The following is a 288,358-nucleotide window of genomic DNA, read 5'->3' on the forward strand; positions in this document are numbered from 1 at the left end:
GTAGTAACAGTAGGGACAGACCCCAGTAACATTTAAGTTGCAGCAGTTCAGACAGACTCCAGTAACATTTCAGTAGTAACAGTAGGGGCAGACCCCAGTAACATTTCAGTTGCAGCAGTTCGGACAGACCCCAGTAACATTTCAGTAGTAACAGTAAGGACAGACCCCTGTAACATTTCAGTTGCAGCAGTTCAGACAGACCCCAGTAACATTTTAGTAGTAACAGTAGTACAGACCAACCCCATTAACATTTCAGTAGTACCAGTAGGGACAGACTACAGTAACATTTCAGTTGCAGCACTATAGACAGACCCCAGTAACATTTCAGTAGTAACAGTATGACAGACCCCAGTAACATTTCAGTTGCAGCAGTTCAGACAGACCCCAGTAACATTTCAGATGTAGCAGTATACACAGACACCAGTAACATTTCAGTTGCAGTAGCTTAGACAGACCCCAGTAACATTTCAGTTGCAGCAGTTCAGACAGACCCCAGTAACATTTCAGTAGTAACAGTAGGGACAGACCCCAGTAACATTTCAGTTGCAGCAGTAGGGACAGACCCCAGTAACATTTCAGTTGCAGCAGTATACACAGACCCCAGTAACATTTCAGTTGCAGCTCTAAAGGCAGTGCCCAGTAACATTTCAGTAGTAACAGTATAGACAGACCCCAGTAACATTTCAGTTGCAGCAGCATAGTCAGACCCCAGTAACATTTCAGTTGCAGCAGTTCAGACAGACCCCAGGAAACATTTCAGTAGTAACAGTAGAGACAGACCCCAGTAACATTTCAGTTGCAGCAGTAGGGATAGACCCCAGTAACATTTCAGTTGCAGCAGTATACACAGACCCCAGTAACATTTCAGTTGCAGCAGCATAGACAGACCCCAGTATCATTTCAGTTGAAGCAGTTCAGACAGACCCCAGTAACATTTCAGTAGTAACAGTAGGACAGACCCCAGTAACATTTCAGTTGCAGCAGTTCAGACAGACCCCAGTAACATTTTAGAAGTAACAGTAGGGACAGGCCCCAGTAACATTTCAGTAGTAACAGTAGGGACAGACCCCAGTAACATTTCAGTTGCAGCACTATAGACAGACCCCAGTAACATTTCAGTAGTAACAGTAAGACAGACCCAGTAACATTTCAGTTGCAGCAGTAGGGACAGACCCAGTAACATTTCAGCTGCAGCTGTATACACAGACCCCAGTAACATTTCAGTTACAGCTCTATAGGCAGAGCCCAGTAACATTTCAGTAGTAACAGTAGGGACAGACCCGAGTAACATTTCAGTTGCAGCAGTTCAGACACACCCCAGTAACATTTCAGTAGTAACAGTAGGGACAGAGCCCAGTAACATTTCAGATGCAGCAGTCGGGACAGACCCCAGTAACATTTCAGTTGCAGCAGTATACAGAGACCCCAGTAACATTTCAGTTGCAGCAGCATAGACAGACCCCAGTAACATTTCAGTTGCAGCAGTTCAGACAGACCCCAGGAACATTTCAGTAGTATCAGTAGGGACAGACACCAATAACATTTCAGTAGTAATAGTAGGGACAGACCCCAGTAACATTTCATTTACAGCAGTATAGACAGACCCCAGTAACATTTCAGTAGTAACAGTAGGGACAGACCCCAGTAACATTTCAGTTGCAGCAGCTCTATAGACAGACCCCAGTAACATTTCAGTAGTAACAGTATAGACATACCCCAGTAACATTTTAGTAGTAACAGTAGAAACAGACCACAGCAACATTTCAGTTGCAGCAGTATAGACAGACCTTAGTAACATGTCAGTTGCAGGAATACAGACAGACCCCAGTAACATTTCAGTAGTAAGAGTATAGACAGACCCCAGTAACATTTCAGTTGCAGCAGCATAGACAAACCCCAGTAATATTTTAGTAGTAACAGTAAGACAGACCCCAGTAACATTTCAGTTGCAGCTCTATAGGCAGAGCCCAGTAACATTTCAGTTGCAGCAGTAAAGGGAGACCCCAGTAAGCTTTCAGTTGCAGCAGTATAGACAGACCCCAGTAACATTTCAGTTGCAGCAGTATAGACAGACCCCAGTAGCATTTCAGTTACAGCAGTATAGGCAGACCCCAGTAAGATTTCAGTTGCAGCAGTATAGGCAGACCCCAGTAACATTTCAGTTGCAGCTCTATAGGCAGAGCCCAGTAACATTTCAGTAGTAACAGTATAGACAGACCACAGTAACATGTCAATTGCAGCAGTAAAGGGAGACCCCAGTAAGCTTTCAGTTACAGCAGTATAGGCAGACCCCAGTAACTTTTCAGTTGCAGCAGTACAGAGAGACCCCAGTAACATTTCAGTTGCAGCTCTATAGGCAGAGCCCAGTAACATTTCAGTTGCAGCAGTATACGCAGAGCCCTGTAACATTTCAGTTGTAACAGTATAGACAGACCCCAGTAACATTTCAGGAGCAGAAGTATAGGCAGACCAAAGTAACATTTCTGTCGCAGAAGTATAGGCAGACCCCTGTAGCATTACTGTGGCAGAAGTATAGGCAGGTAGACCCGAGTTACATTTCTGTAGCAAGAGTGTAGGCCAACCCCTGACACATTGGTGTACCTTGAGTGTAGGCGAAGGCCAGAAAAATTACTTGGATTACAGTGTAGGCAAGGGCCCAAAAAATTAGTGTACCAACAGTACAAATGTACCCCAGAAAAATTGTTCAACCGAGAGGGCAGGTGAAACCCATTAATATTTTAGCTTAAAAATAATACAGAAGCCTGCAAGCAGGCCTAGCTGTGCAATATGCAATAGAGATGCACCTGAACTCCCAGCAGCCACTCAGTGGAATGCAGAGAGTCACAGCTAGCCGTAAGAATTTTTTTTTTCTTTAATTTTTGGGAAATGCAATGCAGGCTATATAGCGTGTATGGGACTTTCCCTCTATCGGGGCCTGTCGCCGTCCACTATGCGTGTAGTTGACGGCAGACACACAGCGGTGAAAAAAGTTTTGGAATTATTGGCGTGCAGTTGGAGAGAAACAGCGCTTATGTTACGCAAACTGCACCCAGGACAAAAAATAATACAGAAGCCTGCAAGCAGGCCTAGCTGTGCAATATGCAATAGAGATGCACCTGAACTGACAGCAGCCACGCAGCGCAACTGATTTAAATACTTGATCTCACCAGCCACTCACTGCAGGGGGCTGGGATAGGGTTGGGACCTCACAGGAGGAAATTGTAATGCCTTCCCTGCATGTCTATTGGCCAGAAAATGGCGCAAATCTTTCAGGGAATGAAATGGAATTGACTCGAACACCGCGTGGTGCTCGTCTCGATTAACGAGCATCTCGAACACCCTAATACTCGAACGAGCATCAAGCTCGGACGAGTATGCTCGCTCATCTCTACTCTTAATCTAAAACTGAATCTTTCAAAAACTGAACTTTTTATGTTTCCACCATCTACTAACCAACCTAAGGGCGCCCACCCACTGGCGATTTTTTTTCCCTGCGAAATTCGCAGCATTTTTTTCTCTGCAGGGGTCTATGGGACTTGTAATGTTAAAATCGCGATCGCGCAAAATCGCAATTTACCGCGAAATCGCGATTTTTCGCGATCGCGATTTTAACATTACAAGTCCCATAGACCCCTGCAGAGAAAAAAATGCTGCGAATTTCGCAGGGAAAAAAAATCGCCAGTGGGTGGGCGCCCTAAGGGCTCAGTCAGACAGGCGTTTTAACGTGTGTATGTTACCTGCGTTTGCATTTGTAGCAGAGGATCATGATGTTCTCTGTATGTCAATGGGGAACAGCAAAAGTAGTAGCAGCATCAATTGGTGAAATTAAAACAGATCAACCTTTATTGCTCCATAATGTAAAAAACAGGCAGCGTTTCGACTATGAGAAGTCTTTTTCAAGCCTGTATGTCAATGGGGTCGTCGCTACTGCCGCCAGCCCCATTGACCAAAAGGTGATAGCCCTGGATGTGATAGCATCCAGGAGTTTCACATCCAAGGAAACCCACTTCTGCAGCTGTCACAGCCGCAGCAGAGGATAGCGAGCAGCGCACTTTATCTGTGGAAAAACGCGGCCAAGTGTGTTTTAATCTGCATGATGACCGCTTTGGTCACACAATTTTTTTGTGCGTTCTGCGCACAAAAATTTGCACGTTAAAACGCCCGTCAGACTGAGCCCTAAACCTGATATAAGTTTGTGACATCACCATATCTCCAAGGCAGCAATATGACCCTGCTGTCTTGAGGTCATATTTGACTCCAAACTTTCCCTCACTCCCTATAGTCAATCACTTGCTCACTTAGGTCAACTGCACCTCAAAAACTTTTCCAGAATCCACCTTTTTCTCACTGTAGATTTATCAAAAATTCTTGAACCATATTCAGATCGGATACAAGTATCATTGGATACAAGTCGCACCCAAGATTTCTATTTGCAACTTACATCAGAAAGCACACAGACACACTGTCCATGTGCTGTCCAGTTTACGAACAGTAGACATTGCATGTCCTGCTTAAGTCCTTGGAACAGACCGGAATAGGACATGGCGCAATTCTTTTACACAGACTATCAGTCCATGAAAAACAATCGCTTGTTGAAATAGCCCCATTGATTTTAATGCTGTAGTGCACTCATGCGAAATGTGTTAGCGTTACTACATCGGTACACAGATGCCTGCTGATGGCTGGTTCATTCTGCTAGCTGCATAGTACTCTATTTTTTTCTTTAAATGGCTGTACCATTGTATAGAACAAATACTTGTACCTCTTGTGTCAGCCCTATTTCCTCAAGATCTGTAAGCTCTTGCGAGCAGGGCTGTCACCCCTATTTTGGTTTAATACTGTGTGTTATACCTTATTTTGTTTTCATTCCCTCTAATTTGTAAAGTGCTGTGGAATATGCTGGCACTATAAATAAAGGTTATTATTTTCTAATTCATACTGCAGCCCCCAGAGTCACCAGGACCCACCCAGTCAATTGCAATCCCTAAACACCCATAATCATACCCTGGTGGCTTGTTTTGGTGAGTCCAGTACCAGCACATACTGAAGTCTTTTACTGGAGGTACACTTGTGTAAAATGAAAAGGACTCAGCTGTTCAAATTGATTCATTAAGGAAAAAATAATATAGTCAATGAAAAATATATTTTAATTGAAAGATAAATCGCATTCCAATCTATTTCATTGTGTAGACATTTTTGACCAAGTTAAAAAGAAAAGCTGGGAAGAAGAGTAAAGAGTGGAGGGAGGTTCTAACTAATATCTTCTCTTTCTTGGCTATTAATGGAAATCTACATAGATAGATATGAGATAGATATGAGATAGATAGATAGATAGATAGATAGATAGATAGATATGAGATAGATAGATAGATATAATATAGATAGATAGATATAATATAGATATAATATAGATAGATATAATATAGATATAATATAGATAGATAGATAGATATAATATAGATAGAAGGATAGATAGATAGCAGAAGGATAGATAGATAGATAGATAGATAGATAGATAGATAGATAGATAGAAGATGGATAGATAGATAAATAGATAGATAGCAGATGGATAGATAGACAGATAGCATATGGGTAGATAGATAGATAGATATGAGATAGATAGATAGATAGATAGATAGATAGATAGATATGGGATGGATGGATAGATAGATAGATAGATAGATATGAGATAGATATAATATAGATAGATAGATATGAGATAGATATAATATATATAGATAGATAGATATAATATATATATAGAAGGATAGATAGATAGCAGAAGGATAGATAGATAGCAAATGGATAGATAGATAGCCGATGGATAGATAGATAGATAGATAGATAGATAGGAGATAGATAGATAGATAGATAGATAGATAGATAGATAGATAGGAGATAGATAGATAGATAGATAGACAGCAGATGGATAGATAGATAGATAGATAGATAGCAGATGGATAGATAGATAGCAGATAGATAGATAGCAGATGGGTAGATAGATAGATAAATAGATAGATAGCAGATGGATAGATAGATATATAGCACATGGATAGATAGATAGCAGATAGATAGATAGCACATGGATAGATAGATAGATAGCACATGGATAGATAGATAGAAAGATAGCAGATGAATAGATAGATAGATAGCAGATGGATAGATAGATAGATAGATAGATAGATAGATAGATAGCAGATGGATAGATAGACAGATAGCATATGGATAGATAGGTAGATCGATAGATAGCAGATGGATAGATAGATAGATAGATAGATAGCAGATGGATAGATAGATAGATAGCAGATAGATAGATAGCAGATGGGTAGATAGATAGATAAATAGATAGCAGATGGATAGATAGATATATAGCAGATGGATAGATAGATAGCACATGGAGAGATAGATAGAAAGATAGATAGCAGATGGATGGATAGATAGATAGATAGAAAGATAGATAAGAGAGAGAGAGAGAGAGAGAGATGAGAGAGATAGATAGATAGATAGCAGATGGGGAGATAGATAGATAGATAGATGATGGATAGATAGGCAGATCGCATATGGATAGATAGATAGCAGATGGATAGATAGATAGATAGATAGATAGATAGATAGATAGATAGCAGATGGATAGATAGATAGATAGATAAATAGATAGATAGCAGATGGATAGATAGATATACAGCAGATGGATAGATAGATAGCAGATAGATAGATAGATAGATAGATAGATAGATAGCACATGGATAGATAGATAGAAATATGGATAGCAGATGGATGGATAGATAGATAGATAGATAGATAGATAGATAGATAGATAGATAGATAGCACATGGATAGATAGATAGAAAGATAGATAGCAGATGGATAGATAGGCAGATCGCATATGGATAGATAGATAGCAGATGGATAGATAGATAGATAGATAGATAGATAGATAGATAGATAGATAAATAGATAGCAGGTGGATAGATAGATAGACAGCAGATGGATAGATAGACAGATAGCATATGGATAGATAGATAGATAGATAGATAGATAGCAGATGGATAGATAGCAGATAGATAGATAGCAGATGGGTAGATAGATAGATAAATAGATAGCAGATGGATAGATAGATATATAGCAGATAGATAGATAGATAGATAGATAGCACATGGATAGATAGATAGAAAGATAGATAGCAGATGGATGGATAGATAGATAGATTTTACAGTATACTCCGGAGGAGATTTCAAATCTGATAATAAGTATCCAATTATAAATGTGATGCAGAGACGAGGCAGAATATTCAAGACTTTATAAAAAGAACATGTTGGCCAACCTGTTTCTTTTTAAAGATTTACATACTGTAGTAACTACAAACATCTGAATACAATTTAAAGCATATTGGACCACCTCTTGATAGGACTATAGTTAAATTCCATCATGTCTGATGTAAGGACTAAGGAGCTTTTATTTTTCAAGTTTATGTTTGCTTTGTTTTATTATTCAGATTGCTTGGCTATATTGGTTTGGGTGAAGGTGGTAGTGTGTGACGCAGTGTGATCCCATGAGAGTTGTGGCTGTTAATACAGGATGTCCCCCAGATATAAAATGTAATGCACAAAGATTAGTGATGCAGTTGGGTGAAGGAAAGAGTTATAGAATGATTACTTGGTGTTAGATCAGGAGAGGGTATCTCCGCTGATTAGATTACTATGTACTAAGGGCTCAGTCAGACAAGCGTTTTTTTGCGCACCTATGTGCAAAAAAAAAAACGCTCCACGCATTTGCAAAATGCACGTGATCATTGCTCTATGCCCATTGCTTTCAATTAGGCCAGCGCTGCTGTGACAGCAATGGGATGCAGGCAACCCCCACAGTGATTTTTGGGGAAGGGCTTGAAACATAAGCCCTTCCCTGAAAATCATTCCTAGCTGCTGTAGAAAAAATATAAAAAATATATATATCACCTTCCGCTGCTGTCGGGGCTCCGGCGCATCTTGTTGCTTGGTCCCTGGCAGTGCTCTGAAGCACTTTCGGCTGGCTGGGAATTTAAAAGTCCCTGCCTCCTGAAAGTGCTGTGTCTGATTGGCTGAGCGCTCAGCCAATCAGAGGCAGCGCTCAGCCATTCATTGAATTCATTCTCCATGGACCTATCCACAATGAGACCAATTCAGCTAGATTTATCACACTGCTATCATCTGACACTGCCATCAACTCAGGCTATGCCTGATCTGACAAACTATTCTATCAAATTCTCTCTGTTGACAAGTAAAGCATTTGGTTGTGATGTGGTCTCCTGGTCTCTCTTCTATTACTCACCGGCTTACACCCAGATACCCTATTGATGTAACCCACCCTACAGACCGAAACCTAATTTATGCATGGCATTTATTTGATTAAGAGAAAAAACACATTATTAATTAAAGCGACTTTTTGCAACCCCCATAACCTATCCCCATACAATTAGAAGCAACCTTCCAAGCATACTGTACTTTCAGGGAAGAGTTGTCAGCGCTCCCGCAAAGTCTTTTTTTAGTAAATCATTGCATTTTCCATGTAATAAAATTTTTGGTGCACTTTTTGTCATAAGTCTGCATGGTGTCATTCTCGTGTTGTACCTCCTGAATATCTGTTCTGTCTTCTAGCCTGTAGCACCGTGCTCATGTTATATGGTCTTGGCATATCCTGGTGTGAAACCCCCCATATTTCCATATGTTGCATGTATGGTGATAATGTTATAGGCAATAGGGTATGATGATTGCTTTCTATTAGTTTACATGTGAGGGAATGGAGTCTGTCCCATAGGAACAGACATTCAATGTGGGAGAGTTCTTATTGCAACTAATCTGTTCTTCCTCGTAGAAGGAAGTAGTTAGTTGAAGAGCTTGAGTGTTGTGTGCTAATATGTATATCTAAATAATGTAGGTGGGCTGGGCGATGGAGTTGAGAGAGAAGCTGCAAGAGCTGATGAACCCAAGTAAAATATGGATGCAGGACCATGCCTATATGGTTCAGGATTAGGGCAACAATGACTTTTAGGCTTCTACTGTGTGGTAAAACACAACACTCAAATATGCTCCATGGCATACTTTCTTCTAGCGTCTGATACACTTCACTCGGTATTTCCCTCTATTCATCCTGCAAACATTTGGATGCTGTTCATATATCCTGACCCGATCTTCCAGTTTATCCTAAAGATATTTAATAGGGTTCAGGTCGGGACTCGGTGCGGCCAGTCCAATTGGGAAGCATCTATATCCTCAAACCAACTTTGGATTTGTGACAAGGCACGTTGTCTTGTTGGATGTATCGCTGACCATTCCCTACGTTTTGCCACATTGTTGGCAGCACATTATTGTCTAGAATATCACAGTATGCATCCATGTTCATGGTTGTTGCCTGTACAACCAACGAACTGAGACCATGCCACGTAAGACATCCCCAGACCATAACGGAACTTGAGCTGTACTTCACTGCTATCACAACACACTCAGGCAAAATGCGTTCCCCAGGATCCTCCACACATAGGTATGTCCATATGAAGATAAAGTAGCATGATTTGTCACCTTATAGAACATTCTTCCATTGATCAATTGTCCAAACATGACACTCTTTGTAGACAGGATAATTCTTCTTCTTTGAGAGTTCTTGCCAAATATTTGTGGGATGCATGGAGGTAAATAGCAGCTGAAGTGTATCAGATGTTAGTAGAATGTACACTCTGGAGTGTCTCCGATGTCATTAAAGTCAAAGGAGGCCCCACTAAGTGTTAATATGTGTAAATAAATACTACTTTTCATTCTCGCCCAGGTGTTCAATTAGTTTTGCTAGGATATTGTAATTTATAGTATTACAAATAATTGTGTGGGAAAAACCAGAATGATGTAGTTTTACATTTGCTATGGGAATATATATTAAAATATAATTAGATAATCTCATTTAATAAAGCACATCATGTGACATAATTTTTATAATTAACAGGTTGCATTACACTCCAAGGAGTACAATTGATAAGAACAGAAGTTATGCTTGTCCCACGTGAGCGGTGCAGGAGGCAGGTGCTTTACATATCTTTGGTCATGCTGAAGAATTTCCCAGTATTGGTCTGAGATCCTAAAAAGTTAGAATAGGCAAATAAATTTCAAATACCATTTCAACCAATCACCTGTCTAATGGGAGAATCTGACTCTTGAATACACAGACTGAAAGTATCTAAGATGTTGTTTTTTGCCAGATTCACAAATACCAAATTATGGATATTTGGAAACATCTCTACACTATTAGCAAAATTTGTTAACTCATGCTTTAAAATATGAAAGTTGGGTCTACAAAAAAAAGACAAAAATATCGGGTCTAACGATTATAATTTTTTTTTCGAACAAAAACATTGCTTCTTGCAGCAACAATCAGATCACTTAATCTCTAATTTTTAGTCTTGCTGGCTCTGTACATAAACCTCAGTGTGGCTCAGTGTGTCACTGTACAGGACCCATCAAAGAGGCCTAATATGGATTTTGGATAATTGAAGGGTAACTAATAGAGATGAGCGAGTATACTCGCTAGGGCACATTACTCGAGCGATTAAGGCCTTAGCCAAGTATCTCCCTGCTCGTCTCTAAAGATTCGGGGGCCGGCGCGGGTGACAGGTGAGTTGCTGCGGGGAGCAGGGAGGAGAGAGAGATCTCCCCTCCATTCCTCCCCGCTCTCCCCACCGCTCCCCGCCCCCCGCCGGCCCCCGAATCTTTAGAGATGAGTGGGGAGATACTTGGCTAAGGCCTTAATCGCTCGAGTAATGTACCTTAGCGAGTATACTTGCTCATCTCTAGTAACTAAATTTTTTTTTTTAAATCTGACTTTACTAGTTTTTTATTTTTATTTTGTTATGCTTTAAACCTACTTAAACAAGAAGGGATCCACAGCCAAAAGGCAAAGAAGACCATGTCCTGAAGGATCTTTGCACTCTACTATCTTGGTATTCTTCAGTCTTTGTCTGGTTTTGACAACAGTATAAAATTAACAATAAATGGATCATATTGAATTACTTCATGCAATGACAATATGCACCCATATATGGAATGCCCACGCAGACACTGTTGACCTCTGAAACATCAGGTGATTTTGTCTTGCTAAAATGTTAAGAATTCACCACATATAGATGAAAGAAAAAGTAAGTGGACCTTTTGGAATCAGGTGGATTTCAGCACTAATTGCTAATAAAATGGGGTCTGACTGTCATCTACAGTAAGTCACAATTATACACAAACACAACCAATAACAAATAAACAGTAATGCCATTCATATCTGTTATTGAGTATATTCAGTCATTTGGCCATTTCAAATGCATATTCTTTTTCAACCCTACGTTAGTTTATTTTCTTATGTACTTTGGTCTTGTTTCCTTACTTAACATCTTTTCAGCTTGAGGATTGCTGTGCTTACATTTTCTACCAAAATGTTTAGATACACCTAAGAATTCATCGTTCACTCAAAGATCAGAAGGCGTTCAGACCCTTAAGCAGCAAAGCAGCTGCAAGTCATGAAGCTCCCTCTGCCATACTTAAAGGGGAGGTCTCGCGAAAGCAAGTGGGGGTATACACTTCTGTATGGCCATATTAATGCACTTTGTAATATACATCGTGCATTAAATATGAGCCATACAGAAGTTATTCACTTACCTGCTCCGTTGCTAGCGTCCTCGTCTCCATGGTTCCGTCTAAATTCGCTGGCAGCTTGCTTTTTTAGACGCGCTTGCGCAGTCCGGTCTTCTCCTTTCAGCACGAGCCGCTTCAGTGTGCTCCCCGCTACAGCTCTTCTGCGCATGCGCAGACGAGCTGTCACTGCTCGGGAGCGCGCTGGAGCGGCCATTCTGTACCATCCTCTGTTAGAGGAAGGTGCAGAAACTGGAGCTGCCCAGCGGAGAAGCCCAGCCCAGCCCAGCAGCCCAGCTGTCCTGAGAAGCCGCCCAGGTAAGTGATGGGTCGGGGGGTGATCTTCACTAACAGGTGAAGGTACCGGGCCACAGCGGTAGGCCCCGGAGCCCAGTGCTGGGCTCCGGAACCTAGCGCTGGGCTCCGGGGCCTAGCGCTGGGCTCCAGGGCCTAGCACTGGGCCGAGGGGGCCTTCGTCTGTCAGGGTCTAGCGCTGGGGAGCCGGGGCGGTAGCGCTGGGGAGCCGAGGCAGTAGCGCTGGGGAGCCGGGGCGGTAGCGCTGGGGAGCCGGGTCTAGCGTGGGGGGGGCCGGGGGCTGCGCCGGTTACCTGCTGCCTGGCGGTGGGTGACTGGTCGGCCGTGTTCACTCCAGGGGTCCAGTCGGCGGCTGCGGGGCGTCGTGTTGTCATGGAGACACAGCTGTCAGCGTCTCGGGAGCGCGCACGTCGGGCTACAGCAAGCGACGGGAAAAAAGCCGGCGGCCATCTTGGGAAAACTTTTATAAGTTGCTGAAACGCTGGAACGGTAAGTACAAACCAGCTAGAAAAGTCATTTACAGGGGGGCTTAGTAATGTATGCTTAAAGGGGTTGTCCAGCGCCGAAACGGGTTTTTTTTTTTTTTAACCCCCCCCCCCCCCCGTTCGGCGCGAGACAGCCCCGATGCAGGGGTTAAAAAAACAACCCGCACAGCGCTTACCTGAATCCCGGCGGTCCGGCGTCTTCATACTTACCTGCTGAAGATGGCCGCCGGGATCCTCTGTCTCCGTGGACCGCAGGGCTTCTGTGCGGTCCATTGCCGATTCCAGCCTCCTGATTGGCTGGAATCGGCACGTGACGGGGCGGAGCTACACGGAGCCGGCATTCTGCACGAGCGGCCCCATAGAAGACTGCAGAAGACCCGGACTGCGCAAGCGCGGCTAATTTGGCCATCGGAGGGCGAAAATTAGTCGGCTCCATGGGAACGAGGACGCCAGCAACGGAGCAGGTAAGTATAAAACTTTTTATAACTTCTGTATGGCTCATAATTAATGCACAATGTACATTACAAAGTGCATTATTATGGCCATACAGAAGTGTATAGACCCACCTGCTGCCGCGGGACAACCCCTTTAATTAGGGGGACTGGGCAAAAAACAAATTCACTGCTTCCTCGAGACAACCCCTTTAACAGTTGGGATGAGTTTTTGGTATTGTTGTACTGTGTTCTTTTTCTTTCAAACATACCCCTGTGCATTTCTGTTAAAAAGTTCCACTTTTGTCTCATCTGTCCATAAAACATTTTCCTACAAGCACTGTGAAACATTCAGATGATGTTGAGTAAACTTGAGATGGGCTGCAATGTTTTTTTTTTATAGCAGCCGTTTCCTTCTTGCTGTCCATCCCTGAACACAATTCTTGTTCTGTGTTTTTCAAATAGTGGATAAATTAATTGAGCTGTTTGCACTTTGCAGAAACTTCTTTAGGTATTTTGCTGTTACCGTTAGGTCCTCCTCACCTCTTTCATGGCTGTCCATTGTGCTTTTAGAGTGATCTAAAAGGCACAATCACTCCTAGGAAAAGTGCCAATAGTCTTGAACTTTGTCTATTTGTAGATAACTTGTCTAACAGTAGATTGATGTTTGCATTGGGGGATTGTTTCCAATAAACCAGTGTTCCCAAAGTGGTCTATATGGACACCCAGGGGTCGATTTTGACTTGCTGGGGGTCTATGTCAGCAAGAAAAAAATTTGGGGTGCACGAGATGTAAATGGGGGTTTACCTTTGTGGACCCCATTTAGGCAGGTCTTCATCAGCATTTAGGCATTCTGTAAATGAGATAATACACCTTACACAGATTGTGTACATAATACGTATAATAACCAATTTACCAAAGAGGTAAGTCATTTCTATGTATATGTAGAGTTTGCGCGAAACTTCCTGAGCTCTGGCGTTAGACAAAACAGACCTGTGCAGTAGCTAATTTACCTATGAAGTTTCTACTGTGCATCATTTTCACGTGATCCGCCAGAATCCAAGAGGTTTTGCGAAAACTATACCTATCTTCGTTGTTGTGTGCTATGTTCATGTGCAAGTTCTTACAAGTTTTCATACGGACAGCAGCGCACCGTGCGCGTACTTTTTGCTTATCCTACATTATGAACTATCACAAGAAAGTTTTCGATAGCTTTTCCATCTTCATACATCATGGAAAGGGGTGTTAGCGTGGTCGCCAATATTATTAAGAAAAAGACATTGATTGCAAATCACTGGAGGGGAAGATGTGAGACTACACCTAACTAATTTGCAGCCACATATTGACCAATTGCTATCAGAGCATCCGGCTCACCCCTCCCATTAACAGCATTATTTGTGTAGTCATTTTATGTAAGAATTTTACTAGGTTCTGATTCGTTCCGTCCCAAATCCAAATATTTACTTGCATTTTGTGTCTTTTCAATAAAGATCTGAATAAAAATTGTACATATTTTTTTTTTTACAATTGTTTATTCCGCAAAAAACCCAATCAAAGTGAGCGGCATCGTGTCAGATGGGAAAAACCTATTGAAAAATAAATCAATCTTATAGCAGCCACTTATTCCGCAGCACTTTCAGGTGAATTTTAATTATTACCCCCCACCAAGCTGGGTACTCGTTTTACCACCCGCGGAAGGATAGAAGGCTGAGATTGAGCTTGCAGCCTTCAGGTTGTAAGTGAGAGCTTAGGACTGCATTTCTGCTGCCTTAACACTCTGCACCACACAAGGCCCATTTGACTTAAATAAGTTAAGGGAAATTCAATATTAAGCCGGCTGCACACGGCCGGATTTGCATTGCGGAATTAGGAGCGGGTGTCTGCCCCCACATTTTGCAGCAAATACTGCCCATAACATGCTAATGAAAAATGCTTTTTCCTGCACACAAGCAGAAATCAATTGCGATTTTCTGCTCGTGAAGGAAAAATCGCAGCAGGTTCTATTTTTAAGCAGATTCCATGTGGACAGCTTAAACTGAAGTCACTGGAAGTCGTCCGACCCGCGGCCCTTCCGCAATTAACCGTGCGTACCATCCGCAGTACAGAGAAGAAGAAAATACAGGTACATGCGGATGCTGGCTGGGCACACGGTCGAATTCCACTCAGGGCTCCCGCATGCGGAATCCAACCTGCTCGTGTGCAGCCGGCCCTAGGCAGGTAGGGGGTTTACAGACAACAAAAAAATTTGCAAGAGGTCCAAGGGGCAAAAAAGTTTGGGAACCTCTGCACTAAACTATGCTTTGCGTGCCCTTAAAAAAGTGAGCAAAGGACCTGCAAAACCCACACTTCCAATCTCATCTGTTGCATTGAAACACATTTTGATAATTAGTTCTTGGAAAAGACATTAATACACGGATTCATTGTCTTTTTCTCCCTGCACTGTGGCTGATTATTCAGTGTTCTCAATAAAAGGCATAAGTGGTACATTTGTCTGGGCTCGGTCAGATAAGCAGTTTTTTTTTTGTGCTCCTCTATGCGCAAAAAATAATGCAGTCCACGGATGTGCAAAATGACCGAAATTCCATGCTTTTTTTAAAACATATCCACAAAATAGTGTGTGCAGGCCTTCAACGGGCAAAGTTTCATATGCCTGTTCACTGGAGCAGCTGTGCTTGTATAAGTGCAGCTGCTCCATGACGTTCCACTCCTCACCGAACACACAGTAATGATGGGACTCACTGCGAGGATTAAGGAACTCGTGATGATATCCCATTGAAAGCAATGGGATGCAGGTAACCCCTGCAGTGATGATTTTCAGGTGTGTGTGTGTGGGGGGGGGGGGGGGGGGTTTGAAATATAAGTCCTACCCTGAAAATCATCCTTAGCTGCAGAAAAAAAAAAACTACTCACCTAGAAGCGCTGTCCAGATCTTCTCTCGTGCCCAGCAGTCTTCTACTGTATTGCGGTGGCAGGGGATTGAAAAATCCTTGCCTCCAGAAAGTGCTGCCTATGATTGGCTGAGCGCTGTGACCAATCAAAGACAGAGCTCAGCCATTGAATGACAGCTGAGCGCTGTCTCTGATTGGTCACAGCACTCAGCCAATCAGAGGCAGCACTTTCTGGAGGTGGGGATTTTTCAATCCCCAGCCACCAGAATACAGAAGAAAACTGCCGGGGATGGGGAGAAGAGCTGGACAGTGTTTCTGGGTGAGTTAAGTTTTTTTGTTTTGTTTTTTTATATTTCTACAGCTAGGGATGATTTTCGGGAAAGGGGTTATATTTCAAGACCCCCCCACCTGAAAATCATCGCTGCAGGGGTTGCCCGTATCCCATTGCCCTCAATGGGGCAGCAGCAGCGCTGGCCCCATTGAAAGCAATGGGGTAGTATCACAATCCTCTGTGACAGCTATGGCATGGAATTCTTTCATCCCCGCTGCAGAACCCTCATCACTGAACACTGGGACAGCACTGTCTGAGTGTTTAGTGAGGAGGGGACTCCCCAAGGGCATTAACGGAACCCTCTGGGAGTCCTGTCATCCCCTGTCACCTCTGTAACATCACACGATGTCTTTACACACAGCACGGACCTTGCCGGCACGTATTATAGGCACACAAGTCCTATCTTTTGCAGGTGCAAGTATTTTGCGCCTCTAAAAAACAAACATGTGAACACTTCATAGGAAACCGATGGTTCTAGTAAATGCAATTTTTTTTTGCGCACATAGGTGCACAAAAAATTGCTAGTCTGACCTCAGACTTTGTGTGTTATTAGTTATAATAATGAGTCACATTTACTTAAACTGGCATTTCATACAGCAGCCTAAGTAAACTGTGCGTCGGCATTCCTGCAACATATGTATTAAGAGGCCCAAACCTCTTAATACTTATAATGCTTCTGGCAGCACCTTCATGTACCATGTGGAAAGCTATGGCAGCTTCAAGCTGGCCTAGGTTACTGCTATCATATACACGAGTTTCTAGCATACATTTTAGTAAAATGTTACATGCAGTTCACCACAATACCCCCTAACACTAGACCCTGCCCACTTTATAAAAAAGTGGAAGGCCCTGGCATAATCCACCAAAATTGTATGCGTCTGTTTAGAATTTTAGTTAACAATCAGACATCATTTTACTAGTAATCACTGCAGAAATTCAGCTGGGATGCCGGCAACCATTGCAATGATTTTCGGGGAAGGGCTTTAAATATAAGCCCTTCCGCGAAATTCATCCCTACCTTGTGTAAAAAAAAAAAAAAATATATATATATATATATATATATATATATATATATATATATATATATATTCACTTCTCCGCCGCTGTTGGGGCTCAGCGCGTCTAGCCACTTGGTCTCCGACGCTGTAATGACGTTCTTTCAGTAGGCAGGGATTTAATCACTAGCAGCGCTGAGCCATTCATTGAATGACATCGGAGCGCTGCCTGTGATTGGTCACAGCGCTCAGCCAATCATAGGTAGCGCTCAGCCATTCATTGGATTCAATGAATGGCTGAGCGCTGCCTGTGATTGGCTGAGCGCTGCTTGTGAATGGCTGAGCACTCAACCAATCAGACACAGCCCTTTCAGTGGGTGGGGATTTTAAATTCCCACCTGCTGAAAGAGTTTCAGTACAGTGCCAGCAAGCCAAGCGGCTAGACGCGGCGAGTCCTGACATCAGCGGAGATATGACTATATATTTTTTTTTTTTACAGCAGCTAGGGATGATTTTTCAAGGAAGGGCTTATATTTAAAGCCCTTCCCTGAAAATCAGTGCAGGAGTTGCCGGCATCCTATTGCTTTCAATGGGACCACCGGCACCAGAGGAGGCCCCATTGAAAGCAATGGGCACGCAGCTTCATTCAGGTGATTTTTTTGGCATATCCATGCAGCGCTGCTTTGCACGCACATAAGGGCGTGCAAGACAATGCTTGTGTGAATGAGACCTAAGTCATAGACTCCCCAGAGAGGTCCTTTATGGAAGAAAAAAAGACATTGCTTAAATAAAAACATAAGAAATGTGCATATGATAGACTCCTATAACACTTGGAAGAATGTTCTCTGGACAGATTAGACTAAAATTGGACTTTTTGGTCATAATGGGAAACACTATGTGAGGTGCAAACCCAACACTTCCTATGACCCCAAAAGCACCACTCCTACTATGAAAAACAGTGGGGATAGCTTCATGTTGTAGGGATGCTTTTAATTAGAAAACTGATCAGGACTAAAGGAAAGATGGATGGCATTAAATGTTATTTCATTCTGCCAGATATTTGAGACTAGGATGGAGGTTCACCTTCCAGCAGGACAATGACCTTAAACATACTGCTAAAGCTACACTGGAAAGGTCTAAAAGGAAATATTTCAATGTCTTGGAATGGCCTAGTCTAAGGCCAGACCTCAATCCAATTGAGAATTTGTGACATGACTTGTCTTAAAGGGATATTCCCATGAAAAGCCAACATGGGAACATCCCTTTATTCATCTGTGTCACAATAAAAAATATTTTACACTTTAAAAGTATGTAAAATGAAGTGTGTGCATATTGTATAAGGGTACTTTCACACAAGCCAATACTGACAGGGCAAATGAGCAGGAATCGCTCACTTGTTGCAGTTGCTTGTTTTTTAGTTCAACTGAAAACTAAACAACTGTGATTCCATTTAAACAAGTAGTCATTCATCCAATAACAATTGCCTGATTGTTCCGTCAAAAAACGCATGCAACATGCTCGTACACACCGTGAAATTGGTCGTTTTTTAATGGACCAAATTTTCATTTACAAATGTAAATGAGCTCTAAAAAAATCTTTAGATAGCTAATAGATAGATACATAGACAGAAACTGTAGATAGATAGATAGATAGATAGATAGATACTGAAGAAGGATAATATATAGGTAATAGGTAAATAGATAGATGGTAGCTAGACAGCTACTATTGATAGATAGATAGATAGATAGATAGATAGATAGATGATAGCTAATAGATACATAGACAGATACTGTAGATAGATAGATAGATAGATAGATAGATAGATAGATAGATAGATAGATAGATAGATAGATAGATGGAGACTGTAAATAGATAAATAGATAGATGCATACGATGGATGATAGATAGCTAATGGTAAATAAGTAGATGGTAGATAGCTAATAGATATATAAACAGAATCTGTAGATTGATAGGCAAGTAGATAGATAGATAGATAGATAGATAGATAGATAGATAGATAGATAGATAACAGATAGATCATAGATAGATGGATAGATAGATAGATAGATAGATGACAGATAGATCATAGATAGATGATAGGTAGATAGATAACTGATAGATAGATAGATAGATAGATAGATAGATAGATAGATAATAGACAGTAGATAGATAATAGATAAATATATAGATGCTGAAGATGGATGATAGATAGCTAAAGGTAAATAGATAGATGGTAGATAGCTATTATATAGATACATAGACAGATACTGTAGATAGGTAACTAGGAATAGATAGATAGATAGATAGATAGATAGATAGATATCTAATAGATAGATAGATAAATAGATGCTGCAGATGGATGATAGATAGCTAATAGGTAAATAGATAGATGATACACAGCTAATAGATAGATAGAAAGATAGATAGATAGATAGATAGATTGATTGATAGATAGATAGAAATATAGATAGATATGAGATAGATATAGATAGATAGATAGATAATAGACTGTAAATAGACAGATAATAGATAAATAGATAGATGCTGAAGATGGATGATAGATAGCTAAAGGTAAATAGATAGATGGTAGATAGCTATTATATAGAAACATAGACAGATACTGTAGATAGGTAACTAGAAATAGTTAGATATAGATAGATAGATAGATCAATGATAGATAAATAGATGCTGCAGATGGATGATAGATAGCTAATAGGTAAATAGATAGATGATACACAGCTAATAGATAGATAGATAGATAGATAGATAGATAGATAGATAGATAGATAGATAGATAGATAGATAGAAATATAGATAGATAGATAGATAGATAGATAGATAGATAGATAGACTGTAGATAATAGATGAATAGATAGATGCTGAAGATAGATTATAGATTGCTAATACGTAAGTATATAGGTAATGGGTAGATAGATAGATAGATGATAGATATAAAATGGATTGATGGATAGATAGATAACTAGATGTTGAAGATAGATGATAAATGGCTAATAGATAATAGGTAGAAAGATAGTTTATATATTTCCCATTTGGAAATCCAGCAAGGACTCTGGTACAGACATGCTGTGAACGCGGTGATTAGGGGTGCCCATCACCGGGGACAGAACAGCTGTTCATCTTTGTGGTACTAAGACGTCTATTCCCTAACTCCAGGCCCTGCCACTGACAAGAGGGAGGGAGAAGGAGGGGACGTGCCCTTACAATGAGAGGATGAGAGGGGGAGGTATAGAATGTGAGTGCCTCCTCCTCCACCTCACACACACACTCTGCATTAGACCTGCCATCTCTGCATGCTTCTCATTATCACCCCGACCACTGCTATCTCCTAATGCCAGGCAGCGCTGCACCCCACACACGTGTGCCACCCAGTGCCTCCTCCCTCACACGTCCCCATGCTGGCACCACCAGCAGCTTGTAGCGATCCCCTCGGATGTGCAGTCTCCTGAGACCACTTTCTTCTCCTGCTCCTTGGCCACCTTTGCTGGGAAGAGGCTGATGCTGTGGGACTTGCTGGGCTGAGTGAGGGGACTACTGCTGCGACCCGACTGCCACCAGGGCCACAGTCCGGACTGGAAAATGCACTTGCTGGAAGTAGCATTACTTTTTCTATACACAGTGTTGATTCAGGGGGACATAGCTTATGAGTCAGGACAAGGCTATTACGACGATCCGGAATTTGGTGACTTCAAGGTAAGACAAGAGGTTGGTACTAGTGTGATAGGAATGCTATATGCCAGCTCTGCCATGCCAGCTCACACAAGCTCAGCCTGGCATCAAAGTGGTGCCACTGTTTCAGGAACGTACACCAGATGCAGCTGGTGCAAGCAAGCGGAGCTGGGTGCTTAGTTTGTGTAGCATGTGAGTATTAGTGCAGAACACTACTTCGCTACTTTATGGGGGGTTTCTGAACTTCAAGACATTAGAAAAGAAATGCAACTAGTCCTCTATGTTGCTGAGTTTTGGTCTGGTGCCACTAACAGTCTGATCATAACCGAGGGTCAATTTCTGTTTTACTTTGCTTTTGCTCAGTGGTTTAGTTTTTCTTTGTTGTGATTATGTATTTGTTTGTTTATATATTTTGTTACTTTGTTACTTAGCGTTGTTTCATAGCTGTAACATGTCAGTAACAGAACCTTTCATCAGTAAAACTCACACTCAGGCAAGGAGATGGTGGGAAATGTTTGTACAATCAAGTCCATGGATCAAACAATCACTATCCAGGGGCAGCTAGGTGGATCGCAGATCACCGGTGACAATGACAGTCTTCACAGTGTATAATTGACTTTGTTGGTGTATATCTAGTAGGCTACTGTACAATTGCTGATACAAGTGTTGACCTGACAAGTTTGTACTTTGTGAAGAATAGAGCAGATTGATGACTTTGAAAAGAAAATGTGTAATGCTTCACACATCTCCAGCTATAGTATATGAATAGCTACATCTGGGAGGTGGAAGGTATAAAGCTAATTAAAAAAAAAATCACAGTAAGGCCAGCTTCGCACATGCATACTTTTGTGCTTACTTGCGTTTGCAAAATATGCGCATGCAATACACAGAGAATAGAAGCCATCCGTTCACATCTCCGTATTTTGTGCACAGATTTTTTTTGTGCAAAGAAAAAAAAATCATCATGCTCTATTTTTCAGCATATTTATGCACCAAAGATCCTTATAGAAATCAATGGGATTGCGCAAATATGCGCGCAATATGCAAGGAGATGCATGAAACACTGCGTAATTCCAGTGGAAAAAGAACACATCTGGAACTCATAAAGACTAATAAGCAATTTCAATGGGTGCGTCTTTGTTTGTCGCACGCAAATGAACATAAATGGGCGCAAAAAGTACATTAAAAAGCATTGTTCATTCTGCAATTACGCAGAGCTCAGGTGTGCACAAATGCGCATACGCTTGTGTGAAGAAGGGCCTAAGGCTGGTTTCAGATGAGCATATATAAACACATCTGTAATATGGATCTATATCAAAAGACCTTGTATTGTTAAAAAACGTCTGAAAGAAATATGGCAATGTGATTAGCTCTATAGACTTACGTTAGCTCCAAATTAGGTCCGTACATAGGGGACTGCTTATCTGAAAGTGGCCTTATTGTAACTTATTACATGGGGAACTCTTGCAGTCAGTATGTTGTCTGGGATTACCCTTCCTTTGCACAGCATGTGCTTTCAGGATAAAATGAACCATAAATGCACTAGTCTTAGACAAGCACGGATTCATTTAAGAATTAAGGGAATTATCAATTTTCATTGGTTCATGTTTATTTACTGAGTGCTGGTATCTCCGTAATGTCATGAACATGTTTCCATGACTTTCTTCTATAAAACATGTTGAATTGGCTTGCTATGAAATTGACTCTAGTGTGTATGTGATTTACAAATTAGGTTTAGAGACCCACTAGGGACAGGGACTAATGTAAGTGATGACAATCTCTGTATAACATTGTTGGATCCAGAGGCTACTAAGTCAGGGCATCGGTGGGGTCCTAGTTCATGGAATCTCAAGTATATCATTTTCTGACATTCCTAAAGAAGTGAGTGCTTTCATGCATGGTGAAATCTGTGCATCCATTTGTCCACACAGCAGCTCACAGGTTAACAGGCATTTTATGACATGCTAAGAATTCCTCACAATATAGCAGCACGTGTTTTCACTCACTTCAGTCTTTCAGACACAATTTGTTTCCATAATCTGAAAAGCTTTTATATTTTTGTGAACTGCTTAGTAAATGGAGCATGACTGGTTACCCAAAATGTAGAATGTGCATTGGTGGGCATGTACTTCTTGTGTGGTTGGAATACACTATGTTCCGGTGATTTAGGTCCCAGAGCAGGGGGCGCAATGTTATTATTACCTAATTACAGTTAAGTAAACAGAGACATCAGGAGATAATAGTATTTACTCTACTGACCAGTAGCTACAAAGTTATATATTTAGACTCTAAATGCACCCTGATCCTTTAATGTTTGTCTTCTTTTTTATCTCTGTGTTGCAGTGGATTTATATTTCCCTTTATAATATCTTACATATTTGTTGTACAATGTTAGTTCACATTGTTGTGCATTTTCGCGTGCAGGGTTTTTGGCACTTAAAGAAGTACTGACTTGTGTTGGCCTGTATGCCATATGTTTGTTGGCATGTTTTGTTGAAGATATTACAGAACAGATTCTTTATGCCTTTGTGCTATTACGGGTTGTTTAATGATTTCAGTGAGTAGTATTCTGCATTGAGATGTTAGTACATGTGACATGTTGTGCTACAGGGTAGCTACCACAGGGTAGCTCAATACTGGTGTTCTATATTGAAATAACACTAATGTACTTGAGTCGGAAAGCATGGATGTGCTATACAACAGTATGGTGAGCATGTGTTGTGGCCCCTGTAAGAGATTGAGAGTACTATTCAAATGAAACGTTGAAAAGTAACATATGAGAAACATAAATTTGCTTTCTGCATCTCTCTAAGTCCCATGAGACCACTGCTGTGACTGAAGTAAGGAAAGCGTACTCAAAGTGACCTCTTTCTACTACCATACATGCATGGAACCATCGTTGGACCTCAGTTCATTTTAGGGACTCTCAATATAGATCAGAACCTGAATCTCCAGCTGATGATGGTCGATGACTTCCTGGGTGATCTGCCCCTATCATAGCAAAAGGCCACTTTGAGTATGCTTTCCTTACTAAAGTCATAGTGGTGGTCCCAAGGGACTTAAAGAGACGTGGAAAGTGGATTTCTGCTTCTTACATGTTACTCTTCAAGTTTGCAGTTGGGTTTTACTCTTTATCTCTGAAAGATAAAATTCATGTTCCGCGGCGCCCAGGGACCCATGCCATACCATCACATAGTGCATCCATGCCTTCCTATTCAAATATGCTATGGTTATTTCAATATAGGACACCAGTATTGAGATATAGCACTGGATCAGTCTACCCCTTGTATAGTTTATCTATGAATATAGAGTTTAGGAAGTAAAACATTGTACAGTATAAAACATTGCTGGCATGTATGTGAGGTACATGGGCAAACATAGTTATCACACAGTGGGTTAAAGGAGTTCTTAATAAATCAGTATGTGTAGAAGTTATTCACCTTCTGTTTACAAACAGATTACTCCATTCTCCCATTCCAAACACTGTGAGTTAGGAGCCGGCAGCAAATAGTGAAGTGACAGTTTGTAGGGGTGGCCTGTGGACCTGTCAGACTCCACTGTTTGCTTGTTTCATACTTTCTGCTATGAATCAAGAATTGAGTTATTCAAGCAGTGGAAAGTTGAAGAGACTGGAATTACAACACTTATGATACAGTACCACAAAACTAGAGGATTAATCCAAGTCTTCTGACCCCTGCTCGCATTTTTAGTAATGCTTACGATCCTTTTCCAAAAAAAGCAATCTGACATTTTGCAACTTTTTTTGGAGTCTTGGCAGATCCCTACCTCCCTAATCTCCAATGCCGTGGGCTTGTGTGTCATTTGGCATTTTTAAGGTTTCATATGATTATGGTCTCAAATTAATCATTTACATTAAAAAAAAACTATAAGATTTTTAGAAAAATGTAAATTCCATTTTCATATCATTCTCACACTCTTACACTGCTGACACTTCATCTTCACCGCACAGACATGAAATATATTCCAGTCCCCTATCTGTATTAGTCAACTTGGATGACTTCATACTACCGGGAGTGCCAGTTGGGTTCCAGTATTGAGTTGTCTTTTCTTTGGAGAATAGAGCCAATTAAGCCATTGAAGAAGTTGTCCAACTGCAGTAAAATAGTTGGCCGGAAAGGAATGACGAATATGATACAGGAATAGTTGCAGACAAAAGTCAGATACGTGTCTTAATGTACTGTATGGAACCTTCTCTTTTCTGCTGTTATTGAGCAGCTTTGATATGTAACACAAGTTTAACTTGTACATTCCAGCTGTAGCTTCATTAGTATGTTATTTTTATGATCTACGTCTGTATTTTAGTTAATAAGCATATAACTATATGTCTATATCCTATCTTTCAGAAGTCCTGTTGTCTTATTGCATCATTTGTGGTACATAACATAGCTCCATTAACTCATTGTGTGCTAGCTATTTAATAGAAAGTGTAGCAAAAGTGTTAAAAGAAAACATGATAGAGTATTGACATTATACTTAAAAATGTATTATGTATATTATTACTTTTTGCACTTGCCTTAACCCTTTCCAATCCACTGTCTGACGTCTAAAGACATTATGATTTAAGGCTGTACAACTCGGATGTTGGAAGACATCCGTCGGGGTTCTCTTACTGTATATTGCCAGCCTCTCTGCTGTTGGAGTCTATCCAACGTGTCACCTCATGCAGTACTGGCCTTAGACAGCAGATAGCGCCGTTGTATGGCAGCAGAAAAAGAGTAAGCCCCCTAGGAAACCCAGGATACAAATTGGATTGGAAAGGGTTAAATTGAGGTCTCACCTACAGTTAGGCCACCTGTCCACTGGCATTGCGTTTTAATGCAAGCAGATTTCTGCCGCGGGAGAATATTTAAAGTAACTGCGATTTATCACAGCTTTTGACTTTAAATGGAAGGTTCATTGCGGAAAATCACACCAAATCGTGGCATGCGCAATTTTTATTACGCAAATGGAAAATTGCAATCGATTTCCGCTTGTGTACATCGGGCTGCGTTTTCAATAGTTATCCTAAAACAATAGGGGTCCCTGGCAACAAACCCCTCGCTGATCTAATGATAGGCTATCAATACTTTACAACTGGACTGACCTTTAACAATGAACCTGCAATAGGATCAGTTTTTTTTATTTTTTTCTCTCTTGAATGTTTGTATAAATAAATCAAAACTTTAATAAAAACATATTAAACGTAGCAATGAATTTTGAAAGAGTCAGTTTGAAAACCACATTGACTTGCATGTACAAGTGGTTTTTGGCTGCTGTGACGCTAACTCTTGGTCACCCAGCTTCTGCTGCATGGGAACATATACTAAGTTGTCAATTGTTTTAAATAGCCATACACATATTAACTTGTGGCTCCTTTGGTGTAAATTGGCTTTTACAACATTTAACACCTATCCATTGAAGATAAGTAATAAATATTAAATTGGTTGGGGTCTGAGCGCTGCAAACCTCACCAGTCAAAACATGTTTCGTGCCCGCCCAGCTATGTTGCCATTACAAGACGTTTGACTGGAAGAACACTTGGGCATCTGCAATGCCATTCCATTCAGAGTCTATAGGAATGAGGGAAACAGCCAACTGTATGTCGTGTAGCAAAGTTTTTCCTGCCTTTTGTTTGATTCTTCTCAATAGAAAATCCAAACCTTTTATAATTGTTTCTACCTATTGTGTTGGTGCTGAGAGGGATGGACCAATTAAGATGCTCATTGACGGCCTCAGCAAACTATTTTCTGCAAATATGGTCTCCTTTTCAAGACATGAAACAGCATCAGATATGCTGAGCGAAGACAAATGACTGGAAAATGTAATGTTGTGTTCTGCAGTGTTTTGTTCATTGTTAAGTACAGTCTCCAGCATAGCTAATTGGAAAAGATTCATCAACAGTGAGAGAGTAAATGGAGTGAGCATATAGCCATTTAGATTCACTATTAAAGGGGATGTCCCACAAAAATGTACTGTTTCTACTTTAATCCAGCCAATAATTATAAACATTTTTGTATTTACACTTATTAGATAATCTGTCTGCCCCCAGATATTCCAGGACTAATGTTAGAATAGCGCCACCTGTTGTCTCTACTCTGTGTCCACTTCAGTAATTGCTCCAACAGCTCAGTCTTGCCCTTCTCTCTGCTCCACTGCTTGGAAGAAAGACTGAGCTGGTGTGTCAGACTTGGAACACTTATAGATGTGGACCGGACACAGGAAGGCCCTTCAATAAAAACAGCAGGTGGCGCTATTCTAGCATTAGTCCTGGAATATCTGGGAATACAGACATTTGTTTTTAATAAGTGTAATTATGAATAATGTTTAGCATTATGGGATGGATATAAGTATCACGGGAGAACCCCTTTAAGGACAAATCATTTACCAATTGCCATTCTAAGACCACTAATTTGGCCAACTTTATTTAGAAGCCAGTTGGACCACGCAGAAAACATCCTGCGTTTTGTGGCAGCAAGGCAATAGGAACTACTATGGACAGAAAAATACATAAACTTAGACACCGACTGCAAAATTTCTGAGCACATTTGCTCCCTGGTTCTTGGGATTGATACAGCCCTGGCAGTTTTTCCTTCTCTTATTCTCCTTGCAACTCTTCCAAGCATAACTGTCTTTAGCAGTGAACTGTGTCTTCTACGGTGTAAGCTCAAGAAGATAGCATCAATCTAGTCATTATGACTTCAAGTGTTTTGGTGACGGATTTCTTTGTTACCTTTGGCTTGCCGTTCATGGTATTTTTGAATATCTTTGCAAGCACAAAGGTTTTCACCTCCACAAATACACACAGCAAATAGCATCACTTAACCAGGCTATTAAATGAAAACAACTATATGGGCAAAATGTACATACTGTCTTTAGTCAAGTCCAAGGCCTCAGGGGTGATGCGTGCTGCAGTAGTTCAAGGAACATGAAAAAAGGGAATCTCTGTGTCATGCACAAAGTGCACGCATTTTTCCTGGAGAATTCCTTTAATTGTATGTTCATGTCTGAGGGTCTTCCACTGTGACCAACTAAGATCAATGAGTTTTTCCCAGCAGCACTCATTGAACTTACAGAGGCCTTGATGCTTTAAACGTCCTTTAACCTCCTCATCTATAGAATATATCTTGTAATTGAATAAGTATGACAAACATATTTTATCTTTCTTCCAGTACCGTATCTACACTATTCTATAAAAAGTATTTGCACACCCCTATCAGTAGAATGAATCATGTCATGTGTTCCGAACCACGTTACATAAGATGCTGCCCTTTGGAGGTGTCAGCCATAGTTTGTGATGGGAACTGCACACTAGTTGATATATGGGTTTTGCAGCTAAACACAAGCCGTCTATTACAAAGCGCAATATATCAGCCAGTCTCCAGTGGTGCAAGGAGCATCTTCATTGGGTAGTTGAGCAATGAAAAGACGTTCTATGAAGTGACAAATAACGCTACTTTGTCTTTAATCCCTTGCCGCTCTAGGGCATAAGTTTACGTCCTGGCAGTGGGGTAGTTCCTGCAACAGGGCGAAAACGTACGTCCTGGGTATAGCGCGAGATCATAAGCGTTCTGCCAGTGATAGCTGGCCTCCTGCTGCAACAGTGGGGGTGCATCAGAGATGCGCCCCCGCTGTTAATCCCTTCCCTGTCGGGGTCTATGTAGATTGCGGCATGGGAAGGGTTCACAGAGGGTAACAAGCGATAAGGCATTGCAGGAGAAAAGTCCTGCAATGCCTTATCACAGCGATCATCGGTGGTATGATGTTAGTCCCCCAGAGGGACACAAATGGTGTACAAAAAAAAGATCAAAATAATGTAAAAAAAAAAGTTAATAAAATGTAAAAAAACTCTTTTTAGGTGCTTTTTTTTCATATTAGCATAAAAAAATGTAAAAAAAAAATTAAAATCCCACATATTTGGCATAGTTGTGTCCGTAACGACACATACAATAAGTTGCACATGGTTTTTATCCTGCACGGCAAAAAGCATTAAATAAAAGCTAAAAAATTGAGGCAAAATGCAAATTTTTAGCATTTTGCCTCCCGAAAAACGCCATAAAAGTGATCAAAAAAGCCATATGTACCCCAAAATGGTGCCAATAAAAACTACAGCTCGTCTCGCAAAAAATAAGCTCCACAGAGTTCCCTACATAGAAAAATAAAAAAAGTTACAGGATTTTAAATGCAGTGATTTAGAAAAAAAAAAGATTTCCAAAAAAGGGTTTTTATTGCAGTAAAGTGGAAAAACCTAAAAGAAAAAGAATTTTGGTATCGCTGTAATCGTACCGACCCGCAGAAAATATACATTGTGTCATTTATGCTGCATAGTTAACACTGTAAAAAAGACCACCAAAAATGTATGGCAGAATTGATGCGTTTTCTCTTTTAGTGTCCTTAAGGGGTTAAATCAGATGAACATACCTGGATGAGGTGAATGATCGGGGAACACCAGTTGCTTGATTATGTTATGACAACAGTTAGGTATGGTGGAGGTTCTGCTATGGTCTGGGGGATGTCTTACGTGGCATGGTCTCAATCCATTGGTTGTAGGGACAAGAACCAGGAACACGATGGGTTACCTTGACATACTAGACAATAATGTGCTGCTGACAATGTGGCAATACTCTGGAAATGGTCAGCCATTAGAGATGAGCAAGCGTACCCGGCCACGCCCCTTTTTCGCCAGAGTACCGCGATTTTTGAGTACTTCCGTACTTGGGCGAAAAGATTCGGGGGGCGCCGTGGGTGAGTGGGGGGTTTCAGCGGGGAGTGGGGGGGAAAGGGAGAGAGAGAGGGCTCCCCCCTATTCCCCGCTGCTACCCCCCGCGCCGCCACGCCTCCCCCGGCCCCCTGGCGCCCCCCGAATCTTTTCACCCGAGTACTGAAGTACTCGAAAATCGCGGCGCTCGATCGAGTAATTACTCGAAACGAGTACGTTCGCTCATCTCTATCAGCCATACTTCCAACAAGACAACACATCTTGTCACAAATCCAACAATTGTACATTGGCTTGAGGATATGGATGTTCCACGTCTAGATCGGCTGAACAATCTGACCTGAACCTACTTAATATTTTTGGGACAAACTGGAACATTGGGTCAGAAAATATGAACAGCGTCCATCTTTGAGAGCACTCACCAGATGTTTGTAGGAGGAATGAAGGGAAATACCTGCTGCAGCATATCAGACATTAGTGGAAAGTATGCAGCAGAGAGTATCCAATGTCATTAGGACCAAATGATCCCCACTATGTATTACCATATGGAAGTAAATGCTACTTTTGATTTTTGTTCAGATGTCCAATTGCTTTTTGTAAGTGTATGTAGTGTACAGTCTTACAGCTTTCATTACTACGTAACTGGTCATGTGGAAAGTTGTAGAATATGTGTATGTTAAATATGCTAGCAATATGTACAGTGCCACACTGGTTTATATATACAGTTCACATTTCACAATTTGTTTCTGAAAATATACTACAATTGATTTGCCCGGAAATATCTGCTATAACAGTTGAGAACTTTGAAGAGGTGCAGTACTTTCTAGCATCATAATTAGAGATGAGCGAGCCTACTCGGTAAGGCAGTTACTTGAGCAAGCATCGCTCTTCTCGAGTAACTGCTTAGTGATCCGAGCAGGCTCGGGTGGGCTGCGGGGGGCGAGGGGGAGCGGGAGGAAGAGTGAGAGAGATCTCTCTCCTCACCCCGCTCCGCTCCCCCCCCCCCCCCCCCGAAGCCCACCCGAGCCTGCTCGGATCACTAAGCAGTTACTCGAGAAGAGCGATGCTCGCTCAAGTAACTGCCTTACCGAGTAGGCTCGCTCATCTCTAATCATAATCATTACCTACCATGTAAGAAAAATAGACAGTATTTCCCTGTTAGCAATGAATGCGTTACATACCATTGCAGAATTTCTGGTCTAGTGTAAGGCTGCGTTTACATAGGGCAGAATTGCCGCAGAATTTCTGTGCGGACTTTCCGCATGCATTCTTAAGCCTGAAACTAAGCAGCAAAGTGGATGAGATTTGCAAACATCTCGTCCACACGCTGCGGACAGTCCACTGCGGACAAGCTGCATGGAAACTGACATGTGGCGTGGAATTTAAATCTGCGGCATGTCAATTGTATCGCCATTTATGCTGCTGTCTCGCTTCTCTCTATGGAGAGAGATTTCTGCAGCGGAATAAAGCCACTTCAAATACTGCGCCAAATTTCCCCGTGTGAACCCAGCTTTAAGGCTCAGTGGAATTAGTGCTCTTTTAGTTATACGGTTTCATCATTGTCAGCAGCACATCCACAGTTCACATGGACAGATGTGCTGCCAAAAACTATGATTTTTCCAGCTGCACAAAAAAATGCAATTAGCCAGTAAAGAAGCATTTGCTCATTTATCGGCTGATCAGGTGCAGATTCAGATGGCCTGATGATTGGGGAAATAAAGGCTCTTACAAATGTTCCTGTATTCTTATTGGGTATTGAAAAGGCACTGAAACTCAGTAGCATAAACATAATTGACTCACTTATTTAAAGGGGTTGTCCGAATATTAAATAAATAATGTAAAGATGGGCATGGGATAAAATAACAAAAGAAGCAGTACTTACTTCTCCCCCTACCCCCTACCCCTCCCAGGAATCAGCAGAGCAGCTCCCGTGAAGATCATGCTGTCAGCACAGACTGGAAATCAGGTGACTGCTGCTGCCAATCAAAGGCTGCAGCATCACTTTTCTGCACTCCTGGCATCATCTTACCCTGGATGTGAGCACTGGTGTCAGGAGAACAGGCGATGATGCTGCAAACCCTGATTGGCTGCAGTGGTCACCTGACTTTTTGTCTGTGCTGATAGAGGGATCTTCACCAGAGTTGCTCTTCTGTTACCTGGGAGGAGAAGAGAGGAAAGTACAACTTCTTTTGTTATTTTTTTGCATGTCTAAGGCCTCGGTCAACTGACCATTTTTTGCCGCGATTTGTGGATGCGCATGCGAACTGCGCATATATAGAACCATTGCTTCGCAATAGGATCGGTCACATGTCCACTTTTTATGCGGATGTCTTATAAATTATAAGACACAACGAATCAGCAGCAGCGCCGACCCCATTGAGAACATATACTATAAACATCATTCTCCTCTGCCACAGCTGTAATAGCTGTGGCAGAGAAGAACGATGTTCGCCCATCGAATTCAATGGAGCCGGCAATACAGCCGGGTTCATTGAAAGCAATGGGCTGCCAGCGAGCGCGGCATGAATTTTCGGGAAGGGCTTAAAAATATAAGCCCTTCCCTGAAAAACATCCAAAAATGTGTAAAAATAAAAAAATAATATATACTCACCTTGTCCCTGCAGCCGGAGTTCAGCCACGGCCGGCCGGCAGTTCTCCTGAACTGCTCTGTGTAGTATTCAGCAGCCGGGGATTTAAAATCCCCGCCTGCTGAATGGGCTGCCTCTGATTGGTCACAGCCCTCACCAATCAGAGGCAGCTCTCACCCATTCATGAATTGGTGAGTGAGTGCTGCCTCTGATTGGCTCAGCTCAAGGACCAATCAGGGGCAGCTCTCAGCTATTGAATGACAGCTGAGAGCTGCCCCTGATTGGTCCCTGCGCTTTCGCCGAAAACGCTGCTAACGGGCCCGTCATGCGATCCGCAAATCGCGGCAAAAAAACGGTCGTCTGACCGAGGGCCTTACCTTTACATTTGTTTTGTACTTGGACAACACCTTTAAGAATAAACCTCACTTGAGTTGCACTTAGGACACCTCAATAATCTCTAGCTAGCTGAATATGTAATATACCATAGCATCCAACTGTACACAGTGCACCAGTGCTGAAAGTGTTAATTCTTGTATATGAGATCTTGTATATCAGATCTAGTACTGTTATATAAGATGAGAATAAAAGAGTGTAATTACATTAACATAACATTGCAGCTATTTCCTGGAAAGCATGTCATGATTGTGTAAGAGATAGTATTCGTCTTGCAAGGGTGGTACAGCAAGAACACAGCTACATAAACTATTTAGATTCAAGAGATATCATTTTATAAATGGTGATTAGATACATTTACCCATAGAGATCTATAGAATTACCTTTATGATATAGGAAAAAAATAATAACCAAGGAGAGGACAGAACAAATCATCCATTGTGGACTTTTTAGTCTGACACTCTCTTTCCCTATGAGAAGTGGTACCATAGGTGTCTGGCAAAAGCTCAACTCACCACCAAACGCTAAAGAGCGAAAGCTGTTTGGCAAGTGCTGGTTTGTGGACGCTTTAAATCATCATTTTGCATTAGACTTAATTAATCATTTGGATTTATAATACTAATTCATACTACTAATTGTCTTACCATGGTATATATTAAGCTACTTGTTTTAATGTTACACATATGCTTGGCACCAATGACTGGAATATCATCCTCATACAAGATAAGATAAAGCACACACTTGAGCAGCAGTGCCATCTACTGGATAATATACCTGTCTGGGAAGCTATGCCATCAGCTCTGTGCATTTCTATTGTGCAAGCTTCTTCTTCATAAGGTTTGTTGGAATACTAATATGTGTTACAGATTACAGCTACTTTTTCAGATAGTCTTGCAGTAACTCAAGATATTTAATAAAGTAGAACTGAGTCATGACTGTAATGTCAAAGTATTACGGAAAAATGTTTCAATACATGGATAGTAGAATATACTTCTCTGTCTGTTCAGTTCTACTCGTCATAAAACTTTCACAGATGAAACCACAATATACGTATACTTAAGATTAATATGTGTGCATAGAGAAAAGGGGGAAAAAAGTTGAAAAAAAAAATAGTAAACTCTTTGGAATTAGCTGAATTTCTGCATTGATTGCTAATAAATTGTGGTCTGAATGTTATCGCAATTATAGAGAAATAGAATTTAACTTAACTAATAAACAGTTGTACCTTTCATGTCTTTTACTGAGCACCCATACACAGTGCAGGGAGAAAGAGAAAGTATATCTCTGTTAAAGATTTCTCCAAGAGCCAGAGGTGTTCCAATGAGAAAGAAGAGATTTAAGCTCCATTTACACGCAACAATTATCACTCAAAATTCATCCAAACGACAGCTTTTGAGCGATAGCCATTGCATGTAAATGCACGCCCATTGTGCACTTACCGTGCACACTTCATCCATCGCTGACTTCAGGTCAGCATAAAATCCTTTGTCCCTATAATAGAGACTGCATTCTGTGTTCTCCGTGGGCTGTGCTGATAGCATTGTATGCAGCCGGCAGCCCGAAGCAGAACGAAGCAGATGTATTTAGAGAACAGACCACCCACTGTTCTTTAAATACACACAAATGAAGCTAGTTAGCTATTAACTGACTAATTCCATTAGTAGCTAATGCAAAATGATCACTCAAAACTGTCAGTTTCTGATGACTTTTGAGCGATTATCTTTGCGTGTAAATGGGGCTTTAAAGTGTGTCACAGGTGATTTGTTCATTAAATAAAGACACATAAAGCCTGGTTACTGACAAATCCATTCTTTTCGAGAAAAATTGCTTAAAGGGGTTGTCCCGCGGCAGCAAGTGGGTCTATACACTTCTGTATGGCCATATTAATGCACTTTGTAATGTACATTGTGCATTAATTATGAGCCATACAGAAGTTATCAAAAGTTTTTCACTTACCTGCTCCGTTGCTAGCGTCCTCGTCTCCATGGTTGCCGTCTAATTTTCGCCGTCTAATGGCCAAATTAGACGCGCTTGCGCAGTCCGGGTCTTCTGCTGTCTTCAATGGGGCCGCTCGTGCAGAATGCCGACTCCGTGTAGCTCCGCCCCGTCACGTGCCGATTCCAGCCAATCAGGAGGCTGGAATCGGCAATGGACCGCACAGAAGCCCTGCGGTCCACAGAGAGAGAGGATCCCGGCGGCCATCTTCAGCAGGTGAGTATGAAGACGCCGGACCGCCGGGATTCGGGTAAGTACTACCCGGTTTGTTTTTTTAACCCCTGCATCGGGGTTGTCTCGCGCCGAACGGGGGGGGGGGGGGTTAAAAAAAAAAAAAAAAACGTTTCGGCGCGGGACAACCCCTTTAATGTGAACCATGCCTTCATGCAAAAAATTTTCAGAAGATCTCAGAAAACACGTTACAGAGATGCATGAAGCTGTGAAAGGCTACAAAAGTATTTCTAAAAACCTGGGTGTACATCAATCCAAGTTTAAATAAATGATCTACAAATGGAGAAATTACAGTCTGTTGCTACCCTCCACAGGAGTGCGCCTCCTGTTAAGATCACTCCAAGACCACATCAGGCAATTCTAAAAGAGCTGAGAAAGAAGAACTACAGAAGACTACAAACTGCAAAACCTGTGTTCATATGTCCATGATTAGAAGGACACTGAACAGAAGGACATCACAAAGGAAGCTGCTGTTGTCAAAAATCAACATTGCAGACTATGTTAAGTTTGCGTGAGACCACCTGCATGTTCCCCAATGCTTCTAGGAATTTTTTTTACAGACAAACGAGGCAAAAGTGGAACTTTATAGCACAAATGCACGACGGTTTCGAGGGGGAAAAAACTGCACACCAACACCAAAAACTCATCCCAACTGTGAAGCATGGTGGAGGGAGCATCATGGTTTGAGGCTGCTTTGCTGAAGGACCTAGATGCCGTGTGATCAACGAGGGAGCAATGAATTCTGAGGTAGATCAAAACATTTTACAGGTGAATGTAAGGGCAGCAGTTCATGGCCACAAGGCAATGATCCAAAGCACACAAATAAATCAACTAAAGAGTGGATGGAAAAGAAGGACTGTGTTTTGAAATGGCCAAGTCAGAATCCTGAGCTTAAAGGAGTTCTCCATGTAATTGAAAAACTAGAAAGTGGACAGGAAATTGTTAAAATAATACTTATGACTGCATTGACAGTCAGTTCAATGAAAAATGTGTGAAAATTGTGGCAAACATCATTTGAATGGACTTTTTAAGGCTGTGTTCCTATAAACTATCACACTATATGTATACATTAAAATTTGGATATATATATCTATATATATATATATATATATATATATACATATATGTATATATATAGATATCTATCTATCTATCTATCTATATATATATATATATATATATATATATATATATATATATATATATATATATATATCATGCCTATCCTATAGCTCATTGTTTTCTAATGTAAACTGACTAATTGTAAGATTTATGGTTCATAAGAGATGAAAGTCACTCCACTAAACAGCTGTTCTTAAGATCTGAATTAAATGGGGCTCCCTTTATTTTAAATATTTCATTATTTATTTAGGAAACACATGAGTGCAGCCAAGGAGGAAATGAAACCATTTAGAATATATATATATATATATATATATATATATATATATATATATATATATATATATATATATATATATATATATATATATATGAAGGCGAAAGCCCTCACTGACTGACTGACTTACTCACTGACTCCCCACTAATTCTCTAACTTCCCAGTGTCGTACAAATGTGAAATTTGGCAGGAGCATTCTTTAGGTCCTAAATAGAAAAAGTAAAGGGGTCACAACTCAATCATTCAATGCTAATTGCAAAAGCAAGTGCACGCCTATGTAATGTATCTTCCTGGTGTCATACAAACATGAAATTTGGCACGAACATACTTTAGGCCCTAAATAGGAAAAGTGAAGGAGTGACAACTTGATTATTCACTGCTAATTGCAAAAGTAAGTGCACCCCTATGTAATGTAACTTTCCGCTGTTGTACAGTCTAACTGACCTCTATGTGTATATACTGAGGAGATTGAACCTCACCTCTATGTGTATATAGTGAGAACAATCTAACTGACATCTATGTACATATACTGAAAGGCTGTAAAGTACATAAGGAAGTGGCCATGGACTGCAGGGATGGAGTCTTTAACCCCTAATGGCGCGGCTCCTTTTTTTTTACCATTTTCGTTTTTTTCCCTCCCCCTTTAAAAAAACGTAACTCCTTTATTTATCCATTGACTTTGCTGTATGAAGGCTTGTCTTTTGCAGGACGAGTTGTAGTTTTCAATGGTGCTTTTTAGGGCGCCTGTGTGACTGAGCCCTTGCTGCAGGAAGAAGACGGCCGCACTTCAGGACGGACGACTCCCTGCAGCGCTGAAGAAAGAACACATGAACGGCAATGAAGTCGGTCGCATGTTCTTTCCTCCGGTGCTGCAGAGAGACGCCTGCATCCCCACGGGGATGGCTTGATAGGCAGTCTCCCAAGGCAGCCCTGGGACCTTTTAGAAGGCCCCCGGCTGCCATGACACCTGCATGGCTTCCCCGATCTCACCGCGGGGGGGGCCATAAGGGACCCCCGAACATCGTTCAGGGGATTTAAATGCCGTTTGCAGCTATTGCCCGCGGGTGTCAGCTGTAATAAACAGCTGCCGCCTGTGCTGTATGAATAGAGGTTGCCCCGCTGATTGCAGCTATTGCCCACGGGTGTCAGCTGTAACCCTGCGACCTCTCTTCATACAAACCACAACTCTCCCGGAACGTAAATGTATGTCCTGGAGCAGGAAGAGGTTAAGGCTAAGAAGGGGCTGCATACGCCAGTCTGGGGTTAAATTTGAATATAAAGCGGTGTTAGTTTTAAGGTTAAAAAATGAGGAGAGTGGGATGGGTGGCACATTCTGCAGAGGGACATCGGTACATGCAGTCTGAGGAGAATCTAATGCTCCTCTATGTATATAGATATTTTATTCCTCGGTTCCTCTGAAGTAACCATGACGTCATGAAAATTTTCTGTGCGAACAACAGGTAAACACCCGTATCAAATTAACTCGGGTGAAGCCGGGTATATCAGCTAGTAGTATATATAAGAATTGTATGGTGCTGCAGTCTTAAGAAGTATATATCACCTCTTGTAGAATTCATTTACACCCATAAATGCCCAAGAACATATTTGAGGTTTTTATCTGTGATCCAAAATATGGCACTAGTATTATCATATGGACATTTCAGTACCATTATGTGACTCTGTAATGGAAGCTATGCTTGATGATAGACTGCATTGGCATTTGCTTCTGGTGCTTAAATTACAGTTAGTATTGTCTCCAACAGATATGGATGGTTGATATCTACATGACCTCTCATATCTGTCATATTTAGCTGTTATCATGGATAACAGATCAGGTGCAGATATTGCTAATTACTACTATTTTATTGCATGTCTTTGTAGAAAATTAGAACTTTTCTGCTCTTTGCAGTTGTACTCTGGTGCTAGTAAAGAGAACATTGCGGTCATACATATGTTTTGAAAGACTTTGTAGAACTAAATGTTTAATAAAATTTCCTTAGGATAGAATATTTGAGCATTCATCAATATAATATCTTTCTGGCACAAACTATACATAACTAACAATCAGGGTATAGAAAAACAAAAATAGACTCAGTGGAGCCCAGCAAGAAATGCACCTCAATGAGAAAGTAATATGTAGTAGGAACCCACCTGGTATGTAGCACCAGAGGGTGCCACGCTGAAATCCAGGAAGACCTTCAATATACCATTAGCAGAAAATAGCTGTTTTACTCCATGGGTTTACTCCATAAACCTAATAAGTGAGTTGCTTCTTCCAAATATATCACTCAACAAACAAAAATGTAGAAAGTGGCACTCAGGAAGTACCTGAAGATGTGCAATGGTATCAAGTAGATACCCCCTAGATTTATATCTCCCACCTTCACTTTATTGATTTTATTTACTTGATACCATTGCACATCTTCGATTACCTTCAATAGCGACACTTTCTACATCTTTGTTTCTCGATTAACAATCAGGGTAATGACCTGCTGCTTAGTATCTCTAACACATACCAGCAGTACATTATAAGGCTCCCACAGGCTGACTTCATTCTTTCCGAAGCAGAAAAAGCTGAACATTGGAAATGCAACCTTTCATAGGACACGAGTGTCAATTATTGTACGTATAATCAATGATTCCAAAACCTTGAAGTGGTCTCCTGGAGAAAGGCCCCAGTCATGATCACTTTATGCAACATCAAGGCCCTTGGTCTGTGACTGACATTGTCCTCTCAGTGTATAGAAACAGATGTCTTTGATGGAAAGCTACTGTAGAGTATACCACCATCAGCGACTTCAGTGTTGTCGACCAGGAATGGACTGAGTTAGCGGCTACCTAGGGCATCACTGATGGGGGCGCAGGATTTAGAAATGCCAGGGGTTAGTGAAAAGAAGATCCGGAGGTAATTATATTAATGAATGTCCATCCCACAGCTATGAAGCTGAGCTGTAAGTCGTGAAGTAAGGAGATGCATTTCAAGATCCCTGGCATGGGCAATAAGAGAGCTGGTCCCATCACTCTTATTGACCATTTCTAAAGTAAAACTGTAAACATTGAGAACACTTTCCTTCCCTCCTTTGTCTTCTGCTTGTTTGATGGTCATGTATCTTGGCAAGTACAATTTCATCAGTGGCCGTCTTCTGAAAGTTAGTTGTGGGGCCAATGTCTCCTTGACTGGTGGCTGAAAGTCAAAGTCACTGGTGCTGTCTTCTCTATTATTCTGACCTTTGGTGCCATATATTTAACCTCATGATTTCACTTAAACTGAATACATTGTTATTAAATGCTGAATAAAGACTAATGGCAAAAGTATCTTCCCTTAGGCCGGTCTCACATGAGCTGATAGTAACTGTGGATTCTGCAAGTGATTGATCTGTGGTAATATGCAGCTCAATCAAAGGCATTGGATTACGTCCTGCTTACATTAATGAGTTGGAATTGCATAAGCCGCTCGCAGAAAATAGAACACAGCATATTCTATTTTACCACAGAATCTATGACCATAGAGCCCATTGTGCATTACATTGTGTATGGGCTGTGGGTACTTACGTCATCACTAAGAGACAATGCAGGAAATACAAACCAACAAGAAATAAGCTGTACTGCACAGAACCACTTATGTAAGTATGTGGTCAAATGCAATACATTGCGCGGCTGCACGCAGGGTCATGGCCAGGCTCACAGCCAGAATCTGCTGTGGGCCTCCGCAAACGGATTCTGCAGACGGCTGTGTGAGCCCGGCCTACGTTTATGACGCTTTTTATGCTATCTTTCATTTCACATTTCTGTCTATGTATTTTTTTGTGAATGTTGAAATCTACAGAGAAATCGCACATAATGAATTGTCTCATTTTATGCTCTAAGTATCAGTATATATCTTATTCTGGGCATCTTTTGCATTGTAAACCTTAGTCACATTGCAAGGAAGGTTTATATAGAAGGAAACACAAACCGCTACTATACTATTATTTTGCCAGTTAGAGGTTTGAGTGAAAGTTTCCATCGCAGATTCTTAGTAAGTGAGCCAAGTTTCAGTGACTGCAGGAAGATTTATGGAGTAAAAGAGGAAGTGGTCATGTACTGTGAGAAATTTGTTATGGTCTAAAGGAGAAACCAGCTAAATTCATTGTGTGACGGGAATTGGTAGATTGCCAGAAATATTGTTTTGTAGACTTAGAGCCAAAGCAACTTCAGAACAGGTAGAAACACTTAATAACTGAAAGACTTCACCATTGTCAACTGCCGTGAGTAACAGACAAGTAAATGGTGAGGAAGATTGTGCTGCTTATTTTAAAAGGTTGTGTGGCGGCGGCAGATAACGACTAGGCGTTGGCATATTCACTGGTTAATATGAGGATATGCCACTATTGCTAGGCAAGCAATAAAATCACCCACAGGTCATGGTATTTGGTGACTTTTTGCATGCAGTGCCACCAGAAGTTACTTTGGCAAGAAGGACAAGAAATGATAAAAAATTGCTATGTATTCTAGCAAATGATGTGAATATTTGGTGTTACAATTCTAAGACTCATAATAAATGTGGTTGGATATCCCTTGTAAGATATCAGTGTAGGAGTGGGTCAAAGACAGCTTAACTTATACTTAGTACTCCGACTAATAGAGAGTAAGGGAGCATTTACACCTCCATTTACCAATGTCCAGATTTTCCGTCACAAGTTGTGACGCGATCCCTGGATGGAATTATAAACTTCTATTGCTGAAACAATGACCAATCGGTCACCTTTTCAGTAGCGTTGTGCTTGTTTTTGACATTTTGAGCCAAAAATAATAAGAAGGTCCTCCACATTATTCTTTTTGGCTCCCAATGCCAGAAACAAATGGAACATTGCAGAAAAGAAGACCACTTGGTACCTGTTTGAGCAACAAAAATGAATTGTTCCATCCAGGGATTCCATCTGAATCCATTTGTTGGAGATTCAGATGTACCCTCTGGCAGAAAGCCTGGATGTAGACAAAAATTATGTGTGAATGCCCCCCTAAACTCTACTTTAGCCAGGATTAAATCTATTATTTGCAGATTTTTCTCCTCGCACGTTTAATTTTATTACCATTTTCGAGTAGCAAAAATAAAATAATATCCATGGCTGTCCTTAGAAGTGACTAAACTATGTGGTGGCATGGGATAGATTCATAGAATGGTAGAGTTGGAAGGGACCTCCAGGTCCAACCTCCTGCTCAGTGCAGGATTCACTAAATCATCCCAGACAGATATTTGTCCAGGATGAATTAGCTAACCCTACTGAGGGGGCCTGATAGATGTTCTGGCAATTAGCGCTCGCTACAATCACCAATCTTAGTTTAGCTATATTATTTTGATATTAGGCCGGTCTCACACGAGTGGGTCAGATTCCACAAGTGGGAGGCCTGCAGCAGATTCCAGCTGTGAGCCCGGGCCGGTGACCCTGCGTATCTCACTTAACTGTATTGCGGAAGACCACGGAGGCTTGCAGGCAGTCATGCACAGTATAGTTTTTCTTTTGGTTGTTTGTATTGCCTGCACTGTCGCTTAGCGATGATGTGGGTACCCGCGTGAGTTGGCCACCTCTATTGACATCAATAGAGTCTGTCTGCACGGATTCCACGGTAAAATAGAGCATACTGCGATTTTCTTCTTTGCGGAGTAAGCAATTCCTCGAGTGTAAGGCACAAAATAATTGCATATGATTGGCTTATTATAGTAGCAGCACTACCCTGTATCTAATGCTATCAGCATAGGCGTAGCGTCAGGGGGTGCTGGGGTCGCCATGGCGACCCGGCCCCTGCGCTCAGGGGGCCCCGAGACGGCCCTCTGCATAACCAACATGCACATTTAGTGCATTAATCGCTGGCCGTTTTGACTGCAGCAAAATTCTCATCATGCGGCAGCCGAAACGGCCAGCGTGAGAGGAAGGCTCGGCAGAGCAGGGAGGAGGAGGGAGGTACTCACATGGGCCGGCAGCATATTTGGGATTTCAGCGGCACTTAAGCAGCAGTGAGCGATTCCAGCGACCTGATTGGTTTTTGGGTACACACCCCCTTTGGAGATATATTAAGCTGCTTAAGTGCGGCTGAAATACCAAATATGCGGCCGGCAGGGGAGGATGGAGGAAGTCACATAGGACGGCAGGGGAGGAGGGAAGAAGTCACATGACAGGGATCATGTGCTCCCCCCCTGCTTCCTGCTGAACGGGAAGCTTCTGAATTGCTGGCTTGCTGCTGCTGTCACATGAAGGAGAAGTGTACCGGGCCCTGGGGTAAGTGCATATGTATATGTCTGTCTGTCTGTCTCCCTCCTTTATCTATCTATCTATCTATCTATCTATCTATCTATCTATCTATCTATCTATCTATCTATCTATCTATCTCATATCTATCTCATATCTATCTATCTATCTCATATCTATCTATCTATCTATCTATCTATCTATCTATCTATCTATCTATCTATCTATCTATCTATCTCCTATCTATCTCATATCTATCTATCTCATATCTATCTATCTATCTATCTATCTATCTATCTATCTATCTATCTATCACATATCTATCTATCTATCTATCTATCTATCTATCTATCTATCTATCTATCTATCCCATATCTATCTGTCTATCTATCTATCTATCTATCTATCTATCTATCTATCTATCTATCCCATATCTATCTATCTATCTCTCTATCTATCTCATATCTATCTATCTCTCTATCTATCTCATATCTATCTATCTATCTATCTATCTATCTATCTATCTATCTATCTATCTATCTATCTCATATCTATCTCATATCTATCTATCTCTCTATCTATCTATCTATCTATCTATCTATCTATCTATCTCATATCTATCTCATATCTATCTATCTCTCTATCTATCTCATATCTATCTATCTCTCTATCTATCTCATATCTATCTATCTATCTCCTATCTATCTATCTATCTATCTATCTATCTATCTATCTATCTATCTATCTATCTATCTCCTATCTATCTCATATCTATCTATCTCATATCTATCTCATATCTATCTATCTCATATCTATCTATCTATCTATCTATCTATCTCATATCTATCTCTCTATCTCTCTATCTCATATCTATCTATCTCTCTACCTATCTCATATCTATCTATCTCTCTATCTATCTCCTATCTATCTATCTATCTATCTATCTATCTCCTATCTATCTCATATCTATCTATCTCATATCTATCTATCTATCTATCTATCTCCTATCTATCTCATATCTATCTATCTCATATCTATCTATCTATCTATCTATCTATCTCATATCTATCTCTCTATCTCTCTATCTCATATCTATCTATCTCTCTATCTATCTCATATCTATCTATCTCTCTATCTATCTCCTATCTATCTATCTATCTATCTATCTATATATCTATCTATCCATCTATCTCATATCTATCTCTCATATCTATCTATCTCATATCTATCTATCTCATATCTATCTATCTATCTATCTATCTATCTATCGATCTCTCATATCTATCTATCTCATATCTATCTCTCATATCTATCTATCTCATATCTATCTCTCATATCTATCTATCTCATATCTATCTCTCATATCTATCTATCTATCTATCTATCCATCCATCCCATATCTATATACAATGTATCTATCTATCTATAGTATATATATACATATATATATACACTATCTATCTATCCCATATCTATCTATCTGCTATCTATCCCATATCTATATACAATGTATCTATCTGCTATCTATCTATCTATAGTATGTATGTATGTATGTATGTGTATATATATATATATATATATATATATATATATATATATCCCATATCTATCTATCTATTCATCCATCTATCTATATACTATCTATCTACTATCTATATGCTATCTATCTCATATGAGATAGCTAGATAGTATATAGATAGATGAATAGATTGTAGATAGATAGATAGATAGATAGTGTATAGATAGATGGATAGTGTATAGATAGTAGATAGATGGATAGTGTATAGATAGTATATAGATAGATAGATAGTATATAGATAGATGGATGATCAGATAGATAGTATATAGATAGCAGATAGTATATAGATAGATATGGGATACATAGATAGTATATAGATAGCAGATAGCTAGTATATAGATAGATATGGGATAGATAGATAGTATATAGATAGATATGGGATAGATAGATATTAGATAGATAGATAGATAGTATATAGATAGATAGTGTATAGATAGATGGATGGATAGATAGATAGTATACAGATAGCAGATAGATAGTATATAGATAGATAGGGGATAGATAGATAGTATATAGATAGATAGTAGATAGATAGTATATAGATAGATAATATATAGATAGATATGGGATAGATAGTATATAGATAGATATGAGATAGATAGATAGTATATAGATAGATAGATAGACACGTATTCAGAAAATGCAGCTTGAAATTGTGGCATTTTTACCAGGATTTCGAGCAGTGTTTTTGAACACAGGTTACAGCGTCTGACGGCGCTTTTTAATGCTCCCCCCCAATCGTTGTGAGGAGGTGTGTTAAAAACCACGACAACGCAAAAATAGAACAGACAGCTCTCTAAAATTACAGCGTTAGAAACACCGTGTTCGAGCGCAGGTTTAAGTAAGCTCATTAAAATCTCTGGGAGTGTTGTACCGTGGTTAGTACGGCGCTTGGGACACCGCGCTAATAGCGGTACAAAGTGGTGTGTGAGAGTGGCCTGCGGGGCTACAAACAAATGTTCATGTGCAGGAAATGCGTCATGTTTGGAAAAATTACGCCAAGGGGAAATCACGTATGCAGCATGATCTAGGTATGGGTACGGGGGAGTGTGGGGGCCATAAGGGGGGGGCCCCGAGCTGAACTTTTGCACCCGGGCCCCTGAGCCCTTAGGTACGCCCCTGGCTATCAGTAAGACATAAAATATACCGCTTCATTAATGTCAACCATTTATGTATTAAAATCTGTAAAACAAGTATACTGTACAGTGTTTCAAAGGCTTACCATGTAATAAACATGTAATTGGAGAGAGAAGATTTATATGTTAGCTAATATAAAAAATATGTTACTATAGAAACAAAAAATCTATTTTATTTCCTAGCACACTATACGGTAGTTATATATGTTCCAATTTCCCATTTTGTATGGGTGTTACTAAACACTTGACTCATATTTACCTGTATGTTCTGGTTCCTTATTGTTCCGTATATGAAAACAGAAGGCCGCTACCTTAAGAGAGCCAGACTATGCAGTATATTGAGCTGAACTGTGTGCAGACTGATAAGTTTACAAAAAAGTACCTGCTAATTACTGTAATAACAGGAAGACACAAAAAATGTGTCTAAAAGCAAAGCAAAACTTTGTATTGAGTGTCCGTCAAGAACACTTTGGAAATATATTGTTGGAGATGTTCCTACCATGAAGCAACTTGAGACTCTGGTCTCAGAAAGCATTACAACTGGCTGAAGGACCTTTATCAGCCACTACTGTGCAAGACTGTATTGCTACCTTCAAAAAACAACCAAACTTGCTTCCTAAACCCCTTGAACACCTGACATTTTTTGTTTTTTCTTTTTGTCTCATTCCTGGCTTTCAAGAAACCTAACTTCTTTATTTTTTCCATAAAAATAGCCATATGAGGGCTTGTTTTTTTGTGGAACAAGTTGTAATGGAAAAAAAAAAACACAACTGGGCATTGTTTTTTGGGTTTTGTTTCTACGGCACGCATGGTGATATGTTCACTTTATTCCGTGAGTTAGTACAGTTGCAGTAATACCAATATTACGTATTTTAAAAATATTTTACTACTTCTAAAAACACCTTTAGTTAATAAAAATTGCATTTTCCTACCACATTCTGTGACCTCTAACGTTATTTTTCTCTGGAAGGAGCTGTGTGATGGCTCATTTTTTGCAGAGAGATGTAGCTTTTATTGGTATTATTCTTGGATATATGTAACGTTTTGATCATTTTTTTATTCATATTCCCTTTTGGGGGCAAGAAGAGTGCTCCAAAAATGCAATTCTGGCATTGTGTATTTTTACGACATTTACTGTGCAGTATAGATAATGTCATATTTTAATAGATCAGACTTTTACAGATGTGGCAACACCAAATAAGATGTTTGTTTTTTTTTGCTTTGAATTTTGTATGCCTATACTGGGAAAAGGTTTATTTTTTTCTTTGTAATATTTTTTTAATCCTTGTAAAGACTTTGTGAAACTTATTTTAAATTTTTTAGTCCCCCAAGGAGACTTGAACTTGTGATCTTCTGATTGCTTGTATACTGCAGTCTATTGTACTTTTACCTATTGGACAGGAATGCATGGCCAGCCTGGGAGTCTTCAAAAGGCCATAGGCTGCCATTTAAACCCATATGCTGCGCTTAGTGCTCTGTCGATGCAGCTCAACCTGGCTGGTTGCATACAAACAGTTCATACTGACACTGAACCTGCTTTATGTGAGCTCTGACCGCCACACTGAACCCCACTTACTAGCCATGAGGCTAGTGAGTGGCCCAACTAGCCTCATGGCAGATGCTCTCCTGTATGGAAGAGGGTGCCTTCCTATAGTTCGCCTAAGGCAGCAGAAAGGTTAGGTTCACCCCTGCATATCATTGCCATATATGCCGTATTTGTCAACCAACAATTACATTTTGATTAGAGTAAGAGACTCCAAAAAATGTCCTCCTTTGATGAGGTCACTAGGTACAAGTAACTCCTTTCACTACCTTTTCATGTCTTCCTATTCAAATCTTCTGTCTCCTTGTTTGATTTTCTTTCCTTGTTTTCCATGCCCTATTATAAGCTCTGATGATCTTTAAAGGGAATCTGTTACCATGTTTTTTGCCCCCATACATGTCAATGAAAATATTGTGCCTATTGTTTCCTACGGAGTGACACTGCTACATAAGAGTTCAGCAACCCAATAAATGGTGACTCTTGATGACTGCCATATTAAAGCTGTTTTGAGCTGTATGCGTTGCAAGGAAAAAGCCAATACTTTGCTGCAGCATGATGGATCTAAAGCTGTGCACATGGGCGAATCTAACTGAAGTATGCCTTCCAATGTTCTAAAAGTTTGCTATATTTGATTTAACCCTTTCCAATTCAATTTGTATACAGATTTTCTTAGGGGGCTTACTCTTTTTCTGCTGTTATACAACGGCGCTATATGCTGGCTAAAGCCAGTACTGCATGAGGTGACCTGTTGGATAGGCTCTGACAGCAGAGAGGCTGACAATATACAGTAAGAGAACCCCGACAGACGTTTTCCAACATCGGAGCTGTACAGCCTTAAATCATAATGTCTTTAGACGTTAGACAGTGGATTGGAAAGGGTTAAAGTTATTTAGAATTTACAATAGTGCATCTCTTTAAGGAAAAAAATAAGGGATATTTTAGAATTGTGAATTATTCATACATTGGCTATTCCTATGGTTCACTATCTCGTCATGTCTTAGCCTGGAAATGTACTATAAATATTGCTTTAGCGAGAGTTGCTCCATGTGCCACATGTCATGTTAGAGTAATGAGGTGTATATTACACAAGAAAGAGTTGGCGTCCCTCACTCCACTGTATTGTGTTCTCTTTTGGATGTACACATAATGGCAAATCTTAGGTCAATCTTGCGAAAACTTGAACTAATGAAAATAAATGCCTGGTTACCATGGATTGTGTCTTATTTGTTCCATTTCTTCCACAATAAGTTTTAACTTTCTACTGAATTCCTTTACTATACAATTTAATGTGGATGTCTAGGTCATGTGATTAAATCCAGTGTCGAGAGGGAATATAGTGCTTCAGTTTCATTACGATAGTGTTATGTGACAGAAAACCTAACGCCATAGCGAACTGCAGCTCGGAAATGTTATGAAATGTTGGTACCTATAATATTTTCTGCTCTTCACTTGACAATGGCCCAGGCATGTGTTTTTGACAGCAGAACATATTTGAGAATGTTGATGAATTAAGATGAGTATTAACTGTAGTGTGCCATAGTAGCTCATTAGTTGGAAATATTACCTTGCCTCTCTTGGCTCATGGATTTGATTCTTGCCTAGAACCTTTGCTTATTTTAGCGTGCTGCACCTGTTTTCCAAAAACTGGCATTTCATATGGTGTCCTATGATATTGACCCAAAAGTATTGTGTGTGCATGATGTATGGGACTTAGATGTTTAAGGGTGTTGAGACTTCATTTCATATAATGTCCCAGACCATATGTTTTCAACATAAGAATATACTTGAAAGTGAAAATGAATTAAGATGATTATCCACCACTAATTGCCATAGTAGAACAATTAGCTCAGAGAATCCAAAGGCTTACTGATCCTTTTCCGGTTTCCCAAGAAATCATCTCTAGATGATTGTATATGCCTAATGCAGTGCATGTACTTGGCTATCTTGAGCAGTCTCGTTGAAATGAATAGCAGTAGTGTACATGCATAACCACCATTCCATTTTTTTGAGGACCTTTGGGACTCCTTTTCTTTTGATGAGTGAGAGTCCCGATGGTTGGACGATCCCCCTTCACCACGATCAGATAGTTACTCCTTATCTACCTTCTTTTGGTAAGACAGCGCCTTTAAATTTACTGTCAACTTTCCAACTACTTGAACTTTCTTCCAAGCACCTACTACTCTTTTAGTAGAATAATGTCTTCAGGTTATAAATCTTAGGTTAATTGTAATCCAGGTTTACAAGCAGGTAGGAACTATTAGGGGTTGATCCAGGGAACAGTCTGATTGCCATTAGGGAGTCGGGAAGGAATTTTTTCCCCAAAAGGGCTAATTGGCTTCTGCTCTTGGGGTTTTTTGCCTTCCTCTGGATCAACAACACAGGAGAGACGGGCTGGACTAGATGGACATTGTCTTCATTCGGCCTTACGAACTATGTTACTATGTATTAGGATAACCCATTTATTTAAACCATTTATCAAAAGGGATTGTTCAGCTTTTGACTATTGATAGTCTATCTTCAGGATAGGCTATCAACAATAGCTCAGTGGGCATCCTCTGCCCGGGACCTCCAAGCTGATTTGTACCAGACACACACACCTCACAGTTTCTTCTGCAGTCACCCAACTTGTTATTGCAGCAACAGTTCCCATCACTTCAATAGGAACTTGCCAAATAATACTAAGCTGGCCCTCTGTAGACAGATTGGAGTTGTCCACTTCTAGCACAGACCGGATGCACAGATGAGTGCACCAGCCTAACTAACAGGTGATCAGCTGGGTCCCTGCCTGTGGGACCTGCCAATCTGCTATTGATGGTCCATCCTGAGAATGTTCCATCAATAGTTAAAATCTGGAAAATCCTTTTAAGAAGAACGTTTGCATATTTAATGAACTAAATGTGTATTACCTGTGGCCCTCCAAAGTGGGTCATAGGTCTAGAAAATTAAAGCTCTTAGAATCCATGACTCAACTTTTATGCACTATACAGCATGCATTCAACATTTCTTTCATCTTTATTTCATTAATCACCTAGATAACCATTGATATACCAAGATATTATTGACTTGGCAGAATGTAAAAGCAGTAATAAGTGGTCTATGATCTGATGGTCTATATAAAAGTCTAATAATTTCTATTGTAGGTAGACTGTTTGAAGGGTTCCTGAGAGATGCTACCGGTATCTTGGAGTACCTCAATTAAAGTAGATGTATATCAACATAGGTTTATGAGGTGTTAATCCTGTCAAACCAATCTGATCAGCTTCTACAGGGAGGCAAGTTCTAGATTGGATCGGGTAGAGTAATTGGATCTTGGATATCGTGATTTTTCCAAAGTGTTTGCTACTGTGCCGCATAAAAGGATGGTATGTAAAATGAAAGTCTTTGGTCTAATTGGGAATGTGTGTAAGTAGCTGGCTCAGGGATAAAAAGCAGAAAGTGGTTATTAATGGTACATAGTCTGATTGGACCACAGTTACTAGTGGGGTACTACAGGGGTCAATACTATGCGCTATTCTTTTTAATATGTTTATTAGCAGCCTTAATATAGCAGGCAACCAGTAAAATAAAATGCATTTCAGGGCAAAACCCCTTCATCAGTTCAGCTGGATTAAATATAGTTGGAGACCTAGCTAGGGAAAGGTCCCAACTGTGGAGGATGCTAGGGGAAACATAAGGACAAGAGTCTGACAGGAGAAATGACAGTCATTTCTCCTATCAGCCCCTTGTTCCTGTGTCTCCCACTGGCATCTCAGTCTCCAACTGTATTAAATACAGCTGAACTGTTATAGTCCCTGAATACTTCAGAAGGGTTGTTGATCCAGGGATTTATTCTGATTGCCAGATTGGCATCCGGAAGGATAGTTTTTCCCTTAAAATGAGAAAAATTGGCTTCTACCTCATTCGGGTTTTTTGCCTTCCTCTGGATTATTCACTTTTTTATTTTTCCCTTGACATTGCTCATTGGAAGGCTTGTTTTTTGTGGCACAGATTATATTTTTCAGTGGGAAAATTTAATGTATCATATATGTAAGTGATGAGGGAAAAAGCTACAATTCTGCCATTTTTGGGGGCTGTCTTTTTTAACAGCGTATTTGCCGTGGCAAATATTATCTGTAAACTGTATTCTGTGGCTCAATACGATTACGATGATGCAAAATGTTTATAGGCTTTTTGGTTTTTACACTACTCAAAAAAAGTAAAACATCTTTTAAAAAGTTACTTTCTGTCGACATCTTCTGACCACCCCAACTGTTTTATTTTTCCATTGATGGGATTGTGTATAGGCTTGTTTTTATGGGACAAATTGCAGTTACCATTCGTGGCATTTTGAGGTACAAATGACTTTTTGATTGCTTCATATTGCACTTTATTTTGGAGATGGGGTGACCATAAAAGCACATTTCTAGCATTCTGTATTTTTTTGTCTGACAGTGTTCACTGTGCCGGATAAATAATGTGTTATTTGAATAGATTGGACTTTTACAGATACAAATAAACCACTTTTTTTGTTCCGATTTTTTTTAAATTTTAGAAATGGAAAACTTTAAACTTTCATTTTTTTTAATATTTAAAAAAAAATTGTAGTCCCCAATGGGATCTTGAAATTACAATTGCTTTATAACTTATACAATGTATTGTATTTCTACAGGTATTCTATTAATCCATGCCACAGGCAAGGTTTAATAGGAGAAATACATGGCAGCCCTGGGGGCCTTCACAAGGCCTCAGGCTGCCATGATACCTGAATGAAAAATCAGTGACTTCAAATCAGGTGCAAGAATTTAAAGACTTACACCTGATTTACTGTCATGGATTCTTTTTTTACATTTGGATGTTGGTCCTGTGGATTCCAGACCCTGGTGAATATGTAAACTATGCCCTGATGCTGTGTGCATGGAGCTGTACTACTGGCACAGTTTTTTTTTATTCTCATGGCACTCTGCGTTCTCATTGCTGGGGCAACATTTGTGAGACGGAGGGAACCCCCTCCCTCTGTCATGCCATTTAAATGCTGTCAAAATCGGAGTTTTCTCCAATTGTGTCTGGCACGCATTTGCTATACATGTGTGGCAGATGTTGACAAGGAGTTAAATGCTAAAATTCCATTGGCCTAATGTGAAGTCAGAAATTCTTTGTGTTCTGTCATTGAAACAAACCACCGACTATTGATACTGGAAATGTTATTTACATTCAATTAATAATCATTATTTTTCCGAAATTGTAATCTTTTTAAAATGAAGGCGATGAAACAATGAGAAATGTATACTTTTTCCATGCTTGAATTTGCCATTTGTATTTTTCCATTCGTATTAAAGTACAGATTCCATGCAATAATATTTTACTAGATTAATGAAATCCATGTAACTTAGGAGGAAATAGCGCAGGGTCATGTTTACTATCTGAGCGGGGTAATATAACCCCCCATTACTCACATATGCATAAAAATGTTGGAAAAATCATTAACTCACTAGAATGCATCGATCAATGTAATAAAAATTGTTTTCCTTGGTGAACCTACAGCTTGCCATTCGTCATGTAAAGGAACTCCCGCTTCTTTCAACACTTATTTTACTTCGCATTATTTTTCCTAATTGCAGTTTTTGTTAATATGTTTGGCTTGTATGTTCAACCCAGGGACCTTTATATGTACAGTTCCCAAATTATATATTACATAAACAGAGATAACTTTTGTAAAAATATTTATTAAATTCTTACTGCTTTATACTAACCCCTTAATGACATGGCACTTTTTTTCATTTTTGCTTTTTCCTCCTCACTTCAAAAAAACCTAGAACTCTCTTATTTATCCTTCGACATAGCTGGCTGAGGTCTTGTTTTGTGCTGTTTGAGTTCAACGGTACACAGCGCTTGTGTGGATGTAGATGATGTGAGGCATGAAGTTTATTGTAGATGCTATGGTGATGATGAGTGAGTAGGAGGCCAAGTGTGTAGTAGGGTTGTTTTGATAGCAAACCGCACCACATCAGGCTAAGGGTTCCTGCCTACGGACTGATATTTGCTGCGGAATCCGCAGCAAATATGGCCCATAGCACGCTATGGGAAATCGATTCTTCCTGCACACTTGCGGAAACCAATTGCGTTTTCCGCAAGTGGAGGAAAACTTGCAGCATACTCCATACTTGAAGTCAATGGAAACTGTCCAATCTGCCGCTCTTCCGCAGTCACATTGTGGAAAGGTCGCCAATTCTGCAGGAGTTTTTTAAAAAAAAGCTGTACTGTGCATGTCCGATGGCGAGCTGTGCGGACTATTCAAAACTGTGATGTTTTATACAATATACATTTTATACTAATATGAATTTACACTTTTTATGTAGTTTTTGATGCTGGGTATAAATGCCGATTTTCATATTTTGCATCTCAGCCATATACACTATGAATATTTTTGTTCTGTTATGGCTCTGTATGTGGAAATGTAGTATTCAGTGTTCGCAATCATTCCTCTCGGTTTATATTTTATAACATGTAATTCACTAACACTTTCTTAACTGGCAGTGACCATTTCTTAAGCAATCCTTATATAATTCTTCAAGGCATTTGTTCCTTGGGGATATGGCAGTAGACTTCTAGTGCCTCAGACCCGCATAGTGTCTTACAAAAACAGTCGTTTGACAAGTGCTTTGTTTTATGTCAGTCTCTTGTTATTTTAAATGACCCTTTGTTCTTTTTATGGAACACAAGTATTTTTTTTTTAACCACAAAATATTTGGCTGTTATTTCTGATCTTTCAGAAACATCAGCAGTGTGCCTAATAAAATGATTTTTTTTCAAATCTATGAGACCACATTAATAATGTGTGGGGCATTTCTGAGATGTGCTGGGACGTTTTAATTGTGTTATTCAAGATAAAATATTACACCCAGGCTCGGGGTAAGTTCAGTTCATGCATTTCTAAAATGCGTATTTACTGTAACAAATGGATACAAACTATTTTAATGTGTTGATTCTTTACTAAAAAAAAGTATCATATTTCTAAGATTCTATTTTCCAGCAGTTTTACTCCTTGTCATCCATAGCTACATCCTATGCCGATAGCTGCCAGTTATACATAACATCATATTACTTCATGCTGTTTTATAGGCTGATTCCATTAATCACTCTGTTTCTCTCTCTCTGGTTTTATATATACTCGGAGAAATAAGGTTGTGTTCACCTCAACAGCTTCCATTCAGAGTCTCCATAGCTGATGTCCGTGAAAATCCTGGGCAAAACAGTGCTGCATGCTATATCATTCATGACAAATCCAAAGTGCATAATGAACCCACTGTCCCTGGCCATTCGGGGCTTGGTGTTCTTAAGTGCCTCTTTCCTGTCACTGCAGGAGGTCCCTTTGGAGTTGTCTGCCAGGAATCCCTCAATGTTTCAGTGTTTCCTGTCATTGAAGACGTTCCCTTAGGTGTTGTCTGTCAGGAATCCCTCAGTGTTTAATGTTCCCTTCTTCTCTTCCCTGCTGCATCTCCTGTGGTATATGGACTGACTGGTGGAAAGGTAGAAGTTTCCTCTAATTGTCCAACCAACCTTAATAGAAGCGTATTTATTCTGGAAGCACCTCTACATAGTTGCTGGTTATTTTTATGCCTGAAAAATCTGGTGTGCTACCTTTGCCTAACTCTCTTTTATATATATAATTTCCTGTGATATATATATATATATATATATATATTCTCCAATTCTCCAACTAGGGTCTACCTAAGTCCTTTAGGTTCAAGATGTAGGACTGTTGCTATCAAGATGATCACGCTGCTTCTGGGCAGAGCCTGCCAGGCTGAAGTTGGTTAGGGAGTGTTCCCACTCCTATATTGATGTTTCTCACTTATCCTAATGTATGTGTATTTTGGTGCATTTCATACATTAATTACGCCAAGCTTTGACATGTTAATAACATGCATGAGGATTACTCTGCTTACTCCCTGCATGAACGTAAAGCTATTCCAATCAATGGGATCTGGGTCCGACATGTGCAATACTTCTGCTTTTGCAGTTGTTTGGCTCCTAGAACAAAGCTGAACTAGGAGAGCTGTTCACACAAGTATAAATGAACCCTAATGTGATGAGTTTCACAACAGGTCTTCTAAATTAAAGGCCATATCCACATTTACAACTAAGTTTTTTACTTCTTTGATCCATGTAAAACAAAAACTTAGGCAAGTTTGCAACAGGTCTTGCTAAAAAATATCCCAACATTTTGTACAGACAGCTCTTATACAGACATGTGTATATCCTTGGTAATAGATAACAGTGTAGTCTAATGCTGAAGTCATACTGACAGATTTAAGGAAGTATGACTGCAAGATCAGACTACCCCGGGTTTGCCCACTACTATGGAGACACACAGGTCTTCATAGGAGGTCTAGAAATAAAACAGGGGTGTAATTATAGTGGATGCAGGGGATGCGGTTGCACCCGGGCCCTGGAGCCTTTGAGGGTCCGTAAGACCTCTCTTCTCCATATAGGAAGCCCAGTACTATGAATAAAGCATTATAGTTGGGGGCCCCGTTCCAGGTTTTGCATCGGGGCCCAGGAGCTTCAAGTTACGCCTCTGGAATAAAACAATAAAAATATTTAAATTATGTCCTTTTGTAAAGTTGTCTTATTTTCTTTTTTAAATATATTGGGACAATAAAAAAATAATAATTGTGAAGGTGGACATAACCTTTAAATGTTTTCAGATGATAGACTACATAAGGTATGTTACTAAAGCCATGTGGGAAAAATAAGCTTGGTATGCACCTCCACATGGTATGGAGTGGAAGTATTCTCCACTAAAAGCATTACCTTTAGAGAATACAGTGCTTCATGAAGGCATCATATGGTGGCACAAGGAGGGGTTCCCCCAGAGAGGGGCTCATGTTACAGGGATTATTGTTTTAATTATGGCTGCTGATCATCTGTGCCTCATTTTTGTACAACTCTAGCTATTTCACTCCACACCAATGTTGCTTCCATTGTGAAGCTGACATTCGGTTAAGTTTAAGCCTCATGTTCAGAATCACATCACACATTTGGTATTAACACAGCTTTAGATTGCTTAGCAGATAATCATAGATTAGGATTTCTTAGTGTGAATTTGTTCAGTTCTGCATTCATACAATTTACTAGTTTAGATCTAAACTGGCAGAATGTTATGTGGCTGCTTGTGTTTATTACCTTTAGCTACGGATGGTTTTTCATGCATGTGAAAGTATTATTTTGTCTTGGATATTATAGTATATAGTTACATAATAAGCGTGCATGCATGACCACTATTAGCATTCCCATTTCAGTGCATCATTAGGAGCAGTTTAAAATAAATAGCTCAATAACTAAATGTTGGCCTCGAAATGTCTGTTTCTGTTTAGATCATAAATCATAATTAAATCTTCCACTCCAGAGTCCAGGAAGTTTGATTTGTTGCTTCTGGTCCTTACAGATGTTCAGGGGAAAGTACCAGCAGATCACATCTGTAGTACCCTCTTTAGCATAGACATTGCTTTTGGTCACTTATGACCCCAGAGCGAGTAGATTCATGTAGCAATGTTAGTGGCCAGTGGACAGCCACGGGGAAGACAATGTTAGTAGACCATTTCCGAACAGGGTTCGGAATTTATATTTTTCTGGCTAGCTTATGCAAAAATCAGTGCCAGCCAACATTGTTTGTGAACACATTGGAAAGCCATACCAAACATTAGGGCCCTTTTACACGGAACAATTATCGTTTAGATTCTTGCTGACTCTGAACAATTATCATTTAGTGTAAATTCTGCCAGCAACTGAATGAAGAACAATAATTCATTCACTTATCTACAGCGTTCAGCTTCAGCAGGAATAAAAATCAAACAACGATCGGATCGTGTAGACAGGCAGTGTTCAGCTATGAATGACTGCCTGTTTACTGTGAATGGACGTGGGTGGCCTGAAGAGATTTCCGACCCGCTCTGCCTTCATTCACTGGGCGATCCTTACTTCTGGGTGAGAGCTCAGGAATGATTATCACTGGGACAGTTGTCGGATGCTTCAGAGCCTGACAATCATCCCGTGTAAAAGGGCCCTTAAAGATTATAAAGGACAGAACTCCTGCCATGCCTTATAACAGCTATCATCAGTTCTGTGCTTTAAGTCCCCCAGAGGGACGTTGAGGGTGTACAAAAAATAAGAAAAATTTAAAAAAAAATAAAATAACCCCCCCCCCCTTTTTATGCTTTTTCTCATATTAGCATAAAAAAGGTAAAGAAAATTTAAAATGGCACATATTTGGTATTGACGCGTCCATAACGACGTGTAGAGTAAGTTGAATATGCTTTTTATTTTGCGCGGCAAAAAGCGTAAAAAAACGCAAAAAAACAGAGGCAAAATGCTAATTTTTAGCATTTTGCCTCCCAAAAAATGCAGTGAAAGTGATCAAAAAGCCGTATATTACCCAAAATGGCACCAATAAAAACTACAGCTCGTCTCGCAAAAATAAGCCCTCACAGAGCTCTGTACATAGAAAAATAAAAAAAGTTACAGGACTTTGAATGCAGCAATTTAGAAAAAAAAAAGATTTCCAAAAAAAGGGTTTTTATTGCAGAAAAGTGGAAAAACCTAAAAAAAATATAAGAAGTTTGGTATCGTTGTAACCGTACCGACCCACAGAAAAAATGGATTGTGTCATTTACGCTGCATGATTAACACTGTAAAAAAAAAAAAAAAATCTATGGCACAATTGATGCGTTTTCTCTCCCTGTTAGCATAAAAAAAAATAATAAAAGTTTTACAATATAGTCTATGTACCCAAAAATGGCACCATCAAAAACTACAGTTCGCCATGCAAAAAACAAGCCCTTATACGACCGCGTTGACACAAAAGTAAAAAAGTTATGGCTTTTAAAAAAGGAGACGAAAATCCACCAAAAATCGTTGCGCCCTTAAGCCCAAAATAGGCCATGTTCTTAAGGGGTTAAATATGAATGTCTGAAATTTAATTAACCTCACAAAACACGCTGCCCATCCTTGTCTTTGCCATCTTCAACACTAATGCCTAAAAGAGCACCTGTGGCGTAGAGAACACATTGGGCACGCCACTGTAATTTATTAACATATGGTCCATATGGGACTGTCTACCAGGTTGTTTTTAAAAGGAGAAGTTGGAGGTCAAATGGCTTTAAATAGATTTTCGGTAAATAGCTTTCCTGGTATTTCTGTCATGAGTCAGTCTTTTACTAATTCCATTAGAAAGCATTTATGTAAGACGACTATTGTCATGATATTTTGTCTGGACTCAGCACACTTGTAATGGCATGTGACAGTAAGAGCCTTTTTCATGAATTTCCCAAGAAGATAACAAATCACATGTGACTCCTTTAATTTCTTTTGTTGTGCAACAGTTGTATTTTGGCCAAAGATACAGTAAGCTGGACGCATAGCCAACAGTTGCTTCACTAAGTCGTTTAAGCTTACTGCCATAGAAAATATTTGTGAGTAACTACAGAATAGGCAGACGTCCTACCCAGTTACACAAGGGCCAAGAGGGTTAAGGGGCCCACCAAGACCTTAAATAGTACATGGAAGAGGCTGAGGTAATTAATTTTATAGCTCAAAATTACTAGTGGATTGTTACCAAGACATAAGAGGGTGCTTTATGTTGACATACTGTATTGAAGAGCAAGGAGCCTATATTCTGTTGCCTGCTGCCTGTGCCCACCTCTAATACATGTGATTTTATGGTACAACACTGCCTGTCATTGATAGAACTATTAACCATCTCTACAAGTCTGGCCACATTTTCTTGTTATAAAGTCACATATACAATGAATTTGTGACTTTTGACCCTTTCCAATCCAATTTGTATCCTGGTTTTCCTAGGGGGCTTACTCTTTTTCTGCCGTTATACAACGGCGCTATATGCTGGCTAAATCCAGTACTGCATGAGGTGACACGTTGGATAGGCTGCGACAGCAGAGAGGCTGGCAATATACAGTAAGAGAACCCTGACGGATGTCTTCCAACATCGGAGCTGTACAGCCTTAAATCATAATGTCTTCAGAGGTCAGACAGTGGATTGGAAAGGGTTAAAGGAACACTCCAGACAAAGCTGACAGTGAGTTATGCCTCGTGCGGCTACTGCAACATGACATCATTCCTCATTTGGTGTTCTTCGGATCCCTATGTACCCTTTCAGATCTTGTATAGGTATGGTGTACTGTATCAGTTTTTCTGATCACTAATATGATTTTTGGAATAGCAAACTATTGCAACATGTAACATAGTATCAGTATTGTTTAATGAGTGGTTGTATTCTTTCAGTGACTATTGTTAGTAGACATCAGATTTCAATAATGGAAAGCTGGCTAAAAACTAAAGCTCCATTTACACACACAGATGATTGCTCAAAATTCGTCAGAAACTGACAGTTTTGAGCGATCATTTTGCATAGGTACTAATGGGCTAAACAGTCCATTAGTAGCTAACTAGCTTCATTTGCATGTATTTAGAGAACAGCAGATGGTCTGTTCTTTAAATACATCACTATTGTTCTCCAGCAGGACAGCAGCTGATACAATGGTATTAGTGCTGCCCGCAGAGAACTCCGCGGACAACATATTTTAAGCTGAGCTGAACTCAGCGATGGACGAAAAGTACACAGTAAGTGCATGATGGACACACATTTACAAGCAACAATTATCGCTCAAAAGATGGCTTTTGAGCAAATTTTGAGGGATAATCATTGTGTGTAAAAGGGCCTTTACTCTTCCAACTACACCGTAAACATGCACCCTTTTAGATTGGTCAGTCATGTTTGTGTCACGTGCCAACATCACTGGCGGTGGCTTACATTTTTGTGCGAATCCAACATACTTGTAATATCTTTTTATCTGATTCAAGAATGTTCTAAAATTCCAACTGTAATTTGTATTAGAAGAAGGAAGAGTAAAAGTGTCCATAAATGTCAGATAAAAGATAGGACATCTAATATTGGGGGTCTCCTGACTTTCCGCTGATGACAGATGTTGGTGAAAGAGATCCTTTGTCCCTACAGGAGATAAGCTTTTTTCCCTCTTACTATTGAAATATACATAATGCTCAGCTAAGAATGAAGTTTTATGGTGGAGTCCAGAGGAGTTGTTGTAAGCCAATACCTATTTAGGCCGCCTGCACATGAACTAGTTCGATTCTGCATGTGGGAGCCAGCAGCAGAATCTGGCTCTGACCCTGGTCAGCGACCATGTGTACCTGCCTTCTTTCTTCTTCATCTGTACTGCGGATGGAGCGGTGGCACACTGTCAGACATGCACAGTACAGGGTTTTTAAAAAAAATCTCTTTTCTTTCTGCGCTAGGCAATGGAGCGGAATCTGCAACCTGTCCACAATGTTAATTGCGGACAGGCTGTGGGACGGATGGCTTCCATTGACTTCAGTGGAAGCCATCCGTGTGGACACCGCACAAAAATAGAGCATGGTGCAATTTTTTATCCGCTCGCGGAAATCGCAATTCATTTCTGCGAGTGTGCAGGAAGAAGCGATTTTCCATAATATGCTATGAACGGTATTTGCTGCAATTCCGTAATGCAAATCTATTCGTGTGCCGGCGGCCTAAAGTGTATGGGCAGCTCTAAGGGAGAATTTCAAAAGTCCGTTTAGCAGGTTAGTTCATCCATATCTCTATGTTATTAAAATACAGTTGTTTTTATAATATGATTGGGAAATGTCATTTAAAGGTATTTTCTATACTTTAAAAGCATGTTCATTGGCTGCGGTTGTCACGTGCTGACCTGATGTCCGCTTTCTTGTTAGTGTTTGGTTTGGTAAAGTGTCCGAACTAGATATCATCACTGCTGCGTGGTAAACATAGACTGGAGACCACTGAACCCAATTTGTACCGGGGACATGGCATACTGTATAGAATACACAATTTATCCCTGATCCTATACTAAATGGCAGTCATTCATACAGGCTATGTAAGCACTTTCTTTTGTGTCTATGACATTACAATGAAATGGCCTCCTGGGACGTGCGGTGTGCACTGTTACACTCTGACCTCGGCAATCTCAACAGCTGATAGAAATCTAAACCTCTTACTTATTGTACATTATGTTATTTAATGGAAAAACACCAACTTTATGTCTTAAGATCTGAACAGTAGCACACATGCCAAGCAAATACCAAGTAACAGTGGAATAAAGTCTTTAATGTGAAAGACTTTGGTTTGCTTTCTTGGTGATAAGGACTTCCTTCCTTCCTTTTTTTGTCATTACTAAGAGCTTAAGATTTACTTAAAGGGCAAAAAATAGAAGCTTATAACAATGTGAAAACTTTTGAAGAATATTCATTAGAGTGTTTAATGTTTCTAAAAGCTGTGAGAAACTGATGAATGAATGCATAGTAGAATTGCCTTATACTATCTGTTGTTTCTGGGGGAGACTTTCATCTTATGAATATTTTCCGCGTAATATTATATGATTTCTTTTTTTATTGGCACGTGGAGAGGAAGATGTTTTAATTTTTTTTCTTATAATGTTAAGTGATTTGGACCCACCATCATAAAATACTTTCCCCGCCAGTGTTTGTCTATATGGAATGCAACAGCCCTTTTGATGTGTAACATGTGTTGTAGATCATATGCCTATTAATCATAGTAAAAATAGATAACTTTACATCAATGTCACATATTCATCATACTAAAATTTGCCAATTTTCAAAATAATTTTATATCAGTGTCCAAGGTTTTAAAATAGAGCTTTAGGCCAGTTTTACAAAAGGGAATTGTCACATACCCTTTATATGGATCCATAATACAAATATGTTGCAGATGATATTGTGCTTGTCATCAGTGTTTGATCATTATTTGGTCTGCATTCACCCCCATTATTTGCAGTCATTGGTTTTATTTTCGATTGGATAAATACAGACTTGTATTTGACCGTTAAGAAATACTAGCAATGAATGCAAATATGGAGGCAAAAAAGGGCAAAAGTAGAGCATGTCGCAGTTTTAAAACAAGGCTGTGAAAAATACAGCCAAGTGAATAGGTAATTAGATTTATGTTAGTTCCGTATCCCTAATAAATTGGTATAATCTGAGCTATAACACTAAAATTGTACTCTTTTTTTGCTGGTCTTTACTGCGTTTTGCTGAGTAAGATGGCAGATGACTCTACACTTGACTTGGGTTACCATTAGAAGGGATGGCAGTGGACCTCATGTATAGTGTGGCTTGTCATGATCAGATGGGCAATAAAACTGGATAGGTCATCTCAGACTGATTTTTAGTAAAATTTGATGGATGGGTGTGTGTGTTTCAGTTGTTAGCACTGTTGCCCTTCATTGCTGTGGTCCTCGGTTCAAATCCAATCAAGGATAACATTTGTTAGGACTTTGAAAAACTCCATCCAGATGTTGTTCTTGGTCAGATTTGAACCTACAACTCTAGCACTGCAAAGCAGTAGTACTAAAAACTGAGCCATCACACTTGCCTGTTTTGCTCCAGAGGAGGGGAAGAACAACAAGAATAAACACAAAGAACATAAAATCCCAATCCAGTTGTTGCCTCTGAACAGATTTGAACCTAGAATCCTAGTACTGCAAGATAGCAGAGCTAACAACTGAGCCACCATGCTTGGCCTTGCTACTCTGGAGGAGACAGAGAAACATGAAGAAAGCTTGCAAAGTCCCTGCAGATGTTGTCCTTGCACAAATTTTAACCTAGGGCCCCAGCACTGCAAAGCCACCATGCTTGTCCTTCCTTATTTTTTTCTTCCTTCTTCTCCTTCTTCTGCTTTCTTATTCATTCTACTCCTCCTCTAGTGGAGAAGGAGAATAATAAAGTGAATGAAAAGAATACTAAGGAGAAGAAGCAGTAGAAGTATATGATGGAGAAGGGTGAGGAGAAAGGGAGGAAGGGTGTGACCAAGAATAAGAAGATATCCTTCTTTTTTTTTCTTTTCCTCCACTGGAGAAGAAGAAGCAGGAGGAGGAAGAAAGAAGAAGCTTGGTGGCTCAGTGGCTAGCACTGCTACTTTGTAGATATGGAGTTATAGGTTCATAGCTAATCCACAACACCTGCATGGAGTTTGTATGTTCTTTTTGTGTTTATTGTTCTTATTCTTCTCTATCTTCTCCAGAAGGAAAAAGAAGTGTGATGGCTCAGTTTTAGCACTGTTGCTTTGTAGTGCTGGAGTTGAAGGTTCAAATCTGAGCAACAGCGACATATGAATGTTTTTTTTCATGTTTACTTTATGTTTATTCTTCCTTTTCCTATCCACCTCTGTAGCAGAACAGACAAGTGTGGTGGCTTGTTAGCATTGCTGCCTTGCGGTGTTGGAGTTCTACATTCAAATTTGTCCAAGGGCAACATCTGGATGGTGTTTTCATGGTCTCTCTGTGTTTATTCTTCCCACTCTTCTACTCTGTTTCAGAAAGGGTAGGTGTGGTGGCTCACTTGTTAGGACTGCTGCTTTGAGGTGCTGGAACTGTAGGTTTGAATATGACCAAGGACAACATCTGGATGGAGCTTTTCAAAGTCTGTGCAGATGGGATTTGAACCTAGAACCCCAGCACTAAAAAGCAACGGTGCTGACAACGGAAACACATGCAACCTTTAGTGAAGCTGATAGCGTCGGAAACGCTATCCCGATTCACAAATATTTTTTAAAAGTCCGGTCTGACTCAAATATTTCAATAATTACTCAACACTGCTCACACATAAAACCAGACAATTGTTCTTATATAACCCACTGTCTCCATCCCAGAAGGTTCATTTAATGTTTAGCAGATAACTTTATATTACTTCATATTGCACCAAAACCAAATGTGCTATGCATTTCAGTTTTTAAAAGGCCCTTGAAGCAGACGTGAAAAGCGATATTTCGCTGGTGTGCCAGCCCTAAGCATTGTCTATAACTAGCATAATTTACCATTTCATAGTAAAGGATCATTTGTGAAACATCCAAAGGAATGCTGCCTGCATATCAAACACTGTATAATGTCATGAAGCCAGATGTTTTTCACATAGCAAAACAGACAAACCTCATACTTGAAATGATTGACCAAAACTGATTGCTTCCTCTACTCACACATTGCACCTCTTCATCCCCAGCAATACAACTGCATGTAAATGGTTATGAAAATCTGCAGTACATATGTAGGACTGCAAGAAAAATAAAGTGAATCCTTTGGAATTGCCTGGATTTCTGCACTCCCTGTTAATAAAATGTGGTGTGATTGTTATCTAATTCACAAGTATGGACTAGCAGAATTTAACTAAACTAATATAAACTAGTAACACAAAAACAGTTGTACCCTTCATGTCTTTTGTTGAGCACAATAAGTAAATATGTACAGTGTAGGGAGAAAAGGTAAGGACCCTTTTACGTGGGACAACCTGTAAGGCTCAGAGCGCCCGACAGTCATCCCAGCAATAATCCAAAGTGAAGATAACACGGCAGCATCAGTAGGTGCAAAAAGTTGTTAAAAACTTTATGCTTCCATAGCAGTCATCCCAGCAATAATCGCTTCTGCGGTTTTACACAGGAATGATCATGGAGGCAGAGCAGGCCGGGGATCACTCTTGTTGCCCTTCTTCATTCACAGATGAATGACTGCCGTTTTACACGGACCGATCATTGTTCAGTTTTCATGTATACCTAAACTGAATGTATAATAAGCAAATTAATTTGTTCCTTGTTCAGTCGGCACGTATATTTACACTCAACGATAATTGTTCAAATTCTCATTGTATCGTGGGTATCTAAAAGATTATCGGCCTGTGTAAAAGGGCTCTTAGTTGTACCTTCTCCAAGAGCTACTTGGCAAAAGAATTAAGAAGGTGAGATTTGAAGTGAGGGTTTCATAGGTGCTTTGACCATTAAGTAAAGGCACACAAAGCCTAGTTACTCACAAATCTGTCCCTCTCAGGAAAGATTGGTTAGTGTGAACCAATGCCTCGATACAAATAGCCTTCAGAAGACCTCAGAAAATGTTTTTAGAAGTGCATTAGACTGGAAAAGGCTACAAAGGCATTGCTAAAGACCTAGGTGTACATCAATCTACGGTTAGATAAATTATCAGGAGTACCAATAGAGTGGGTGTTTTGTTAGGATAACTCCAAGAGTACAACAGGCAATCCTGAAAGAGGTGAGAAAACACCCAAGGTAAACAGAAAAGACCTACAGAAGACTCTACAAACTGCAGAAACATGTGTTCATGTCTATTATTAGAAAAATAGTAAGCAAGAATGGTTTTCATGAAAGGACACCACAAGGGAAGCCGCTGCTGTCCAAAAACAACTTTGCAACCATCTCAATTTTGCCCGAGACCACTTGAATGTTCCACAGGGCTTTTGGGAAAATATTGTATGGCCAAATTAGATAAAAGTGGAATTTTTTAGCACAAAAGCATAATGTTATGTTTAAAATTAAAAATAATACTGCTCACCAACACCTGGACACTATGTGATCACCGAGGGAATAAAGGATTCTGATGTGTGGCAAAACATTTTACAAAGAAAGTACGGGTAGCAATCCATGATATCATGATGTGACATGACCTGGATAGGGCTGTGCATGCAAGACATCCCTGAAATATTGAGGAGATGAAGCACATTTGCATGGAGAAATGGTCCCAAATTCCTCCTCAACATTTTGCAAGCTTTATTTACAGGTACAGGAAGTGTTTGGTAGAGATGATTAATGCAAAAGGAGAGCTGAAGGTCATTAAGGTCAAGGGTTCACTTACCTTTTGTCCTTGCACTGTGGATGTTTACTCAGTTTGTTCAATAAAAAACATGAATTGTACAACTGTTCATGTGTTATTAGTTTAGATAGATTAGCGTTTATCTATAATCGTAAGTAGCTATCAGACAATATTTTATTAGTAATCAATGCTGAAATCCAGATAATTCCCTTTTTCGTGCAATAGAAGATATTTAATCGTATGGTTTATTGCTAACTCTTATAATACTACATAAAAGGGTTCTCATACTATGAACAGAAGAAAACCCTCCACCTTCTTACCATAATAAATGGTGGGATATATTCTAGTATATGGTCTATACTATTGTGGAGCTGAGGATATAGACGCAGAATAGCAAAACACAACAGTGTTTATAAGAACTTTAGGAACTCTATAAACAGATACATCAGAATATGCTGTTATATATCTGTGTATTGTATAGATCAAGTCTAACCCTTTAACCCTTTCCAATCTACTGTCTGACGTCTAAAGACATTATGATTTAAGGCTGTACAGATCCGATGTTGGAAGACGTTCGTCAGGGTTCTCTTACTGTATATTGCCAGCCTCTCTGCTGTCGGAGCCTATCCAACATGTCACCCCATGCAGTATTGGCTTTAGCCAGCAGGTAACGCCGTTGTATAATGGCAGAAAAAGAGGAAGCCCCCCTAGGAAAACCAGGATACAAATTGGAATGGAAAGGGTTAAGGACCAAGTGCTGTAAATTTATGGCGCTTAGTCCTGGGCTTTAACCCCGGCCGATAGTTAAAGTATGGCGCCGGATTAGAGCTTCTGCTCCTTCAATCAAGCAGGAGCAGGTTGGGTCCCTGACTGTCAGACATAGCCGAGGACCTGTAAGAGAAAGGAGAAGCATCCCAAACAACTCACTTTCTCAAAGTTGTAAATAAAAGTCTTTTTACATGGCTAGATAAATTGGAACAAGGATGCAACCAGTGGTGACATAGCGATCGTATATTGTTTGCTAGGCATGCATTTACACTGGACAATATTTGGGTAGTTTTGGTAATTGATACATAACTACGCCTATAGTCAACCCTTCTGCTACTGATTTCTATTTGGCAGATCCTACGACACCTGTTTATACTAAACGATGCAGCGGCAGACCAGCGATGATTTTCAGGTCTACATAAAAGTTACGATCAGTGATAATCTTACGATTTATTGCTGATCGTTTGCCCACTGCACATGTTTACATCAGACAATTATTTGCACAATAGCTGTGCCGTGTAAAAGGGCCTTGACTCCATTTGTTTCCTCTGAATAATAATCTTGGTATTTGAAGCCACTGAATGTGTCTTTTGGGACTAGACGCTGCAGATTAGGAACATCCTTTTATTATACGGCAGAAACATGCATTTATATCACTGAGCTCTGATATAATTCTGCACTTCTGAAGCGAAACAATGCTTATCCAACAATTCTGGCAAGTGGATTTACAGACAGTTACAAGAATCAAGGGTATGATTTCTGTAAATAGGAGATTACAGCAGTACAAATTGGATAAAATCAATTTACAGTTCAAGACTTGATGGAAAGAAAATACTGTACGCGGTATACTTCTTATGTAAGATGAATTAAAAAAAAAACTAACATAACAAGAAATTTCTGGGCAGCCGGCAGTGAACATCACCAATACTCTTCTGGGCATATGCAGGTAGATGAATATGACAATCCTGCAGCCATAACTTGAGGCAATCATATCTCAGACTAGAATTAAACCTATATAAGAAATTATATAGAGAGGATGGCAAGTTACAAGTCTGAAGCTGAAAATGTTTAATGCTCTTGTATTCCTACCTTTTCCATGGGATGTCTTTACAGCAGTGAGCAAGTAAATAGAACTAAATCACATAGTTTTATATGAAGGATCTCATTTTCCATCACAAATACGGGGTTATTACAAATGATCTTTCTGATTTGAACCACTTATAACTCACGTTTAATGACACTCAGATACATAAATTTGATATCAATGGAAACAAAAACTCAAAAAGTTTTATTGCACAACATCACAAATTTTCCACATCAGAGGTGTTAGTGTGAGCCCCCTTTGTCACTTTCCTGCCATACATGTTGTAGTGTATCGACTGATGCAAAGGCTTCTGGGATGCATTACTTGAGGATCATGCATAAAGGCTGGTAAGGGTGGCATGTAGACAATTTTTAACACCCCCTCAGAAAGAAGAATCACCAGATGTAAGGTTCGGGAAATGTGGAGGCCAAGGAAGAAGTTCACTAGTGTCACAACTTGCACAGCCAATCCATCTGTTTGGTAGTCGCCTATTGACCTCACCTCTGACTTCACTCAGAAAATGGTAGGTTCCCCATCCTGTTGGAAGATGAAACCTGGAATTTCCTGTTCCAGCTGCGACCGGAGCCATATATGTAGCATGTCCAATATGAAATCCCTGTGATTGTTCCCCCATGGAAGAAGAAGACGGTTAGACTTTCCTACAGGTTATAGCGCAAAATACATTCACCATAGGGGGGCATGCATCCGCTCCCTGTAGACATGTGGGTTTTCCCTCTGCCAGATTCTGACATTATGTTTGTTAACTGCCCAGAAAGGAGGAAGGCGGCTTCATCACTAAATACTAAAGAGTCCATAAAACCATCGGTTTCCATCATAGTTTGCAGACTCTCATAGAAAGAACATCACCTCGCTTTGTCGCCCAGTGTAAGGTTCTGTAAAAATTGTGATAACATCACAAGCGTTTGCACAGAATCTTCCATACAGTCGGCAGCAGGATGTCCATTTCTCTGTTTGCTCTAACAGCAGATTTCTGAGGATTTCGTGTGAAACTTGCACGGACATGCTCCGCTGTTTTCACCTTTACTGGTGGACGGCCGGATGATATTTGCTTACAGATACAACCTTTTTCCTTGAAATCAGCACACCGCTTATGAACTGTGTGCCCACTGGTGGATCGTCATCAAAATTTGCTCAAAAATGACATTGTACACTAATAACAGAGTGGAGGACATGAAAATCAAGAACACAAAACTCTCTCGTCTTCATTGGCAGCCACTTTCATATCCCCCTAGTGATGACTATGGCAAAAACAATTTGGGGGCCTCAAGTATCAAAAGCATCTAACAGTAGGACTGTCCCTGTTACCCATAACAACCAATCACAGCACATCTTTCATTTTACCCCAGCAGCTTGAGAAATTACAGCTGCGCTGTGATTGGTTGCTATAGGTGACAAGGACATCTTAATGGTAGACAGTTTTTCTAAATGAAACTTTGAGATTCTGTTTTCATTAATATCAAATTTATGTATCAGAGTGTCATTAAGCGTGAGTTATGGGAATCACTTGTAATAACCCTGTATAACTTTAGTTTGTGTCAGTAAAAGGAGGGGTGGCCTTCCAATAGTGACAAATCTGAGGAGAGCAATGATGGGTGCATTATTGGGTCAGATCCAGGAATGTTCAAATTGAGTTTGTGTCAATTCCTTCTCATTTGTGATATTTTGTTTCCTGCCTCTGAATGGATACATTCTTGTTAAGAATGAAGAAGATCACCATAGAAATAATTTGTCTCACAGCTGAGAGTTTGTTACAGTGTACTCAATCTCTGCAGTTCTCTGTGAGCTATACAATGTGGACTCTGGGCTGATACATTTTACCTACACCAGCAAATCAGAACAGCAGAGACATTTTTGATCCCAGTCGACAAGACCCTTTTACATAGGACAATGTTCGTTCAAGGATGATGGTTCGTAAGGACATTTGTTTGCCAGATTATGGAGTCCTATAAATATGTCCCTGATCAGCCAATGAATGAGCAAAGGCTGGTTCTTCTGCTGATTGGGTCATTCATGTAGACATAAAAATGCTCGATCAGCATCAGCACATCTCCCCATACCAGATATACTGCTGACAATTGCAATTTGTATGGGAATGAACAATTGCAGCAATGATGTCTTGTCCTCATACCACTGACTATCTACCCGTGTATAAATGTCTTAAGACCCATTTAGATGGGACGAGTGTCGGGCAAACGTTGCCCCACATTCATCCCTGCACATACTCGCTCTCGTGCTGCTGCGGGGCGACTGGAGTAGATTTCTCTCCTCGCTTCACCCTACCCCTCTCCATTGACATAACATAGCGGCTGTTCAATACTGAACGGCTGCTATTTACACTGAGCGATGAGCGACTAGCACATCGTCCATCATTTATGCAGCATGGACAATGAGCTGATCGCTCAGTGTAACTAGCAGCTGTTCGGTACTGAACGGCTGCTATCTTATGTCTATGGAGAGGGGTGGAGAAGAGCGAGGAGAGGAATCTCCTGCAGCCTCCCTGCTGTAAGCCAGAGATACTAACTGCCGTGCAGGTGCACGGGAGCGAGTATGTGTGGGAACGAGTGTCGGGCATCGTTTGCCTGATATACGTCCTGTCTAAATGGGCCTTTAACAAGCTGCGATCAACATAATTAGAGATGAGCGAATATACTCGTTTCGAGTAATTACTCGATCGAGCACCATGATTTTCGAGTACTTCCATACTCGGGTGAAAAGATTCGGGGGGCGCCGGGGGGCGGGGGGAGGTGTGGCGGAGCGGGGGGTAGCAGCGGGGAACAGGGGGGAGCCCTCTCTCTCTCCCTCTTCCCCCCACTTCCCGCTGCAACCCCCCACTCACCCACGGCGCCCCCCGAATCTTTTCGCCCGAGTACGGAAGAACTCAAAAATTGCGGCGCTCGGGCGAAAAAGGGGCGTGGCTGAGTAGGTTCGCTCATCTCCAAACATAATGTATTGTCAGTTGTCGCTCGTTAACAGGTAGATGATCTGCTGGAGTAAAAGGGCCGTTAATCTTGACACATTAGGCTCTATTTACATTAGCACCATGGCTTCCATTAATAACAGTGTTATGAAAGCTATTTTCTAACTTATCTTGATCTATCCCATTGACTCCCATTGGTTTTATACAGACATTATGAAACTAATCAACACTACATTTTGGACTTATTTTGATTTTGAAAAAATGAATGTTAGGAACACTTCATTTAAATAATGTAAGAAAAAAAGAAAGTATTTAAATGAAGCTTCACTTCTGACCTAATATGTGTTAAAGAATTTCACAACATGGATTCCGTAAACGGGTTGTCTCAGCTGTTTTGCTGTAGGAAGCAGACAGCTTTTCCCATTGCTCAGTGGGCCAGGTTAGTACTGCAGGCTGAGTTCTATTGAAGTGAATGGGACATTTAAAAGGTTGCGTCCGAAATCCTTGGGCACAACACAGATCAGACAACACGCAGACATCCCAATATGTGGGACACCACACATTCACATATACTCTTTTCGTCTGAGATTTGGGCAAAAATAGGACATGTTACAATTTCTTTTACTCTGAGGCTGCCTTCACACGGGTGCTACAAGCAGCACTAAATTTCTTTTGAATGGGGTCATGCACATGAGTGATTTTCTCCTGCATGGCACCGCGATGCAGGAAACAAATTGCAGTTTGTTCTATATAGCTGTAAGATCTCACATCGCAGCCCATTGTCCTCAAGTGGCCAGCGGCAGCAGCGCCGATCCCATTGAAGGCAATGGGAGAAACTCTGTGATCCTCTACCATGGTTGTGACAGCTCCGCAGAGGACTGCTTCTTCCCCAAAGTGATGCAAAGCTGTTTTCACATGAAAACACCTCGCAGTCCCTGGGGAATTCACATGGTGGGGAGCAAGATCCCCATTTGGGATTCACGGCCCCATATCGCGCACACCCGTGTCAAGCTAGCCTGTGTCTTCATCCAAGTAAGAAAAAGCCCATGTGAACACTCCCATTCAAATGAATGAGCGCTACTTCCATTCAATTGTCAGACCTATTTTTGGGTATGCATGTAGCCTAACTGTGAATTTGTTGATGTGAGTTGTGTTATGGGAAAACCCTATTAAAGGTTCTTCTCTACATTTACTCCTGTTTCCGATCATTGCTGAGCGTCCTACTTCCGGATCCATATCCCTGGTCTCCTCAGGGTTGGAACAATAGCTACAATATAGACACTCCACTTTTCAGTGTAGTCTTCATTCTTGATTAATAGTGAAGCCAGGAAAGCATATGTAAAATGAAAAGTAAATACAAACTATATAAGGAAAGAAAATCTGGACAAAGTAATCACCAAGGAACAATTCCAAGGCCTCTGCCAGGCATTATACATTTATTTTTTGTACAAAATCTGCTAGAATTAATTTAGCAATTTCCTATAAAAACAACTGTATAAGAACGTGAATTTGTGTATAGCTTAAGCAGAAAATAAGTAGTAGTTAATGATACATATTCATCACAATTTAGTGTTAAACTCATCGCTCTTTAGTATGTACATAAATGTAGAGACGTGGATTGAAAGCAACGTCTGGCTCTTCTGACAATGCCAAGTAATACAATAGGTGGAATTCAGAGGAAGATGTAAAAGAGTTACATAATGACAGGATGAGGGATGGGGACGATATATAGCACATTAAACCTAATCGAGATAAATGATTTGCAATGCACTGGGGTACCAAAAAAGGATATTTTTCAGGAGATTTTGGATTTTGGATAGTTAGGAACAAAAATGTCTGAACCATGCCAAACAGAGCTGATAAATGCTAGTGTGATTGAAATAAAGTTAAAAGTATCATGTCCCCTTCTGCAGAACATATAAATCCTCTCTCTGAACATAAACACAATAGACTGTGTTATGATAATTATTAACTTTAGAGAATACCCGATTCTCACTGGATCTTTTACAGAAGATGTATTGTAAGTTTAAGACACTCTTGCTTTTTGAATACTTTAACCACATCAAATCCCCGTGTTGAGAAGATACATGAGAGCTGCCGGCTGTAAGGGTTTGTGTAATGCAGATAATGTGGACTTCCTTCTTTGAAAATTGCAGTTTTTGTGCAGTTTCTGAATGGGTTTTTTGTCTTCCAAACTGGATCTAAAAATGAAAAATGTAAAGTATTTTCTTTACAACTTAAGTACATTTTTATATTATGGCTATAGTAAGTACACTTCTATATTATACAACTTCTGTATTGTATGGATTGGAGACATAATATGGTACCTCTCAGCCTAGATATCTAAGTGATTTAATACAAGGGAATATAGAGAGTTTTTATTTCTGATTGTTTTCAGCAAGAGAAACCAAGTAATCTTGTAGAGTTTATTGTCATGGTATGTTTCTTTAGATGCTGTATTATGGAGCAGTATGACAATGACATACAGACTCCCTCGGCTTCCTCGCACAGGGAAATTTGCCTTTTTTTTCATAGGAATTTATGTTTTTTAGTGCTATAGTTACCTATAGATTTGAGCAAACCTTTGAAAAGTTCCGGTTAGCCAGTTCGGGCCCAATTAGTTCATACTGAACCTGAGATTTGCCCAGACCTCTAAAACTGTGGTGATGAAATATAGCTCTGTAGTTAGCACTGTTGCTTGGTCAATTCTGTCCAAGGATAACCTCTACATAGAGTTTGTATGTTCTCCCTGTGTTTCTTCTTCTCAATAATTGTATACACTATATAAGGTGATTATTATTATAAAGAAACCCACACAAAAACAATTGAGAACATACAAACTCCATGCAGATGTTATTCTTGGTCAGATTGGAGCCTAGGACTCTGGCACTGAAAAACAATAGTGCTAAACACTGAGCCGCTTTGAACCATTATTATAAAGAAACCCACACAAAAACAATTGAGAACATACAAACTCCATGCAGATGTTATTCTTGGTCAGATTGGAGCCTAGGACTCTGGCACTGCAAAACAATAGTGCTAAACACTGAGCCGCTTTGAACCATCACAACATTCTTCTTTTAGAAAGTTTGGCAGAGATGAACCATCCGAGGTATACACTTTTGGTTGACAATACATCATTGTGTAGCAGTTCATTCCTTTACTCATTGTCGAATGCAACTATGCCACTTCACACCGGTATCACTCACATAGGGAATACTCAGATTGCCTTCACTTTGACACGCCATCCCACATGCGCCATTTGTGCTAGGCCTTTCATCCTAGACAGTCCATCAGCACCACCAGACCATGCCAAGATGGGAAAAATCACATTGGCCCATTATAGTACTCAAAATGGGAGATGGCAAATCAAACCTCCGATTGCAACTAGCATCTTTCAATAATCTCCCCACTCTTCTTGTAGATCACTGAAAGTGCACACCACACTCACTGTGCCAACCTCTGCCCTCAACTGGTGGGAATTCCACTTTACATGCATGCCTACATCCAACCTCACACACATAGTGACACTCTAGAAGCCTCAGGCATCACCAAATGGGCTCCTCTACTATTAGTCCATTTTCTTCCCCCTCTACTTTCTAAAGGACCTTTTCAGCAAGTTCATGCAGCTTAAAGGAGTATTCCGGCCTTTTACAACTGATGACCTATCTTCTGGTAGATCATCAGAAGTTGATTGGCGAGGATCCTCATCCATCAGCTAATTATCTGTCCCGCTGTTAGTGCAGTGGTCAGGGTAGGAAGTGAAAGTGCCGGCTTTATTCGCATTAAAATCTATGTCAGTGCTGCCCTTCTGTTACACTTCCAACTCCTTTTTATGGTCAGGATCGTAAACTGGCGCTTTCACTTCCTGCCCTGACCAGTGCTGATGATTGACAATGGGCCAGACAATCAACGTCCAATGACCTATCCAAAGAATAGCTTATCAGTTGTAAAAGGCCAGAATATCCGGTTAATGTCGTTAGCATGTTGCGAAATTATCTTACCATTAAAAGTGACAGTGCCCACTTTACCTAAATTGACAAGGTAGGGTTGCTTCATTCCTTACATCTCCATTAATGAACATCTTACCGTTCTATGACTCTAGGATTTTATGAGTCTATCAGCTCTGACAATTTCATTTCAATTGCTATGTTTGTGGTCTACTACATTCTTCACTTTAAATATAGGTTCATGTAGAACTGTGCTAACACGGCTTCATTACAGATCACATTAGTCTTACTTTAGTGAAAGTATTGCTAGACTCTGTCCATTCTCCTTAAATGTCTTCTTTTGTGAAACCCTAATTAACCTTGTGTTTGGCAAGTGTTTGAAAATTGACTGTGAGTAATTGTATCACATTTTTTTCTACAAAGTCCAACTAAGGTTATATTCACAGTCGGAGATTCTTGTAATTCTGTTCAGCTAATCTTCACACCCTGAGGCTGCTTCAGCTCTGTGATATAGCTAATGCTCCATGCAGACATGTTACTGGAACTATTTAGAATTGATATCTTTAGCAATAATGACTTGATTTCAGTTTTATAAATACTTTACCTTATTGAGGAATTGTCAGCGTAAAGAATCAATGACATATCAGAACATTGGTTAGGAGAATCAGTGCCCAACTAATACCCTTCTACTCCAATAGGACTATTCCGAATGGTTAGTAACTTGGAATCTGCATCGGCAAACAATGGTGGCACAGTAGCTCTTTATATAGTGGCTGATTTCTAAGAACATGCCCACTTAGGTTGGCCTCCTTACTAGCATCTTCATCGTAGATGGGCTGTAAACTGTCTTTTTTTATCTGTATTTATTAGACCTGTTGTAAGACTGTCTATCCAATATAAGTATCATGACTTCTTTGATACATGGATGTTTTTAACATACTAGTTTTAATGCTAAACTTTAATTATATTATGAATGATATGTGTAAAAAAAAGTATATGGGGCTGAGCTGTAGTACCAGGCGCAGTCAAACTTGTAAATATGGCACTTCATCTAGATAACAATGGTGTGGTCAGATGATTGACTAGATCCTGTGGGTCAGAACTCCACTGATCATACATTGATGACTTACTCCAAGGCTAGCTCATCAAACAAAAGTGTTAGACATATTTTCAACTACATAAGTTTCTGTCCATCCTCTCACATCTTTGTCATGTTTGATTATAGTAGTCATTAGGTATAATGCTGTAAATAAAGTTCTCCTTGTATCTAGTAGTTGTATCATGATCAGGGCTGTACCATGTAATACGAGGGGGTGCTGATAAGTCTTTGGCTTTACCCAGAAAGAAACGATATAGGAAGATGAAATTTTACATTTATTCCACATACTCTCCACTGATGTCAACACACTTCTTACATCGGTATTCCAAGTTCTGTAAGCCTTGTAGAAAGAAGGATTTCGGTGCCTCAAACCAGTCATCCGTAGCAGCCATGGCATTAGATATGCTATGAAATTTGGTACCCTTGAGGTGTTTCTTCAGGTTTGGAAACAGATGATAGTTGGAGGGAGCTAGATCTGGTGAATAAGGTGGGTGGTCAACCAGCTGGAAGCCTAGCTCCACCGGTTTTTCTGTGGTCGCTTGTGCAGTGTGAGCGGAGGCGTTGTCTTGCGGGAACAAGATTCCTTTGGACAGCTTGCTGTGCCTTTTGGCCTTCAGAGCTGCCTTCAATTGGTCCAAAAGTTCAATGTAATACCTTGCATTGATGGTGGAACCATTTTGAAGGTAGTCCACTAGCAGCACGCCCTCCTTGTCCCAGAACACACACGCTGTAACCTTAGTGGCTGATTTTTACACCCTGAACTTCTTTGGGCAAGGAGAACCACTGTGCCTCCACTCTTGACTGCTCCTTGGTTTCACGGTCATACAAATAAATCCAGGTCTCATCCATAGTGACCAGTCAATCCAGGAGGTTCTTATTAGTCCAGAAACGCTGACAAATGGACCGGGAAGTTTTCAGTCGCATGCTTTTCTGATGTGTTGTCAAACATTTGGGGACCCACTTTGCAGATAGCTTCTTCATGTTCCAATGTTCATGGATAATGACACAAACACGTTCATCAGAAATCCCCATGTCTGCTATTCCTTTAGCTGAAATTGGCCGATTCTCCAGTATGAGGTTGTGCACAGCATCGATGATCTCCGGAACAACAACCTCTCTCAGTCATCCAGGACGTTCCTCATCGTTGGGGCTGAAGTGGCCCGTTTTAAATTTGGCAACCCAGTTCTTAACTGTAGAATATGAAGGGCATTGATCCCTCAATGTCTGCGACATATCACTATGAATATCCTTCGCGGACTTTCCTTGCAGAAACCAGAATTTTATCACTCCTCTGCTCTCATTTGCTGTGAATATCGCCTTAGACTCTGCCATTTTGTTTTCCCGCGTGCCTAGATCACTGTTGCCATAAGCTACAAACACAACAATTTGAAAACATATATTAGACACATGAGGCTTTCATGTAATGTAACATTCGTTACATAGAAACAAAAAAAGAACACAAAGCCAAAGACGTATCAGCAGCGCCTCATATAGTAGCACTCACATAATTAATTTTGCAGTGTATTGGTATTTCCTGTGAAGACCATTATGATGAAAATGTTCATCATGGTGTTGCAACTGACAGTGATCCATCACATATATTTTGAAAGCTGTCTAAAATAAAATCTTTGTTGAACATAGCAACCAATCACAGCACAGCTATTATTTTACCTCAGCAGTATAGGAGATGAAAGCTGTGCTGTGATTGGTTGCTATGATAAACAGATTTTCTTTTAGATAGCTTTCATAGGAATGTGATCTTGGGTTACTTTTCTGTGGCCCACCTTGTATTACAGTATACAATGATTAAATTGAATCCGTGACCACCCTCTTACCCCCAAAACAAACTTCACTGGGATGTGTCTAGTATTGCTGTCCATCACAATAAAGGTGAATGGAGTTGAAGTGCAATATCAAAAGCAGCCAATAGACAGACGTGGCACTGTTTATATAAAAATATTAGGGCCTTTTTTATATTCTAGACAAACCCCTTTAAGACAAATAAAATAATAGTCTTGCAGTTATTATACCTTAGTTTGGTTAGCTATTAAGGTATCAGTCAGTGTATTTGTGACTGAAATGTCACTGCAGAAATTAACATGAAAGAAGAAATTTAAATTAATTTTATTGCATAAGAAGCCAAGTCCAAGGCCCCCGAGTATCCAGCTAATACATTATCAAACCACATAAAGCGTAACACATTTCATGTTTCATGAAGCTTGACAAAGGTCATGCAAGACCAAAATGTTTCCACCTGTAATCCTTTTATAATGAACCAATAAATGCTACATTTTATCAGGGTACACCACTGATATCATTCATGTGTCGTCAGAGAGATGTTACTGGTTAAGTATCTAGACTCATTGTAGGTTATCTGACTGTATGGAATCAAATTTATTGCTTTGAAGGGCTTTTACCAAGATTACACAGGATAGGGGATATCTTGCCGATCGGTGGGAGTCTTACTGCCAATACCCCTGCCAATCTTGAGGATGGGAGTCTTCTGACCCCTTTCCTTCTCACTGTGGGGTTATTGCACTCCATGCAGTGAAGAGGAGACTGAATGGAATGCTGGCTCTTCCTTCACTTTCAATGGACGGGACTACTGAGATATCCGAGCGGCAAGCTCTCGGGTATTTCCAGCAGACCCACTGAAATGAATGGAGTGCCGACAGCTCATACTTGGCCAGCGCTCCATTCATAATGATGTCACTGCAGGGGGAGAAGTGACCCCTGCAGTGACAGACGGGGGGAAGAAGGGACCTGCATTCTCAGTGGTGAGAAGCCCACCAATCAGCAAGTTATCTCCTATCCTGTCAATAGGGGAAATTTATGTCGTTTTGGTACAACTTCTATAAGGAAAACCTCACCAATTTCAGAGATCTGCAGGTTTCCTGGTACTAGAGAACAGTGCATTGTCTCATATTGTGGCAGTCATCATAAACTGTTAGGTCTCATGTTTGATAGGAGTGCACGGTAAAATCATTGTTTGCTTCTAAGGGATCCAGCAAAGGATTTCCTTCATGTATATGAATGGGGAAATTAGACTGTAAACTGTTGTTGAAAAGTGTAGTTTTAGTTTTTAAGTTTAAGGATGCTCTTAGACTACGTTCACATGCTCAGGATTTACGCCAGGCAAATCCACCATTGATTTTCAGGATAATTTGTGGTACAAATCCACAGCTAAAGCTGGGATTAAACTCTAGGGGAGCTCATCGGTGATTTTTCCGCACGGAATCCATGTACTGTAAATAATGATCATGCTGTTTATAACAAAGCCCATGGCACAATCATTATTGTGTGCAGATTTTGTTCTACTAGAGCGCGTAAATGAGGCATAGACAACTTCATTCCTGTGTACTGCTGGCAGAACTGCTGCAGAAGCTGTCCAAGGTTAAGCATGCAATCCGAAGACTGGACAGAATCCACAACATGTGAACATTGTCTAAGTGTATTTTTTTTAAATATCTACTTTATATGTTATTAGTTAAAATTCAGCAAGTCAAAAATTTCCAATTAATTGTGCAACAGCAAACAGAAGTGAAAGGGCTATTTGTAAACATGTCTAGAAATCAATATTACTTATTCAGAAAGTTTTGTGACTTTTCTGGTTTTCTTCCTGTGGTGCATGATACTTTAACCTAGGTACAGTAGTTATTGCCCGTTCCATGAGGCAGAAAATGTGTCTATACTAGTGAGCGGTTGGAGGTCTTAGGTGATTGATAATAATGCTGGGAAAATGTAACATCCTTTTTTAGCATTTGACAGTTAAAACCAAGACATTGCTTAATACATTTACTGTTACAATCATCAGGTGACCACACTGCTGCAGCTCAGGCTCCCACGAGAGGAGCCTGATTGGCTAGCCTCTCTTTACATATTCTTGGCTCCTGCATTGTTTTTCTGGTTATACTGTAAGCTATGTGTATGTTTATCCAGTGTTTCTTGTCTGTATCTAGTATTGTGTTCCTACTCTAGCTTTATTGCTGTCAGAGTAGTTTGTTCCTGTTATTTCTAATCCGATCTTTGCTTCTTAGCCTGGTTGTTTTCTGTTGCTTTTTCTCTTTTTGTACCTGTCTTGTCTTGCTTCCTAGTTCAGGTCTGTTCAGTTTTGTATTTTTTGTCTCTTTCATTGTTTGTCAGAATCATTGTTTTCCATACAACCCCAATTCAAAAATAGTTGAGATGCTATGTAATAGAACGTAGAACACATATCAGAAGTTAAAAGAGAGAATTTTTTCCATTTAATTAGAAAAATTATCTCATTTAGAAATTGATGCAGCAACACATCTCAAAAGGGTTGGGACAGGGCGACAAAAGGCTGGAAAAGTAACTGGTACTAATGAAAACCGGCTGGAGGGTCAATTTACTAAGTCACATGACCGAGTACAAAAAGAGCATGTTAGAGAGGTAGAGTCTCTTGCAAGCAAATATGGGCTGAGGTTTACCAATTTTTGAAAAACTGTGTCGAAAAATTGTGGAACAATTTCAGAAAAATGTTTTTCAATGTAAAATTGTAAATACTTTGAATATCCCACCACCATTGCATTCTTTTTTTTTCTTTATATTTATTTAGATTTTTCATAGCATCCCAACTTTTTTGGAATTGGGGTTGAATGATTTCTATTAGTGACTTATTTAGGGATGCTTAAGGGCAGTGGTATCTGGTATTAGGGTCAGCATCAGGGACAGGTTAAGGGAAGACTAAGGGAAAGTTAGACTTCGGTCCCTCTTCCACAGCACCTGACAGTCGTCCCAATGATAATCACTCATATGCTTTCACACAGAAATGGGAATTGCTCAGTGAATGGAGATGGTGCAAGATTCTTCTGGTGTACCTGCCTCCATGCAGAATGAACAAGCAATCTTTCACAGATAAATGATTGCCTGTTTACACAGGCCAATCGTTGTTTGGTTTTTAGGCCTGCAGAATCTGAAAAGGTGAACGAATTGTCATTCGTCATTCAGTTGCGGAGGGCATTTACACTGAACGATTGTCATTCAGACTCCTGCAAAGCAGCGAGAATCTGAAAGATTGACATTCAGTTTAAAAATGATATCTAGCACTCAAATGACGAACTACATCAACCTGGCAACTACTTTCTTATATTTTGTAAGAATGAACATTAGTTTCAATACTATTCAGCAACACATTGCATGTTTAAAATATCTATGTCACGGTAATTGTATTCTAATTAGAGATGAGCGAACGTACTCGGATAAGCACTACTCGTCCGAGTAATGTGCTTTATCCGAGTACCTCCCCTCTCGTCCTGAAAGATTCGGGACGCGCTGCGGAGCTGGGAGCTGCAGGGGAGAGCGGGGAGGAACGGAGGGGAGATCTTTCTCTCCTTCTCTCCCGCCCGCTCTGCCCTGCTCCCCGCTGCGACTCACCTGTCAGCAGCGGAGCGCCCTGAATCTTTCAGGACGAGCGGCGAGATACTTGGATAAAGCAAATTACTCGGACGAGTAGTGCTTATCCGAGTACGTTCGCTCATCTCTAATTCTAATGCAATATATATGTCAACTTTCTGTTATTATTATTATTTTTTTTTCTTTATTATATTATTATGGCCATCCTGTCATTAGCATCACCATTCCATTCTTGTCATCTATTGATGAGCTTCTGTTCTTACATCTTTGTTACTTGCCAGGGTGAATTCATGCTTCATATTATTGCTCTTTTGATTGTCCAGCTGTGATATAATTCAGCCTTACTGTAAGTCCTACAGGTATCCAGGTACAGGGAGATGCTGTTAGCAGGCAGGACTGTTATACCTGAAGTCCAATGCTTGTTGTCTTGTGTCAGCTGGTGTCATCACACCTGCTCGCTCCTTCCAATGAGTACTACCGTCAATACAAGAATATAAGTGCCAAAAAGGAATGCTTGGACCTACAGTTGTGTTTGGCAGTAATTGTTATTCATGCTTTCTCTTTTTTAGAAATGATTTTTTGGCCATAATACAGCATTTTATCTCACTATTTTAGCCCTACAATTAAGGTGAGATAGTCTGTGCCCTCAGTGCCTTTCATGACTATTATCGGGAATTTGAGTAAACTGCAGGGTTAAAATAGTTAGTTAGGGGAAAAATGACCAACTTTATCAGCTACCTCCAAGCAGTGATAGTAATATTTTGTGTTACATATTTTCTATCATCTGCTTATACAGTATTTTTTGGTGATATTCAGGACATACATGCTTAACCCTTTCCAATCCAATTTGTATCCTGGTTTTCCTACAGGGCTTATTTTTTTTCTGCCATTCTAAAACGGCGCTATCTGCTAGCTAAAGCCACTACTGCATGAGGTGAAACGTTGGATAGGCTCCGACAGCAGAGAGGCTGGCAATATACAGTAAGAGAACCCCGACGGACATCGGAGCTGTACAGCCTTAAGTCATAATATCTTCAGACATCAGACAGTGGATTGGAAAGGGTTAATCTACAGTGCAGCCTGTAGTCTGTCATCCTCCAACATTTATCTATTCTTAGCTGTGTACAGTCTAGAAAAGTAATCCTAGCTGCAGGGATTATTGTAAGTGCATAAACTATTTCTGTAATTCTTCACAAATAACAATTGCACTTCTGTTTGTATCTAAACTAAGCATATCAAGTGTCCATTTACTGTAAAAACCCATAAATAAGAAAACTAGCCGTCTTAACTAGTAATCCATGACACCCAATGAATGCAAACAACTAGATCACTGATGTCAAAGCAAGCTAGTTTATATAAGAAGATAGGGTTTTATATCCTTGAGAGACAGTCTGCATTAGGGACCATTGACACAGGTATACCTTCTTTTCCTACTTCCATCTATTTTAGTTCAGAAGATATTCTGGGTTGCCCTGACTTTTGAATCACCCTGCAGATAGATATGAGATTAGGGTATACGTAGAAGAGAAATTCGATTGGCAGACAGATAGATGTGAGATAGAAAGCTGCATATATAGATAGATATGCGACAGAGGGATATACAGATAGACATGAGTATAGAAGGGTATACGGAAAGCTATGAGATAGATGGAGTTAGATATTGGATGGACAGTTTGATAGATATGAGATAGATGGATATATAAATAGACTAGCTGATATACCCGGCTTCGCCCAAGTTAATTTGGTACTGGTGTTTATCTGGTGTTCACATGGAAAATCTTATGAAGTCGTGGTTACTTTAGAGATACCGGAAAAACATATGTTCACCATTTTGCATGGTTCTTTGCGTTACCCAGGAAACACCACGTGGAGGTAACCATGCAACGTTTCCGTTATATAAAATGACATCAGGAAGTGAGAGAATTAGATTCCTTACGTAAAATTTGGACGCTAATTCTTTTGCACTTAGAATTGAATAATCGAGTTGGGACCCATTAGCTTTTCCTATTTATGTCATAATCAATGCTCGTGCCAAATTTCAAGTTTCTATGAAATCGGGAAGGGAAATTAGATTACGTATGTAAAATTTGGATGCTAATTCTTCTGCGCTTAGAATTGAATACTATTTTGGACATAATCTATGCTTGTGCCAAATTTCATGTTTCTACGACATCAGGAAGTTGGAGAATTAGTGGTGAGTCAGTGAGTGAGTGAGTGAGGGCTTTCATCTTTATATATATAGATATGATATGAATTGATGGATAAATAGATTGATGCATGGATGGATGGGTTGATAATTAGATTGATTGATTCTTTATAGATATGAGATAGATAGTAATATATATATATATATATATATATATATATATATATAGATAGATAGATATGAGATAGTAAATAGATAGATTACAGGACAGCATGGATAGATAGATTGATGATAGAAGGATTGATGGATAGATAAATATTGGATGGGTAAATAGATATGAGATAAAGGGAAACACTCTCTTCTCATTTCCACATAAATTAGATACTATTATTCCAATACGACTGTTTGTTTCCCAGTATGTACATTGAAAATGACAGTACATGTAGGGAAAGCATTCCACATAGAACTATTTCTTGTTTATTACAAGTCGATTAAACATAGTAAGACAATATTTACAGCACTAATGATTTATTTGTGTTCCTCCTATCTCATGTTTCACGTCTATGAATAACAATGTCTTTTCCTTGTTTCTGACTCTTGTAGAACGGTTGGCTGTAATTGAGTTCAGATCAGCATTTTGACCTTTGCTCCAATCCATTTGCAGCTTTCCACACATCTTGACAAAGTTCAGATTGTTGTTTTAATTATTGAAATGTGCGAGGCGTGCATGAGCTGGAAGGCAGGCATCAGACATCAAGAATTACCACATTTATTTATCTATGAATGGACTCCACTTTAATGTGCACATCCTAGTAGGAAAACTGTCGTTCTGTACAAAGATAAACAGGAACAAGTATTTATATTGTGATGGTTTATGGAAATGTACCAGACAATTTATTGGATAAACTGAATGATGTCAATTTAGAGTGGACATTCCAAAATGAACACAGGAGGTTAGCACCAATAGCAGTAAACAGTCAGTGTGTATGAAAGTACTTCAGTCTCCGATGACAACTGTAAACAGATTACATAGTGATTGTGCAATGATGCATCACCAACCCGCTACAGTTTCAGCTTCTACTGCCTGCAATATTTCCTTTTTGTCAATACTTCAAATAATCCCTAAAAATTTTTTCATCTATGGATTGCTATTAGAGATGAGCGAACGTACTCGGTAAGGGCGATTTCGCAATCGAGCACCGCGATTTTCGAGTACTTCACTACTCGGGTGAAAAGTACTCGGGGGCGCCGGGGGGCATGGGGGGGCGCAGCGGAGCGGGGGGTAGCAGCGGGGAACAGGGGGGAGCCCTCTCTCTCTCCCTCTCCCCCCCACTCCCCGCTGCAACCCCCCGCTCACCCACAGCGCCCCCGAGTACTTTTCACCCGAGTAGTGAAGTGCTCGAAAATCGCGGTGCTCGATTGCGAAATCGCCCTTACCGAGTACGTTCGCTCATCTCTAATTGCTATATGATGGTTTAGCATTTAGCCACATAGTACAAGTGTTTGCAATGTTCCTGGTGTATTGCAGCGCTTGGCAAAATATCATTCTTTGGCCCAAATTTGAATTGCAGAATTTGCATGGGGCGCCCAGGCAGACCATCCGCAATTCAAGCCGCCAATACGGAGACATGGGCATCTGCAGCTTAATTAATTAGCTTGTTTTGCGGATGTTTTGGTCCAGAAAGAAATTGTAACATGCTCCATTTTTGCTGCCGTTCCCGCACGGACGGCTTCCGTTGAATGAATTTCCAAATAAAGGAACTTTAGACACGCAAAAAACATTTGAACGTTCCCATAGGAAACCATTGGTTCTAATAGCTGCAAATTTTTAACGCGCATGATTTTTGTGCACGTAGGTCCCCATGTGACTAAGTCCTAAAATTACCCTTTGGCATGTGTTTCAGTCCTATACCTTTCTGCTTGCAGGCGGTCATGCAGTACAGTTTGTTTTCTTTGTTTGTTTATCCCGCACTGACGCTTAGTGGTGATGTGGGTAACCGCGGCCCATACACAGTGTTAATTGCGTATGGGCTGTGGGTCGGACACCACTATTGTCTTCAATGGAGGCCATCCATGCGGAGGCCGTGGCAAAAATGAGCATGCCACGATTTTTCTTCCACTCGCAGAATACACAATTTATATCTGCGAGTGTGAAGGAAAAATCAAAACTTCATGCCTTTCAATGCCTGCATTTTGCTGCAGAAAATGCACGCGGACGGCGATCACAGATTCCACAATCATAATTTGTTCGTGTAAGACCCCCCCTTACTTTGGGAGATAAGATAATGGACAGCTGAGTTAGCAGGGCACATGTCTAATAATAGAATGTAGATAAGCTGTAGACAGATATCAATTAACAACCTGCAGATTTTACTTCTGGCTTAGGCCTCCCTCACTCAGGTGTTTGCAAAAACACAGCGTTTTTTAATGCTGCATTTACTGCAGTTTCAGAAGCATTGTCATGTGTATTGCCAGCGTTTTATCTGCGTTTTCAGCACAGCTGAAAGCGCAACCAAAGATGCTGAAAAAAAAGCAACACTCACCTAAAAGGTGCCGTCCAGGTCCCTCCCGCTGCACTCTGGTGCTCCTGCAGGCTTGCTTACAGTTGTCAGCGCCCACAGACCATCTCTTGCTGGTAATGGGGATTGAAAACCCCGCCTCCAGCAAGAGATTGCTCTGATTGGTTCTTGAGCGCTGGCTCAGCCATTGCTGTGATTGGTGCATCAAGCCCTGGCTCTGAGTGGCTGAGTCAGCGCTCGAGAACCAATCAGAGCAATCTCTTGCTGGAGGCGGCGTTTTCAATACCTGTTACCAGCAAGAGATGCTCTGCCGGCACTGGTAACTGCAAGCAAGCATGCGGGAATTCTGGAGAGCAGCAGGAAGGACTTGGACGGCGCTTGCTATGTAAGGATTGCTTTTTTTTCAGGTAGTGTATCTAAAACAACGCACAGCATTTTTAAAAAGCTGAAACGCCCAAAAATAGAACATGCAACACCGTCTGTGCCTGTGTGCGACTGTGTGAGAGGTCCCATTGAAAACAATGGGAATGTTGTACTGCGATTGGTGCGGTGCTGAAAGCGCCACGCTAATCACGGTAAAAAGCGCCTGTCTGAGGGGGGCCAAAGGGTAGTCACTTACATTCTGTGTACCCCTGCATTACTTGGCTCAATATTATGAATGCAGCGCTAGTGATTGTAATGCAGATGTAACTCAGTAGAAGCTAAAAAATGTATTAATTACAACTTGCTTGAACTTTTTATGCATATTATATGTATATTTGGGCTGTAAAATTTTGCTCAAAGGTGGACACCACAATGTGAAAAATGATGTTCTTTTAAGGCCGCATGCAGAGCAGATTTTTGCTGCGGAATCCGGAGCGGGCGTCCGCGTTCAGATTCCGCAGCAATAACCCTCCATAGCATGCTATGGAAAAATTATTCTTCATGCACACGACCATGCTCCATTTTACTGCGGTTCCCACACCAACAGCTTCCATTAAAGGGGTTGTCCCGCGCCGAAACGGGTTTTTTTTCTTTTTTTAAACCCCCCCCCCCCCGTTCGGCGCGAGACAACCCCGATGCAGGGGTTAAAAAAACCACCCGCACAGCGCTTACCTGAATCCCGGCGGTCCGGCGTCTTCATACTCACCTGCTGAAGATGGCCGCCGGGATCCTCTGTCTCCATGGACCGCAGGGCTTCTGTGCGGTCCATTGCCGATTCCAGCCTCCTGATTGGCTGGAATCGGCACGTGACGGGGCGGAGCTACACGGAGCTACACGGAGCCCCATTCAGAAAAGAAGAAGACCCGGACTGCGCAAGCGCGGCTAATTTGGCCATCGGAGGGTGAAAATTAGTCGGCACCATGGAGACGAGGACGCCAGCAATGGAGCAGGTAAGTATAAAACTTTTTATAACTTCTGTATGGCTCATAATTAATGCACAATGTACATTACAAAGTGCATTATTATGGCCATGCAGAAGTGTATAGACCCACTTGCTGCCTCGGGACAACCCCTTTAAAGTCAATGGAAGCCGTCCGACCAGACGGGCCGCGGATTCCGCATGAAAAGCAGGAGTTTAAGGTAAAAAAATCTGCATTGTGCATGTCCGACGGCAAGCCATGCGAACCATCCGCAGTTCAGAAAAGGAAAGAAGCTACAGGTTCGCGCGGACACAGCTGCTGCCAGGGCTGGATTCTGCTGTGGGCTCCCGCATGCGGAATCCGACCCGCCCATGTGCGTGCGGCCTAAATATAATTAGTGCCGGCCATTCATTTGACCAAAGTTGTCTTTTCTGATCACTTAAGAGCAGCCAAAGCTTCTGGCTGTAGTACCAACTCTTAACTGTATTGGCAGTAAGCAATGCATTCATAATCGTAGGATCGTTTCCCTTAATATTTTAGAAGATATTTATCAAGCAATATTTCTAAAGCTGGAAAAGGCCAACAAAACTGGATCGCTTTATTCAGAATTCTTGACTTATCGCCATATTGATATTCCACATTATTTGAATAAATTACTCGTAGCTGCATGTGGAGCCATATTACATTACTCTTAAGCATTAATGGTGCGCAAATTAGCCAGTTAGAAGACAGTCTGAACATTTGTGACTCGGCTCTCTATATTGTCAGAGTAGTAATGACACAGTAGTGAAGTAATGACCTATATGGCATCTCATAGTGGGCCTTGTAACTCTTCACATAGGGTGTTCCTTGGGCTCATTTTAAGATTTTTTTGTTTGTACAAAATTAGTTCCAGCCAATGTTAATTCAATTGAATTAAGGCTCTTTTCCAGATAACGGGCAACACTGCAACTGAAAATCACTCCCGCATGTGTTTTATGCAGATCAGCATAGTTTTCAAATTGATTGCTTATGACCAGATGCTGTTTACCTACAAAACAGTAGGGCCATTAGGCTGGGTTCACACAGGGCGGATTCCCGTCGGAAATCTCGCGGTTTGGCCGCAGCAAAAACCGCGAGATCCCCGCCGGGAGAACCGCCGCGGTTTAAGCCGCGGCGGCTTTGAAGTGGCTCGGCCACATGCTTTTCCGTTGTGGCCGGCGCTCCCATAGAGGAGAGCGTGGCCGCGACGTAAATAAACAGAAAAAAAAAGTAAACAGACATGCTCAATCTTTTGAAACCGCGGCAGCCGCAGCCGCGGTTTCAACCGGATTTACCGCAGCGGATTAGCCGTCCCGTGTGGACGAGATTTCTGAGAAATCTCATCCACATGGCTGGCTAATCCCGAGATTAGCGGGCGGATTTGCCGCGGCAAATCCGCCCTGTGTGAACCCCCCCTAAACCATCATGTTGAAAACGGAATCTAGAATGGGTTTCGGCCAGCACCTTGGCTGTATGGTGGTCATTACATTGGAACTCACCCAAGATACGGAATTACATTATTATTTTTTGTTGAAAATATATTTTTAATTGATTTTCCATGTGCAATTCCTAAAGACCGTTCTTATTTTCATCTCTATATGGATGCTGGGATGCAGTGCGACTCTTAAATATTATGTGGAGGCATTACAACTCTGCAGCAGTATTTGATGTCTGTCTGGATCATTGGTTGGTTATCATGTTATGTAAAATGTTTGCTTTGCGTTATGCTGTTCTATCGTGGGAACAGAGAAACAGAAAGCAGGATCTGTCCTGTGATGGAACCAAACGGCTTTGGATGAATCCCAGTGACTATAATGGGGTCCATCCAACTTCTGTAATGCACCCTAATATATTCTAGAACAAAATAATGCAGCATGCGTTATGTCATCTAGACTTTTAGGATACACCTGTGCAGTAGGACCCAAATGGAGCCTCTGGCAGAGATGTGAGCGAGCCCCAAGGAAATAATTTTTAAGTAATATTACTTGAACTAAATGTTATAACTCTATACAAGAAAAACCTTATTATGAGAGTTGAGGTCCTGGATTCTAATCCAACACTGTGAAAAACCTCTAATAAGGCTGGTTTCACATCTGCTGGATGTGAAACCAGCCTTCCTGTTTCTAAATCTCTAGCCTTCCTGGTTTCTAACATTCTAACCAGCCTTCCTGGTTTCTAACATTCCTAAATCTCCAGCCAGGGGTACCATCGCAGGTATGGCTAAAAATACCAGAAGTACTGCATGCTGCACTTTTTCTTCCATCCCAAAGCTGGGGAGCTAGGTGGAAAGCAGGCAGACCCCATTATAGTCAATATGGTCCATCCGGTGCTGTTCTGTTCTGTCCAGAGATGGAACCATTTGCCCACTGGGATTCCCCATCCCTACTACCTGAACGAAGCAGGATCGCCAACACAGGTGTGAAACCACCCTAACTCAATTAAGTTTTTACAAAATTGGCCTTAGTGTATGATTGATATAGGGAAATTAGATTGTGAAGGATTATACAGTGAGATGGTGAGTTCTCCTTCAATGGGAGTGTTCAAACAAAGACTGCACAGACATCTGTCTGGGATGATTTAGTGAATCCTGCACTGAGCAGGAGGTTGGACCCGATGACCCTGGAGGTCCCTTCCAACTCTACCATTCTATGATTCTATGAAAGCTATGTCTCCCATTGCATTATAGAAGATCAATCATGCTGCAAATGTATATGAAAACAAGCTTGCTGACTGCAATCAATGGATTATATGGCGAGGAAATAGAGTTTTACATAGTGGCCATTCAGACTTGGCTCTCTAACAGCCCATAGAGAGGGTATATGGACTATGGTTGTCTTCAAGCATCTGAAGACACAACAGAGTTTCTACATCTAGGAGGAGATGTATTTTTAGCCTAACCATAATAATGTATTATTGCTTCGGAGGTTTATTTTTTGCATGTAACTATTTTCTTGTAATGAAATGTTTAGTCTTGATAAATCCAAATGATTCATATTCAGTTTTAATTGTGGAAGTCAGAGGACTAATATACAGATGTTTGCCTTCCAGTGTTGGGACAGCGTTTTAGGGTGGTAAGAAGTGTTACGATGTAACGCATCAGTTTTACAAATTGTTTTAATGTTGAATCTTTCTTCACATCATTTACTGAAAGCGGCATTTATAAGCTGATAAATCGCTCAGCCTGGCTCCCATTATATATCACATCCTTTGGGTTGTAAACTCATCATTGCTCTCCTGAGGCCATAACATGACCATTTATTGTAAAGTTTGTACACTTTCCTACCATCATACGGCCATTTAGACAATAGTAATATATTGTCTATTGATATGTGATATATCATTTACAGCTTGTTCCAAGATCATTAGAATAAACGAGGGACAATTAAAGGTTGAGCTTCACATGTGTAGCCTATTAGCCGAACATCATTTAAAAAAGACATTCATCCATCTCACAGTGAATAGAAGAATGGGGTTTATATTGGAAATGGGATCTTCTAAAGTTTCGTTGTTCATGTCTCAAAAGTGTGGAAACACTAAAGGCCCTTTTACACGGGACGATTATCGTTCTGGTTAATCAAACCCCCCTGCTTCCGCACCCTTGTATTAAAGTCCTAAAAAAAACCTTTAACCCCTTCCCACTATAGGGTGTACATTTACATCCTGCAGGGTCGGGGTATGTATGAAAGGAGATCACAGGGTAACCTCTCTTCATACAGCGTGGGCGCCGGCTGTTTCTTACAGCCAACACCAGTTCCATTCAGCCGCGAGAGTGAGCAGAGCTGTTAACCCTTTAAATACCGCTGTCAATTTTGACAGTGGCATTTAAATCCCCCGAATAATGTTCAGGGGTCCCATATGGCCTCCTGCGAGGAGATCGCAGGGAGCCATACAGGTGTCATGGCAGCTGGGCGGTGGCTTGATAGACTGTCTGCCCAATAGCAGTGTGATGTAATGCTATGGCATTACATCATACTGGGGGAGCATTCAAAATATCGCAGGTTGTTTTTTCACCTGTGGGGACTAAATAAAAAGGGTAGAAATGAGAACAATAAAATTTTACTAAATGTGGGTGAAAAAAAAGTAATAAAAGTAAAAAAAAAAAAACTTTTGTCATATTTACAATAAAAGAATCTAAATTATTAAACAAAAATACACATTTGATATTGCTGCATCCGTAAAAGTCTGATCTAACAAAGTGATGCATTATTTGCCCTGCATGATGAACGTCATGCAAAAAAGAATTAACAACACCAGAAATGCGCTTCTTTGGTCACCCTATCTCCACGAAAAAATGTAATAAAAAGCGATTAAAAGGACGTATGTATTCCAAAATGGTACCATTGCAAACTACAGGACGTCCTGCAAAAAATGAGCCCTCGCAGAACTATGTCGATGGAAAACTAAAAGAGTTATTGCGCTCAGAAGTTGGTGGCAGAAAATAAATGCCTTTGAAATAAAAGTAGTACAACACAAGAAAACTATGTAAATTTAGTATCGTAGTAATCATACTGACCCATAATAAAGTTATCGTATCATTATTGTTGCAGTTTGTGCGCCGTAGAAACAAGACGCACTGAAAGATGTCGGAAGTTGGTTTTTTTTTCCCTTTTTTCCACTTAGAGTTTTTTTTTAAGTTTTTCAGTACATCATATGGTACATTAAATAGTACCATTTAGGGCTCGGTCAGACTAGCGATTATTTAGCACCTGAATAGCCTTGCCCAAAAAAAAATCGCACATAGCGTGTAGAAAAATCACGTGACTGGGTGCATCTGCACTCCCATGTCCTATCTTTTGCAGGTGCGATTATTTAGCGCCCCCCCCCCCCAAAAAAAAAATGGACATGTGACCGCTTTCATTGGAATGCATTGTTTCTAATAGAGATGTTTTTTAAACATGCCTATTTATGCGCCCAAAAAAATCGTTCGTCTGACCGCGACCTGAAAAATACTACTCGTTCCGCAAAAAACAAGCCCTCATACAGCTACGTAGATGGAGATGGAGAAATAAAGGAGTAACAATTTTTTAAAAGGGGCGGGAGAAAAAACGGGCCTTATCATTAAGGGGTTAAAAGCCAAAAAGGCTAAATCTGCCCAGATAACTCAAAGGATCTGACAGGAATAGCTTGGAAGCATTCATCTATATAACGCATACCAATCAGAAACGTTATACAGTGTGCAACTATTAGTGCCACTTATGTACTCACATGTGCGTGTGCGTACATAGGTGCACACCCCTGTACGCGCAAAAACGCGTGTGTGAAGGTCCGTGCATTGCCTTCAATGGAGCCATGGCTGCTTCTGGTGACTCCTTTGAAGGCAATGGTCTGCCTGCACCCCTAAATTGTTTTTCAGGGAAGAGCTTTAAATATAAGCTCTTCCCTAAAAAACAAGCCAAACTAGTGTAAAAAATAAAACAAAAAAACATACTCACCTTTCTTTAGCTGCTTGGGCTCAGCCACATCCTGTCTGCACTGTCCCCAGCTCTACACTGAAGTTCCTTCAGCAGCCGGGAAATTAAAATCCCTGCCTGCTGAAAGAGCTGTTTCTGATTGGCTGAGGCGCTCAGCCAATCACAGGCAGCTCTCGCTGAATGAATGACGGGCGAGAGCTGCCTCAGCCAATCAGAAGCAGCTCTTTCGGCAGGCAGGGATTTTAATTCCCCGGCTGTTGAAAAAACTTTAGTGCAGAGCCAGGGACATGAAGACAGGTGAGTATGATTTTTTTTTACACTAGTTTGGCTTGTTTTTCAGAGAAGGGCTTATATTTAAAGCTCTTTCTTGAAAAATAATTACGGGGTACCGGAAGCTGGATCCTCTAGCGCAGCTGTCATCTGTGACAGCTGTGGTAGGAAATTCTTTATTCCCCGTGGGGTGAAGAATTCCTTTGCTGCATCTGTCACATCTGTGGCAGGTGCAGCAGGGAATTCTTTATTCTTTATTCCCCACAGGGATAAAGAAAAAAGGTGAATATATATATATATATATAATTTTTTTTCTACACTAAAAGGGATGATTTTTCAGGGAAGAGCTTATACTTAAAGCTCTTCCCTGAAAGTCAATTCAGGGGTGCCAGCAGACCATTGTCTTCAATGGAGCCGCCGGCAACAGCCGCGGCTCCATTGAAAACAATGTGTGCATTCCCTATTGTGCATACATGTCCTATCTTTGCAGGTGCATGCCTGCAAAACACGGACATGTGAACACACCATAAGGAATGCAGTGCTTGTAATAGACGTGTGTTTTTCTGTGCGCGTATGCATGCACATAAACATGCTCAGGTGAAACCAACCTCACGCTGACAATCAGAACTAGACATTCGGTCCTCCGTCAGATGATAAGAAAGATTGAACCATCCTCATAGCATGTATTCATATGTAGCTGAATCTACTTGAATGCATGAAAACTGTTGCAGATCTACACCAAAATCTGCTGCAAAATCCCCAGCAAATCAGCTACTTGTGAACACAAACTTACTGTTCCTCTTAATATGCAGGATAGTGTAAGGTCCTAGGGTGTGTGTGTGGAAGGGTGGATTTAATTCATTTGAGTAGGAGATACTTGGTTTACAAACAATAAGAATCCATATTTATCATAAAGTATGTCCAAAAGTGAATGATGGTTTTACATTCCAAAATTTAATACCAAAAACTTTCCTCAAACACAAAATTAAAAACTCACATGATGGGTGAAATCTGTGCAATTCTGTGGCCCTCTATAGTCAGACTGGTAGCTGTTTAGTTCATTTGGTGAGTTCTTCTGTAAACTTGTATTATTAACCTGTTATTTTCTGTGTAAGAACATCCTCTATCTTGATCCCCAGTTGTGTTATTTTGATATTCAGTACCAAAAACATTTCAGTTAATCAGTGTGTACTGTATGACATCAAATCTAAGGCAAACTAACAACTGGGTGGTCTCATACAAGGTTATAACTACAGAGGAATAATATCATTAACCAGCTTTACAATTCATTGGAGATTAAGTATTTTTGAACTTGGCAGACCTAAAAAGCACAATTAGACTGGAAGCTTGAATGTATTTCTCTTGTGAAAAATATAACATGAAAGATCGTCATTTTGGTGACATGGCCAAACAGGTTTTCCCTGCAGCTTGTATGCAAAATTGGATCATCATCTGCCAAACTGTTTGCAATCTATATGGGTGTTTCCATATTTCTTTTTCTTTTCAATAATTTTTATTGGGTTTTATAATAAACAAAGGATAACAGAAAGTTGACATATTTGTTGTATTAGAATACAATTTCTGTACATTAAAAAAATATTTTAAACAATACAATGCGTTGCTGAATAGTAATGAAACTGATAATGTTCCTTATTACAAAAGGAAAGAAAATAGTTGCCAGGTTAATGCAGTTCGTCACTTGAGTACTAGATATCAACTAGGAACCAGGAACTTGAAACTTGTTTGTACCACTTGAAGGCTTTTTGTGACACCCTTGTATATAATCAAAATGATAGAATACTTTGTTAAAGGAACTCTACACCCGGACATGACTGATAAATGTTAACAGGAGATAAACTTGTCCAAACTGTTTGACAGTCTGGCGGATTTTCACAGTTTCTAAAACCAGTAATTTGGTAGAAATCCTGCAGAGCACACGGTATGATTATACAGCCGGGATTAAATCCACACCAAAATCTGCATATGGATTTTCATGTGGATTTTGGTGCTGATTTCACTACGAAATTCACTCATTGCATGAATTCCATGAGGACAATCTGTGGCATTTCTGCAACAAATACAGCATGCTGCTTATTTTCAGCAATAGCCTTATCATGTGAACAACCACTGACAGGCACTGAGCGAGAAATTGCTCAGTAGTTGCTTCATTTCAACTCAATCTTTGAACAACGGCCTGTTCATTGTGATGGAGTTGAGTCGCCATAATAAGTCTCTAGCATGCTCCTCCTTCATCCACTGAACAAGTGTCACTCACACGTGAAAGCAGAGGAGTGACAATTGTTGGGATGGCTGTCAGGCACTTATATGCCCAATAGTTGACCCGCATGAAGGTACCTTAAGATTGTAAGTCAAGAGTTTCCTCAGCTTCTGACACGGAGGGGTGAAGATATGTTTGTTTGAATAATGCAAGAGACAGTGCTGTGACTCACCACTGTGTTAGGGGAAGAGAGAGCTGCTGCCTTCACAAGCTAGAGATGTTTCTGTACAGATGGCTTTTGCCACATTCACACCTATAAAATAATTGTGAATAATATAGTGATACATACTAATCAGTATGAGTTGTTTTCTTACACATTACACATGAGATAACACTGCCTTTGAGTTTATGCACCTGCAGCATAACTTCATCTTTTCAAATCTCAGAGGCTGTGCTTTTTTCTTTGATTCTAAATGTAGGAAAAAGGCAATAAAAACACCATACAAAGTGCTGTATTTTTCCTAAAAATGTTATGTATGAAACCACACGGAATAAGGATATTTAGGTTTGCTTATAACAGTTCTAATAAAACCCAACAATAATGTGCTTCATGCGTGATTAGTGAAAGTGCTCACTTGGCTGGAGAGAAGGATATTTGTTACTTTGGAACTTCTGTGCAAATCTTGGCATTAGTTTAAGGTGTTTAATCAGGGTAAGGAAATTTTCAAACAATGATGAGAGGTGTAACCTGTTTGTGTCTGCTTCCTATGTGGGATACAAATAGGAAGTTTTCAAAAAGTTATATTACATGCAACCATAATATTACCGCTAACGGGCACACAGCACTAAGCTGTACTATGGTGTGACATGGGGAAGCAAAAAGTGGAGTGGTATGGTGACCTGGAATACTTTTGTTAATTATTAGCCCGTGACTTACTAGTAATTTACTAGGACAACTATACTGAAGAGTAAAGGTCCCTTTACATGGAGCAATGATCGCTCAAAAACCGCTAAAAAGCGATCTTTTGAGCGATAATCGTTACGTCTAAACGCGCGGCCACCGTGCACTTTTCGTGCACTGCTAGCTGATTGTTAAACTCAGGTCAACCTGAAAATCCTTATCAGGATTCTCCGCGGACAGTCCTGATAGCATTGTTTCCCTTCGAAAAACGAAGGAGCTGAATGCAGATAAGAGCCCTCCAGCTATTAACTGCATTCAGCTAAAGGCTTCGTTTGCACGCTAATAAGCTATTAAGTAGCTGAGTAGCTACTTAATAGTTTATGCAAAATGATCGCTCAAAGCTGTCACTCAAACTGTCGTTTGAGCGATCATCGCTCCGTGTAAATGAGCCTTTAGTAGAGATTGTAATGTTGCTAGTTAAAAGTAAGTTGGTGCATCTACTGTTACAATCAACCAACAGCATAAGAAATTAGATTTTTTTCCTAATATACTTAATTATAAACATATTTTGAACAGCGACTTATTACAATTAAGAGTGATAATAGGCAATTTTTGAAATTCTCATCTGGGCGGCTCTTCTAATTTACACTGCCAACACAATGCATGAAAGAGATTTTGAATGTCTGAAAAATACAATTTTGACCATTTTCTGACAACGGATGGCACCTTTTTGTGACTTTGGTAGTTGTCAAATGCTTCAATTGAGAGGTCATTCATGCTCAGTGGCAGATCTACATCTCATGAAAAGAAACCCAGAGCAGTTCACAGTTCACATCAAAGATTGATTTATCATTTAGTCTCCACTGTGATTTTAACTTATGATATTGTCATTGAAGACAGCAAGTGATTAATAAAATGTCCCTCCGAAATCCCTAATATATGTTCAGCTAACAAATTGGTGTAGTGAATCTGTGTGTATGTGACCAGATCAATAATGCGCTTTGCCAAAGAAAAGGTGGATCATAGCCATATCAGATGTATTACAGAAAAACTCCAAATCGTTGGGATGAGCCTTTCTTCTCCTTTAAGCTTTTTCTGGCTTTTACATGTATATAAGCCAAGTCTGGCAAAGCCATTCTTTTAATGATTTGGAGGTGTGCTTTGGGACGTTGTCACGCTGAAAGGTGCAATTCCTCTTCCACTTCAGCTTTTTAGCAGAAGCCTGAAGGTTTTATGTCAAAATCCACTGATATTTGGAACTGTTCATAATTCCCTCCACATTGATTAGAGACCCAGCTCCAGCAGCCAAAAACAGCCCCAAAGCATAATTCTGTCTCCACCATGCCTAACTGTGGGTATGGTGCTCATTTAGTGATGCACAGAGTTTGGCTTTGCACCAAACATTCCTTTTAGAATTATGACCAAAAAGTTTAGCCTTGCTGTAGGCCTCTTGACAGCCTCACGGAACGGTTTTCATCTGGTCTTTTTATCAGTTTTTGAGGGATGTCCAGTTCTTGGTAATGTCACTGTTGTGCAAAATGTAATCCATTTCTTGATGACCGTCGTCACTGTGTTCCATGGTATATATAATGCCTTGGACATTTTTTAGTATCCTTCTCCTGACTGATACCTTCCAACAATCAGATCCCTTGGATGTGCAGTAAGCTCCTTAAGGACCATGGCTTTTGCTGAAAAATGCAACTATGAAAATGTCAGGAAAATCCTAGTAGAAGAGCTCTTAAATGATTTATCTGTCTTGGATTTTTTTGCATCCCTTCATTTTAACAGGGATGAGTAAACTTTTTATACCCTCTGTACCCTTAATATTTCATAAATCAGACATAAATATAGTCAAACATTTCAAAAATAGCGTCAACCATGTCAGATCAGCAGATGTGTGTCATTCAGAATACTCACAAACTATCTAGAAAGTTATCATTATATTACCATTCATGTAAAAAATGGTACAAGCATGCAGAAATACCCTGGATCCTAGATATAAAATCATTTATTTTCTGATCAGTGAAACAAATGTGGTTATATCTTGTGTGACTAAACCAATATGAACTTGGATGAAAACTCTATGAAGAAAGTTCTGTAAGAATTTCCTGTGGGAGGATGTGGTTCCTTGCTGAACTCCTTAGCAGTTTTCTTGTAAGAACAGCAAATGAACGCAACGGATGCATGACTTACCAGGCTCATTGCAAGTCATTAAAGTGAGGTAGATGTGACCAAATGCAAATTCTAACATTCACATAACTCTTTGTGACCTTGTTAAAACCCCATGTTAGACACTGTTCTTCTTAGCTAAAGTTGTTACGTTTCTCAAATACTTCTCGGTGTTGATTATTAACCATTAAATGCTTTGGTAGGCAAGTACTGGTGTGAGAGAGGTACAGTATGTGGATTTAGCATGTTGAAATTAGTTGGAGAATTCTGAATAAGCAGTGTTTTGCAGTAGTTATCGACCTTGGGGTTACTCAAAACCATTTATAGCTGTGGAATGGCTATTTAATTTTGGAACTCAGGGGGAAAACCACTTTTTAATTAAATATACAGAAAACATTTTTTGAGATATTGTTATGTAAAAGTGAATAGACCCTTTATGACTGGCAAGCATTAAATGTTCCCTGAGAACAAAAGGATTGCCACTTGAAATCCAACTACCCGATCCTCACATCCCTTCACAATTGTCCTCAGAGGATAATTGGGAGGCCACCATACACATTAGATGATCTGCCAGTTGTGCCAAATTAGGTAGGTTCGGCTAATCTATATCTAACATGTATGGCTACCCTAAGTTAAAACGATTGTAACTGGAGACCATTACCTAATGGAAAACTAGTAATTGGTTCCAAAGCCTCCCAAAATGTCCAAAATAAGAAAAAAATGATTATTTAGTTATAATAAAAAGATAACTAATATAAATAAAGAAATCCATAAATAAGTCAGAAATGGGCTCAAGCAACTTGTCAGTTCTCTTTGCCCACTGCTCTTGGTAGGTCATACAAAATGCATTTCTCAGTAGGTGAAGACAAGGAGCAGTAGAGTAAGCATCTTCCACAGTGAGAAAGGATCTGATAGCCGTGGTCCACACTAATGCCCCTTTTAGAGGATTCTTGTTTGAACTAGTGAACGAGCGAGGGACGTCATCGCTAACGCATTCAGCCTGTTTAGACAGGCAGATCATCGTTGGGAATCATTCACTTCTCATTCAGTGTTTCACATCCCTATGTTACACGTGAGCTGGGAGCGTTTAAACTCAAAGGATAAGTGAACGGGCCAACGATGATTTTTATGCTGGCTGGAACTGACTGACGAACAAAAAGTGAATGATTCTCACTCATTGTTCGGCCACTGCCTCGCATTTAAACCAAATGATTATCGTTAACTTTCACTTGTTTGAATGATGTTTTGAACGATAATCGTTACATCTAAACGCAGAAGGCATCACAGCAATCATTTTAGAATGGAAATGTAAAGTTTTTAGAAAAACTACTGTTCTCGTTCAGATTGATCTACCGTTTTAAACACTATTTACACGTAGTATTATAACTAATGTAAACTGTCACTGGATTTCCCAAAAAATGTGATTTTCCGTATTACTGTACATTGTGCGGTGCTGTCACATTTTTTGTCATTCTTCTTGAGATGTACGATTAGTAACCTCAATTTATTTGTTGTATTAGCCCTTTCCTATCTACTGTCTGATGTCTGAAGACATTTTGATTTAAGACTATACAGCTCCGATGTTGGAAGACGTCCGTCGGGATTCTCTTCCTGTATATTGCCAGCCACTCTGCTGTCGGAGCCTATCCAACGTGTCACCTCATGCAGTACTGGCTTTAGCCAGCAGATAGCGCCGTTGTATAATGATAGAAAAAGAGTAAGCCCCCTAGGAAAACCAGGATACAAATTGGATTGGAAAAGGTTAAAATAAACATGTCAGGAAAGAAAATGTATCTCTCTTCTTTATACTAACATGTATATTCTGTGTATTACTGAGTTTGTCCTGAAATTTGTGTTTCGCTAGCCAGTTCTCCCCTGTAGTGCCTCTGTTAGGAATTACGATTTTAGGCCATTTTTTTGCTTTGTTTTCCAAGTTGCTGTACAAAGTTTTATTTTTAGAAAACGCCTCCCTGATTTTGCATAACAATAACTGTTACTTTCATTATTTATATATGCAAGCCGCAAAAGTCAGCAGTTCTGAAACACACATGGTTTGTATTCTCTGCCACATTACAAAGCGTAAACTAATCTTATCCACATTAAATCCCACTTAAAGTGTCAGTGGTCAGATCTACCTCAAGTAATGAATACTAAGTGCTCATTAGAAAATGAATGCATAATGCTTGAAGACTGGGAGCGAACATTTCTCTAACTTCATTTACTCTGCACTGAAAAGCAAATAGCTGAACACTTAATACAATTAAAATCTACTTTTCTCACGAACCAGACACATAGGAAGAGAATTACAGTCCAAGAGGGTTTATGCATTGATGTAACTAGTGTCCATAAATGAATACTGTACACAACACCGCCTAGGCTGCGTTCACATCAACCTTTTTTGGTCTATTTTTCCGTTCCATCCTAAGAATAAAAAAAATGGGGAAAAAATCAGATCCAGTAAAATCCCCATTAATTTGAATGTGACTTATTTTGTTTGTTTGCTTCTATTCCATTTGGTTTCCATTTTTTTGACAAAACTTAAGGACTGACCTGCGGGACTTTTTTCCCATCCAAAAATGAAAACTGGGTGGAATGGACCTTTCCTTTTTTTTTTACATTTTCCATTGCACAATATGGATATAAATTATACATAAATCTGTCAGCCCAAGGTGCCCGTTCACCTTACTGACAAGCACCACCGTCCACATGTATTGGCAGATTAAGTCTTGCATGGGACCAGGGCTGTATGAAGAATATGGACGCCCAGAAGTCTGAAGCTTTAAAATGATCTGACGTTTATTACATAGATACCAGAACCAAGCTTACTGAATAGATACAGTTTCCCATCCAAAAATATGAAAACTGGGTGGAATGAACCGTTTTTTGTTTTTTTAAAATTTTAAATTGTACACTATGGGTGTAAATTATACATAAATCTGTGAGTCCGGGGTGCCCATTCCCTTTCCGACAAGCACCATGGTCCATATACTTTGCCTCATGTTTAAGATGTGAGGGAGGCTTTGGCAGAGGTGGATTAAATCTTGCATGGGACCAGGGCTGTATGAAGAATATGGACTCCCAGAAGTCTGAAGCTTTAAAATGATCTGACGCTTATTATAAAGATACCAGAACCAAGTTTATTGAATAGATACAGAATAGATACAAAGCTTACCACATAGATTCAGTAGCAAAACTAAGCTTACTACATAGAAACGGTACCAGAAGTAGGCTTATTACATAGATATAATATCAGAACCAAGCTTACTATACAGATATAGTAACAGGATCAAGCTTACTATATAGATATGAGAACAGAACTCAGCTTACTGCATAGATGCAGTAATAGAAGCAAGCTTACTGCATAAATACAGTACCGTAACCTTCATGCATAGATACGTCTGAAGTATTGGGGAAAAAACTGTGCTGCTTGCAAATAACATACTGTCCTCAAAGTTGTACCATACTCAGCAAATAGTAGGCATTGTGCTATCAAACACTGTGAACACTGCATTATGGTATGGCCACTTGAGGTAGATCTGCTGTGGAATATCCACAGTGGAAAATCCACAAGGAATCCACAAACAATCCACAGCATAAATCGAGTGCAGTTCATGCTGTGGGTTCTCTCCTTGCTTGTGGGTGAGATTTCTTGAAATCTCATCCACATTGCTTGTGGTGTAAAATGCTGAGGATTTCCTGTAAGTTAATCCTGCTGCGGAAAATCAGCAGGATTTATATTACCTGTTTATGTACAGTGTCACTAAAGTTATACAGTAAGAGTATGGTCACGCAGGGCATAAATGCTGTGGAAACATTTACACCAGAAGCCATGTGGATGGGATTTTTTTTTTAAGCTTTGGTTCGGTCTGAATCAGTTCGAACCAAAGCGGAAGTTCATCACAACCCCTAAAAATGTTCTATGACATTGCCTAAGGGACCAAAAAGCCCAATATAACACTCTGAGAGTGTTATTCGGGGCTCTTATCGCTTTTACAGAGTGCTATACACCAGTGTTCAGGAATAGCATTGAGAAAACCAAACCAGTATAACCCTGTTTCAGGAAGAACTTTTTGAAAATCTCGGTTTGGGTTCATGGCGAAGCAAACTGTTACGATCGTGTGGGCAACCTAAGCATGGGAGCCCACACGATCGCACCCAAAATGGGATAGGGAATGGATGGGATGGACGCACACAGGTAGCACCAGTGTCACACAGGATTCACAACAGGTTTCAGGCAACTGACCCTGTACTATTCGGAGGATGGCATGGCCCTACCTAAGCGGGGAACATTGCCCCAATAAGGGCAGCCCAGCGGTCTTCGGAACTCAGCCCTAGCTGATCCTAGGAACCACGCCACAGAACAGGAGACATACACATGCTACAGGACAGAGCCAGAACCACAGGATGCACAGAGCCAGAACACAGAGCATACAGCAGCCAAAATGCAACTACTAGTAACAGATAAGCTGAATATAAATACAAGGTATTAGTTGACATGTTGTACAAGATGTTGAAAGCTAGCGGGCCACTTCATGGCTCCTGGTTATACCGCTAGTCCCTACACTAACCAGGAGTCCAACAGAACCGGACAGAGTTCACACAGAAAGCTGCAACAGGACAGGACACAGATAGCAGGTCACACAGCAAACTGACACCGAGCTGACAGAATTTAAACGTACAAACGGACATGAACCAGCAAGACAGAAATCACTCAGGAAAGCTTGCAACAGGACAGAACAGAGCACTGGACACAGCCAGCTGCCTCAGGAACAGGACAGAGTACAGGGAACAGAACCAGACAGACTCCACTCAGAACTCATGCACACAGAAGGAACTCACCGCAAGTCTATGTGTCCTCATACCAGGGGGAATAGACAGTCAGCTACACAAGCTGACATAAGGGAGTGCCCAGTTATACCAACTGACACCCAGAGTAAGACATAAGACTTCTGGAGGCTGCACCTGTACGGGGGGGGGGGGGGAAGGAAAAGGGGGCTGCATGTACTGCAGACTAGGACTACAGGTGTCCAGACAATCTTGGGGAAGCAGAGCCACACAATAGACTTACCTGCAAACACAGATCAGAGTGGGAACAAGCTGAACATGACTGATAACAAGTTACAGGACACAGAACTAACATGAGTGCTCACCCTAGGGAACCCAGCCAGACTGACCAGGAGCTGGGTTAATATGTGAGCACAGATCCAGGAGATTGGCTAGCAGGAAGTACCACACCCAGCCAGCTCAATTAACCCTCAACCGCCTGACTGCTGCTAGGAGTACATAGTACCACAGATCCCAGCAGCACACGTAACACAAACTTTTAGCAAAATTCTACCCAAAACAGGGTTGGTTTGCTCAATACTACAATACACTGTACCCAGCATGCTCTTCTGGTTCAGCAAGCCATTCACAAGGTGGAACGAGTGGTGGAGAATAGACCAAAAGCCTGAACCGCCTTTCTTAGTTACATCAACAATCTAAACATCTTTATCCCATTGTATGATTGTCAAGTCTAAGCCTCATCCTCTTGGCGCTTAAAGAAGTTAATATGCAGATGTCTTAGAAGTTTTCAATTTTAAGACCTAGTCTCATTCGTTAAGAACAGCAATAGCATAATCCTTAAATCCCTGACTAAAGAATAAAGAAGCATATCAGTAGCATCAAGTTTGATCCTCTATGATTAGCAGTATTTTGGTTGGCTCATATCCCACTTAACCTTTGCACTACAAGGGTCAAATATGCCTGAAGGTTATATTCATTCTATAGGGCATGGATAAGTGAAATCTCCAAGTCAGTCAGCATGTTTGGATTGCTTGTCATGATTAAAATGCTTTTTAATTACGCAGGAAAATGTTTAGATTTCATGTACAGGGAACAGCTTGTAGTCAACAAGTCAAGCAGATGTAAATAACTACGTGGAGACGTGTTTATAATTCCTGATGATATAATGTTAGCATTTAAGCATGTGAGGCACTGAGAGAAATATTAGTCTTGACATTGGAATATTGTATTTCAAGTAGCAGTGATTGAACATTTCACAGCTTGCTATTTGTATAGCGGTGGCATTAGTGAACATGACAGGCGCTGTTACATAGTTTCATCATCAGTCCAGCTCCTCGAGAAACCTTGCCAAGAAACGAAGCATTTGAACCTTATAGAACTTGTTGAGAGGTCATGGGGAGGAAAAGTGAGACTGCAGCTAGTGAAACAAAAAGTATCAACATCAGGATGTCATTGTTTTTCTCCTTCTCCAACCAGATTCATTCCTCAAAATCAAAGTCCCAGCGTTAAGCATACAGCTCTGTTTGTTAAGACATTACATCTGGAATCTACAAACAACCATGTTAATTTTATAGTGTTTTAGAAAAGCAGAGATTGTATAACCTTCTTGGCAAATCCTTCCTTTAAACATATTTTGGCATAGTCCGAAAATGAACCAACTATATAAAGAACTGTAGAGAGAATTAATTCCAACATGTGTGGTAAACTTATGCAGCCAATCCCTCATTTTTCCAGCCCTCTGTGTGCAAAGTCGTGACTAAACAGAGATTTCATAGAGACATTTCAATCCCCTCTGGAATAAACTCTTCAAGTGACTCTACAGTTCGGAGATGAGGCAACCACATGAAGACACATGCTGGTAGCACAAATGTCAAGAAGGAGCTAGAGTTTATGGAGGGATATCCCAGTTATCCTTGCATTAAGTATTATACGGATTAGTTGTTTCACTAACTATGTCCTACTGTGATTTGGTTGGGGCAGTTTTACTGGTGTAGCTCAAGGCAATATTTAAGTCAAGATGTTTAAAGTGGATCGGCCATGTCTCCAGAGGGCATCGTACAGGGGGGTTCTCTCGCTAGGAAACCCAAAGATTTCTCATTAACTTTTTAATTTTTGTTTGGTTGCCTATGAAAATTGATACTTAACTTGTATGTTGCAAATCAAGGTCTGCCTAGCGCATATGCTGTAAACAGCCCCTCCAGCCTCCAAATACTTGTGTATGCTAGTCTGCATATTGGTGAAGACATTGGCTAGTGTGACATCGGTAATGGCAGCAACTTGCAACCATATCACATCTTGGAGGGTGTGAATTGTTGGCTGCTTATTGTAGTGTGTATGGCCCTTCAGTAGACCCAACAAATAGAAATCAAGTGGCATCAGGTCTGGTGATCTTTGGCAGCCACAGATTTTTCTAAAAGAATTGGTCATCAAAAAAGCTTTCGATATCTCTCATGCTTGCACTAGATGTATGACACGTTACTCCATCTTGTTGAAAGTAACCTTACGCTAATTTGTCATCCACTAACTGATTCTTTGTGAATACAGGATTTTGGCAGTACACTTCTTCACCATACTTATTCCAGGATGTCCTTCGACACTCTTTGAATTAACTTGTTCGCCAGTGTTTATGAACAATAAACACATAGGGGCATGTATACTATTCAAAATAGGGCAGTTTTCTGGAGCAAATTTTGCCTTACATGTTTTTAGGCACTTTTGGACAGTTTTTCTGACTTGTCCAAAAAAGGGGTATGGCCTAAATTACACCACAAATTGTGTAAAATTCCATGAAAAAAAAATTTGGCACAATTTTTGGTGTAAACTAAGCCAACTAATAAAATTCGCCAGATTTATTATTCAGCAGAGCTACTGTGATAAATCTGGCGCATTTAAAAACTGTGTAGTGCAAGTTTTCACTAAGTTTTAGACAGTATTAGTAAACATGCCCCATGCCCCAACTGCATACATGTTTGTGGCATACTGAGTCAAATGCCTGTTTGTCTTGTGGTAACAGCTACAGTCCACTTCACTGAGAGGTGTGATAGACATAATCTTCGTCCAGGTCAATTTTTATAGGGAACTGTACAAAAATTACCAAGTTATTGAGGAATGTTGGGGCTTCCTAGTTAGACAATCATCCTGCAGTATTATAGGCTGATAGGATCAGATTGGAGATATCTCTTTTTCATTTATTAGATCCTGTATTTTTATATAAAAAGCTGTTTAAATACTGTCCGAATTCATAGAGAAGGTCCATGAGTCTTGCTTCACTCCCCACACACACACGTGATTACCGACTTCTCCTGTATAGCTTTGTATCATTCTGTGTAGGTGGAGGAAGCAACACTCACGTGGTTTACCTAGGAGTCCTGGCAGGATTAAAACAGCATTGTGCATGAAAATACAGAATAAAAGCACAGAAAACTATATATCACTGAGCTCAGCATCTCCACCTCTCTTCTCTTCTGCTCTCACAGAAGTTAAAATAGGAGACAGATTATTTTTACGATATATATATATATATCATTGGGGTAGATACAGAAGGTGCAGAGGAAGGCAGGGCACAGCAGTACTTTAGCTAGCCAGTGTGATGTGTGGTCTGCTGGCTTATCATGAGAACTGATAGAGATACAGATTTTACTTCAACGCCCAATCACATTAATTCTGCTCATTATTATAACTTACTATCACATATTTATTTTCTATTTATTATAGTTGTGGGAATTTAAAATGGTTTTAAATGCTTTGGTTCTGAGACATTTTTGCTTAATTTATTGAGACCGTCTTGAAATAAAATGGCCTTGTTTCCTGTGTCATGCAGACAGAATCTGCATTTCTACTTTGTTGTGCAGTGTAGACAATGAAGGCTGCACATTTTATGAATGTATAAATACCAATATTTTGCTATAATGTTTATGTGAAATCCTTGCTTTCACAAAAAACTGGAAATAGAGACATGTGGCATGAGTTATGTGAGGCTAGGTTTTTCGCTGTGTGCACTGTTTTTTTTCAAAAATAAGGTTTATAATTAGAGATGAGTGAGCGTACTCGGAAAAGCACTACTCGCTCGAGTAATTTGCTTTATCCGAGTATCGCTTTGCTCGTCCCTGAAGATTCGGGTGCCGGCACGGAGCGGGGAGCTGCAGGGGAGAGCGGGGAGGAACGGAGGGGAGATCTTTCTCTCCCTCTCTCCCGCCCGCTCTCCCCTGCTCCCCGCTGCGACTCACCTGTCAGCCGAAGCGGCACCCGAATCTTCAGGGACGAGCACAGCGATACTCGGATAAAGCAAATTACTCGAGCGAGCAGTGCTTTTCCGAGTACGCTCGCTCATCTCTATTTATAATATATTACAGTATATATAATTACAAGAAAAGGTTAATGAACTTTTGGAATTGCCTGGATTTCAGCATCGGACTCTACTAAAATATGATCTGATTGTTATCTACGTCACAATTATAGACAAACACAGCTTTTACACGGCCAAGAAAATCGTGCAAGATTTCTACACTGCGAGATGCACAAATCTCACATGAATATGAACTCCATTCTTTTGAATGGAGTCATACACATGAGCGATGTTTCCCCGGTCCGGGAAATAAATTGTGGCATGTCCTATCTTGTCACGTTCCTTGGAATGCATCGTCCATTGATTTCAATAGGACCTTTAATTCATCGCATAGCTCTCGCATGCATGCTGTGCGATGTGCATGCAGGTGCGAGGTGAGGTTTCCCATTGAAATCCCATTTTAGACCATTTCTCCCTATAAATGTATGTAGTTTCATCAATATACCTGGGATTTCTTGCATGCACAACCCTCGGCACATCTCAATCAGCATCTCGATAGGGTTAAAATCAGGACTCTGATTTGGTTAAAAAAAATTAGTGTTTTGGAATAGCCAAATCAGAGTCCTGATCTTGTGTGCCTTGGGTCATTATCTTGTTGCATGACCTAACATCCTATCAGCTTGAGGTCATGGACTGTGGCCCTTACATTCCCCTGTAAAATGTTTTGATATACCTTAGAATTCATTGTTCCTTTAATGATTGCAAGACATCCAGGCCCTGAAGCAACAAAGTAGCCCGAACTATGATGCTGCCCCCACCATTCTTCACAGTTGGAATTGGGTTTTGGAGTTGGTTCACAGTGTTCTTTTTTCCTCCAAACTTTGGGTTAGATTTATAAAATATCACTGGTAAATGTACCCTTAGGCCTCATGTCCATAGGCAAAACTGAATTTCAAAAGCCGTGCCGATCATCCATGTGGGCGATCCGCAGTTCAAGCAGACCATAAAGAAGAATAAGGGCGTCCACACTTAATATAACACCTGTTTGATTTTATTTGATTTGCAGATGGCACGCGCAGACAAGAAATCTCAGCATGCTTCATTTTACTGCGGATGAATGTGCTCCATTCATCTCTATGGAAGCATTCGATCCGCAGTGCATCCGCAAATACAATTGCAGATGCACTGCAGATTTGAAGGTTAAATTCAAATTGGAAGGTGAGGAAAAGGCTGGGAGGTTTGTTGCGATTTTTTCCGCGCGGATGATCTGCTGTGCAAAAAAAAACCGCAATCTGCGATCTTCCGCAAGCAACAAAAAGCTATTTACAGATGACTCGCAGTGAATCCACTGCGGAAATCCGTGCGTCCCGTGGACAGGAGACCTTTCTCTTTTTCCCTGTGATGTGGATGTTTTCTCAATAAATGTATAAAATGAAAAACAAGAACGATGTAACTGTGTGTTATTAGATTAAAGGGGTTGTCCCGCGCCGAAACGGGTTTTTTTTTTTTCAACACCCCCCCCCCCCTTCCCGTTCGGCACGAGACAACCCCGATGCAGGGGTTAAAAAAGAACACCGCACAGCGCTTACCTGAATCCCCGCGCTCCGGTGACTTCTTACTTACCTGCTGAAGATGGCCGCCGGGATCTTCTCCCTCGGTGGACCGCAGGGCTTCTGTGCGGTCCATTGCCGATTCCAGCCTCCTGATTGGCTGGAATCGGCACGTGACGGGGCGGAGCTACACGGAGCCCCATTGAGAAAAGAAGAAGACCCGGACTGCGCAAGCGCGTCTAATTTGGCGGTTAGACGCTGAAAATTAGACGGCTCCATGGAAACGAGGACGCTAGCAACGGAGCAGGTAAGTGAATAACTTCTGATAACTTCTGTATGGCTCATAATTAATGCACAATGTACATTACAAAGTGCATTAATATGGCCATACAGAAGTGTATAGACCCACTTGCTTTCGCGGGACAACCCCTTTAACTAGATTGTGTTTGTGTATAACTGTGACTTAGATAACAAACAAACTACATTTTAATAGTAATCAATGCAGAAATTCAGGTAATTCCAAAGAACTCACTTTTTCTTGCATCTGTAAAATGCATATTACGTATTAGACTCTGTTACATAAACTTTTTGCAGAGTTTTTAAGACGTTCCTTAGTATGATCAGCTTTGGCGACCAGCTGATTGCCTCAGATTCAGTTTCTGGAATACACCATGATCAGCTGACATTGCCAAGGGATGTTCTGGCCACACAATTTCCTGCAGTTGCCATTGTTATTACATTTCCAAGCTGAATTTGCCAGAGCAGGAGCCAATGTTACTTTGTTGATCTTTGCTGATCCACTAAACACATCGAAGCATTACTCCAGTACACAGACATCATTAATGATGGCTCAACTCCTTCCAGATACAGAATAACTTGTTTTTGCATTTCTTTAAAGGAGCACCCAGGCAAGGAGTTGGAAGAACAACTACGAGCTGTATCCAGTGTGGATGAACTAATGACATTGCTCTACCCGGAATCCTGGAAAATGTTTAAGTGTCAATTAAGACAAGGAGGACAGTCCAACTTTGACACTAGAAGAGAGGAAAAGCTTAAATTTGCAGCTGCACATTCCAATTACAATACTGAAATCTGGAAAAGTAAGTGCATTCTGGACTCTACCCATCATACCAGTATCTGCTAGAGATAAAAGTACTACGATATGTCCAATCAGTAATTCTAAGACTTAAATACCCTAAAGTGAAAATGATTTTATTGATCATAGTAAAATGTATTGCACAGCCAATCAAAAACATTAAAGTATATGTATTAGTTCATAAGTCAAATCTTTAAAGCTGCATTACCGTCTGGAAGCATTAAATAAGACGTCCAAAATAGAAAACATTGCATGCTGAGATATTTTTCCTTCTTGCCTGTGTTTTAGGATTTAAATTCTCTTCAGTATGTTGTCTGGTCTCCATGGAAAGTGCTTCTCACTGCAGGAAAGGCTTTGGAATCACCATGAACTTGGCTCTGCTTGCCTCCACCCAGCCATGCACACACCCGAGAGTGGAAGGCTCATGAATGTATGTGCATTCCACTGACTCCTGAGGAGGTTGTAACATCATCCTGTGTTTCTTACTAATTAAATAGCACAATGCATGTTGGAGCAATAATAGGAAAAAGGAGATTTTGAATGAAGGTAGAAGGTCTTTACTGTCAATGATAAAGTACCCAGACGGCAATGCTGCTTTAAAGTTTGGATTACTATGATTTTGCTAGTATATGGCCTCAACTGATATATGTAAAGTAAAGTGCTAAATTTCTGCAATATACTATAACAGTAGAAATGTTCAATGTCATGATGGGGCGGTTAAGAACACAAGATCCTTGATGGGGTCCTAGTGACATATGTACTAATTTCTTGTGATCTTTACTGAAAACACAATGGTATTTATGGTGTCCAGATCCACTTTATCCAACATTAAGTATAAGCATGACAGATGCAAACTTGTTACAATAGAGCAATGATCTCCACCTGTGAGTCTACAGTTATTACAACACAACAAGTCTCATCAAGCCTTAGTTGTTTGTGGCCATCAGGAGGGCTGTAGTTTTGCAGGACCTAGAGGGCCGCAGGTTGGAGAACAATGCAGTAGACAAGTGAAAGAACTTATATGTCTAAAGCCTGGTTTAGACACAACGATTATTGCTCAAAAGATGTCTTTTGAGCGATAATCGCTGTGTATTTGCAGGGCAAGGTGATCGCTCAAACGTTGAGCGATTACTTTGCGCTCCGAGCGGGGTATGCAGAAGACAAGCGGGCCGCTTGTCTTCTGCATCCAGCTGTTCTCTGCTCGGAGAGCTCAGCTGGTATACAGCTGAGCGCTCCAAGCAGGGTATGCAGAAGACAAGCGGGGCTGCTTGACTTCTGCATCCAGCTGTTCTCTGCTTGGAGAGGTCAGCTGGTACACAGCTGTGCGCTCCGAGCGGGGTATGCAGAACACAGCTGGACCACTGTGTTCTTCATAACCCGGCTGTGTTTATGGAGCAGGATACAACTGAAACAATAGTATCAGATGTATCCCGCTGTGAACATCTGATAAGGCATGCTGAAACAGAACGATCAGTATCTGGTTAACGAAAACTGCATGATGTCAGTGCAGTTAGTCACAACGATTCTCACTCAAAAGACGGCTTTGAGCGATTTTTGAGCGAGAATCGGTGTCTTAATCAGCCTTTATTAAACTTGTGACAAGATGTGTAGGAGTAAAATGAGGGCTTACCCACTGAAATTCTTCGATCTTGAATGCACATAGAGTAAATCAACGTGTCTCCATATTAGAAGACATAGCATGCATCTATACTGCAAACAGAAAATAATATACAGGACTATTTAAAGTAGCATTCTATGGCTGAGTTTTACATCCAACCTAGACATATTGATTCCATCCTAAAAGGACGAATATATACACACACGTTTAAAGGCGGATAACATGAAAACATCAAAGGCAAACACAAACTAGAAGCGAGAAATCTAACCCTGTGATAAGAGAAGGGCCCTACCAAAAGCAGAGTGGTTGCCTTGATATGGGCGACCTCACATCAGGAACCTGAGAAGACCCTTAACTTTTCCTAGGTAGTGAGAAGGAATAGTGGTTAAGGTTAGATGACTCGCAATGCAATAAACTACAAGAGTGCAGGTAACAAGATGTGCAAACACCCCAGAAAAATAAGGGAATCACCAGCAGATTTAACAGAGACACAAGTCACAACCAGGAGCCGCCAATTGGACCAGAAACACCTTCAGACTAAGAGTATAATGAGCATTCTCTGTAAGGAGGAGGCGAAAAAAAATATATAGAAAAATTAAATTGTATTGGCTGGCTGGGATACACACCGATTCACCCCCTCCCGATCCTCATTCACAAATAAAATACCACGACACTTAATTTTTTTAGATCCTCAAATACCTGTATTTTACTATTCTGCAGCCCTAGTGGTGGTCTTCAATACAGCATACTGTTTGTGAGACTAATATTGTTCAATATAGAGAGCTGAGCTTGCCATGATTTTTTCAGATATAATGATATACCAATGCTATAACATAGGTACACCTTGTGCATAATACAGTGTGAAGGAACCTCTTGAAGCATATCGACATACTTGTCTCAATACTTGCTTCATGCATGCATTCTTCTTTCAGAATCATAAGTGTTTAATCTAAAACAAATTGGTGTATTCGGTGATTGGCCTGGTATTTGTAAGAAACTCTAACCAAAACATGTCAGCAGCAACTCTTGTTCTGTATACCTAAGACTGACGCTATGATGTATGTCAGGTACAGGTGCCTCTTGGCTTGATTGTTTGAGAAGCACCATGTGAACGTGTCCAGAGTACATTTATTATGAAGAAGTGCTCATAATTAATATGCAGCATACGTTAACCTTAGTTACTCAGAACGGGACTTTCTTTTCATTTATGCTATGGCTTTTCATCTCAGGTTCTGTCTGAATTACCAAAAATGGCATTCAGATGGATCACTGAATTGAACAATAGACTTTAATGAGTCATACAGAGATCACTTTGGTTTCAATTTGGCATGGTTTCCATCTGTTCCCAAAAATGATGGAAATCATGTCAAACAGAGACTTCTTTGATCTATGTTTGAAACTTTAAAGTTATGGTTCCGTTCAGGTCTCCATCGAAATACTATATCTGGTCATACAGACGAAAACCTGGATGGAGGGCCACCAAGTAAAAAAGAAATGTGTGAAAGAAACCTTACAGTTGTGGTAACTTAAAGGGGTTTTTCATCATGATACATTTCCCTTAATTGACAGTAGCTATGTCTTCTTGTCATAAATACCATATGCAGGGTTATTTAAAAAGAAGGAACAGATTTGCAGATTTAATTACTAACAAACTACAAAAGACCCGTACACAATCCACACATCACTGAAAAGAGGAAGGTTCAAAGTTTTTTTATGACTTATCAGTAAGTTCTATTTTCTGCCACATCCCAGCGCTGGTTGTCTCTTTTATAGGTTTATGTGATATACAATAGTCTGAGTATTGGAAAATGTTATTGTACTACAAGCGTCACTGGTATATGTGAGATTTGAGCTATTCATCTGATGTCACTAATATAGAGGGAGGACAGGCAGAGGAAACACACAAACTATATTTCATCAACTTAAAACTGTTTCTTTGTCTTCTTATGTTCTATAAAAGATGCTTTGATCATTTTGTGCATTATTGATCCCCTTTATCTTTTCATTTCTAACCTTTCCTGAAACAAGCCCCCTCATCCATGTGAAAATGACAGTAGAAGACATGGACATACTTACCAAGACTCTCTACTAATCATACACCACAGGCTGATGTGATTTTCATACCAATTTCTGTAGAATATAATTGCAGTGAAACCAGAAGCATATATCATGTTGGTGACTGCTGAGCATATGGAACGTGTCTTTAATTTTGACCCATGTGCTACACATGCTTTTCTCTCTCAGCAAATTCTCTTCCTATATTAAAAGGTTGTACAGGACTTTTTTTAAAAAAAAAGGTTGTGTCTCAGGCCTTAGTCAGACGGGCGACTTTTTGCGTGATTTGCGCATGCGTCCGGCGATTTTATAAAACCATTGCTTTGCAATGGTATCGGACACATGAGCGCTTTTTATGCGCTCGTCCGATAAATTATAGAACAAAAAATCGCAGATCGCAGCTATCCGCGCATCCGTCATGCGATCCGCAAATCGCGCGAAAAATCGCCCGTCTGACTAAGGCCTCATAGTGTAGCTCAACTCCATTGAGCTTAATGGGGCTGAGCGGCAACCTGTGGAAAGGTGGTACGTTATTTTTTAGAAGAAAGCAGCCATGTTTTTCTAATACCCCTTTTCTCTGTCAGTTCTGATGATATGGCATCTGTTTCCACCCAACACAGATCAGCATTTTATTCCAGAGCTCCACAAGTCTTAAAACTAATTAATCTAAAAAGGCCCATGCCTTTTCATGTATTAGATGCATCTCGACTCTTCTGTGCGCCTACATTGAAATGTAGGCCAGGTCTCACCTGGTGTACATTTCTGGCATAAATTATACATAAAACTTGGTATAATATACATAAAACTTGGTTTGGGGCGCTCACACTACTTCTCAACAAGTCCCATCCACTCTTCATGGAAGTGGCAAAGCTGACCCAGAAAGGAAAAAAAGTTACAAAAGTTTGGCGCAAGGAGTTCTTAGGCAAAAAATGTGCACTTTTTTCCACCGGACACACATTATTACTGCTATAAGTAATCCACAAATATTCCCTCTCTTAGGTATTGAAAGTGAATGGAGAAAAACTCAATGCATACCACGAGAAGTATGTGTAGATGTGGGGAAAGAATTTGGAGCTTCAACAAGCACCTTCTTTAAACCGCCCTGTGTATCCCTGTACCGATGTGGAGGATGCTGCAACAGCGAGGGGATGCAATGCATGAACACCAGCTCTACGTACGTCAGCAAGACAGTAAGTTTTAATTACACTCAGACTGTGATCTATAAACTACAATGGGAAATAAATGAGAAGAACTAAGAATACATTTAAATTATAGACATATTTCTATTGAATAGACTCCAGCCTCCTCTTTGGTTATTGAGAATATTGCTGACACATCATTTTTGTCACTTTGATCCCAGAACTCAATGTTATAAAGCCACCGCAGATCTTATATTAGGAGAGGGAAGCATTCAGGCAACCTCACATTTGGCAGTGATTTGTGGACTAGAAGCTAAATCTCTTGAGTGTCAAGCAAAGCTGTGTCATGTTGACCATGTTCAACGAGTCAGGGGGTTGAAGCTGTAGTTTTCCTATTTCTGTTCAAGAATAAAAAATCCACAGCTTCCTATGAGGATAAAAAATAGAAAATCTGGACTTATTGTATTACCAAAGGCTTATGACAGTTTTTCACACAATGATATAACAGCATTGTGCAGGTTTAATCGTATTATTTGTCAGTGTCAACATAACAGCATTTTCTATTTTCACTTTTTCATTTATTGAAATATTACTTTTTACGGATTGAAATATGATCTAAAGTGCCCTCTACTGTCCAGAAAAATTGGTGCACAAAGAAATATGTTGAACTAAGAACATGCTATTTTTATATGGTGGCCATTGAGGGTTCCAACCGGTGGACCCGTTTCCTTTCCGTCTTGGGATGCGAACCTGCACAGATCTCTCTCAACAGTTTGGAACTGTTTCAAAGAAGTAAAGAGGGGATCTCATGTCAAATATTCTTGGTGTGCTGCTATTCCTGATTGGGTCATTTTTCATTTTTGGGCGTGGGACCCCTGCTCTTTCTATAATGTGATACAGGCAATTGAATCAGTAATTTCACCATATTTTGCTTTGTAAATCTTCTTTATCTTTTTGCAAATTAGTATTAATAAAAGTAGTTAATTATCTTTCATTGCTCTACCCATTGCCACATAGATTTTTCCTCCATTGCATCATATTCTAATATACTGTATATTTGTAACTACGAAATTCGGAGAGAGATTAAGTTGGATATAGTGAGTGAATCTGTGTAACCTTGCCCCCTTACATTTCGCTGGCCCCCATAATATTCCCTATTACAAAGATGCATATGTATATATACAACTCTGCCCTCATGTGTATGCCTTATGTTCCACTACACGCTATGTCTCACACTCACTCATCATCACCATAGCATCTACAAGGTGGGCTATAGAAACGTATCCCGGCACCACACACTTATAAAAGCTGTCTACCTTAGCAATATAAAGGCTCATTTAGACACAATGATTATTGCTCAAAATCCGTCCAAAACGATGGCTTTTGAGCGATAATCCTTGTGTCTAAATCCTACCATTGTTTGTTTTTCTGCTGAACAATGAATTTCACATGAGCATTAAAATTAATCCTTCATGATTGCAGGGACTGCAGGCAGAGTTCTCTGCAGGCAGCGCTGATAACATTGTTATAAGCCAGCAGCCTGCAGCAGAATAAAGGACATGTATTTAAAGAACAGACCACCTGCTGTTCTGTAAATACATCTCCTGGCAGCTCATTAACATGCAAACGATGTCAAGTAGCTGCTAATGTACATTAGTGCCATTAGTAGCTATGCAAAATGATTGCTCAAAACTGTCACTCAAACTGTCTTTTGACCGAATTTTGAGCAATCATCTTTGCGTGTAAATGGGGCTTAAGAAATGAAAGCTATGCTGTGATTAGTTGCTATGGGCAACAAAGGAGAATTTTCTTCCACCATACTACTGATCAATGTACCTGTGTAACTATAATTAAAGCGCTCGTCACCACAGGCAAAATATCTGTAAAACAGGAGATACTGTAAAAGCAAAGGAAATTGGATGAAGTAGACCCAGACAGCAGTGCGAACAGAGCCTTATATGCTTCAAATATTGCTGTGTAATACGTTTCAGCCAACTCTGCAGTATATATTTGCAAGGTCCTTAAAATAAAAGTAAGATGTATTGAAAAGGCTTCTTTTAGTTGATTCAACTCTTGTTGGAAGTAAAACAGCTAGAGGTGACAAAATCAATGTGGTATGTTAGTCCAAATCCAAGAGTTTCTAATCTGTGTACAGACTCCTTTCCAATAGCCGGTTCCTCCTTAACATTCCATTGTTTAGAAAACACTTCAGCTTTCTTCTGTAATTCAGTAGCCTTTGACCTCCAAATTATTATTCTTCTCTTTATTTGGTCACAGTGTTAATTCCTTTTAAAGCTGAGTCCAAATATAAGTTGGGCAAATTATGATGTAACTAATTTCACATGGGTGACTGCGATATCAAGATGTGAAACTCGGTCTGATATTGTGCTTGCCAATATTCGATTTCGCCATGAATGCAAGGCTTTTTCATATCAAAACCGCCTCACATCACTTTGGGGAAGTAGTGATCCTCTGCTGTGGCTGTCAGCTGCGACGGAGGATCGCGGAGTGTTTCCCATTGTGTTCAATGGGAAACCCTGCATTGCACTCTCATGCACCTAGCATCTGTATGACCCCTTTCAAAAGAATGGGGTTCATATTCTTGTAAGATTCTCGGCCATGTTAAACCAGCAAAATTTCGCTGAGGCTGCTAATCCCGGGATTAGCCAGCCATGTGGACGAGATTCCCAGCCGCAGCATGTCTATTTTTTTCCGATGTGGCCAGCGCTTCCATAGAGAGGAGCGCAGCCACAACGGAAAAGCATGCGGCCAAGTCGCTCCAAAACCCACAGCTAAGTGCCGCGGGTTTTGAAGCTGCGCTTTCCCAACGTAAATCTTGCGTTTTTTCACTGTGGCAAAACGATGAGATTTCTGCCAGCAATACGACCCGTGTGACCCCAGCCTAAAGGGGACTGAAGATATGGACTTCTTTTCACCAGAATGCACACCCACTAGTAATAATCAGCTCTGCTGGAGATACTAATTGACTAATTGTGGGGGTATCTGAAGCCCAACTGATAGTAATCAGCTGACCAATGGGCTTTCTGCAACCTGAAAGGGGTTAGTATGCAACACTGCTAAAGATTTAGTTTGGTCTGAATTAGTTCAAACCAAACTGGAAATTCACCAAAGCCCCTAAAACTGGTGTATAATCCTGTCTCAGAGCTATAAAAGCCATGTATTACACTCCTCAGGACTAGTATTGAGTGAACCAAACCAGTAGAACTCTGTTTATTGTAGAAAATTGCTAAAAGAACAGTATAAAGACCAGGGACTTTTTTGACAGTTAGTTACCAGAAGGATTGGACCGAAACTCCACTATGCAGAGGAATAACCGATGCTGTCTGAGAGGAGGGGCTGCAATATATATATATACTACAATAATGTCTGATTGGCCAGCTATAAGAATCACCTCCTTGCCGACCAATCAAGCCCCACACCTGCCAATTGCACCGATGCCATGGTCACATGGACCAGGCTAACATCAGCCTAGACCTACTTCCATGTCACAGATGCTGCACTATGATACAAACGTTTAGCAAAGTTTGACCCAAAACAGGGTTCTACTGGTTTGGTTTGCAGGACACTACTAGTTACAATCCATGATAAAAAGATAAGTGGGCAGAAGACAGCAAGTGCTCCATGATGTACATTTTTATCACGCTGATTGTGTGACATTGTCAATGTGTCGTAATAAGCAGCCAAGATCCTACTGAGTTGGAAAACTCTAAACTCCTCTGTTAACCCTTTGTATTCGCTAAGGAAAGCTGAAAAGAGCATTGCTACACGTTATCTTGAATTATTGTCTAGCTCCACAATATAGACTCTGTGGTCACTGAAATTAGAAATGAGTTTGACAGGGATAGAGAGGAGGACATCATAGAATGGGACATCACAAAGTATAAAGACAGCAGTCATGTTACTTGCCATGCTTTATCTCATAGACGTTGTTTTATCACTGATCTTAGGCATTAAATATGTTTTAGGGCTCAGTCACATGGGCGCAACGGCGCCCGTGTTACTGCAGGTAGCAGATGACTGTACCTGAAGATGGACGTCTCTCTGCCGCGCCGGAGGAAAGAACATGTGACCCGCTTTATTGCCGGTCATGTGTTCTTTCATCAGCGCTGCAGAGAGACGTCCGTCTTCAGGTATGGGCGTCTTCTTTCTGCAGTAACAGCTCAGTCACACGGGTGCCGATGCGCCCGTGTGACTGAGCCCTTAAACAGTTATCAGAAATTAGTCAAAAACCACTTTTGGAAGTTGTATGATTTGAAAGCTGCAAAGGAGAAGAACTACATTATAGAGGATAAAGTAATTAAATATCTGTAACAAAAGTGTTAGATTCCTCATTGACCCCCATTGAGCATCATCTACTATATACTGTTTTCCCCCATTAGTGAATGTATGCAAATATTCTTATAGGGATGAGAGTGAGACGTCTTCAGCAGGAACTATACCATTGCATACTGTAACTTGGTGTTATCTGCAAACACAGGAAAGCACTAATAACTCTACATTCTACTATTCATTCCTTTACCTCTTATTTTATTGGCTGTATTTCCCCTACCGGCTGGAACTGATTGCCTGCGGATCGGATCACAGAGTTTTAAGAAGGCCTCTTTAGCAGAGAAAATACATCTCAAAGTCAGATAGAATTAGTTCACAAAGGTTACAATATTCCCATAGAGAAATTCCAAATAAATAGTAAGGGATGAAGTTATCAGTGTGATGTATGGTCTGTATTCATTTTAGGAAATTGTATGTACAAGGACAGAAGGGATGGGAAAGGCAGTTTCTGCACATTTCAGTTAGTCTCACATCCCACTCCCCATTCATCCAATGTCTGCTCTTAAGATCTTCAACTTTTTTAAGTATTGTTCTGGTCTTTCTCCCTCTAAAACTCCACAGTGGCCACCAAATAAACACTCTATCACTTTTAAGTCATTCTTTTTATCTTCAAAGCTCTTTGTGTAGCTGAAATCTCAGCCTTAATCTTTCCATTGAAGGGTACCACTCAACACCCAAGTGCTTGCTTTCCACACTGCCAACACCCAGGACCTCCTTCTCCTTACTATGCCATAATCCTAAAATCCCACCACAATAACATCTAAGATTACATCACATCACAACAATGTACCTTTGATTGCAGTGATGTTATGCATAATAGTAAAGATGGTATTGAATGGATAGTAAGCTTTTCACTCTGGCAGGTCTTTAGAATCCACATTTGCTCAATCACATCGACTTTGCTCGGCTTGTTGTACTTCATGTAGTGATCATATTGTTTATGCATTTCTCTTTGTTCTAGAGATAAGGAAAAGGTAAAGCATGCAATGTCAACAGGGGGTGACTGGCAAATTTTAGCCTGGAGGGCAAGCATCCAGCACTGGCCAGTGAGCAACGGCCCATCCATAACCCATTTATTTCTGCCTTTCTTAAAAAAAATTATATGAAAAAATAAACTTGGTACATAAATACATCACCAGAGCCAAGCTCATAACATAAATTCGGCCATAGAACCAAGCTCATGACATAAATACGACACCAGAACCAAGCTCATAAAATAAATACGGCACTAGAACTAAGCTGAATGTATACATACAGCCCCAGAAACAAACAGTATAGCAAGCAAATCCAAAGCCAGGTTAACCACAGTCATGTACTTTCATTCCATGTGAAATTACAGCTCCCAGTATAACGTTAACAATAGGGCATGCTGGGAGTTGTTTTTATAGCCCACCAAAAGGCCACTTTATGACGAGCATATTTTAGCTCCTTATTGCTTCATGTTTTGTGGACCATAATACGAAGCTAATGTGAATCTACATATCTATTCACATGACCATTTTTAAAAATGCAGCATGACTCTTTTTCTCATTTTGTCTCTATATTGCTATAATTTTCTATTTTGTAAGCACAGATAAGTATTTGTCTAGTAGAAAATACAATATATGGAGGCAAAGCAGATCAAATACTGATGACATATGGCCATAATGTCATCTGTAACACGTCCCTAATACGGATTCATATTACAAATTTGTTACAATATGCTTGTCTGAAACTGACCTAAAAGTGTGCCCCACGCTGTGAGCCTAAATATGTGCCTCTCAATCGTGCTCTTAAATAAAAGTATGCCCCACACTGCGAGTCTCAATAAAATGTTCCCCAGACTGTGCCTTCCTAATAAGAACATTTGCCCCTGACTGTGTTCCTTAACGAAAACATGCCCCACAATGTGCCCCCTAAATAAATGTGCCCATTAATGTGTAACAAAATCCCCAGTAAGGATCACTTATCTGCCATCGCACCTACACAGTCACTCGAAAATATATACAGGGTTAAAATAAAGAAAAAAGAAATACTTATCCCAGAGGTGACCATGGAAGAATCACTGCTGACGCCTGTGAATGGTTGAACGGTCAATGAACGTCCGGTTGGCACTGAGCCTCCGGGAAACGTGGGTATTCAGTTTTTCTTCATTTTAACCTTGTATATTTTTTAAATGCTTCAGAGAACTGCTCTAGGGCCGCTCTCACACATGCATTTAGTAAATGCCGCCCAGAACCACAGCATTTTACCACGATTTTGAGCAGCGTTTTTGAACACATGTCACAGTGTTTTACAACACTTTTTAACACACCCCATCATTGTGGTGGGTGATGGGGTGTGTCAAAAGATGGGAAAAAGCTGAAAGATAGAACAGACAGCGTTAGAAAATCACGGTGTTACAAACGCCGTGTTCAAGCGCAGGTCTGAGAAGCCCCATTAAAATCAATGGGAGCATTGTACTGCGGTTAGTGCGGCGCTCGGGACGCTGCACTAATCGTGGTAAAAAGTTCTGTGTGAGAGTGTCCTTAGGTGCGTTCATGAATAGCAGATTTGGTGTGAATTTTCTACAGTGGAAAAATCCACACCAAAAGCCACAGCATTTATGGTGAATTTTGGTTCAGATCCAGTGTAGACTTAATCTCCAATGGCGCAGATGTTGTTGTGGAATATGTTGGTGCTATATAAATAAAGAATTTTTTTTGTCTACTGTGGAAAATTCGCACCAAATCTGCTACGTGTTACAGCACCCTAAAAGAGCCAAGGCGTAAGTTCAAAAATGTGTGTGCTTACCCACACAAGGGAATAATACCCCCCCTCCCCCATGCCTCCCTCAAAGCAATATTGGCTCCACAAAATAATTATAGCACCGCTATTCTCCCCCACAGAGTAATTATGCCCCCTTTGTTCTTCTCGCCACATACAAATTGTGTTGGGACCCTCAATATCAGTCTCTGCCTACCTTCACACAGCTATCACACATTCCTTCCCACCCACACACATATATACAGAAAAAAAATCTTGCCTCCTTGCAGAACTTGCCAGGTAGAATGTTTTAGGGAGGGCTGTCCCAGTGCTCTGTTCACTAGTACAACTTGCCTCACTACCGCTTACACTTCAGGGCAGCTCTTCGCACAGACCACAACTTCCTCCCTAATGCTTCCTGTCTGGCGCTTCAATCCCCTGCTTTAGTGAATCCTGCACTGAGCAGGGGGTTGGACCAGATGACACTGGAGGTCTCTTCCAACTCTACCATTCTGTGATTCTATGATTCAGAGTGCACTGGTGAACGCAACACGCAGGTAGCCCTTTGTGAGACATTTTCTCCACCTGGCCTTTGTGGCACCAGTCTAGTCCACCCCTGAATGTCAATAAGACCCAATTTCAAAGCTTGCACAGAAAAACAATCCTATGAAGTTTTATTTTCTATCTCATAGGTTGCCATTACAATCTCAAATATGCCAAAACACCATAAAGTAATATTGCATCTCTGCACAAGTTCTTGTTTTAGAATAAAAGATACCATACAGTTTTTGAGCCTGATGTGAGCATACTTTTCAAACTTTACGTAGCATTGCACATGGCCATTGTCTACTCAGTATTTCAGTACTTTGCCTTTATGGCTACAACTGTCTGTGAGATCAAAAACAAATGGCCCTGCATGCCACAATACTGGGCTCTCCTTTGTATTTAGTTTCAAGACTATAATAAAATAATGTTAAGTAGTTGCTGGAATGTTATAGAATATTATAAAACCCTACATTATGCCCCTAGTTTTCAGAAGACTCTTGTTTCCGATTTTCATGAATAATAATCCTACCTCTCACTTAGTATTAACAGGGTTTTGCCATGCTTGAAAGTTATCCCTTATCCACAGGATCGGAAATAATTTTCAGATCGGTAGGGTTTTGACCATTGTGATCCAATGCCAAGAATAGGGCTCTGCTATGTCTCAAAGTGAGGGTAGCGGCAGTTACACTTATATACCACCACTCCATTCACTTCAAAAGGAAGGCTGGAGATAGCCGAGCACTTGTATATACCATTGAAGCGAATAGAGCGGTGGTGCACGTGTGTAACTGCTGCTGCCCTCACTTTGGAACCCACCAGAGCCTCATTTTCAGGATTGGTGGTGGTCGCAACAGTTGGATGCCCACTAGAGATGAGTGAGCATACTCGGTAAGGACAAAAACTTGAGCAAGTATTGTCCTTTTCGAGTACCTGTCCGCTCGTGAGAAAAGATTCGGGTGCCGGCAGGGGTGAGCGGTGTGTTGCGGGAGTGAGCAGGGGGGGGAGAGGGAGAGAGAGAGATCTCCCCCCCTGTTCCCCCACCCCCCGCCAGCACCCGAATCTTTTCTCACGAGTGGGCAGGTACTCGAAAAAGACAATACTCGCTCGAGTATTTGTCCTTAGCGAGTATGCTCGCTCATCTCTAATGCCCACTGATCTTAAAGTTACGTTAACACTTATGCCTCTCTATGTACGTGTAACATTAAAACCACTCACGGTTGCCACGAATAGTATTGATTACCTTGTGATAGTTGCACTTGTTAAGGAGTAGAATTAGAGATGAGCGAGCATACTCGTCCGAGCTTGATACTCGTTCGAGTGTTAGGATGTTCGAGATGCTCGTTACTCGTGACGAGTACTACGCGATGTTCAAGTCACTTTCATTTTCTTCCCTGAGAAATTTGCACGCTTTTCTGGCCAATAGAAAGACAGGGAAGGCATTACAGCTTCCCCCTGCGACGTTCAAGCCCTATACCACCCCCCTGCAGTGAGTGGCTGGCGAGATTAGGTGTCACCGGAGTATTAAAATCTGCCCCTCCCGCGGCTCGCCACAGATGCATTCTGACATAGAGGAGGGAAAGTGGTGTTGATGCCGGAGCTGCTATGAATTGTCGGGAAGGGCTTAAATATATAAGCCCTTCCCTGCAATTCATCCAGAAAAGTGTTAAAATAAAATATATATATATATATATATGCTCACCTGCTCCCGGCAGCCGAGTTCCACGCAGCCGGCCTGCAGTGGGTGTGAAGGGCGTGTGAGTCAGACCTGCCCCCTTCACACCCACTGCAGGCCGGCTGCCGGGAGCAGGTGAGTATGTATATATATTTTATTTTAACACTTTTCTGGATGAATTGCAGGGAAGGGCTTATATATTTAAGCCCTTCCCGACAATTCATCCCACGCTCGCCCGCAGCGCATTGCTTTCGAACAGCTCCAGCCCGTTTCTAATGAAACACGGATAGGAGCAGATTTTCGGGCGTTTTTCGGGCACCGGTCACGCAATTTGCGGATGCGCATCCGTCATGCGATCCGCAAATCGCGCGAAAAAACGCCCGTCTGACTAAGGGTGCCTACCCACTAGCGTTTTTTTCCCTTCGAAATGCGCAGCATTTTTTTCTCTGCAGTGGTCTATGGGACTTGTAATGTTAAAATCGCGATCGTGCAAAATCGCAATTTACCGCGAAATCGCGATTTTGCGCGACCGCGATTTTAACATTACAAGTCCCATAGACCCCTGCAGAGAAAAAAATGCTGCGAATTTCGCAGGGAAAAAAAACGCCAGTGGGTAGGCACCCTAAGGCCTTAGGCCATAGAAATCGCAGATTGCACCTATGTGCGATCTGCGATTTCTGTTCTCTTCTCTATATGCGCTCAATGGGGCCGGCGGCAGCAGCGCCGACCCCATTGAGAACATATAGAAGACAAATCATTCTTCTCTGCCACAGCTGTAACAGCTGTGGCAGAGAAGAACGATGTTTGCCCATTGAATTCAATGGAGCCAGCAATACAGCCGCCTCCATTGAAAGCAATGGGCTGCCGGCGATCGCAGGATGAATTGTCGGGAAGGGCTTAAATATATAAGCCCTTCCCTGCAATTCATCCAGAAATGTGTTACAATAAAAATATATACCGGCGTATAAGGCGACGGGGTGTATAAGACGACCCCCCAACTGTCACCTTATACGCCGGCAATACAGCGGAGCAAAGAATAAAAATCATTACTCACTTCTTCTGGTGTTCTGCGCCGCTGCTGCAGGCTGTCGCTCCCTCCTGGTTCCCGGCAGATCATTGCTTTCTCTACGAAGGGCTTTAAATCCCCGCCTCCAGAAACACACGTGCCTTCAGCCAATCACAGCCAATGACAATGATGTCATTGAATGGCTGTGATTGGCTGTGTTTCTGGAGGCGGAGATTTCAAGCCCTGCGTCCAGAAAGCAATGCTCTGCCGGGAACCAGGAGGGAGCGACAGCCTGCAGGAGCACTGCAGAACGTCAGAAGAAGTGAGTAATGATTTTTATTCTTTGCTCCACTGTATTGCCGGCGTATAAGGTGACAGTTGGGGGGTCGTCTTATACGCCCCGTCGCCTTATACGCCGGTATATATTTTTATTGTAACACATTTCTGGATGAATTGCAGGGAAGGGCTTATATATTTAAGCCCTTCCCGACAATTCATCCCCGCGCACGCCGGCAGCCCATTGCTTTCAGTGGAACCTGCTGTATTGCTGGCTCCATTGAATTCAATGGGCAAACATCGTTCTTCTCTGCCACAGCTGTTACAGCTATGGCAGAGGAGAACGATCTTTACGCTGACAGTGCGGGGGGCACTCTTGCCGCTATTGTGGCTTAATAGTGGGACCTGTGAACTTGAGATGCAGCCCAACATGTAGCCCCTCGCCTGCCCTATCCGTTGCTGTGTCGTTCCCATCACTTTCTTGAATTGCCCAGATTTTCACAAACGAAAACCTTAGCGAGCATCGGCGATATACATAAATGCTCGGGTCGCCCATTGACTTCAATGAGGTTCATTACTCGAAACAAACCCTCGAGCATTGCGAAAATTTCGTCCCGAGTAACGAGCACCTGAGCATTTTGGTGCTCGCTCATCTCTAAGTAGAATATATAAGGCAGCAAGTAAACTGTGAATTTTTAAAGCTGATTTATTGGGTAAGTTTAAGGATCTGAGTGACTTTGATAAGGTCCAAATTGTCATGGTTGGACAATAGGGTCAGAACATCTCAAAAAGGACAGGTCTTATGGAATGTTTCCAATTGTTGGAAGTAAAAACGGTGAACCATGGATAAAGCCAAGGGTGCCTAAGGCTTATTGATGCACATGAGAAATGAACCATGGAGCAAAGGAAGAGGATGTTCTCATGTGATGAATCACCTTTTTCATTAACATGTGGTTGACTAAGTGATTTTACCTTACTTACATGAGGAGATGGCACCAGGATGCACTATGGGGAGAAGATAACCCAGTGGAGGCAGTATGATGCTCTGGATAATGTTCTGCTGGGAAACTTTAGGTTTGGGAATTCATGTGGATGTTACTTTCACATGTATCACCTACCTAAGCATTGCTGCACAACAAGTACAGCCCTTATTGGCAATGGTATTCTCTAATGGCAGAGGTTTCTTTCAGCAGGACAGTGTACCCTGCTGCACTTCAAAAATTCTTCAGGAATAGTTTGAGGAACACGACATAAGAGTCAAGGTGCTGACTTGGTCTCCAAATTCCCCAGATCAATCCAATCAAGCATCTTTGGCATATACTAGAAAAACAAGTCTGAACCATATAGGCCTCGCCTCATACGACTTAAACAGTTTATTCCATGAAAGCAAGTTATTCCCTTTAGAGGTCTTGTGAAGTCGATGGCTCAGTTAGTCAGACCTGTTTTGGAAGCACCAAGGGGCTAACACAATAGTAAGTATGTGATTTTAATGTTCTAGCTGATGGCAAACTCTGTCCATAAAACACAATTTTAGACTCATTTCAACTAGCCAGTAACTGAGTACACATCCAAATGTGGTCACAGACCTAAGGGATTAGTTGGTGGCTGAACAGTCATTTTTCCATGTGGATTAAGATTCCCAGAGTAGACCATTGATCATACATACTTTAAATACATTACCTTCTCTTATTATTACCATTTTTTTTCAACTATAGTATTTAGTCGTATTACACTTCTGGGGCCAAAAATGTCTGGTCTGAGATGTTAGAATCAGTACGAAGAGCCTCATATTTACAGACAGGAACCTATAAAAAAGGAACACATCTCAAGGAAGACAATGATGAAAGCTGACACAGACTGATAATTTCCACTAACGATCTGTTGTTGTTTTGTTTCTCGCGGAATTATTTGGTGGAGGTTTGTGCCTTTCTTAAAACAATGGGATTTTTCCTATAAAATTGTTCGGCTTCCTGAACTCACATGGCATGTACCCACCCATATATAGTGTATAATTTGGATTTATGACAAGAGCAGAGACACTTGCCAAATATTTCAGAAATTTGATACAGCAATGGACCATATAAGTTTGTTTACAAAGAGGTACAGACAAGGGTGGTTTCACATCTGCGTTGGGGATTCCGCTTTCCTGCTCCGTTCAGGGAGCAAGCAAATAGGAATCCATGCGGCCAAACGGTTCGTCTCTGGATGAAACCGAACAGCACCGGATGGACACCATTGACTATAACAGGGTCCTCCGGCTTTCCACCCAGCCGCCTAGCTTTTGGATAGAAGAAAAAGCACTGCATGCAGTACTTTTCCTTCCGGCATTTTAGCCAGATTCGTGATAGCACCTCTGACTGGAGGTTCAGGCGTAGATGTGAAACCGGTCTTACCTGCACAAGTGGTTGTTATTAGTTTTAGGATCCTTTCACATATGTTGGTAGTAAAACATAAAAATGGCTGCATATCAGTCAATTAGAACCTAGAGCTTGAGCCAAAGTTTGTTCATTGTATTTGCTTTCTCTGTTATCATATCTGTTCTGTTGCTATGGCTATTTTTTACAAAAAAGACAAGATAAAGAACGAACATATTGGTTGTCTTGTATAAATTAGCTTCATAGCAACTGATAGTAAAACTGTCACTTTGTTATTTATTGATGTAAGTTTAGGAGGTGCTAATTCAGAATTGACAACCTGTATGGCTGATACTTTTGCAAATAAAGAAAGGAAAATGGCTGCCACAATAGTACAAAATAATGCCAAGGTTTCTGTAGACCAATCAAACATGATTACTAGAGATAAGCGAGCGTACTCGTCCGAGCTTGATACTCGTTCGAGTATTAGGGTGTTCGAGATGCTCGTTACTCGAGACCAGCACCATGCGATGTTCGAGTTACTTTCACTTTCATCTCTGAGACATTAGCGCGCTTTTCTGGCCAATAGAAAGACAGGGAAGGCATTACAACTTCCTCCTGTGATGTTCCAGCCCTATACCACCCCCCTGCAGTGAGTGGCTGGCGAGATCAGGTGTCACCCGAGTATTAAAATCTGTCCGTCTGCGGCTCGCCACAGATGCATTCTGACAGAGATCAGGGACAGTGCTGCTGATGCCGGAGCTGCTATAGGGAGAGCGTTAGGAGTTATTTTAGGCTTCAAGAACCCCAACGGTCCTTCTTAGGCCATAGTCAGAAATCGCAGATCGCACCTATCTGCGATCTGCGATTCCTGTTCTCTTCTCTATATGCGCTCAATGGGGCCGGCGGCAGCAGCGCCGACCCCATTGAGAACATATAGAAGACAAATCATTCTTCTCTGCCACAGCTGTAACAGCTGTGGCAGAGAAGAACGATGTTTGCCCATTGAATTCAATGGAGCCGGCAATACAGCAGGTTCCACTGAAAGCAATGGGCTGCCGGCGTGCGCAGGATGAATTGTCGGGAAGGGCTTAAATATAGAAGCCCTTCCCTGCAATTCATCCAGAAATGTGTTAAAATAAAAAAATATATATATACTTACCTTGTCCCGGCAGACGGAGTTCAGCCGCGGTGGCCGGCAGTGGGTGTGAAGGGGGTGTGAGTCAGACCTGCCTCTGATTGGCTCAGGCTGAGCCAATCAGGGGGCAGGTCTGACTCACACCCACTGTAGGCCGGCCGCGCTGAACTCCGTCTGCCGTGACAAGGTAAGTATATATATTTTTTTTATTTTTACACATTTCTGGATGAATTGCAGTGAAGGGCTTCTATATTTAAGCCCTTCCCGACAATTCATCCCGCGCACGCCGGCAGCCCATTGCTTTCAGTGGAACCGGCTATAAGCATGTAACCCAGGAGAAGTGGCAGCGGAGTGTCATGCAGGCAGTGATTGTGCTTTGTTGGAGGTAGTGTGGTGCTTAGCTAAGGTATGCATTGCTAATGAGGGCTTTTCAGAAGTAAAAGTTGTTGGGGGGGGGGGCACTCTTGCCGCTATTGTGGCTTAATAGTGGGACCTGTGAACTTGAGATGCAGCCCAACATGTAGCCCCTCGCCTGCCCTATCAGTTGCTGTGTCGTTCCCATCACTTTCTTGAATTGCCCAGATTTTCACAAATGAAAACCTTAGCGAGCATCGGCGAAATACAAAAATGCTCGAGTCGCCCATTGACTTCAATGGGGTTCGTTACTCGAAACGAACCCTCGAGCATCGCGAAAAGTTCGTCTCGAGTAATGAGCACCCGAGCATTTTGGTGCTCGCTCATCTCTAATGATTACCTAACTTTGGAAATATCTCTCACTTCTGATTTTCTAGTACATAGCCTATTTTACATTTATGTGTATATCCCCTTAAAGAAACATTGGTAGGAAAACATGTTTAGAGCCTTTAAAAATCCACATTGCATATAAGACTCATTACAGACTTAACATGGAATCTTCATCTCCTTAAGGATGTAGCTAATTTTTTCCTCCTTGTAAATGAATGGTGTGGAGCATAAATGCTGCCAGTACTATACATTTATGGTGTGGAGAAGAACAGATTCATGCTATTTTCCCTATAAAAGCTCTAGTAAAAAAATCCATTCTTCTTCAAAATGTTTTTTGGGTTACCACCATCAATTGTTTACTTTTCTATGCATCGAAAGCAGTACATATGGTGCAAGGCAAAGTATGATACTTTCTTCAGCACAATGCTCAATGGAAAAATCATTTCTATTGTGGGAAATGTCTGTTTGTCTACAGTATGCTCCTTGCCTGATTTGCGTTTTCAAATGGAACATTTGCTCTATACGTATTGGTGAGAAATCTGTATATCTATTGCTAGTTGTAGGTAAAATACTTTGGCTCCTAAAGTTCTCCGGACACATTAGACAAAACTTATATGAACCGGCTGATTTTGGCAGGGCTATCTGATTGTTGAAGAGATACAAGTGGCTTCCAGACTTTCCCCTGACAGATGATGTTGTGGTAAAGAAGGATAGGGCACATTGAATCCTTTTGTTCTTCCTGGAGATAAGCCACCAAAGGTGTCTTGCAGTAGCCTTCCCTGCTGTCTCCTTGAAAAACACATTAACATTTGGCCAACCCAAGCAGTCATGTGTATTGAGTAGTCAAAGGAAATAGCTGTGGGCAGAATGAGCATCTGGCCAATAAGTATTGTTGATATATGTGCTGTTTAACTGCTGAATAAAACTTTCCAAGCCCAGCATGAGGTCCTCTAGTTGTGCAAAAGCTATATCTAGACCCTTGTTCTATTTATTTCTAAACGTCCCATAGATTACACTGTATCAAATCTACATACACTGGAGAAATAAGATATGTACAGTATATGTATAGTAAGAGGCATGCACAGAATGTTAATTTTCGTCTACTGTAAGAGCAGTGAGACTATGGAACTCTCTCACTGGGGACGGGGTGATGGCACATTGGATAAAAGAGTACAAGAGGGGCCCGGCATCTTTCTTCACTAATATCTCTCTATATAAAGGTTAAAGCCCTCACTGACTGACTGACTCACCACTAATTCTCTAACTTCCCGATGTCGTAGAAACATGAAATTTGGCATGACCATTCTTTAGGTCCTAAGGTAAAGGGGTCACAACTTAATTATTCAATGCTAAGTGCAAAAGTATTGCCACCCCTATGTAACGTACTTAATCTAATTCTCTACTTCCCGAAGTCGTACAAACATGAAATTTAGCACGACCATTCCTTAGGTTTTAAATGGGAAAAGTAAAGGAGTCACAACTCGATTATTCAATGCTAATTGCAAAAGTAAGTGCACACCTATGTAATGTAACTTCTCAGTGTCGTACAAGCATGAAATTTGGCACGAGCATTCTTTAGGTCTTCAATGAGGAGAGTGGGAGGGGTGGCACATTCTGCAGAGGGAGATCAGTACATGCAGCCCTGTGGAGAATCTAATGCTCCTCTATATGTATACATATTTTATTCCTTGGTTCCTCTAAAGTAACCTTGACTTCATAAAATCTTCTGTGCGAACAACACGTAAACACCTGTACCAAATTAACTCGAGTGAAGCCGGGTATATCAACTAATATTATTATATGTTATAATCATCAATAACTTCAAAAGGGTTCTTGATCCAGGGATTATTCTGATTGCCAAATTGGAGTGGGGAAGGAATTTTTTCTCTTAAATGGGAAAAATTGGCTTCTAACTCATTGTTATTTTTTTGCCTTCCTCTGGATTAACATTGGGAGTTAATAGGCTGAACTGGACGGCCTTATGTACTATGTTACTATGTGTCACAATTACTTGTGGATTGGCACACTGGTGATTTTCTGCAGATCCATAGTTGAGGTGGTCTACAGCCCTTACAATGACTGTCATAAAATTAGTAGCTAGAAAAGAAGGGTACCTATATATTATTCTTGAGCAGTACACCCCAGGCTGCATCAATGTGAACTACTTATTTATACTAAGGCTGTCTGCTTTTTGAATGCCCCTTTTTTTTAATTGATATATCTTTACAATCATTTAATATGATTGCTTTTACATCGCACACAGGGTCAACATCAAACAATTTCTATCTCTGCAACCCCTATAGCCTCACAATTGCTTCTATTCTTGTACTGTTCACATCCGTGAGCCACCATTTTAACATGATACGGCAACACGTCTATTGAATTCTGAGCTGCTGCTTGGGGTTAATCTTCAAAAAAGATTGTTTTCCAGACTATAAAAATATTTTCAGACAAATAAATTCCAAGCTGTCTTATTCAACATACTGAAGCAATCACAGACAATGTGCTTAAATAATGTATTTTATCAGCGTTCGTGTCACCACGTATGTAGCATTGCATTTTTCTATTATGAAGTGATAATGCAAACAGAATAACACATCTGGGCTCATTCTTCTCTATCCAGCGCAATGTTTCATGATAATATATTCATGTTTTAGGAATCTTACGGTTTCGCTTGTCATATGCAATTACCATGAAACACTTGATTCCAATTTAATTTTATTTTTTAAACCTGTGATTTACACCATGTGTTTTACTTTGGATGGTGCTAAAATCAATTTCAGTATGGCAGCAAATGCATTCCGAATATATGAATTGTTCGATTTTCTTCAGAATTCATTGTGGGCCTTTTGACTCAGGTAATCATCTGAAACTGATTACAGATCACTTTTGGGGAAAGTTTACCTTTAAAAGGAAAATATAATCTGAGTAGTGAATAATCAGAATAAATACCTGTATCTGGAAATCTAGTAGATGTAACTTGTAATAGTTTTTCTTTCAATAAAGCCATCCAGACCCCTTTTGAATTCATAGTTACATTGTATAGTTACTCAGGTTGGAAAAAGGGCACACAATCATCAAGTTTAACCTTTCTGAAACTGAGAGAAAGGCAGAACACAGATGTCTTAAAGAATTGTTGCTTATCTTGCTTCCCACTATTAAACCACTTTCCATTAACCAATTATATATGATTAATTGCTAAACTAATTATAACCCTCCATAGCCTTTGGAATACATTGCAGCTCTGCGCGTGGATCAACAAGTTTCGAACAAGAGTTCTCAATCCTGATCACGCTATGATTAAGAACTCTGGTTTGAAATTCATAAGCATCTCTTAGGATGTTTTCCTACTTTTTAGAAAATAAGGCTACATTCACACAGCCAAGCGCGATATCAGGCTGTGTAACTCTGCCCGATATTGCGCTCATGTGCGATGTCCCTGTGGATGCAAGGAGTTTTCTGTCAACACTTCTATGAAGTAGCGATCCTCCAGCATGGTTTTAAGTTGCATCGGAGGATCAGCAAGTGTTTATCATTGTTTTCAATGGGAGACCTCGCATTGCACTTGCCTGCACTTCACATACCATGTGATGTGTTTTCCTGTCCCATTGAAAACAATGAGCAATGCATTCTGAGGCACACGCAAAGATAGAGAATGCGAGATTTGTTTGGTTATGTGATCTATCTGTTAGATAGTGATTAACTTTTCTTATCCTTCATAGAAAATGTACAGTATATGCTGGTTGCAGCCTGGCAAAAAAGCTAGAATCATCAGAAAGAAAAGCATGTTTCCTCATTTTAATGAGTATCTTCATTAGGGCCTATTCAGACAGCTAAATGCACAATTGCGCACGCTTCCGCACAACGCATTTGCTCCTTGAATGAGGTAGATTTGCGCATGTTCGTGCACAGTACTGTACTTTTGGGGCATGCAAGGCCAATTCACATACATGCACAAAACACCATCACCGTGATTTAAAAGGCTGTTTAGCCTAATGAGGTCCAAATGTTTTCTGTTTTTCACAGGTCTGCAAAGGCATATTTTCCGTTTGAGCGCATATTAGTGCACCTACCATAGACTTCTATGGGGGCCTTTGTTGTACAATCCACAGGAAGATGGACCAAGTCCTATATTTTAATACACACACAAAACATGTTCCTGGGAATGAACTCATTGACACCAATAGGTTCTATTCGCTGTGCATTGCATGTGTATATTTCATGTACACAATAACGTGCGCAAATACGTGCGCAAAGCCCAAAGCTGCATCTTTAGGTGCACCTTGCCAAAGTGTGAAAGGCCCCTCAGTCACATATGTGAAAGAAGACAAGAAGGTATGAAAAAGCTATGTGTATATATATATATATATATATATATATATATATATGGAGCTTTTACCTGGGTACTTCTTATTTCTCGGTGACTATTACGGGGAGCCGTTTGTATTCAAAATCTACTCTTATAAAACGATGTCGGTTCTTTAAGACTAACAGTAACCACTTTGCATTCCAGAAAGGTTAGTCGTCTAATCATAGCCGTGTCCCGTGAATTACTCACCATAATTAACTTTTTTATTAACGGTAGGCACTTTAACATAAGCTCCCAAAAGGAGGAGTAGCTTGTAAAAGCTTACTGAGTCTCCTCTGTTATGTTTAAGTGTTATCTTCTGAGTGGCTGGCGCTCGATTTAGAAAACTCATAAGATGCGTTCCTAAAAAATAGCGGACATTGTAACCTGAGACTTCAGGACTCCAGGACTAAAAATAACATATGGCAGTATCATCGTGTTGTTACTTTGTGTACGGAACATTTATACCACAACTATATCTAGAATGTCCGACTATCAGAAAACAAACCATATGCTGATTATTGTTTCCATACACTGAACTTAAGGAAGTAGTCATTTTCTTCCTGTCATCCTGTATTAACTGTAATACTGATATGTGGTGTGTGCACTAACTTATTATTCTACATATGTGGGATGATGGATCAGCAACATCTCTTCTATATGTGTGAATATATATATATATATATATATATATACTCTTGATATATGCAGGCCTCTGAAATCATGTTCCGTATGAATGTTAGATTAACTCACAGATGAATGGGGAAAAGCTATAGAGCGCCTATAAAAGTATTTTCCATTGCGAAGCATCATTGAATCTCAGTAAATTTAATTACAACTGATTTCAATAGAACAACCTATCACTCAGCTATGAAATCCAAACATCTGTGTGCTAAAGCCAAAGGGACTTGGACGAGGGCCACAGGTCCCAATAACATATCAAAAGATGTATAAAAAATTAACTTTCTTAAAGGGGTTGTGCCAAGAACACAACTTCTGTTCATATGCCATATTAGGGTACATGAAAATCAAAAAGTAGGGTGTCCCTCTCAGGGCCATTCTGTAAAAGCTGCACTTGTTCTGGCAGACTTTGAGCTGTGCTTCTATTACAGGCAATGTCCCCACTGATCACTGGGGAAAAGGGGCAAAAGCCATTAGCTTAGCACTTTGCCACTTTGGCTGTGATTGGCTCTGATTGGCACTCTCCAGAAAGTCAAGTGGTGCCGTTTTCAGGCTCCGTAGTCCATATGCTGGTAAGCTTGTCTCTCCAAGGACTGCGAACAGAGCCACTCAAACCCAAAGTTGTTTCAGCAATCAGTAGGGTTCTCCCCACTGATCAAAACGTTTGACATATCACTATGACATGCCAAAGGTTTGCCGAAAGGACAGTTATACCCCAATACTCTACAGACACAGATCAAACATGACTCTGCACATAGAGAGGTATGGGGGGAGGGGGGAAGGTTTGCTCTGGAGACCCTGTTATTGAGATGAGAGAGGTGGTATCCTTTGGGTGACCGATTTACAGAAAAAAAACCCCATAAGGGACCTTTTACATGGGATGGAATATTCCACAAGAGCCATCCCGGAATTCTACACCAAAATCCACAAGACTAACTGCAGATTTTGATGCAAAATTGCTGACAAAATTCTCCTATTTTCAAATCCACATCAAAATTTTGGTGCTGTTGCAGAATATTACGTCCTATGTGAAAGGTTCCTATGAGCGAATATTGTTAACAGTGGTAGCTGCTAGATAGATACTGCCTGTCCCAGAAGCTGAAAATAGGAGAAATCTGGATCACAAGAAGCTTTAACCCCTTCCCCACTGCAACACGTAAATATAGTGTATGGCGGCCAGCAGTTGCCAGTTTGCCAAGCTACCATATATTTATGATCATTAGGGATGAGCGAGCGTACTCGGAAAAGCACTACTCGCTCGAGTAATTTGCTTTATCCGAGTATCGCTGTGCTCGTCCCTGAAGATTCGGGTGCCGCTGCGGCTGACAGGTGAGTCGCAGCGGGGAGCAGGGGAGAGCGGGCGGGAGAGAGGGAGAGAAAGATCTCCCCTCCGTTCCTCCCCGCTCTCCCCTGCAGCTCCCCGCTCCGTGCCGGCACCCAAATCTTTAGACCCGAGCACAGCGATACTCGGATAAAGCAAATTACTCGAGCGAGTAGTGCTTTTCCGAGTACGCTCGCTCATCCCTAATGATCATTCTTTTCTCAGCCACAGCAGGCTTCTTACTTCAAGCTATGGCTGCAACTAACAGTCTCTGATCCAGGTGGTGACATTGGGATCTGATTAGTTCAGGTCCTGATAAGGGTACCTGGATCAGAAACAGTCAGTTTAACCCAACCCCTTCTGCAGGAATGCTGCTATCAGCAGGTCCCTGCCGAACAGGTGCAATCAGCTGTTACAGTGCGTGACATCAGAACCTCTTCCCACTGTTACTTATAGTATCAGCAGATCGTCCCTGCGCTGCAAGGACCCACCGATCGCAGGATTTCCTGCAGCATGGGATAAGTCTGATCTGAACCTCCAAATGTGGAAGCACAGCATTCTCATTTGAGTGTTTGCTAGGGAATCCCTGTGACATCAGTAATCATCCCTCTACATACTGGGACTTACAGGCATGCGGAAATGACACAACGTGCATCTTCCCTGCATGTCTGTGAGTACAGATCACTGCGGACAGTGATGTCATGGACTGTTACCATTGTTTGTCTCATTATGAAATTCTCAATAACTACACAGCAAAGTGCCGTCTCCACAACAGCGTACACAAACAATAGTGTGGTATTCCAAAGCAAGATCAAGAATTTCAGTGCAAAAGAATGACCAGTGAGTGTACAGAGGAGATGCACCCGATGGAGAAACCATTAAGGTGTGGTTTCAGAAGTTTCTTGCGCCTGGAAGTTCTCTAAAACTGGAGGAGCTCAAAGTGTTTCCAATGACAGAGTGGAAGAAATTTAAGTAGAGCTTCAGAGAAGTTCCGGGAAATCGATTTGCAAAGAATGAAGACAATTTATTTAGTGGTAACGACAGCACATGGAGTACTGCATAAGATTCAAATTGTCCAACAATTGAACCCAAACGACAAACTGGAATTTGTTACCAAAATGCTTGATCGTATCAACACAGACAGTCACTTTATTGTTCTCAGACGAGGCCACATTTCTTCTGTCAGGAAGTCAATTAGGATAATGTGCGGATATGTGGAACTGCAAATCGATATCTACAGAGAACTAGCCCGTGACGGCCCAAAATTGAATATTTAGTAGGATGTAATGAAGGACAGGATTATTGGTCTGTTTTTTGCTGAACGTGCATAACTGGCTTCATATACTTTGACATGTTGGAAAAGTTCTTGTATCCCCAAGTAGACCATTCCAGTTACATGGCGCTTCCCCATACTGGGGTATGGATGTTTGGAGTTCCCTCAATAGCACCTTTCCAGATGGCTGATTAGAGAAAGCGAACAAATTTGATGGGCGCCCCGTTTACCAGATCTTCCTCTTCCTCTGGGGTTGCACGAAGGACTTTGTATTCACAACTACAGTGAATGATCTCCCAGATTTGCGAGCCCATTTGTGAGTGGACATGTTGGAGAGAACCTGGCAGGAAGTTGCGTATACACTGGATACTGTTCGTGCTACTGGTGGGGCACATGGAGAGGTTTATTTGTGCGCATCAAAAACATTTTGAGGAGTTCTTACACTTTCATTTCCAGTAGTTTCATTTTCCTACCATTCATACATTCTGTTCTGCAAACTGATAAAATGTGGAAGGGCTGCAACGGAACACCTTATACTTTAGTATTTTTTTATGCCTCCTGCACGGCTTTACGTGCACAAGAAAAATAAAATCAGCTGCAGAAACCGCAACCATTAAAGCCCATAGGTTTCAGTGGGTTCCCTCACATGGAGCGTTTTTTATGCCTGCATTTCCGCTCAATGGAGTCTATGGGGTGGGCAAATGTGCACCCATGTGCATAAAATCGCGTGTGTTAGGGCTCCCACCCACTGGTGTTTTTTTCTCCACTGCGATGCGATTCTAAAGTTAAAGTCTCGCATCGCAGTGCGAGAAAAACGCAAGCAGATATCCCAAAATCGCTGGGATATCACTGCGACATCACCAGTCTTTTCAATGGGGCCAGCGGCAGCAGCACTAGCCCCATTGAAAAGATATGGAGAATGCCGCTGACTTCTGCCACAGCTGTGGCAGGAGTTTCCTTCATCCCCGCGGGGACCGCAGGGATGAAGGAACCCTCTGTCACAGCTGTGACAGCTGTCACAGCTGTGGCAGAAGTCAGCGGCATGCTATTCCATTGCTTTCAATCCGATCCCATTGAAAGCAGTGGTTTCTGACAAGCCCTGCAGAATGATTATTGGAGAAGGGGTTGAAATATAAGCCCTTCCCTGATAATCATAGAAAAGTGGTTAAAAAAATAATAAATAAGTTACTCACCTCTCCTGCTGTCAGCCGCGTCCTCCGGATCCCCGACACTGCTACTGAGCTCTTTCAGCAGACGGGGATTTAAAAATCCCCGCCTCCTGAAAGGGCTGTGCAGATTGGCTGAGGGCTCAGCCAATAGCAGCTACTGCTTAGCTATTGGCTGAGCGCTCAGCCAATGGCAGACAGCTCTTAGCTATTCATTCATGCTGAAAGAGCTCTGTAGCAGTGGCGGGGAGCCAGCCGGAGGACACGGCTGACAGCAGGAGAGGTGAGTAACTTTTTAATCATTTTTTTAACCACATTTTTATGATTATCGGGGAAGGGCTTATATTTAAAGCCCTTCTCCGATAATCATTCTGCAGGGCTTGTCAGAAACCACTGCTTTCAATGGGTTCGGCAGTAATGGGATAGCATGCCGCTGATTTCTGCCACAGCTGTCACAGCTGTGGCAGAAGTCCGCGGCATTCTCCATATCTTTTCAATGGGGCTAGCGCTGCTGCCGCTGGCCCCATTGAAAAGACTGTTGCAGCGATATCGCTGCGATTTCTCGCACTGTTCTGCGAGAGTTTTCACTTACTCTCGCAGCCCAGTTGAGAAAAAAACGCTAGTGGGTGGGAGCCCTTGCTGCGCAATTTTGCATGTTAATTGCTAACACAGGCGACTAATTAGGCTGAGCCGGTTCAAAACCAGCGCCGGAGTCTCTCATGCCAATGTGAACAGCGATAAAAAGGATACTTACCTGCGCAAAAACACTCACGAGAAGACGTGATCGGGTTCTATTAAGAGAGCAATTATGTCACACTCATCTATCTGCAGGAGGCGTTATACGCTATTTTACTGTACAAATAGAAGCCTCCATACCGTACCGTTACTACACATATGGATTTAGCTGCACTGTTATGTTTTCACTCTTGATTGGATCTATGCTTTAGGCTGCCTTCACACTGGTGAGAAAATTGCAGGATTTTTGGGCGATGCAAGAGTGCAAGAAAACGCAGAATTATGAAACCTATGCTTTTAATGACTTCATTCCCATCTGCAATGTTTTCTGTCCTGCGATGTTGCAAGATTTGAAAATCGCTGCCTGCCCTAACGTTCTGCTATATTTTCTTGCCCACGCTTCCCTGTGAAGCCTCCGATTTATCACATCGCAACGCCTGAACTTGTGATATTTGTGTGATGCGTGTTTAACATTAGCAACACCTGTTGTAGTCTATCGCACAAGAAAATCGCAGGTAGCAGCGATGCGAGATTATTTTCCAGGAAAAAGCACCGCTGACACTCAGAGCAAAAATATGATATTGCCGTGACTTTCTTGCGGCGAAATCGCTCTCGCCAGTGTGAAGGAGCCCTTATTAAGCAATGGGGCTCCATTAAATTGTCAGTATCCTAGATTATTTTTCTGAAGAAGATTCTTTGTTTGTAGTTGTATCCTTGCTTGATATGCCTTATATATTTGCTATATATACTTTCTATATTTTTGGAAATTTCTAAGCGAAGCAGGAAGCGTTCCGCAAGTGCGGCAGCAGCGAAAATCCATCAGTCCGACATTATTCCCGTATACTGACAGGACCCCAGAACTGTTCTCACACATACAATTCACAAATGCCGTACTGGGAAATCTAGAATGTACAACATTGCCTAAAACCAGCGATCGCATGTTCTGCCAAAGTACGGGGAACGAGCCGGACATGTATCTCGGGCTGTAAATGATTGATGCTTCCTCCAGAAACAAATACGTGAGTGACATATTTTGGAGAAATATTTTGCACAACCTAAGTAAAGAGATCCCTATTGTTTCCAAAATGGTGTCAATGTTTCATCCTTGGTTCAGCCATTTCCAGTGCGGTGAAATATTCCTGGCGTGTGTGGTTTTAATCTTCGCTGCTTATGATCCGTGTCAAATTTAAAAGCTCCTAACAGGCTTCTCACATCGGACACAGCTGCTTTTTAGAAATGTCTCTGTGCCAACAGGCAAAAAAGCCTTCAGTCCTCCACATCCGAGTAGCAAACATTCCGCACGCCGCTCCGCCGTGGAAATCTAATTTGTTCTGTGTAAACACCTTTGCACTGTTAAATAAATTCATGCAAATTAACTGCAGGGAGAACTAATATACAAAAGACTGTTCTACGTGCGGCATAGGCTGCGGAGGATTCGTCGCGGCTTGGTCCAGACAAAAAAACGAAATAGGTATTGGAAATGATAGTAATGTACACAATTGTCGCTGTCTTATGTATATACAATGCTTATGCACTACCAGTTTTCACATCCGCTTCACATAATTTGTAAATGATATCAAGGGCTTCTTCAGACGACCGTAATTAAACTTGTTTTGGCACAATACGCGGAAAATGGAATGCATTCATTTCAGTGAATTTATTCTCTTTCCTTTTTGCATGCGGTTCTCATGGGCACACAAAAAAAATAGGACCTGCTCTATATTGTGCGCACAAAAGAGCCCCATAGAGGTGTATGGGAGGTAATATGCACACAGGGGTAGACGCAAAACATGCACAAACCCACGGACGCCAGGACGTCATTTGGCTTAATAGCCATTTAAATCAGGGCAGGGTTATTCCCCCACCCATGTGAACCAGGATTGTGTGCAGGCATGCGCACAAAGTACCCTCGTTCACTGCACAAAAAAGTTGCGCAGAAGCGAGCGTATTTTCTAGTACGCCTGTGTGTTAGCTCTTCTCACTTGCACACATGCTTAGGATTTATTCCATGCACTTGCTGCCTTTTTTCAGGAGTTCTTGCATTTTTTTACGGCTGCATCAGCCCAAGCTACAAAATCTCGCTCATGTGAAAGAACTCATTGGAAACCATGGGCTTCGCATTGTAGCTAAGATTTTGTAGCGAGATTTTGTAGCCCGTGCGGATGCAATCTTAGGCATTCTTTTATCTGAATGTTTCCATAGGAAACCATCAGTTCTAATAGTCACACTGTGATCCAGGAAGGTATTCTGACCAACAGATTTGGAGTCAAGAAGGATTTTTTATTGGCTTCTACCTCATGAGGGGTTTTGCTTTCCCCTGGACCCATGTTGTAAGATAATAGGCTGAAACGGAAGGACTTGTGTCTTTTTTCAGACATACATACTATGTTACTATGAGGCAGTGGTGCTTTAAAATGAACCTTTCAGCAGTTTTGACCATGCAAAAATGAATTATAGAATGGTAGAGTTGGAAGGGACCTCCAGGGTCATCTGCTCCAACCCCCTGCTCAGTGCAGGACTAAGTGCAGGATCAATGCTGACAGCGCTAGATAGGAAACTGGCAAATCGCTTAAACATATCTCGGGTGATGGTATAAGTAGCAACAAGACTGAGAAAGTGAAAGGCTATGGAAGTTGTCGGCTCTCTACTTCTATTTACAGTTTGTATGATTTCCTATTTTGTAACTAAATAAATAAAATGTTCTAATATACATATATTTAAAATTCTGCTTTCTGCTCACATCCTGTTCTTATACCGATGCAGTAGCCCCTGTCTGCAAAGTAGAATCATATATTCCATGGATTCAGGTATCAGATAGGTGAACAGTAGATTAGTGATCAGCAGAACCCACATTGTATTACTGCCTGCAACGTCATCATGTGTGTTTGTGGAGTAGCAGCTCTTATATTCTTCTTTCCGTCTCCTCTGTGTGCTGGTTCTCTTCTTCGGTTGACTCTACTAACATCACCATGATGACACCACCTGGAGACAGTTGTGCTTTTTTCTGAGCAGTTAACTTAATTAACAACAGCTGTTAAATAAAACACCGACACAGCCGTCTCCAGGTAGTGCTGTAATGTGTTGGCAAGGAAGAGCATCAGCAGAAGTGACTAGATGCATTACATAGCATCATAAAAGTCATGTTAATGAACTTCTCCAGTGTTTTTTTTTATTATTCATGATGCAGCCATTTCCGCATTATATATAAGTGAACCACTCTTACCTTGGTTATTCCTTTCTATCTCAAGCTCCCGGCCTCTTTCTTCTCAGATGGTCAAGTTTCTCAATTCTGGCCAGCTCAGATATACTTGGGTTTATGTGCTCAGTTTCTAGTCAGTTTCTCAGTCTGTGTTATGATGTTGCATGAAACTACTACAGAAACTGCCTAGATTAGGACACAAACACTCCTACTATAGTTACTGATGATGATCACACAGCTGCTGTCACACAGTTATAGTAGAGGAGATCACAGCTCATCGTCCTAACTGTATTCATATGCTCTGTAGCTTATTTATTTGAATGTAGGAGGTAATGACAATTAAACAGTCCCCCAAAGCAGGCAGAAATGGTATAGATTCAGCTAATACTGTGCTGTTGCATCATGGGGTTGATGTGAAAGTGAAACCAAAAAATGACAGCCTCAAGATGGTGCCTGGTGAGCATCAGACAGGGGGCTGCGCTGCATGGAAGTGACAGGATTACACAAAGGAGACTTCCAGAATGTGACAGGCAATCAAATGAGGGGAGCAGGGATGCAAAAATGCATATTCACTGGAGTGGCCCTTTAAAATGAACACATTCATATTCACATATTCATATTGTCTGGAGCATCTTCTTCCATAACTGTGATTTGTGCTGTTATTCATCCTGAATAATATCAAAGGGGTGTGTGCCCACACAGTCTGCAACTCCCTCTGTATCACTGACTATTATATAATACATTGCTCAATTACAGTCTTCCACATAGCTAATTATTAGGAGATGATTAACTGTAAACTTTCTTCTTCTTCTCCCTTAGCTCTTTGAAATCACAGTCCCGCTGTCTCAAGGGCCAATAAAACCAGTCACCATAAGCTTTGCCAACCATACATCCTGTCGGTGCATGTCGAAATTGGATGTCTACAGACAAGTCCATTCAATAATTAGAAGATCACTGCCAGCAACTCAAGTACAGTAAGTAGAAATGATTTAGCATATTCGTGTTTCTATGATGTCATTGGGTAATTGTCAAGAAGTTCATGTAAAGTTCAGTACTTATCACATTTTTAGTAACCTGTAAATACTATGTGCTGCCAAGCTACAGCAAAGTACCATTTGTATTAGAAAACCCCGATGATTAAAAAGATCTGTACAGCATAAAAGAAATGTAAATAACCAACTGTACAAAATATATGACAGCAGAGGCGTAACCTGAAGCTGCTGGGCCCCTCACTTATAGTTATAGCCCTGGATGGTACTATTTCTAGTGAACCTAATACTAACTAGTATCCAACTACAAGCAATTGTCCTTGCAGTAGTACAGCTATTTACACAACTCTACAAGAGTTCATCAATGTTGGGGCAACTTGCAGTAACTCCAGGAGGTGCTGTGAGTATGAGGTTGTGGGTTATCAGCGGTCTGATCCTGCATGGATAAATATTACCATCTATCCAGAGACAAGGCATATGATCTTAGCAAGTAGAAAAAGAGAAGTGGAGCATCCCCAATAGTAGGTGAATGGATATTTGATATTATAGTTTGAAACTCCCTCACGGTTGGGTTATTCCCCAAAGTATAGCTAGCTATTGTTGTGGGGCTTCGGGTGCAGCCAACTCAAGCCAACGGCAAACTGTAGAGTTGGGTGTGTTGATAATGAAAGTGTCAAAATGGAAAGAATACTGAGGATAAGATGCAACCTGGAAAAATAATAGAGAATCACAAGTCCACAGATGTATTATCTGACTTCTTAATTTATTGATGATGCCGGCATAAGAACTTGGCATGCGTCTTGATGGGGGAAGTTACTAACTGTCTACATCAAGACTCATGCCAAGGCTGTTCCCATCCATACCTGATGTGTTACCCAAGCATTACTGAGGAAGAGATATATTGTTTTAAAACACGTATTTTTACTCTCATAAATCCGTAGTATTAGGCAAGTTTCACACGGGCGATCACTATTTTGCCATGAGAAAATTGTGTCTTTGTTCCCGTGATTTTTGAGCATCAGCGCTGCTTTTTTTTTGTGTATAATCTTGCAGCACATCACTACTGCCTGCGATAAAATTGCACAATTTTTTTTATCGCAAAAGTCAATAGGACTTTCTAATGTTAAAATCACATTGCAATGCATGTTTCGTGGATTGCGATATAAAGAAGGCTCCATAGGAAAACATGAGAGATAAAAAAAATCGCACATCGTAGAAAGCTAAAGAATGCCGCAAATTGTATTGTTCTTTCAACATCGCATCAGTGAAAACATTGCAGATGGGAAGCAAACCGTTGTAAATTATCAGTTTTGTAATCAGCTTTTTTACTGACTCTCGCATCATGCGAAAATTGCGCGATTTTCGCGTGATGCGAGAGTGAGTAAAAACAATGAATTTCAATGGTTGTATTCTCATTTGCGATGTTTTCACACCTGCGTTGCTGCTTAAAAAACAATTGCAGCATGTCTATTCTTTTTGTGATATCGCCTATTGTTCCCAACAGGGCCAGCGGCAGCAGCAACAGCCCCATTGAAAACAAAGGGAGAACATTACAATTCACTGCCGCTGCTGTGACAGTAGCGGCAGGGGATTCCTTCATTCTCGTGGGGATTCCTCTCTGCACTGAACACTGTAACAGCAGCGGCAGGGTGATCAGTGATGAGGGGACTCCCCGTGGGGATGAAAAAATCTCCCATTGCTTTCAAAGGGGCTGGCGCTGCTGCCGTCCCATTGAAAGCAATGGGATGAAGGGATTCCCCACTGTGATGCAAGGCTGTTTTCACATGAAAACGCCTCTCACCCAGGGATCTCAAATGGATTGCGAGGACGTTATTGGGCCATAAATCACGGCCCAATATCTCTCTTGCCAGTGTGCAGGAAACCTAAAAAGTCAGATAATAAATCTATGGACTTGTGAATCTCTATTATTTTACTGGTTTCATCTGATTCCCAATATACCATATCAAAATGAAAAGTCTATGACATATCATAAGATCCCCAATCAGGATTTGTGTAGCTTTCCTTTTCTTCAGCCATATCATTAAAGTTAAAAGAAGTCTAACACAACTTTCTTGGTTGCACAAAATTAACCAACTCATTTTCATCATAGTTTCGCTTTTTAAAGGAAATCTGTTGGCTTGAACACGCTGTGCTAGCTGCAGGTATCATGTTATAGAGCAGAGGAGCCGAGCAGATTGATATATAGTTTTATGTCAAAACATTCAGTATAGTTTTACAGTTGCGTTGGGGATTCTGGTTTCCTGCTCCTTTCAGGGAGCAGGAAAGGGGAATTCCCGTGGCCGAATGGTTCCATCCCTACACAGAACCTAGCACTGCCAAACGAACCCTATTGACTACAATGAGGTCTGCATGCCTTCCCCCCAACTGCCCGGCTTTTGGACGGAAAAAAAAGTGCTGAGGCTCCAACGCAGATATGTAGCCGGCCTAACTTTTTAGGTTTTCTTTACGGTATTTATTTATTATTACAGAAAAATTACAATCTCCTGACTGCATCTCTAGAACTGCAGTAACAAGTGACATTTCTGCTTCCTGAACTTACTGAGTGCCGTGTATAGAGCAATCAGTAAGGCAGAGACAACAATAAACCATTTTTGCCCTCTCTACCGGGAGTTCGGCTGTCTCTGACAGCCGGCTCTCCTCTTCTGCAGCTGCACAATTTCCACTGAGCTGCAAATTCTGCAGAAACATTTAGAAACATCTCTGAAGTTCGGATCCTTTTACACTGGAATATAAATTGTCTGTAGCACTGATTGCAGATATAGCAGGTCATTAGATTTGTAAGACTTGCCTTTATAGGTGACAGCAATCATGTGTCTTTTGCCACTGAGTCATTCTATTTCCTTCTCTCGGGACAGGCAGATCCCCGTTGACATGAGGGGGTGCGCTGCTGACAAATGATGACTGTTAGATCAGCATAACATATGTGTTCAACAACAGCAAATTCTCATTCGTTGGTGGATCTCTACATTGGACAATGATTAGAAACAGTTATCGCCCCAAATTATGGGACATTTAAATGTGGACCACCCAACGTTTAAGATCGCTGGCCGGTCTGCAAGCAGTTGAAGGGGTTGTCTGGGTGTGATATGATTTTTTTAAAATAGATCCAAAACTATTAAAACAGTAAAAGCCGCGTATTTACCCATCCTCTCTCCAGCGATCCAGCACTGCAGCGCTGTGTTCCTCCTGGTCTTTGTTTAGGAATGGCTACCACCTCACCACTGCAGCCAGTCAGAAGCCACAGCGGTCTGGTGCTGTTCTCCTGGTATCAGGACTCCCAGCATTGCAGTAGTGATGCCAGGAGAATAGTACCTAACCATTGCGGCCTCTGATTGGCTGCAGCAGTCAAGCGGTAATCATTTCTGAACCAAGTCCGGGAGGACTTCAGGGCTCCAGTGCTGGATCACCAGGGAGAGGACAGGTAAATATGCTACTTTCACAGCTCTGATTGACTACTGCAGTGGTCTCCTGGTGGGATGCCACAGCTGTCAAAGGCCTGTGACAGCTCAGTGGAGGGAGAGCGAGAGCATTTGAAGAAGAAGTGCTGTCTTCAGGGCACTTGTGGTGCTGCAAAGTAACAGTTGATTGTTAGCACTGTGAGTGATATTTTAAAGGGCCACGTCAGTGATTTTTTTTAAATTCATTCATTATGTAGCTATCCCCGCATTGCATACTGTGTAAGTGAGCTAGTGTTACCTTTGTTAGTTATTTCTTTCTGTCTGAAACTCCTGGCCTCTTTTTTTCCCAGATGGTCAGGTGATCTCAATTCTGACCAGTTCACATCTACTTGGTTTATCAATTCAGTTTCTAGTCAAATTCTCAGTTTGTGTGATGCTGTTACATCATCTTTACCACAGAAACTGCATAGAGGGGCACAGACACTCCTGTCACAGTTACTGATGAAAATCACACAGCTCCTGTCACACAGTTATAATAGAGGAGATCAGATCTCAGCCTCCTTACTGTAAACTTATGGTCTGTGGCTTAATTAGATGAATATCGATGGAAATGAGAAATAAAGGTCACACAGCAGGCAAAAATGGTAAAGCCTCAGCTAATATTGTGCTGATGCATCATGGGGGCAGATATGAAAATGAAAGTTAAAAAAATCTCACTCTCAACATGGTACCTGATAAGCATCAAACAGGAGGCTGCACTGAATAGAAGTGTCTGGAATACATAGAGGTGTGACAGGCAATCAAGTGAGGGAGCAGGCATGGAAAAATGTGTTTTCACCGGGGTGGCCCTTTAACTTTTTCCATTTCCCAATATATGCACAAGCCTATGAGACTAGTTTCAGGCACAGCGGCTATGGGAGAGATGGTTTACTTAATATATTAGAGAAATTGACCAAGAGTAACATCTGTATGGAGATTGTAAGTTCTTCCCATATTTGCTTGTGTCTCCTCTCTAAAAACATAGCAACAGGTTAATAGGCATCCAATAAAACTAGCCTGAATGTGTGTTTGTGATTGTGAGCCCCATTGAAGTCAGCGACTGATGTAAGTGCTGACAATCTCTGTCCTCAGCTCTGTGGAAACAGTTGGCACCATGTACACAACATAAATCGTTATTAAGGACTCACTGCCTGTGTCAGGGAGGAGGCTCCTAGCGGAAAGAGAAGAGACTTTTGTTGAATAATTCTTTTATTTAGTGGTTTTTAAGTAAATGATTTGGTTTCAGCCGTTTGAATCAGGTAGGATTATTGATATTTGTATCCAATGTTGTATGCAACAGATTTGTTTTTATCCAAGTGATACATTTTATTTTTATACACCTATAGTAGGTTATAGGAGGAGTGAAGCCTTCTCTGTTGCACTAGCAGAACTCCACATCCTATTGTCCTGCCTTGGTATAATTTATGTTACGCAGATGGTTTGAAGGAAGGTTGTGATTGATTCTGAAAGTTATTGGCTGACACGCACTTCAGTTTACATTTCACTGCAGAGTTGGTCTCCTGTGATGGAATCTCAGTAGTGTCATTCCAATGTTCAGTGGCAAATACTTGTTTCTTTCATTGGGGAAGTCTGGATAAACCTGTAGCATTAAGCCTAGATTTTAGCTTTTACAATTGCTACAAATGATGTAAAAACAGCTTGTAAAACAATTATGCAGCACAAGCCGGTCCTATAAAAAAGTGATGTACTAGGAGGTATCAGTCTTTGCTTTACGCACTCGTGAATGACAATGTACATATTACAGACTGCATTATAATCTTGTCGTCTTCTGCAGTCAATCACAAACTCCTGTCGGGAACATCTGCGCTGAGTTTTAGATAGATGATGCTCATTCGGGGCCGTGACATGTGGGATATTGATTGGACCTTAATGTCTCACACAGCTTCAAGAGCACTTAATACATGTGGCCCTTGAGAGTTTTCATTGTAGTATATACATAAAAATAAGAATGCTTAAAGCGTGAACTGATTTATACTGATTTAGTAGTTAAAGATAAATACCTCAATATGCATTTCATATGAAGCACATTTATAGCAGAGTTAATATTGTCAAAGCTGCCTAGCTGAGTATGTCATTTGGCATGTTATGCTGTCACGCTATGATGTTTTTTTGTTAGTTTCCATAAGGCTCCTTTCAGATAAGTGTATTTTAGCTGTAGTTTGGTCTTTTTGTGTCTGACGGGTGTGTCAGCTGTTGGTGTACACCTGGGGGCAATTAGGGAGTGTTTTTAGTTCCTTCATGACATGGGTTCTGTGCTGGTCAATTTCAGTGCAGTCTTCTTCTGCTGTGGAGTGAGGGTTACTCCAGATCTGGTTTCTGTGGTTCTTTCAGGGGCTCTTCAGAAAAGTTTAGAGATCTGTTAATGAGATTTATTCTTTGTGGGTTTGGTTTACTCTTACAGTGGTTTTTCCTCCATCGTTTATCAGGGTTAGTGAGTGGCACAGGCAGGAGGGTGGATGTGTCCTTATCAGGGCGGGCCATCCACCAGTAGGTAGGGGTTGTCATCCTCTAGTTCCCCTTAGAGAAAGTTTCTCTTCTTTGTTTTTTGTGCGTACTGCAGGGGGTTCCAGGTTCCATTGCACTCACAAAACAGACGTGACAGTAAATCTATCTATCTTATCACATGGCTGTATTTTTCACTGCTTTTTTTTTAACCGCGGCACAATCAATTTTTGTTTATTTTTGCCTTCGTATTGGTATTATTTTCTTTTAGGCAAATACAATTCAGTATTTGTCCTTTAGAAGATATAATCAACTGCAGCAAATATGTAGGTAATTACTGATGACATACGGTTGTAGTGTAATCTATAACACATCCATATTACGGATCTGTTTTATAGATATTTTACGCTATCCTCATCTACAACTGGCCAAAAAGTGCAGATGAAAATCTGCATGAAAGGATTTGGTTGAGGTACAGTAAGAACCACGCCAAATAGTGTGAAAATTGCACATTCTTACACAAATCATGGCAAAACCACATGAAGTTTTTCTAGTGCAGTTATTACCATACCTCAACCTAACAGTGTGAATACAGCCGTAATATATCTCCATATATCAAAGCTATATGTAAGCATAGATGCATTTAATCCACCATATGATCTACATTAAACAAATTGTCACCCATTGTCTCTTCTATTGCTGTGTGACATAGCATGTACCATTTAAATATAATATTATCAGTGATATATTCAGATGTGTCGATCCTTACATTACTGCAAATGTAATCAAAAAGTCCAATTATTCGCAATGCAAATTCAGTTCATTAATATGGCATGCCAGCACAAGCTTTAGAAAACTGCAATTCCCATCACAACCACTGCATAGTCACACATAGAAATATATAGCACATAGATCTCCAAGCAGAGTATCGGGAAACTATGTTTAAGTTCAAAGCTGGTCATCTCACACCACTCATCTTGGAATATGTCGAGCCAAGAAGAAAGGTAAGGAAGGACACATCTGTATATTCAAGGGTAGTGATCAATGGTTGTTAGCAGGTCACTTGCTGATTCTTTTTGAAGCTTGTCAGTTTCACATCACATTTATGGACTACATGAGAGGGATATATTTGGACAGCAACAAATCATACAAATATATACTTTTACAAATCCATTGGTTTTTAAAGACAGCTTTCAGGATTGAAAGGAAATTTAATTTTCCTTCTCTCGATGTCTCTGCAATTCCTTGGGGCACCTAGAAAATGTGCTTCTAGAAAAAAATGGAGACTTTTGTTTCCGTTTTTTTTTTTTAAATCACCAATACATTTTTAGCATTCTTTAGCCCTATTATCCTTTCCAAACTAAAGGCCCTTTTACACGCAACAATTATCGCTCAAAATTAGTTCAAAGAGCCGAAAATGAGCGATAACTGTTACATGTAAACGCGGGCAGTTGTGCACTATTTGTTCAGATGTCATACAGAAGGACTAGCATCTGACTAATTGCTTAATTTCTACACACCTAAAAAATGGTTGATCAAAAGTCATCTTCTGCAAAGTCACAGTTGTTCCTATTTGAATGACTTGAGAACAAATTTGCATGGAGATCCCCTCTATGAGCGATATGTCTGCAAACAATTCAGGAACAAGAAGTGCTGACTGTAAAAGCACATAAACGACTGTTTGTACAGTTCAATGACTATTCTAAATGACTATCGGAAAGATAGTTGCTCAGTGTAAAGATACCTTTGTGCAAAGGGGAAGTTGTTTCTTTGGGGTCTTTTATCCTTTCATCATTGTTATACTTTGTTAGTCCTTCAAGAGAGCCCTACCATTTTTGCGTGAAGGCACAGGGGTTGTCCATTTCTAAACCACGAATGCCCTATTCTCAGCTTAGGCCAGCAATAGTAGATTAACAGAGGTACACCCCTTAGGACCCCCACCCATCAGCTGTTTTCCTGGGCAGATGCATTCATGCAGGAAGCAGGCAGCTCCTTACCCACTGCAGTGGCAAGCTTGGTATTACAGGCAAATTCCCCATTAATTTCAATGTAAACTTTGCCTGTAATGCGAAGCCTGTCACTGCGGTGGGAACACAGCTGTTTGCTTCCTGCAGAAATCAGCACAGCCCAGAAAACAACTGATCAGCAAGGGTCCCTTGTGCCAGATCCTCATTGGTCTACTAAAGATGTCCTACACTGAGAATATGTCATCAGTAGTTTACAACTGGACAACCCCTCTAAGGCATTTCAACCTCTCTTCGTGGCATCAGCAAATCAATATGTTTCTAATGAATTATACTTTTTACATGATGCATCCTACCTTGTGTTAGGTAACCTCCCTTAAACACTTTAACTATTTGATGGATGTCTGTTGAGTTAGATTTTAGCAATGGTAAATTAATGGTTAAAAATAGTTTCTACGCAATTATATTATCCTGATTAATGTAGTCTTTTAGATAATACAGGAAAAACAAGATTAGTTAATGCACATAGGCCTGAAGATAATATACCTAGTTTCCCCAAAATTAAGCCCTACCCTGATTTCTAAGGATTTTCGGGGAGGCTTGTAACATAAGCCCTACCCTGAAAATAAGCCCCAGCTGCATTACATAAAAAAGGAATACATTACCTAGCAGGCTCAGTCCAGGTTCCTCCCGCTGCTCTCTGGAGCAGTGACGTGCTCCTTGCAGTCCTTGGCCGCCCACAGAAGATCACTTCCTGTTTATGGGATTCATAAATCCCACTTCTAGGAAGAGACTGGCTCTGATTGTTTCTCAAGCGCTGCTTAGCCAATCAATGCAGTGCTGTATGAACCAATGCGATGGCTGTGATTGGTTCATCGAGCGCTGCATTGATTGGCTGAGTAGCCAATTTTACACTATTTTACCCTGTAAATATTGCCAATAGTGCTGAACTGCAATACCAAACACGGCCTGTGAATAGCAGTGGAGCTGTTTTTGGAACAAAGCAGCCAGGTTTTTGTGCTTTTCTAGGTTTATACAACTCTTAATTGTGTGACCATTCTTAATAACAGTCTCTATAAAATAACCATTTCCATTTATCTCTTTCAGCTGTCAAGTAGCAAATAAGACCTGTCCCAGAAACTACATTTGGCACAACCATTTGTGCAAATGTATAGAACATCATGAGTTGTCATCACATCCCGAGGAATCAGGTAAGAGATTTCCCCCATGCAGAATACATTAGGAGAGTATCCTGTCAACATATAATTGTTTGTTCTAATGCATCTTCATCTCCAGGGAGCGGTGGGGTAATATTCTTGCTCATAGGTTATGTATTACATAAATCATGTGTTGTATTGGATAATTATGCTCATTAGTAATGGCGTAATATTATGTTACGGCTCTATGTTTTCATTATTATGAATTATGCATTAGTGACAACTTCTAATATTATCAAGCTATTATCAGCATAGTGTAATATGATCCTCATTAGAATAACATATACGCTTGATGTCAGCCTATGCTTTGTGTGTCTACCATCTATTTATTAGAGTTCAATGATTTCTATGAATCTAATGACATGTTAATGTCTCATTGATACAAATGAAAGAATATCTGTCACCAGACCCCCTTTATCCCCTTACTGTAATTTACATATTTCTTTACCTTATAGTGTATGTTGAAAAGTGTAGAACACGAAAATGTAACCTTCTAAAGTAGTTCCTAAAGTGGTTCATACATGTGAAGCATTCTGGGGATTGGGAAGACATTTATGTCTGGTTACCATAAACATTCCCAATATACAACCAACTGTGCTAAAATAACGAAAGATTCAGTACTTACCCCTCCTCTACCATCATGATCCAGTGCTGCAGCCCGCCATGGTTCTTGTGTTTGTTGTGGCAGATAACGTCAGCGGAAGTCACCTGACCCTTGTGGCCAATTGGAATTAAATTGAAAGATACAAAACTGTGCAGTGTTACTCTTAAAGGCTGCATTCACACGAACGTATATCGGCTCGGTTTTCACGCCGAGCCGATATACGTTGTCCTCATCTGCAGTGGGGAGGATGGAAGAGCCAGGAGCAGGGACTGAGCTCCTGCCCCCTCTCTGCCTCCTCTCCGCCCCTCTGCACTATTTGCAATGAAGAGAGGCGGGATGGGGGCTGTGGCTTATCTCCCTCTGCCTACTGAAAGAAAATGATCGTCCTGCTGAACTGAGTGTTCATGTGTATGAGGAAGAAATAGCTGCCACTGAGCATTATTGATGGTGTATGAATAATTTCATAGAAAGCAATATACAACAGACTGATCTGGTTCGGTCTTCAGCCAGTGAACTTTGACGCCACCAAGAGATACTGTAGGTGCATGGTTATGCGGTTTTGGATGTGTTACCGCAATACATGGGGAAGGATTTGTGATAGATAACACAATGTTCATTGTGGATATACCATACAGATACATACATGCATACAGTTACAGATTTCTGTATTGATTGGATGATACAACAACACAGTGATTTCAAGTGCATAAGAAATCAACTAAAGATTTGAGATGTTGTGGTATGACCTAAAAAGGGCAATGCAGGCAAGGCATCCTAGAAATATTGATGAACTGAAATACATTTGCAGGGAGGAATGGTCCAAAATTCATCCTCAATGTTGTGGAAATCCTATTACATCTACAGGAAATGTTTAGGGGATGTGATTGATGCTAAAGGGGATCCGAAGGTTATTAAACTTAAGGGTCCACTTACTTTTTCTCCCTGCACTGTGGATATTTACTCATTGTGCTCAATAAACGTCATGAGCAATCCACATGTTTCTGTGATATTGGTTTATCTATGATTGCAACTCGGATAAACAATTAGACTACATTCAAAATGTGGAAATCCAGATAATTACAAAGGTTCACTTACTTTTGCTTTCAATGGTAAATGGTGTATTATATGACCTGGATGAAAAAATACTGTACATATTAAACTAAGGGATGGGGCATATTTTCTATCATTGCATGGAAAATGATTTGTGGGTGGTAATAGGCTGAACTGGATAGACATGTGCCTTTTTTGGCCTAATGCTATGTTGCTATGTTACAATGAACAGTCTACTTGAAGATGTATTTGCATCTTAGTTTTACATTTATTTTTCTTTTCCATAGACTCCTCTGAGGCGTTCCACGACATTTGTGGTCCAAACAAGGAATTAGATGAAGAAACCTGTCAATGTGTCTGTAAAGGTGGCTTGTTGCCTTCAAGTTGTGGTCCTCATAGAGAGTTGGATCGAACGTCTTGTCAATGCATGTGCAAAAATAAACTTCTTTCAACTTCCTGTGGATCTAACAAAGAGTATGATGAAGAGAGGTGCCAGTGTGTGTGTAAAAAGAGCTGCCCAAAACACCAGCCACTGAATCCTATCAGATGTGCATGTGAATGCGTAGAAACTCCAAACAAATGTTTCCTGAGAGGAAAGAGGTTCAATCATCAAACATGCAGGTAAGTGGACAGAGCACCATCACTGCACCAAACATTCAGTTTGATTGAAAATGCATTACAGTTATGTGTTATCTGAAGTAGATTTATAATACAAACTGCATCATTTCTTACTACTCTGAAAGTCAACATTAAGGGTATGTTTACATACGGGGTGGAAATGCTGAGGAATGTCCGCAGCGGACATTCCGCAGCAAATTTCGCAACGTTTCTACATGCAGAACAGAGTCACAATCTGCACCATTGTTGCGGATCTTGACTAGAAATCAGCTGAGAACTCACAGCTGATTTCAGAAGATGCAGCACTCAAGTTCGAAATCTTCAGCTGTCAATGGTGCAGATTTTGACTATTTTGGATGTGGGATTTGCAGCAGAATTTCTACTCTGTACTTTCCTCAGCATTTCCGCACCATGTAAACATACCCAAAGACCGGTGACACACAAATGAATCTTAATTGTAATTTCCGCGAGCGGAGGAAAAATCGCAGCATGTTCTATTTTTGTGCGGTGCCCACACGGACGGCTTACATTGAAGTCAATGGAAGCCATCCAATTCGCAACCCTTCAGCGATTGACATTGCGAATAGGTTGCAGGTATCCATGTAGTCACCTAGCAACAGTGCGGGAAAAACATAGATTTTAAAAAAAAATCTCTACTGAGCATGTCTGACGGCGAGCCACCGTGGTCATCCGCAATACAGATGCGGATGACAGAAGGCCGGTACGCAGGGTCTCCGGCCGCGGTCGGAGACAGACTACGCTGCAGACTTTCACATGCAGACTCCTGCATGCGGAATCCAACTCGTTCATCCATTCTGGTTGATATGGCTATTTCTAGTACCAGTCTTTCCTAAATATTTTTGGTATATGCATTAGAAAATAATATCTGCATGCAGAACACTTTACAAACACAAACTGATATCATTACAGATTAGTATATCCAGTATAGAATTTAAAAAAAAATTGTACTTACATATATTCATCTATAAGTGTTAATGGATGTAACCATGGCAACAGGTATAAAACCATGCATTATTTAGGCTACTGGTTGCATGCCTGTAAGTGTAAGATCGTGCAAAGTAGTCTTATGGTAGTTTCACGTAGGATTTTTTTCTGTTGGATTCATGTCACAGCCTGAAGGCCGTGATTGAGGATCTGAACCTGGGCGACGTCAAGGCATCAGCCTTGGCCCACGTGATCCTCATGCCGGGGTATGCTCACTGCCATTTCAGCGCTAGACGCCAACATGGACATTTCTTTGCCAGTTTGTGAACAGATTATTTAGCGAGGAGAGGACATCCCAGCCAACCAATCAGCTGTAATTGGTGTATATATTTATTTCAACTCCTCCTACCAGAGGACTCTGGTTATGCTATTAGTCTGAAAGTGTTTCTGGTCCTGTCAGCAGCTTTTTATCTTGACCTGCATCCCTGTTAAGATAAATCTTAGCATTCATTGAGTTTCATCTATCCTTTGTCACTTTTTCCTGTGACCATCCAGAGAAAGTCAGGATCGCCCCACGTTCCAGACGTGAGGTTGCCCTTTTCAGGGTGAGCACTCCACTTGTAGATAGAGTCTTCCCATATCCCATAGTTTGGGGTTAGATTCCCTATCTCCCCTGTTTTGTTCTCCTTATTCATTGTAGTGCGATCCATGTTTGTACTGTGTGTATATTTATCGTTTTAAGGCACAACAAATACATCCGGGTTAGATACAACAATTCATAACAAATTTGAGAGATAACTGATGACTATAATTATAATTCAATACTCATTTTTCTTTCCTTTTGTAGCTGTTACAGACCACCCTGTACAACTCGACCGAAGCGATGTGAGTCTGGTTTCTACTATAGTGAAGAAGTTTGTCGCTGTGTACCCACATATTGGAAAAGACCACACATGAACTAATTGCCACAGAAGATATGGGCCATATGCCTCTGAAAACAAGGAACACTTAATTTTATTCTAACTTTTGGATCTACTTTTGCATTGAAAGCCATATGTGGAGTAAGGACCTAGGCATTGTGCAGTATGGAAAATGGGACCCGAGTTTGAAGAGCGACCAAGATTATTAGTATTTTTTTTTCAAGGACTTGATGGCTCACGTGCAATGACAAAACAAGTCCATGGTTTTCCTGTGATTTTTTTTTATCAAGATAATGACTATATAATTTATTTCCACTAAAAATATTGTGCAGCATTTCTGTTTATAGCAATAACAATGTAAAAGCGCACTGTGATTAATATTTTTATATCATGTAAAATATGTTTAAAATAAAAAAAACTGAAACTTGTACTATAAAAACACCAATATGTTCAGTCGGACTCTGTATCACACCTCATGTGCAAGACATTTTATTTTTGTATTCTAAGTATTTTGGGGTTTTGCGATGGAGATTCTGTTTTATAATGCAAAGTTACCATCAGTATTGCACTGGCTTCACGTTTCTAGGTCTTAAGTTAATTGGAAGGTAGCACCTGAAAATGGAAGTCTACTAAGTACTGTACTTTATTGTATATCTATAGCTATAGACCTCTAATAGTTTAGCAAATACATAATAGACGTTAGGATTCATGGACACACCCTTAATGCAAGCTGGGTAAAAGTTAGTGATGTTGCAAGCAGATGGAATGTGCAGTGATAGATATTATTAATATGACTAACATAACAGTAAGCATCAGGTATGTGACCACATTCTGTACTAGTTATTACAAATGTTGATTCATAGAAGGTAGAGAATCACTTTTAATATTTGAACACAAGATTTATTGAGATTCTGGAAATTCAGTGATGCAATGTAATTGATAAGGTATATGTTAGGGTGTTACAAGCTAGTAATCACAAACTACAAGGTAGAGCTGCAGCAATGGCATAGCTTCCCAAATGCCAATAGGAAAAATGTCATGCTGCATATGCCCTCCTATAGGTGATCCTCTACATTCATTCATCTGAACCAAAGAAGATCACAGCACATAAAGAGTTGAGAATACACTTTTCTTTGGCCCCTTGATTAGCATTTGGGTAATCTTTAAGTGTTTAAAGGGATTGTGCCAAGCTGGCATCCATCCCCTGTTCATGTGCAATATTATGGCATATGAATGTAAAAGAGCTGGGCCCCCTCTTCGGGAGCTCCCTCAATGTCCTAGAGCAAAGAGCTTATCAGTAAAAGTGTCTTGCATCTAGGAGGACCTTCTGATATCCTGCCCTGTAATTACAGGATGGTCATTCATGTGAATGGCCGCCCTGGATTGGGAAAAGTATCATCTCTTCTTTAAAGGAGCACCTAGAAGGTCTCTGGAGACACCTCGGAGGTGAGTGAGGATGGGAAATATATGCAAATAAGGAAGATGGACCAATACCTCTGCAGTGCCACCATTCCTGCAAATCAGTGTCAGACCTTTTAAACAAGTCCTTTAAATAATGATTGAGAATTGAAAACCAAGCCTGAAAACCATACACAGACAGCTGTTTCGGGGGGTTTGCCCCTCATCAGTGTGCAGTAGCTGACCTGTGACTTGTGTTCACTTGTTTATCTCCAATAGCGCATCAAAGAACTGCCTATATTAAAAAATATTATTTCCAGCCTTATCTCAAAATGTCACTATTTTGTCTTAAGGCTTTATACAATCATACTAATTTATTTATTCATTATGTAACTATCCCCTTAGTATATATAAGTGATCTAGTGTTACTTTGGTTAGTTATTTCATTCTGTCAGAAACTCCTGGCCTCTTTTACTCTAGATGGTCATGTGATGTCAATTCTGATAAGCTCGGATCTGCTTGGGTTACCACAGTAACTGCGTTGAGGGGGACACAGGCATTCCTATCAGTTACTGATGATGATTATGCAGCCCCTGTCACACATTTATAATAGAGGCGATCATAGCCATCCTTTTGACTGTATAGTTATGGTCTGTAGCTTATTTAGGTGAATATAGAAGGTAATGATAATTAAACTGTCACCCCAGCAGGCAAAAATGGTATAGCCTTAACTAGTGCTGTGCTGATGCATCATGAGATAGATATGAAATCAAAAGTAAAAACTCTCATCACAGGGGGCTGCACTGCATGGAAGTGGCTGCAATACACAAAGGAGACCTCCAAAACATGACAGGCAATCAGGTGTGGGGGGCATGGATAGAAAAATGTGTTTTTGCAGGAGTAGCTCTTTAACATTTGTAAGCATAAGACAGTGCAGCACCAGTTATTGCAGAAATATTTTTTTCATGTTAAATGGCTAAGTGAACATAATCATGATAGAGAGGACAGAGTTGGGTTTGTTGACATATAGTCAACACATTGGTATGTATGTACGTATTAACTTGATCTCTACTATGTTCCAAATTAGATGGGGGTTTTACTAATTGTCCACCCTTTAATACCAGATCCAAGTCTAACATGAAACGGCAATAAATGTCAATATATTTATAAAGCTGGGTTATTGCTCAGTTTTTTCTTGTATGAATCGTTTGTATAGACATTGAGGTAAATTATCAGAATTTGTCTAGCCACAATCATCAGTACACAAAGCTTGGAAGCTTACTGTACGCTACTTAATTATTGGGTTCAATGCATAAATAATAATCAGTAAGCTCCTAAGTATCTTCTAAGCGTTATTATTTAAAGGGGCTGTCCAGTGGCAAACTATTGATGGGCCTATCCTCACCTCAAAATAAACCATCAATAGTAGATTGGTGGGGCTCCAGCACCAAGGACCCCTGCTGATCAGCTGTTCACAGAGCTGCTGTGCCTATGCACCAAACTGATTCTTACAGAAAGTAACTCAGTTCTCACTGCAGTGGCCCGGCTTGATATTACAGGCAAAGTTCCTATTCACTTCAATGACTATTTGGCCTGCAATACCAAACCTGAGCACTGCAGTGGGAACGGAGCTGTGTGCTTCCAACAAACATCAACACAGTGCAGGAGCACACTAGCCCAGAAGACAGGTGACCAGTAGGGGCGACAGACCCCTGCTGATCTACTATTGATGGCCTACTCTGTAAACAGGCTCATCAGTAGTTTGCAAGTGGACAACCCCTTTCACTCTGTTGTAGAGATGAGCAAGTATACTCACTAAGGCACATTACTCGAGCGAGTAGTGCCTTAGCCAAGTATCTCCCCGCTCGTCTCTAAAGATGCCGGGGCCGGAGCGGGTGACAGGTCAGTTGCGGCGGGGAGCGGGGAGGAGAGAGAGATCTCCCCTCCATTCCTCCCGCTCTCCCCCGCCGCTCCCCGCCCCCCGCCGGCCCCGAATCTTTAGAGACGAGCGGAGAGATACTCGGCTAAGGCACTACTCACTCGAGTAATGTGCCTTAGCGAGTATACTCGCTCATCTCTACTCTGTTGCTATACAGTGGATTTGAAAAGCTCCACCCTCTTTAACAACAAATTAAGAAGTTAATTAGCACAGAATTTTTAGACTTATTTACATTAGAAAAAATTGTGTTAAAAAGTAGACATTCACTTAAAAGTTAACTGACTTCAATGGCAAGAGCCACTGAGACTTCTAGTCTTCAGTCAAAAGCCACTTAGGACGCAAAAGACTTGTAAGTGGTCATTGCTCAAATGAAATAGTATCCAAGATATGGCCAGTAATTCTAAGGATCCTTCGCAGATGTCCCTCTTTGGCTCCACTACCATGAGTGTATGAACTGTCCATAACAATGTCACATATTTTATGCTGAAAAAATGGAAACAGATGACATCAGAGGAAATTAGGTACAATTTAGCAGTGATTTCTTCCTTACTTACGAGAGATCTAATCCTATTCTTGGCATAAAACACATGGCTTGTTGTGAATGAAGCTGTTCAATGCAAAATCTGAAAAAAGAGATTGGTTTGTACATCAATGCGAATGGAATCGCTGTTCTGGCAATAAGTACTGGATCGTTCCACTTAATATTAATTGGCAATCATTGATTTCGTCTGAATTAACCCATGGAGAAAACCACTAAGCTGTATTTAAGTTGGTATATAAATAATATATATTTTGCTATCAATTTCCCCTGTACGTCTCTCACATTGCACTTCTCTGCGTTTGTTACATACGGTGTGACCTCGATGACCTTGTGCTTTATTTCCAGATGAACAATCTAATGTGCATTGCACTCGGACATAGTCGCTTTGTGGGTATGAGATGTTGTTTTCCGACTTGCGACCATGCTTCCTACGCCTGTAAAGTGTGAACTATTAATTCCTAGCATGATCTTGGAATACATTAGAAGCTTAATTTAGTGAAGTGTGATGTTATGCAAGAAGTGAAAATATTCACATTTTAGTCTGAGCCAAAATGAAATCTGCCGTTTGGAGAAATATCCTGAAATGCAACAGGAATGGACTATTTTACCACTTTCTATTCTTGCCCAAGATCAAACTTTAAACTATTTTGTTTCTTAAAAAGACAGTCCTAAATGTGTCTAGTCGTGATGTAAAGTAAACAATTGCACTTTTGTAATAAACATATCAACAAAAAGCATTTCATAGGATTGGAAACCGATCCCGTTTTTTTAGACTTCGTCTTTGGAGAAGCTCTGTTAAAGTAATGAAAACATGAATGTATTGTAATTACTATCTGTGCTTATCATCGCCTGGTGATAATGACATCGATGACATTCTTCCATAGATATTTTTCTTATTCTCATATAAGGTTTTTATGCCGGATTCCTTGAAAATGCAAATATTGCTGATATGCTTCAGGTATCTGAAATTTGCAATAAATATTTCAAGAATGAAAACTAAAATTCCCATGTTTGTTTTTGTGCATTCCATTAAAAGCTTTGATGTATTTCTCTATAGAGAATATGTTTTCTACTGTTCTCATTAAAAAACAAAAGCCAAACAGTAATATCCTAATATCATTTTATTTAGTGCTGTGTCTGTGGTCATTCCCTACCATTAGAAGTAAAATTTGAATTATTTTTTTGATATCCAAGTGACAATTTAAATTATTTGATATTATGACAAGTTTCGCCCCATATATGTTTAATGTTGAGCAAACCAAACAATACAACCCTGTATCAGGTCAAATTTTGCTAAAAGTTTGATTCAAAAAGAACCTGAACCGGAAATTCACCAACACCTCTAAAACTAGTATTGAACTTTGTGTAAGAGTCTGGTGGTGGTCATTTAATAGAACCAGGGGTCAGCACTGTTGCCTTGCAGTGCTGGAGTCCTACGTTCAAATATGATCAAAGACAACATTTGCATGGACTTTGTGAAACTCCATCGAGATGTCCTTTGTCAGATTTGAACTTAGAACCCCAGCACTAACCACTGAGCCACCACAGTTCTTTCCTTCTCTAGAGAAGGAGAAGAAGAACAACAACAACAAAGCAAAGACAACATACAAACTCCATGCAGATGATGTCCATCATCCAATTTGAGCCAAAGCGAAGCAAGGCATTAGTGCTATCCACTGAGCCACATCCATTGAACAAGTACTGCCATCATTACACAATCTTAGACAATGTTCAATACTAGTTTTAGGACTTTTGTATGAACTTCCAGTTCAATTCAAACGAATTCGGATTGAGCCAAAGTTTTGACCAAATTGGGCAAACTAGCTGAACTGAACTTTTGAAAAGTGCAGAACTTATGGACCATTCACACAATAGACAGGTGTGCCCCATTGAATTCTATTTGAGAGTGTTCTAGGTATGCTTTGTGACTACTACAGAGGTCACTGTGTAGGGAGAGGAGGAGGAAAGCTGTGATTATCACTAATTGTGAATTCTGAATCCTGTGTCATCTGTATATAGGTGTCAACTTTCATCCTAATATTGCCTGTGATGATATTGAGGTGACTGATGAAGAGTGAGCTGTACAGAACAGTCAGCCTATTATTAGGCTCAGTGTTCAGTGTAAAAATGGCAGGATTTTAGAATTGTAATTTTAATGATATTTTGTACAGGAATCACACCGCTCTGTGTCATAGAATATCATTTTGGGAAACAATATCATTCTTTAGCACAATTATTAAAAAACACAATACTATTTTTCAATTTAAAGGACTACTTAGCAATATTTATTGCTATTTTATGGCACAAAATGTTGAGAAATTTTTATTTATTTGATAATTTTGTTTTGCAAAATTATTTTTATAATTCAGAAAAGGAATTTACAAATGTCTTCCCATACTTATGTTACCTGTTCCTGTTGGCTTCTTGTTGTGCTGTTACATTGTAGTCATCTGAACTTGAACCTATTTGTTGATCTCTAATGTCCAAACTTCCTCAAAAAATCTCCAACCTTTTTATTCAACTTTTCAGCGTCTTTGCTTCATACTTATCATGAATCCCAGGAAGAAGATGAGCTTATAGGGAGGGCTTCCACCACCTTGAGTAGCTATAGGCCTCTACCTTCTACCCTCCCAGATAAGAGATCAGTTGTCCTATCTAGCTACAAATAAGTGAATTGGTCACACATACATGTGGCTTTTTCTTTGGAAGTCTAAGGAAGTCATTGGCTTGACTGTCTTCATAACTCCCATAGACTTCAGTGAAGAGAGTCTTATACATGCCTGGCCACCTTTGTCATGTGTGGCTTCAATAAGGCAACAGATGGAACCCCCAGAGGAAGGACTGGCACTAACCCCAATCCAGCCCTATTCCGGAATGTACTCTGTTGAATACTGGTGTCTGTTTGCCACTAGAGAATAGGATTTAATGGGCCCTCATAAAATGAACTCTGCAATATGAACAAATATGCATGGTAACATCTGTATTTTGTGTATATCACTCATGCCCATTTTATCCAATCATTGATATAAAGAAGAATAACTTGGCATATAGTATATAACGGAGAGGGGTCATTCTTAGTCTCATATATGTGCAACATCTTCTCTTGCCATTGTTGACGTACAAGGCAGATGTGGCTCAGAGCTGAATGCCAAAAAAGGAAAGTCTTGATATATTCTGGACTTTATATAGGATGGGCAGGCAACACAAAGTTTATATGGACATGATGTAAATCAATATGACAAAATCAGTTGTGCAATGTTTGTGGTGTTGCTTTAGCCACCTTGTAAAGGCTGATTTATAGGGTGCAGCTTCTCTCACCTCACATTTAATTTTCAGACATTTTTCACCAAGCCTAAACTAGAATGTCAGTTCTCCTGGGTGTAGAGTTCTCACAAAGTATTTGTAATACACATTGCCAAATGCCACAGCCCTATACATGTATTGTCCTGCCAAAACATTCTTTCACAGGGAATGTGTCATAACAGAATGCCATGTCCGTCACCTGGATGTATGGGAATTGCCATAGCTGTACCTCTTGTGTTTTTGCAACATCCAGATTTGACATGTTAGTGAATGTCATTTGATCTGAAAATCACATTGTCCATTTGTGTTTTACCCACATTGTTTAAACCTGTGTTTTTCTGAAAACTGCATCATCCATTATATCAGTCACAATTTTACAGTGTTTTTTGTCATTGACTATAATTAGGAAAACCATGAAATAGAAAAGATGATTTAGATGGGGTACCACATTCCTGGTTCTTAACAAGAGCAGATTTAGGACATATTCTCTACATAGTCTCAGCGAAACCATGAAAAGACTGTATATGGCAAAACAAGATTTAGCAGCTTTTCCATGCCATAATTATCAGAAGTTAATCACTATATCTGCACATTTGGCAATCACAGAAAAAAAATGCATGTAACGGTTCATGAAAGGTGCAGATCTGCATCAAAATCTGCCAGTGTTAAATGCAAATTTTGATGCAGATATTTTTTTGTGCATTTGCTGCAAATTTTAATCTTTGCATAGCAAACTGTGAAATCAGCTGTGGAAATCCATGGCCATCAATTGACACGCTGTGGATTTAAAATCTGCACCAAATGTCAATTCTACGCTGTTTTTTTCTACATCATGTTGATTAGAATTGCTACAATCTTGTACAGTAAATTTTGCACCTTGCACCATAAATATTGGGAAGTGTCGACTGGCAATTCCCCTACAGAGAATCTGCAGTATTTCTGCTACATGTGTACATGCACTACAGCCAGATGACACAATATGCTTTACTGCATTTTTTAACTGTGGAAAAGCTGCAACAGCCAAAAGTTTTGGAACCACAATTGCAATCTACCACAATAGTAGTCAACAAAACTTTAGACAACCCCCAACTGCTACAGTGTACTCTATGGAAAAGATTACCTAAAGCTGGGGAAGTCATTCATTAGTGTCACTCCAAGCGTTTCACACCACTGTGCTAGGAAGAAGCACTTTATTAGGTTAAGAACATTATTATTATTAAGAACATTATATACTTTTACGCTTTTTCACATTAGTTTATTAATATATTTTAGGTGGAACAGCAGGAAAATCACTACTAGAGATAAGTGAGCACCCAAATGCTCGGGTCCGCATTATTCGAGTCAAGCTTTTTGTAAAATTTGAGAGCTCTACTCGAGTAACAAACCCTATTGGCTACAATGGGAGACTCGAGCATTTTTGTATGTGGGACGCCGGGTGCCGAGCTTTTTTTTTCTTGGTTCGTGTGTTTCTCTGTCTCTCTCCCCTGCCTGCCAGACAAAAAATTTGCCATTGATGCCTGCGTCGCAGCGGGGAGGGGCCAAAACAGGCACGTCACAGCGGGGAGGAGCTAAAAACTGGGGCGGGGTCGAACACGGCTTGATGCTCGTTCGAGTAACGAGCACCATCGAGTACGCTAATACTCGAACAAGCATCAAGCTCGACAGAGTATGTTTGCTCAACTCTAATCACTACACAGAATTCTAAGGGAAGACGGAATACAAATATTTACTAAAACAGACGTGTTACGGATCGAACACTCATGGATCAGTAAGTGATGCCATATCTTAGCAATATGCCATCACTTATTCAAGTGTGAGAATCCCTTTAATGCCATGTTCTAGTTATTGGCATTATATTGTTATGAGACAATACAACATTGTCACATGCTGCTATTATCACCAGTCTGTATGTACTGGGTGTCTCCAAAATAATTCCTACTTTAGTAAATGTATTAATTAGCAACCAATGTACATGAGAGGCTGTCTTCTGATGTATATGATGCACAAGGGTCCCAGGTTTTATCCACATTACATCAATTCAATGTGACATATATCGATGTGGTAATCAGACTCCTGCTAGACTCCGCCTAACATGTCTGGCATCACAATGTCTGTGGCTTCCCGAATTCTTACTCAAAATTCATCAAGATTTTGTGGCAGAGGCGGCACGTAGGTTTGTCCTTGATATAGCTCCACAAGTAAAAATCACACAGAGTTAAGTCTGCCCATTGAGTGGGTCACTGCATCAAGGCTGGTCATTTCTAGCATGTCCGGAAAGGAGAGGCTCATTTGCAGTGAGACATGGCACAGAAGCCATTCCATTTTGGAGAGTCATGTTTGTGTTCAAACATAGCATGAGGATTCTCTGTTCTCCAGATTTACCCATGGGGGTCACATTGAATTGATGTAATGCAGATAATATCTGGGATCCTTGTGCATCATATAAATTAGTAAACAGCCTTTCTTGTACGCTGGTTGCTGAGTAATGTTGAGCGAACCAAACCAGTAGAACCCTTTTCAGGTTGAACTTTACAAAAAGTTTGTCTAGGCACAAACCCGAACCGAATATTTAGCAAAGTTCTAACCGAAACAGTGTTTAATTGGTTCAGCTTGCTCAACACTAGTCCTGAACACTGATGTAGAACACTGTCTAAGAACTATAAAAGCCCTACATAGCACTCCTACGGCTTAAACATATGGCTGTGTTTTTGTCACGGTTGTGGCAGTGAAAAATCACTTCTGCAAAACACGACGAAACAAAACCATTGATTTCAATGGTTTTGTTTTAACTAGTGGGATTCTCGCACATTAATGCTACGTGATAGGACTTGCCCTATCTTTCTTGCACGTAGTTTTTCTACGGAACGTATTAGTGCATGAACCATAGAAAATAACATTTGACTGGTTCATGCGCTAATACGTTCCGTAGCGGTGAGCGTATTTGGGCATGCACCCATCTATTTTAGCCCTTAGAGTGTTATACAGAGCTTTTATGGCTCTTAGACGGTGTTATTCACCAGTTTTAGGAGTTTCGGTGATCTTCCTGTAAGGTTTGAACTAATTCAGATCAAACCAAACTTTTCAGAAGTTCGCTCATCACTATTGCTGAGTAATACATTTATTAAAGTGGGACTTACTTTAGAGACACCCTATATATTCTCTATACATCTGTGAATGACATAATTAACATGCATATAAGATAACATCAGAATTACATCAGTACTACATTTCATGGCCCCTTTAGGTATAACCAAAATAAACTAGATTTTTCCATCCTGTTCCTTTGAACGAGTACTGCTTTATATGATGCAAAATATGGCACTTAATCATCTCAGATAAAGAGTTCTTAATCTTTCCAGTGAAACTTTAAAAAAATCCTGTGGGCTTATTCATGTATTCAGAGTTCATCTCATGTCTGTTCTTGTAAAAGGAAAGTTGAGTCATTGTTCCAATAACTTATTATTTCTTGTGTGTATTTACATCATTGCATTCATGTATACATTCACATCTATGTCATTGTGAATGTCTTTCTTCTACTGTGTAAATTTAAAGTCAAGTTATAGGAGGAAAAGTTCTTGAATATCCACAAAAGCGCCTGGAGCGAATGGAAAAAATGTTTTTCCAAAAATTTCAGCCATCACTAAATGTAATTATTGAGGCCTCATTTATCAAAACTGTCTAACACAGAAAATAGCAACCAATCAGAATTCAGATTTCACTTGTTATATTGGCAGATGTATTAAAACTGAGCTGTGATTGGTTGCTATAGACAACAAGGCTAGATCTTCTGTTAGACAGTTCCAGAAGACAACCCCTGTTTATATGCCCTCTTAGGGCATATGGACATCATAGAGCAGCGTTCCCTACTTGGAATCCCCTCTATGAGCTGAAACAAAAAGTTATTTTGTAACAGCCTCTGTTATTCTTGCAAACTTTGAGCTGTTCTTGTATTACAAGGATGGTCATTTATCTGAATGCCTGTCATGTAATGTTACATTTCCTCTGACAAAATCAGCTGTTTCACGGAGGTGTTGGGATCGAGATTTGGGGTGCATTCTGGTAGGGGTTGAATCTGATGGAACAACCCCTTTAAAGTGTTTTAGTAAATCTTCCCCAATGTCTCCTACCACAAACCTTCCAGAAAGAAAGACGGAGATAATAATACAGTATTAAACCCCTTCAGATATTTCCATCAGCAAAGATCAATGATGAAATCCACTTTTTTCCCTTGCACCTGAACAGAAATCCTCACTACAAAGAAGAACAAAACCAATCTATTAAACTCACAATAATAGCAAAAATGGACATGTAATTAAACAGGATTGATTCAGTTCATCTCTTCGTTATAGTAGCTTTATGATGGTTGAATTAAAGAAAGCGGATTCTTCCATTGATCGTAGCAAAGAGCTGCTGGAGACATCTGAAGGTCTTTAATTATCATGTAGTATTCCAGAATGGGGGTGATATTTGGGCTTATGGTGTTAACCCCACATTGGCCAGTATAGTGTAGATCACTCTCCCAAATGGTTATACAGTGGCCGGTGTAGTGTAGATCACTCTCCCAAATGGCTCCCTGGTGTGATGACTCTGCCCAGCATGATACCCACCCCCACAGTGAAAGAGAGTTGAAAGAGAAAGGAAGGGTAATGGTTAACTCACTTTTACTTGGTTCAGAAGCATCCTGGACCCTGGTACAACATAAAATAAAGATTATGAAGGCACAATTTCTTATACAGACAAATCCAATGCTATTTCCTGAGGGTGATGGATTTTAGCGCTGCTGCCTTTCTGCTTTGTACTGCTCATGTTCGTTTAGCACCTTGGCCCCAGAATCTTCATCCTACACTAGGCACCTATTCCCTCTCAGTAGCTAGATCCTGGAAATATCTGCAGAAGTCTGTGAGGATCTGTTCCCTAAACCAGATGTCTTGCTAACTTTGCTCTAGTCTACACCACAATTTGCTCTTTTCTGACCTTACTAGGACATTACAAGAACTAATTTAACTTTTACTTCTCTTACTTTCCCAATGTTGATTGGCTGATGGGAAGCTGTGTTACTAGACGTCTCTAAACTAAACTCAGTTCTAACTACCACCTTCAAGACAAGACATCAATAGCATATATTACACATTTAAAGACACATTTACAGAACCCCTAAGAGCTGTCAATACAATTATGTAGTGTCATTTCTGGGTCGCTGCAATCACTATCGCTCTGTGTTCACACTAGCAGTCATACCATTACTCTTGTCAGAATTTTCACAAAAGTGATGCAAAACATGACAAAAAACGCAATAGAGTCACAACGTGTGAATACACTCTTTTGCATCTAATGTTTCTCTGGAAATGTAGTGAGAGTCATTAGGGATGGCATAGTATGCAAAACTGGGCTATAATTCTAGTGTATATCGCTGCAAAAAAAGTACATAGTGTGTAATAACAAATAGCTTGTGTAATAGACAACGTTTACATCTATCTTGACGTAGAAACGGCGCACTAGCCTGAAAAGGATGCCCGGTGTTTGGGAGCCAAAGCTCTCCTAGGTGATGTCAATCAATGCAGAGGGACATCCTATACAGCCTAGCTTAACAGTCTAGTAGTCCTACTGTTTAGAATACTTTCTATTATCTTGCTTTGAGATGGGTAAGCGCACAGGAATAGTTTAACCTTTATATGTCTTTTGAGTACAACTATGTTGGTCTTGAAACAATTGTTGTAATGATATCCACATAATCACAGTGTGATGTAATGCTACACAAACATTATACATTAAGCAATTCTCTGCCTTTACCTATTTTATTTCACCCTGTGTCATATCTCTGATAGCTAAGGAAATGCTTGATATGAAAGATTTTACTTAAAGGCATCTGTAGAAACAATATTTAAAGGGGTATTCTTGTTCAGCTACGTTGCTGTCAAATGCCAATCACATGCTATTAAAGTTTGCAGTGAGGTTCTGTTTTAGATTTTGTGTTTGTTGCAGTAAAAACAGACTACAATACCTAGAGAGGTTATAAAAATTGGGGTTATTTCATTTAGAAAGAATACGTCTATGGGAAACTTAACAGCTAGAGATGAGCGAACGTACTCGTCCGAGCTTGATACTCGTTCGAGTATTAGCGTGTTCGAGATGCTCGTTACTCGTAACGAGTACCACGCGATGTTCGGGTTACTTTCACTTTCATCTCTGAGACGTTAGCGCGCTTTTCTGGCCAATAGAAAGACAGGGAGGGCATTACAACTTCCCCCTGCGACGTTCAAGCCCTATACCACCCCCCTGCAGTGAGTGGCTGGCGAGATCAGGTGTCACCCGAGTATAAAAATCGGCCCCTCCCGCGGCTCGCCACAGATGCGTTCTGACATAGAGGAGGGAAAGTGGTATCTTGGTGGAGCTGCTATAGGGAGAGCGTTAGGAGTATTTTAGGCTTCAAGAACCCCAAAGGTCCTTCTTAGGGCCACATCTAACCGTGTGCAGTACTGCGGAGGCTGCTTTTTGCAGTGTTGCACTTTTTTTTTTTGTTATATAGGCCGTGCAGAGCATTGCGCCCTGCAGTAATACTCCAGGGCCAGAAGCGCTTAGGCAGGGACAGAAGACATATTGATTGAATATAGGCAGTGGGCCTTTGCAAAAAAATTTGGGGAAAAAATATATTTGGGCTCCCTGTGACTGTCCTCAGTGTTCTGGGTCTGTGCTGGGTGTAGTAGTTCTCCAAATTCATATGCAGCCAGCTAAGTGTTACAGCAGGCTTGCGCAAAATTATTTCTGACGTTCCGTAAGCGAAGTCAGCCTCCAACCACAGGCCAATAAGCGGCACATTTAATTACAGCGTTCTGTTTCTGCATTACTGGTAATACAGCATGCTGAGGGGTAGGGGTAGGCCTAGAGGATGTGGATGCAGCCGAGGACGCGGAGGCCCAAGTCAGGGTGTGGGCACAGGCCGAGCTCCTGATCCAGGTGTATCGCAGCCGACTGCTGCGGGATTAGGAGAGAGGCACGTTTCTGGCGTCCCCACATTCATTGCACAATTAATGGGTCCACGCGGTAGACCTTTATTAGAAAATGAGCAGTGTGAGCAGGTCCTGTCGTGGATGGCAGAAACTGCATCCAGCAATCTATCGTCCACCCACAGTTCTGCGCCGTCCACTGCTGCAACTCAGAATCCTCTGGCTGCTGCTCCTCCTTCCTCCCAGCCTCCTCACTCCATTACAATGACACATTCTGAGGAGCGGGCAGACTCCCAGGAACTGTTCTCGGGCCCCTGCTCAGATTGGCCAGCAGTGGTTCCTCTCCCACCAGAGGAGTTTATCGTGACTGATGCCCAACCATTGGAAAGTTCCCGGGGTCCAGGGGATGAGGCTGGGGACTTCCGGCAACTGTCTCAAAACCTTTCAGTGGGTGAGGAGGACGATGACGTTGAGACACAGTTGTCTATCAGTGAGGTAGTAGTAAGGGCAGTAAGTCCGAGGGAGGAGCGCACAGAGGGTTCGGAGGAAGAGCAGCAGGACAATGAGGTGACTGACCCCACCTGGTTTGCTACGCCTACTGAGGACAGGTCTTCAGAGGGGGAGGCAAGGGCAGCAGCAGGGCAGGTTGGAACAGGCAGTGCGGTGTCCAGGGGTAGAGGCAGGGCCAGACCGAATAATCCACCAACTGTTTCCCAAAGCGCCCCCTCGCGCCATGCCACCCTGCAGAGGCCGAGGTGCTCAAAGGTCTGGCAGTTTTTCACTGAGAGTGCAGACGACCGACGAACAGTGGTGTGCAACCTTTGTCGCGCCAAGATCAGCCAGGGAGCCACCACCACCAGCATGCGCAGACATATGATGGCCAAGCACCCCACAAGGTGGGACGAAGGCTGTTCACCGCCTCCGGTTTGCACCGCTACCTCTCCCCCTGTGCCCCAACCTGCCACTGAGATCCAACCCCCCTCTCAGGGCACAGGCACTACCGTCTCATGGCCTGCACCCACACCCTCACCTACGCTGTCCTCGGCCCCATCCACCAATGTCTCTCAGCGCACCGTCCAGCCGTCGCTAGCGCAAGTGTTTGAGTGCAAGCGCAAGTACGCCGCCACGCACCTGCACGCTCAAGCGTTAAACGTGCACATAGCCAAATTTATCAGCCTGGAGATGCTGCCGTATAGGGTTGTGGAAACGGAGTCCTTCAAAAGTATGATGGCGGCGGCGGCCCCGCGCTACTCAGTTCCCAGTCGCCACTACTTTTCCCGATGTGCTGTCCCAGCCCTGTACAACTACGTCTCCCGCAACATTGTACGCGCCCTCACCAACGCGGTTACTGGCAAGGTCCACTTAACAACGGACACGTGGACAAGCACAGGCGGGCAGGGCCACTATATCTCCCTGACGGCACATTGGGTGAATTTAGTGGAGGCTGGGACCGCTCACGTCCTACCCACCCCCAGAATTGCGGGCCCCAGCTCGGTGGTGGTATCTGCGGCGGTGTATGCTTCCTCCACTAAAGCACCCTCCTCCTCCTCCTCATCCTCCAACGCAACCTCTGTCTCGCAATCAAGATGTGTCAGCAGCACGTCGCCAGCAGTCGGTGTCGCGCGGCGTGGCAGCACAGCGGTGGGCAAGCGTCAGCAGGCCGTGCTGAAACTACTCAGCTTAGGAGATAAGAGGCACATGGCCCACGAACTGCTGCAGGGTCTGACAGAGCAGACCGACCGCTGGCTTGCGCCACTGAGCCTCCAACCGGGCATGGTCGTGTGTGACAACGGCCGTAACCTGGTGGCGGCTCTACAGCTTGGCAGCCTCACGCACGTGCCATGCCTGGCCCACGTCTTTAATTTGGTGGTTCAGCGCTTTCTGAAAAGCTACCCACGCTTGTCAGACCTGCTCGGAAAGGTGCGCCGGCTCAGCGCACATTTCCGCAAGTCCCACACGGACGCTGCCACCCTGCGCACCCTGCAACATCGGTTTAATCTACCAGTGCACCGACTGCTGTGCGACGTGCCCACACAGTGGAACTCTACGCTCCACATGTTGGCCAGGCTCTATGAGCAGCGTAGAGCTATAGTGGAATACCAACTCCAACATGGGCGGCGCAGTGGGAGTCAGCCTCCTCAATTCTTTTCAGAAGAGTGGGCCTGGTTGGCAGACATCTGCCAGGTCCTTGGAAAGTTTGAGGAGTCTACCCAGGTGGTGAGCGGCGATGCTGCAATCATTAGCGTCAGCATTCCTCTGCTATGCCTCTTGAGACGTTCCCTGCAAAGCATAAAGGCAGACGCTTTGCGCTCGGAAACAGAGCCGGGGGAAGACAGTATGTCGCTGGATAGTCAGAGCACCCTCCTGTCTATATCTCAGCGCGGTGAGGATGAGGAGGAGGGGGAAGAGACAGCTTGGCCCACTGCTGAGGGTACACATGCTGCTTGCCTGTCATCCTTTCAGCGTGTATGGCCAGAGAAGGAGGAGGATCCTGAAAGTGATCTTCCTAGTGAGGACAGCCATGTGTTGCGTACAGGTACCCTGGTACACATGGCTGACTTCATGTTAGGATGCCTTTCTCGTGACCCTCGCGTTACACGCATTCTGGCCACTACGGATTACTGGGTGTACACACTGCTTGACCCACGGTATAAGGAGAACCTTTCCACTCTCATACCCGAAGAGGAAAGGGGTTCGAGAGTGATGCTATACCACAGGACCCTGGCGGACAAACTGATGGTAAAATTCCCATCCGACAGCGCTAGTGGCCGAAGGCGCCGTTCCGAGGGCCAGGTAGCAGGGGAGGCGCGGAGATCAGGCAGCATGTACAGCACAGGCAGGGGAACACTCTCTAAGGCCCTTGACAGCTTTCTGGCTCCCCAGCAAGACTGTGTCACCGCTCCCCAGTCAAGGCTGAGTCGGCGGGAGCACTGTAAAAGGATGGTGAGGGAGTACGTAGCCGATCGCACAACCGTCCTCCGTGACGCCTCTGCCCCCTACAACTACTGGGTGTCGAAGCTGGACACGTGGCCTGAACTCGCGCTGTATGCCCTGGAGGTGCTTGCTTGTCCTGCGGCTAGCGTCTTGTCAGAGAGGGTGTTTAGTGCGGCTGGGGGAATCATCACAGATAAGCGTACCCGCCTGTCAACCGACAGTGCCGACAGGCTTACACTCATCAAGATGAACAAAGCCTGGATTCCCCAGACTTCTCTTCTCCACCAGCGGACAGCAGCGATACCTAAGCAATACGTAGGCTGCACCCGCGGATGGAAGCATCGTTCTCTATCCCCATCCAAAACGGGGACCTTTTTGCTTCATCAATCTGTGTATAATATTCCTCCTCCTCCTCCTGCTCCTCCTCCTGAAACCTCACATAATCACGCCGAACGGGCAATTTTTCTTAGGCCCACAAGGCTCAGTCATATAATTTTTGTAAACAATTTTTATACGTTTCAATGCTCATTAAAGCCTTGAAACTTTCACCTCAACCAATTTTTATTTTAACTGGGCTGCCTACAGGCCTAGTTACAAATTAAGCCACATTAACCAAAGCGATTAATGGGTTTCACCTGCCCTCTTGGTTGGGCATGGGCAATTTTTCTGACGTACATTAGTACTGTTGGTACACCAGTTTTTGGGGGCCCTCGCCTACAGTGTAATCCAATTAATTTTTTGCCCACCTGCATTACAGCTGACGTTACATCAGCTGTGTTGGGCACTGCAATGGGATATATTTATGTACCGCCGGTGGGTTCCAGGGAGCCACCGATGCTGTGGGTCCACAGGGAGTTGTAACTGCATGTGTCCACTTCTAAAGAACCCCAGTCTGACTGGGGCATGCAGTGTGGGCCGAAGCCCACCTGCATTAAACATGACATTGCCTCAGCTGTGATGGGCAATGCAATGGGATATATTTATGTACCGCCGGTGGCTTCCTGGCACCCACCCATGCTGTCGGTCCACAGGGACTTCACAATAGGGAGTTGTACCTGCCTGTGTCTATGAATTAAAAAGCCCGGTCAGGTTGGGGCATGCAGTGTGGGCCAAAGCCCACCTGCATTTAATCTGACGTTAGCTCTGCTGTCCAGGGCACTGCAATGAAATACATTTATGTACAGCCGGTGGGTTCCAGGGAGCCACCCATGCTGTGGGTGCATACGGAATTCCCATTGCGGAGTTGTACCTGCCTGTGACTATTTATAAAAAACCGCTGTCTGACTGGGGCATGCAGACACCTTGACAGAATGAATAGTGTGTGGCACATAGGTTCCCCATTGCTATGCCCACGTGTGCAGCTCCAGATGGAGGTGGCACAGGATTGGATTTCTCATTGCTTCTGTACAGCATTGTGGACTATCGCCCCGCCCCTTTTAAAGAGGGTCGCTGCCTAGCCGTGCCAACCCTCTGCAGTGTGTGCCTGCTTTTCCTCTGGCAGACGCACTTATAAATAGACATGAGGGTGGCGTGGCATGAGGGCAGCTGAAGGCTGGGCAGGGACAGTTTGGTGTGCGCTGTGGACACTGGGTCATGGGGGGGGGTGGGCAGCATGTAACCCAGGAGAAGTGGCAGCGGAGTGTCATGCAGGCAGTGATTGTGCTTTGTTGGAGGTAGTGTGGTGCTTAGTTAAGGTATGCATTGCTAATGAGGGCTTTTCAGAAGTAAAAGTTGTTGGGAGGGGGGGGTGGGGGCACTCTTGCCGCTATTGTGGCTTAATAGTGGGACCTGGGAACTTGAGATGCAGCCCAACATGTAGCCCCTCGCCTGCCCTATCCGTTGCTGTGTCGTTCCCATCACTTTCTTGAATTGCCCAGATTTTCACAAACGAAAACCTTAGCGAGCATCGGCGATATACAAAAATGCTCGGGTCGCCCATTGACTTCAATGGGGTTCGTTACTCGAAACGAACCCTCGAGCATCGCGAAAAGTTCGTCTCGAGTAACGAGCACCCGAGCATTTTGGTGCTTGCTCATCTCTATTAAGAACTATATCCTAGGGTCCTGAAGGAAGCAGCAGAGCTAATTGCTGAACCACTCTCCGTTATCGTGCATTGAGTAGGTGGTTTGATGAGATGACCCTGGAGGTGCCTTCCAACTCTACAGTTCTATGATTTAATTATGTATAACTATGTCAAAGTCAATACAGAGATCTCTCCCATCATCTATTTATACCAAGAACTGTAAATGTAACAAGGGAATATCCTCTACATCTAGAGGAAAGAAGGTTTCTACTCCAACATAGAAGGGGGTTCTTTACTGTAAGAGCATTGAGACTATGAAACTCGCTGTCTGAGGACATGGTGATGATGAACTAACTTTCTTGAAAGTAACAATATTAAGGCCCTTTTAGACACAACAATTTTCGCTCAAAAATCGCTCAAAGCCATCTTTTGAGTAATAATCGTTTTGTCTAACTGCACTGACATTGTGCAGTTTTTGTTAAGCCATCACTGATCCCTGATCTTTCAGCATGCTGTTCCTGATCAGTTATCAGGAATTCACAGCGGGATACAGCTGATACTATTGTTTCAGCTGTATCCCGCTCCCTGAAGACAGGCGGGGTATGAAGAACACAGCGCTCCAGCTGTGTTCTTCATCCCCCGCTCGGAGTGCTCGGCTGTATAACAGCCGGGCGCTCTGAACGGGAAACAGCTGGATGCAGAAGGCAAGCGGCCCTGCTCGTCTTCTGCATCCCCCGCTCGGAGTGCAAGGTGATCGCTCAACATTTGAGTGATGACCTTGTGCTGTAAAAAAGCACACAACGATTTGCTCAAAAATCGCTCAAAGGACTTTTTTGATCCAGAAAACCCCTCCCACTCTGGATCAATGGAAAGAAAAAGTTGATTTAATCTGCAATCTAGAAGAACTTGAGAGCTGGACAACCAATAAACACGACAGGTTTGTGGAAAAGTGGATCCCCTGGAAAGCATTGACCTGATTATTCTGATTCTGATTTCCAGATTTGGAGTCAAGAAGGAATTTTTTTAAACCTAGAATAAAGAAAATCAGCCTTTACCTCGTGTTTTTTTTCCTTCTTTTAGATCAATATGTCAGAATAATAGGCTGAACTTAATGGACATGTGTCTTTTGTCAGCCTAACATACTATGTTGTCCATGCTATCAGGCCGATTCTACAGAAATACATGGGATCTGACAACTGTAATCAAAAGTCTGCGACCCTCATTATATGCTGATAAAGTCATCTGGACTCTTATCAACATTTTGGCAAATGAGGTAAGAAGATACCATGAGCAAAACCATTGTTGAAATGAGGATGTACAGCTGATGCGTGACATCCGGGTATAGTACATAGATCATAATATTTAGATTTTAAATGTGGAATCACAAATGTTCAGTGTGCATTAAATCTTCGGCATGGTTACTCTGTTACCACCATGCAAGAGATTTTTTCTTTTGCTAGTAATTAGTTGGATTAATTATACACTACAGCTACCGACCTTGACACCATGTGTGTTCTATCAGAGTAGAACCAGACTGCCTCTTGTGTGCACTCTAATGTAGGTCCATGAAGAGGCAAGCGGACACGAGTTGTAACATTTTCTAATATTTATCTGCAATTTAACATGACAGAAAAACAGCTCAAATAGGGCAAATATCTAAAGTATTCGTAAGGTACAGTAATACATTTCTGATATACTCTTAATAGCATTAAAGTTTCATCAATTGTGGATGTCTATTAACTTCCCCTTAAAGGATCCATGCACATGGGATAGCTGTGCAGAGAGCTTGCCTGGCAGTGCATGGAGGGAGTATGACTCCTTAGCGTGTGGACAATTGACCTGTGTGTGTTGCCATAGAGGCTCCATCAGATACCATAGATACTCAGATATCCTCCCTAAGAAATACGAGCGTTGGACACTAGCAGATAGGTAGGTATTGGGAATCATGTGTCTAAGCGTATTTAATGTACACATATGTGCAGACACCCATTTCTCTTTTGCACTGTCTCTCCTCATCATATGGATCCCTACATGGATATCTAGATGCTGTATGGACTTGCATCATCCTGAATGGTGTGGCAACTGCTGCTATTGGATCTTGTTAACACCAACTAGTGAGGTTTAGTCTTGTTGGCACTTGCTGCTATTAGCTTGTATTGTTATACATTGCTATATAATGCTACAGTCTTCATTTGCTAAAGCTATTTATTGTGCCCTCATTCAGAGATTATCCATAAAATAAAAGCTTAAAATATTCTAGCTTACACACCAGAGCGGGCACAACTGGCGATCACCTCACTGTTTTTGTAGGTCACTTGTTAACTGTGTTATGTGGACAGAGAAAAATGTAATCTCATTATCATTAGAAGGTGGATGACTTAAAGGGTTTGTTCTACTTCTGGCTGTTTTGCTGCAGGAAGCAGATAGCTCCGTACGTTGTGCAGTGGCCTAGACTGCTACTGCAGGCTGAGTCTCATTCACTGCAATAGGACTCGGCCTGCAGTACCACCCTAGGCCACTACACAATGTACGGCGCTATCTGCTTCCTGCAGCAAAACAGCTAGAGTTGCAAGAACCCCTTTAAAGACAGTTTCATAGCACTGTTATAAGGCTTAGGTACTGGTCCTTTAACCCTTTCCAATCCACTGTCTGACGTCTGAAGACATTATGATTTAAGGCTGTACAGCTCTGATGTTGGAAGACATCCATCGGGGTTCTCTTACTGTATGTTGCCAGCCTCTCTGCTGTCGGAGCTTATCCAGCGAGTCACCACATGCAGTACTGGGTTCAACCAGCAGATAGCGCCGTTGTATAATGGGGAATCTGAACTATTCTGAACGATAATCGTCCTGTGTAAAAGGGCCATAAGGTAAGATAGCAATACTATACACTAAACACTGGGGTGGGGTGTCTTCCATCACCTCCTAGATACTTTAGAAACTTTAATAGTCTATGACATTTCTCTGCTGTCTCCCGCAGCTGTCAAAAAAGTGCAGAAACTCTGCTGCTTTGTAATACAGACAGTGCAGGAAGAAAGCGTATGCTTGGTGCCGCAGGAAAAAGCATAAGTAGCTACATTAAAAAATGACATTCATTCTCTTCTACAGATGTACATGTACTCGAGGCTAGGTGCGCACCAGCCGTAAGTGCGAGTCGTGGACTAAACACTTGGGTGCAGCTCACATAAGGTTGCCTGTCCACGGCCGTGATGGAATATTGCTAGTGATCTTCTGATGCGGGGGAGGAATGAAGAGCAGTAAAAGGTCTTCGCGATGAGGCTCACCGCAGAGAATTGCAGCAAATTGCGGCATGCCGCGATTTTAATCAAGCGAGCGGAAAATTGCTATGACTTTCCGCTCGTGTAGGCTGTGCTTTCCATAGTTATCCTATGGAGAGCGTGTCATGCGAGCTCTGCGTGCGATTTATTACCGCAGAACTCGCAATGACACCTCACCCGTGGACAGCCAGCCTAAGGGCGCCCACCCACTGGCGTTTTTTTTACCTGCGTTTGCGTTTTGCGTTTTTCCTGCACAGGCATAGAGATAACATGTGTTCCTGTCCACTGGCGTTTTTTTTTTGGTCCGTTGCGATTTTTAACATAGGAACTGTCAGTTGCATATGTGTCCTTATTTTTCTCTTAATGCACCCATGAATGTCAATGGAAATTAACGGAAAAGCCGCGAAAAGCCGCGAAAACGCCGCGAAAAACGCGCGGAAAACGCGCCGAAAACGCTGCGTTTTTCACGCACGGAAATCGCAAACGCCAGTGGGTGGGCGCCCTAAGACTGCATGCGGACATCAGTTCATGTGTTGTCTGACATTGGCGTGTCCTATTTCTCATCTGTGAAATGGACCGGATCAGGACATGCCATGTGTGTAGCCTACAATATGTCCGTGTGCTGTCTGTGGATTAACACAGACAGGACACGGCCCACAAACATGGTAGTGTGCTAGAGACCTAATGAAGCTAAAATGACATACTAGACATATATGAAGTGCAAATCCACAGTTGCGGTCCGATTTGAGCGAAAGTTTGCATGAGCACCAGGCGATGAATACTGGTGTAATTAAAAATTGAAAACTCACCAACTTCCCCTGTAATTTTTGGTTGCCAATAGCAACCAATCACAACTCAGCTTTCATTTCGTATGCTGCTGAGGTAAAATGAAAGCTGCGCTGTGATTGGTTGCTATTTCTTATATTGTTGAGGTAAAATGAAAGCTGCACTGTGATTGGTTGCTATTTTGTTATATTGCTGAGGTAAAATGAAAGCTGCGCTGTGATTGGTTGCTATTTCTTATATTGCTGAGGTAAAATTAAAGCTGCACTGTGATTGGTTGCTATTTTGGTATATTGCTGAGGTAAAATGAAAGCTGCGCTGTGATTGGTTGCTATTTCTTATATTGCTGAGGTAAAATGAAAGCTGCACTGTGATTGGTTGCTATTTCTTATATTGCTGAGGTAAAATTAAAGCTGCGCTGTGATTGGTTGCTATTTCTTATACTGCTGAGGTAAAATTAACAGATTTTCTTTTGGACAGCTTTCACAACAGTGCTGTGTGGGGCTCATTTTTGTGGCCACTTTGTATTTTCCAAGCCTGCTATTCATAAAATCAGCGTGCAATGCACCGGTATATCCCCTAGCTCCTTCTAAAGCCACTTCTGTCGAGAAATCTCCTCACACATGTGTCCAGTTGTTCGGATCTGCACCTATCTATGCTGATTCCTTGTGTAGCATGTTCTTTAGTTGAGAGTAGTAATTAAAATAAGGGCCGTTACCATTGGCTGTAAATGGTTAAATCCTCACAATAGTATCCGAAGTGATCACAGAAACATTTTCACTATAAATCCAGTTATTCCACTGAGAAAAATACAATATACAGTAGTTGGCTTGTGAGATTAAAGCAAGGTCGCCCGATATCATATAACAACGACTGAAAACAGCTGACTGCTCATGGAAAGCTACCCTGGGAGCCGTTATCCAGACCACGGAGTTCCTTTTATTTCAGTGCTATTTTGTCTCCCCGTGTCTTGAAAAAATGTATTTGCGCCTGATGAATTATTATCAAGATGAATAGCAGAGAGCAAAGTCAATGGAGGCTAAAATAGTATATTGTGGGAAAGGGGCAAAGGTGGAACAGAGTTTATTCTGGGCCCGCAGTTAGACAAGTTCTCTTCTGAAAAGCCATTTTTGCTTTTATTTTTTTCTGAAATACATTTTGTCAGTCAATATAATGTTTGCAGGCGACGAAGAATGCAAATGGAAAGGAAGAATTTCATTTCATCACAGCACAGCTTTCATTTTATTAGAGCATCTAAAGGAATGAGGTTGCAACACAGTTTCTTACATGGTTTCAATAAATGAGGCCTATTGTATAATCTATGGTAATATAGGATGGTTTGTGATTCAGTGTGGTGAATGATTTAGATGTGTGATGGATCCAAAATGCCTCCGAAAAAACTGAAACCCAACGGACAAGTCCAGTCGTAAGCAAAGAATTAAAAATTATTGCAAGTAAGTGAGATAAGTTAACAACATGACCAACGACTTAAGAATGAGTAGGAAAGAGCCAGGACATCAAGGGCTACAGAGATCCTGTAACAGCATGAGGCACAAATTCAACAAGATAGAGGAAGTGCCAGTGTATCAAGGGTATCAGAAACCATGGGCAAGTCCCTATTTCAAGTATCACGGGAAAGAGCCACTGCATCAAGAGCTGCAGAGATCCCGGAACAGCATCAGGCCAGAATTCAAAAAGAGAGCAAAAGAGCCAGGACATCAAGGGCTGCAGAGATCCTGCAACAGCATGAGGCACAAATTCAACAAGATAGAGGAAGTGCCAGTGTATCAAGAGCATCAGAAAACATGGACAAATCCCAATTTCAAGTATCGTGGGAAAGAGCCACTACATCAAGAGCTACAGACACCCCGGTACAGCATCAGTCCAGAATTTAAAAAGAGAAGGAAAGATCCAGGACATCAAGGGCTGCAGAGATTCTGTAACAGTATGAGGCACAAATTCAACAAGATAGAGGAAGTGCCAGTGTATCAAGGGCATCAAAAACCATGGGCGAGTCCCAATTTCAAGTATCATGGGAAATAGCGACTACATCAAGATCTGCAGAGATTCTGGAACAGCATCAGACCAGAATTCAAAAAGAGAGGGAAAGAGCCAGGACATCAAGAGATACCTGGGCAAGGTCAAATCTATAAGCTAGTATATTTTCAAAATTACTCCAAAGCAAATTTATCCTTTTAAGAGATTTACCTTTTTAGTTAGATAGAGCTTAACAAAGGGCATGCTATCAAACTTGCTAACATGCACAATGTCTAAATCAGCTGCAGGGCAGTGGGGGCCGCTTTACTAGGCTAGTCTTACACAAGCAGTTTACAGGTGCCAACCTAAATTTATCTTTTCTCTGGACAATTTGTAGAAAAATCACCATCAACATTTTTTATGGACACAAAGAAAAATCACATTGAATGAGAAAATTTATAAGTGATGCATGTTTACAGGTCAGATACTGATACTCATCCCCAGAATGGACAGTGAGCTGTAAAATGACAATAATTACAGTCATAATGGCCTACTGAAGTATCACCAACTCCAAAAAAATCACAGACACATCTATTTTTTTCTCACAAACACTGGAAAATAGTGCTTTATTTGTCTGGACTGTCCAGGAATTTCTAGACGGTTGGCAACAGCTCCATTCTGAGGTTGAAACAGCAGTTTTTATCCAATACTCTATCCAATATTCAACTTGGAAGCATTTACATATTGAATGCATTCGTTGCTTCTGAACAGCACTCAATACTAGCAGGTTTTTATATTATATTGGTATTCCTGAGAACAGAGGAATAATTGGTCATTTATGGTATGTCCTTGGGATGTTGGAATTTATTTATTGGAATACAACATACTAAATACAATGTACTGTTTCGGACATACAGAGCACCTAAGGAACAACTGTGTAATGATGAGAGGGATATACATTTGTGTCCACCAGTAACTCCGTTTGAATTTTCATTATACAGGTTTTATGGGCAAAAAGTATTGATAGCCTATCCTCCAGAATAGGTATTCAATAGTTAATCGCCAGGGTCCATTGCACAGAATCTCCAGCAGTCATCTGATTGCCTGCTGTCAGTGCAGTTGGCCAGATATATGTCATAGCAGATGGCAGCAAAAGTGTCCTAGCTAGCTTCACTCCCACTGAAATCAGTGGAAGCTAAAAAAATGACTATTACACTTCCGGCACTTCCAGTGTTGGGCACGGAAGAATAATAGGCCCTTCAACTCCCATTGATTACATTGGAGTGTAGCCAGTCAGGCCACTTTCGCTCTCTTCTCCTATAATGTACGTCTAGCCCACTAAACTGTCAGCAGGCTAGGCGATCATGTAATTGACAGGGATCCTGTGTGGTGGGTCCCCATGCGTAAGTATTAATGACCAATCCTGACGATAAGTCATCAATAGTTTATGCCTAGTAAACCTTTTTAAGGGCTCCCATCTCTGAGGATACAAAATCAATACATTCTAGTGCCATAGAGTAAAAATAAGTAAACATAATGTTTTTTTGTAAATTTGGAACCTATGCTATGCAATATATATGCACCATGTAAAAGTGATTATTATCTCACACTGCTCGGCTCAGGATATGTTGTGTGTAGAGATGAGCGAGCGTACTCGGATAAGCACTACTCGCTCGAGTAATTGGCTTTATCCGAGTATCGCTGTGCTCGGGGCTAAAGATTCGGGTGCCGCTGCGGCTGACAGGTGAGTCGCAGCGGGGAGCAGGGGAGAGCGGGTGGGAGAGAAGGAGAGAAAGATCTTACCTCCGTTCCTCCCCGCTCTCCCCTGCAGCTCCCCGCTCCGTGCCGGCACCCGAATCTTTAGCCCCGAGCACAGCGATACTCGGATAAAGCCAATTACTCAAGCGAGTAGTGCTTATCCGAGTACGCTCGCTCATCTCTAGTTGTGTGAAGTTAAGAAAGGACACATTTGTACATCACATTTTTAAACTCTACCAAGAATAGGAAAGCTCAAGGATTGACAATGGGTAATATTTTTAACTTTATTCAGAACTTTATCTCAGTGGTAAATAAACGTGACCCTCTGGTTTCAACAAAATTCTGTCCCAGGACTGGAGGGGGCAAGGGGGTACATTACCTGCAGTTGTTCTTTGCCACTTCTGTAATTCGCTAGTTTTGGACCCTGTTTTCACCTGTCCAAGATAGCTGCAGCAATTTTCAAACTATCTAATGCACACTGTGCACTGCTCTTTGATTAGCCCATCAGAGAGCGGGTAGACTGCACTGGTAGTCTAAAACTACCAATGCACTGAGGGGACTAGATAGTCTGAAGACTGCATCAGCATTCTTAGATGCCCAAAAACAGGACCCCAAACTGGTGGATTAAAGGAGTGGCAGAGAACAACTGCAGGTAATATAGTCCTTTCTCCTCTAGTCCTGGGACAGAATTTTGCTGTGAAACCTGAGAGTTGCTTTAAGTGTACTGACATATCGGGGCACATTTGCTAATTCAAATGCAACAATTTGCTGGCAGAACTTGCACCAGAAAACTGACTTACCTGCTTTGCATCCCATTGATGATGTGTTTAGATACTTTTTTTTACCAAGTTCAGAAAAGGAGTGTGGCTTTGTGGGAAAAGGGGCATGCATTTGTGGTAAGGGAGTGGTCCAAATTTGACCAAAATTTTGATGCAAAATCTATTGTAAAACTAAGCCAACTAATGGGTGGTATAAAGTTAGATTAATATAGTCCAAAAATGCACCAGATTTATCATGCAGCAGAGCCACTGTGACTAAATTTGATTTCATGACTGTGTCTAAATTTGCACTCTCTAACTATTTGACATATTAGTAAATGTGCCTTATTGTATTTAGTCAGAGGCTTCATATTGATCTGTACTGTATATGTGACTTCAATAACCTTCAATGAAAATGTGTGTCAGCTCTAGACTATGCGTAGCTCTTATAGATGGTTCTTTGTGCACACCCAGCATTGATACGCTCTCTCAACCAGGATGGAACCACGTTGACTGTCTAAACATCTGCTAAGTGATTATAAACAACGACTTGTTCAGCCTTTTCTCTGTGTATCATAAGTGCCACCACTGCCATGCTTTGTTATTATACTTTCTTCTGCCATTGTCTGGGGAGGGAAACCAACATCAGTGTATCAGTCTATCTGCCATGTGCAGAAATAAGCAATGTGTGACCATCTGGACGGCTATGGACATAAATGGAATAGTATTCCAATGGAAATGATCCTAATCTTCTGAGAATGGCATTTCTTGTGTCACTGATAGAAGCCGTCTAAAGCCGCAGAAAGGAAGTTGCTTGCATTTTCCCATTCTAAGGGCAGCCTAATATGTCTTGTATATGACATCTATGTCTTTTGTAAGCCTGTGTTTGTTTATAGATAGTTGTAACTTCTATGGTGTACATTCAAGTTTCATGGTTTCCTAATATTTTTCTCAGAAACAGGAGCAAATAGAGACATGGGACACTTTTTAGAAGACGCAGCATTTTTTGTGGATGAGTGAGACAGATGGCAGCGTCGGCCGGTACACAGGACCCACGTGAATGCGGAGAAGCATTTTAATACTTAAAATAGCGATGTTCACATTCCAAGAACAAGATTGTCAGTTGAATGAAGCATGCAGTGAAGGTGTTAGGGCCCCTCCACACAAGGGTATGGGCAAAAATGCTTGCCTCAGCTCAACGTATTTGTGCTATGAATGAGATTGATTTGCGCACATATTGGCACATACTACTGTACTTTTTGCCCACACAGGGCAGGCTTTTTTGCGCACAGGACACTACCATGCCCCGATTTAAAACGCTATTTAACCTAATAAGGTCCAAATGTTCTTTTTCACAGAATTGCGCATTTGCATGTGTATTGAGACCTGTAGTGCACAAACATAGAGCATGGTGCTTTTTTTTTGGCGCACAATACGCATGCAGAAAGAGAATATGAGAATGATCCCATTCAAATCAATGGGTTCTATTCTCTGAGTATTGTGCGTGTATATTTTGTGTGCGCAAATACACACCAATATGGCTGTCTGAAGCAGCCCTTATTATAAATGTTGATGAAATAGTGAAGGCAGCAGATCAAGGTGCAAACCAATGAAGTTTCTTTATTTCCTCCCCAGACAGATAAACACGACGTTTCGACTACAAGAGTCTTTGTCAAGTATGGACAAAAAGTGAACAACATAGAAACATATAGTGTGTCTAGTATCACATTAAACCAATCACAGTAGATCACATGATAAAATTCACCTGCATTCATTGATGTCATCATGGCACGCACATGTTGCGGGGTTGTAGCTATGGTGAAGCATTGTGGTAACAGCTTCCTAATTCCTCATGCGACTATGTTGTCATGGAGACCTATTATACAAAGCTCCCATTGGCCAGAGGTTGTATGAGGCTACTCGCGTTGACCGTGACGTCATTACGTCACGTCTATACAGCGTGATCACGTGTCTAGAGCGCACCGCGTCATCGGGCGCATATTGTATTGAAAACCTGCTATATAGAACTACTAATAGACAGGAAATACCGGCATCTTCTAATAATCAACATGACGCAATCACGTCACGTCCGTGGGGCGTGATCATGTGTCTAGAGCGTGCCGCGTCATCGGGCGCGTCATAGCTGCGCGTCCCGACCCAACTGTATGACATGTCAAAAATAGATCAACATCTACAATGGTCATAACAACATATATGGAGCATTGCTGCATGAGAGCACAAAACAAAGAGCACGACATGTATATCCACAAGAGATGTATTAAATAATGGCTAAACCGTGACCACACAGGTAGGCTCCTCCCCAAGGGGTATGGCCTCCATATGAAAAACGCTATAATCTGTTTTTTATAAATATTAGTATTAAAGAATGGATACCTGAAAGGCATCATGAGATGTTATGAAGTGATAGGGTAAAATTTCAAATGTAGCATGACATACATATATAGTCATGCTAATGGACCAATGTCGGTGTTCATAGTCAACATGAACCTCCACACTGCTCATCACACATTCATCAATACTCAGATCATGCTATAACCTCCACAAAACTATCACCAATAGTCACAATTGTTTTATTCTATATAATTGATACACCCAAGTTTGCAATTTGTGCGCATAGCAGTCCAATATAACGTAGATTCTTTAGTGCCATGACGACATCATAAATGTACTGTGAAAACATAAAAACACAAATACATAAGTGAGTTAAAATCCATAGAAATGGCATAATCAATGCAGACAAACATGAATAATTACAGGAACATATGGGTATCGTATTCATGATTTAAACCCTTTGGGGTCATTGTGTCAAGTGTAAAAATCCAATATAATTCTTTCCTTAATAATATTCGCACCCTATTACCTCCCCTAGATGTTTCAGGTACCGAATCAATGATGCGGAATTTCAGTTGGCATACCGAGTGCCCACTGTCATAGAAATGACGTGGTACTGGCTGGTCTAATTTTTTGGTGCGAATCGCACTCTTATGACTCGAAATTCTACTCCTCACCTCCTGTGTTGTTTGGCCTACGTATTGTAAGCCACACGGGCAGGTGAGTAAGTAGATAACATGTGTCGGTGAACATGTGTGGCGACCCTTAATGTGGAAGCTCTTCCCGGTTTGTGAATGAAAGAACTGACTACCCTTGATCATGTTCGAGCAGCTGGAACAGCCCAAACATGGGTAACTGCCCGTCCTAGTAGGTAAAAAGGTTTTAGCTGTCCGAGAGAGGGTTTTTTCGTAAGTCGACCGTACCAATCTATCGCACAGACTAGTGCAGCGCTTATATGACATAATAGGTTGTTCACGGAATGCATTCGCCTGTGGAGCTAACTGCAATAATGGCCAATGTCTACGTAGGATAGAAGATACCTGTCTACTTATGGTAGTGAACGTAGAGACAAAGGGAATACGCTCCTTTTTGTCTATTCTATTCATCCTGCGCGAGTACTCTTGCTCGTTCCATTTTTTCAGTCACTAGATTTGTGGGATAACCCCGATCAAGGAATTTTTTACACATCTCTATTAGGCGTGTCCCCACTTGTGCATCATTGGTGACTCGCCTAACCCTTAAAAATTGACTCCATGGAAGTGAGTCAATTGTGGTTTTAGGGTCAAAGCTTGTATACTCAAGAAGATTGCTTCGGTCGGTTGGTTTAATATAGAGGTCAGTAGAAAAACCAATACTGGTTTTAGTGATTGCTACATCCAAAAATTCTATGCTGCTGTTAGAGTATTTCAAAGTAAATTGCAGCTCTGGCCTGATGCTGTTGAGTTCTTGATGAAACAACAGTAATTCCTCAACAGAACCAGACCAGACCATGAATATATCGTCGATGTATCACAGCCAGGAGACCGCCAGGGGCCAATATGCCGATGTATAAACAAACAGATCTTCAAAGATGCCCATATAAATATTTGCATAACTCGGGGCCATATTGGCCCCCATGGCGGTCCCCTGACGCTGTCGATAGAACCTCCCACAAAAGGAAAAATAACTCTTGGTGAGTACAAATTCCAAGAGAGTCGGAATTACATGTTCACATTCAATGGATACTAGTGCTGATGACATTTTTTGTCTAACTGCCTCCAAACCAAGTTCGTGAGAAATTGATGTATAGAGGGCAGTGATGTCGAGTGTTGCCAATATTATGTTTTCCTGGTACGGAATGGACTTCAATTTAATTAAGAAGTCACTGGTGTCCTTAACATAAGAGCAATTTCGTGTAGAGTACTCCCGCAGGATATGATCGAGAAAAATAAAAATGTGATTAAACATAGAGTTTCGTCCCGACACAATTGGGCGTCCCGGGGGCTCAGTGAGATGTTTGTGTATTTTAGGTAATACATATATAGTAGGTATATTCGGATGTTGTATATACAAATACTTAGACAGGGCTAAATCTATATTGCCTTCACAAAGAGCCTCATTTAGAATACTTCTCAATTCCATCTGATAGTTATCCGTGGGATTACATGTCAATGGTTCGTATACAGTTGTATCATTTAACTGTCTATATATCTCCTGTTAATACTTGACAGAATCCATCACTACCACCGTGCCGCCCTTGTCGGACGGTTTGATAGTGATGGATCTGTCAAGTGAAAGCTCCAAAAGGGCCCGACGTTCCGCATAATTCAGGTTATTGTTATGTCGTACCTTTGTACATGATGATCTTAATTTTTGTACATCTCGGTTTACAAGATCTATGTATGTCTCAGTAGCATGTACACTATTCGGTGGCTGGAACGTGCTTTTATTATATAGACCTGTGTCTTGTAATGTAAACGTTGCCCTGTCTGTAACTGATACAATAGGTACATCAACATTAGGTAATAAAGTCACATCTGAGAAATGCGCCTGCAATCTTAGTTTCCTATAAAACTTCCTTAGATCAAGGTCCAAGGAGAACCAATCTGTCATAGGGGTAGGGCAAAATGATAAACCTTTGCATAATACCTTCATCTCAAGGGTAGTCAGAGTCCTTGATGAAATGTTCACAACCGTGTTTATGTCATCCCTTGTGGTGATGGCTTCTTGTTGGTGGATCGCGTCATCATTGATTGTGGTCCTTTTGCGGGATCGGTGATGTTTGCGGCCCCCTTGCCGCTGGTGCCTTGGCCGTCTCGTCTAAAAAATTCACGGATTTCATAGATGCTTGTGAAGAGTCGTCCGTGGAATCTGATGTGGCAGACGTAAACCCAAATTTGTTAGTGTCCATCTGGTAATTTCTTTTATTAGGTCTCCGTGTACGTCTATTCATTGGGTTATCACGATTGCGGGACGTCTGCCAATTATAGACTCTCGCTTTCTCGTAATCCTCGAGGTCCCGGTGCCATTTCGTTCTCTTTGTTGCTTCGATATCACTTTTGAATTTCTGCAATAATATATCCGTTTTAGTTGATATATCAGTCCATTCATTAACGGGCACCTTCTCTGAGATCTGTGCTTCCAATTTAGTAATATTTGATGTACACATAGCAACTTCCAGATGTAGAAATTCAATATTCAAAAGAATGATATCTAGTGAGTAACGATTAGATATCTCCTCAAACTGGCGGTCTCCTGGCTGCAATACATCGACGATATATTCATGGTCTGGTCTGGTTCTGTTGAGGAATTACTGTTGTTTCATCAAGAACTCAACAGCATCAGGCCAGAGCTGCAATTTACTTTGAAATACTCTAACAGCAGCATAGAATTTTTGGATGTAGCAATCACTAAAACCAGTATTGGTTTTTCTACTGACCTCTATATTAAACCAACCGACCGAAGCAATCTTCTTGAGTATACAAGCTTTGACCCTAAAACCACAATTGACTCACTTCCATGGAGTCAATTTTTAAGGGTTAGGTGAGTCACCAATGATGCACAAGTGGGGACACGCCTAATAGAGATGTGTAAAAAATTCCTTGATCGGGGTTATCCCACAAATCTAGTGACTGAAAAAATGGAATGAGCAAGAGTACTCGCGCAGGATGAATAGAATAGACAAAAAGGAGCGTATTCCCTTTGTCTCTACGTTCACTACCATAAGTAGACAGGTATCTTCTATCCTACGTAGACATTGGCCATTATTGCAGTTAGCTCCACAGGCGAATGCATTCCGTGAACAACCTATTATGTCATATAAGCGCTGCACTAGTCTGTGCGATAGATTGGTACGGTCGACTTACAAAAAAACCCTCTCTCGGACATCTAAAACCTTTTTACCTACTAGGACGGGCAGTTACCCATGTTTGGGCTGTTCCAGCTGCTCGAACATGATCAAGGGTAGTCAGTTCTTTTATTCACAAACCGGGAAGAGCTTCCACATTAAGGGTCGCCACACATGTTCACCGACACATTGTATCTACTTACTCACCTGCCCGTGTGGCTTACAATACGTAGGCCAAACAACACAGGAGGTGAGGAGTAGAATTTCGAGTCATAAGAGTGCGATTAGCACCAAAAAATTAGACCACCCAGTACCACGTCATTTCTATGACAGTGGGCACTCGGTATGCCAACTGAAATTCCGCATCATTTATTCGGTACCTGAAACATCTAGGGGAGGTAATAGGGTGCGAACATTATTAAGGAAAGAATTATATTGGATTTTTACACTTGACACAATGACCCCAAAGGGTTTAAATCCTGAATACGATACCCATATGTTCCTGTAATTATTCGTGTGTGTCTGCATTGATTATGCCATTTCTATGGATTTTAACTCACTTATGTATTTGTGTTTTTATGTTTTCACAGTACATTTATGATGTCGTCATGGCACTAAAGAATCTACGTTATATTGGACTGCTATGCGCACAAATTGCAAACTTGGGTGTATCAATTATATAGAATAAAACAATTGTGACTATTGGTGATAGTTTTGTGGAGGTTATAGCATGATCTGAGTATTGATGAATGTGTGATGAGCAGTGTGGAGGTTCATGTTGACTATGAACACCGACATTGGTCCATTAGCATGACTATATATGTATGTCATGCTACATTTGAATTTTTGCCCTATCACTTCATAACATCTCATGATGCCTTTCAGGTATCCATTCTTTAGTACTAATATTTATAAAAAAAAACAGATTATGGCGTTTTTCATATGGAGGCCATACCCCTTGGGGAGGAGCCTACCTGTGTGGTCACGGTTTAGCCATTATTTAATACATCTCTTGTGGATATACATGTCGTGCTCTTTGTTTTGTGCTCTCATGCAGCAATGCTCCATATATGTTGTTATGACCATTGTAGATGTTGATCTATTTTTGACATGTCATACAGTTGGGTCGGGACGCGCAGCTATGACGCGCCCGATGACGCGGCACGCTCTAGACACATGATCACGCTCCACGGACGTGACGTGATTGCGTCATGTTGATTATTAGAAGATGCCGGTATTTCCTGTCTATTAGTAGTTCTATATAGCAGGTTTTCAATACAATATGCGCCCGATGACGCGGTGCGCTCTAGACACGTGATCACGCTGTATAGACGTGACGTAATGACGTCACGGTCAACGCGAGTAGACTCATACAACCTCTGGCCAATGGGAGCTTTGTATAATAGGTCTCCATGACAACATAGTCGCATGAGGAAGTAGGAAGCTGTTACCACAATGCTTCACCATAGCTACAACCCCGCAACATGTGCGTGCCATGATGACATCAATGAATGCAGGTGAATTTTATCATGTGATCTACTGTGATTGGTTTAATGTGATACTAGACACACTATATGTTTGTATGTTGTTCACTTTTTGTCCATACTTGACAAAGACTCTTGTAGTCGAAACGTCGTGTTTATCTGTCTGGGGAGGAAATAAAGAAACTTCATTGGTTTGCACCTTGATCTGCTGCCTTTACTATTTCATCAACATTTATACCAAGGAATGGTTTGGTTTGGATCCCAAGCCTAGTGGGCGTGCAGGATACCTGTTCAACCTTACGGTATTTATTTTGTGCTGTTGACAACTTTCTACTTTTAAAGAAGCCCTTATTGACATGAAAAATGTGCATTTGTAGGTTCGACGGTGGTCCAACAACATGCTCATGCAAATGGTTATGGAGAACCGCCAATTGACAATGTAAGAGATTACCTGAAAAGTCAACATTTCTGTATAATCTGTGCACAGCATTCTGCATGAAGACCTGAAGATGTGAAAAGTTTCCTTCAGGTGGATGCATGTGTAAAAAACAGTGGTCAGGAAAGTACCTTTACCAATGAGTGACATAGGTGAGTAACTGGAAAAGGACTCACCTAGCATTATCCGCACAACCTAAAAACGTTAGCCATTATGTCTATGGTCCATGTGTACAGGTGTTTACAGTGAGAAAGGGGTACCCTGTCCTAAGCACATCCAGAGGAGAGCCAATGCAAGGAGAAATCTGGGATATCAGAGTGTCCCAGACATGAAGTAAGGTATGAAAAAGAAGAAAAATACTCCTATACTCAGGGTATAGACACACCGTATAATGAGTGATGATATATCAATGAGGGGTGAAAACTACTACTACTACTACTACCTTAACTACCACCGTAAGATATGTGCTTGATAAAGGAACATGTATAGCTCTGAAAAGGCATTGCACTTTTACTTACTTTCGCCGTTTGACTTGTTTTTGGTCAATAAATTGTACTAAACTTTACACCAAACGCATTCAAATTTATTTCCTCCACTACTTCTTTTGTTTACATGACGTTTACGTGGAATTCACAAGGGGGCTGCTGTAGGAGTTTTCACCTCTCATTGATATACCATCATCACTCATTATAAGGATGTGCATGTGGCAATGCGTTAGTCGTCCATCACACATGACAACAGCATGAATGCTGCCTTTATTGTGTCACTTGTCACAATGAATGAGACATGAATGAAGGATGCTCTCCAAGGTTGCATACTTTCCAGTGGTGCCACTCTTGCATCAGTGATTTTCCAGTGAGCTAAACAGACCCCTAAAGAAGCGTTCGCAGCGGCCATGTAATCGTGATGACGATGTTGTGGAAAATATGTACATCAGAGGGAGATTATGTTGAGACGCGACAATAATTTTAGCTTTTTTGGAAAAAAAATAGGAGACCTTAGAACTTGAATACATCTCGCAATTGTAGGGACACCATTCTTGCCCAAGTTGCTGCCGATGAGCAGTAGACAAGAATTCAGAGATTTGCTCTTTAATAGGCATTTGCACATAAGAGATCTCAGTTCTATTTTTTTCACATTATATTTTGTTACTCCAGCGCTAGTTCCATTCTGGTTTCCATCTTTTTTTAATGCGGGAAAACTGCATCAGATGTAAACCAGGAGACAACCCGTACGTTACATTACACTGGATAGAAAAGTGCCATCCTCAAGAGTGGCATTGCAGTGGTAAAACATGGTGTGAAGAAATCCTTGGAAAACAGCTCATAGATTTATGGCAGAGTATTGCCGGCAAGCTCTAGTGACTTGGAAAGTTTTCTTTTCAAATACATGTTTAACATGAAAAGTTGATTTAAAAATGGGTAGTTTCTAGAGATGAGCGAACACGTTCGGCCCCGCCCCTTTTTCGCCCGAACACCGAACTTTGCGAACACCTCGGTGTTCGGGCGAAAAAGTTCGGGGGCCGCCGTGGCAGCGCGGGGGGGTGCGGCGGGGAGCGGGGGGGAGAGGGAGAGAGAGAGGGCTCCCCCCTGTTCCCCGCTACTGCCGCCCGCGCCGCCGCGCATCTCCCCGCCCCCCGGCGGCACCCGGACACTTACGCGCGAACACTCCAGTGTTCGCTAAAGCCGGTGTCCGGGTGCGGATGTGTCCGTTACGGACACGTTCGCTCATCTCTAGTAGTTTCCTATCGATACAAACAATGTTATGAATGAGAATGTTCCCTTTAGCCTATCATACTGTATATTAGATGACATATTTCTATACAGACTGGAAATTGAATATTTGATTCTGACACGTTCTTTATTTTTACTAGATTCTCTCAATGTTCTTAGTACATATAGATCCTTGATTTTAGACATTCGCTGGCAGCCAGATAGGTATGACCTAAGCAATGTTTTCAGATACAGTAGAGAAGACTTTTGCTGGCAATGTTTAAAGCCCACCCTGAAGCAGGAAGACCCCTGACCTTGCGATGAACACGCTGCAGGAGTCAGAACATCGTATCATGATAGGGGCAATATTTTACTAATTTACTCATCTCACCAAACTCCATTGGAAATGTTATCTACAGCTTTCCAGCATAATCTCTCTCCCTCTATAATACATATCTTGCCAAATAATATCTGTGGAAAAATGAGAAGGCTTAGGAGACAAATAATACATATGTGTAATAAAAGAAGGGCCAATTCCCTTTCTTCCTCTGCTGTTGATGGCTATCCAAAACTCAACCGTTCTCCATTATTTCCTTGCTTCAGTCTGTATATGCCCCCCCGTTGGGTCTACGGTATGACACCGTGATTCCTAAAAATGATCAGTAAGGACAATGGAAACCTGGCGAGAAGGTTGCATCTTGTTCTTTTTGCTTATAGCTTGTTATATCAGCACTCAAGTAGAGCTTAAATCTCTTTAAGAATGTCTGGCTATTTAAGGTAATAAAGAAAGCTAATCTTAACCTCAGAGCTCGATTGTCCTTTTATCCAGTTCCAAACATACTTAGAACAAATCAGTTCTGATGCTTTCATGTGTACTCAACCTGAATTCTTCATAATGTTTTGGGTAATGTCCATTAATGTCACATAAAATCAATGGCACATTCTTGTCTTCTCATATAATATAATTTCATTTCTGCTTGCATGACTGCTTTGTTGTGTGTATACAAAAATTCCAGGAACTTTGAATGTTTATTACAAGTAATTTACAGGTAATTGGAGCATTTACTCCTGTCTATGACAAATCTGGTATCATCTTTAATTTTAAAAATTGTACTAGAAAATTAACGGACGATTGGAAAACAAAAACTGTTCAAGGGTGGCGGTAGTGGAGGTGCCCAACTTGGTCAGTAAAATGTAATCCATTTATAATTTCATGCATCGCATTCTATGGTTTATTAGGGAGGATGGATTATTGAGACACATTCCATGCAATAATACAACTGATGACCAGTGTTGTTCATCATGATCAGCCAGCGGGTAAAATCAGGCCGACTTTCACAGAATCGGATTGGGTCAACCCAACTCAATTTTTGGTGAAAATCGCTATAAATTCGGCTTTCCTATAATACATGCTGAACCAGGCAGGCAGGGCACCTTAATGATGTTAGCAAATGTGTCCTCCATGTTGCATATGGGCAGCACTTTCATTCGACCCCTGCATCACCTGACCAGCTATATAAAACATAGGCACTGTGTTACCAGCGCCATTTTACAGCTTAGCAGAGAGAGAAATCGCTCTCTAGTGCAGGGAAAATAATTTCATTGTATTCAGTGCAGTGCAGCTACTCAATTTAATTTACCTATAGTTTTCTGTAAACTAAAAAAAAAACTGGAAGAAAAATATACTCTGTTTCTGGTATCAGATATTTTTCCAAGCTCTGAGTCTGCCGTATTAGCTTGGTACGGACATCATGCACCTACCTATGGGTTTCTGTAAACTAAAAAATAATACAAGGGAAAAAAAAAAAAATATATATATATATATATATATATATATATACACACACACACTCAGAGGAGTAAATTAAAGGGGTTGTCCCGCGCCGAAACGGGTTTTTTTTTTTTCAATAGCCCCCCCGTTCGGCGCGAGACAAACCCGATGCAGGCATAAAAAAAACAAACCGCCCAGTACTTACCCGAATCCCCGCGCTCCGGCGACTTCTGACTTACCTTGTGAAGATGGCCGCCGGGATCTTTACCCTCGGTGGACCGCAGGTCTTCTGTGTGGTCCATTGCCGATTCCAGCCTCCTGATTGGCTGGAATCGGCACGTGATGGGGCGGAGCTACGAGGAGCCGCTCTCCGGCACGAGCGGCCCCATTCAGAAAAGAAGAAGACCGGACTGCGCAAGCGCGTCTAATCCGGCGATTAGACGCTGGAAATTAGACGGCACCATGGAGACGAGGACGCTAGCAACGGAGCAGGTAAGTGAATAACTTCTGTATGGCTCATAATTAATGCACGATGTACATTACAAAGTGCATTAATATGGCCATACAGAAGTGTATACCCCCACTTTGTTTCGCGGGACAACCCCTTTGAAGCTTCTGGGCCCCAATGCAAAATCTGTAACAGGGCCCCCAACTATAATGCTTTAGTCATAATACTAGGCTCCATATATTGAAGAGAGGGGTCATATAGGCCCCCAGGGCCCAGGTGCAATCGTATTCTCTGCATCCCTTATAGTTACACCCCTGTATATATATATATAAAATATTCTCTGCATCCCCTATAGTTACACCCCTGTATATATATATATATATATATATATATATATATATATATATATATATATATATATATATATATATATATATATATATCTGTTTCTTGAAGATATTTTTAAAAGTTCTGAGTCTGTCATATAAGCTTGTTGTGTACGGTACATATCACGGGTAGGACAAAAAATCCCAAAAACGTAAAGAAAGCAAGAGGTAGTGGATGCATCGGTAGAAAAAAGACCTTCATATCAGTGCATATTACTTAGATAAGAGGTTATTATAAGTGACATTAGATGGCCTTTTGATCTTGTTAGGTGTCTGTACCTGTGCACTAGCGGTCCGCACCAGTGATGAAGCTAATAGACAACGCCATTCAATGCATTCATCATTCTATAGAGTGTGGAGCAAGAAGATGAACAGCTCTGGGCTTTACCCAGGGTGACAGCAGGCACCCCCTTATGGAGAGGAACTCTACATTATTCCTCCATGACATCTTCTTTGACTTATTAGTCAACTCAGAGATTTCTAAAAAATGTATGCATGGTTCAAGTAGCTTGTTTCAAGATGATATACTAAGAGCCCACGTCACACACCTCAAAATTTCTCCTTAGAGATTTCATAGAACAATTAATCCTTGCATCAGGAAGTGAGGAGGAAGCTCCAACCCAGTGGAAATTGCACATTAAATGTTACATTCAGTGACTGCTAAAATAACAAATACATAACTTATGAGGGCAGTGTGAGTTTTCATGACATTTTACCTTTGACATGAATTGCTCACTAAAAGCATAATAGAATGTGTTAGTACAACCGAGTCCTAAGGGTATATTCATATGGGTGTAAATGCTGAGCATTCACAGCCTTTACAGTGTATAAACCCCATCCACATGGGCACAGAATCTGTAATAGAACTGACATACGCTGTAAATTTTTAACCTGCACCACGTCAATTGTTTGCTGTGGATGTGAGCGTGGATTTTACTGCTGCGGAATCCCTGTGGATTTTCTGCTGGCCAAAGATGTACATATAAGGGCCGTGCTTAAGGTAAATGGAGTTCAGCATAGATCTTAGATATACATAATGTAAGAAATTCTGCTCTTTCTTTACACAATATTTCTGACTTTCTTATGGATTATAGAAACAGCCAGAATGTAATATTCTATTTCTAGAAGATATTTTCACTTTCTGAAAGCAATAATATATTGTTCTACTGCCCAACACAGTACTAAACTTTTTTCTTTTTCCTCTGTAAGGAGCCAGGAGAGGGGAGTATGCAGGAGCAGGAATTAAAAAAAAACTCGGGCAACCCCTTTGATGTATGTATACATGCCAAATATGTCACATAGGGACAACTGTCTGTGACTTACTATATATTGGGGTACAAACATTAACTCGAAAGCATAAAATAAGTTTACAAAGCGGCAGATAAAGGGGTTAAACAATTTCAAAAAAACATTTTGAAATAACTTATTAGGCATTTTGTAATAATAAAGGGAAGTCCCTCATTTCTGCCGTACATGTGCATTACTGATGCAGCCAATTCCTGGCCTCATTGGTCTCATGCCGTACACATAAGCATCACTGCTGAGACACGCATGACTGGCAAGGAGCAGCAGGGGGCAGGGAAAAGGTGAGTATATTTTTTTATTTTCTTCTATAGATTGTAGCATCTTCCTCGTTCTTAGCAAACATGATTTGATCCGATACGGCCCCTTTATTTTGGTAGAGTAGAGAGCAGATACAGTTTTCTCTTTTGGAAAGTCCAACCCTTCCATGAAGTATATAAACAGCCCATTAATTTCAATGGGAACTGTGTACTTCTTCACTTTTCCAGGCATAATATAGTACCAGGTTTCCAGAAAAATGACAACTTATGTCTGGAATTTTAGAGTGAAGCAGATAAAAATAAAGTCTTTGTCAAAAGTGGAGAACCACTTGAAACAAAGAAGAAACTTGTGGCACATTAACCTGTAGAGCCTTGGATGTAAGGGCCACTCCAGTGATTTTCATTCATTATGTAACTAGTCCCCTAGTCTATATAAATTAGCTAGTATTTTCTTGCTTAGTTATTCCTTTCTTTATGAAACTACTGGAGTCCTTTCCTGAGGTGGGTCATGTAATCTCAATTCTAATTTGCCAAGATCTATTGGAGTTTATATTCTCAAATTTGTTAGTTTTCAGTCAGCATAATATCTGATTGATACTATTACATGGACCATATCACAGAAGCTCATTAGAGGGCAACCCAGACACTCCTATCACAGGTACTGATGATGATCCCACAGCTCCTATCACACAGTTATAATAGAGGAGATCACAGCTTATCCTCCTGACTGTATACTTATGGTCTGTAGCTTAGTGAATATAGAAGGCAATGATGATTAGCGAACAAAGACGGTACAGGCTATAGCTGCTCATGTGATGTTGTGCTGATGAATCATGGGATTGATAACATAGAATAGTGAAAGTGAAAGCATCCAGATGGTGCCAGATAAGTATCAGAGAGGAGGCTGCACTACATAGAAGAAATTGCAATATATATAGGAAACCTCCAGAGTGTGACAGATTATTAGGTGATGGGTACAGGGATGGAAAAATGTGTTGTTGCTGGAGTGGCCCCTTAAAGGAAACTATAATATATATGATGCACATTTGAATCTAATCTATGCACTGTAGCAGTCATTCCAAACTGTGAAGAGACTGTAACATCATTCTGAAGAATCTGAGCAGAGCTATACTTGACACGTTGAACCCCAGAAATATTTGCATACATACGTGTGAATAGTATTAGGAGCTGTTTTCTTAAGATTTACTTTTATAAGCTATGGAATTTAGGTTTACTGCTCCTTTTGAATATAATGCTACAGCTAAATAAACCATGCAGTCCTTACAACACAAGGAGGGAACATAAAACACACTCCGGCACTCGGTTCATTTCTGTTCTCTGGGACCTTTGAAGCTGCGGGTAAAGCCAACTTTCCTAACTAACCTAGCCTAAGTTGACCTAGTCCCCTTATTAAAGTTAAATCTAAATACTTCAGAGACTCAGGTATTTTATTTAGTTCTGTAATACACAGGATTTGACATATATCATATTCATCAACTCTGCCTCTCTTAGAACTAAATTCCATAGTGCTTTATTTGGACGTTAACATGGAGTTTTTTCTTGGATAGTATGAAAGAAATGCAATTCAAAAGAGATTTAACAGTTTATTTTAAACAACAATCATAAAGACGCTTCAGAGTAAAGTAGAAACAAAAGAGTTTCTTCTAGTGCAGAGCTCTGGTAGATTGTACAAAAGCTCCAAACTATAACAGTCCTTCAAGGTAGAAGCAGAAAAAGCCATTAGACATTTTATAATTTTGCAGCATCCAATTAGATTTATATCCATAGTAAATTATATTCTACATACGACCCATGCAAAATAAAATATTAGTACATGATGCCAATACCAATTGTGCCAAATAGATATTCTTGTAGAAGTAATAGAAGAGGAAAGCAGTGCTCAAAATGTTCTGGTTGAACATTTGGATGACTGTTCTGTGGTATTATGTGGCAACTATTGCACTGAATCAGTTTGATGCAATCTAATCTTTATCAGAACTCTCACTTTTGGCAAACATTAATTTTGTGATATGATCTACTTGCACAATGTAAAGGGGTTTAACTAGAGATGAGCGAGTATACTCGCTAAAGGCAATTCCTCGAGCGAGCATTGCCTTTAGCGAGTATCTCCCCGCTCGAGACTGAAGGTTCGGGTGCCGGCGCAGGGGAGCGGTGAGCAGCGGCTGTCAGCAGGAGGAAGTGGGGGGGAGAGAGGGAAAGAGAGATCTCCCCTCCGTTCCTCCCCGCTCTCCCCCGCAGTTCCCTGCCCGCCGCTGGCACCCGAACCTTCACTCTCGAGCGGGCAGGTACTCGCTAAAGGTAATGCTCGATCGAGTAATTGCCTTAAGCGAGTATACTCGCTCATCTCTAGGTTTAACCCTTTCCAATCCACTGTCTGACATCTAAAGACATTCTGATTGAAGGCTGTACAGCTCTGATGTCGGATGATATCCGGCAGGGTGTTCTTACTGTAGATTACTGGCCACTCTGTTGTCGGGGGCCTCTCTGGCATGTCATATACTGCAGTACTGGCTCTAGCCAGCAGATGGTGCCATTGTATAATGGCAGAAAGAGAAAGCCCCCTAGGAAACCCTGAATCCAAAATTAGATTGCAAAGGGTTAAAGGAATACAGGCTTGAAAGAAAAAAATACATATTCATCTGCTCTAGTGGCTGCACATCTAGCACTGGAGCCCCAATCCCACCCACTCAGAACCCTGAAGAATCCGCTGATCGGTTATATATCCAGTGCTGAAGCCTGTGATTAGCTGAGTGGTCACATGCACAATGAATAACACTGATCACTAGTGTTATACGGTCCACAATTATCAGGGCGACTGTCACAGCTTGTCAAATGCGACAGAATATCAGGACCAGGGTGACGTTGCAGCATCAGCGCTGTTCTCGTCATCCTCACAACAGCACATATTAATTATTTTCTGCCGCTGGTCGGCAAAAGACTATTAATTCCTTGCTGTTAGGGTTCAATTGAGTGGCTGGGGTAATCGGGTGTTCAATTAGTCAATCAGCAATTGTTTGGTTGTTTAAACAGCTCCTCTGAACAGAAAGCACTTGTTATGCTCTTTGTCAGAAGGTGTTTCTGGTTTTGTTGGCTGCTCTGGAGTTTGACCTATATCTCAGTCAAGGTATACTATTGATCTACTTATTTATATGCTATAATAAGATATTTATATAAATATCTACATATATATATATATATACTTGTACATATTTTCCCTGTACTCTAGAGGCTTTATATACATTGTGTGTCATCTAACTTTTACCCTATTCCCTGTTTCCATTTAGGGAAAGTCAGGGTTGCCCCAGATTCCTGACTTAGTGTTGCCCTCATCAGGGCGAGTGCTCCTCTTATAGGTAAGATCTTCATATATTGTAGGTTTAGGGTTAGATTTTCTCTTTTTTCCCCTTTTGCGTTACCTTATAACTAGAGATGAGCGAACGTACTCGGTAAGGCCGATTTCGCAATCGAGCACCGCGATTTTCGAGTACTTCACTACTCGGGTGAAAAGTACTCGGGGGCGCTGTGGGTGAGCAGGGGGTTGCAGAGGGGAGTGGGGGGGAGAGGGGGGGGAGAGGGAGAGAGAGAGGGCTCCCCCCTGTTCCGCACTGCTACCCCCTGCTCCACCATGCCACGCCACGCCCCACAGCGCCTCCGAGTACTTTTCAACCGAGTAGTGAAGTACTCGAAAATCGCGGTGCTCGATTGCGAAATCGGCCTTACCGAGTACGTTCGCTCATCTCTAATTATAACATATTTGTGTTATTCACATTTATATTGAGTGTGCATATATTTGTCCTGGTCAGACGTAACAGCCACATACATAATTAGTAATGCTAACAATCAGGAATAAACATTCATTGCTCATTCAGATAACTAGAAAGACCATGTGTAAAATCTAGTCGGGACTTGGTGAATACCCACTAGCTTAGAAAACTAGGTTCAAACATAAAACTGCACATTTAAAAAAACAGAAACAGGAGTAACCTCACTCACTTGTCCGGACAACTAGGGCCAGACATACCCCCACCCACTAATCCAAATTACTAGAGCTAGATTCTCACTCACTTTTGTGTAGAGTCAAAATTCTCAACTAGGGCTATGTATACACCAGGAGGCACACACCATGTCCTCAGGGGCTACTTACACCATCCTCTTAGAATGTGTTCCCACATAGCTGAATTCAGTTGAATAGATGAAATTTGTTGCAGAGCTGCACCAGAATCCACACCAAATCAGCCATGTGTGATGTACACCCTTACTGTTCTTTTTAATATGCATAACAGTGTTAAGGTCTTAAGGCTCATTTACACACAATGATTCGCTCAAAATTCATTCAAATGACCGAAAATGAGTGATAATCGTTACAGGTAAACACAGGCATCATGCACTTTTCTTTTGAATGATGATTTTAAGGTGAACTTAAAATACATCATTCAACTATTGGAGATAAAGCAAACACATTTATCTCTCAGTAGATTGCAGGTTGCTATCTCTGCGGAGAGTCGGCAGATAACCTGCGACAGCCATGACGAGAACAATGCAGCTGTGTGCACAGCTGGACATGTGATTAATCACAGGCTGTGCTCTGCAAACAGCTCCTGGGGGCCTTTTTACATGAAATGAAGAGGATAAACTGTTAATGGCCATTAACATTTTTTGCAGAAAGATTACTAAATCTTTCACTCTTTCAGTCGTTTAAAAGATTATCTTTGCATCTAAAAGGGCCTTACATTTGTGTGAAGGGGGGGGGAGGTGGATTTAATTTATTTGATTAGTAGGTACTTGGTTTACAAACAATAAGAAATCTTGGTGGGCATAAAGTATGTTGAAAAGTGAACATAAATTTTATGTTCCAACAAAAAATAATTTAGACACGTACTGTTACGATCGAGTGGGCAAACAAAGCACGGGGCCCACACGATCGTACCCAAAGAGAAGGACTAGGTATGCAGACGGGTTTCTTGCAAACTGTCCCTGTCCTACGCAGAAGGTGTGGCATGGCCCTACCTAAGCGGGGACATTGCCCCAATAAGGTCTTCGGATCTGAGCCCTAGCTGATCCTAGGAGCCACGCACCGTACAGGATACATACACATGCCACATAACAGGGACTGTACAACGGATGCACAGCATACAAAATGCAACCACTAGTAACAGATGATAAGCTGAATATAAATACCAGGTATTAGTTGACATGTTGTACAATATGTGGAAGCTAGCAGGCCACTTCACAGCTCCTGGTTATACTGCTAGTCCCTACACTAACCAGGAGTCCAGCGGAACCGGACACCATTCACACCGCATGCTGCAACAGGACACGACACAGACTGGAGGTCACACAGCAAGCTAACACAAAACTGACAGAATATACACTACCGTTCAAAAGTTTGGGGTCACATTGAAATGTCCTTATTTTTGAAGGAAAAGCACTGTACTTTTCAATGAAGATAACTTTAAACTAGTCCTAACTTTAAACAAATGCACTCTATACATTGCTAATGTGGTAAATGACTATTCTAGCTGCAAATGCCTGTTTTTTTTGTGCAAAATCTACAAAGGTGAATAGAGGCCCATTTCCAGCAACTATCACTCCAGTGTTCTAATGGTACAATGTGTTTGCTCATTGGCTCAGAAGGCTAATTGATGATTAGAAAACCCCTGTGCAATCATGTTCACACATCTGAAAACAGTCTAGCTCGTTATAGAAGCTACAAAACTGACCTTCCTGTGAGCAGATTGAGTTTCTGGAGCATCACATTTGTGGGGTCAATTTAACGCTCAAAATGGCCAGAAAAAGAGAACTTTCATCTGAAACTCGACAGTCTATTCTTGTTCTTAGAAATGAAGGCTATTCCATGCGAGAAATTGCTAAGAAATTGAAGATTTCCTACAACGGTGTGTACTACTCCCTTCAGAGGACAGCACAAACAGGCTCTAACCAGAGTAGAAAAAGAAGTGGGAGGCCGCGTTGCACAACTAAGCAAGAAGATAAGCACATTAGAGTCTCTAGTTTGAGAAACAGACGCCTCACAGGTACCCAACTGGCATCTTCATTAAATAGTACCCGCAAAACACCAGTGTCAACATCTACAGTGAAGAGGCGGCTGCGGGATTTTGGGCTTCAGGGCAGAGTGGCAAAGAAAAAGCCATATCTGAGACTGGCCAATAAAAGAAAAAGATTAAGATGGGCAAAAGAACACAGACATTGGACAGAGGAAGACTGGAAAAAAGTGTTGTGGACGGATGAATCCAAGTTTGAGGTGTTTGGATCACAAAGAAGAACGTTTGTGAGACGCAAAACAAATGAAAAGATGCTGGAAGAATGCCTGACGCCATCTGTTAAGCATGGTGGAGGTAATGTGATGGTCTGGGGTTGCTTTGGTGCTGGTAAGGTGGGAGATTTGTACAGGGTAAAAGGGATTCTGAATAAGGAAGGCTATCACTCCATTTTGCAACGCCATGCCATACCCAGTGGACAGCGCTTGATTGGAACCAATTTCATCCTACAACATTACAATGACCCTAAACACACCTCCAAATTGTGCAAGAACTATTTACAGCAGAAGCAGGCAGCTGGTATTCTATCGGTAATGGAGTGGCCAGCGCAGTCACCAGATCTGAACCCCATTGAGCTGTTGTGGGAGCAGCTTGACCGTATGGTACGCCAGAAGTGCCCATCCAACCAATCCAACTTGTGGGAGATGCTTCTAGAAGCGTGGGGTGCAATTTCTCAAGCTTACCTCAACAAATTAACAGCTAGAATGTCAAAGGTGTGCAATGCTGTAATTGCTGCAAAAGGAGGATTCTTTGACGAAAGCAAAGTTTGATGTAAAAACAATGTTATTTCAAATACAAATCATTATTTCTAACCTTGTCAATGTCTTGACTCTATTTTCTATTCATTTCACAACGCATGGTGGTGAATAAGTGTGACTTTTCATGGAAAACACAAAATTGTTTGGGTGACCCCAAACTTTTGAACGGTAGTGTAAATGTACAAACGGACATGAACCAGATCACACTGCAAACTTCACCAGGCAAGAATTCATGACTGCTCACCTTGAACTCTAGACACAGACTGACCAAGAGCTGAGTTTATATGTGAGCACAGACCCAGGAGATTGGCTGGCAGGAGGAACCACACCCAGCCGGCTCAATCAATTAACCCTCCACCTCCTGTGGAGCTGTGCTGCTAGGAAACCCAGAACTACATATCCCAGCAGCACACGTAACAGTACCTCCCCTTTAAAAAAGGGGCCTCTGGACCCTTTAAGCATAACATAAAAAAAAAAAATTATGCAACTCCTCCAAACCGTGCACGTGTACAGGATTTATCTAAAAAGGACCTGACACCAAGGCAAAGATGGCAAAATGTGAGAGAGTAAGGCAACCCACCCTACTGACATAGCGTGCACAGGACTTATCCATAAGGGCCTAGTGCGGATGCCAGGCGGTCAGCAGGAGAAGGGAAAAGGCTCAGGTACATACCAAACAGGGGTCTACAGCAAATCACGTCCACTGGGCGCACCTCGCCGCAGGACGGATAACAGACAGAGATGGAACTCAGACACAACATGCATGCCACCAAAGTTGTATGGAGCCACCACACCCACCGTACAAGGGGAAGGACCGCCAGAACACCTATCTGGCCATAATGAAAATCGTGGCCGGCGTCACCAGCTCGCACCACGCACACAAAATCAGATGTTCGGAGGCCGCACCTGCAAGTGAAAGGAGAAACCTGCGAGTGGCTACACTTGCGTGGTCACTGTACCGCACCTACTGAGTGCACCACCCCAGAGTGCCAGGAAGAGAAGGAACAGCAGGTGTCCAAACCATCTGCGGGGAAATACGGGGAAACCTGCTCCAACAACCTCATGCAACAGACACTACAACACAGAGTGTCTAACATACATATGAACACCAACATCCTCAGAACAGGATTATCCACACCAGATGTCTGGCCACCAGCACAGACACTGGACCTGTCACTGTTCACACACAACATCCTCAGAACATGACTATCCACACCTGATGTCTGGCCACCCGCACAGACACTGGACCTGTCACTGTTCACATACAACATACTCAGAACATGACTATCCACACCTGAACATAATCCACACCTGAAGATAATGCACACCTGAAGATAATGCACACCTGAACATAATGTCCGCCCACACAATTGTAACACAACGCATCCCCTTTTGTAAGTGGGAGGGGCACTATGTTATGATCGTGTGGGCAAACAAAGCACGGGGCCCACACGATCGTACCCAAAGAGAAGGACTAGGTATGCAGACGGGTTTCTTGCAAAACTGTCCCTGTCCTACGCAGAAGGTATGGCATGGCCCTACCTAAGCGGGGACATTGCCCCAATAAGGGCAGCCCAGCGGTCTTCGGATCTGGGCCTTAGCTGATCCTAGGAGCCACACACCATACAGGATACATACACATGCCACATAACAGGGACTGTACAACGGATGCACAGCATACAAAATGCAACCACTAGTAACAGATGATAAGCTGAATATAAATACCAGGTATTAGTTGACATGTTGTACAATATGTGGAAGCTAGCAGGCCACTTCACGGCTCCTGGTTATACTGCTAGTCCCTACACTAACCAGGAGTCCAGCGGAACCGGACACCGTTCAAACCGCACACTGCAACAGGACAGAACACAGATTGCAGGTCACACAGCAAGCTAACACAAAACTGACAGAATATAAATGTACAAAGGGACATGAACCAGATCACACTGCAAACTTCACCAGACAAGGGTTCATGACAGCTCACCTTGAACTCTAGACACAGACTGACCAAGAGCTGAGTTTATATGTGAGCACAGACCCAGGAGATTGGCTAGCAGGAAGTACCACACCTAGCCGACTCAATCAATTAACCCTCCACCTCCTGTGGAGCTGTGCTGCTAGGAAACCCAGAACTACAGATCCCAGCAGCACACGTAACATGTACAAACTCAGATGATGGGTGACATCTGTGCTTTTCTGTGGCCCTCTATAGTCTGACTGGTAGCTGCTAAGTTCATTTAGTGAGTTCTTCTGTAAACATGTATTATTAACCTGTTATTTTCTGTGTAAGAACATCCTCTATCTTGATCCCCAGTTGTGTTATTTTGATATTCAGTACCAAAAACATTTCAGTTAATCAGTGTGTACTGTATGACATCAAATCTAAGGCAAACTAACAACTGGGTGGTCTCATACAAGGTTATAACTACAGAGGAATAATATCATTAACCAGCTTTACAATTCATTGGAGATTAAGTATTTTTGAACTTGGCAGACCTAAAAAGCACAATTAGACTGGAAGCTTGAATTTATTTCTCTTGCGAAAAATATAACATGAAAGATTTGCAATCCTAACTGTCTTCGTATTCTTTTTCTATTAATAGAGGCATGAAGCTAAGCATTTCCATTCAAGAAGAGAACAATGCCATATTAATTCGGCTAGAATCTGAATGCGACGAAAATGAATTTGAAAATAGAAAAACTTTTTATGGTTACCTTTAATGGGACCATCTTTGGTTGATTTATAAGAGGGAAATGGGCCGGATAGATATGGGTGGTAATGCAGGCAGCAGTCTGATTGTTATGGATATGGTCCCATAGAGTCTGTAGGGAGCATCTTTTCCCAGGCCCCTTGAACATATGATACCTGTAAGGGGGTAATTATAGGGTGTCCAACCACATAGCACTGACTTAAAGCCTTCAAATAATTTTTATTGCAACAGAAACAGTCGAACCTTATAAATGGAGCGAAGAAGTGCTTCCCTGATTCTCACTTTGAACTTTTAGTTGCAAGGCTTCCCGATTATCGGCATAGCCAAATCAACCTGGCATCAATAAAAGTCGCTGCTGCTTTATGGAATAGGCATAGCCACAATCACAGTGTTTTCTTGCGGCTTTTTCTGGCAGTGTTCCTTTCTCCTGTTACTTTATTTCTAGAGCAGCATGCAGAATCTGACATTGTATGCTAATTAACTTGGACTTTTTTAGGAATAATAAGAGCTTTCCTAAAGCTGCACATGCATCTTTCATGCTACTCTTATGCAGTAAAATATTAAACAGAAATAAACATCGAATACATAAACTGGAGCTCTAATATAAGAAATGTCTGTTGACCTCAGCTTCAGTAGAATGCTTTCAGCAGTCTATTTTTTAGTTTAGTGAGTTCATAGAAACAAAACTTTTAGACAATGATTAAAATGAAGGCCAATTCGGGTACTTCTCCAGTCTCCTAATTACCCAGACTTGAACTCACTTAAGCAGCTGAGGAACCGCCTCTATTGTTGTTTTCACTCTATTGATCCTCCCCCAAGCGCCCTCCAACATTTGTGGGATGCACTACAGTCAGCATGGCTCCATATACCGAAGACAACCTACCAGCACTGTATTGAGTCACTCACAACCTGTCTAGCTGCTGTCATGTAGGGGGTTGTGATATAGAGACCATCAGCTATTTTGTGTGTAGTTAGATTGCATTGCTAATTTTTCAGATGCCCTTTCACCCATTTACTCACTCCTGTCTGTTAATATTCGCATTTAAAAAGGCCATTGTCTTACCTTTCTCTGGGCAAGAGCTTCTCCCACCTGTATTTGTTGGTGTAGAATTAGCATGCTCAAACCACATTGTGTGACCAAGTACTTGTTAGTGAAGTCTTAGGAAAATCATTCACCTAGGAGCTAGGTTCCTGCAGATGTGCTGGCTCCGACATTTAAATTAGGGAAAAATCTTTTAATATAGATGATTGATTGTGTGAAGGTCCTACCCTGATAGGAATTATATTTTCAGAATCGGGCAGGCCAGCTGAACACGACGCACCTAAACACACTGGGGTGCAGGGCCCAGAGGACCTTCAAATAGCATATCCACGTACCTGGTTATAATTTGTGTGTCATGTTTGATACAGCTGAGTAGTTAAAATCATGACCAGAAATATGATGAGCATATATTCCCAATTGGAGGATCGCCTGCAAAGATATGGCTGAAATGGGGAATAATGGTTTTTCCATAGTTCCATACTCATTTACCCCACCCTTCTCTGAATGACAGCAAAGGTGTGTTCTGAAGAAACTTTAAAACTAAAGGTCTCAGAGGGGGCTAGTAGACATGAGCGAGCATACTCGTCCGAGCTTGATGCTCGTTCGAGTATTAGGATGCTCGAGATGCTCGTTACTCGAGACGAGCACCACGCGGTACTCATCTCGATTAAACGAGCACTGACCATTGAATTCAATGGAGCCGGCAATACAGCCGGCTCCATCTAAAGCAATGGCCTGCCGGTGAGCGCGGGATGAATTGTCGGGAAGGGCTTAAATATATAAGCCCTTCCCTGCAATTCATCCAGAAATGTGTAAAAAAAATATATATATATACTCACCTTGTCCCGGCAGAACGATGTTAGCCCATTGAATTCAATGGAGCCGGCAATACAGCCGGCTCCATTAAAGGCAATGGGCTGCCGGCGATCGCGGGATGAATTGTCGGGAAGGGGTTAAATATATAAGCCCTTCCCTGCAATTCATCCAGAAATGTGTAAAAATAAAAAATATATATATACTCACCTGGTCCCGGCAGACGGAGTTCAGCGCGGCCAGCGGCAGTCCTCCTGAACTGCTCTGAACAGCTGTGAGTAGTATTCAGCAGCTTTAAAATCCCCACCTGCTGAATGAGCTGCCTCTAATTGGTCACAGCCTGACCAATCAGAGGCAGATTCCACTCACACACCCATTCATGAATTTATGAATGGGTGTGTGACTGCTGCCTCTGATTGGCTCAGCGGGACCAATCAGATGAGAGGCAGCAGTCACTCACCCATTCATAAATTCATGTATGGGTGTGTGAGTGGAATCTGCCTCTGATTGGTCAGGCTGTGACCAATTAGAGGCAGCTCATTCAGCAGGCGGGGATTTTAAATCCCCGGCTGCTGAATACTACTCACAGCTGTTCAGAGCAGTTCAGGAGGACTGCCGCTGGCCACACTGAACTCCGTCTGCCGGGACCAGGTGAGTATATATATATTTTTTATTTTTACACATTTCTGGATGAATTGCAGGGAAGGGCTTATATATTTAACCCCTTCCCGACAATTCATCCCGCGATCGCTGTCAGCCCATTGCTTTCAATGGAGCCAGCTGTATTGCCGGCTCCATTGAATTCAATGGGCTAACATCGTTCTGCCGGGACAAGGTGAGTATATATTTTTTTAATTTTTACACATTTCTGGATGAATTGCAGGGAAGGGCTTGTATATTTAAGCCCTTCCCGACAATTCATCCCGCGATCGCCGGCAGCCCATTGCTTTCAATGGAGCCAGCTGTATTGCCGGCTCCATTGAATTCAATGGGCTAACATCGTTCTTCTCTGCCACAGCTGTTACAGCTGTGGCAGAGGAGAACGATCTTTATGCTGACAGTGTGTGTGTGTGTGTGTGGGGGGGTCTCACTCTTGCCACTATTGTGGCTTAATAGTGGGACCTGGGAACTTGAGATGCAGCCCAACATGTAGCTCCTCACCTGCCCTATCCGTTTCTGTGTCGTTGCCATCACTTTCTTGAATTTCCCAGGTTTTCACAAATGAAAACCTTAGCGAGCATCGGCGATATACAAAAATGCTCGGGTCGCCCATTGACTTCAATGGGGTTCGTTACTCGAAATGAACTCTTGAGCATCACTGAAAGTTCGACTCGAGTAACGAGCACCCGAGCATTTTGGTGCTCTCTCATCTCTAGGGGCTAGTCATCTTTTTGGAGCATTACGACATTGCAGGATATAGGCATTAAATAACCAGAGGGGTGGTTGATCTGGGTTCTGCAGTCAGGTAGGAACTTTCAAATGTTGATCCAGGGATTATTCTGACTGCCATTATGGAGTTGGGAAGAAATGTTTTCCACCAAATGGGGTAAATTGGTGTCTGCCTCATTTGTTTTTTTTTTACCTTCTTCTGGATCAACAAAGGGGGTGGAAACAGGCTGAACTAGATGGACATTTGACTTTGTTCAGTCTTGCATACTATGTTACTCTGTTATGTTACTATGTTACCTTTATTTACATATAAAGTGCATGTATTTATTGAAGAAAAGGAAGACAGTGGAAGAAGCAGCATGGTGGCTCAGTGTTAGCACTATTGCCTTACAGTGCTGAAGTCCTAGGTTCAAATCTGAATAAGGGCAACATTTGCATGGAGTTTGTATGTTCTCTCCATGTTTCTGCAGGTTTCCTCCAAAACTTCAAAAACATACTAAGAATTGAATATAGATTTAGAGAGAGAAAGTATCAAGTGTTGTAATTCACTGGATAATACGCATGTGCTATATAAATAGAGGTAATTACTAGAGATGAGCGAACGTACTCGTCCGAGCTTGATGCTCGGGCGAATATTAGCGTGTTCGGTATGCTCGTTACTCGTAACGAGTACCACGCGATGTTCCGGTTACTTTCAGTTTCCTCTCTGAGACGTTAGCGCGCTTTTCTGGCCAATTGAAAGACAGGGAAGGCATTACAACTTCCCCCTGTGACGTTCAAGCCCTATACCACCCCCCTGCTGTGAGTGGCTGGGGAGATCTGATGTCACCCGAGTATAAAAATCGGCCCCTCCCGCGGCTCGGCTCAGATGCCATGTCAGTTAGCTGAGGGAAAGTGCTATATCGGTGGAGCTGCTGTAGGGAGAGCGTTAGGAGTTAGTGTAGGCTTCAAGAACCCCAACGGTCCTTCTCAGGGCCACATCTAATAGTGTGCAGTACTGTGTTAGCACTGTATTTTTTATTTTTTTTTCAAAATTGGATCTGCAGAGCATTGCGCCCTGCAATAGGGACAGAAGTGGTGGTTAGGCAGGGAGAGTGTTAGCAGTGAGTGTAGGCTTCAAGAACCCCAACGGTCCTTTCTAGGGCCACATCTATCCGTGTGCAGTACTGTCCAGGCTGCTGTTAGCAGTGTTGCATTTTTTTTTTTTTCTCAAAACCGGCTGTGCAGACCATTGCACCCGGCATTAATACTACAGGGATAGAATTGTGTAGGCAGGGCCAGAAGACATACATTATTCATTGAATAGACGCAGTGTGGCTTTTCCTTTGAAAAACAAGGGAAAAAATTCTATTTCGCCTGCCTCTGACAGTCCTCAGGGCTCTGGGTACGTGTGTGCTGCGTGCAGACCGTTAAAAAAATCAGACGCAACCAGCTACGTTTTACTGCAGGCTTGCGCCAATTTTTTTCCTGCATGGGAAATCCCTGATCTGCTGTAGCGAATAACTTTGCATCACTGCAGTTCTCTGACACATTTGCAGGGCCACAACACAGTTATTAAACTTAGTAGTATTCATTGAATACTCGCAGTGTGGCTTGTCCTTTGAAAAACAAGGGAAAAAATTCTATTTCGCCTGCCTCTGACAGTCCTCAGGGCTCTGGGTACGTGTGTGCTGCGTGCAGAACGTTAAAAAAAATCAGACGCAGCCAGCTACGTTTTACTGCAGGCTTGCACCAATTTTTTTCCTGCATGGGAAATCCCTGATCTGCTGTAGCGAATAACTTTGCATCACTGCAGTTCTCTGACACATTTGCAGGGCCACAACACAGTTATTAAACTTAGTAGTATTCATTGAATACACGCAGTGTGGCTTGTCCTTTGAAAAACAAGGGAAAAAATTCTATTTTGGCTGCAGGCTTGCGCCAATTTTTTTCCTGCATGGGAAATCCCTGATCTGCTGTAGCGAATAACTTTGCATCACTGCAGTTCTCTGACACATTTGCAGGGCCACAACACAGTTATTAAACTTAGTAGTATTCATTGAATACACGCAGTGTGGCTTGTCCTTTGAAAAACACGGGAAAAAATTCTATTTCGCCTGCCTCTGACAGTCCTCAGGGCTCTGGGTACGTGTGTGCTGCGTGCAGAACGTTAAAAAAAATCAGACGCAGCCAGCTACGTTTTACTGCAGGCTTGCGCCAATTTTTTTCCTGCATGGGAAATCCCTGATCTGCTGTAGCGAATAACTTTGCATCACTGCAGTTCTCTGACACATTTGCAGGGCCACAACACAGTTATTAAACTTAGTAGTATTCATTGAATACACGCAGTGTGGCTTGTCCTTTGAAAAACAAGGGAAAAAATTCTATTTTGGCTGCAGGCTTGCGCCAATTTTTTTCCTGCATGGGAAATCCCTGATCTGCTGTAGCGAATAACTTTGCATCACTGCAGTTCTCTGACACATTTGCAGGGCCACAACACAGTTATTAAACTTAGTAGTATTCATTGAATACACGCAGTGTGGTTTGTCCTTTGAAAAACAAGGGAAAAAATTCTATTTTGGCTGCAGGCTTGCGCCAATTTTTTTCCTGCATGGGAAATCCCTGATCTGCTGTAGCGAATAACTTTGCATCACTGCAGTTCTCTGACACATTTGCAGGGCCACAACACAGTTATTAAACTTAGTAGTATTCATTGAATACACGCAGTGTGGCTTGTCCTTTGAAAAACACGGGAAAAAATTCTATTTTGGCTGCAGGCTTGCGCCAATTTTTTTCCTGCATGGGAAATCCCTGATCTGCTGTAGCGAATAACTTTGCATCACTGCAGTTCTCTGACACATTTGCAGGGCCACAACACAGTTATTAAACTTAGTAGTATTCATTGAATACACGCAGTGTGGCTTGTCCTTTGAAAAACACGGGAAAAAATTCTATTTTGGCTGCAGGCTTGCGCCACTTTCTTTCCTGCCTGGGAAATCAAATCACTGGTAATACACCATGCTGAGGGGTAGGGGTAGGCCTATAGGACGTGGACGCGGGCGAGGACGCGGAGGCCCAAGTCAGGGTGTGGGCACAGGCCGAGCCAGTGCGGTGGCCAGGGGTAGAGGCAGGGCCAGACCGAATAATCCACCAACTGTTTCCCAAAGCGCCCCCTCGCGCCATGCCACCCTGCACAGGTCAAGGTGCTCTACGGTGTGGCAGTTTTTCACAGAGATGCCTGACGACCGACGAACAGTGGTGTGCAACCTTTGTCGCGCCAAGATCAGCTGGGGAGGCACCACCAACAGCATGCGCAGGCATATGATGGCCAAGCACCCCACAAGGTGGGACGATGCCCGTTCACTGCCTCCGGTTTGCACCACTGCCTCTCCCCCTGTGCCCCAACCTGCCACTGAGATCCAACCCCCCTCTGAGGACAAAGGCACTACCGTCTCCTGGCCTGCACCCACACCCTCACCTCCGCTGTCCTCGGCCCCATCCAGCAATGTCTCTCAGCGTAGCGTCCAGACGTCGCTAGCGCCACAGTTTGAGTGCAAGCGCAAGTACGACGCCACGCACCCGCACGCTCAAGCGTTAAACGTGCACATTGCAAAATTGATCAGCCTAGAGATGCTGCCGTATAGGCTTGTGGAAACGGAGGCTTTCAAAAGCATGATGGCGGCGGCGGCCCCGCGCTACTCGGTTCCCAGTCGCCACTACTTTTCCCGATGTGCCGTCCCAGGCCTGCACGACCACGTCTCCCGCAACATTGTACGCGCCCTCACCAACGCGGTTACTGCCAAGGTCCACTTAACAACAGACACGTGGACAAGCACAGGCGGGCAGGGCCACTATATCTCCCTGACGGCACATTGGGTGAATTTAGTGGAGGCTGGGACAGAGTCAGAGCCTGGGACCGCTCATGTCCTACCCACCCCCAGAATTGCGGGCCACAGCTCGGTGGTGGTATCTGCGGCGGTGTATGCTTCCTCCACTAAAGCACCTTCCTCCTCCTCCTCCTCCAACGCAACCTCTGTCTCGCAATCAAGATGTGTCAGCAGCACGTCGCCAGCAGTCGGTGTCACGCGGCGTGGCAGCACAGCGGTGGGCAAGCGTCAGCAGGCCGTGCTGAAACTACTCAGCTTAGGAGAGAAGAGGCACACGGCCCACGAACTGCTGCAGGGTCTGACAGAGCAGACCGACCGCTGGCTTGCGTCGCTGAGCCTCCAACCGGGCATGGTCGTGTGTGACAACGGCCGTAAGCTGGTGGCGGCTCTGCAGCTCGGCAGCCTCACGCACGTGCCATGCCTGGCCCATGTCTTTCATTTGGTGGTTCAGCGCTTTCTGAAAAGCTACCCCCACTTGTCATACCTGTTCGGAAAGGTGCGCCAGCTCTGCGCACATTTCCGCAAATCCCACACGCACGCTGCCACCCTGCGGACACTGCAACATCGGTTTAATCTGCCAGTGCACCGACTGCTGTGCGACGTGCCCACACAGTGGAACTCTACGCTCCACATGTTGGCCAGACTCTATGAGCAGCGTAGAGCTATAGTGGAATACCAACTCCAACATAGGCGGCGCAGTGGGAGTCAGCCTCCTCAATTATTTACAGAAGAGTGGCCCTGGTTGGCAGCCATCTGCCAGGTCCTTGGAAAATTTGAGGAGTCTACCCAGGTGGTGAGCGGCGATGCTGCAATCATTAGCGTCACCATTCCTCTGCTATGCATCTTGAGAAGTTCCCTGCAAAGCATAAAGGCAGACGCTTTGCGCTCGGAAACAGAGCCGGGGGAAGACAGTATGTCGCTGGATAGTCAGAGCACCCTCCTGTCTATATCTCAGCGCGTTCAGGAGGAGGAGCATGAGGAGGATGAGGAGGAGGGGGAAGAGACAGCTTGGCCCACTGCTGACGGTACCCATGCTGCTTGCCTGTCATCCTTTCAGCGTGTATGGCCTGAGGAGGAGGAAGAGGAGGAGGAGGAGGATCCTGAAAGTGATCTTCCTAGTGAAGACAGCCATGTGTTGCGTACAGGTACCCTGGCACACATGGCTGACTTCATGTTAGGATGCCTTTCTCGTGACCCTCGCATTACACGCATTCTGGCCACTACGGATTACTGGGTGTACACACTGCTCGACCCACGGTATAAGGAGAGCCTTTGCACTCTCATTCCCGAAGAGGAAAGGGGTTCGAGAATGATGCTATACCACGGGGCGCTGGTGGACAAACTGATGGTAAACTTCCCATCCGACAGCGCTAGTGGCAGAAGGCGCAGTTCCGAGGGCCAGGTGGCAGGGGAGGCGCAGAGATCATGCAGCATGTACAGCGCAGGCAGGGGAACATTCTCCAAGGCCTTTGCCAGCTTTATGGCTCCCCAGCAAGACTGTGTCACCGCTCCCCAGTCAAGGCTGAGTATGCGGGAGCACTGTAAAAGGATGGTGAGGGAGTACGTAGCCGATCGCACAAGCGTCCTCCGTGACGCCTCTGCCACCTACAACTACTGGGTGTCGAAGCTGGACACGTGGCCTGAACTCGCGCTGTATGCCCTGGAGGTGCTTGCTTGTCCTGCGGCTAGCGTCTTGTCAGAGAGTGTGTTTAGTGTGGCTGGGCGAATCATCACGGATAAGCGTACCTACCTGTCAACCGACAGTGCCGACAGGCTTACACTCATCAAGATGAACAAAGCCTGGATTTCCCCAGACTTCTCTTCTGCACCAGCGAACAGCAGCGATACCTAAGCAATACGTATTATGCACCCGCGGATGGAAGCATCGTTCTCTCTCACCATCCAAAACGGGGACATTTCTGCTTCATCAATCTGTGTATAATATTCCTCCTCCTCCTCCTCCTGCTCCTCCTCCTGAAACCTGACGTAATCACGCCGAACGGGCAATTTTTCTTAGGGCCACAAGGCTCACTCATATAATTTTTCTAAACAATTTTTATACGTTTCAATGCTCTTAAAAGCGTTGAAACTTTAACTTGAACCAATTTTTCGTTAAACTGGGCTGCCTCCAGGCCTAGTTACCACTTAAGCCACATTAACCAAAGCGATTAATAGGTTTCACCTGCCCTCTTGGTTGGCCATGGCCAATTTTTTGGATGTACATTAGTACTGTTGATACAGCAATTTTTGTGGCCCCTCGCCTACAGTGTAATCATAGCAATTTCTATGTTCTTCGCCTGCACTCATGGTACAGAAAGGTGTGTGGGGTTGGCCTACACTTTAGCTACATAAATGTAACTTGTGCCTTGTCTATACTGCAGCTACTGAAATGGAACGAAGACTGCGCTCCCACTATACTGCTGCTTCGGAATTGTTACTGGGGCCTGTCTTGAGTGCTACTATTACTGAAATGGAACGCATACTGTGCTCCCCCTATAATGTTGCTAGTGATATGTTAGTGGGGCCTGTCCTAATGCTACGGCTGAAATGTTAGTAATTATGGGCTCTGCCTATACCGCTGCTAATGGTATGTCTCTGGGGTGTGGAAACAGAGGCTTCCCAAAGACATGATGGCGGCGAGGCCATTTCCCACCAACGCTGTTACTGTTAAGGTGCATATAACCACGGAAACGTGGAGAGGACACGTAGTGCCTCAAAAACATCCCCCACCACAGGCCACTTAATCCTGGCCACATTCCGAAAACCAACGAAATAAAACCGCGCTACTAGGTCCGCAGTCACCAACACATTACCACCAACGCGGTTACTGTTAAGGTACATATTACCAGTCTGACTGGGGCATGCAGTGTGGGCCGAAGCCCACCTGCATTAAGCACGACATTACTACCTCAGCTGTGTTGGGCAATGCAATGGGATATTTTTATGTACCGCCGGTGGGTTCCAGGGAGCCACCCATGCTGTAGGTGCACACGGAGTTTAACCTACATGTGTCCACTTGTAAAGAACCCCAGTCTGACTGGGGCATGCAGTGTGGGCCGAAGCCCACCTGCATTAAGCACGACATTACTACCTCAGCTGTGTTGGGCAATGCAATGGGATATTTTTATGTACCGCCGTTGGGTTCCAGGGAGCCACCCGTGCTGTGGGTCCACAGAGAATTATAAATGCATCTGAAAGCACATCTAAAGAACCCCAGTCAGACTGGGGCATGCAGTGTGGGCCGAGGCCCACCTGCATTAAGCACAACATTACTACCTCAGCTGTGTTGGGCAATGCAATGGGATATTTTTATGTACCGCCGGTGGGTTCCAGGGAGCCACCCATGCTGTAGGTGCACACGGAGTTTAACCTACATGTGTCCACTTGTAAAGAACCCCAGTCTGACTGGGGCATACAGTGTGGGCCGAAGCCCACCTGCATTAAGCACGACATTACTACCTCAGCTGTGTTGGGCAATGCAATGGGATATTTTTATGTACCGCCGTTGGGTTCCAGGGAGCCACCCATGCTGTGGGTCCACAGAGAATTATAAATGCATCTGAAAGCACATCTAAAGAACCCCAGTCAGACTGGGGCATGCAGTGTGGGCCGAAGCCCACCTGCATTAAGCACGACATTACTACCTCAGCTGTGTTGGGCAATGCAATGGGATATTTTTATGTACCGCCGGTGGGTTCCAGGGAGCCACCCATGCTGTAGGTGCACACGGAGTTTAACCTACATGTGTCCACTTGTAAAGAACCCCAGTCTGACTGGGGCATGCAGTGTGGGCCGAAGCCCACCTGCATTAAGCACGACATTACTACCTTAGCTGTATTGGGCAATGCAATGGGATATTTTTATGTACCGCCGGTGGCTTCCTGGCACCCACCCATGCTGTCGGTCCACAGGGACTTGTAAATGCATCTGTTTCCACTTGTAAAGAACCCCAGTCTGACTGGGGCATGCAGTGTGGGCCGAAGCCCACCTGCATTAAGCACAACATTACTACCTCAGCTGTGTTGGGCAATACAATGGGATATTTTTATGTACCGCCGGTGGGTTCCAGGGAGCCACCCATGCTGTGGGTGCACACGGAATTCCCATTGCAAAGTTGTACCTGCCTGTGACTATTTATAAAAAGCCCGGTCTGACTGAGGCATGCAGACACCTTGACAGAATGAATAGTGTGTGGCACATAGGTTCCCCATTGCTATGCCCACGTGTGCAGCTCCTGATGGCGGTGGCACAGGATTATATTTCTCATTGCTTCTGTACAGCATTGTGGGCTATCGCCCGGCCCCTTTTAAAAAGGGTCGCTGCCTAGCCGTGCCAACCCTCTGCAGTGTGTGCCTGCGGTTCCTCGTCATGGCAGACGCACTTATAAATAGACATGAGGGTGGTGTGGCATGAGGGCAGCTGAAGGCTGCGCAGGGACACTTTGGTGTGCGCTGTGGGGGGGGGGGGGGGGTTGGTCAGCATGTAACCCTGGAGAAGTGGCAGCGGAGTGTCATGCAGGCAGTGATTGTGCTTTGTTGGAGGTAGTGTGGTGCTTAGCTAAGGTATGCATTGCTAATGAGGGCTTTTCAGAAGTAAAAGTTGTTGGGAGGGGGGGGCCCACTCTTGCCGGTATTGTGGCTTAATAGTGGGACCTGTGAACTTGAGATGCAGCCCAACATGTAGCCCCTCGCCTGCCCTATCCGTTGCTGTGTCGTTCCCATCACTTTCTTGAATTGCCCAGATTTTCACACATGGAAACCTTAGCGAGCATCGGCGAAATACAAAAATGCTCGGGTCGCCCATGGACTTCAATGGGGTTCGTTACTCGAAACGAACCCTCGAGCATCACGATAATTTCGTCCCGAGTAACGAGCACCCGAGCATTTTGGTGCTCGCTCATCTCTAGTAATTACTATGAAACACAGGGAGAACATAGAAACCCCATGCAGATGTTTTCAGATTTCAACCTAGGACCCCAGCACTGCAAAGCAACGGTGCTAATAACTGAACCACAGAAGAACTACCACCACCAATGTTTGGCCAGGATCATTATTTTAGGGATGTTGTTGAAGTTCCGCTTTGGTTTAAATTAATTCTAACCAAAACAAACTTTTTCCCAAAGTTTGCTCATCTCTACAAATGTATATTTTTATTTTAGAAACAAATAATATATGATATAAATAAAAAAAAGATTGATACAATGTAACAACATTGAGTCCATTATGAAACATTGTACAAACCATTACTTGCAATCTCAATGCAAAAAGTGTTGGCCCATTGATATCACAGGTTATCATTTCAAGATAAGGCTTAACCGGACACAATGTACAGAGAAGTATTTGTAAATAGCATATGCATTTTATCTACAGCTTCCCATGGAAGACTGACAGCCTGTAATGGTTGCGTGTCAGAATCTAGCAGAAATGAATTCCTGAATTGTTTAAGCCTATAGATTAATGGCTGTAAATTGCTGATGTTAAAAGTGTTAAGTTGTACAATGCTCCTGTTGGTTGGTCTGGACTGTGCTTCCTTACACACCAATCATCTGCAATACCAGGTTAATGAAGATAAAGAGAAATATTCTTATAATGTTTTTAACCCTTTCCAATCCAATTTTTCTCCTGGTTTTCCTAGGGGGCTTACTCTTTTTCTGTCATTATATAACGGTGCTATATGCTGGCTAAAGCCAGTACTGCATGAGGTGACACGTTGGATAGGCTCCGACAGCAGAGAGGTTGGCAATATACAGTAAGAGAACCCCTGATGGACGTCTTCCAACATCGGAGCTGTACAGCTTTAAATCATAATGTCTTCAGAGGTCAGACAGTGGATTGGAAAGGGTTAAGTTGCTCTCTGTATTAGTGTAATATGGGATGCATTATTTGTATTTACCCTATAAAATACACTGTTGGCTCACAAGATCTATGAATTATCAAATCATAGACTCGAGTCCCTGTTTTACATTAACCTGTAGCTGAAAATTAGAAAGCCCTTACCAAAAAATGTATAGGTGCTATCAATCTGAAGCAACATCAGCTATAGTATGAGACGATACACCACCAAAAGTTAGAGACTGGACCAGGCGGTGCACATCTACTGCTATAGTAACTTTCAAACTGCTTTATGAAACAACATCAACAAGAATTTGGGCTTCCATTAATGAGTCTGCAGGGCTCAGCAGCAGCATGCAAGACTGATATCCCCTGCAATAGAGATAAATCAGTGAAAATGAGATTTTTGATGTTAGACAAATTGGCCACTATTGACTATTTTGCTACATATAAAGCAAGGGAAGTTGAAGCATGGATCTGAATTTCATTATTTATGTGAAGCCAAATACTGAAATCTGCCTGTTGTTCCTTCACCGACAATCCAAGTTTTCAGTGATTCCCTCATCTTTAAATTGTGTGCTTTCAACTTGTATTCATGCAAACGGTTGGCCAACTGTGTTTGATGGATGTCATGCAAAGGCTTCCAATCCAAATACAAAGGGCCAACTGAAAAGTTTAGCAGAGGAAGAGAAAATGATGGAGAAAGAAAACTTTTCCACTATTTTAGAGTGTTGTGTGCTGACACTGCCATCATTCACATAAAAAGGGTCCATGAAAAGTGTTTTGCCAAGTTTGGTGATAGAACTTGATTCCCTGTATTAAATCTAAAAGAACTGCGGGCCTACATAAACTAGACATTTATAGATCTCCCTTTACAAATCTCTACAAACTGCTGCTACATCTTCTTCCATGCCACTTATTTTTGGAAGGCTTTTGATTAAAATCTTACAAAACTGATAAAGAGTTTGGATGCAAAAGTGTTTTCTCACAAACTTAATCAAAACCTTGTCCTAACTTCCTCATCCTTGTTGAATGACCCACCTAGAAAATAAAACCACAGGCATGGAAAATAATAATATGTGTGCTACAGTATTTCTAGCCAAGTGTATCATATCCTCCCGTTGGCAAAACCCCATTCTATCTTTGTCAAAAAAAGAAAACAAGTTAAGATATTGAGATCCACCTTAAAAAGTGCACGTTTATCATTGCAGAAGATAGTCCCTCAGAGAAAGAAAAAGAGTTAAAGTTTAAATCATCATTTCCAATTTGCTGTTTAGAAAAAAAAACTTAATAAAGTAACCATAATTTCCCCAATACAATTATTTCCCAGTAGGTGGCAATACATTAATATAACACAGTACTGACATGTAAAGCTCACACCACTATGGAAGAAATATCAGTGTTTGTGTATAAAGCTAAAGAGTAATACATAGAAGAAATTATTTGTAAAAATGTGAAAATCTTCTAAGTTTAGCCGAAGAAACATGAGGCTTGATCAGTCATAAAGAAGATGTGACTGACATCATCATTCTGTTTCTTGCTCTCTCCTTCTCCTGCACTCATTTACTCTCTCCCTTCTATTTAGATACCTTTCCTTACCAAGCAGTATTAACAGAGGGATCAACAAATGCCTTTGTTAAGGTTGTGCTTCTGGGACCTGTGGTTCTACAGGTTTCTTTGTGCACACCTTCACAGGTCCCGTTAATTGAGTTAGCTTCATGTGGTATTCTCCACCAGTCAATCCCCTTGTCTGCAGTAGATAAATACCAGCAACTCTTGTACAGAGATTGCTGGTCATGTTATTGCTTTACATATCACTGTTAATCCCACTAATGACCCGCCTTACCGTTTGCTGCAGACCCCTGTGCGGTATGTAGCTGAGATACCTGACATGTATCCGTCCTGCAATAGGCCCGTATGGATAAGTCCTATGCAACATTGTGTCAGTAGGGAGGGTTGCCATCTTTTCCCCTCTGGGCTTGTATATTTTTCTCTGCAGACTTCTTGTGTAAGGCGCAGAGGTTCTAGCTAGAGATAAATCCTGTACACGTGCGTGGTTTGGAGGAGTTGCATACATTTTTTTAATGCCCAAAGGGTAAAGAGGCCCCTTTTTAAAAAGGGGAGATACTGTTAAGGTTGTACTTCTGGGACCTGTGGATCTACAGGTTTCCTTGTGCACACCTTCTCAGGAAGTGGTTAATTCCCCACCAGCCAATCCCCTTTGTCTGCTGCAGATAAATACCAGCAAACTCTTGTGGAGACATTGCTGGTCATTTTATTGCGTTATGTATCACTGTTAATCCCACTCAGAGCTGGTGTGGTGCATGCTTGTCTGAAGTCTCCCTCTCTCTTCCCCTGAGGACAGTCTGGACACCTGTAGTCCTTATCTGTATCATATGCAGACCCCCTCTTCCCTTCCCTTTGACAGGTGTGGCTCCCAGACCTCTTATGTCTTGTGTGTGTGTGTCAGATGGGTAATGTCTGACACTGTTCCCTATGTCAGCACAGTGGGTGACTTTCTATTCCCCTGGTGTGAGTAAACTTGGACTGGATATGGTTTACCATCAGTATGCATGTGAGCTATCGGTGGGGCTCCTGTTATATGTTGTATGCACAACCTGGTATGTTGGTGTGAACAGTAACATGTGTTATGTCTGTACAGGGGGCAAGATCTGCTTTATGTGCAGTCCTGTTCTGTGTTCTATGTGGTATGTGTAACCTGGTATGTTGGTGTTAACAGGGACGTGTGCGGTATGTCTGTGTAGGTGGCCAGACATGTGCTTTATGTTCAGTCCTGTTCTGTGTTCACTGTGTGTGAACAGTGTCCTGTCCTGTGTTTAGTGCACTTCTCCAGGCTCCTTATCAGGAATAGCTAGATCCCAGATGAAGACAGTGGGGCTGACCTTATCAGGACGATTACCCCACTTTTAGGCAGGGGATCCCCACTTTCCCTGATTAGTAAGGGACAGAGGTCCTTCTATCTTTTACCTGGAGAGGTGCAGTTTGTAGTACAAATACTATATAAGTGTGTTTGCAGGTTTTAAATAGACACAATCTTGTGTTCTTGCTGAGTAGTGGTGCTATAGTGTGCCCAGCAGACGTAACAGACTGTCACTTCTAAGGCTCATTTAACGGTTTAGATGACCTCCTTCCCCCCCAAGTTGCTGGATGGCATGGCAGCTGCTGTTCTTACTACCCTTAGACATGCATGGGTTTAGCATCTCAATTATATTCTGGATTTGGTCATTCACAAAGAGAAGCAGATTTGATGCATTTTGGCTAATGTATACAAACTGCATAAGGACCTTTCCTAAAGTGTTAAATGGTTGTCATGGAAATGGACAGAAATGGGCCAACATTTGCACCAAATTGATCTCATGTGCTAATTGTGTGCCAATTTTTTACTGATGAACACTGAGCATACCCATAAAGACTTAGACTGATTGGCTGGTGCATGGCCGATAAAAAGAATTTCTGCTGCACCATTGAGGGGAGCACAGGGAGTGTGTTTGTCATCTAGAATTGCTGCTGGAAGGATATTCAGGAGGTGAAATAACCTGCAGAGCAGCTGCTACTAGCAGGTGGCAGATACAGTGGGATACATCGCCAAAAATATGGGAGGACAGCATCTGTGGGAGAGAAGCCGCAGGATCTAAAGGGAGTAAACTATGGGCACTGTGGAGAGAGGGTACGACATTCAGCAGAGAGATCAGAAGCTGTAAGCATTGCTACAAGGACCCCATGTTTGTTCTGGACTAAGCAACCAGAGACTAGCTGGGGAAACCATCTGGACAGTAACATACTGTAAGTGAGGCCAGCCTCCCACATAACATTAGGTGTGTACATTACCAGTGATGAGAGTATTAAATCCACAGGTCTGTGGGATAATTGGATGTCATATACACTGAATCGGGTTTGTTATGCTAACAGCCTTGGATTGTAAAATAAAAGTGTATTGCTCAGGGGTATAGACTAAGATACATATAGGAATGTGAGCACATAACACAAAGACATTAGTCTGGAGTCCATTGATGGGGTTGACTAAATACCAGATTGATCCAAATGAAATGTTATTCCTAGCAAACAGGACATTATGCATTTATTTCCCTGCACATCGGGACTGATTACTACTCAATAGTATCTTACTGTTATTTCATATTGTATCCACAGTAACCTTTGTTAGGCATAGTTGGTGTAAAGTAGTTATACGGTAAAAGTTTAATTGCTCATCTATCTATGAGTTCATCTATACTGTTATTCACCTACATTTCTTTGTTCCCAAATAAACCTTGCCTCACTTTTGTAACTCTGTCATCTGCATCATATCCTGGAACTTGTGTCACGTATTACTACTACCCACATACATTTAAGTGTTAAAAGTTATTTATGATACTAGTCTTTTTAAGGTTGGTCTTAAAAGCCTTTCCTTTATATTTCCCATTCCTGTTGAATCCACTCCTGGCTTTGATTCAAAAAACAGCAGTAAAAACTGCAGTGACATTTTCCCCAAATCTGCTGTGTGGGAAACCACCCTGAAACTGAGGAAGTCTTGCTTAGGCTGCTTTCAGATGAGCGTATTCTAAGTCCGTGGGTGATCCATGTTTTGTGGACTGTGATACAGAACTGATAAAAAATGTACGAATCTAGGCTACTTACATGGGTGCATTTTTCACGATAATGTTAAAAATAGGCAACATGCTCTACTTTTGCCCGTTTTTGATGAAAAATACATTTCGCTGTTCCCAGCTGTTCTTACTAGTCATTTATGACCTCATATAATGTCTGCATCTATAAAAGTTTGCAGCAGTAGAGCATTAATAATATTTTATGCGAGAAATTATTGCAGTTTATGGGATAAACTGATTTTCCATGAAACGTTTGATGAGTGTTACATCTTTGATGAAGTCTGAAAACGATTCACTTTGTATCAATTTATCTGTCAGATTGTACTCCAATAAAATATCCTGGGATGAATTTAGGTCACGTAAAAATAATCTTGATAATTCAAAATGTCTGTAATTGAAAAAAAAAACTTGACAGGGGCAAGAAAAGCTAATGCAAAGCAAAACATTTGTGTAGACCTATAGTTACCCGGAAAGGACTGCAATCAACAGTAATTCTCAACCTCAATCTGTGAACAGAAGACTCAGAAGACCTAGACAAATAAACTTAGATTTACGGGCTAACGTAATGGAGGTAGGAATGATACAAATTTCTGTAGCACCTTACTTGCCTAGTATGGGAGAAAAAGTGGGCCTTGGTGAATGGGGCAAATAGGGCAATTGCCATGGGGCCTCTAACAACTCTCAACCTAAGTGTCCCGCGCTTAAAGGAATTGTGCTGCCCTAACTGCAGTCAGCATGATTTATAGTGACAGCCATCCTGGTTCTGCTGAATTACGTTGTACAGGGCTCAGGGAGGAGTGTTCACGGACTTTCTCCCATGATTCTCAACAGGTCTCTCCCTATGTATAAAGAGAGAGACATAGTAATCCTAGTGAGCTGGGTGGGGGCAAGCCTAAGGCACAACTTTTATGGAAGACTCCAATTTCCATTTAGACAAATTCAATACGTTTTTATGACATATTGAGATTGCTCGACAGACTGTAATACACTTCACAAATACTGGGTGGCCACACATAGACAAATAACATATAAGATATACTACACATCTCCTGACAAAGTATCATGAAATCATGTTCTTTTCAAATCTGGTCATCTCACACCACACTTCTCGGGACATACCTGTATTTTCTAAAAATCTGAAAAATGAGACCTCCTATCCCATTAATAATCCAATTATCTCCTTTTTCTCTCACACTTGTTGTATATAATATAATACAAACTGTCATGTTTTTTTTTTCCCGCAACCTCCTTTTGTTCTTGTATTGTGTCATCCGTGATAACATTTTTATGCTTTTATTCAGATTTTCATTGTGTATATATTATGTCACTATGTAGTGTATCCTTCTATTCTATGTATCTCTTTACTAATGGTATATACTGTATGTATATGCACAAACATACAGGGCATCCCAAAAATGCGTACACACTGTGAATAATTGTGAAGTCTGTGTTTATTTCAAACTGATAACCGTTCTGGTCCAGGCGCTGCAGATGACATAAAGCAATGGAATCACGAACATCAAGGATCATTTCATTTTGGTATTTGTGCATATTCTTGTTCAATGGTTGTCCTCAATTAGTTGACTGGTACTGTTTTTTTGCCATAAAGTTTATCTTTCTTTTTTTTTTCCAAATAATTTTTATTAGTTTGATTCCACAGTTACAAGTATATAACATTAAGCAATCAACATATGATGAGGCATTACAACGTCAATGTCATGAAAATTATAGAGTTAACGGTTATCTCATGAGACTTGCAAATATGGAATTTTTGTTGTGTTTAAAGCATTAAACACTTGAACACAAAGAAAAACTACAACAATTGTCGTTTTGTCAAAAAGCGCATCCACAACTTCCATCTGGAGTCAAAATTGTGTCTGTCATTGTTGTTGTTTGCAAAAATTTTCTCGTATATACTGTATAGTGGTTATTGATAGTTTCAATTATTTCAGTAAGGCTAGGAGGACTAGTAGACTTCCATTTTCTAGTTATTATTAATTTAGCTGTGAGTAAATAGTGGCACACCCATTTTCTATGTTCGGAGGGAATAAGGTTACAATTCAATAGTAATAGTCCCAAACCTGGGTTATGGGGGATCTTGATACCAGTTACCTCTTGGATCATTAGGAAAACCTCCTTCCAGTAGGGTTGGACCAGGGGGCACTCCCAAAAAATATGAAATACGGTTCCCTCGCCTCCACAATCCCTCCAACATTGCTTGCTCATTCCAGGAATTCTTCTGGCTAGCTTAGATGGGGTATAATACCACCTTGTAAGTAATTTGTAGTGTACCTGGATAACGTTTGCATTTAGGGTGGCTTTATTTACCCACTCGAAGGAAAGCAGCCATTGTGGTATTGTGAAGCTTTCTTTTATGTCTCTTTCCCAGTTGAGCAAATGGACTTTTTTCGTTTCCCCCATTTCACCTGAGAGAGTATTGTACCATTTCCTCGTAGCCTTCTCCCGGGTGGGCAGGGGTCTGGAGAAGATTGAGGACAGTTCGGATGGAACCTTACAACTTTCCAAGTGTTTTTTATCTATAAATGATCGTATCTGGTAGTACGTGTAGATATCGTTAGTTGAAAGGTCATGTTTTTCTTTAAGTGTTTGGAATGGTATTATTTTTTGATCTTCCATAAGGTCCGAAACATACTTAATGCCTCTAGCCGACCAACCCCTGGTAGAGATGTCAGGAATAAAGTAGGTGAGTATCTCTAGTGGGGTTTTGGTAAATATCTTTTTCGGAGATTTTATAAGTTTGTAGGTGTATAAGTTCCAGGCCTGTAGAGATGACAGCATAGGAGGAGAGAAAGGCTGCAGGTCTAGGAACAGATGGAGGTCTGGGTTGCTGACACTAAGAATTGTAGCTTGCAGAAGGGTCACCAGAGATCTGTTTCGGTTGATATTTTTTTCTATGAGAGGCCAAGGCAGGTTCTGGGTGTCCTCAAGCCATAGGGTCGAGTGTTTTATGCTGATTGCTTGGTAGTAGGACCATAAATTTGGTACCCCTAGGCCGCCCTGTCTGCGATTGAGGTATAAAATATTAGCTGCTACTCTAGGTCGTCTCTCTCCCCAAATAAAATTTAATAATTGTTTTTTGAAGCTGTCTATAGTTTTGTATGGGATTGGATATGATAGGGTTTGGAACAGATATAGTATTTTTGGTAATATAAGCATTTTGTACCATATAATTTTGCCAAACCAAGATGGATCTTTCTTTTTTAACAAATCTAGATCTGCTTGAATGGATGCATGGAGAGGATCAAAATTTAAGGGGATGATGTCTCTTAGTGGGTAGCATATTTTTATATCTAGGTAAGGTATCGAGGGGAGCCACTGATAAGAAAATTCTTTTTGTATGTCTGTTCTTAGGCTCGAGTTAATATTTATCCCCAATATCTGAGATTTACTCATGTTGGGGCTGTAGAGTGAAGCATTTCCAAACGTTTCAATGATTCTTGACACTTCTCTCAGGGATCCCAAGGGGTTTGACAGAGTTAAAAGGACATCGTCTGCAAAAAGACCTATTTTGTGAGATCTGTTTCCCAGGGGAATTCCTCTAATTTCAGGATAGGTTCTGATGAGTTCCGCCATGGGTTCCATTGTTAATATAAATAGTACGGGGGACAAGGGGCAGCCCTGCCTGGTCCCATTTGTAATGTTGAAGGAAGCAGACAGGGCACCATCGACCAAGACTCTGGCAGAGGGGGCAGAATACAGCGCTCTGACCGCATCAAGAAATTCTTTGTTAATTCCAAACTTTCTGAGAGCACTAAATACGTACTCCCAATGGAGTCTATCAAACGCCTTCTCTGCGTCCAGGGCAAGGAGGAGAGAAGGCGTCCAACTCGTCCCCATTTCCGCAATCAAATTCAGTGCTCTTCTAGTGCCGTCCGCTGCCTGTCTACCTGCGACAAATCCCACCTGATCACTGTGTACAATGTCAGGCAGGACACGAGAAAGTCTTGTGGCTAGGATTTTGGCGTAGATTTTTATGTCTGCATTCAATAGCGAAATTGGCCTAAAGTTTGCCGTAGAGTCTGTTGATTTTCCCGGTTTAGGGATAGTAACTATAGTTGCTTGTAGCATCTCTTTCGGGAATTCTCTTTTGGAAATGGCTTCGTTAAATGTCGTTGCTAGGTGTGGGGATAATGTGGGTAGAAAAAACTTATAATATTCATTAGAGAAGCCGCCAGGGCCGGGCGATTTGAAGTTTTTCAGAGTTTTAGTAACTTTTTGAATTTCCTCTATAGAGATAGGTTCATTTAGTGTTTGGTTGTCTATTTTGGGGAGGTTCATTTTGTTTAGGAATTTATCGATTACCGCCGAGTTTGGTTGGGATATAGATGTGTCATCCTTCAGATTGTAGAGTTTGGTGTAGAATCTAGCAAATTCTTCTGCAATATCTTGCGGGTGGGATAATTTTGTTTTGTGATCTTCAGCTTTCATTACGTATGGAATTTTGGATTTGATTTGTCTCTTCTTTGCTAGATTGGCCATCAGTTTGGAGGGTTTGTCAAATGAAGAATAATAATTTGCCCGCATGAAGTCTGTATTTTTGTTATGTTCTGCAAGTAAAATAGTTTTTAACTTCCTCCTCAGGGACATTAGAGTTCTTTGACCGTCAACTGTCGCTTGATTTTGTAGTACTTTTTCTTGGTTTTGTATTTGGGTCAGAAAGTGATTAATTTGTGACTGTTTGTATTTTTTATGTTGGGCGCTTATTTTTATTAAGATTCCTCTAATAAAGGCCTTGTGTGCATTCCAAATTGAAAAAACGCTAGCTTCTGAATTTGTATTTAGCTCAAAATATTCTTTCAAATGGTTGTTGATCGCAGATGTGTTATGAGGGAGTTTAAGAAGTGCAACGTTATTTCTCCATAGTTTAGCATTTCCTTGACTTTCACCCAGATTGATAGATAACGTTATTGGGGTGTGGTCCGACCAAGTGGTCAGTCCTATTTCGGAGGAGATAATTTTAGAAAGCACCCACCTGTCAACTAGGAACATATCAATTCGCGAGAATGAGTTGTGTCGGGGTGAGAAAAATGTAAATTCCCTTGACGAAGAGTTTAAACATATAAAGATATATCGAGTCATAAATTGATTCTTTGTGTAGCCATGGGAGTAGTATAGGGGCTGTTCTATGTTTGGCTGTAGTGTCGATTGTTTTGTCAGAAATTAAATTGAAATCCCCGCACATGATCAGATCCCCGTTCTGTACTTTTCTGATTTTTCTAATAATTTTGTTTAGAAATGAGATCTGACCATTGTTGGGGGCATATATGTTTACCAAAGTGATATCTTTTTCGTTGAGTGTGCCCACCAGAATAAGAAATCTCCCCTTTGTATCTGCGATTTGTTTTGTTGCTACAAAATTTATATTTGCTCTGAATGCTATCAACACTCCAGCATGTTTTTTCAAGGCGTTGGCCGTGTAAATCTGGGGGTATTGTTTGTTAGAAAATTTCATTTTCGAGTTGTGAAGAAAATGTGTTTCTTGGACATATAATATGTCTGCTTTGATGCGGTTAGCGTCCCTCCACATAAGTGACCTTTTAAATGGAGAGTTTAGCCCCCTAGCGTTCTGTGAAAGTATTCTAACTGGCATGGTGACTAGTAAATAGGTGTGGAGTTGTGGAAGATTGAGAACTTACTGCGCCTGGGTAAGGTATAGGAGTTGGTATGGAAAGAACATCAACAGAAGGAACAAGATTGTCAACAGAAAGAGCAGATCCACCGTCGATGAGTGGTATCTTCAACATCTTGCAATGGCTCTGGACGGCGAACTGAAAAAAGAAACAGTTCAATAAAACAAATGTTAAAGCAGGAATTATTGCCTGCATTTCTTGGAAGGCGATAGTAATAGTCCACCTGACAGCGTCCACCTTTTTAAGTAGGTGTTCTCATTTTATGTGTCCCAAATACTTAGGGTTGATAATTTGTCTGGCATATATCAGCGAGGTTAGATACAGTCTCTTTCCCATGGGGTTAAATTAAGACCACTCGTTGATGATCCTCTTTGACCTCTGCGGAGGCGCAGGGTTCTGGTTGTTGACGATTGGTAATCCCCATTTTGTTATGAGTTTTTTTCCTCCTTCAAGTGAGGTTATTACATGCAAGATGCCTCTGTGTATCAAAAGCTTTGTAGGGAATCCCCATTTATAAAGGATTTTTGCTGCACGCAGGGAGAGCGTGATGGGTAGCAAGGCTCTTCTTGCCTGCATGGTTGCAGGGGATAGGTCTGCAAAGAGATGAATGTTGGAGTAGGGCGAAGGTAGCGGGTTCGCTTTACGTGAAGCATGCATCAAGGCCTCTTTCACGTGGAAGAAGTGAATCCTCACAATAATATCTCTTGGTACCTTTTCTGAGATGTTGCTAGGTTTGGGGAGTCTATGGATTCTGTCAATTATAAGTTCCTGTTGAGGAATATTAGAAAGCAAAGCAGAGGTAAATTTCGACAGGAATTTTTTTAATTCGCTTTGGGTAACACTTTCAGGGACTCCTCTCATTTTTATGTTGTTACGCCTGCTCCTGTCTTCTAGGTCAGCCATCTTGTTTTTTATAGCCGCAACTTCCTCTGTCAGAGAGTAATGTGCATCTATCAGGGAATTATGTGATGCAGTTAGCTCTTTCATTTTGTTTTCCATGTGGTCAGTACGATCTCCTAGTTCTTGTAGTGAGGAGTTTAATGCTGCAGACATGGAAGATATATCATTGTGTAATGACCCCCTCAAGGCAAGGATCATGTTTTTTATAAATTCTTCTGAAGCAGGTTGCTTAGAAGTAGGGACACTTAAAATGGGGTCTTCTTCTGTTACTGTGTGTTGGGGTAGTTTTACTTGTGCCTGCTTAGTAGTTGGGGACTTAGGTGACATCCTTGGTTTCTGTTTGGCTGGGCTTGCAGAAGGAGTCGTAGTGGCTGAAAGAGGGTGCTCAGGGGTCGGCACCATTTTGTTAGGAGTGTCAGGGCTGGGGCGCACTTCTGCAATGGAGTGACTTACCCCTTCCTGGAGGGATGCTCGGCTGTGCAGGTCCTCTGTGCCGTCTGCGGTGTTTGCGGCTCTGTTTGGGAGGTGAGGGGAGTCGGAACGCTCCGGGATCCTGTCGTGCGAGGCTGTAGGAGAGGGAGACCCGCGGCTTGTGTCAGCATGCTCTCTGTCGGCGCCGCGAAGAAGTCCTTCACCCATTGCGGTTGTGGCTTCGGAGGCTTCCTCTTCGTCATGGCTCTCAGCATTGGAGGTTCAGCTTGTGGTAAGTGCTTTTCCTAACCTCTGGGACACTTTTATTGTTGCTTTTTGGTGGTTGCTGAACGGAGCTTAAGGTTTTGCTGCCGTCCCAGCTGAAGTCAGGCCACGCCCCCCCATAAAGTTTATCTTTTAAGTATCCCCATAAAAAAGGTCTAGTGGCAAGAGGTCTGGTGATCCTGGGGGGTCTTCTACTGAACCTTTTCTTATAATCCATCTGTTTGGATTGTCATTAACCCCTTGAAGGACATGGCCTATTTTGGCCATAAGGAAGTAACGATTTTTGGGGGATTTTCATCTACCCTTTTTAAAAGCTATAACTTTTTTATTTTTATGTCAACATGGCTGTGTGAGGGCTTGTTTTTGCATTGTGAGCTGTAGTTTATATTGGTACAATTTTGGGGTACATATAATGTACTTTAAAACTTTTATTAATGTTTTTGGTTTAGGGCAGGAAGAAAAAACACAAATTTGGCCACTGTTGTTTTTTTTACAGCATTAATCATGCAGTATGAAATGACACGATTCAATTTTTTTCTGCAGCTCAGTACAATTACAATGATACCTAAATTATATATATTTTTTTAGGGTTTTCCACTTTTGCGCAATAAAATTTCTTTTTTTTTGTAAATTATTATTTTTTTTACATTGTTGCATTCAAAGTCCCATTGATTTCAATGGGAGATGCTCCTGCAAATACATGCGCCATCACTACACAAGGGTCGGAGCAGTGGTTTCTGCTCTGACCCTGGTGTATTCCGGATCTGACAGCGAGTGTTCTCTGGAAAACCCCTCTAAGTCTGAAGTAAGTAGTGAAAAGTCAGTGGGGGAGGGATAAATCAAAAACTAATGGACACTAAAGGAAAACTGGCCCACAGCAACCAATCAGGTCTTGGCTTTCATTTTCGAGAGGTGGAGAGACAGTTTTCCTTTGCATCAGTTTTGATTTATTTCCTCCGAGTTCTAAACTGTTAAAGTAAGTGCATTTTTGGGACAAACTGCATATACTGTATATGAATATATATATACATCATCTTATTTGAATAATATACTTGTTTCTGTGTAATCACTGACCTGTCAACTTCTTTGAAAATCTTTCCAGCTTTTTTTTAATAGCTTTTATGTAACTTCTTTTTGTTGTGACCTGATGAGGGCATCAATTCCATGTTGAAGCACGTCATCTATTAAGGGCTTATCTGCTATATATATGGCTCCCCTTTCTGTACAAGCAGCACCATGAACTCCTTCTCTGTTTGTCCTAGCCCATATAGACATTTGTTACCCATCAAGCTCCCATGATGTCTGCAGCTAGTATATTACCTCCCAAGAGTGCTATACCTGCTCAGTACAACCTCATCAGGCGAGGAATATCTTACACATTGGGTTCTGTCTGTGTCACGAAGAATTTTTTTTTCCTTTATATTTAATAATGTAGTCATCTGTCTTGGAACCCTCTCCAGCTCTCCTATTTCCTATACTGTCTAGTTTAGGGATTAGATCTCCCCTGCTAGGCCTTAACACTGGCTTAAATAAATAGTTACTAACATTTGAAACAACTTGGACAAAGTGTCTGGATGGAGAGAGACTCCTACAAAGGTGCTGCTGCAAATGGTGAGTTATTTACTGTATTAGGCCTTAGTCAGACGGGTGTTTTTTCACGCGATTTGCGCATGCGTCCGGCGATTTTATAAAACCATTGCTTTGCAATGGTATCGGACACATGAGCGCTTTTTATGCGCTCGTCCGATAAATTATAGAACAGAAATCGCAGATCGCACCTATCTGCGATCTGCGATTCCTGTTCTCTTCTCTATATGCGCTCAATGGGGCCAGCGGCAGCAGCGCCGACCCCATTGAGAGCATATACTAGACAAATCATTCTTCTCTGCCACAGCTGTAACAGCTGTGGCAGAGAAGAACGATGTTTGCCCATTGAATTCAATGGAGCCGGCAATACAGCCGGCTCCATTGAAAGCAATGGACTGCCGGCGAGCGCGGGATGAATTGTCGGGAAGGGCTTAAATATATAAGCCCTTCCCTGCAATTCATCCAGAAATGTGTAAAAATAAAGAAACTATATATACTCACCTTGTCCCGGCAGACGGAGTTCAGCGCGGCTGGCCAGCAGTGGGTGTGAGTGGGTGAGTGGGTGTGAGTGAGAGCTGCCCCTGATTGGCTCAGCGCTGAGCCAATCAGAGGCAGCTCTCACTCACACCCATTCATGAATTGCCGGCTCCATTGAATTTAAGGTGCTGGACAGCTCCGGCCCGTTTCTATTGAAACGCGGCTAGGAGCAGTTTTTTTGGGAGATTTTTCGGCCCCAGTCACGCGATTTGCGGATGCGCGTCCGTCATGCGATCCGCAAATCATGGCAAAAAATGCCCGTGTGACTAAGGACTCACAGTTCCAAAATCACATCTACACTGCTCAGTATGTATGTGTGATACACAGTGCAGAATCTGCTGTTTTCTCCATGTGCACTATATGAAAAATAGCATAAAAGCAGTCTTGTCTGACCAGTTTAGAGAGAAATGAAAACTAGATACACAGCATGCAGAGGGGAAACTGGTGATAAATGCAGGATACAAGACATATAATGGCCAGAAATAGTGTTATACTTCACACCAACTTATTCTGAAAAGTTATCAGAAAAGTCAGGTAAGCTTTAAATTAACATAATTTAAAAAAGTGAATTAGCATAATTGAAATGTGCAAATATCTTGAAAAAAGAACATGGATATTGCATATTTCCTATTTGAATTTTTCATTCTTTATGGAAAAAGGTCAATGATAGCATGCATACATTTCCATGTTTTAGTTAATCCGTCAAAGTGCAACTATGATATTTATTCATGTTTTATGTAATCCAATTAAGTTTGAGTCTGGGGATTTTTTGTGTTTATGTCCGTGACACCCAGTTCAGATGCTTGTAATCCATCACTCTATATACGGTATTATTACAGTCATTCACTGATGAAAAACAATTCTAGGGTCATTGAGTCATGATCACTTATAATCAACCTCCCATAGTCATCATCATAGCTCTAAATTACATGTTTCATTTTCTGGGAATGGAATAATTTGCTGATTGCTATATGACTTTTTGGGCATTTACATATCCTAACCCAAAACCCTGAGTTATAATGATTCAAATGACACAATTAGCTCTAGAATGAGAGGGTCACTAATTACTTGTGGATGATTATCAGTTAAAAGGACCATTAAGATGACTGTGAAATATTCTAAAAACAAACAAGCTGAACCCTTTAAAAGGGTTTTCCAGAACATAATTTTTTTTTTTTTAAATGGGCTAAAATTAAAGAAAAATTGAATACTCACCTATGTCAGCGGCTTCCTGACCAGTGCTGCAACTACAGTGCCGACCGCATGGAACCAGGACGCTGAAGCCTGTGAGTGGCTGAGCGGTCATGTGCACAATGAACAGTATGTGACAGCCCGCTGCTTCTTCTGGTTTCCATGTGGCGGGGACCAGGGCTGCAGCACTAGACAGGGAAACTGTCAGGATAAGTGAATATTCAATTTTTCTTCATTTTAAGCCTTTTTAACTTTTTTATATTCCAGGAAACCCCTTTAAGGGGAAAATTCATCCTAAAAATATTTTAAGTATACAAAGCATGCAGTAGGAGAGAGATTATTCAACCGCATCCAACTATCTCTGCTGCTATAAGCCCTTGTCTGTACTGTGGGGTGCTATACACCTTGCTGGCTTCAAGGTAAACTATCACAAAGGGCACACTGAGAGTTCAGCAATACATGTTAAAAACGTTTTCTCTCTTTAATGCAGTTGCCTATTTAAAAGCATATTGCTGAACACACCGCCCACAAAGTAATGCTTTGCCTTTCAAACAGACACTGTTCTTAGGATACTTCTTCTAAGAACAGAGGCTGTTTGAAACTTATACGTTTTACCATGTGGACAATGTACAGCAATATGTTTTTAAATATATAACTACAATAGAAAAAAAAATTAACCAAGGGGTTGTGCTAAAGATTTAGCGTGCACAGAGTGTTCAAACCCCTTTGATATGGCTCAGTGATCTTTTTTTCTAATCGAAATCTTTAACATGACATTCTTTTTACCATTGGTCATTTTTAAGAATGTTGTACTCAGGGATTTTAGTGATAGTTATCTCTAAGCAGTGCTAAAATGCTTGAGAACCCTGTAGTCCTGTGGGTCCAAGCTCAAAGACTTCATCATTGTGATCTTTTGACTTATCTTCATGAAGTTTCGGAGGGAAGCTTGTGCAGTAACCAAGTCAATTCTGTTAATAGTAATTCTGATACAATTATATTTTTGTCACGGATTAATTTTACTGTTCTGTGCAGAAAATAGTTACTTGACAATAATGTATGTACAACATGTCAATGGGAGAACATGTGATAACATAAGAAGAGTAGGTGTGAGTAGTCACAGGCCAGTCCATGAAACGGGAAAACACATAATAGCATAAAGGGCATGACCCGATCCCTGGAGGTCTACATAAAAAGGAAAACATATAATATATAGAAAGAAGCCTCATCCAATCCATGCAAGCACTGACTGATCCGTACCTCACACACGCTTGGGTTAATTTTCTCTTTAAGAACCAGTATACAGTATAATGTTCATGTTTCTCTAATTATTTTAGAGAGTTTTTTTGAACTTTTATAAAATGTCAATAAGATATAAGCAATTTATAGTAATATAGAAAGTCTTGAAAACAAACAGGTCTGATTCATGTTGTCTGCTACTAAAACCATACAAGTACTAGCTTTAGAGATGAGCGAGCACCAAAATGCTCGAGTGCTCGTTACTCGGGACGAAATTATCGCGATGCTCGAGGGTTTGTTTCGAGTAACGAACCCCATGGAAGTCAATGGGCGACTCGAGCATTTTTGTATATCGCCGATGCTCGCTAAGGTTTTCATTTGTGAAAATCTGGGCAATTCAAGAAAGTGATGGGAACGACACAGCAACGGTTAGGGCAGGCGAGGGGCTACATGTTGGGCTGCATCTCAAGTTCCCAGGTCCCACTATTAAGCCACAATAGCGGCAAGAGTGCCCCCACCCCCCCTTCCCAACAACTTTTACTTCTGAAAAGCCCTCATTAGCAATGCATACCTTAGCTAAGCACCACACTACCTCCAACAAAGCACAATCACTGCCTGCATGACACTCCTGGGTTACATGCTGCCCAACCCCCCCCCCCCCCCCCCGCGCGCACGACGCAGTGTCCACAGCGCACACCAAAGTGTCCCTGCGCAGCCTTCAGCTGCACTCATGCCACACCACCCTCATGTTTATTTATAAGTGCGTCTGCCATGAGGAGGAACCGCAGGCACACACTGCAGAGGGTTGGCACAGCTAGGCAGCGACCCTCTTTAAAAGGGGCGGGGCGATAGCCCACAATGCTGTACAGAAGCAATGAGAAATATAATCGTGTGCCACCACCATCAGGAGCTGCACACGTGGGCATAGCAATGGGGAACCTATGTGCCACACACTATTCATTCTGTCACGGTGTCTGCATGCCCCAGTCAGACCGCGGTTTTTTATAAATAGTCTCAGGCAGGTACAACTCCGCAATGGGAATTCCATGTGCACCCACAGCATGGGTGGCTCCCTGGAACCCACCGGCTGTACATTAATGTATCCTATTGCAGTGCCCATCACAGCTGAGGTAACGTCCGATGAAATGCAGGTGGGCTTCGGCCCACACTGCATGCCCCAACCTGACCGGGGTTTTTAATTCATAGACACAGGCAGGTACAACTCCCTATTGTGAAGTCCGTGTGGACCCACAGCATGGGTGGGTGCCAGGAAGCCACCGGCGGTACATAAATATATCCCATTGCATTGCCCATCACAGCTGAGGTAATGTCATGTTTAATGCAGGTGGGCTTTGGCCCACACTGCATGCGCCAGTCAGACTGGGGTTCTTTAGAAGTGGACACATGCAGTTACAACTCCCTGTGGACCCACAGCATGGGTGGCTCCCTGGAACCCACCGGCGGTACATAAATATATCCCATTGCAGTGCCCAGCACAGCTGATGTAACGTCAGCTTTAATGCAGGTGGGCAAAAAATTAATTAGATTACACTGTAGGCGAGGGCCCCAAAAAATTGGTGTACCAACAGTACTAATGTACATCAGAAAAATTGCCCATGCCCAACCAAGAGGGCAGGTGAAACCCAATAATCGCTTTGGTTAATGTGGCTTAATTTATAACTAGGCCTGGAGGCAGCCCAGTTAAAATAAAAATTGGTTCAGGTGAAAGTTTCAATGCTTTAATGAGCATTGAAACGTATAAAAATTGTTTACAAAAACTATATTACTGAGCCTTGTGGGCCTAAGAAAAATTGCCCGTTCGGCGTGATTACGTCAGGTTTCAGGAGGAGGAGCAGGAGGAGGAGGATGAATATTATACACAGATTGATGAAGCTAAAAGGTCCACGTTTTTGATGGTGATAGAGAACAATGCTTCCATCCGCGGGTGCAGCCTACGTATTGTTTAGGTATCGCTGCTGTCTGCTGGTGGAGAAGAGAACTCTGGGGAAATCCAGGCTTTGTTCATCTTGATGAGTGTAAGCCTGTCGGCACTGTCGGTTGACAGGCGGGTACGCTTATCTGTGATGATTCCCCCAGCCGCACTAAACACCCTCTCTGAAAAGATACTAGCCGCAGGACAAGCAAGCACCTCCAGGGCATACAGCGCGAGTTCAGGCCACGTGTCCAGCTTCGACACCCAGTAGTTGTAGGGGGCAGAGGCGTCACCGAGGACGGTCGTGCGATCGGCTACGTACTCCCTCACCATCCTTTTACAGTGCTCCCGCCGACTCAGCCTTGACTGGGGAGCGGTGACACAGTCTTTCTGGGGAGCCAGAAAGCTGTCAAAGGCCTTAGAGAGTGTTCCCCTGCCTGTGCTGTACATGCTGCCTGATCTCTGCGCCTCCCCTGCTACCTGGCCCTCGGAACTGCGCCTTCGGCCACTAGCGCTGTCGGATGGGAATTTTACCATCAGTTTGTCCGCCAGGGTCCTGTGGTATAGCATCACTCTCGAACCCCTTTCCTCTTCGGGTATGAGAGTGGGAAGGTTCTCCTTATACCGTGGGTCGAGCAGTGTGTACACCCAGTAATCCCTTGTGGCCAGAATGCGTGTAACGCGAGGGTCACAATAAAGGCATCCTAACATGAATTCAGCCATGTGTGCCAGGGTACCTGTACGCAACACATGGCTGTCCTCACTAGGAAGATCACTTTCAGGATCCTCCTCCTCCTCCTCCTCCTCCTCAGGCCATACACGCTGAAAGGATGACAGGCAAGCAGCATGGGTACCCTCAGCAGTGGGCCAAGCTGTCTCTTCCCCCTCCTCCTCATTCTCCTCATGCTCCTCCTCCTCAATGCGCTGAGATATAGACAGGAGGGTGCTCTGACTATCCAGCGACATACTGTCTTCCCCCGCCTCTGTTTCTGAGTGCAAAGCGTCTGCCTTTATGCTTTGCAGGGAACTTTTCAAGAGGCATAGCAGAGGAATGGTGACGCTAATGATTGCAGCATCCCCGCTCACCATCTGGGTAGACTCCTCAAAGTTTTCAAGGACCTGGCAGATGTCTGCCAACCAGGCCCACTCTTCTGTAAAGAATTGAGGAGGCTGACCCCCACTGCGCCGCCCATGTTGGAGTTGGTATTCCACTATAGCTCTACACTGCTCATAGAGCCTGGCCAACATGTGGAGCGTAGAGTACCACCGTGTGGGCACGTCGCACAGCAGTCAGTGCACTGGCAGATTAAACCAATGTTGCAGGGTGCGCAGGGTGGCAGCGTCCGTGTGGGACTTGCGGAAATGTGCGCAGAGCCGGCGCACCTTTCCGAGCAGGTCTGACAAGCGTGGGTAGCTTTTCAGAAAGCGCTGAACCACCAAATTAAAGACGTGGGCCAGGTATGGCACGTGCGTGAGGCTGCCGAGCTGCAGAGCCACCACCAGGTTACGGCCGTTGTCACACACGACCATGCCCCGTTGGAGGCTCAGCGGTGCAAGCCAGCGGTCGGTCTGCTCTCTCAGACCCTGCAGCAGTTCGTGGGCCGTGTGCCTCTTCTCTCCTAAGCTGAGTAGTTTCAGCACGGCCTGCTGACGCTTGCCCACCACTGTGCTGCAGTGCCGCGTGACACCGACTGCTGGCGACGTGCCGCTGCTGACACATCTTGATTGCGAGACAGAGGTTGCATAGGGGGAGGAGGAGGAGGGTGGTTTAGTGGAGGAAGCATACACCGCCGCAGATACCACCACCGAGCTAGGGCCCGCAATTCTAGGGGTGGGTAGGACGTGAGCGGTCCCAGGCTCTGACTCTGTCCCAGCCTCCACTAAATTCACCCAATGTGCCGTCAGGGAGATATAGTGGCCCTGCCCGCCTGTGCTTGTCCACGTGTCCGTTGTTAAGTGGACCTTGGCAGTACCCTCGTTGGTGAGGGCGCGTACAATGTTGCGGGAGACGTGGTCGTGCAGGGCTGGGACGGCACATCGGGAAAAGTAGTGGCGACTGGGAACTGAGTAGCGCGGGGCCGCCGCCGCCATCATACCTTTGAAAGCCTCCGTTTCCACAAGCCTATACGGCAGGATCTCCAGGCTGATAAATTTGGCTATGTGCACGTTTAACGCTTGAGCGTGCGGGTGCGTGGCGGCGTACTTGCGCTTGCGCTCCAACACTTGCGCTAGCGACGGCTGGACGGTGCGCTGAGAGACATTGGTGGATGAGGCTGAGCACAGCGGAGGTGAGGGTGTGGGTGCAGGCCAGGAGACGGTAGTGCCTGTGTCCTGAGAGGGGGGTTGGATCTCAGTGGCAGGTTGTGGCACAGGGGGAGAGGCAGCGGTGCAAACCGGAGGCAGTGAACGGCCTTCGTCCCACCTTGTGGGGTGCTTGGCCATCATATGTCTGCGCATGCTGGTGGTGGTGAGGCTGGTGGTCGTGGCTCCCCGGCTGATCTTGGCGCGACAAAGGTTGCACACCACTTTTCGTCGGTCGGTCGAAAAACTGCCAGACCTTTGAGCACCTCGGCCTCTGCAGGGTGGCATGGCGCGAGGGGGCGCTTTGGGAAACAGTTGGTGGATTATTCGGTCTGGCCCTGCCTCTACCCCTGGCCACCGCACTGCCTCTTCCAACCTGCCCTGCTGCTGCACTTGCCTCCCCCTCTGAAGACCTGTCCTCAGTAGGCGTAGCAAACCAGGTGGGGTCAGTCACCTCATCGTCCTGCTGCTCTTCCTCCGAATCCTCTGTGCGCTCCTCCCTCATACTTACTCCAATTACTACTACCTGAGTGATAGACAACTGTGTCTCATCGTCATCGTCCTCCTCACCCACTGAAAGCTCTTGAGACAGTTGCCGGAAGTCCCCAGCCTCATCCCCCGGACCCCGGGAACTTTCCAAAGGTTGGGCATCGGTCGCGACAAACTCCTCCAGTGGGAGAGGATTCGGAACCATTGCTGCCCATTCTGGGCAGGGGCCCGAGAACAGTTCATGGGAGTCTGCCTGCTCCTCAGAATGTGTCATTGTAATGGAGTGAGGAGGCTGGGAGGAAGGAGGAGCAGCAGCCAGAGGATTCAGAGTTGCAGCAGTGGACGGCGTAGAACTCTGGGTGGTCGATAGATTGCTGGATGCACTTTCTGCCATTCACGACAGGACCTGCTCACACTGCTCATTTTCTAATAAAGGTCTACCGCGTGGACCCACTAATTGTGAGATGAATGTGGGGACGCCAGAAACGTGCCTCTCTCCTAATCCTGCAGCAGTCGGCTGCGATACACCTGGATCAGGAGCTCGGCCTGACTTGGGCCTCCGCGTCCTCACCCGCGTCCACGTCCTCTAGGCCTACCCCTACTCCTCAGCATGCTGTATTACCAGTAGTGCAGAAACAGAACGCTGTAATTAAATGTGCCGCTTATTGGCCTGTGGTTGGAGGCTGACTTCCCTTACGGAACGCACAGCAGAGCCAGGAAACAATTTTGCGCACGCCTGCAGTGAGACGTAGGTGCGTATGACTGAGCTAGTGGAATTCACAGCGCAGAAGCAGTCAAGTGGCCAAAGGCCAGTAGTAGGCCTTAAGTATTTTGCTTCTATTTTTTTAAAATGCTGAGCTGATACAGCAGATAGATACTGTAGGCAGCATATAATATTATGTATACTCTTTCCCTCTGGTGGGATGATGGCGATCATGTAACAGAGACAGCAGATCCAGGAAACAATTTTGCGCAAGCCTGCTGTAACGCTTAGCTGCGTATTAATTAGGACTACTACCCCCAGCAGATAGATACTGTAGGCAGCGTATAATATTATGTATACTGTTTCCCTCTAGCGGGATGACGGCGATCATGTAACAGAGACAGCAGATCCAGGAAACAATTTTGCGCAAGCCTGCTGTAACGCTTAGCTGCGTATTAATTAGCACTACTACCCCCAGCAGATAGATACTGTAGGCAACGTATAATATTATGTATACTGTTTCCCTCTGGCGGGATGACGGCGATCATGTAACAGAGACAGCAGATCCAGGAAACAATTTTGCGCAAGCCTGCTGTAACGCTTAGCTGCGTATTAATTAGGACTACTACCCCCAGCAGATAGATACTGTAGGCAGCGTATAATATTATGTATACTCTTTCCCTCTGGCGAGATGACGGCGATCATGTAACAGAGACAGCAGATCCAGGAAACAATTTTGCGCAAGCCTGCTGTAACGCTTAGCTACGTATTAATTAGCACTACTACCCCCAGCAAATAGATACTGTAGGCAGCGTATAATATTATGTATACTGTTTCCCTCTGGCGGGATGACGGCGATCATGTAACAGAGACAGCAGATCCAGGAAACAATTTTGCACAAGCCTGCTGTAACGCTTAGCTGCGTATTAATTACGACTACTACCCCCAGTAGATAGATACTGTAGGCAGCGTATAATATTATGTATACTGTTTCCCTCTGACGGGATGATGCCGATCATGTAACAGAGACAGCAGATCCAGGAAACAATTTTGCGCAAGCCTGCTGTAACGCTTAGCTGCGTATTAATTAGGACTACTACCCCCAGCAGACACGCAGTAAACTGAAGACGGTCATAGGCAGCCCAAATATAGTATTTTTCCCCAATTTTTTGGAAAAAGCCCACTGCCTATTTAGCCTGAATATCTCTTTCCCTGCCTCACCAGTACTGGCCCTATACTCTGTACAATGACTGCAGACTGCGGACGCAATGCTCTGCACGGCCGATATACAAAAAAAAAAAATTGTGCAACACTGCTAAAAGCAGCCTCAACAGTACTGCACACGGTCAGATGTGGCCCTAAGAAGGACCGTTAGGGTTCTTGAAGCCTAAAATAACTCCTAACGCTCTCCCTATAGCAGCTCCGGCACCAGCAGCACTTTCCCTGATCTCTGTCAGAACGCATCTGTGGCGAGCCGCGGGAGGGGCCGATTTATATACTCGGGTGACACCTGATCTCGCCAGCCACTCACTGCAGGGGGGGTGGTATAGGGCTTGAACGTCGCAGGGGTAAGTTGTAATGCCTTCCCTGTCTTTCTATTGGCCATAAAAGCACGCTAACATCTCAGAGTTGAAAGTGAAAGTAACCCGAACATCGCGTGGTACTCGTTACGAGTAACGAGCATCTCGAACACGCTAATACTCGAAAGAGTATCAAGCTCGGACGAGTACGTTCGCTCATCTCTAACTAGCTTCTATTGTTTTCATCGCTAGCGAGTACATATATGTAGCTGCCTCTATACTAAACCTTAAATTGACAGGTATATAAAATCACAGAGGTGAGAGAAAAAATGTAAAAAGTCATGTCACAGAAAAAGAGGCCAAATAGGCATCCCCTGATACTGCAGGGCAGGCCCAATTACCATATTCCCTGGTTGCATGCAGAAAGCCATTTTGCAATAGGAGGGAGCTAAATATTCAGCCATTCACTTAAACCCAAGATTGGGTGAGGGATGATTGCAGACAACATAGTCGGTACATATGAACTGATACCAAGGATGCCAGTCATAGATAAGTGTGTCACACCATACAGGAATACAACCCCTACTGGCAAAGCAGTAGGTTGCCCTGTATCACTACAGTGTGCCAAACTAGCACGACATCCTGGTATCACTCAGCATCTATAGCACATTGATAAATGCAGGTGTTAGTTTGCATTTTGGCCAAATCATGTAAGCTGATGGACCGCGGTGAGGCCACTATGCATACTTCAGAACCTACGCTATCTCACTAATAGCTAAGTAAAATCACAGAGGTAAGAGAAAAAATGTACAGGGACATATCTCACAGAAAGAGAAGACAAATATGGATCACCTGATACTGCAGGGCAGGCTTAATCACCATATCCAAGAGTAGCATGCAGAATGCTAGATTGCAATATGAGGAAGCTAAATGTTTAGTGCAGACTAATGTGTAGCCACTCAACCCAAGATTGTGGGAGGGGTGACTGCAGACAACATAGTCCACACATATGAACTGATACCAAGGATGCCAGCCATAGATATGTACACCCTGCCAGTGTGGCGCACTGTGGTGATACAGGGCAATCCACTGCTTTGCCAGTAGTGGTATTCCTGTATGGTGTGGCACACTTATCTATGACTGGTAGGTTTAGAAGATGAAGCTTGATCAAGGCACAATAATCACACAATGCGTGAAGGGACAAGGCCAGATTTATATAGGGGGTTAATTGGGGTAGGAACAAGACATGGAGTGGACTCTGACAGGGAAACACAGAACCAGGAATAATGGACAGGACACAAGTGATGAGAAACAAGGTATCAGGACTCAGGGGAGCTATCCAGCTCAATCAGCATAGGCCTCGCCCACAGCATGTAAGGTTGCCACTTTGAGTCCTGACAACCTCATCTAACTGATTATAGGGAGGGGGGGGGGCTGGTAGCCAAAAGCCTCGATGTTAAACAGGGGAAATTTGTTGGAACTTACTCATTTATCTTTCAGCAGGATCATTCAAGTTAAATGGGTGAGCTCTGTGGGTGAAACCTGGCAACACCTAGTCACATGTGCAAAAGCACTCTCTCAAGATGTTCTCCTATCTGGGAGAATTAAAGGGATTGTAACTTCAGGACAACCTCTATTCATATTCTCAGCCCCTGGCATCATAGTGGGGTCTCAAGCAAGGATGTCAGGGGCTGAGAATATGTATAGAAGTTGTCCTGAAGTTACAACCCCTTTAATATTAATACTATACTCAAAGAACGTTTTGTGTAACATGAACAACAATTATGTCAGTACTTTTTTACTAACCACTGATGCTATTAGAGAACATTATCCAAGAAATCTCCAGGACAGATGTCATGCTATGAATGCTGACTTTACAGTGCTCCATCCCCCCTGACAAAAAAACTCTGCTCATTAAATACAGCTGAGGGAAAGCCCATGTAGAGATGCAGACACCTTTTAAACAATGGTATCTGCATGACATTATGACGGAACAACTGAAACACGTGCACACAGAAATGTGCTGGAATTTGTAACTTCAAACAGATGGTTGCATACTTAAACACGAAATAAAGTGGGTTATTTTAGCATCAGATGTACATATGAACTAGCTTGCTGGATACAGTTCAAGGTTAGGTTTTAAATGCCCAATCAACATCCAATCCCTCAAGGAAAATTAGAATTTTGAAAACAGAATTCCTGCTGCTTTGTGAAAGGAGTGGTTGGTACTATTAAGGTTATAAAGAAAAAAGGCTTTGGATCTACAAACATTTTTAATATACCTTTGGCCTAAATACGATCTACAGATGCCAGGAGAAATGGCAAATATAATAAGAAAATGAAATACAGTTTTTGATTGTGGAGTGACTTAATAAACTGGAGATGTAGGGTGGGTTCAATAGGTTCCAAAGGAATTATGTTTCTCATGTAAGGAAAGATGGATTCATTGAGGTGAATATAGAATGCAGATTTGAAGCAAGGAAAACATTAGGGAAATACCGACAAATAAGACGTTTTTACAGAGTTGAGCATAACCAATGTAATGTCCTACATTGTACTTTTTTCCATGTAGACACCCAAATATCATTCATTTTTAATGATGTCTTTATGTATGATGATTATTAGTATTCACTTATTTCAATATATTATATAATAGTAGCTATAGGGATTGGATATTTTTGCTTGGTGGATCCACCAACCTCACTACAACTGAACAGAGAAGAGCAGAGAATGAGCTAGGAGGAGATTTCGTAGTACATTAATTAATAGTTTGCTGCATTGTATCCAAGAGTTTTGCTTCCAGTGGATTCCTGCCTGCAGAAATAATTTATCACTGTGGATAGATGTTTCAGAAGCCTTCACCTAACTTCACCTCTACTAAAAGTAAAGTAAAGAATGGGACTACTTTGGTGGTGCTTAGGCAGGGTCCTAACTAGTGATGAACAAACTTTTGAAAGGTTCGGTATGGCTAGCTCTCCAGAACTCCTAAAACTGGTGTATAAAACTATCTAAGAGCTATGAAGCCATATATAACACTCAGAGTGTTACAAATGCTCTTATGAATGTTTGTGTCCAATCATCATCCAAAAGGGCCTCAAGTTAACTAGCAAGGATATTAGCTGTAGAGATCTGAATCTCAGAAGTAATCTTTAAATGCATGCATGGCATGCACTGTGTGTTACATAGTCTACTTATTTTTTTACGTGGGACATTACGAAAGGGTTGATACCAAATTTGTGGTGTATTTTTCCAGTGTTTTTTTTTTACATACTAAGTTGGGAAAGGTGGCGTTTTGACATTTTTTTTAGTTTTTTATTTTTGGTCCTCCAGAGGACTTGCATGTCATCACCTTTGATTGTTCATATATTACACTGCATCTCTGCAATACTACAGTGTATTATATGGCCCTATGAGGCTCAGCCAGAGGTTGAGCCTCATAGAGCCACCATAGATGGCAAACCACGATGCCAACTTCAAGCCTCCAAGTGCTAAAGCAACCCATCGGGAGCCCGTCATCAGATTGTGGTGTTGTGATGGGTGACAGATAGAGTCCTCTCCTTCTGTCAGCCTTTTACATGCTGCAGTCACATTGGCCGTGATATGTAAAGTGTTAAAAGGTGGGGACCAGCAGATATTCCGATTCTCACGGTCAGAGCAGGTTTCGGGCTCCTTTTGGCATGGGAGACCTGTGCTAGGCTTCTGATGCAGCACCATAAAAAGGTGCATGCATCAGAATAGCGCCCCCTAACAACTACTGTAAAGAGGCATGTCGGCAGTCATTAAGGGAGAATTAAGGCTCATGATGTGTTATGGTCTTGCTTTTTACAGAGCTGAAATAGAAGCCATAAAGGTACGTAGGGACTCTGCTTTACTTCTGTATGCCTCCAATTTCATCAATACAAATCCAACAGAAAAAAATTGTTGGGTGTTCCAATGGATTCAGTATGAACAGAAGTATTCTACATACATACATATCTATCTGTATGGTAGTGGCTATGGGGCTCTGTACCAAGGAACTGTACAACCACTCTCTGTATACTGCCCTACAGCATCTTAACATTAAAATTCCCTAAGAAGATGCTTATTCAAAAAACAGAAAGCAGATCCCCTAGTATGATGTGACAGGGGCCTAAGGGATCTTTTAGATGGGACGACTGTCAGGCGCTTAAGTGCCCAATATTCCCCCCGCAGCAATTATTGCTTCCGGCTGTCCACCTCCATCCACAGTAAACCCACGGCTGTTCATAGATGTTTGTACAGGTAGACCTTTTTTGATTTTCATGCCTGCACAATCCTAACAATGGACAATAAGCAAACAAATTATTGTTCCTTGTTCAGACACTGGCAGAGTTCACGTTGAGTGATTATCATTCGGTTTTGCTCAACCCAGCGATGATCTCAAAAATAAGTTTTCATTGTGAAAGGGCTCTTAGTGACTCAAGCCCTATTCCAATCGTATTGAAAACCCCCAAACTCCTATAACACTTTCAACTAGACTACTAGTGTTGGTCACGATTAGGACAACTATTTTAAAGTTCGGTTACATGTTCAGGATCATGGATGAAATAATTGACATAAGGAATTTAATAGTTGTCTATTGTCTGGATAGTATGTTCTTAGTTTTGACATTTGTTTTCAATATATGTGGTTCTCCTCAAATAAGCTATTATTCCTGGGTGTAGACTTCAATGAATCATACAGTGTTATGGAAAGCAGGTTAAAGGGGGCTGATTTCGCTTGACTTTCCCACCCTACATTTTTTCTATTTCCCATAAAGAGTCATAGATAGGCACTGTAATATACCCATATTAGGTAAAGTGTCCTTTCAAATTATACAAGGTGCAAAGAAGAGCTTTAAATGGTTACTGTTATTTCAGTAGAAACTTCTGACATGATGGGTAAAACTGCCCCTGACTCACTCTATCAGAGCACGAAAAAAGTTCAAAATATAGTTGGAATTCCCCCCAAGTGTAGAAACCTCCATAAATTCCACAGCATGCATACAGAATTATATTATCTACATGTATTATAAACTGTTCCAGCTGTTATCAAACACTTATGTACAAATTCACGCACACACATATATAAACTGTGCCTTTATTGGCTAATAGAGAATGTGCTATCAGTATAGGATTAACATGGTGACGGTACAATTAACACACACACTATATATATATAATTGTACAGTCATCATATTAATCCTATACTGATAGTAATTTCTCTTTTAGCCAATAAAGGCAAAAGAAATAGTACCGTTTGGCTAATAGGAGCCATCAAAGAATATACCGAACACAAAGTTTACGAGTTTAGTGTGTTAATAGAGGGAGCGATCCCCTCCCCTCCCTCTGCCTTCCTCCTAGTGATTCACAGGCTGTTGTCTATGGAGTTATACAGCAGCAAGCAATCAAACCAGGCAGAGTGTAGCATCCCCTTCATTAACCCATTTACTGACAAAGCCTGTTTGCACCTTAACGAACAACTAATTTTTCATTTCTTTATTGTCACATTCCTAGAGTTATAACTTTTTAATGTTTTATGCCAACATAGCCTTATGGGGGTTTGTTTATTGAGGGACAAGTTACATTTTAATGACTTCATATAGTATATATAATATCTAATTTGTGTCTCCTCCCTTTCAGTTTCATCCCATTGCTTTTAGTCTTTCCCTGAGAATAGGGCTGATCCCTCTGCACTGCGACAACCCTTCAGACAGGGGCGTAATTATAGGGGGTGCGGTTGCACCCAGGCCCAGGAGCCTTGAGGGGCTCATAAGGCCTCTCCTCTCCATATATGGAGCCCAGTACTATGAAAAAAGCATTATAGTTGGGGGCCCTGTTACAGAATTTGCACTGGGGCCCAGAAACTTCAAGTTACGCCCCTGCCTTCAGATATTTGTAGACAGCTATTAAGTCTCCTCTCAGCCTTCTTTTTTGCAAGCTAAACCTTCCCAGATCCTTTAACCGTTCTTCATAGGACATGATTTGCAGACCGCTCATCATCTTGGTAACTCTTCTCCAGTTTGTCGATGTCTTTTATATTATGTATTTTGCTCTTGTTTTGTACCGAGCTGTAATAGGGTAGCGATAAATGCCATCAAGGTACATAGGAACTCTGCTTTACCTCTGTATACCTAAAAAGGCAAATGCATCAGCATAAGGGTAATTTCACATGGGTGAGCGTGATATCAGGCCGTGATACTTGGTCTCATATCATGCTCATGAATGTGCGATGTCCCCATGGATGCGATACATTTTTGTGTCAAAAAAGCTGAAGTAGCGATCCTGTGGAAAATTGGGAACAATGGGAAACCTTGCATCGCATGCATCTCACATGTCATTCGATGTTTATTCTGGCCCCATTGAAAACAATGGGCGAGGCATTCCGAGGGAATGCCCAAAGATAGGACATGCCATGATTTTTATGCCACTTATGTATATATGACCCCAGGCAAAAGAATGGGGTTCATATTTGTGCATCTCCCAACAAACAAATCTTGGGCGATTTTCTCGGCCATGTGAAAGCGACTTAAGGCCTCTTAATAACTGCGTATGGACAGCTATTAAGGGGTTAATATACTGGTGAAGGGAAATTAACTGCAATGTGACTCATAACCTACAGCTGTGGTGCTGTTTTTGGAAGCCGCCACAGTTTTTTAATCGCTTAAAGTCTGTTTGCAAAGCCTTTCCTGTTTCTTCTTTAGTTTAAATGTTCTGGATCAATTTAGAAAATGGTTCCATATGAGCACGGCCCTTAGGCACAAAGTGTTCGACTTTCAGCATTACAGAAAAAGCAGAAAACATATTTAAGAGAAGATTATACAGAAGCCTCGATAACTGAATATAGTATATTTTTTAGTACTGTATATTGTGTCCACCTTTCCCCTTATGGCAGCTTCCATTATCGTAGGGTCATTTTTTTACAGCTTTTGAAAGTTTTTTTTCAAAATCTCCAAAGTTCAATTTGAGAAATGGGATGAATTTTTGGCTTCTAATGATCAGATTCTTCCAGACACACTGGATGCTGCTGAGTTTTGGAGTGAGCGATTCAACACCAGCAGATTCCTTCTATGATAAGTACATTTTGATCTTCACAGTAATATGATTAGGCCTTTAATCTTACTGCAGAATTACTTTTTTTTTGACTGCTCTAACATTTTCCAGAAGGCATCGTATGATATATTAAAATTTAATTGTAATCAGCAAGTTCAGATATTGTTATATACATTGTTATCTCAAGACCTGCATTAACCCTCCTCCATGCTTGACTGATGGTTCTAGACATAGAAGAGTCTTTCATTACTTTGGCAGTGTACTTGACTTCTGTTTCATCCAAAAATTTCCAATGTAGGCACATCATCCATAAAACCTTATTTAACATCTTAGATATCTAGTTTTGTTGTTCTAGTGCATTTTTTTCTTTTCTGTCTATTAAGTTACACACCCTTCCAGACCTATAACATTCAGTCGTTTCCTCACAGCGGACGGATGAGAGAAAACATCTGTGAAGTAAGAAAGCACAATTTCCTACCTCTGAAGAATGAGAGCTTTCCAATATACATCTACTGTATCGTGTGTGTCTGTGTTTGTGTGATTCTCTTGTTAGGACACCCAAACATTCCTCAATGGCATTTTCATTTTTCACAGTTGCCTATAAGAATTGGTATGGGCGAAAAATATGGAGAAGATTTATGAAAACTTTCTAAAGGAAAAACTGAAAACTGTCTTTGTTGCTCAAAGCAACCAATCAAAGAGCAGAACTCATTTCTGAAATTGCTCTGCTATATTGAAAGCTGGGTTCTGATTGGTTGCTTTGAGCAACAAGGATAGTTTTGTCTAATTAGGCCCATTGTGTTTGAACATGATAACCGACCAGTTCTAGGGGAATCCTTCAGATCTCATATCATACCAGGCATGCATGAGAAATATTTGAGTTTCCTAGTAAGAGGCTCACCCTCTATGATGGAAAGATTTGTACCTCTTTCATGTCTTGACCCACTTCAGGTTTGACTTAAAGGCTATGGAGAATTTGGGGCATTTTTTAATATGTATTTTGCTTTAAAAATTGTTTTGGGAATTGGGCTTTACCCAAAATTTTCAAGCATTTGGCTTCTGAAGCTTTCACTCTATCCATCAAAATAGAATCAGAATGCCGTTCACCAGCAAATCTGCCAGACTGGCTGTCTGATGGCTTGGTCTCCAGCCACTTTCTCTCCTCTTCTGAATGATCTACTAAGTGGATTTATGATCAAAGCTTGACTTGATTTGCTATAGTCTGTTTTACGAAGAAAATGAAGCTGATAGCAGTGGCATTGAGTGTATCACTCCGGCATTTGTGGTTGGGGATTGGCCACCTGTGTTAAACCTCATCGATGCTGATCACATGACTGAAGGAGAGAACAGCATCAGTCTATAATGCCATAGTGAACAGTATTCTGCAGCTTGTTATGTATTGTGATACATACGAGCTGCAAATGTAAAAAAAAAACAATTTTTGTTAACAAAACCCAATTACAAAAATGATTTTCAGATAAAAGTATATACATTTCAATAAAGAATATGCTCCCAAAAAGGTGCATAGCTTTTAACAATACAGATGCAGAATACTGACCAAATCTTCACTGTATCAAAGCAGCCCAAGGCAGATGAATTCTATATACAAACTTAAAGATGAACATACCCTTTTGAGGATTGTTTATGTTTTGGTGCCAGTTTTGGTAGTCTAATAAACAAAATCAGTAGCACATAGAAGACCCAAATAAAAGTAGGGGGATGCACAGTAGACAATGTCTTGGCTCTATGAACTTGTACAAAAGGAGAAAAGTGCAGTATTCCCAAATCTGTAAGAGGTGAACTTTATTCGCAAATTATGTGCAATATTTTCACCTCCAAGAGGCCTTTTGTTGGTTTTGGTGGCTTACCAACAGGTCTTACGTAATTGTCAGGAGACTCATTCTCTCTTTATTTAATACTTTTTGAACTCCAGTTTTGGAATCCCCCTCATTTTCACTATTACGGCTTGTTGGCGGCTTGTGTTTAAATTCTCTGATAAAAGTGTTCCCTCCTTTTTCATTTGAGAAACAAATGGCCTCTGACTTTTGCACAATGCTATATGTATGAAGTGTCTGCCAAATATATGTTTGAGATAAGTGAGAAAGCAGTTATATTGGGAAGACATCCACAAATATTCTTCTGTTAGAAAGCTCTGATCACATACCTTGCTGCATGCCTCAGTTTTTCTCAGTCATCTTCTCATTGCTCAGATCTGGAACAATTGTGGACATCAGACAAAGCTGTGTGGTCAGTGCCAAGACTCAATGGTATGTTTAGTCTATATATCAGCTAGTTTGTTATCACTTTGTGATGTATCTTCCTATGTTGGATAAGCTGCACTGTATTTTCCTGTATAAATCACTATATATTTATCTGTACCATATATGTTTAAGCAGCATGGGTGGTGGGCAAAATAATAGAGTAAGGAAGTTCTGTAATGTATCTAAGGCTGACTTCACATTTAAAGTGACCTAAAACATGCAATTGTAAAATGCTCCAATATGTTATTTTAGTACAGATGGTACGCAAAGATATTGAGATTTGGGTGTCTATATGCGGTAAATTGCCAGAGATGAAACAGATTGGGTCACACCGTCCTTTTGGTTGAACTATATTGTACAATATATCATCTGAGTTACAAAGAAAACAAGAGACAAAACAAATAAAATTAAATTGTGTAAAATGTTAGATATGATAATCATCTGCATTTTGTTTTTTCTCATGTGTATTGTACAGCTAAGTTAAACAAAAAATTGAAATGGTATTGACATCTTACACATTCATAGCATATCCACAGGATATCACAGTAAGACCCATTGCGGGATATTTATTATTACTGGTGCACCATATGGCAATGATGCCGGTTGGACACACAATAGCAGAACTGGATTTCACCTATATAACAGAAATATAAGAATAGGAATTCACCAGTAGATGAAAGGAAAAGAACAGCAATGGTTATCAGATTATGGTAATTGAGTCAGATAATAGAGCAAATGGGCAATGGTGAACAGATGATAACAAGCTGACAACAATTGACTCTAATTTTAGATTTCCCTAAATCTTCCCCTAATTTATCCAAGAAACTGACCCTAACACAGACACCACTGTCCCTGGGTATCCTTAAAGATATTCCTAAGGGCGCCCACCCACTGGCGTTTGCGATTTTCATGCGTGAAGAACGCAGCGTTTTCGCGGCGTTTTTCGCTGCGTTTTTTGCCGCGTTTTCGCGGCTTTTCCATTAATTTCCATTGACTTTCATGGGTGCATTAGGAGAAAAATAAGGACACATATGCAACTGACAGTTCCTATGTTAAAAAACGCAACGCAACGCAAAAAAAAACGCCAGTGGACAGGAGTACATTCAATTCTAATTGTTCTTGAGAAAAAACGCAAAACGCAAAGAAAAAAAAATCGCCAGTGGGTGGGCGCCCTAATGGAAACTTTACCTGAAGCACTGTGTCTGACAAACAATGAAAGGGAATTAAGACCCAGAGACAAGAAAACCAAACAGAGCAGAGCTAAACTAAGAAACAAGACCAAGACAGAGAAAAGCAAAAAGAAATCTGCCAAGCTAAGAAGCAGCATATGGACTAGAAATAATTGCAGGAACAAAATTTACACTGACAGGAAAGAAGGCTAGACTAGTAACTAGATACTAGGATCATACAAGGAATACTGAATTAAAATGCACATAGCTATTGCTATAGCCAGCAACACATTGCAGAAGCCGGTGATATTTAAAGAGAGGCTAATCAATCAAGAACCCTCTCCAAACAAACCTGAGCTAGAACAGCATGGTCAGCAAACCCACTCTAATGGGACTATCCAAACAGGCCTGATGAAGAAACCTAAGTAGTATTGACATCTTGCTGTAACATTATTTATTTTTGTTAGCCATTAAAAAGTATCATATCTACAAGATTATTTTGTTTCTCTTACTGAGAACAATAACATTTCGCCCCAACAATTAACTAGCAGACTGGAGATGATGAAACAACACAATTCCTGGTGTGCCAGTCTCTCCTCTAGCATGTGCTAGATTTGTCAGCGGCATATTTACATAGAGCAGCTCAGCTCTAGTGTACCTGTGAATAATGCCATCACCATATAGCATAGTCATATAGCAGTTCTACACAGTGAGGGTTATAACAGTGCAGTTACCTCTAGTGACCACAGGTTACATCTCCTCTGATTACAGTTGTCTGCATTCCCTTTTCTTCTCTATCTGGGCTCAGACCACCATGACAACTTCTTCCAGACAGAACTTGTCTCTGTGCACTGTACCCATCCTGCCACTGCCCCTAGTGTTCCCATATATTACTTTCCCCTTTTGTCTCCCACAAAGAAATAGTAACCATCAAAAGAAGCAATGCCTTCTTTGTGCTCCTCAATAATGATGTCCAATGCCCTCCACAGTAATAACCACCAGATAGCAATAATTCTTCTTTTTTTACCTCCTCCGCAAAGGAATAATATCCACTTTTTTGCCTTCACAACATAATAGTGTCCCTACAAAGTAATTGCACCACTTCTCTGCCCAATATAAAGTAACTGTGTCCATTATTTAGCCACCTCCACCAAGCAATTGTGCCTTCTCTATATCCCTTTCCCACATAAAGTAACTAGCCCCATCACTAAATAACGGCATCCACTCTTTGTATATTCAGTACCCTCCTGCCCACAGCTGTTGGGTGTTTAATGCTGCCTAAGTGATCAACTATTGTCTATCACTGCAACCGTCACACTATTGCTGACATAGCATGTTAGCACTGCTTACAAACCAGGACTCCCTCCCCTCCTGTTTCCAGCCTGGTACTCCAGAGTACAGAGAAAATGAAACAAGAGGGGAGGAGTCTTGGTTTGTATGCAGTGCTGACATGCAGCATCAGCGATAATGATACAAGTTGTAGTGACAGACCCAGGCAGCCCTAAACACTTCCACCTGGTGGCCACAGGCAATCTTGGGATATACCTCAGATTGCAGCTGTTAACCCTTTAAGTACTGTTGTCAATTCTGACAGTGGCATTTGAAGGGCCTGACAGAGGGTGGAGCTCCTTCTGTCACAAGATTGTGAGGTTCCATTCAGGCGTTATGGCATTATTGTGAAGATCCTCACATCTGTCATGATATCTCCGCTCCTCTTCGTAGACCTATATTTTACCTTTGACAGAGTCAACCACCCCATTATGTTACAAACTCTTTGGGATTAGAGACTGGACCCTCTCTGAGATTTCTTCATACCTCACCAAACGAACATATTAGGGCACATTTATTAAGAGTGGTATTTCACATTCCAATCTTAATATACAATGTGCTGGACTAAGATGTGCCTAATTTATTAAGAGGTGCATGCTTCTTAATGAATTAGGCACATTTCTGATTGCACATGCGCCACACAATCTGGCATCATTTCACTCTACCAATATACATGTTAGGTTGTGCTGCTGGAACTTGTTGTTCTATGGGTTTCTAGGAGCACACTTTCACAGGTGTGGGTTAATTAAGCTGGCTGGGTGTGGAGTTCTCCAGCCAGCCAATCCCCCTGGTCTGCTGCACATAAATACCAGCCCCTCTGGCTAGAGGATGCTGGTTTTCCTACACCTTGGGGTTTTGCTTTGTAATTTTATTTAACTCCCTGAAATCCAAACAAGGTCGCAACCCTCCATCCCTTTACTTGACAAATAAAAAAATGGCAGCCAATGCAGAGTAAGAAGGATGAATATGCCCCTTTTTCAGACTGTCTTGGATATAATCCTTAAGGGACTGTCTTTCAGGAACCGTTAAATTGTACATATGGCTTTTGGGTATCTTACAGCCTGGGATAAGCTTAATGAAACAATCCCCTACCCTATGAGGGGGTAATCTGTCTACTCCCTCCTCAGAAAAGATGTCCGCAAACTCCTGAACAAAGTCAGGTAATTAAACCATCTAAACCGCAGACACCTTTAGTGACATGCAGTCTCAACTACAAGAAGGATTCCATTTAATAATATCCCCCTTTACCCAATCCACCTGAAACCAAGGCAAACCAAACAGCACTTGGTATAAAACAAACTAGTCTCCATATGAAACAAACCAAGACATACAACTGAGACCACATATTCCAAAACATTCTGGGACAAAGGAGTGGCGTCAATAGCAGACATTGGAATTGGGTGCTCCAGTGCTCTTACCCCTAAACCCATGCGTTTGATCACTTCATGATGAATCAACTTAACACCAACTCCATTATCCAAAAACACTGTAAGAAAAATTTTCCAACAGTAGAAAGAATCTCAATGGGAAGATTCAGCCTGGATGATGAGATCCAGATGGTCTGTGTGCCCAGGGGATCCTGCCCTCTAACCTCCAGGCCACCCAGTATCTCTGACCGAGATACACTACATGGACAGATTTGGACGAAGACACAGAAGACAACTTCCACATGAAACCTGTGGATTCTGTGTCATTGCGTAGAGAAAAGCAGGAGTTTAAAGAAAATCTGTACTGCGCATGTCCAACGGTGGGCCAGGCATACGATCAGAACAGATGACAGTAATGACAGGTTCGCGGGGACGCTGGCCAGACATAGGGTCGGATTCTGCTGCAAGCTCCCGCATGTTGAATCCAACCAGTTCGTGTGCAGCCGGCCTAATTGTTTTAGATTCATTAGGGAATCTAAAAGATAGACATAAAGTATTTAATGATAACAACAAATTATTAATATTGTTGTTGCTGTTATTATTATTATTATGATTATTATTATTTGACTGCGATTTTTTTCTATTTGTAGTAAATCCCAAACTTGTATGTTTAACTTACTGAGAGGGAGATTATTCCTTATTTCTGAGACCAACATTCACTAAGAATATGATGAGAGGGGTCTGGCTGTGTCATTACCTCCTACATCATGAATACTGTCGAAGGTCATTATGAGATACCATTGATCAGCATTGGATAAAACACAATTTATAGACATTTGAGATGACTATAACATGTAAAAAACATGGGAAATTTTCAATTGTGCAATAGTGATTCCTAAATTGCCTTATATCAATGTTCTAATAGGTAATCTTCACACATAGCAGATTTTGGTGCAGTTCTCTACCAAAATCCACACCATGACTAATGATTAACAAAGTTTCCAAAACAAATTCAGTTTCTTTATCAGGCTCCAAATAGGAAAAATATGAAGAAGTATATATATATATATATATATATATATATATATATATATATATACTATATATATAACAGAACAGGATGAGCAGAGAAGTAAATACTTAATTAGTCCATTGATAAGGGATGTGGAAGTTTTATGGTCTCTAAATTGATGTCAGAGGGGGCACCAGGTCTGTGAACTATCCCGGACCAGATTTCTCAGATAGCTCACCGCCATCATAAAACCAAGAGCTATTCCAACCTGTGTTGAGAGTATCAAAGTTGGTCATCAATTTGTATTCACATATTCTTCTTCGACATTAAGATTTGAAGTTGCCTTTTAATATTACAACCATCATATCTTCTATGTTTTGTCCTTGCCTGCAAAAATGTTCAGCCACAAGTAACTCGGTCTTTCTTTCTTTAATTATCTGGTGGTGAAACCCCATCCTTGCATTGGCTTTTTGCCCAGTTTCTTCAACATAAAGACCCCTAATCAGAAATTTAATGCACAGAGTCAAGTACACAACATTGGACATAAAACATGTGAATGTCCCAGGGATCTTATAGTCCTGTTGTGTGTTGGGGATTTGTATCTTGTCTATGGTCAGTACATGTGAGCCGGTTTTCAAGCTCTTGACATTACAGGGATAAGTTCTTTTTTTGTTTGTCAGAGGGCAAATAAGATAGATGGAAAAATACCTCTGCAGCGCCACCTATTGGATGGCAGCATTCCTTCAAATTAAAGGGACTTTATAACAAGTCTTATCAATGATTGAGAATAGGAAACTAAACCAGTAATCCATTCACGGACATAATGTTTCGGCGTGTTTGCCCCTCATCAGTGTGAAGCAGGCTTCTGGCTTAGTTCGTGAGAGGCCTATGACGTCCTGATTATAAAGTTCCTCAAATTTGGAGGTTGCCTGTAACACAGAAGCGGAGGGCCTGGGAAAATGGTTTTCAGGCAGTCATCCTTGTGTAGGGTATGATGGAGCTTTTTGCAGTATACCTTAGCACCTCTAGCTCCGGACTGCAGGTCACCATCAGCAGTACACAATTGTTTTCTTCCCTTTCTCTGTATTGGAGCAGGTGACTTGAAGGTATCCTGGTGGCTCTGGTGATCTGATGATCAGTTGAGGTGGGATGGTAGCCCTGATTTAAAAATATCCTTTTAAGATTATGTAAATGTTCTTCTCTGTCTGTTGGGTTGGAGCAGATCCAGTTGTATCTGATGGCCTGACTGTAGACAATGGACTTTTTAATGTGTTTGGGGTTCAAGCTGTTCCTTCTGAGGTATGTGGGCCAATCAATTGGTTTTCGGTACAGGGATGTTTGTATTGAGTTTAAAACTTTTATGGTAGTGTGACTGACAAATGATTGTACAGTAGTGTAAGACTCGAACCAGGGATGATGGCGCAATACACTGGCATTGGTTGTAAGCATATGTTAACTAAATACAATGATTTCCATAACATAGATTATACTTGCCAACATTTGAAAGCTGGCTTTTTTTCCCAAAAACACACTGCTTTTGCATACCACAGCCCCGTATTTACTAAAACAATGAAAACAAATTATACATGGCCCTATGAACCCACACTGCACTATCCTATGTCACCTATGATCACCTCTGAATATACACAGCACAGCTAATAATACAGACCCCTAACCAAGCTTTTACATAGGCCCCAGACCAGTCTCCATCTGTATACAGATCCCAGACCAGTCTCCATCTGTATACAGACCCCAGACTAGTCTCCATCCGTATACCTGTAAACAGACTGCAAATCAGGTCTCCACCTGTGTACAGACTCCAGACATAGGCTACGGCATATGCCTGACACAGATATTATATATTATAGAAACCTAGCTATATGTGTGTGCTTTACATCTTCGTAAACCAATACCAGGCATCACAAGTTTGCACATTCTGCAAAGCCCCTCAGGCTAGCTTTACGCGGAAAGTGAAGGGAAAATAAGGAGATATTACCAGCTGGATCAGTTGACACACAACTTCATACAACTCTCTGAGTTGCATGGACTAAAAAGGAGGCAACCGTTACCAAGACAAGAGCAGAAAATAGCAGGGAGGCAAGCAATGTAACCTGCAGTGGAGCTGCAGAATCGAATCATAGAATGGTAGAGTAGGAAGAGACCTCCAGGGTCATCTGGCCCAACCCCTTGCTCAATGCAGGATCACTAAATCATCCCAGACAGATGTCTGTCCAGCCTCTGTTTGAAGACTTCCATTCAAGGAGAAATGCACAGCCCCACTGTCCACGCAGAACTGTGTCCTCTGACTACAAATTTAGCTACAGTACTACCGCCGGAATGGGAAGGTAATGCCCGGAATAGTTGTCAACTCTTCCAGAAGTCCGAAAGAGTTGGCACTCACCATGCCAAGCTATGTACTGTTATCTCTACTTCCCAACAGACGACCAAAACAAATAAGAACTAAAAGGGCAAAGTAAAAGGTCAATGATCTGCGAAAAGTCAAAGCATAGAAACACAAAGCCACAGCACTGTCATAAAACCTAGCTATCAAGAATGTACTTCTACTCCAATTCTTTGCTATAAATGTCTTACAATCTAGACAGAATTCCATGAATGAAATGTGCTGCTGCCTAGAAACCCTGAGCTTCCTGTATTTCCCTCTTACTCTACAATGCTCACGGGGCACTTACTCACAGGATGCCAGGGCCCAGAATTTATAAACTTCATTCTTCTTTATAAGAAGTTCTTGAATTCTTTGTAATTTGACAAGGAAAGATGTAAAAGTTGTTATATTTGGAAAAAGGAAAATAAACACAGCCCCAAAAGTTCAACTGGAGATTGTCAAGTGTCAGTGTTGCCTTTTTTTTCTAATTTGATAGTGAATGGGGCATCCTATAGAGTAGTCCATGGCTATACTTTTCCCTTGGGAAACCCAATAGCAGCTGACCCTACTTATCTCTCCTTCTGAAAAGGGCAATTAGAGAGAACACTGTACAGTTCACGCTCCTGACATTTATGGCATCCTTAATTAACTTCAAACTAGTGTATAACTGCTCTGCCAGATAACCCCAATCAGACAGTTCTATTACTGATACATGGAAATCAGTGAACTACAAACAAGATGATAAATCTCATTTTAAAGTCATTAGTCAGAAGTTCAGGATTCTTATATACAAAGTCTGAATGGTACAAAAGTGGATTTTTTGCAACCATTCGTAGGCTGCTAGAATTTTTAAAACCACGCACAAGGTATATATTAAAGTATATAATAAAGTGATGCTACAGTCTTGGGTTAACATTCTGCCTCTTTAAATGTAGAAACAATCCAGCATCCAGGAGTATGAGGATAAAAAAAACAACTCTGGTTTATTTAGCAAATATTAAAACCGTACATTCAACATCCATTTGGGACAAATAAGACAGCTACATGTATTGGCATAAGACTTCTTCATAGCACATAGAACACACATTGCTCACTTCGAGTAAAAACACCTGAGTTGGTTTAAACAAGAAAATAAATTGAATTAGCTACTAAAACGACCTATAAAGCCAAAATCCGACAATATAAAACACCTAAGGCTTATTTTTGTTTATTGAATATTAATTAAAGTTAGGAACAGTTTCACAGAGAACACATGATAGTAATGGGAATTGGAGAAATGTAGCTGCTGGTAATGCAAGATATGCCTAGTGACTGTTAGTCAGGTACAAAGATACAATTTGATGATGTATACAGAAAAGTACTATTGATTATATATGTTTTAGGATGCATTTTGTCATCGTCTACTGTTTTAGTGCGATCTTTGAAGTAAGCACAAATTATGACAAATGACAGGATTGCTATATGCAAATAGGTGTAAGATATTAGTCCTGATGAAAAACCAGGACCATTCTAAATAAACATGTCCTCAATCAAATGATTGCGAGAGCGTGAGCATCTTCAAACTGCATACACTTGTCTGCATTGTGCTTTTCTCTCCCCAAGCAGTTGGCCTAAGTCAGAGGCATAACTTGAAGCTCCCGGACCCCAATGCAAAACCTTTAACAGGGCCCCAACTATAATGCTTTATTCATAGTACTGGGCTCCCTATATGGAGAGGAGAGGCCTTATGGGCCCCCTAAGGCCTCATGTCCACGGGGAAAATATGATTTAAGATCCGCAGCGGATCTCCCGCACGCGGATCCGCATCCCATAGGGATGCATTGACCACCCGCGGGTAGATAAATACCCGCGGATGGTCAATAAAAGGGATTTAAAAAAAAATGGAGCATGAAAAAATCTGGACCATGCTCCATTTTCGTGCGGGTCTCCCGCGGGGACGGCTCCCGCGGGCTTCTATTGAAGCCTATGGAAGCCGTCCGGATCCGCGGGAGACCTAAAATAGGAATTTAAAAGAATTAACTCACCCGCAGCGGGCCGGGAAGGTCTTCTCTTCCTCACGGCCAGATCTTTCTTGCTTCGGCTCGGCGGATGTGCCCGGCGCATGCGCGCGGCACGTCGGCGACGTGCCGGCGACGTGCCGCCGGCGTGACGAATTCATCCGCCGGCCGAAGAAAGAAGATCCGGCCGCGACGCAGAGAAGAAACGGAGCGGATGGGAGGTGAGTTTATTCTCATTTATTCTTATTTTTAGCGCTCATGTCCGCGGAGCATGAGGGACCCGCTACGGATTCTACATGGAGAATCCGTAGCGGGCCTGATTTTCCCCGTGGACATGAGGCCTAAGGCTCCTGGGCCTGGGTGCAACAGCATCCCCTGCATCCACTATAGTTACGCCCCTGGCCTAAGTCCCTATGCCCACAGGGACTGACAAATCTGTCAACTCACTGGCAACGTGAAAACCTAACTTTGGTATCTTACAAAATTTCTCCATTCACAGAATAAAAAACCTGAAGAGGCGCCTCCATATATCATATCTACTACAAATCTAATATTATATTGCAAAACTTTTCATATCACCAAATCCTCTAATAATATGGGTAAATGTTTGTATATGATGCTCACTATCTGCTCTTATTGCATACTGTATTCCATGGAAAAGGTCAAAGATTGCTATCTGAGCAGCCGCATTGCCTCCAACATGACGTCTTTTGTGCAATACATCCTTCCGTGACACATCATGTACTACATTCTTAGCTCTGTTGAGAGACTGCTCGGTTGTTTCTCAATCCTTATATAATCTTTCTGCTGAGCACAATAACACTTGAACCTAATTAATCTGCCAACAGGAATATTATTTATTACCTGAGAAGGATGACAAGATGATATGGCCAGTAGTGAATTACACACAGAATGCTTGAAAAAAGGAAAAATTGACACTTTCTTCACTGGAACACGCCCTGTGAGAGTGAGATCTAAAGAATTGACCTGTTTAACATCATATATTGAGGTGAACCATAAATTTGTAGAACTCGGGATAATAAACAAGACAAAAATGATCACCTCTTCCCTAGTACCCCTTCCCCCATATTAGAAGCTGGCCATCAATATAACAATGTACCATCTGATATGGGGGGAGAAAGGGCCCTCAAATATAACATTCTCTTTCCAAACCAATCTATATATATATTTTTGCCAACAAAGAGCAAAATTTTCCCCCATTGACGCTCTCCATCTTTGCAAAAAGAATTTCCCAACAAAAGTAAAAAAGTTGCATTCAAGCAGAAATTTCATTGGTAGTAAAAGAAATGAATTTACTGCTGCTGAATAGTCATTGTATGAATTAAAATATCAAGACAATGCTTTTATTGCAAGAGAATGCAGAAGAGATGGATATAAAGGGATAACATCACAAGAAAGCTAGCTGAGGGACTCCTGCCAGTCAAAATCCTTAAAAATATTTACATGTCTTGTATGTCTGAGGAATCCAGGTAAATTCTCTACTAGGGGTTGCAGATGGTGGTCCATGCATTCTCCTAGCCTCTCTCCCAAAGATCCAATTCGTGAGGCAATGAATCTCAAGGGACAGGAAAGATTCTCTTGTGGACCTTTGGTAGAGAGTGGAAAATGGGAGTGACAGGATGATCAACATATAGACATTTCATTTTTTTTTAATTTACAGCCCCCATATGGAAACTCAACTCAAGCAAATCACGCAAACTTTGTTGGAATGAAGTTTTCTGCTATAAGTGGACAGTAAATGGTGTTATTTGATGACATGTCCAAATTGAATTTCCTATCTAATGAAGCATTAAGGAGGACCAACGCACCTCCCTTGTCTGCTTTTCTAACAAGCAGGTCTGTGTTTCCTTTGATCTCCTTAATTGCCTGTTTTTCTCCCATAGACCAATTCTGTTGAATGAACTCTGTGCTGCTATTCACACTGCTGGACAAGTAAATCAGATCAGATTCCACAAAATCTTGAAATCTGTCCATAGTGTGAGAACGTGACTGAATGGAATAAAAATGCTTGTTTTTCATAGGGAATATACTATTCCTAGCTATAAGACCCATTTCAGACTCATGTTGTAACTGTCGCAGATGCACTGAATTACATAAATCGTGAAAAGAAGCAAAATTAGTTCCATTCACATCCTGCAGAGGTGAAACAACATTCTCATGCGAATATGTATCACTACTAGAGATGAGTGAGTATACTCGCTAAGGCACATTACTCGAGCGAGTAGTGCCTTCGCCGAGTATCTCCCCGCTCATCTCTAAAGATTCGGGCGCCGGTGACAGGTGAGTTGCGGCGGGGAGCGGGGGGGGGGGGGAGGGAGAGAGAGATCTCCCCTCCATTCCTCGCCGCTCCCCTGAATCTTTAGAGACGAGCTGTGAGATACTCGGCGAAGGCACTACTCGCTCGAGTAATGTGCCTTAGCGAGTATACTCGCTCATCTCTAATCACTATATGAAAAGTCATCCAAGTCAGAAGATAATTGTGCAAAAATAACATTTTATAGTTATTAAGCTAATAAATCTGTTTACGTCAATAAGAGTCCCATGAGTATCAAACATTCTGTTAGGTGAAACTCCCAAACCCGTATTTAATACATTGAGCTGCCCCTGAGATAAAACATATCTGGATAAATGAATTACAGATATCTGTCTACTTGCAGTTCTTGTTTCTCTGAGATCTGGATCGCCTTCTTGTGTTTTCTTCTAGTACACCTATGTGCTTTTTTTTTAGTTGTAGATTGAAGGGGGCCGTGTCCAGAAGTATCTCAATTTTTGCGTCCACCAAGATATTAAGATAATTCTTTAGATGAATATGAAAATTCTCCTGAAATAGTCTGTGCACCTATATAACAAGACATCAGTATCTGCAAAACTGACTTCCATCTCCAACTCCTTGTTCACAGTACTGCGTTATTTTTAAGATGTTTTGGTCTTATGATAACGCCTACTTTTTGACCAATTATACACCACATTATTCTAATAATCTTGCTTGTCTCTTGCAAATATTTAGCATTGTTTTAATCTCATTGGCCAGAGCTGCTCATATGATCAGCACTGGCCAATCAGAGAGCAGTGCATTAGGTAGTTAGAAAATTGCTGCAGCCTTCTTTGACTGCTGAAAACAAGGCCCAGAACTGGTGGATTGGAGGAATGGCAGAATAGATGGGGGACTATTGATAAGCTATCGTAAAGATAGGTCATCAATAGAAATAGCCTGGAAAACCCCTTCAGTGGTTTTCTGTCATTACAAAAATAAATCTATACTTCCCTATTCCTCCCCAGGCAGTCTTCTTACTGCATCTTCTCCTGACTCTTGAGGTCGGCCGGTTCTTCTGCTTCCTGTGATGAAGCATCCATTCTCTGCAGTCTCCTTCCTGCAGGGCAATGTATCCAGTCACTAGTGACGTAGATTTTCTCTACCTAGCAGGGAGTACCGAGCTATTGCTGAGACTCGCATGCGTGCTGTCTCTCAGCAACATTATATGAACTCTCGCAGCAACACAGTAATAGATCGGCATTCATTCCTAGGCAGTGAACGTTACGTCACTAGTGACGTAACCTACACTGACCTGCTGGAAGAAGAATGCAGAGAATAGGACGCATCATATCAAGAAGAAGAGGATCCAACGCAATGAGGCAGGCGACATCAAATGAGCGGTGGCGAGAAACCTATTTTAAACTGATCCATAGAGCAATATACGGGTTTGACAAACCTTGGAACCCTAATGGCCCGGACAGATTACAGGCATGCCCGCGATGCGCCCTGACACATTCAGATCTTATACATGGTATCTGGCAATGCCCAAAAATCAAAAAATACTGGGAAGAAATCCTCAAAATAATGTGAGACATGGGGGAACAAAACCTACACCTAATACCGCAAATCTTTATATTCCATCAATTACCAGACAACACAAGAAATTCCAAACTGATCCACAACATCCTATTAATTGGTAAAAGATGTATCCTAAACAACTGGCTGATAGCCAAACCACCAGACATAAAAGACGTTACGCAACAACTAAAATACCTATTAAAAATGGAGAGGTTAGAGATAGAAAGATGCGCGGAGTCCCAAGCTAAAAATTTTTGCAGAAAATGGAGAGAATTCATAGAAAAATTTCTTGATCCCACTGAAATCAAAGATTGCATGCTCCAATTTGCCAATACGACATGATACCATGAACAAAACCACATGAACCGGCTGGGAATCTTCAAAATCACATGACAAATACAGTAGGAAAACAAAATGTTAAGCGGGATAGTTTGACAAACCACTAGTTAACCGTTTTATACATATTTACTTAAGTTTATACAGTAAAGTATTAATTTTTGGGGGAATTAAGGGAGGGGGAGGGGGAAATTTAAAAAAAAAAGGGAGAAAAAATGAAGGCATATAAGTGTTACGAACAAAGACTAACAAATGGAAACTGTTACGACAAGCAAGCAAGATGTATACAAAAATGTAATCAACCAGTGCATGTTTCCTTCATGTGTGAATTAATGCCAATAAAAAGAATTTGAAAAAAAAAAGAAGAAGAGGATCCAGCTGGCTGTAGGTGAGGTGACCAGGGGGACAGGAGAAGACTGGGGAGGAAAAGATGGGGTAGGATGACTGCCAGGGGAGGAATAAGTAAGTATTGATTTTTTTACAAAACCCCTTTACAGCAGACAATATCTTTAAGCATCCCTGACAAATACAATTAAAAAAGCAATATAAAAATGTACAAAAGCTATCAAATATTTTTACAACCCATGTAACAACTGAATAGAAAAAGTAATTATTTCAGAGCCTGTGGGACTGGCATTCTTTCAAATAAATGTATGATTCCTATAGATGTGTAGCTTGACGCTCCTGGGCCCCAGTGCAAAATCTGTAACCTCTACCTCTTCTACCCCGACCGTATTTACATCACTTAGTTTGTCGCCAGTTGACCTGTCTAATTAAAATGTAGGAAAATATTATTTTGGGGTCATAATCTGACGATTACTCTTTTCCATGTGTATTTTATCCCAAGGTTCTGCACCATCAGCACTTTTGGGAGTGAAATCATATTTGGGGCTCTGTTTAATTAAATAATATCCCAAGGTGGTTAACAGAAAATATGTTTAGTTGTAGGAAATATGCTTAGTTGTTTCTTAGGCTCTACGGCCAGGATGTGTTGCACAACAAATGTGTTTATCTGTCCATGATTTAATGTAATGAAAATGAATGCTGGAAACCTTTTTTGTGAAATTGTCAGCACATATGAAATATTTATTGGCTGGAGCTAATATTTTTTTCTTCTTAATCAGATAAGGCAGGGCTTGAAATTAACTGTTTTATTAAGATTTAACCTAAGACAGCAAAACAATGGCTGTTTAGATGAAGCTTTAGGGATGGGTGTTGAAAAAAAGCTTCCTTGTATTATTTCCATTGAGTTTCCTGCCTGCTTCATCATTGATGATTCTGTTGGGAGGGAGCCTGCAGCACAAAGATTACTTTATTAAACATGGAACTGGATTGTTTCCTGTCCGGTTCAGATGGGCTCTACAAATTACATAATTTGTTGCATTTGCAGATTTAACATGATTACTACTGGAAGCTGTCGTTACATTTTAATGCAAAACCGATGCTTACTAGCCTCAGTTATCCAGCTGCTAAGCAGGATGGCGGGCGGGGGTGTAATGCTGACCCCCATCTCTGATTAACATAATGATTATTACCAGTTAAGTGTCAATATATGCCAGCCCTTAGTCTAAATATTTTACCCCTGATAATGATGTCCTATGATCTCATCTTATAACATTGGATGGAACTATTATGACATATGCTCAAAACACAATCACATTAATCATTCTAGAATTTCTTTCATTTCTCCAGATTTTTGGATGAGCTACATTCTTGAGCTCAGACTGAACAGAATGATCAGCACAAAATGTGTTCTTTTATAAGGCCACCTGCAAAGTTTGCATCAGCTGCATCATGATTGTATGATGTAGTTATCGTGGTATCAACTATCATCAGGTGAAGCCCAAATAGGAATAGGAGGGTGCAAATCCAAACTTGGGATAATGGTATTTGGGTACACAAAGCTATTTTGCAAGGAGGTTAAACAGCAGCACATGGAGTTCTATGCTTCTGTATTACAGAGCAGTAGGAACTCTGCATGCTGCCATATGGTGCTTTTGTATGATAGTACCTCCATAACTTGTAATGAGCAAACTTTTCAAAAGTTTGGTTCAGGCAGTGAATTTTAGCAAAAAGTTTGCTTTAGCCAAATTAGTTTGAACCGAATCGAAACTTCATGAATACCTCTAAAACACGGGTCCCCAACTCCAGTCCTCAGGGACCACCAACAGGTCATGTTTTCAGGATATCCTATGGTAAGAACACCTGTGGCAATGTCTGAGGCACTGATGATAATTACATCACCTGTGCAATACGGAGGAAATCCTGAAAACATGACCTGTTGGCGGTCCTTGAGGACTGGAGTTGGGGAACACTGATCTAAAAGAAGGTAGTTTCAGCCAAGATGAACCATACAAGGTTTATGTTTGCACTGACCTTAACTTTTAATAAAGTTCAACAGGGCTTGACTGTTTTGGTCCATTCTACACTATCTATAACACAGCATGATAGAACATGCCATATTTGTTTTGCTCACACACTGAGCGCAACAATTCAGACTCAATGGGTCAGTGGCCCATTCACTTTGCATAGATGCAATCAAAGGATTCTGGGTCCCAATGCAAAATTTATATTAAAGCCTACCCCACCTACAACATGCCACTTATTATACTACTGTTATCTTTAGACATCCTTAGGCCCTGTCAAGCTCCAAACCCAGGAGAGAATGCGGTCTTGGTGTTACTGGCATAACTACAAGGATAGCCAAGCCACCCAGGCCATGTCCTAATGCTAGCTAGTCAGCATCAGGCTATTGTGCGTGGCTGCTCAAATATCTTGATACTGTCCAGTGTTTACATGCTCTCTGTGGAGCCAAGGTGAGAACACAAGGCTTGGACCCTAGCCATCACCAGGACTCGATTTGAGATGCCACACTGATCAATATCAGGACTTTCCACATGCGGAAGTCTATAAGAGCCAGATGGCCTTAAAGACTGGTAAGTATTAGAGATGAGCGAGCACCAAAATGCTCGGGTGCTTGTTACTCGGGACAAAATTTTTGCGATGCTCGAGGGTTCGTTTCGAGTAACGAACCCCATTGAAGTCAATGGGCGACCCGAGCATTTTTGTATTTCGCCGATGCTCGCTAAGGTTTCCATTTGTGAAAATCTGGGCAATTCAAGAAAGTGATGGGAACGACACAGAAACAGATAGGGCAGGCGAGGGGCTACATGTTAGGCTGCATCTCAAGTTTCCAGGTCCCACTAGTAAGCCACAATAACGGCAAGAGTGCCCCCCCACCTCCCAACAATTTTTACTTCTGAAAAGCCCTCATTAGCAATGCATACCTTAGCTAAGCACCACACTACCTCCAACAAAGCACAATCACTGCCTGCATGACACTCCGCTGCCACTTCTCCTGGGTTACATGCTGCCCAACCCCCCCCCCCCCCTGCACGACCCAGTGTCCACAGCGCACACCAAATTGTCCCTGCGCAGCCTTCAGCTGCCCCCATGCCACACCACCCTTATGTCTATTTTTAAGTGCGTCTGCCATGAGGAGGAACCGCAGGCACACACTGCAGAGGGTTGGCACGGCTAGGCAGCGACCCTCTTTAAAAGGGGTGGGGCGATAGCCCACAATGCTGTACAGAAGCAATGAGAAATCCAATCCTGTGCGACCTCCATCTGGAGCTGCACACGTGGGCATAGCAATGGGGAACCTATGTGCCACACACTATTCATTCTGTCAAGGTGTCTGCATGCCCCAGTCAGACCGCGGTTTTTTATAAATAGTCACAGGCAGGTACAACTCCGCAATGGGAATTCCGTGTGCACCCACAGCATGGGTGGGTCCCAGGAAGTCACCGGCAGTACATAAATATATCCCATTGCATTGCCCATCACAGCTGAGGTAATGTCATGTTAAATGTAGGTGGGCTTCGGCCCACACTGCATGCCCCAGTCAGACTGGGGTTCTTTAGAAGTAGACACATGCAGTTGCAACTCCCTGTGGACCGACAGCATGGGTGGGTGCCAGGAAGCCACCGGCGATACATAAATATATCCCATTGCATTGCCCATCACAGCTGAGGTAATGTCATGTTAAATGCAGGTGGTCTTCGGCCCACACTGCATGCCCCAGTAAGACTGGAGTTCCTTAGAAGTGGACACATGCAGTTACAACTCCCTGTGGACCAACAGCATGGGTGGGTCCCAGGAAGCCACCGGCGGTACATAAATATATCCCATTGCATTGCCCATCACAGCTGAGGTAATGTCATGTTAAATGCAGGTGGTCTTCGGCCCACACTGCATGCCCCAGTCTGACAGGGGTTTTTAATACATAGACACTGGCAGGTACAAATCCCTAATGTGAAGTCCCTGTGGACACACAGCATGGGTGGCTCCCTGGAACCCACCGGCGGTACATAAATATATCCCATTGCAGTGCCCAGCACAGCTGAGGTAACATCAGCTTTAATGCAGGTGGGCTAAAAATTACTAGGATTACAATGTAGGCAAGGGCCCCAAAAAATTGGTGTACCAACAGTACAAATGTACTTCAGAAAAATTGCCCATGCCCAACCAAGAGGGCAGGTGAAACCCATTAATCGCTTTGGTTAATGTGGCTTAATTGGTAACTAGGCCTGTAGGCAGCCCAGTTAAAATAAAAAATTGGTTCAGGTGCAAGTTTCAATGCTTTATTCAATTGAGAATTGAAACGTATAAACATTGTTTACAAAAGTTATATGACTGAGCCTTGTGGGCCTAAGAAAAATTGCCCGTTCGGCGTGATTACATGAGGTTTCAGGAGGAGGAGCAGGAGGAGGAGGATGAATAGAATACACAGATTGATGAAGCTAAAAGGTCCCCGTTTTTGATGGTGATAGAGAACGATTCTTCCATCCGCGGGTGCAGCCTACGTATTGTTTAGGTCTCGCTGCTGTCCGCTGGTGGAGAAGAAAAGTCTGGGGAAATCCAGGCTTTGTTCATCTTGATGAGTGTAAGCCTGTCGGCACTGTCGGTTGACAGGCGGGTACACTTATCTGTGATGATTCCCCCAGCCGCACTAAACACCCTCTCTGACAAGACGCTAGCCGCAGGACAAGCAAGCACCTCCAGGGCATAGAGCGCGAATTCAGGCCACGTGTCCAGCTTCGACACCCAGTAGTTGTAGGGGGCAGAGGCGTCACGGAGGACGGTTGTGCGATCGGCTACGTACTCCCTCACCATCCTTTTACAGTGCTCCCGCCGACTCAGCCTTGACTGGGGAGCGGTGACACAGTCTTGCTGGGGAGCCAGAAAGCTGTCAAAGGCCTTAGAGAGTGTTCCCCTGCCTGTGCTGTACATGCTGCCTGATCTCCGTGCCTCCCCTGCTACCTGGCCCTCAGAACTGCGCCTTCTGCCACTAGCACTGTCGGATGGGAATTTTACCATCAGCTTGTCCGCCAGGGTCCTGTGGCATAGCATCACTCTCGAACCCCTTTCCTCTTCGGGTATGAGAGTGGAAAGGTTCTCCTTATACCGTGGGTCGAGCAGTGTTTACACCCAGTAATCTGTAGTGGCCAGAATGCGTGTAACGCGAGGGTCACGATAAAGGCATCCTAACATGAAGTCAGCCATGTGTGCCAGGGTACCTGTACGCAACACATGGCTGTCCTCACTAGGAAAATCACTTTCAGGATCCTCCTCCTCCTCCTCAGGCCATACACGCTGAAAGGATGACAGGCAAGCAGCATGGGTACCCTCAGCAGTGGGCCAAGCTGTCTCTTCCCCCTCCTCCTCATGCTCCTCCACCTCCTCCTCCTCACCGCGCTGAGATATAGACAGGAGGGTGCTCTGACTATCCAGCGGCATACTGTCTTCCCCCGCCTCCGTTTCCAAGCGCAAAGCGTCTGCCTCTATGCTTTGCAGGGAACTTCTCAAGAGGCATAGCAGAGGAATGGTGACGCTAATGATTGCAGCATCACCGCTCACCATCTGGGTAGACTCCTCAAAGTTTCCAAGGACCTGGCAGATGTCTGCCAACCAGGCCCATTCTTCTGTAAAGAATTGAGGAGGCTGACTCCCACTGCGCCGCCCATGTTGGAGTTGGTATTCCACTATAGCTCTACACTGCTCATAGAGTCTGGCCAACATGTGGAGCGTAGAGTTCCACCGTGTGGGCACGTCGCACAGCAGTCGGTGCACTGGCAGATTAAACCAATGTTGCAGGGTGCGCAGGGTGGCAGCGTCCGTGTGGGACTTGCGGAAATGTGCGCAGAGTCGGCGCACCTTTCCGAGCAGGTCTGACAAGCGTGGGTAGCTTTTCAGAAAGCACTGAACCACCAAATTAAAGATGTGGGCCAGGCATGGCACGTGCGTGAGGCTGCCGAGCTGCAGAACCGCCACCAGGTTACGGCCGTTGTCACACACGACCATGCCCGGTTGGAGGCTCAGCGGCGCAAGCCAATGGTCGGTCTGCTCTGTCAGACCCTGCAGCAGTTCGTGGGCCGTGTGCCTCTTCTCTCCTAAGCTGAGTAGTTTCAGCACGGCCTGCTGACGCTTGCCCACCGCTGTGCTGCCACGCCGCGCGACACCGACTGCTGGCGACGTGCTGCTGCTGACACATCTTGATTGCGAGACAGAGGTTGCGTAGGAGGAGGAGGGTGGTTTAGTGGAGGAAGCGTACACCGCCGCAGATACCAGCACAGAGCTGGGGCCCGCAATTCTGGGGGTGGGTAGGACGTGAGCGGTCCCAGGCTCTGACTCTGTCCCAGCCTCCACTAAATTCACCCAATGTGCCGTCAGGGAGATATAGTGGCCCTGCCCGCCTGTGCTTGTCCACGTGTCCGTTGTTAAGTGGACCTTGGCAGTAACCGCGTTGGTGAGGGCGCGTACAATGTTGCGGGAGACGTGGTCGTGCAGACTTGGGACGGCACATCGGGAAAAGTAGTGGCGACTGAGAACCGAGTAGCGCGGGGCCGCCGCCGCCATCATGCTTTTGAAAGCCTCCGTTTCCACAAGCCTATACGGCAGCATCTCCAGGCTGATCAATTTGGCTATGTGCAAACGCTTGAGCGTGCGGGTGCGTGGCGGCGTACTTGCGCTTGCTCTCAAACACTTGCGCTAGCGACGGCTGGACGCTGCGCTGAGAGACATTGGTGGATGGGGCCGAGGACAGCGGAGGTGAGGGTGTGGGTGCAGGCCAGGAGACGGTAGTGGCTGTGTCCTGAGAGGGGGTTGGATCTCAGTGGCAGGTTGGGGCACAGGGGGAGAGGCAGTGGTGCAAACCAGAGGCGGTGAACGGCCTTCGTCCCACCTTGTGGGGTGCTTGGCTATCATATGTCTGCGCATGCTGGTGGTGGTGAGGCTGGTGGTGGTGGCTCCCCGACTGATCTTGGCGCGACAAAGGTTGCACACCACTGTTCGTCGGTCGTCTGCACTCTCAGTGAAAAACTGCCAGACCTTTGAGCACCTTGGCCTCTGCAGGGTGGCATGGCGCGAGGGGGCGCTTTGGGAAACAGTTGGTGGATTATTCGGTCTGGCCCTGCCTCTACCCCTGGCCACCGCACTGCCTCTTCCAACCTGCCCTGCTGCTGCACTTGCCTCCCCCTCTGAAGACCTGTCCTCCGTAGGCTTAGCAAACCAGGTGGGGTCTGTCACCTCATCATCCTGCTGCTCTTCCTCCGAATCCTCTGTGCGCTCCTCCCTCGGACTTACTCCAATTACTACTACCTGAGTGATAGACAACTGTGTCTCCTCGTCATCGTCATCCTCACCCACTGAAAACTCTTGAGACAGTTGCCGGAAGTCCCCAGCCTCATCCCCCGGACACCGGGAACTTTCCAAAGGTTAGGCATCGGTCACGACAAACTCCTCCGGTGGGAGAGGAACCATTGCTGCCCATTCTGGGCAGGGGCCCGGGAACAGTTCCTGGGAGTCTGCCTGCTCCTCAGAATGTGTCATTGTAATGGAGTGAGGAGGCTGGGAGGAAGGAGGAGCAGCAGCCAGAGGATTCAGAGTTGCAGCAGTGGACGGCGCAGAACTCTGGGTGGTCGATAGATTGCTGGATGCACTTTCTGCCATCCACGACAGGACCTGCTCACGCTGCTCATTTTCTAATAAAGGTCTACCGTGTGGACCCATTAATTGTGAGATGAATGTGGGGACGCCAGAAACGTGCCTTTCTCCTAATCCCGCAGCAGTTGGCTGCGATACACCTGGATCAGGAGCTCGGCCTGTGCCCACACCCTGACTTGGGCCTCCACGTCCTCGACCGCGTCCACGTCCTCTAGGCCTACCCCTACCCCTCAGCATGGTGTATTACCAGTAGTGCAGAAACAGAACGCTGTAATTAAATGTGCCGCTTATTGGCCTGTGGTTGGAGGCTGACTTCGCTTATGGAACACACAGCAGAGCCAGGAAAGAATTTTGCGCAAGCCCGCTGTAACACTTAGCTGGCTGCGTATTAATTAGGACTACTACCCCCAGCAGAGACGCAGTACAGTCAGGACGGTCACAAGCAGCCCAAATATTTTTTTTTTTTCCCAAATTTTTTTGGAAAAGCCCACTGCCTATATAGACAGTATATGTCTTTCACGTTTTTCACTGTCCCTGCCTCAGCACTACTGGCCCTATACTATGTAAAATTACTGCAGACTAAGGACGCAATGCTCTGCACGGCCGATATACAAAAAAAAAAAAAAAAAAGTGCAACACTGCAAAAAGCAGCCTCAACAGTACTGCACACGGTCAGATGTGGCCCTAAGAAGTACCGTTGAGGTTCTTGAAGACTAAAATCCCTCCTAACACTCTCCCTATAGCAGCTCCAGCATCAGCAGCACTTTCCCTGAGCTATGTCAGAATGCATCTGTGGCGAGCCACGAGAGGGGCCGATTTATATACTCGGGTGACACCTGATCTCGCCAGCCACTCACTGCAGGGGGGTGGTATAGGGCTTGAACGTCGCAGGGGGAAGTTGTAATGCCTTCCCTGTCTTTCTATTGGCCAGAAAAGCGCGCTAACGTCTCAGAGATGAAAGTGAAAGTAACTCGAACATCGCGTGGTGCTCGCCTCTAGTAACGAGCATCTCGAACACGCTAATACTCGAACGAGCATCAAGCTCGGATGAGTACGTTCGCTCATCTCTAGTAAGTATACTAGGGGTATTAATTTTGGGCTGGGGGGGCTATTGCTTGTCTGAGGTCTCATAATTAGGGGGTTTAATAATTTAGGGCCTTTAAATTCTCAGTCTCTAGACCAGACCACTATTTCTCAGAACCTAGACCTTTAAAGTATTATCAAACATCATGTCTAAATTATCAGATTTTAGACCTTATTAGCCTGAGAGATGTCAAGCAAGATGTCAATAAAATCAACAATACTTTATTGATATCTTAACAATACAAAAAAACAAGATATCAATAAAATATTGTAGATTTTATTCCTTTCAACATTGGATACCTTTCCTTTTCTATGTATACCTCATAAGAGTCAATGTTTGTCCACGTACGGCTAAAAATGGATGTCTAGTCCTTTTCATAAACATTGTGACCCTATGTCCATGATGAGCATATCCCTTGTTTATATTCATGGATTAGTTTCGTCTTGGGTCTGATAATTTGGGGGTTTAGGATCTGAATCCCTAGAGGATGTAATCTGGTTTTTTTCATTAGGGTATACATGTTTTGGATTTTATTCATCTTTTTTCAATAAAGCATCCGTGGAGCTGCATCTTCTTTCCTTGTCTTAAAGGCGTTGTCTTGGACTTTTACTATTGATGATCACTGGGCAGGATTCCCACTGATTAGCTGTTCATGCAGCCTGCTGTCACTGCAGACAGCACTGGAATTAGTTAGCAATGTCCGTATTGTAGCAGGAGAGTAGTGCAGGTACAGGTCCAGCTCATTAAATTCAGTAGGAGCTGTGCCTGCAGTACTAACCCAGGCGGCTGCAATGTGGACAGCACTATCTGCTTCCAGCACTGTCCACACAGACAGCGTACCAAGCAAACAACTACCGTGTTTCCCTGAAAATAAGACACCCCCTGAAAATAAGGCACAACCTGAAATTTGCAGAAGTCCCAAATATAAGGCACCCCCGATAGTAAGGCATTGTAAAGTGTGCAGGCAAGTCAAGAGGCCTGTCCCCTGCTGCCATCCCCGTTGTCTCCTACCTCCAGATGTATAGGTAGATCTGCAGACAGTCTGCTGTTATCCTGTCCCTGCTGTGCTGTACGAGTGTGCTGTTGTGAGCTCCCTTGCTGGCTGGAAAAGTCCATACTGTACGTTCTGTTCCTGCTGTACACGTCTGCTGTAATGAGCTCCCCCGGGTGGCTGGAAGCTGCAATACCTTCCCTGCTTACAAGTGGTACAGGAACTTCTGTCTGCAGACAGGTACGTTACTTTACAGCCCTTATTTTTTTATGGCTCTGTGTGTGAGTCAGGCACCCTGTGTGTGGTTCTTAAGGCTGGGTTCTCACAGAGTGTATTACCAGCGGAAATCTCGCAGTTTGGCCACAGCGATAAACAGCGAGATTTCCGCCGGGAAAGCGCTGCTTCAAAACCCACGGCACTCAGGCGCTTGTTTTGAAGCGACCTGGCTGCACGCTTTTCCGTTTCTGTGGGCGGTGAATCCGCACCACTACACCGGCTTCTCCCAGCTTTGCTGTGACAGATTTGCTGTCCCATGTGGACGAGATTTCTGAGAAATTTCGTTCACAAAGCTGGCCAATTGAGGGATTGGCGGCCACAGACAGATTTGCCGCGGCGAAATAAGACACCCCCTGAAAATAAGACATAGCGCATATTTGGGAGCAAAAATTAATATAAAATGCGTCTTATTTTCGGGGAAACAGGATATTAATCTACCCTCAGGATAGTCATCAATAGTAAAAATACAGAACAACCCTTTTAACCTTTTCTAACTTTAATTTGAACGTGAACTTTGTAAATGTACAGTATATGCTTGAGGGGAGGACACTCAAAAGGTTTGCGATGGGCCACAGTCTTTTCTAATTATAATCCCGATTTGCGCTCCCCCAAAGCTATTCCTTAGGGTGGATCAATTTTTTTTCTAGAACTGCTTACTAATGGTCAATAAAAACACAGTGCACAAGGATTTCCTCCCTATGTACTAATTTTTTTTTCAAACACTCATTTATTTGAATTGGTGACTGTAGTTTGAGGAGGTGAACCAGAATAGGACATACTGTCAATGATATAATTGATCCTGGATATTATTTAATTCTTGATATTTCCCCTGGGTGACATTTAATCTTTGAATCCTGATGAGCTCTTGTGATTGGTAGGGTGAAACGAGTTGATAGAATAAAAAGAATTAAGACCCTTCATAGTGTCAATGATTGAATATATCAAACATTATTTGGGAATTGCTTTGAGTTTTCAGTTACCATTGCTGATTTTTGGTATGATCGTGTGTGGGTAGCTACACTGTCACAACCCCTCTCTTTCTTCCCCATTTTCCCTGATATTAGGTAATAATAGGGTGATTAGGGTCTAGGCTCAGGACTCTTCCTTATCAGGACGGTTGCCTTGCATGTTTCATCAATAGGTTAGTATCTAGGAGACCGAATAGAGCCTAATAGACTTTGGTATAAATTAGTTTAAATGATTGAAATAAAAAGTAGACTATAAAAACTAATTTCAAATTCTAAGGTTGTGATGGATAACTTGAAGATTTTCCTTAAGATGAAACCAAATGATCCATAAAAATGTTATTTAGCTATCAACAATATGTTTGATCGAAAGTGCATTTTGATCCGGATCACCTGAATATCTCCGGGCCTAAAGGCGTAAGTGTTGTTGGAATGCTTCTTTCATAATGAAATTTTATTTACATGAGGTGATAGAAAATATTTCAGGCTCTTATAATTTAGTCCGGCTCCAAACAACCTGCTATTGATAGGCAGGAACGTTTTAGCTAGCTTTCCATGTAGAGCATTTATCATGTAGACATTACTAATCAGAGCCCTGCTCAACATATGAAATGGCTCCTTTGACTTCCTGAAACAGTCTCCCTGAGGCAAAGTTCTTCGAATTGCTTAGCATCAGCACACATTATTACATATGTAAGAAGAATGGTGACTCTTGGTCTCTCTCGTATCTAGACCTGTCTGATGAAAAAACTCAAGAATCAACAATACTTTTTTTAAGAATTTCATTCTGCATTAGTTTTCATCGACCTGCATTGTATCATATTCATGTGTTCCGAGCTTTTTATACTGTGTGCTTAGAGATGAGCAAACGTGCTCGTTTAGAGCAATTACTTCATCGAACATCGCTTTTTTCCAGTAATAGCCTAATCGGGCGAAAAGATTCGGGGGGCGCCGGCAGTGAGCAGGGGGTTGCGGGGTGGAGTGGCGGGGGAAGAGAGAGAGAGCTCCCCCGTGTTCCCCCTCTGCTACCCCCCTCTCCATCCCGCCGCCCCCACCTACCGGCGCCCCCGAATCTTTTCGCCCGAGTAGGCAGTTACTCGAACAAAGCTATGCTCGATCGAGTAATTGTCCTAAACGAGCACGTTCGCTCATCTCTATGTGTGCTCAATGAACACAATAATATCACATGTACCTTCGTACAGCTGAAAGTACTCTTATGAAAGTTGAGCTGTTAAGGAAGATTTTGTTTTTCAAGAAAGAAACAATTTTTTATTTTTTGCCCAAAAATTACAGTGTGTTTTTAATGTGTTTAATATGATAATCCAACATTTATTTCACCAAGCAGGAATCTCATCTGGCACTGCGGTGCCTTTTAGTGGAGCATTATATTCTGGCAAGGACTGGTCAGAAAAAATATTTTAATAGTACATTGTGTATTGGTTAACCTGCATTATATGTGACTTTGCTTGTAAATATAAGTAATGGACACTGGAAATGATACAGCAATGTTTGAGCACTTGGAAAGGTACAATGATGACATCATACAGATAGCAAGTAATAATTGTCCTTCTGCTTTTAGCTAATAGGACTGTTCGGTTTAATAGTCACAGAATCTCCATCCTGGTAGTAGATCTGTTTTAGACATTGAGCGTCTGCAACATCCATAATTAGGATTAGTCATTTCTTAACTCAGTTGTCCCATATATTGACCTTTGCTATTTTCTGACATTCAATAAATGTTCAATAGATAAATGTATATTAATTGAAATGGTCATTTATGAAAATGAGATCCTCCTGAGGTATACCACACTGTTACTTTTTTGAAGTACACATTTTTATCAAATTGTATAAGCAATCGGGCTTCTTTGAAATAGATGTCTATGTTGTGTACAAATCTACATAGTGAATAATGACACTACAACGCAGCACCTGAGGTGGGACCATCCAATGGCACCTCTGCCAGGGAGCCCCAACACCCCTGAGGAACACATCACTTCACCTTTATACTACACTGTCTGAGGAAAACTTAAAATGAGCAATAAAAATAATTGCTAATTAAGTTAGTGGTAATTAGGTATCGGAAATGCATTATTGCCATGGGTAGCACACAGAGTATATTATTTCCATGCTTTCCTAAGTTTCCTATGGATACTTTAGTTTACTCCTACACTCCAAAAACATACTGAATGGTTACATAGTTATATCACTGGAAAACACTGGAAAACAAAAGACACAGGTCCATCAAGTTCAACCCACTTTGATACATTAAACGTTATTTTCTACATTAAAACCTTCCATGCCATGTGTTATTAGATAACCATTTACCCTTTATTAAATGCTGACATAATATCAAGCATTACTACTTTTTAGGGTAGGATATTCCATAGTTGGACTACTTTAACTGTAAAAACCTTTTCCTATACAGATTAAATATAGCATTCCCATGTGTAAATAATAAATGAGCCAATACTCACCTCTCCTGTCTTCCCCTTTGTTCCCCATTGGCAGTTCCAGATCTCTGCTGTGACTTATTGTTTATAAACTGCAGCAGCCTGTGTACAGTACATCATATGCTGCTGCAGCCAATCACAGAGTCTAGTACTTGATTGCTTAGCCCTATGATTGGGTGCAGCAATCAGGGACATCCTGTACACAGGCAGCTGCAATCTATAAACAATACGTCATAGCGGGATAAGCAGGGAGCTGGGAGATGTGACTATTAACTGTCTTATTATTTTTATATATGGGAATGAGATATTTAACAAAATTATTTAACTCAGACAATTGTTTTAAATGTCTTAAGTAGGGAAATTAGATAGTGATTTCCATTGTGGATGGGGCTGATGTGAATGATAAAATGTTTTGTGTAGACTCCTGGAATGACACCACAGAAGCTTATTGAGTGGTAAAAAAAAGAATAGCACATTCGTGAGTAGCACATTTTTCACTTCTGGTTTTATACAGACAACACTAATTAAAAAATGGTTCTTCTCATCCGGACCCACCTTAGAGTGTCCTGTCCCATTTCCTCAGACTCCCCCTCCTCTTATATAACCTGGCTGCTCAAGTCTGAAGGTAGATAAAGGTCTAATCATCTTTTATGGCAGTACCAAATGACAATCCTTAATGCTAAATCCTATCTTTTCTCATCTGATCAACTTGCCTGATAGTGAATTTTGGCAGAATATAGGTATTACATACGCACATCTAAAATACTGAGTTTCCTTGTTCAACTCTAAGAAAGGTATGATGTGCCTCACAATACATTTCAGATATATGCACAATTAAGGTGTGCCTTATGCAATCAATTTACCAATCATGAAAGAGAGTTTGGAGCTCTCCTGGTTGGAAATATTTGGTTGCAGCATCTGCATACTCTCATATCTGCTCTTTACACCGACCTGCTGGGAGACAGAGTTGCCTCCAAATACACTCCTCAACATTGAAATTGCAACACTTTGCCTTGACTTTTTTTTGGTGTTGCAATTTCAATGTTGAGGAGTGTAGAATCCTGTATCCATGTCTCTCCTGCCGACAGTCATTCAATATAATTTTACATAATTCACCAAAATGGCCACTTCCCGTTGCAATTACATAAGATGGGTAGAGCAAGAAACTACAACATCAGAGAACATGTGGACTTTATTCACCTTTTATCTATCACAAATCATCTTGAGGTCTGTATCCTTAGAGGTACCTTAAGAGGTTGTACCAAAAGACAACTGGTACCACAGGATATACAGTAGGTGATAATGGTCTGATTGGTGGAGGTCTCACCACTGAGACCTCCACCAATCCTGAGAGCAGGGGTCCCGTGGAGCAAGAATTCACTTTTCTATGTACTGCATCTACTCTGCGCCACAGTAATTGCTGATGACACATATCTGTTTGTGTGTTTATTCTATGCGCTCATGTACGCTGTGTAATAATTTTCTTTGAGCAGTTTGGTCGAATAAAACAAGTATAAAAATATATTCTTTTACTTGATATCCTGCAGATGTGGTTATTTGATACACATTTATCTTATTGCCACAAAATCTCAAAAGTTGAAGAGATGATTAAAATGTGTCCCAAAGTACCCTATCTGTGTGACTCATAGAACAGGACATGCTGTTTGCTCTTCTGCAAATCACCATTCTGAATTCAAGTGATACAGCTTTTCTCAATACTTTATCATTTGGCTCAGACCTAATGTGACTAATGCAATCCATGATGATGAATCTGATCTTGTGTTACACATTTTCAGAAAATCAATTGTGACTACAAGCATTTAGACAACTTTCTTTACCTTCGAGTCCCACCACTTTTGCTGTATACAATGTAAGCTTTTCCTTTTTTCAAACCACATCCCATTTGTTGTATAGGATATATCCTTCCAAATGTGCTGCAGAATTTCTACCAGAGATAAGACTTGTAAAAAGAGGAAATAGCTTTCATAAACAGAAACTGATGAGTTTATAGAATAGAAGGAACCTATAGTCCTTGTGATACATTCATTTTGTGGGCAGCTTCAAAGTCATTGTATGTGCTATAAACACTGGAAATAAAAGTATTAGGTATAGCTTACATTGTGTAGCTTAGACTTCATCTTTCTTTTCCTATGTTTTCATATGTGGATTTGCTTGTTAGAGAGACTAACATAATCAGTGCGGAACCATTGAAGTCTTAACCCTTTGGAATCCAATTTTGGATTCAGGGTTTCCTAGGGGGCTTTCTCTTTCTGCCATTATACAATGGCACATCTGCTGGCTAGAAACAGTACTGCGGTATGGGACATGCTGGAGAGGCCCCCGACAACAGAGCGGCCATTAATATGCAGTAAGAATACCCTGCTGGACGTCTTCCGACATCGAAGCTGTACAAGCTTCAATCAGAATGTCTTCAGACGCCAGACAGTGGATTGGAAAGGGTTAAAATGCACATGATCTTTGGTCAGTGTGATAGGAATACTGTCACGTCCGCTTTAAGCGTGCAACAACTGCAAACCAAAATATAGTCAACTTCAAACGGGACTTGCGAGCAGACATACATCAACGACTGACAAACACCAAAACACTTACCTAGAATACCAAAACACATCAGCAGATGGAATAGCTAAAGTATGTATGAGGTATTGGTTCATATTTTGGCCAAGACACTTAGGCTCACGAGCCCACAACAAGGGTCCTCATTGTCTCATGAGTCCCTACTCCAACAAGACAACTCAAACCCCAGGGAGTCCTGCCTGCAAGCCGGGTGATTGTCCCAACAGGGACGTCCCCATGCTGGAACCTAGGGGACTGACTCGCCATGAATGGTAAATGGCGTACAAGCAGAACAGGACACTGTTCATACCAACAGATGAGGGAATCCCACCCAGAACCTCATGCATGCAGCAACACAAAGCAAAATATGCATGACTCCAAATACCAGGGTTCTGGGAGGGAATGAGAAGAACGATAAATGACCAGCTCCCTCTAGCCAGAGGGGTTGATATTTATGTGCAGCAGACCGGTAGTGATTGGCTGGCTGGAGAACTCCCCACTATTAGCCAGCTCAATTATCCCACACTTGCAGCAGTGTGCTCCTTGAAACCCACAGAACTACAGGTCCCAGGAGCACAACTTAACAAATACTTTGAACGTGCTGTAGTAGTAACAGATTCAGATCAATTTATCCCATAAGCAGAGCCTCGTGTGGCGCAGAGTGCTAAGGCAGCAGAAATTCAGTCCTAAGCAGAAAGTTGCAAGTTCACTCCTCGCATGGTTCAGGTAGCTGGCTCAAGGTTGACTCAGCCTTCCATCCTTCCGATGTCGGTAAAATGAGTACCAAATATCAGGTTGGAGGTGGGGAATAAATAACATTTATTTTATTTTATTTATAAGTGAACTGACTAATAACTAATTCTAGTTCACATGACTAATATCAGCATGCATATTATGGACATAAATATAATATCAGGAGGAAGAAATAAGCTGAGGTGGATCTTATTTCTACTGTATAGAAGTCAAACTGATACCAGGCTACTTATTCTGTGATTTGTCAGAAACTAGCCAACAGTTCTGGTCAAATGAATGACTTACATACTTATCAGAGTTTTGGGGTTAGGAGGCTGATAATGTTCATGAAGACCAGATGTATTATAACATGTTGTAATCTGTGCCTTCAGGTTAGCAATGTTTTTTCTTGGAGTCTAAGCTTGAAATCTATCGACCTTCTAATAATGCTACTCTATCAATGTATAACATTTCCTCGTAGTTAATACTACGTGTGAAAAAGATAGGGCCGGGCCTATCTTCGGCTTTCTTTTTTCAAACTCCACATCACAATAAGGGCACAGTTGACCAGGTCAGATCAAGTTGATCAGAAGTTTTCACGAACTGACTTCTGGCAAAGGTGGAATCCCACGACACTGGCATAGGACCCATAGCCAAAATCTGTCCATAGAGCTTGTATGAATGTGAGCTTCTATTTATCCACCTATTTATTAAGGATGTGGCTAAAATGCCTAAACTCAATAATTAGGAGGGGTGTCCATATACTTTTGGCCATATACAGTAGTATAACCATCATCTTTCTGTACTGCTATAGTACAGCTGTATGTGGACTACAATCAACAACATAACAGCATTGGTCCTGGTTCCCTGTCATTTTCTTCTCTAGTAAATTGTAACAAAAGGGGTGCACGGAACATTTAGTATCTAAGACTCAGGGTGACTACCCACTACAGTTCCTTTTCACTGTGAAATTCGCAGCGTTTTTTTTTCCAGGTGTCTATGGGACTTGTTAATATTAAAATCGCATCGCGCAAAATTGCGATTTTGCCGCGATGCATTTTTAACATTAGAAAGTCCCATAGACACCTGGAAAAAAAACGCAGCAAATTCGCAAACGCTAGTGGGTAGTTACCCTTAAAAGCTATTTGTCACCTTTGGGGGGAGCAGTTTTCTTCTCTTAAATGTATGCATTTTGGGGGGCTAACAATCATTTTTGCAATAGGATTTCATTAAATATGTAGCACTGTTTGTCTTCTGCAGTTTCCACATATCACTGTATATAGACAGTGTAGGCAGTCGATTCATCGGTGGTGTTGGACGGACGGCTTGTTTTCCTTCTGCTCTCTCCTCTTCTGCACTTTTTATTAACTAATTTATGACCAAAACAGACATAAAGTTTGTAATTTTCATAAATTAGCTGATAAGAATATGCAGGAGAGGAGAGAGTAGAAGGAAACTAAGCTGTGAGTCTGGCCTCACTGATGGATCTCCTACTGAAACTTAGGTCGCTCTCATACAAGCAAGTACCACGCCCGAATCTTCCGTACGGGGAGCACTCAGCAGTACGCAATGCATTGCATACTGCTTCGTGACGACAAATTCCTATACACTATCTTGGTGTGTATGCGCGCGTAATGCATGCCAAGATAGTGCATGTTGCGTTCTTTTTTGCGCACGCATTTCACGCACTGTGTTTGAGAGGCACCTTTGAAAATAATGTAAAGTTTGTTACCGCATGCAAAACCCATGCATAAAAATGCTCATATGAAAGAGCCTTTAGACTGAAGTGTCTATATACAGTGATACGTAAGGGCGCCCACCCACTGGCGATTTTAACATTACAAGTCCCATAGACCCCTGCAGAGAAAAAAATGCTGCGAATTTCACAGGGAAAAAAATCGCCAGTGGGTGGGCGCCCTAAAGGTTCAGAAGACAAAAAATGCAAACTTTTTAAGTAAACCCCATTGCAAAAATTGTCGTCGACCCAAAATACATGTAATTTAAGTCAAAAAAGTTTGCTGCCCCCAAAAGGCGTTCATAGCGTTTAAGTATGTTTCTAACATGTTTAACCCTTTCCAATCCAATGTCTGACGTCTAAAGACAAAATGATTTAAGGCTGTACAGCTCCAATGTTGGAAGATGTCTGTCAGGGTTCTCTTACTGTATACTGCCAGCGTTTTATAACGGCAGAAAAAGAGTAAGCCCCCTAGGAAAATCAGGATACAAATTGGATTGGAAAGGGTTAATAGTGTACTTTTCTACAATAATTGCCTAAACAACAGTCACCTAATAAAAGTATTAATGCCCTAATTATCTAAAGGGAACTCTGTTAAAGAATTGTTGCTCAGGCAACTTCTGATATATCCTTGTAGCTGAACTCGGCTAAACGTCATGTTAGTTGCATGTACCTTACGTGCATCACCCTAGCTTAACCCTAAAAACAGGGTCATGGTTTGGCTTTTTCCACTGGATCAGTGTTTAGCCTTGCAGTATATCTTTAATAGAAATTGCTCAAAGAGATAAGAAGTATAAATCTTAATCTACCAAATGAGATTTCCTTTAATTGTGCGGAAAATAATCCTTCTCAGTGCCGTGGAACAAACCCTGCCGAATGTCTGTGCACTGCCAAACCAAACTGGAGTTGCATTTGTAAACAGCTCTAAGTGCATTGTTTCCTGCAATGATTCAAACAATGATTTTTTGGACTGGCCGTTAATTATATACGTAGCCTACAGTACGATGGAAGATACAACTGAGATCTTCTGGATGCATTCACTTCATGAAGTGGGTCCGGTATAAATATACTGATTTCATACAATTTATAATATTACCAAAACCAGCAATCGATAGCATTTCTGTATCAACAAACACAAGTTGATGTTTGCCTGCCTCCAAAGATGGTGTGACTGTAGCGCCCAAGTGTGACAAAGAGCTGACAATGCTGTTCACCCAACCTTCCTAGTGTCAAACATCTAGTTCTGAGTTGAGTATTGCCTATCTGTCTTGTCAGTGTGACATCTTGGTGTTCATGTCTAGCCTAGCCTGTGTTCATTTTCAGTTTTGTTTGTTGGGTCTCTGTCGGGGACTTGTGCCCCAATGAGTTAAAGGGGTTGTCCAAGTTTTTTTTTTTACTCTCTCTTCCTCATGGCAAAACATAATAAAGCATCTTATATAGACCTATCTTGGCTACCAACATGTCTCAGGCTGCAGCTTCATCCTCCATACCCTGCCTGTATGGGAAGTCACAGACTACTGCAGGCAATTACATAGCACAGCATTCAAGCACTGAGGTCTGTGATTGGTTGTAGCAGCCTACAAAGTCCCATACACAGGCTGCTGCAGCCTAAAAACACAGTGTCAAGGAGAAGACCGGGAGCTGCCAGAGGGAGACATGCAGGGAGCCAGGAGAGGTAAGTATCGGCTGTTTCATTATGTTTTGCCGTGAGGAAGGTTTTTAAAAAATGTTTAAATTGGACAATTCCAATAAGGACAAAATAGCAGTCAGAGCCAGCTCTAAAGTGACAGCTGAGGGCTATATAGGGACAGTGGTGTCGGTGGGAGAGATTAGGGACCGGAAAAAAGAGAGATAACAAAGGCATAGTGTTTGTTTTTGGTTACTTTTTTGGTTCCATCATTTGCTTCTGTCCCCACTGCTAGTGTCATTATAGTCATCATCCTTCACGTTTGGTATTGTTCTCCTGTCTTCTAATGGTGAGTCCCCATATCTCTTGTATGTTACAGTGGTGATACATACGTCATATATTTCTTTTGACATTCGGCTGAATGCTATTCAACTTTTTTTCAGTCCTGTGATATCCAAGTTAAGTTCTGCCATTTAGAGTACAGTTGGCATTGTTTTAAGAAAATGCCCAACCAAAGCTGTTCTTTGACTATCTCATTAATTTTCTCTTGAATATAACTTTTTTTTAAGAAGACATTTGTGAACAACCTCAGGGATAATAATTCATAAAAGAAAATATATGTCATTCCATTATAAGTGATAAACGAAGGGGCAGATATGCCTCCAAGACTTTGTCAAATATCATGGATGCATACTTTCTCCTTTCCCTTTAACAATCTAGGATTATTTGCAAGGAACTACTAGTGACCTATGACTTTCTAACACAGACAAGAAGGACCATTCCCTATTTTGCACTACAATTACAATCTTCATTTCCCTTATGTCCTACAGCAGCACAACCATGGGCAGTTAATTCCGCCCCTGTGTACTATCAAGACAGGTGGAATTTTTAATGAATCAAATGAAGCAATTAGCTAGAGCCCCCTGACCCTATAGGATTTCTAGCTCCTCTCACTTTGTGTTTTTTTTCTGCCCCGTGTAGACTGGGACAGATTATATAATTTGTTAAGCTGGTTGCTTACTGCTACTCTTCTCTTTCACGTTACTATGATGGATTTATATCTACATTGTGCTAAGAAAGGCATTAACTCTATACTGGGTTCTCAGCAGGTTGCATTTGGTATTAGAGATAAGCGAACGTTCTCGTTTAGGGCAATTACTCGATCGAGCATTGCTTTTTTCGAGTAACTGCCTACTCTGGCGAAAAGATTCGGGGAGTGGGGGGCGGCGTGGTGGAGCGGGGGTAGCAGTGGGGAACAGGGGGGAGCTCTCTCTCTCTCCTCCCCCCCCCCCACTCCCCTCTGCAACCCCCCGCTCACCCCCAGCGCCCCCCGAATCTTTTCGCCCGATTAGGCAGTTACTCGAAAAAAGCGATGCTCGATCGAGTAATTGCCCTAAACGAGTACGTTCGCTCATCTCTATTTGCTATGTATTTAGCTATGCACCTTTATTTTTCGTCCCTCTAGGCAGACCATCTTAGCATCCTGAAGGATGCAATGCAGAGGGAAAGGTGCCCTCAGTTTTTAGTGTTTTTCCAGGATAGGTTGAAATCTCAGAAGAGACAGCTCTTAGGCAATCAATTTTGAGTTCCACCATGCATGAAGGATCTTTCTATAGGGTGACTTCGCCAGAAATGGACAAGTGCTTGAACTCAGCTAATTATTGAAATGAATGAAACAGAAGTATGCATTTGTGACCACCACAGCCCTCACTTCAGGTAGTGCCAGACCCTCATTCTTGGGATCAGTAGAGGTCCTAGCAGTGGGACCTCCACCAACCTGAAACACTTATCACCTATTTTCAAATGTGGCACAACCCCTTTAATGCTCCCTGAACATTCTGCATAAAATTCTCTCTTGGATTTCAACATTATCCCCAAAGTACTACATCACAGTTATTGTACACTGCTATTTACCAACTTGTAGACCATTTCCCCTGCGCTATCATCTCTGTATGCCTGTAAT

At 41.9% G+C, this 288,358-nt stretch overlaps 1 protein-coding gene across 1 annotated transcript; it reads left to right on the top strand.

Moving 5' to 3' along the window:
* The first annotated feature begins 20,383 nt into the window (after positions 1-20,383).
* Positions 20,384-157,188, top strand: VEGFC (vascular endothelial growth factor C). The gene is made up of 7 exons (XM_066573508.1): positions 20,384-20,792; positions 108,963-109,164; positions 113,833-114,023; positions 142,325-142,479; positions 151,487-151,590; positions 153,538-153,871; positions 155,661-157,188. Exons 1-7 carry the CDS (start codon positions 20,679-20,681, stop codon positions 155,773-155,775), a joined length of 1,215 nt encoding a protein of 404 aa, XP_066429605.1. The 5' UTR covers positions 20,384-20,678; the 3' UTR covers positions 155,776-157,188.
* Positions 157,189-288,358: the final 131,170 nt, after the last annotated feature.

The sequence above is a fragment of the Eleutherodactylus coqui genome, chromosome 7 (genome assembly GCF_035609145.1).
Source record: "Eleutherodactylus coqui strain aEleCoq1 chromosome 7, aEleCoq1.hap1, whole genome shotgun sequence".
NCBI lineage: Eukaryota > Metazoa > Chordata > Amphibia > Anura > Eleutherodactylidae > Eleutherodactylus > Eleutherodactylus coqui.

Bases quoted from the DNA above. Each gene is read 5' to 3' on its own strand.
- VEGFC (XM_066573508.1), top strand. From the start codon at position 20,679: ATGCACTTGCTGGAAGTAGCATTACTTTTTCTATACACAGTGTTGATT. The intron at 20,793-108,962 runs GTAAGACAAGAG...ATTTCTTTAAAG, and splicing joins CGGAATTTGGTGACTTCAAG to GAGCACCCAGGCAAGGAGTT. The intron at 142,480-151,486 runs GTAAGTAGAAAT...TATCTCTTTCAG, and splicing joins CTGCCAGCAACTCAAGTACA to CTGTCAAGTAGCAAATAAGA.